Genomic DNA, 288358 nt, shown 5'->3' on the forward strand with positions numbered 1-288358 from the left:
TTTAGCAGGAGAAATGTCATGGACGGACTTGTTACCCCGGTGTCTCCTATTCCAGGACCGCACTGGTATCAGGGAGCTCTGCACCACCGGCCGATCCGACACGAATGGTTGTATAGACAGATTGGGGCACTGAATGTCGGACAGCCCCTGACTGATACTGATTATGGAGGATTTCAGTGGCTGAATATATGGGACTCTTGTGTTGATGGAGAAACGTTCTAACATCTGGTGGCCCCGTTACAGGCAGTGTTAATGGAAGAAGGCTCGGTATTTCATGGTGAGATTATGCCCATTATGGCGGCACTATGCTAATAAGCATATAATGATTGTTATATGGTTACATTTATTAACTGGAACAATCAGAACAAATAAATAAAAAGTAAATTAAGTTTCAATTGGCCCCGTCCATAAGGGTTTACGAGCGAGTCTGTTTTCTCTAAGCTCTTTTATGGGTATTTTTTTCGGATTTGGAAGCCATATCCTGGATATTGTTTAAGAAAACAGGGAAGACACATTCTCATGGACAAGTTTAGGTCTTTCCATAATAATAAAACGTCAGCTGAGGTCAGAAAGGTCCATTGAGGTCCAAGAAGAAGTGAATAACAAGGGTGACTTCATTCCTCGCAATCTATTAATAATCCACAGAAGCCGATTTTCCTTCTTATTTCTGAAACAATATTATGTTTGGCTTCCGTTCATCGATACTTAATATTTGTTTTTTTGGTATCCAGGAAGATGGAGCCGTCGGGTGTGAATCTGTTTCCCTACCTTCAGAGAATGTAATCTGTCCATCGCGATCGCTAACACTGATGAATGAGGTTTTAACAAGGCTGAGAAAAATTACCAGATTATTAACCTGTGCACTCAGATTAATTACTCACAAAATTACATTATAACACATGCGAAAGGTAAGACCCCAAATGCATCGCGCCTAAAGACCCAAAACGCGTCAGTATGTTGGGCATATGGGTGAATAACAGCAATGCTCTCAACCTGAGAAGAGTGAATTAATTTTGTATCAAGGTCAACTCTTCCCTTCTTGACTTGGAGGGTATCAAAATCCATGTGAGACCTAAAATGCGTGGTGTCCAAATTTACAGTATTTCGTTCAACTTTTACCTTTCCCTTCGAGTCTCACTTCAGTTAGAGTCAACGTCAAATCTACATTCAACTACATAAAATATTCTTCAACCACGTAAACAGTGAGAAACTCAAAAACGATAGTGTTGGCCTCCTCAAAAATAGTCTGGGTGAAATGGTGGAAGCAGATGAGAGGAAGGCCGATGTACTAAACACATTCTTCTCTACAGTATTTGCACAGTAAAACCCCATGACAGACGACATGATCGGGGAGATCAGAAATCCGCCATTAAATGTCACCTACTTAACTGGGCAGGAATTACAGCGTTGTCTCCAAAACACTAAAGTAGGCAAATTCCCGGGACCATATGCCCCCGAGTAGTGGGGGAATGAAGCACCATGATAGACAAACCAAAACTTCTACTGCTCACACACTACATAATAACAGGATCTGTATCACAGGGCGGCGCAGAGCAAATGTGACTCCAATATCCAAAAGGGGGACAAAATCTGAGCCTGGAAATGATAAATCGGGAAGTGTAACCTCTACTGTGGGTAAAAATTCTTGAGTGTTTTCTATCCTGGAGGATCTCAATAACCTCATGACCCAACATCAGCATGGGTTTCTGAGGAATCAGTTCTGTCAACCTAAACTGATCAGTTTCTATGAGGAGATAAGTTCCAGGCTGGATGAGGAAAACGTAGTTGTCTATCTAGGTGTTTGATATGGTTCCACGTAAAAGGTTGGTGCATAAAATGAGAATAATGTGACTAGGGAAAAAATATATGTGTAACTGGGTTAACAACTAGATCACGGACAGGAAACAAAAGGTGGTTATTAATGGAACATGCTCGGATTGGGTCACAGTAAATAGTGGGGTACCACAGGGGTCAGTATTGGGCCCTTTTTTAACATTTTATTAATGATCTTGTAGGGAAAATACAGAACAGGAATTCAATATCTTAGATGATACTAAACTCTGTAAGATAATCCACACAGAAGAAGATAATCTAATATTACAGAGGGATTTATGTAAACTGGAGGCTTGGGCTGAGAAATGGCAAATAAAGTTTAATGCTGATAAAATGTATAATTATATGCTAAATGGTAAATCTCTGGGTAAAACGGTCACAGAAAAAGACTTGGGCGTGTGAATGGATGGCAAACTCAACTTTAGTGACCAGTGCCAGGCAACCTAAACTTGTGCAACCTGAAATGAGTGGTTACACTCAGTAACTCAGGTTATAGGGCCACCCAGGACAGGTTTCCTTCTAAGGGTCTAATAGCATTAGCCACTATTATACATTGGCCCTTATTCCCCCATTAGCCAAATCTGAACACGAATGCAAAACACTTGAACGCCTCGATGTCCAGTGCAATAACATTTCATTCCACACCAACTGGCTTTATCATATATAAGCATAGCAACTAATCAGATTTCAGGTCTTAATTTTCTATGGGCTTTTGGCATTGCATAAATTGTAAAGACTTTCCCACACCATTGGCAAACCCTTCCAATTTTCGGTAGCTCATTTGGCAATTTACACTTTGTTGTGTAGACTGTGACAGAATGAGCACAGTCATGTCATTATCAATGAACGGTGCAGGAGTTAAAGTTAGCACTATTATACTTCTGGAGACCTTGATAAGGCAGGATAGCAGGACTAGACTCACAGATAAGACTGTTCCAGCTCTCCTCTCGCTACGGGGTCTCAAGGGGAGAAACTGTGCATCATTTTTTATTATAGTCAATGAACTCCCAATGAATGCAGCGCACACCATCAGTACAACAATAGAGAAATGAAGTTAGTGTTTCCTCCAGGGAGGGTTTAAAAAAATGCAAGATAATTAACTCCAACTTTAAAAAAAAAAAAAAGGGGGGGGAGGGGGGGCAGATTTATTAAACCAGTTTATGGCCGCCCATCGCCTCCCACTTCACAAAGCGAATGGACTGCCAGTTTGGTCATGCCGTGAAGCCCTGGCACAGGCTCGACTCCTTAGGCCTGTTTCACACTTCCGTTTGCAGGCGTCAGTCACTGTCCTCTGTTTGGGTAAAAAAAAGGATCTGACGGATTTGCCTGGCGGATCCGTTTATTCCCCATAGATTTGTATTGGCGGCGGATTGTGTCGGATGGCCTTCCATTGCGTCCGTTGTACGGCGGATCCGTCATAAAATTTGGGTCCGACAGGAAAAAAAAACGGCCATAGGAACGTTTTTTGTCTGCTTCAAATTGGCGGACGGTGACAGATCCGTTGGTGTCCGTTATCTGTTAGAATGGACGCCTATGGGTGACGGATCCGTTCCTGTCCGTCACATGACGGAATCCGTTGACGGAGTCTGCTTCTTTACACTGAGCATGCCCGGAAGAATTTCCTTTCTGGCACAAACTCTCTCTCTCTCCCGCCAGAATCATGTTCCTTTACATTCCAAAATTTGCAGTTTATAAACAGATGAAAAAAACGGATGCAAGTGATTAAAGTGATCCGTTTTTCCGGCGGATCCACTAGACGGATCAATCGAAAAAATGGATCAGTTGCATCCGCTTATCACTAATTTCAACGGATCTGTCATTCCTTCAAAACGGCGGATTTTGACTGACGCTGAAAACTGAAGTGTGAAACAGGCCTTAGGAGATCATCCTGTAACCTATATACTTCAATAATGTGGGGCTGTAATGTATAGAGCAAGTGATCAAAGGATCACACACGGTCCACTCCCCAAAAGAGAGCTATAAAAAAAAAATTATATGTCGGAATTGTTGGGGGGTTTTTTCTATCATTTTACCGCACTTGGATTTTTTTTCCGTACATTATATGTGAAATGAACGTGTTATTAAAAAGTACGGCAAAAAGCTGCGAGCCTCATATATCACAGGAAATATAAATACGTTACCAGTATCACTATCATAAATATCATTAACAATATGGAAAAAATGTATTTTGAGGATACAAAGCTAATAGATATTTATTGTTATTTACAATTAGAATATTAAATGAATTGTAACATTCTATCAATGATAAACAATAATGATCTCACCAATAATTCTTACTTGATTTTGCAAGTTTTTACACTTTCGATTGGAGCAATTCTAAGGCTTCCGGTTTAGTTTATGGTTGGTGTTTTTGGTGACTTTTTACCTTTTTTTTTTTTTTAAATTGTGCATTTCATAATTATTCCCTAAATACTGACTCCGCCGACGGCCACAAGTGAGGAAACACAGAACGATGTCAGACACGACTTTACACTTTTAGGATCTTTTGATCTTTCTCAACTTTTCAAATTTTTGTTTTTTCAGTAACTTGTAACCCCCCCCCCCAAAAAAAATAAAATAAAAAAAATACAAATTGGACTTTCTACTAAATATTCAACAATAACCGCAAGTCGACCGTCTGTGTAAAAACAGGAAGCGGCATTTCCCCAGGCAGCTACTTTTCCTTATGAGAAAACCAGCTGGTACTCTCCATTTACTCGCCGCAGCTCCTGGACATGAGCCGAGAAGGATGCACAGTGTGACCTCAAATATGTTCATTTTGTTTTTTGACATTTCTTAATGGGTGTTCCACAAAAGTCGACATATCCCCCATTGTCTTCTAGAAATGTATCATCTCGGAACGGCAGGCCATAAAATCCGTGCTTGGCATCTACCTGGGACCCCCTCCTAATCATCCCCAGGGTCCTGCATTTACTGGAGGGACTGTAAGAATAGATCTTCATTTTCCAGAAGTGACTGTCGTTGCCCACCTGGCACAGCCCACAACAAGAAACCTTACTTAACCCCTTAAACGGAATGGATCATGATCATATATCCCAAGGGTTTTTCTTACATAATAGATGTAATTAGTCTTTTATTTCCTTTTTTTTATTTACATTTTCAAAGAAAAAAATCGAAAAATCGAAAAATGACCATAATTTATCATTTCCAGTATTGACCACTAGGGGGACCCAAAGTAAAAAAAAAAAAGTAACAAAGAAGCAGGTTGCCTTAACTTTGGGCAGATGGGTCTCCAGGTGGGACATTTTCTAACTCCATACGTTTTGGGTACATTTACATACAAATATTAGGTTTAGCGACTGTCACCTTCATCTGAAATAATCCATGCATCTGCTGCAGAAATAATCAATCATCACGAAACTGATATTTAATTGCAAAAAGTTTTGTAACAAATCAGCCGTGCGTGGATTTATCTGTAGAGCGCGGGCGTCTACGTCATCAGTTCCCAGCAGCATAGATTATAGGTGTGATACAGAAGCAGATTAGAGCGAAACATCACACAGTCAAAAATGGCAACAAGAAGATAAAAAAAAAGAGCTGAAAATGTAAAATAAATATTAACTAAAAAAAAAAACACAAACCTGTTTTCCCCTGTATAAAAAACTTTCAAATTGAAAACAAAACATTAATTAACATTATTACCGGCAAACTATTGGATAAGTTCAACTACAAAGAGGAACTACAACAGCGCCATATATTTAACAGTGGCCGAAAAAGGCATTGCAAGCAGAGGGAGTTCTTTTTTGTTAGTTTTTATTTTAATATATTTTTTTTTTCAATTAGGTTTCATGTTAAATTTTGCACCGTTTGCCTCCTACAGCGTCTGTGTGGCGCTGCCTATTCCTGGCTGCAGAATGAGTTAACTTAGATCCCATCAGTGAGCTCTCTCAGACAGTCAGATAAGAGTTACCAGTTCCGTTGTCAATCTTCTTCTGAGCTCTCTTCAGCTGATTTATGACCACAGACTGCTTCAAAAGTTGAATGTGTTAGGAATCAAAGGTTCCATAAAAGCCAAATGGTGCAAAATATTTAATCTAACCAAATTGCACATTTTTTTTCTTTCTTTTTTTAGCCCCAAGTACATGTATTTCAGTAAAAATATATAAGTATATATCCCCAACGCTGGGGTTAGATTCACCTGGGGTGTATCAGTCAGGTTTGGGGAGGCCCCGGCGCTTTGCAGACATCTGCTTAACATGTGTTGTCAGGTTTCGTATTTTAACTGCTTGTCCTATAAAATTGACATAAAGTCGTCCCAGAGCGGAGATCCCGCGGCGTGTCACCGGGAGAGATCCTCCAGTGCAAACCCTTGCTGCACGGTGATCTGCGTCCTGTACAGCCGCACCTCACTACAGGCTCCAGCGAGGAGGGGTCCGCAGAAAAGCAAAGGACGTGGAAAGGACATTACTATCACCCTGGTTGCATTACTTATAGGGCAAGTATTGTTCAACATCTTTATCAACGATTTAGATGAAGGAATTGAGGGTAAACTGATTAAATTTGCTGATGACACAAAGCTAGGAGGGATAGCTAATACTAGAGAAGAGAGAGAGAGGATTCAAAAAGATATAAATAAACTGGAGAAGTGGGCAGCAACTAACAGAATGGTTTTTAACAGGGAGAAATGCAAAGTACTACATCTGGGCAAAATGAAAAAAGCATATACAGAATGGGAGGAATAGGCCTAAGCAACAGCACATGTGAAAAAGACTTGGGTATACTAATAGATCACAGACTGAATATGAGTCAACAGTGTGATGCAGCAGCAAAAAAGGCAAATGCAATTCTAGGATGTATTAACAGAAGCATACAGTCTAGATCACGTGAAGTCATTATTTCCCTCTACTCCTCTTTGGTCAGACCTCATCTGGAATATTGTGTCCAGTTTTGGGCGCCACATTTTAAAAAAGACATCAACAAACTGGAGCAAGTTCAGAAAAGAACAACCAGAATGGTGACCGGTCTGCAAACCCTGTCTTATGAGGAAAGGTTGCAGGATTTGGGAATGTTTAGTTTGCAAAAGAGAAGACTGAGAGGAGACTTAATAGCTGTCTACAAATATCTCAAGGGCTGTCACATTGTAGAAGGATCAACTTTATTCTCATTTGCACAAGGAAAGACTTGAAGCAATGGGATGAAACTGAATGGGAGGAGACACAGATTAGATATTAGAAAAAACTTTTTGACAGTTAGAGTGATCAATGAGTGGAACAGGCTGCCACGAGAGGTGGTGAGTCTACAAACAGAGGCTGGACAGACATCTGACTGGGATGATTTAGCGAATCCTGCTTTGAGCAGGGGGTTGGACCAGATGGCCCAGGAGGTCCCTTCCAACTCTACAATTCTATGATTCTATGAAGTTTTCCGCTGATGCACTGGAGAGCAGCACAATAACGAGGGTCTGCAGGAGCCGTGACGCTCGGTGGAGGATCCTGCAAGTTTGTGGCTGCATTGAGTTGGTGTTTGGTCAGTATTAATAAGAAATCCCGGCAGATACTTGCCCATCATGTGATATCAAGGAGGCGTCAGATCGGCCCCAAATTTATTCTGCAGCCGGACAACGATCCCCAACATCCAGCCTATGTCATTAAGAACGAGGAGTCCTGGAGGTGATGATCCGCCCCGGAGCCCTGATCTCACATCATCCCGTCTGTCTGAGATCATGTGAAGAGACAGAAGGATCCGCACAAGCCTCATATACAGAAGATCTGGGGTCGGGTCTCCAAGATGTTTGGAACAAAACTGTGCACAAGTGACGGGAATAAGAGATGAAGGCAACGGGCGCTCACCAAATATTGATGGGATTTAGATTTATTATCTTTTACTCGTTCACTTTGCACTTTGATTTAAATATAACTCATGAGCAGCATGGTGGCTCAGTGGTCCGCACTATACAGTGTTTCATGGTTGGCACTACACGTTTGCTCAGTGGTTAGCACTATACGGTGGGTCATGTTTGGCAATGTGCGTTGGCTCAGTGGTTACCACTATATGGTGGTTCATTAAGGTACTGTACATTGGCTAAGTGGTTAGCACTATTCGGTTGTTCATGGTTGGCAATGTATGCACTACACGGTTCATGGTTGGCACTGTACATTGGCTCAGTGGTTAGCACTGTACAGTGGTTCAATGGATACTATTTTATGATGGCTCAGTGGTTAGCACTGTACAGTGGTTCAATGGTTACTACTTTATGATGGCTCAGTGGTTAGCACTGTACAGTGGTTCAATGGTTAGCACTTTATGATGGCTCAGTGGTTAGCACTGATGTTTTACATCGCTGGGGTCCTTGGTTCAAGTCCCTCCATGACAACATCTGAACGTTTGTATGCTCTCCCCGTGTTTGCGTGGGTTTCCTCCAGTTTCCTCCCAAACTCCAAAGACATCCTGATAGGGAATGTAGATTGTGAGCCCCAATGGGGACAGCGATGATGATGTCTGTAAAGTGCTGCTGAATATTATGGCTCTATATAAGCGAGTATAATAAATAAACGTCTGCTGAATGCCTTATTCTTCTGGATGTCTTGCACTTTATTAATGCTCCGATATTATTTTTACTCTTATTTCATTATCCTGTCGGTAACCCCTTATTTGCTGACTCTTGATCTGATCGGACACGTCGCTGCACGGACTGGCATCAGTATTTCTGCCCTCTAATCTTGCAGGGCTGCCCCTTTCTTGGATTGTTAGATATATAGGAGTCGTGAGCGCTCGGCCTGGATGCAGCGCTGCATTATTAATCTGATGGAATTTGTGTTGTTTTTGTCCTCGTGTTTCGTGTTCTACATTTTGCTGTGGATTTTATCGCTTCTCCTTATTTAACATTAAAATTACCAACCTGAAACCTGTATTAATATAACGAACCCATGGCCAATAAATCTCATGGCTGCCATCAGGAAATAACCCAATTACCCACATATAGAAAAAAAAAAAACACTGTCCACCGCGTGATTTCAGGGAAACCATCCCAAGATGGGGCACACAAACAGTTAAATCTTCATGGCTACTCTCCATTACTTGGAACCTATATTTATTTCTTCTACATCCATCATTATGGCTGATGGGTAATGATCCATTGTTTACCCAGAGCATGAGTCTGATGATCACTGTATGGGCTCCATACATTGTCAAGGGCAGAAGGAGCAACAGCGCCACCTAGTGGTGCAGATACAGAATGCACAACCACATTCCACAATTGTAGCAAAATCTGTATCTCAAAACCGCGGGCAATTTGTCCCTTCTATTTTCCATACATCTATGTCCCGGAGAACCAAATAAAAATGGCAAAATTGAACAATCTTATTTGGAATGAGGCCTGGAAATCATGCTAGACAGGCTGGTAATTTCACAAACCACCAACCTTGTGGGTTTTTTTTCTTGAGATTCTTTTATCAAACCAAACACACTGAAAAAAAAAATACTGTGGACAGAAACCATTCACTGAGAGGGGTCAGAGGAGGATGTGAAGAATCGATCTGATGAAAGAATTATAGGAGGAGGTAAAGAATTGTTCTGATGAAAGGATCAGAGGAGGTAAACAGCAGTCTTGATTAAAGTATCAGAGGAGGCGCTAAAGAATTATTATGTTAAAAGGATCAGAGGAGATACAGATTTGTTCTGATGAAAGAATCAGAGGAGGAGGTAAAACATTTTTCTGATGAAAGGAACAGAGGGGGGTGGTAAAGAAGTGTTCTGAAGACAGGATCAGAGGAGGTAAAGAAGTGTTCTGAAGACAGGATCAGAGGACGTAAAGAAGTGTTCTGAAGACAGGATCAGAGGAGGTAAAGAAGTGTTCTGAAGACAGGATCAGAGGAGGTAAAGAAGTGTTCTGAAGACAGGATCAGAGGAGGTAAAGAAGTGTTCTGAAGACAGGATCAGAGGAGGTAAAGAAGTGTTCTGAAGACAGGATCAGAGGAGGTAAAGAATTGTTCTGAAGACAGGATCAGAGGAGGTAAAGAAGTGTTCTGAAGACAGGATCAGAGGAGGTAAAGAAGTGTTCTGAAGACAGGATCAGAGGAGGTAAAGAAGTGTTCTGAAGCCCGGATCAGAGGAGGTAAAGAAGTGTTCTGAAGACCGGATCAGAGGAGGTAAAGAAGTGTTCTGAAGACAGGATCAGAGGAGGTAAAGAATTGAAAGGGTCAAATCAGGAGATACAGAATTGTTTTCATAAATGCACCAGAGGAGAAAAAGAATTGTTCTGATAAAAGGATCAGAGAAAAACGTGAAGAATCGTTGTCACTAAAGTATCGTAGGAGGTTGTGAAGAATTGTTCTGATGAAATGGGTTAGAGGAGGATACAACGCTAATATCATTGTAATGATTGTAATTTTAGAGCATCTCTCAGACGATGTAGAGAGGGCTGTTTTTACATCAACTGTGAGGAATTATCGGATCTGCACAGTAGTATAGTGGAGTCTATGACAGGATGAATAGATTGTGGTTCTGAAGCCCAAAGAGGCTCTAATGGGCCACTAGATGAGGATGTCTCTTAATGTGGCTATTTGATATATTTCCTGCATTATTAGCCCCAAGAACGGCACTCATAACACAAACTGAGCTCCAATGTCGATATATAACACTAAACTTTGTCATACCCACTGAAGAGTGGCAGAGACAAATGCTGTACTAGGCAAACCCTCAGGTACCAATGCGCCTGTGTCTGTTGATGCCCAAAAGAAGTGTCACCTCCCCAATAAAATCCAATCTACACGAAGATTTCATCCATTATAAGTTTATGCTTCGAACATACAACACTGCCCTTCACCTCTCCAAACAAACCTATTTCAACACCCTCATCACCTCACTGTCCAATAACCCTAAACGTCTCTTTGACACTTTTCATTCTCTACTCAACCCAAGAGTACAGGCCCCAACCACGGAGCTCCGAGATGACGATCTGGCCAATTACTTCAAAGAAAAAATTGACCAGATCCGACAGGAAATTATCTCCCACTCCCCTCATACCATGCACTGTCCTCCCTCCCCCACTGCATCTAGCTCACTCTCTGATTTTGAACCAGTCACAGAAGAAGAAGTAAGCAGGCTCCTTGCATCTTCTCGCCCAACCACTTGCAACAGTGACCCATTTTCGTCACATCTCCTCCTGTCCCTATCCCCTGCTGTCACCACTCACCTAACTAAAATACTTAACCTCTCTCTCTCTTCCGGTATCTTTCCCTCCTCATTTAAGCATGCCATCATACATCCACTACTTAAAAACCATCCCTCGACCAAAACTGTGCCGCTAACTATAGACCTGTCTCTAATCTTCCCTTCATCTCTAAACTCCTGGAACGCCTGGTCCACTCCCGTCTTATCCGCTATCTCTCTGATAACTCTCTTCTCGACCCTCTCCAATCCAGCTTCCGCTCCTTAGACTCCACTGAAACTGCCCTCACTAAAGTCTCTAATGATCTACTAACAGCTAAATCAAATGGTCATTACTCCATGCTAATTCTCTTGGATCTCTCTGCAGCATTCGACACTGTGGATCATCAGCTCCTCCTCATTATGCTCCGTTCCATTGGCCTCAAGGACACCGTTCTCTCCTCGTTCTCCTCCTATCTCTCTGACCGCTCCTTTACTGTATCCTTTGCCGGTTCCTCCTCCTCTCACCTTCCCCTTACTGTTGGGGTTCCTCAAGGATCGGTTCTAGGCCCCCTCCTCTTCTCCTTGTACACTGCCCCTATTGGTCAATCAGTAGATTTGGTTTCCAATACCATCTCTATGCTGATGACACCCAATTATACTCTTCTTCTCCTGACATCACGCCAGCCTTTCTAGAAAACACCGGCGATTGTCTAAACGCTGTGTCTAACATCATGTCCTCACTATATCTGAAACTGAACCTGTCAAAGACTGAACTCCTTGTGTTTCCTCCCGCTACTAATGTACCTATACCCGACATTGCCATTTCTGTGTGTGGTTCCACTATTACTCCTGTTGTGAGCTCATTTTCGGGTTTGCCTCTGGCTTCTGTTGAGGGTTATGGAGCTGGCTGTGCTGACAGAGGAGTAGTGAGTTCTCTGTCTGGACTCCCTCTGTTGGTGAAGGGAGGTAATGAAGCTTATCTAAATGGCAGAGACCAGCCACCTGAGGAGGACTGCGATTAGACATCAGGAGTTTCTGATTGGATTTAAAGCAGCCGACTCCCTAGTATCTTGCTGGGCATTTTTCCTGACTGTGGCTCCTGGTTTCCAGTTTGGTTCCTGCCTTCCTAAAGCTAAGTTTTCTCTGCTATTGTTCATATGAGTTTTTGTCTGGTTTACTTAGTTTTTGTGTTCAGCCAGCCCTGGCTGGGACTGGGCTGAATCCCCATTTTGTCTCTGTTCAGTTGATCTCTTTGCTCAGTCTTCAGAATATACCAGAGTGCTGATATAGTGATTTGAAGTCTAGTGACTTCAGGGCCTTTTTCTATCAGACGTGTTGGACATTCTTTTTGGCAGGGTTTTTTGCGTGATTGCAGACAGCAGCTTTTCTTTCCTGTCCTTTCTAGTTAGCGAGGGCCCCATCGTTTGCTCAGCCTATCTTTCTACCTGTGTCTGTGTTTTCATCTTGTTTCACCGACAATACATGTTGGGGGCTGTCTATTGCTTTGGGGTCTGCTCTGGGGCAGTTTAGATTTTCCCTCTCTTTAGGCTTATTTAGTTCTCCGGCCGAGACGAGGTGTCTAGGACCACCGTAGGCACGCTCCACGGCTACTGCTAGTTGTTGTGGATAGGATCAGGGGTCTGCAATCCGCTAGTTACCAACGTCTACGGTTTTCTGGACTTAGCTTGCTTTTTGTTTTTTCCTCCTCGGTGACTCATTCATAACAGAATCACCAGCCATACCGCAGATTCTAGGGTAGTCAAAAGCAGGAGAGAATTGAAGAAAAGAAAAGTGTCAGAATTTTCTTTTTTTTTATATGTATTTTCTCCTCTTTTTCTCTGGGGCCGTAGGAGGATTCTTTTTTCTTTTTCTCCTTGATGGAGATTAAGCAATTGTCTGATCATGTGGAGCAGCTCGCTGCTGAAGTGCGGGGAATTTACGCCTATCTCACTCATTCACATGCTGTTGAACCAAGGATCCCTGCTCCTGATGTGTTTTCTGGGGATCGGTCTAAATTTTTGAATTTTAAGAATAATTGTAAATTATTTCTTGCCTTGAAGCCTAACTCATCGGGGAGCTCTGCGCAGTAGGTTAAAATTGTCATCTCCTTGCTGCGCGGCGATACCCAGGATTGGGCGTTTTCTTTGACACCTGAAGATCCTGTTTTGACTAATGTGGATGCATTTTTTCAAGCCTTGGGGTTGTTATATGATGAACCTAATGCTATTGATCAAGCTGAGAGAGCCCTATTGGCATTGAACCAAGGTCAGGATCCTGCAGAGTTATACTGTCAGAAATTCGAAAAGTGGGCGGTCCTTACTACATGGAATGATAGTGCATTGGCAGCTCTCTTTCGGAAGGGTTTGTCTGAGACTTTAAAAGATACTATGGTGGGATTTCCTGTTCCCTCTGGTCTTGACGATTCTATGTCATTAGCCATTCAAGTTGATCGGCGTTTATGTGAACGCAAGACTACACGGGAGGCGCTGCCACATTTTGAACAAATGTCTGAACCTATGCAGTGTGATGGAGTTTTGTCTAGGGCGCAACGTCAGGCGTTTAGAAGGCGTAATAAGCTGTGTTTTATCTGTGGAGATGCCTCTCATAATATTTCTGTCTGCCCTAAACGAGAGAAACGTTTTGCACACACATTTGCTGTGGGTGGTGTACAACCTAAGTTTCTTTTGGCAATTACTCTGATCTGCTCCTTATCCACATTTTCCGCGAAGGCTTTTGTGGATTCAGGAGCGGCCTTGAATCTAATGGACTTGGATTTTGCTAAACGTTGTGGATTTCCGATGACACCTCTGCAGATGCCTATCCCTTTGAGGGGGATTGACGCTACTCCTTTGGTGAAGAATAAACCTCAGTTTTGGACCCAGGTGATAATGCGGGTCGCCACAGAACACCAAGAAAATTGCAGATTTTTGGTGTTGCATAATTTACATGATACTATTGTTCTGGGTTTTCCCTGGTTGCAAATCCATAATCCGGTTTTGGATTGGAAATCTGTGTCTGTGGTGAATTGGGGTTGTTGGTGCGCTCTTGGTGACACTCCTGTTTTCTCCACCTCTCCCCAGTCGCATGATGTTCCTGACTATTTGGCTGATTTTTATGATGTATTTAGTGAGAGTAAGTCTGCGTCTTTGCCTCCTCATAGGAGTTATGACTGTGCAATTGAGTTGAGACCTGGGTGTAAATTTCCCAAGGGTCGACTTTTCAATTTATCTGTACCCGAACACGAGGCTATGCGATCTTATATTAAGGAGTCGTTGGAGAAGGGTCATATTAGACCATCCTCTTTGCCCTTAGGTGCTGGGGTTTTTTTCGTGGCCAAGAGGGATGGTTCATTGAGGCCTTGTATTGACTATCGTTCCGTCCACAAAATTACGGTTACATTTCAGTATCCGTTACCCCTGATTTTTGATTTATTCTTCAGAGTTAAAGGTGCTTGCTGGTTTACTAAGCTTGACCTCAGGGGGGCGTATAATCTTATTCGCATCAAGCATGGGGATGAATGGAAGACGGCGTTTAATACTCCGGAGGGACATTTTGAGTACCTGGTGATGCCTTTTGGGCTCACTAATGCCCCTTCTGTCTTCCAATCCTTCATGAATGATATTTTCCGGGACTTTGTGGATAAGTTTTTGATCATCCATCTGGATGATATTTTGATCTTTTCCATGGATTGGGATTCTCATGTGGAACATGTTCGGACTGTGTTCCGGATTTTGAGGGAGAATTCCTTGTATGTTAAGGGATCGAAGTGCCTTTTTTGGTGTACAGAGGATTTCATTTTTGGGATTTATTTTGTCTCCATCAACTATAGAAATGGACCCGGCCAAGGTACAGGCCATTTATGATTGGGTTCAACCCACTTCTTTGAAGGCTCTCCAGAAGTTTTTGGGTTTTGCTAATTTTTATTGTAAATTAATAGCTAATTTTTCTGGTATTGCTAAACCACTGACTGATTTAACTAAGAAGGGTGCTGATGGGCTGAATTGGTCTTCAGAGGCTGTTTCGGCCTTTCAGGAGCTGAAGCGGAGGTTCACTTCTGCTCCGGTTTTGCGGCAACCTGATGTCTCACTTCCTTTTCAGGTGGCGGTAGACGCTTCAGAGATTGGTGCAGGAGCTGTTTTGTCCCAAAAAGATCGGGTGACGTCTAAAATGAATCCCTGTGCCTTCTTTTCCCGAAAGTTCTCCCCATCTGAACGCAACTATGATGTGGGGAATCGGGAATTGTTAGCCATGAAATGGGCATTTGAGGAGTGGAGACATTGGTTGGAGGGAGCTAGACATCAAGTTGTGGTCCTCACTGACCACAAGAATTTGATTTACCTGGAGTCGGCCAAATGCTTGAATCCTAGACAGGCTAGGTGGGCCTTGTTTTTTACGCGTTTTGATTTTGTGGTCTCCTTTCTTCCAGGCACTAAGAATGTTAAGGCAGACGCCCTTTCTAGGAGTTTCTTTGCTGATTCTCTTATTGTGACCAACCCTACTACCATCCTAGGTAAGGGGTTACTTCTTTCTGCCATCTCGCCCGATTTGAGACGTGCTCTGGAAGAATTCCAGGAGGACAAACCTGAGGGTTGTCCTATGTGAAAATTGTATGTTCCTGACCAGTGGAGGAAGAGAGTGATGTCTGAAGTTCATTGCTCCGCATTGGTTGGTCATCCAGGTATTTTTGGCACCAGAGATTTGGTGAGTCGGTCTTTTTGGTGGCCCGCCTTATCTCGTGATGTCAGGAATTTTGTGCAGTCCTGTGGGACTTGTTCCCGGTCTAAACCCTGTTCTCGCTCTAGTGGGTTGCTGATGCCCTTGCCGGTGCCTAAGAGGCCATGGACCCATATTTCAATGGATTTTATTTCTGATCTTCCTGTCTCTCAGAGAATGACTTATCTGGGTGATTTGTGATAGATTCTCTAAGATGGTCCATCTTGTACCACTCCCAAAGTTGCCATCTTCCTCAGAGTTGGTACCCTTGTTTGTACAACAGGTGGTTCGATTGCATGGGATTCCTGAGAACATTGTATCGGACAGAAGAGTTCAGTTTGTTTCCAGATTCTGGAAAGCCTTTTGTTCCAAGCTGGGAATTCAGTTGTCCTCCTCTGCGTTTCACCCTCAGACTAATGGGCAGATGGAAAGAACAAACCAGACTTTGGAGTCCTATTTGAGATGTTTTATTTCTGCTGATCAGGATGATTTGGTTTCATTTTTGCCCTTGGCCGAATTCGCTTTAAATAATAGAGCTAGTTCTGCCACCTTGATGTCGCCCTTTTTCTGTAACTTTGGGTTTCATCCTCGATTTTCTTCAGGGCAAGTGGAATCTTCAGCCTGCCCAGGTGTTGACACTGTGGTAGAGAGAATGCAGCAGATTTGGGACCAAGTAATGGATAAGTTGTCTCTCTCTCCCAGGAAAAGGCCCAGCGGTTTTCTAACCGGCATAAGACCATTGGTCCCCGGTTTAAAGTGGGTGATATGGTTTGGTTGTCATCAAAGAATATCTCTATGAAGGTGGCTTCTCCAAAGTTCAAGCCAAGATTTATTGGACCTTACAAGATTTTGGAGATTCTTAATCCGGTTTCTTTTCGATTGGCTCTTGCTGTTACGTTTAAGATCCATAACATGTTTCATAAGTCGTTGTTGAAGAGATATGTTGAGCCAGTAGTTCCTATGGCTGCACCTCCTGACCCTGTATTGGTTGAAGGTAATGTGGAATATGAGGTAGAGAAAATACTGGATTCTCATCTGGATAGACGGAGACTCCAGTATTTGGTCAAGTGGAAGGGTTATGGCCAGGAGGACAATTCTTGGGTCTCTGCCTCTGATATTCATGCCGATAGATTAGTTTGTGCTTTTCATCGGGCCCATCCTGATCGGCCCGGTGGCGTGGATGAGGGTTCGGTGACCCCTCCTCAAGGGGGGGTACTGTTGTGAGCTCATCTTCGGGTTTGCCTCTGGCTTCTGGTTAGGGTTGTGGAGCTGGCTGTGCTGACAGAGGAGTAGTGAGTTCTCTGTCTGGACTCCCTCTGTTGGTGAAGGGAGGTAATGAAGCTGATCTAAATGGCAGAGACCGGCCACCTGAGGAAGAGGACTGCGATTGGACATCAGGAGTTTCTGATTGGATTTAAAGCAGCCGAATCCCTAGTATCTTGCTGGGCATTTTTCCTGACTGTGGCTCCTGGTTTCCAGTTTGGTTCCTGCCTTCCTAAAGCTAAGTTTTCTCTGCTATTGTTCATATGAGTTTTTGTCTGGTTTACTTAGTTTTTGTGTTCAGCCAGCCCTGGCTGGGACTGGGCTGAATCCCCATTTTGTCTCTGTTCAGTTGATCTCTTTGCTCAGTCTTCAGAATATACCAGAGTGCTGATATAGTGATTTGAAGTCTAGTGACTTCAGGGCCTTTTTCTATCAGACGTGTTGGACATTCATTTTGGCAGGGTTTTTTGCGTGATTGCAGACAGCAGCTTTTCTTTACTGCTAGTTGTTGTGGATAGGATCAGAGGCCTGCAATCCGCTAGTTACCAACCTCTCCGGTTTTCTGGGCTTAGCTTGCTTTTTGTTTTTTCCTCCTCGGTGACTCATTCATAACATAGTCCCCAGCAACAGGCCCACTGTCTTGGGGTCATACTTGATTCCGAGCTTTCCTTTGCCCCCCACATTCGATCACTGGCTCGCTCTTGTCATCTGCACCTCAAAAACATTTCTAGAATTCGACCTTTTCTTACTTTTGACTCTGCAAAAACTCTTACTGTTTCTCTCATTCATTCTCGTCCCGACTATTGCAACTCTCTTCTAATCGGTCTCCCTCTTACCAAACTTTCCCCTCTCCAATCTGTCTTGAATGCTGCAGCCAGGATCATATTCCTCACCAATCGTTACACCGATGCCTCTACCTTGTGCCAGTCATTACACTGGCTACCCATCCACTCCAGAATCCAATACAAACTTATTACCCTCACCCACAAAGCCCTCCATGGCTCAGCACCACTCTACATCTCCTGCCTTGTTTCAGTATACCACCCTACCCGCGCCCTCCAATCTGCTGATGACCTGAGGCTAGCATCCTCAATAATCAGATCCTCCCACTCCCGTCTCCAAGACTTTACACGTGCTGCGCCAATTCTTTGGAATGCACTTCCCAGGTCAATACGATTAGCCCCCAATCCCCACAATTTTAAGCGTGCCCTGAAAACGCATTTATTCAGACTGGCCTATCGCCTCAACACATTAACCTAATCTATCCCTGTGTGGCACAGCCAAATGTTTTACCATAACCAGGATCCCCGCATCATGTTCCCACATGCTTTATGCATCCATTAGCCCTCTGTGTCTGTACTGTTACACACTTAACATTATGGCTGGTCCATACAATCAGGGCAACTGTTACCACCCACCTTTCGTGTCTCCCTCTTTCCTCATAGACTGTAAGCTTGCGAGCAGGGCCCTCATTCCTCTTGGTATTTGTTATAATCTATGTGATTATTGTTATGCTGTAATGTCTATTGTCTGTACAAATCCCCTCCGAAATGTAAAGTGCTGCGGAATATGTCAGCGCTATAGAAATAAAATTTATTATTATTTATTATAAAACTAATACATAGCAAAAGGGAGCAGTATTATAGTAGTTATATTCTTGTACATAGGAGCAGTATTATAGTAGTTATATTCTTGTACATAGGAGCAGTATTATAGTAGTTATATTCTTGTACATAGGAGCAGTATTATAGTAGTTATATACTTGTACACAGGGGCAGTATTATAGTAGTTATATTCTTGTACACAGGGGCATTATAGTAGTTATATTCTTGTACATAGGGGCAGTATTATAGTAGTTATATTCTTGTACATAGGGAGCAGTATTATAGTAATTATATTCTTGTACATAGGAGCAGTATTATAGTAGTTATATTCTTGTACATAGGGGGCAGTATTATATTATATTCTTGTATATAGGAGCAGTATTATATTAGTTATATTCTTGTACATAGCAGTATTATAGTAGTTATATTCTTGTACATAGGGGCAGTATTATAGTAGTTATATTCTTGTACATAGGGGGCAGTATATTAGTTATATTCTTGTACACAGGGGCATTATAGTAGTTATATTCTTGTATATAGGAGCAGTATTATATTAGTTATATTCTTGTACATAGGGGCAGTATTATAGTATATTCTTGTACATAGGAGCAGTATTTTAGTAGTTATATTCTTATACATAGGAGCAGTATTGTAGTAGTTATATTCTTGTACATAGGGGGCAGTATTATATTAGTTATATTCTTGTATATAGGAGCAGTATTATAGTAGTTATATTCTTGTACATAGGAGCAGTATTATATTAGTTATATTCTTGTACATAGGGGCAGTATTATAGTATATTCTTGTACATAGGAGCAGTATTATAGTAGTTATATTCTTGTACATAGGAGCAGTATTTTAGTAGTTATATTCTTGTACATAGGAGCAGTATTATATTAGTTATATTCTTGTACATAGGGGCAGTATTATAGTATATTCTTGTACATAGGAGCAGTATTATAGTAGCTATATTCTTGTACATAGGAGCAGTATTATAGTAGTTATATTCTTGTATATATTGGGCAGTATTATAGTAGTTATATTCTTGTATATATTGGGCAGTATTATAGTAGTTATATTCTTGTACATAGGAGCAGTATTATAGTAGTTATATTCTTGTACATAGGAGCAGTATTATAGTAGTTATATTCTTGTACATAGGGAGCAGTATTATAGTAGTTATACTCTTGTATATAGGAGCAGTATTATAGTAGTTATATTCTTGTATATATTGGGCAGTATTATAGTAGTTATATTCTTGTACATAGGGGCAGTATTATAGTAGTTATATTCTTGTACATAGGGGGCAGTATTATAGTAGTTATATTCTTGTACATAGGAGCAGTATTATAGTAGTTATAATCTTGCACATGGGGCAGTTTATAGTAATTACATTGTTGGCCTTCTTTAAATCCTTTCTGGCAGACTTCCAGAGGGTTGACGAGAGCGGCAGTTTGCAAAATCCAACTTGCCCAACGTCTGAAATCATGTAGGAATTATTATTGATGCTACTATGAAAATATTAATTGTAACTACAACTGCTGACTACAGCAAAAATGACATCAATCCTAAGAATGATGCACCCTTTCACCTTCAGAGCAGAGAAGAATTTGCTTATATGTGATTCTCCATCTATGTCTATAGGAAGTATATATTGTAGATTAGTGAATATGTTCAGTAATTTTGAAACGCTCCATAGACTATAATAGAAATATAACGCTCTGAGTTGTGTTCTGGATATATCAATGTAAATGGTTGAAGTTTCAAAACATTCCAGTAGATGGAGCTGTAGCACCATCCTTCCATCACCCCATTCTATGATCCCATCAGTGTTAATCATGTCTTTAAATATATCCCATGATCATAAATATCTCTTTGCAGGTTGCTGACACATTTCTGGAGGATCAAAAAAAATAGAAAGAATTGCTTGGCTTTAGAAACAAAGAACAATTGGAGGAAAGACATTTTTGAGCCAAACTCTGGAACGTAGAATAAAGAGATCATTTACCCACCAATTACAAGGGGATATCTTTGATCTGGTGCTAGGACCGCCACTCCCAAATCAATCACAGCCGGCAGGCGTCCTTGCCTCTGCTCCTCCAGGTAATAGAGATAAATCCCCCTGACCTTATTTCCAGCGTTCATCTCTTGATCACAGGTTTAGGCGCAGACACATTTTAAAGCGCCATAACCTCAAAGACGCCGCAATATCTGCTTAATACATGAAAGCGGGAAAAGGGGGGAGGGCGTCACGGCAATTTTTTATGTTTTTTTTTTGTTTTTTTTTCATACCCCACATTAAAAAATGAAGCTTTTATCTGATTTTATGCTCCAGTCACATCCAAAGCTGCATTCAAAATTCTGTTTGTTGGTCTTTTGGAATCTGTCAGCGACAGTACTGCTGACGGACTCGGCCCTGCACTGCCGAGAACTGCAGATTAGCTGCATTAATTGTAGCAAAGCTGTGTGTTTATAGTTTCCATATTTGCAGATTGATTATCATCACAAAAAAAGATTTAAAGGGATTGTCAAGAATTATAAAAAACATGGCTGCTTTCTTTTACAATCCGCTTCATTGAAATGAATGATGTTAAGCTGCAATACTACACGCCACCCATGGTCAGGGGGTGGCGCTGTTTCCGAAAGAAAACCGTCATGATTTTTTTTTGTTGTTGTTCCTGACCACCCCTTTAATAGTGGTGCATAGGTAATATAGGTAGAGATGAGCTCATCGATTTGCAAGTCACTGGTCTAGAACCCATATTGTGGCGGCCAATCAGGAGCTCTGCAGACATCCTATCTGTCGGAATCCCTGCTGCCTCCTCTGATTTGTAGGCCTGCCATGATGTCATCGTTACGGCGGTGTGACGCGCGCATGATGTCACGCTGGGCTTACTTTTCAGGAATGTCACATAGAGACGGCGAGATAGAGAGTAACCGCAGCTCCCGCTCTGAGGCACCAATTTATTGAATCATTTATTTTTTTCCATCCCCTCCACCGTATTTAAAGCGATGATATTATCATCTTCGTAGATGGATACTGTTGGATAGATCTTGTAAAAACAAACATTTTTGCAATTTACTGCTTGCGAAAATTCGTAGCCGTTCTTGAGATATTAGCACTTTTCTTTTGTTCACAGCTCGTTTCCTAGGAGAACGACCACCGCTGATGTCTTGGTGGAGCGGTCTGCTACCTACCTCCAAGTTTGCTTACAATCTGTCCTAAATTTGGCCCCGGGGTTAAGCGGTAATCGCGCACCCCAGAGATCCTGTCCAGTTTCAAAAAAGTCCATAGACAAAGAGTTTGCAACCAGCGCCCGTGTTCCGCTGTCTAGCAGAAGTGGTCGGTCTCCATGGCAATGAGCTGTAAACATAAGAAAAGTGTTAATATCTCAAGAAGGGATGAAAATTTTAACAAGCAGTAAATTGCAAAATTGTTTGTATTTACAAGCTCTATCCTACAATATCCATCTATGAAGATGGGAAATTACGCTTTAACATTGAATGATGGTGTAAAAATTTTCATTTATTTTGCAAATCTTGAACTTTATTCACACCCAGAGCTGCATTCCAAATTCTGCAACATGCAGTCGATAATGCACAAAGACGTTCTGCTTCATTTGGACTTTTTTTTAAAGGGTTTATCCCTCTTTTATAAGTTAACCCACATCTTTGTTGATCGGTGGAGAACTGACGGCCGGGACCCCCGACCGATCCTCAGAATGGAGGGGCCAACGCATCAAATATGCGGGTTCTTTATTAGTACCGCATGCAGCTAATGTGTCGGTGATATCAGTAGCTCGGCTCATAACGCTGCATTATTATAAGCGGCCAGCTAAGACTCCTGCTCCAACGGGTTTATCTCATGCGACCATTACTTGACCGATGAGCGCCGGGTTTCTGTCCGTGATCAGTGCAGTGATGATCGCTGAGGCCTGACGGGCGACATCTTCAAGCTGCGATTCCTCCTGTGAAGATTTAATAAGGGAAAATCAGAGGTTTTAATTTTCTCAAACCACAATTTAAGAAGAAAAAAAAAGGACCTATCCAACATTCGATATATAGATATTTTCCTTCGAAAACAGCACCCCCCTGTCCGTTGGTTGTGCCTGGTATTACGGCTCAGATCCATTACAGTGAATGGGACTTACCTGTAATACCGCACACAACCTGTGGACAAAACGTGGCGCCATCTGTTTGAAACTAACAGCAGAAACTAGAGAGTTTGTTACAATGTATCAGTGTAGATTAGTCTGGAATCAAATGTAATAGACCCCCAGCTGCAGCGTACCAGGGTATAAAGCGAAACCCCTCCAATACGGAGACGCCTAGAGTATTGTAACCATGAAACCACCTGAGCCTATGAAATAAAACAATCCTGCACGGGCAAATGGATAATCGATGGTCACCCATTACCACCCTGGCCCTTCAGGGATACTAGACCCTCGACCTCCAGAAATATTACATTTTAAACTTTTACCATCCTAGACTTCAAGTGATATTAGCTAAATATTAACCCATAACCACCCTAGATCTCCAGGGATATTAGATACCAACCCACAACCACTCTGATCTCCAGGGATATTAGATACTAACCCATTACCACCCTAGATCTCCAGGGATATTAGATACCAACCCATAACCACCCTGATCTCCAGAGATATTAGATACCAACCCATAACCACCCTGATCTCCAGGGATATTAGATACCAACCCATAACCACCCTGATCTCCAGAGATATTAGATACCAACCCACAACCACTCTGATCTCCAGGGATATTAGATACTAACCCATTACCACCCTAGATCTCCAGAGATATTAGATACCAACCCATAACCACCCTGATCTCCAGGGATATTAGATACCAACCCATAACCACCCTGATCTCCAGAGATATTAGATACCAACCCATAACCACCCTGATCTCCAGGGATATTAGATACCAACCCATAACCACTCTGATCTCCAGGGATATTAGATACTAACCCATTACCACCCTAGATCTCCAGGGATATTAGATACCAACCCACAACCACTCTGATCTCCAGGGATATTAGATACTAACCCATTACCACCCTAGATCTCCAGGGATATTAGATACTAACCCATAACCACCCTGATCTCCAGGGATATTAGATACCAACCCATAACCACCCTGATCTCCAGAGATATTAGATACCAACCCATAACCACCCTGATCTCCAGAGATATTAGATACCAACCCATAACCACCCTAGATCTCCAGGGATATTAGATACCAACCCATAACCACCCTAGATCTCCAGGGATATTAGATACTAACCCATAACCACCCTAGCTCTCCAGGGATATTAGATACTAACCCATAACCACCCTAGATCTCCAGGGATATTAGATACTAACCCATAACCACCCTAGATCTCCAGGGATATTAGATACTAACCCATAACCACCCCAGATCTCCAGGGATATTAGATACTAACCCATAACCACCCAGATCTCCAGGGATATTAGATACTAACCCATAACCACCCCAGATCTCTAGGGATATTAGATACCAACCTATAACCACCCTAGATCTCCAGGGATATTAGATACTAACCCAATACCACCCTGATCTCCAGGGATATTAGATACTAACCCATAACCACCCTAGCTCTCCAGGGATATTAGATACTAACCCATAACCACTCAGATCTCCAGGGATATTAGATACTAACCCATAACCACCCCAGATCTCCAGGGATATTAGATACCAACCTATAACCACCCTAGATTTCCAGGGATATTAGATACCAACCTATAACCATCCTAGATCTCCAGGGATAATAGATACTAACCTATAACCACCCTACGTCTCCAGGGATATTAGATACCAACCTATAACCACCCCAGATCTCCAGGGATATTAGATACTAACCCATAACCACCCTACGTCTCCAGGGATATTAGATACTAACCCATAACCACCCTAGATCTCCAGGGATATTAGATACTAATCCATAACCACCCTAGATCTCCAGGGATATTAGATACTAATCCATAACCACCCTAGATCTCCAGGGATATTAGATACTAACCCATAACCACCCCAGATCTCCAGGGATATTAGATACTAACCCATAACCACCCCAGATCTCCAGGGATATTAGATACTAACCCATAACCACCCTAGATCTCCAGGGATATTAACTAATAACCCCTCTAGATGACCAGGGATATTAGATACTAACCCATAACCACCCCAGATCTCCAGGGATATTAGATACTAACCCATAACCACCCTAGATCTCCAGAGATATTATATACTAATTAATAACCACCCTAGATCTCCAGGGATATTATATACTAACCCATAGACACCCTAGATCTCCAGGGATATTAACTAATAACCCCTCTAGATGACCAGGGATATTAGATACTAACCCATAACCACCCTAGATCTCCAGAGATATTATATACTAATTAATAACCACCCTAGATCTCCAGGGATATTATATACTAACCCATAGACACCCTAGATCTCCAGGGATATTAGATACTAATCAGCCTAGCTCTCCAATGATATGAGATATCCCAGACTTTCAAGATGTCCTATCTTCTCTATGAAGAGAGCGGAATATAAGGAGTCTGCAAAGAGTTTATCTGGTTACAAAGAAAAACGATCAGACCCCTGAATTCATACCCCAGGATTCTCTTCTCCCTTGCTGTACTCTGTTGAGGGAAATTCAGGTTTGGATGACTTTGTGTATGAGGGCCTCCAGTAACAATGATATTTCTATCAGCCCCTTGATATTAAATATTAAACACTCTAGAACAGAGCCGACATCCCAGAATCAGTGACAGAAAAGGAAACTACCGTCCTGAACATAAAAAGCTGAAATAATATTGAAGAATATGAGACATTTTCCAAAAGTTTCAGGTTTGATGCCTCTTTTCCTTTGTGCAGCCCCTCAGAGCGCACTCATATCTGACCTCATAAATTGTTTCCACATTTATCTATAAATCTCACGGCCCCGACTACGATCATCCTGTATGAGCTGAGCACCATGGGAGTAGTAGTGTTATTGTATATGCTGCTCTATTGACCTTCGTAGCTCCAGACGTGCTTCAGAAGGATGGTCGTTATTCAGAGGGGACATGTATCTGAGGGCAATGATCTTCTGGGAGCAAAGAAAGAAAGCATAATATTATTGTGTCCTTACATCAAAGGCTCTAGTGAGGGTTGTGTTCCTTTGGCTGGTTACACTTGAAAACACGAGTCCTGCAGTTATTCTGCCATACACCTTCACTGCAAGATGCAATCTCTGCAGAATAGAGGGTGAACTTCCACTAACTAAAGAGATACATAAGATTGTAACTTCAGCCACCACTAGGGGGAGCACCCTGTATACAGAGATACATAAGATGCTGTCTGCAGCCACCACTAGGGGGAGTTCCCTGTATACAGAGATACATGATAAGATTCTGTCTGCAGCCACCACTAGGGGGAGCTCCCTATATACAGAGACACATGATAAGATCCTGTCTGCGGCCACCACTAGGGGGAGCTCCCTATATACAGAGACACATGATAAGATCCTGTCTGCAGGCACCACTAGGGGGAGCTCCCTGTATACAGAGATACATGATAAGATTCTGTATGCAGCCTCCACTAAGGGGAGCTCCTTGTATACAGAGATACATGATAAGATCCTGTCTGCAGTCACCACTAGGGGGAGCTCCCTGTATACAGAGATACAGGATAAGATTCTGTTTGCAGTCACCACTAGAGGGAGCTCCCTGTATACAGAGATACATAAGATCCTGTCTGCAGTCTCCACTAGGGGGAGCTCCCTGTATACAGAGATACATGATAAGATCCTGTCTGCAGTCACCACTAGGGGGAGCTCCCTGTATACAGAGATACATGATAAGATCCTGTCTGCAGCCACCACTAGTGGGAGCTCCCTGTATACAGAGATACATAAGATCCTGTCTGCAGTCACCACTAGGGGGAGCTCTCTGTATACAGAGATACATGATAAGATCCTGTCTGCAGTCACCACTAGGGGGAGCTCTCTGTATACAGAGATACATGATAAGATCCTGTCTGCAGTCACCTCTAGGGGGAGCTCCCTGTATACAGAGATACAAGATACGATCCTGTCTGCAGCCACCACTAGTGGGAACTTTCTTTATACAGAGATACATGATAAGATCCTGTCTGCAGCCACCACTAGGGGGAACTCCCTTTATACAGAGATACATGATAAGATCCTGTCTGCAGCCACCAATAGGAGGAGCGCCTTTTATACATAAATCTGCTAACATTCAGTGGTATATATGATATACACTGCGCAAAAAAAAAAATAAAGGGAACACTTAAACAGCAGAATATAACTCCAAGTAAATCAAACTTCTGTGAAATCAAACTGTCCACTTAGGAAGCAGCACTGATTGACATTCAATTTCACATGCTGCTGTGCAAATGGAATAGACAACAGATGGAAATTATTGGCAATTATCTAGACACCCTCAATAAAGGAGTGGTTCTGCAGGTGGGGACCACAGACCACATCTCAGTACCAATGCCTGACTGATGTTTTGGTCACTATTGAATGTTGGTTGTGCTTTCACACTCGTGGTAGCATGAGACGGACTCTACAACCCACACAAGTGGCTCAGGTAGTGCAGCTCATCCAGGATGGCACATCAATGCAAGCTGTGGCAAGAAGGTTTGCTGTGTCTGTCAGCGTAGTGTCCAGAGGCTGGAGGCGCTACCAGGAGACAGGCCAGTACACCAGGAGACATGGAGGGGGCCGTAGGAGGGCAACAATCCAGCAGCAAGACCGTTACCTGGGCCTTTGTGCAAGGAAGAACAGGAGAAGCACTGCCAAAGCCCTGCAAAATGACCTCCAGCAGGCCACAAATGTGCATTTGTCTGCACAAACGGTTAGAAACCGACTCCATGAGGATGGTCTGAGTGCCCCACATCCACAGATGGGGGTTGGGCTCACAGCCCAGCACCGTGCAAGACGCATGGCATTTGCCACAGAACACCAGGATTGGCAAATTCGCCACTGGCGCCCTGTGCTCTTCACAGATGAAAGCCGCTTCACACTGAGCACATGTGACAGACGTGACAGAGTCTGGAGACGCCATGGAGAGCGATCTGCTGCCTGCAACATCCTTCAGCATGACCGGTTTGGCAGTGGGTCAGTAATGCTGTGGGATGGCATTTCTTTGGAGGGCCGCACAGCCCTCCATGTGCTCGCCAGAGGTAGCCTGACTGCCATTAGGTACCGAGATGAGATCCTCAGACCCCTTGTGAGGCCATAGGCTGGTGCGGTGGGCCCTGGGTTCCTCCTAATGCAGGACAATGCCAGACCTCATGTGGCTGAAGTGTGTCAACAGTTCCTGCAAGATGAAGGCATTGAAGCTATGGACTGGCCCGCCCGTTCCCCAGACCTGAATCCGATTGAGCACATCTGGGACATCATGTCTCGCTCCATCCACCAACGTCACGTTGCACCACAGACTGTCCAGGAGTTGGCGGATGCTTTAGTCCAGGTCTGGGAGGAGATCCCTCATGACAACATCCGCCGCCTCATCAGGAGCATGCCCAGGTGTCGTAAGGAGGTCAAACAGGCACATGGAGGTCACACACTACTGAGCATCATTTCTTTGTCTTGAGTAGGGGCATAACTACCGGGGTAGCAGCCGATGTGGTTGCTTTGGGGCCCGGCCCATATAGGGGCCTGCCGCCCGGGTTCCCGGCTCCGATTGGCGCTACCCGGTAGCAGGAGGGCCGCACCTATAATGAGGCGATTTGCTCAAGCGGCAGACAGCAGCATTATGCGCTCCTCTACCCGCTGCACCTACAATTTAGCCTCTGCACGCTGGTGCTGCGGTCATGCAAGAGGCTGTAAGGCCTCTTTGACACTTCAGTTTTTTGTGTCAGTTAAAATCCGCCAAAAAGGCGGACAAGCGGATCCGTTCTGAACTGATGTGAACGGATGGCACAGGATCCGTTTAAGACGGATCCGCAAAATGAGGAAATTTAAAGGAACCGCTGGCGAGAGAGAGAGAGAGAATTTTTTTTTTTTTTTTGTCCGGCACCCAGACAGAATTTCGGGTTAAATCAGTGTCTGGAGGATCCGCCGGCCAAAAAAACGTTGCAAGCTCCGTTTGGAAATCTTTGAGGATGTTGACGGACAGCAACATTATGGCGGATCCGCACAAAAACGGATGCAACGGACGGCAATCAGTCAGGATCCGCCAATAATGAAAGTCAATGGGGGGAAAAAACGGATCCGCAAAAAAAAATTGCGGATCCGTTTTTTTTAAAACCTGGCGGATTTTGACTGATTGTAAAAAACGGAAGTGTGAAAGAGGCCTAATTGGTGCGGTCACAGGAGGGAAGGTGTCAGGGCCCCCTGATCATGTGACCCATGACTCCTCCCCTCCTGTGACCTCATCACAGGTCCTGTGCGAATCATTCCTTGGTTTATGCAGAACTGCTGTCTGTCATCGTGAGTGAGCTACATGTGTGTGTAATACGTGTGAGCTGTGTGTGAGCGTGAGCTGGGTGATACGTGTGTGTAAGTTACTTGCGTGAGCTGTGTGAGCTACTTGTGTGTGAGCTGTGTGTGTGTGTGATACGTGTGAGCTGGGTGTGTGTTACGTGTGAGCTGGGTGTGTGATACGTGTGAGCTGTGTGTGTGTGCAATACGTGTGAGCGGTGTGTGTGATACGTGTGAGCTGTGTGTGTGATACGTGTGAGCTGTGTGTGTGATACGTGTGAGCTGTGTGTGTGTGCAATACGTGTGAGCTGTGTGTGTGATACGTGTGAGCTGTGTGTGTGATACGTGTGAGCTGTGTGTGTGATACGTGTGAGCTGTGTGTGTGATACGTGTGAGCTGTGTGTGATACGTGTGAGCTGTGTGTGATACGTGTGAGCTGTGTGTGTGATACGTGTGAGCTGTGTGTGTGATACGTGTGAGCTGTGTGTGTGTTACGTGTGAGCTGGGTGTGTGATACGTGTGAGCTGTGTGTGTGTGCAATACGTGTGAGCGGTGTGTGTGATACGTGTGAGCTGTGTGTGTGATACGTGTGAGCTGTGTGTGTGTTACGTGTGAGCTGGGTGTGTGATACGTGTGAGCTGTGTGTGTGTGCAATACGTGTGAGCGGTGTGTGTGATACGTGTGAGCTGTGTGTGTGATACGTGTGAGCTGTGTGTGTGATACGTGTGAGCTGTGTGTGTGTGCAATACGTGTGAGCTGTGTGTGTGATACGTGTGAGCTGTGTGTGTGATACGTGTGAGCTGTGTGTGTGATACGTGTGAGCTGTGTGTGTGTTACGTGTGAGCTGGGTGTGTGATACGTGTGAGCTGTGTGTGTGCAATACGTGTGAGCGGTGTGTGTGATACGTGTGAGCTGTGTGTGTGATACGTGTGAGCTGTGTGTGTGATACGTGTGAGCTGTGTGTGTGATACGTGTGAGCTGTGTGTGTGTGCAATACGTGTGAGCTGTGTGTGTGATACGTGTGAGCTGTGTGTGTGATACGTGTGAGCTGTGTGTGTGATACGTGTGAGCTGTGTGTGTGATACGTGTGAGCTGTGTGTGTGATACGTGTGAGCTGTGTGTGTGATACGTGTGAGCTGTGTGTGTGATACGTGTGAGCTGTGTGTGTGTTACGTGTGAGCTGGGTGTGTGATACGTGTGAGCTGTGTGTGTGTGCAATACGTGTGAGCGGTGTGTGTGATACGTGTGAGCTGTGTGTGTGATACGTGTGAGCTGTGTGTGTGTTACGTGTGAGCTGGGTGTGTGATACGTGTGAGCTGTGTGTGTGTGCAATACGTGTGAGCGGTGTGTGTGATACGTGTGAACTGTGTGTGTGATACGTGTGAGCTGTGTGTGTGATACGTGTGAGCTGTGTGTGTGTGCAATACGTGTGAGCTGTGTGTGTGTGCAATACGTGTGAGCTGTGTGTGTGATACGTGTGAGCTGTGTGTGTGATACGTGTGAGCTGTGTGTGTGATACGTGTGAGCTGTGTGTGATACGTGTGAGCTGTGTGTGTGATACGTGTGAGCTGTGTGTGTGATACGTGTGAGCTGTGTGTGTGTGCAATACGTGTGAGCTGTGTGTGTGATACGTGTGAGCTGTGTGTGTGTGCAATACGTGTGAGCTGTGTGTGTGATACGTGTGAGCTGTGTGTGTGATACGTGTGAGCTGTGTGTGTGATACGTGTGAGCTGTGTGTGTGATACGTGTGAGCTGTGTGTGTGTGCAATACGTGTGAGCTGGGTGTGTGATACGTGTGAGCTGTGTGTGTGATACGTGTGAGCTGTGTGTGTGATACGTGTGAGCTGTGTGCGTGTGCAATACGTGTGAGCTGGGTGTGTGATACGTGTGAGCTGGGTGTGTGATACGTGTGAGCTGGGTGTGTGATACGTGTGAGCTGGGTGTGTGAGTGTGATACGTGTGAGCTGGGTGAGTGATTCGTGTGAGCTGTGTGTGTGATTCGTGTGAGCTGTGTGTGATTCGTGTGAGCTGTGTGTGCAATACGTGAGCTGTGTGTGTGTGCGATACGTGTGAGGTTTGAGCTGTGTGTGATACGTGTGAGCTGTGTGTGTGTGTGTGATACGTGTGAGCTGTGTGATACGTGTGAGCTGTGTGTGTGTGTGCGATATGTGTGAGCTGTGTGTGTATGTGATACGTGTGAGCTGGGTGTGTGATACGTGTGAGCTGGGTGTGTGATACGTGTGAGCTGTGTGTGATACGTGTGAGCTGTGTGTGTGCGATATGTGTGAGCTGTGTGTGTATGTGATACGTGTGAGCTGGGTGTGTGATACGTGTGAGCTGTGTGTGATACGTGTGAGCTGTGGTGTGATACGTTTGAGCTGTGTGTGTAATACGTGTGAGCTGTGTGTTTGTGATACGCGTGAGCTGTGTGTGTGTTATACGTGTGGGCTGGGTGTGTGATACGTGTGAGCTGTGTGTGCGATATGTGTGAGGTTGGAGCTGTGTGTGATACGTGTGAGCTGTGTGTGTGATACGTGTGAGCTGTGTGATACGTGTGAGCTGTGTGATACGTGTGAGCTGTGTGTGTGTGTGCGATATGTGTGAGCTGTGTGTGTATGTGATACGTGTGAGCTGGGTGTGTGATACGTGTGAGCTGTGTGTGATACGTGTGAGCTGTGTGTGTGTGTGCGATGTGTGAGCTGTGTGTGTATGTGATACGTGTGAGCTGGGTGTGTGATACGTGTGAGCTGTGTGTGATACGTGTGAGCTGTGTGTGTGATACGTGTGAGCTGTGTGTGTGATACGTGTGAGCTGTGTGTGTGATACGTGTGAGCTGGGTGTGTGATACGTGTGAGCTGGGTGTGTGATACGTGTGAGCTGGGTGTGTGATACGTGTGAGCTGGGTGTGTGTGTGATACGTGTGAGCTGTGGTGTGATACGTTTGAGCTGTATGTGTAATACGTGTGAGCTGTGTGTTTGTGATACGCGTGAGCTGTGTGTGTGTGATACGTGTGGGCTGGGTGTGTGATACGTGTGAGCTGTGTGTGTGTGTGCGATACGTGTGAGCTGTGTGTGCGATACGTGTGAGCTGTGTGTGCGTGCGATACGTGTGAGCTGTGTGTGCGATACGTGTGAGCTGTGTGTGTGGGTGATACGTGTGAGCTGTGTGTGTGTGACACGTGTGAGCTGGGTGTGTGCGCGATACGTGTGAGGTGTGAGCTGTGTGTGTGATACATGTGAGTTGTGTGTGATACGTGTGAGCTGGGTGTGTGTGATACGTGTGAGCTGTGTGTGTGTGCGATACGTGTGAGGTGTGAGCTGTGCGTGTGATACGTGTGAGCTGTGTGTGATACGTGTGAGCTGGGTGTGTGTGTGCGCGATACGTGTGAGCTGTGTGTGTGATATGTGTGAGCTGTGTGTGTGTGTGATACGTGTGAGCTGTGTGTGTGCGCGATACGTGTGAGCTGTGTGTGTGCGCGATACGTGTGAGGTGTGAGCTGTGTGTGTGTGATACATGTGAGTTGTGTGATACGTGTGAGCTGGGTGTGTGTGTGATACGTGTGAGCTGTGTGTGCGATACATGTGAGGTGTGAGCTGTGCGTGTGATACGTGTGAGCTGGGTGTGTGCGATACGTGTGAGCTGTGTGTGTGCAATACGTGTGAGCTGTGTGTGTGCGATACGTGTGAGCTGTGTGTGCGATACGTGTGAGCTGTGTGTGTGCATGTGATACGTGTGAGCTGGGTGTGATACGTGTGAGCTGGGTGTGATACGTGTGAGCTGGGTGTGATACGTGTGAGCTGTGTGTGTGTGCGATACGTGTGAGCTGTGTGTGATACGTGAGCTGGGTGTGTGTGTGCAATACGTGTGAGCTGTGGTGTGTGATACGTGTGAGCTGTGTGTGCGATACGTGTGAGCTGTGTGTGTGTGTGAGATACGAGTGAGCGGTGTGAGCTGTGTGTGATACGTGTGAGCTGTGTGATACATGCAAGCTGTGTGTGATACGTGTGTGTGTGTGTGTGAGCTAAAGCAAAAGTTGGCACAACCTGCCAGTGTTCTACGATTTGGGTGAGGACATTCATTGTATGTGGGCTAGTGAATTTTTTTTTGTGTCAGGGCTGCTTTTTGGTCTCAGCCCGGCCCTGTGTAAGGAGCAGAGTCGCACATGTGTGAGGTGTACGGAACCGCGTGTGTGCGAGGTGTACGGAGCGGAACTGCGAGTGTACAAGGTGTATGGAGCAAAGCCGCATGTGTACAAGGTTTACGGAGTGGAGCCTTTTGTGTACCACGTTTACAGAGCGTGGCCACGTGTGTACAAGGTGTACGGAGCAGAGCCGCATGTGTACGAGGTTTACGGAGTGGAGCCATGTTTGTACTGAGTGGAGCCGTGTGTGCGAGGTGTACAGAGCGGAGCTGTGTGTGTGCGAGGCATAAAAAGCGGAACCGTGTGTTTATGATGTGTGCAGAGCCATACGTGTACAAGGTGTATGGTGGGAAGCATTCATACCTCCCAGCGGGACAGTCCCGATTTTGAGATTCTGTCCCACTGCCCCGGCTGGGAGCTTACTTTTCCCGCGGACACAGGAGTACACGGTGGACCCCCGTGGAGTACTTTAAAATTCGCACGTGACATTCTACCGGATGTGACGTTCTAGATGCTGAACGGAAATTTGGTAATTCGGGAGGAGATTGTGACGGAACCATGGAGGCACTTCAGGGAATGTTTCAGATCCATCACCGTGTCCTCCTCCAACAGCGCGGATAGCAGGATCGCCTTGGACTCGGGGTTGCCGGCCATGTAAGCGGATCATGATATGTCCTGCATCGGGAGGCTCAGGTGGGCACTACAGTGAGAGCCGGGATGCTATAGTATCTTTATAGAATCTTTCTCTCTCTGTTTCTTTATCTCTCTAATCTTTTTTTTCTCTCTCTCTCTTGGTTCTTTCTTTCTCTCTCTGTTTCTTTCCTTCTTTCTTTCTTCCTTTCTTTCTCTCTCTCTTTCTTTCCCCTCTTTATTTCTCTCTTTGTTCTTTCTTTCTCTCTCTGTTTTTTTTTCTCTCTGTTCTTTCTTTCTTTTCCTCAGTACCAGTAGAATAAGAAGGAAACTAGGTGGCACTGGTCATATTGAGCCTCTCATACTTTTTACTGGTGTATAATCATATGCCCTGCGCACCCCCATAAAGTGGGCCAGCCCCAGACAACATAGTACAAACAAATCACTATTACTATCAGTCCAAGTGGACAATTTTATGCGTAAAGTTAATGATGTCCCTGCGCCAAGCAGTGCGGAGGATCAGAATACACGGAGACCAGAGCAGCGGGGTTTGGGAAGAAGAATTATATGGGCCCATTATACTGTATGAAGTAATATATGGGGCCCATTATACTGTATGAAGTAATATATGGGGACCATTATACTGTATGAAGTAATATATGGGGACCATTATACTGTATGAAGTAATATATGGGGACCATTATACTGTATGAAGTGATATATGGTGCCCATTATACTGTAGGAAGTGATATATGGGGCCCATTATACTGTAGGAAGTGATATATGGGGCCCATTATGCTGTATGGAGCATTATATGGGGCCCATTATACTGTATGCAGTAATATATAGGGCCCATAATACTGTATGGAGCATTATGTGGGGGATAGGGGATGACTTTCTGTTTGTTGTGGATCTGACCGCTGGGACCCCCATGATCCTGGGAAACATAGCTTTGAAGAGCACCATGTAAATGGAGCTGTGGTCAATCATACGCACTGTGGTGCAATTCACATGTTGCTCTTCAAATAACTCCTTAAAGAGAGTGATGAGGGGATGACAAAGTATAGCAAAAATTCACTGATCGGGGTGAGGAGTGCTATAGTTTGTGGGCTGGTGGGATTTGTGTGGCAGGGCTGCTTTTTTGTCCCAATCTGGCCCTGTGCCAGGCCTACCATTGTCATTAATGACCCTTGTTCTGGATACTTCTGTGATGTTCTTCTATGTGCGTGTGATGACGCTGACATCATTGTGTTTGGACACCTTTTTTTTCTATTTATCTAAATCAAAATGTCCACTGTGTACTCAGTTTTACAGGATACGGATAGATATGAGAATTTACTTTGTGTGGGGGGGGGGGGCGTCATTTTGCTGTTCGCCTCAGGCAGCAGAGAGGCTAGGTTCACCCCTGCCCGGTAGTGAAATTTAATTACCCCAACCACCGGTCCGCGGCCCAGCACCGGGCCGTAGCAGTGCTCTTGCCGGTCCGCAGACACAAGGGGACACGGCGGCTGTGTAGCAGCTGATACTCACCCTGCATAGCGGTCCCTGTCTGCACGGCGGCTTCATCCAGATTCCAGCGCTGAGCTGTCAAGTGTACCGCTCATTTAAGGTCATGAATATGGACGCCACGCCTCTCCCATAGACGTGGCGTCCATATTCATGCACCTTAATGAGCGGTAGCACGTGACCGCTCCACACAGGAAGAAGCTGAAGCGCCGCGAGATGCAGGGAGGGAAGTTCAGCGACGGGAGGGAAGTTCAGCGACATGAGGGTAAGTATGATGGGGGAGGATGGGGGAGCTGAGCGGAGCCATATATACAAGGGAGGGAGAGTGGGAGCGGAGTCATATATACAAGGGAGGGAGAGTGGAAGCAGAGCCATATATACAAGGGAGGGAGAGTGGGAGCCGAGGCATATATACAAGGGAGGCCGGGAGAGTGGAAGCAGAGCCATATATACAAGGGAGGGAGAGTGGGAGCGGAGCCATATATACAAGGGAGGGAGAGTGGGAGCAGAGCCATGTATACAAGGAAGGGGGAGTGGGAGCAGAGCCATATATACAAGGGAGGGAGAGTGGGAGCAGAGCCATATATACAAGGGAGGGAGAGTGGGAGCAGAGCCATATATACAAGGGAGGGAGAGTGGGAGCAGAGCCATATATACAAGGGAGGCCGGGAGAGTGGAAGCAGAGCCATATATACAAGGGAGGGAGAGTGGGAGCGGAGCCATGTATACAAGGGAGGGGGAGTGGGAGCAGAGCCATATATACAAGGGAGGGAGAGTGGGAGCAGAGCCATGTATACAAGGGAGGGAGAGTGGGAGCAGAGCCATATATACAAGGGAGGGGGAGTGGGAGCAGAGCCATGTATACAAGGGAGGGAGAGTGGGAGCAGAGCCATATATACAAGGGAGGGAGAGTGGGAGCAGAGCCATATATACAAGGGAGGCCGGGAGAGTGGAAGCAGAGCCATATATACAAGGGAGGGAGAGTGGGAGCGGAGCCATGTATACAAGGGAGGGAGAGTGGGAGCAGAGCCATGTATACAAGGGAGGGAGAGTGGGAGCAGAGCCATATATACAAGGGAGGGAGAGTGGGAGCAGAGCCATATATACAGGGGAGGGGGAGTGGGAGCAGAGCCATATATACAAGGGAGGGAGAGTGGGAGCAGAGCCATATATACAGGGGAGGGGGAGTGGGAGCGGAGCCATATATACAAGGGAGGGAGAGTGGGAGCAGAGCCATGTATACAAGGGAGGGAGAGTGGGAGCAGAGCCATATATACAAGGGAGGGAGAGTGGGAGCAGAGCCATATATACAGGGGAGGGGGAGTGGGAGCAGAGCCATATATACAAGGGAGGGAGAGTGGGAGCAGAGCCATATATACAGGGGAGGGGGAGTGGGAGCGGAGCCATATATACAAGGGAAGGAGGGTGGGAGCGGAGCCATGCATACAGGATGGGACAGGGGAGCGAAGCATACAGGATGGGACAGGGGAGCCATTTATACAGGATGGGAGAGTGGGAGCGGAGCCATGTGTACAGGATGGGAGGGTGGGAGCAGAGCCATGTATACAGGATGGGAGAGTGGGAGCAGAGCCATATATACAGGATGGAAGAGTGGGAGCAGAGCCATATATACAGGATGGGAGAGTGGGAGCAGAGCCATATATACAGGATGGGAGAGTGGGAGCAGAGCCATATATACAGGATGGAAGAGTGGGAGCAGAGCCATATATACAGGATGGGAGGGTGGGAGCAGAGCCATGTATACAGGATGGGAGAGTGGGAGCAGAGCCATGTATACAGGATGGGAGAGTGGGAGCAGAGCCATGTATACAGGATGGGAGAGTGGGAGCGGAGCCATGTACAGAGGATGGGAGGGTGGGAGCGGAGCCATGTATACAGGATGGAAGAGTGGGAGCAGAGCCATGTATACAGGATGGGAGAGTGGGAGCGGAGCCATGTATACAGGATGGGAGAGTGGGAGCGGAGCCATGTATACAGGATGGGAGGGTGGGAGCAGAGCCATGTATACAGGATGGGAGGGTGGGAGCAGAGCCATGTATACAGGATGGGAGGGTGGGAGCGCAGCCATGTATACAGGATGGAAGAGTGGGAGCGGAGCCATGTATACAGGATGGGAGAGTGGGAGCGGAGCCATGTATACAGGATGGGAGGGTGGGAGCAGAGCCATGTATACAGGATGGGAGGGTGGGAGCAGAGCCATGTATACAGGATGGGAGAGTGGGAGCAGAGCCATGTATACAGGATGGGAGGGTGGGAGCAGAGCCATGTATACAGGATGGGAGAGTGGGAGCAGAGCCATGTATACAGGATGGGAGGGTGGGAGCGGAGCCATGTATACAGGATGGGAGAGTGGGAGCGGAGCCATGTATACAGGATGGGAGGGTGGGAGCGGAGCCATGTATACAGGATGGAAGAGTGGGAGCGGAGCCATGTATACAGGATGGGAGAGTGGGAGCGGAGCCATGTATACAGGATGGGAGGGTGGGAGCAGAGCCATGTATACAGGATGGGAGGGTGGGAGCAGAGCCATGTATACAGGATGGGAGAGTGGGAGCAGAGCCATGTATACAGGATGGGAGGGTGGGAGCAGAGCCATGTATACAGGATGGGAGGGTGGGAGCAGAGCCATGTATACAGGATGGGAGGGTGGGAGCGGAGCCATGTATACAGGATGGGAGAGTGGGAGCAGAACCATGTATACAGGATGGGACAGGGGAGCCATGCATACAACAGGGGGAGCCACACAGAGCTGGACAGGACGGGGGGAATCACACATACATTTTCTGATGATTAGAAAATAATCAGCATGTACAGTACTCCAGTACAATTGTTCTTAAGTGCTCAATGCTCCATTTCCTTGTAGGTTCCAATCATCATTAGCAGTGACGGTCATCAGTAGAAGTAGCCGGTGCTCCCACTGAAACAGAGAAACAAGCCAGGTGCTCCCACTCATTCAAAACCTATGGTGAATTGAGTCACATTATAAATGTTATAATTAAATGATAAGTATGCACTGCTAAACTACAACCGCGTCCATAGCCCCGCCCCCTTATTACCAAAGCCCCGCCCCTGTCACACCTCCATCCCCGCCCTTCCGGGCCATGGAAGAATGGTCTTGCTTGAAGCCGGTCCCTGGTGCAAAAAAGGTTGGGGACAACTGGTGTAGGGGATCCAGGGCCCCGGCGGAAAAAAATGTACACTATGATTTCGCAGCCTACGCTGCATTTCTGTGCCTGCTGTGCGGAGCGAAGCACATATTGGGCCCGCCTCCCTGCCTGAAGCCAGTCACAGAGTGTATTGCTTCATATTAGTTCAGTCCCGCCCCTTCCCTGAGCCCTCGCTGTCTATTAGCTCTCTGCAGAGCTGCCTGCCGCATGGACCTCTGGGAAATGTAGTTCCTGGAGGGGTGTGTCTTTGAGGGGGTGTGTCTTTGAGGGGCCCAATCAGTTCTAGTTACGCCCCTGGTCTTGAGGCATTTCCACTGAAGTTGGATCAGCCTGTAATTTGATTTTCCATTTGAATTTTGAGTATCCTTCCAAATCCAGACCTCCATGGGATACTAATTTTGATTTACATTGATCATTTTCATGTTTTCTTGTTTTCAACGCATGCCACTATGTAATGAATTAGGATTTGCAGCTGTGATATTTCATTTGGTGATATCTACGATGTGGTATCTTAGTGTTCCCTTTATTTTTTTGAGCAGTGTATATGACAATTACAGGCCACAAGTCGTTTTCCGGTCACTCCTCAAGCGGAGCTCTTAATTTTATAGCAATATACTGATGTTGGGGTCGCAGCACTGGCTGCCAGGAGGGGTTGGCGCAGCTTCTTACCATAAATAGTTTACTCATCTGGTGGTGTTTTGACTTTACAGGCGGTTGTGTAAAACGGAGAACAGAAACAGACGCCGACTGTGATTTCACATCGAGCCACAAACAATTATCTTGCCTTGACCGACCACCCGCAATCTGGGGGGCCCCACCCTTTACCCCTTATAATTGTAGCAGGCCTACGTACTACGCAAGGCGTCTTCTCGCAATATGTAAAGATCTCTCCGAAAATAAACTGACCTTGAAAGTCAACGCTTAGGACGGCAGGAGAAAGTGAAGGTTTAGGTTATAACACCCCCCACCTACTCGCTCATCCCCCCATAAAGTACACAGTGTCAGGGTCTGCATCGATTACAGGACGCAGACACAGGGCGGCTTTAATTGAATTTGTTGGGGCTTTTTCTTTTTTGCCTGTGAACATAGAAATAATATTTGTCATATTAACTGGATACAGAGTTATATTTTCAAGATGTTGGAATGAATAAGAAACATGACAGACCGACTGGAAATCAAGATGTCTGTGCTGTCTGGAGGGGGAGTGAGCGAACACCATACTGCGCTGGATTTAATGGAATTAATGGCGCTATATAAGTAAATAATAATAATTTAACCCCTTAATGTCATTTTTTTAACTTAATGACATGATAACTTGATCATACAACACTTCGATTCTATGAACATGCTAATTTTTTTTTTTTTTGGAAGGGTCGGTTTGAAACATTTTAACTTTCTTACATTTTGTTTTATAGTCCGATAATTCTTCTACATAGCAGTTTATTATACTTGTCAATGTAAAATTGAGAGGTGGTCCATTATGCCTCGTCTTTGGCAGATGACAGAGGGAGTCCTTTCTTGCTATTTAATCCGATAATGTCACAGCAGTTGTACAATATGAATGCTGCACAACTGTCCCGAATCCGGGTTCAGCTCACTTCACCCCGTTCCGCTAAACTGTTCCCAGTTGTCTTCCGGGACCTCTGGCTCAAAGTCCGCCTGCGGCTTTCAGGAAGTTTCGTATCCACTTGCAGATTCCAGGACCTCTGCTGCCTGTCTGCAATTTCCAGGACCTCTGCTACATATTCGACAGCACCTTCCAGGACATCTCCTATTTGCTTGCGGCTTCCAGAACCTCTGAAACTTGTTTCCGGTCTTCCAAAACCTCTGGTGCATGTATAATTGCAGTTTCTACGACATCTCCTTGTCATGGTTTGGACAGGGTTCTTGCCCTGCACTCACAGGGTTAAGTGTTTGTGGCCTCTTTCTGGATCTGGGAGGGGTATTTATACTCACTCTTTACCAGGGTTCTCTGTCAGCTATACTGTTGTTCTGGTGTGTCTGACCCCTGGTGTGCGTGTATTCTGCGTTGCTTGTTTGATTCCCGTGTATGACCCGGCCTGTTCCCTCACTCTGTACTCCGTCTCTCGCTTTGGTACTACTGTCTTCTCCGGTTCTGACCTCCTGGCTTGGCTATCGTTACTCCGTTACAGTTTGTCCCTATTGTACCGTCTATTGCCCGTTCTGGTTTTCTGACCTATTGCTACGTCCTGACTATCCTTTCTGTCTAAACCCCGTGGTACTGTATTGCTATCTGGTGCTTTGACCCTGGCTTCGTCTGGTTTCTGTCTCTGTCTATGCCCCTTGGTAACATTGCCCCGTAGTTACCTTTCTAGGAGTTTCCCTGCAGCTCCTAGATCTGTGGAGCTTAGGCCACGCCCCCAGCAGTCACGTGCTTCAGGTCCTGATACTCTGAAGCACTCATCGTCACCGCTGCTGCCCTGCTCCACAGGTATCTGTGAGTACTGTCTTTGTACTCAGGACACCCGCACTGGCACAGTGAGCAAGTGCAGTGCGGCGTTCCTGACATTATAGCTGACCATTTCAGTTTTTGTTTTTTTTTCCCCCCTCTGAGAGAAAAAAAAAAAAAAAAGTGTGTTATCCTCATGGATCCCATACAAGCCTTGGCTGATCAGGTCAAGCACCTGACCCAAATGTTCCACAAACTTAATGTGGAACAGCGCATGATGGCCCAGACCCAGCAACAGTTGGTGGATACAGTACAGGGGGCTGCCTCTGCAGGGGATTCTTGTGCTGGGGATAGAGATGTGTCATTGGCATTCCCAGAATCTCCGGTCAAATTGCCAGACCTTTTCTCAGGGGATAAAAAGGAGTTCAGGTCTTTCAGAGAAGGATGCAAGCTTTTTTTTTCTCTGAGGCCCCGCTCTTCCGGGGATGAGTTCCGGAGGGTGGGGGTCGTCATTTCCCTACTTTGGGGGGCTCCACAGGCATGGGCTTTCTCTCTCTCTTCCTCTGCTCCTGAACGCATGTCTGTGAATTTGTTCTTTGAGGCTCTGGGGCACATTTATGATGAGCCTGATAGAGTGCGTCTGGCAGAGGATATGGTGATGAGTGTGACACAGGGAAGGAACTCTGCTGAATGGTTCTGCTCTGAGTTCAGACGCTGGGCAGCGGAGGTCTCCTGGGATGACGCTGCCCTCCGGGGTTTGTTCTGTAGAGGCCTGTCCGAACGTTTGAAAGATGCCCTAGCCCTTCATCCTCCACCGGATTCTTTGGAGGACGCTATGATCCAGGCTGTCCGCATGGACCGTAGGCTGCGGGCAAGAGCGGTCATGCTGCAGGAGACCCCTTTATTCTCCAATCTGAGAGACTCTGCATCTAGTCCTGAGCCCATGGAGGTTGGTGCCACGTCATTGGAGGAAAAAGAGAGGAGACACCGAAGAAACAACCAATTGTGCTTTTACTGTGGATCCGCTGGACATTGGAGAAGGAACTGTCCTTCTTGCCCTTCTTCAGTGAAGCAGTCAGGAAAACGACTGAGTCTGGGTAACAATCGAGGAGGTTGCCCAGACTCCCAGGTACCCTTTTACTCGCTTACTAAAATTCTGCTTCCGGTGGAACTGGAACTTACAGGCGGCCCGGTTGGGACTACCACCTTTGTTGACTGTGGTTCTTCTATTAATCTGATCGATGCCAAAGTTGTGACTTTTCATAAGATAGGGACAGTCAGGTTAAAAGATCCTGTTAAAATCGTGGCAATTGATTCTTCTCCTATCACCCAGGAGGGAATTTGTTTCATGACTGATACCTTTTCTCTGAAAGTGGGTTCCACTCACGTGGAAAAATTAAGATGTTTTGTCATAAATAATCTGCCGGCTGGACTGATACTGGGTATGCCTTGGCTTCAACGTCACAATCCTACTATTGACTGGGTCACAGGGGAGATCATTCAGTGGGGTTGTATGGCTAATGGTCTATGTTGTAACTTGACAACCCTTGTCACCCCAGTAAAATCTGTGTCAGTGTCGTCTGTCGATCTGGAAGGTATTCCGGAGTGCCTGAAAGATTTTCAAGACGTATTTTCTGAAAGTGAGGCTGAGACGCTACCACCACATAGACCCTTTGATTGTGCCATTAATCTAGTCCCTGGAGCCAAGTTACCCAAGGCTCGCCTGTTCAATTTGTCCGGGCCCGAACGTCTAGCCATGAAGGAGTACATTACTGGGAAGTCTCCTTTTCAGGTCAACTATGGCTTTAACCCACATTTTGGAGAGTTTTCCCGTATGGATTCAGGTTGTCCTGGTGCTGAGGATGTGACACAACGTCTTAGAATTCTTTGGAGGGAGGTTCAGAGGAATATTTCCAAGGCCCAGGAAAACTATAAGCGGTTTGCTGACAGGAGGAGGGGGCCAGGTCCAGCATTTGCAGTAGGGGAGAAGGTGTGGCTATCCACCCGCAATATCAAGCTTAAGATACCTTCTATAAAGCTGGGCCCCAAGTTTATTGGCCCATACAAAGTTGTGGAGGTTGTTAACCCAGTAGCCTACCGACTGCAGCTGCCCACCTCCTTTAAAATTTCTAATGTCTTCCACAGGTCCCTGTTAAAGCCTGTGGGGACGGTGAGAGAGGATCCCTCATCAAATGCTCCGCCAGTGCTGGTAGAGGGGCAGCTGGAGTATGAAGTAGGGCGCATTGTTGACTCCCGATGGGTGCGCCGGAGACTCCAGTATCTGATACACTGGAAGGGGTACTCTCTGGAGGATCGGTCATGGGTTCCGGCCAGTTCGGTGCATGCCGATCGTCTGGTGCGGGCTTTCCACGCCAGATACCCAGACAAGCCTGGGGGTCCAGTGGCCCCGCATTAAGAGGGGGGTACTGTCATGGTTAGAACAGGGTTCTTGCCCTGCACTCAGAGGGTTAAGTGTTTGTGGCCTCTTTCTGGATCTGGGAGGGGTATTTATACTCACTCTTTACCAGGGTTCTCTGTCAGCTATACTGTTGTTCTGGTGTGTCTGACCCCTGGTGTGCGTGTATTCTGCGTTGCTTGTTTGATTCCCGTGTATGACCCGGCCTGTTCCCTCACTCTGTACTCCGTCTCTCGCTTTGGTACTACTGTCTTCTCCGGTTCTGACCTCCTGGCTTGGCTATCGTTACTCCGTTACAGTTTGTCCCTATTGTACCGTCTATTGCCCGTTCTGGTTTTCTGACCTATTGCTACGTCCTGACTATCCTTTCTGTCTAAACCCCGTGGTACTGTATTGCTATCTGGTGCTTTGACCCTGGCTTCGTCTGGTTTCTGTCTCTGTCTATGCCCCTTGGTAACATTGCCCCGTAGTTACCTTTCTAGGAGTTTCCCTGCAGCTCCTAGATCTGTGGAGCTTAGGCCACGCCCCCAGCAGTCACGTGCTTCAGGTCCTGATACTCTGAAGCACGCATCGTCACCGCTGCTGCCCTGCTCCACAGGTATCTGTGAGTACTGTCTTTGTACTCAGGACACCCGCACTGGCACAGTGAGCAAGTGCAGTGCGGCGTTCCTGACACTCCTGACCACTTGTGGATTTCAAGACTTCTGCTCTGTGTCCACTTGTGGCTACAGTACGTCCCATGTCCACTTTCAGCTTACAGGACCTCTGTTGTCTGTTACCGGCCTTCCAGGACCTATGCTACATGTCCATCTGCTGCTTCCAGGACATCTCGACCACTTTCGGCTTCCAGGACTTCTGCTACCAGTTACCAGTCTTTCAGGACCTCTGCTATGTGCCCATCTGCGGCTCCCAGGAAGTCTCAATACCGCTTGAGGATTCCAGGACCTCTGCTATGTGTTCACTTATAGCTTCAGGATGTCGCATGTCCACTTTCAGCTTCCGGGACCTCTGCTGTTTGTTGTTGGCCTTCCAGGACCTCTGCTACATGTCAATCTGTGGCTTCCAGGACGTCTCTTGACCACTTGTTGCTTCAGGACCTTAGCTATCTGTTACCCGTCTTTCAAGACCTCGCCTATGTGCCTATCTGTGGCTCCCAGAACATCTCCTGACCGCTTGAGGATTCTAGGACATCTGCTACCTGTCTGCGGTCTCCAGGACCTCTACCTGTATAAGGTTTCAAGGACTTCGGCTACCTGTCTATGGTTTATATGACCTCTGCTACCTGTTTCCTGCGGGCTTCAGCTGCCTGCTGCACTGACGTCCGTAGCCCATGTGCCCACACGGACATGGGACTTTGAAGATCCACCTCACCTAGTGAGTCCTATAACACCGAATGCCTAAATAGACAGATTCAATGAGCAAGATTGGAGATAATTATGAACCCGATCATTGAAGCAGATCTCTGTTGTTTCAAGAACGCTACATCAATAGCGCATGTGCATATAAGTAACTATGTAATAGATCTTAGAGAAATCTGTTTGATCTCCACTTATAAGCTTCTTCTGCTTCTTCTACCTGCCTCCTGAACTTCTCATTCACTAAATCAAATCAATACAACTCAATTAACTGAGGGATCAAATTACAGCTACATACTGACATCCATACAGAGGGGAGGAGCAGAAACAAGATAGGGACAGATACTTAAATATAACTGCACTGGCCTGTAAGTGCTTTATCCCAGTCTGAAGCTGGATTCACAGCTACACTGCTCAGTACTGCTACATAATGTCCTCCAAGCTAATGTTTTAAAGTGTTTTATCTCACTCTAGGGCAGAATTCGCAGCTCAGTCCTCCTGTTGTTGATCCTAAATATGTGCTACATGAGGAATTTCTCAAGGATGTCTTTGGGCCCCTACTGTAACCAGGTCGCTTACATCCCAATAGTCACTTCCCTCCTTCTTCCAAGATTTATCACCAGAGATAATATATCAATACAAGTCTTCTACCTAAAAATCCCAGAAGTTTATTCACTTTCTCTGGGCAGACTAAACATGATAGAAGTGATCCCTGCAGCCGGGCTCTCCACCTGCATTGTGTTTAAATGAAAGCTACAAATTAAGAATTGACTAAATATTACAAACATGAAAAAAAATGATGGAGCAGAGATTGTAAACCGTGAAGTATCCATAAGAAAAGGCTAAAATCTGGGATTCTAGAAGTCCAGACTTCTCTTATATTAGTCCAACTATGCACAATATATAATTATCCATCTCCTTTTCATTCTTCTTTTAAATAGATTAAAGGAATTTTGATTTACGGTTGAGAAAATGATGTAAAATACAGAGATTTAAATTATCCTTAACGGAACACTCCTGGATAATTTCAGGCTCTCTCATGGGGAGGAGCATAACTATGATAACATGCTGTCTATCTGCAATGACCACCAGGGGGAGCTCACCATACGCTGTTATTAGTTTATGTATGCACAGTATACAGCAAGCTCCCCCTAGTGGTAGATATTGGTGGCCAACATTTTTCCAATAAACATTTCCATTAAACATTAGTTTGCTCTGACACAAAAGAAGTGGAGACAAGTATCTCACCTGCATGTATCAGGTATTGCATGACTACTGCCCGGAATAACGCCACCCAGATGACTAAAAGCAAGTAATTTCCATACATCGCACAGATGACCATAACTATTTTATACAATGTGAAATCATACATGCAAAAAGTGTGATATTTAACTCTTTAAATAGCTCAATAATGCATTAGTTGCTATTTTAGGGGTGTAAAGCAACTGACAAGTTCCCTTTACAGAGGCTAGCTTGGGCTCATATTTTATTCCTACAGTTCTCCTGAGTATTCTGCTTTTTATCTATTTTATATGGGCCTTTGTATTTAGTGCAAATACCGTATATACTTGTGTTTAAGCCGACCCGAGTATAAGCCGACCCCCCTAATTTTGCCACAAAAAACTGGGAAAACTTATTGACTTATAATCCTAGGGTGGGAAATGCAACATGCTCCACATTAATATATCCCCCATATAATGCTGCACAAAAGTTATTGGTGGCCCATAACATGCTTCATATTAATATATGCCCCATAACATGCTTCATATATGCCCCATATAATAATGCTGCTGCGATTTAAAAAAAAAAAAAAAAAAATGACATACTCACCTCTCCTGGCTCACCCTCCCCCCAGTGGTACTCACCCTCCTGGTGTCTGCATCTCCCTTCCTGTCTTCTTCCTGTGCGGTCACATGGTACCGCTCATTAAAGTCATTAATATGCGGCTCCACCCCTATGAGAGTGGAGACACGCCCATATTCATGACTTTAATGAGCGGTACCATGTGACCTCACAGGAGGAAGACAGGAAGGGAGACACAGACGACGGGACTGAGATGTAGTAGAGCCGGATATGCAGATGCCAGGAGGGTTGAGTATCATGTCTCCTGCTCCCCCTCCCTGGCTTTCAGGTGTATGACTCGTGTATAAGCCGAGAGGGGTTTTTTCAGCCCAAAAAAGGGTCTGAAAAACTCGGCTTATACACGAGTATATACTGTATTTATTATCTTTATCAAGGGGGCGGGACTCAGAGTAATAATGCAAAGCAGCCTAAAGACACGCCCCTGAGGATCTTGTGAGCCACGCCTCCCTTACTGAAGGCCATAAAAATGATCACTAAAAAGGTCCATATCTCTGGCACCATATGGCGGATTTTAAAGCAGAAAATGCAAGGGACCATCAGGAATAAAATAAAAGCCCCCCCAAAATTGGCCAATTTCCCTCTTTAGAGGGGTAACTACTAGTACAGGTGATAACAACTAGATCAACTTAATTCAAATAGGTATACAGGACCATTTTTCTAGTGATCAGACCTTTCATTTGCAAACTTTTGCTCTAACCTGATGAACAGGTGATACATTTTTATTGTCGGACAATCCCTTTTTCTCTATGTCTAAGCAGAGGGTTTGGAGCTCTGTATCAGAATAGGGTTCTGACTACTATGAAGTAATATGTTAATCACAATTCACAAAAACCTAAATGATATATAAGGGCGGACATTCGTTTTTGTTGGATCTCCCCAGACTTGCTGACATCAGCAAATACTGGATCATGTCAGATTTCTGGAGCCTCGGACATGTGCTTTCTGTTAACCCGTGACAATCTGCATCCAGTTATCCGATCGTCAGGTCGTTTTTCTTCGTGGCAGGGCCTTCTCTGCTCGTAAAGTGTGGAGACGTCTTCACACGGACAACAGAGTCTTATGCTAATTCATGTGAAAAAGATATGATACATGAAAGAGACCTACAGACGACCATACACAGATCCAGGGGCCACAGCACTAAAGAACAAGGGACCTTTCCTTTAAAGCCAAAAATTCCCTGTAAATCACCAGCTCATATCTGACTGATCCAGACTTCCAATGGCGCTCTTATATAAATTACAATAAATGTGGCAGACCATAGGTGGCCATGCCGTCTGCGAAGCAGGATCTACTATACAAATAAAGTGACAAAAGCAGAGGAAAAAGTGGAAAATTGTTAATGTTTGTACTGCACTCACTATTCTGCTGATCCCGATTCACATCCTGAATTATATTCCACAGCTGCGCTCACTATTCTGCTAGTGCAGTTACTGTGTACATACATTACATTACTGATCCTGAGTTACATCCTGTATTATACTCCAGAGCTGCACTCACTATTCTGCTGGTGCAGTCACTGTGTACATACATTACATTACTGATCCTGAGTTACATCCTGTATTATACCCCAGAGCTGCACTCACTATTCTGCTGGTGCAGTCACTGTGTACATACATTACATTACTGATCCTGAGTTACATCCTGTATTATACCCCAGAGCTGCACTCACTATTCTGCTGGTGGAGTCATAGTGTACATACATTACATTACTGATCCTGAGTTACATCCTGTATTATACTCCAGAGCTGCACTCACTATTCTGCTGGTGCAGTCACTGTGTACATACATTACATTACTGATCCTGAGTTACATCCAGTATTTTACTCCAGAGCTGCACTCACTATTCTGCTGGTGCAGTCACTGTGTACATACATTACATTACTGATCCTGAGTTGCATCCTGTATTATACTCCAGAGCTGCACTCACTATTCTGCTGGTGCAGTCACTGTGTACATACATTACATTACTGATCCTGAGTTACATCCAGTATTATACCCCAGAGCTGCACTCACTATTCTGCTAGTGCAGTTACTGTGTACATACATTACATTACTGATCCTGAGTTACCTCCTGTATTATACCCCAGAGCTGCACTCACTATTCTGCTGGTGCAGTCACTGTGTACATATATTACATTTCTGATCCTGAGTTACATCCTGTATTATACTCCAGAGCTGCACTCACTATTCTGCTGGTGCAGTCACTGTGTACATACATTACATTACTGATCCTGAGTTACATCCTGTATTATACTCCAGAGCTGCACTCACTATTCTGCTGGTGCAGTCACTGTGTACATACATTACTGATCCTGAGTTACATCCTGTATTATACTCCAGAGCTGCACTCACTATTCTGCTGGTGCAGTCACTGTGTACATACATTACATTACTGATCCTGAGTTACATCCTGTATTATACTCCAGAGCTGCACTCACTATTCTGCTGGTGCAGTCACTGTGTACATATATTACATTACTGATCCTGAGTTACATCCTGTATTATACTCCAGAGCTGCACTCACTATTCTGCTGGTGCAGTCACTGTGTACATACATTACTGATCCTGAGTTACATCCTGTATTATAACCCAGAGCTGCACTCACTATTCTGCTGGTGCAGTCACTGTGTACATACATTACATTACTGATCCTGAGTTACATCCTGTATTATAGTCCAGAGCTGCACTCACTATTCTGCTGGTGCAGTCACTGTGTACATACATTACATTACTGATCCTGAGTTGCATCCTGTATTATACTCCAGAGCTGCACTCACTATTCTGCTGGTGCAGTCACTGTGTACATACATTACATTACTGATCCTGAGTTACATCCAGTATTATACCTCAGAGCTGCACTCACTATTCTGCTAGTGCAGTTACTGTGTACATACATTACATTACTGATCCTGAGTTACCTCCTGTATTATACCCCAGAGCTGCACTCACTATTCTGCTGGTGCAGTCACTGTGTACATATATTACATTTCTGATCCTGAGTTACATCCTGTATTATACTCCAGAGCTGCACTCACTATTCTGCTGGTGCAGTCACTGTGTACATACATTACATTACTGATCCTGAGTTACATCCTGTATTATACTCCAGAGCTGCACTCACTATTCTGCTGGTGCAGTCACTGTGTACATACATTACTGATCCTGAGTTACATCCTGTATTATACTCCAGAGCTGCACTCACTATTCTGCTGGTGCAGTCACTGTGTACATACATTACATTACTGATCCTGAGTTACATCCTGTATTATACTCCAGAGCTGCACTCACTATTCTGCTGGTGCAGTCACTGTGTACATATATTACATTACTGATCCTGAGTTACATCCTGTATTATACTCCAGAGCTGCACTCACTATTCTGCTGGTGCAGTCACTGTGTACATACATTACATTACTGATCCTGAGTTACATCCTGTATTATACTCCAGAGCTGCACTCACTATTCTGCTGGTGCAGTCACTGTGTACATACATTACTGATCCTGAGTTACATCCTGTATTATACTCCAGAGCTGCACTCACTATTCTGCTGGTGCAGTCACGGTGTACATACATTACATTATTGATCCTGAGTTACATCCTGTATTATACCCCAGAGCTGCACTCACTATTCTGCTGGTGCAGTCACTGTGTACATACATTACTGATCCTGAGTTACATCCTGTATTATAACCCAGAGCTGCACTCACTATTCTGCTGGTGCAGTCACTGTGTACATACATTACATTACTGATCCTGAGTTACATCCTGTATTATACTCCAGAGCTGCACTCACTATTCTGCTGGTGCAGTCACTGTGTACATACATTACTGATCCTGAGTTACATCCTGTATTATACTCCAGAGCTGCACTCACTATTCTGCTGGTGCAGTCACTGTGTACATACATTACATTACTGATCCTGAGTTACATCCTGTATTATACCCAAGAGCTGCACTCACTATTCTGCTGGTGCAGTCACTGTGTACATGCATTACTGATCCTGAGTTACATCCTGTATTATAACCCAGAGCTGCACTCACTATTCTGCTGGTGCAGTCACTGTGTACATACATTACATTACTGATCCTGAGTTACATCCTGTATTATACCCAAGAGCTGCACTCGCTATTCTGCTGGATCAGTCACTATCTTTTCTTTCCTAGACCAGATTCCTGTGACTTTTCTCCATGTGGATACAATTTTACAAAACACATGAACAGTTTAATATCTTCTAAATCTCAAACTTGAACTTTACCCAACCTTAAAGATCAAACAAAATTTGGAGGTGACGTCAGCCCTGAGACAGGACGCAGCCTTCCAGCCATCAGACTTTCTGGCAGTAATGATCGGCCTGGAGCAGTGTCATCAGTGCCGGGGCTGCTCCTTGTACATCAGTCACTATTTTCCGCTGTATCAGGACCCCCATGTTATGTGCGGTCCCCCACCACTGCCACCAAAGACGCCACCAATGATATAACTTTATGGCATGAAACGCCAACAGTGACGCATGACATCAGCTTTTTGCACACTGAAACCCACCCAGGCCGTATCCGAAAAACCTGCGTCAAGATTTGCGTAAAAGAAGAAAATCTGCCAAACAAAACATATCCTTGGAAGCAAAACTTAATGGAAGCGGCCAAAAAATGCAGAAGAGTTTGTTTTCTTGTCGCTGTTCACACAACCGTGGGTTAATTGATGACCGTCCCTCGTGAATTTTTGCATCCGGGGATGGGTTACCGTCCACGTTGGGTCTTAATATGCTCGTGGTACATCTCATTACTAGCAATTATGGAGAGCATTACTTCCTTAGAACTCCCAATTTCTCAGTTGGAAGCAATTATATCATTGAAGGACCACCAAAAATGTATCCTGCAGAATCGGGGTTGTGCAGCCCTGGCCGGGATGGAGTGAGAGCGGAATATTACTGTAAGCCAAAAGGAATGGGAACCAGCGAGAGTTTATTTTATGGCGGCCGGAGCCGTACGTAAGCCGATCGCGGCCCTATGCGTTTAAGTCAACAAAACAAATGATTGCCGTCTGCCGCTGCGTCCAGAGATGTTTAAATAGGAAAGTAATAGGCTGTGACGGATACCGGGATTGTTGACGTTGGGAATGGCCCCTTTAAAATGAAGAACAGATCTGAAGGTAGCGAAGTAACGGAAAATCTGAACCTGACAGTAAAGGAGTTGTGTTTCAGAGTCTACGATAAAAAACATCATATTTTCAGACATTTTTTGTATTCCTAGGTCACTAGGTGCATGTAGACGGTCATGCGGACCTCGATGCAAGAGCGCTGTAACTCTGTGCAGTAGCGAGAGGCGATGGCAAGTAGGAGCCGAAAGGCAAAAGACAGGAGTCATTTTTCTTGCTGTGCTATGTCCCATAGAGCCGCAAGTTTCAGTGGCAAAATCGTTCCTTTACGCTTCTGCTAATTCAAGGAGGAGCATAAGAGGCACAAATGTTCCAAGAAGATGGGGAAGCAGAAGAAACAACCATACATTCTTACCAGCATTCCCAAATCGGCACATTCAGGATCCCACTCATGAATGCCTGCCGATGGGTAAAATATTTGAAACAGCCAAACTTTTCAGAAATGTGTGTAGGATTGTCCAGCCAAATCAAGACTGTCGCAATGTAAGGGATTAATAAGATCATTGCTAGCAGACAGGTGACTGGGAGACCAAAGACAGTGACTACAGGAAAGGTTCTTGTAAGGTCATAGGTGACTGGGAGACAAAAGGGCAGTGACTACAGGTAAGGTTCCCATAAGAACACGGGTGACCGGGAGACCAAAGACAGTGACTACAGGCAAGTTCCTGTAAGCAGACGGGTGACCGGGAGACCAAAGACAGTGACTACAGGTAAGTTCCTGTAAGCGGGAGGCCAAAGACAGTGACTACAGGTAAGGTTCCCGTAAGCGGGAGGCCAAAGACAGTGACTACAGGTAAGTTCCTGTAAGCGGGAGGCCAAAGACAGTGACTACAGGTAAGGTTCCCGTAAGAGGGAAGCCAAAGACAGTGACTACAGGCAAGTTCCTGTAAGCAGACGGGTGACCGGGAGACCAAAGACAGTGACTACAGGTAAGGTTCCCGTAAGCAGGAGGCCAAAGACAGTGACTACAGGTAAGGTTCCCGTAAGCGGGAGGCCAAAGACAGTGACTACAGGTAAGGTTCCCGTAAGAGGGAGGCCAAAGACAGTGACTACAGGCAAGTTCCTGTAAGCAGACGGGTGACCGGGAGACCAAAGACAGTGACTACAGGTAAGGTTCCCGTAAGCGGGAGACCAAAGACAGTGACTACACATAAGTTTCTTGTAAACAGATGGGTGATGAGGAGACCAAAGACAGTGACTACAGTAAAGTTGTCATACTGTGACATATGTAAATAGTGAAAGGGGTCCTACATTGTCCATAGGCCTAGGACCCCAACTATCCCTGCTCCCAAAGGCACCTCTAAAGGTGAGGAGGTTTGGGCCACCAGTCTTACTGTTCTCCTGTTATACCCTAAGCTGTCCTCTCCCCCTCCCCAGGAGGTCTGGGACAGAAATACTAGTGTATAAACACATAAGACAAACAGGGATAACAGAGAGCAACTAACATACAAAACACTCACCCAAAGGTAGAAAGGTATATCGGGAAGGGTAGGAATGTACAAACCAAACGTGAATAGGACAATGAGGAAAGCCGACACCCAAAAACAGCATGCAACAATATCCAGCAGCAACAACAATCTCCAACTCAGCACAGCGATTCCAAGGAGCTAGGAAGTAAAACTTTCACTGGCAAGAAAGAGAAGGTCTGGCCAGGTTTTATAGCGAGAGGAAATCACCAGGTCAGGAACAGCTGTGAAATGGAGCTGCAAGTTTATAACCAGCATAGAAAGGCAGTGACTACAGGTAAGGTTCCTATAAGCAGACGAGTGACCAGGAGACCAATGACTGTGACTACAGGTAAGGTTCCTGTATGATAGCCCAAATGGCTGAATAGAATACCTTCCAAAAGTACTCAATGAAGATTCCCTTTCTTTGACAATAAGCAGAATTCTTGAAAAACAAAAGTACTTTTCATTAGAAGGTGATTCTGGGAAGTGGGCCATACATTTCAGGGTCACCTGGTTTTTTTGCAATTGATGTTCTTAAAGGGAAACAACCCTATATCCTCCTGTATACACACAATGCTGCAATGTGTGCGTGATTACAATTTGTCGCCTTATTACAATGTCATCCCCAGCTGTGTTTATGTTATTAACATCCAGACAATTTCCACCTGTGGATGCTGATGCTGGAGGGCTCCAATCTGTATATTTTTCCTTTAAATAAAATACAATGGTGGATTTATAGACACAATATTACATTTTCTTTTGGACATATGGATCTATTTATATTTACCCAATAATGACACATGAGGCTTGAAATGACCATATATTCACAGCAGCACATAGTATTTCAGGAGGAGTGTACTGTCACCTGGCCACATAGGGGTCTCAGCAGCACAGAGTATTTTAGGAGAGGAGCGTCCTGGTCTTCAGGGAGATCACACATTAACACCTATATGGCGGGATGGTCAGGGTCTCCCAGCAGCATAGGAAATTTCAGGAAAGGAGTGTGTCGGCCTTGTGGGTGGTCATAAATTAAGAGTTAGTAGGACAGTCACAGGGTTATTTTCATGCCGCTACAGAATAAGAGGTTAAAATAAATTAATTAGTTTAAAGAGGGCCACAGCACAGTATCAACTGTATATGGAGGTGTAATGAGTCATTGTACAGGAGGAGGAGGAGGTGAGCTGTGACATCACCTATTGTAAATGGTGGATCCTGTGTTATCTACTGTATATAGAGGTGTTATCAATCCTTGTACAGGGGGAGGAGGTGAGCTGTAACATCACCTATTGTGAATGGTGGATCCTGTGTTATCTACTGTGTATAGAGGTGTTATCAGTCCTTGTACAGGAGATGGTGAGCTGTAACATCACCTATTGTGAATGGTGGATCCTGTGTTATCTACTGTGTATAGAGGTGTTATCAGTCCTTGTACAGGAGATGGTGAGCTGTAACATCACCTATTGTGAATGGTGGATCCTGTGTTATCTACTGTGTATAGAGGTGTTATCAGTCCTTGTACAGGAGATGGTGAGCTGTGACATCACCTACTGTGAATGGTGGATCCTGTGTTATCTACTGTATATAGAAGTGTTATAAGTCACTGTAAAGGAGGAAGAGGTGAGCTGTGACATCACCTATTATGAATGGTGGATCCTGTGTTATCTACTTTATATAGAGGCGTCATCAGTCATTTTACTTGAAGGGGAGGAGGTGAGCTGTGACATCACCCATTGTAATTGGTGGATCCTGAGTTATCTACTTCCTCATGCCAGGTGGATACTGGTTGTGCCAGACCGCCATCATCTGCTGTATCTGCAGTGACCGGAGTTTGCGTAGATGGTTGGAGAATCACTCAGTGACAATGACCTGCTGATGGCCCCTGCAACGGCCTTTACAGTAGAACCGCGATTTTACTATATACTGCAATGTACTAAAAAATATATAAGGTTCATATATATGTTCCTCGTACGGCTATGGGGACGGAAAAATAAAAAGGTGATGGCTCTTGGAAGTAGGGGAGGAAAACATGAAAGTGCAAAAAGGAAAACTTCCATGGTTAAAGGGATCCTGTCATCTGATCGATGCTGCCGAGTCCGCGGGTAGCATGAATCAGATCTCGGCGGCGTTTCAGAGAAAACATACTTTGAAGGTCCGGCTGTGGGATCATGCATCTTGGCTAGTCAGACGCCAGTCCGCTGCGGCTCGATTGTGTTTGATACAATTGCGCAATGTTACACATGATCCATTTTCTTTTTGTCTCCTCGGACAATTTATGTAGCATATTTGAAAAAAAAAAATGTAAAAAGTTCCGTATGTTTCCAACTTTACAAGTAAGATCTGGAAATAATTGGGGATAATCAGTTTGCAGCTGTTACTCAAATAATCCGACCGTAAATCCAAACAGAGGGCTTAAATCAATAGACACTTCTGCCACCTCTGAGGCCTCGTCTACAGTGGCTCCGACGTGCTGGGCCCCGGCCAAGAATCAATCTGGACTGAAGAAGTCCGAGGCGGCACCTACATAAATCACCCAGGGGGCCGACTCCTCTGATCACGCCGTGGCTGACGGGTTTGGGGTCTTTCAAGTCGAAAGTTAGAACATGAGCTTTTTTTCGGAAGGGTGACGCAGAGCGACTTCTGCAGTTTGTCAACGGAATGAGAAAAATAAACCCAGGTTGAGTAGAATTCCATATTTCCTTTTGTAGGTTCCCATATAGGACGGCAGCTTAGAAATGCGTTAGCTGTCTCTATACATATACTATGTGTCAGAAACCAGCAAAGGCTTGGAAAGGATCTTCATTGTATTAAATATTTCAGCAATTTCTAATAAACGTTGTGTTTTAGTTCTTCACCATTTTCAAGATCTCTGCTTGCTGTGAGTGGCAGTACGTCATCATTACACTTGTTCACTTCTATAAAACGATCTGACAAAGTTCTACAGGCAAATAGCTAAGAAGTTGTAGGGAAGGCAATCTTCTGTAAGCTGAACACAGCAACAACAGCAGCAGAGCAACAGCAGCAACAGAGGCAGCAACAGCAGAGCAACAGCAGCAGAGGCAACAGCAGCAGCAGGGGCAGCAACAACAGCAGACCAACAGCAGCAGCAGGGGCAGCAACAACAGCAGACCAACAGCAGAAACAGGGGCAGCAGCAGAGGCAACAGCAGCAGCAGGGGCAGCAACAACAGCACAGCAACAGCAGAGGCAGCAACAACAGCAGAGGCAACATCAACAGCAGAGGCAACAACAACTGCAGGGGCAGCAACAACAGCAGAGCAAGAGCAGCAACAGAGGCAGCAACAGCAGCAGAGGCAACAGCAGCAGCAGGGGCAGCAACAACAGCAGCAACAGAGGCAGCAACAACAGCAGCAGAGGCAGCAACAACAGCAGAGCAACGGCAGCAACAGAGGCAGCAACGGCAGCAACAGAGGCAGCAACAGCAGCAGAGGCAGCAGCAGGGGCAGCAACAACAGCAGAGCAACAGCAGAAACAGAGGCAGCAGCAGCAGAGGCAACAGCAGCAGGGGCAGCAACAACAGCACAGCAGAAACAGGGGCAGCAACAGCAGAGGCAGCAACAACAGCAGGGGCCGCAACAGCAGAGGCAGCAACAACAGCACAGGCAACATCAACAGCAGAGGCAACAACAACTGCAGGGGCAGCAACAGCAGCAGAGGCAGCAACAACAGCAGAGGCAGCAACAGCAGCAGAGCAGCAACAACAGGGGCAGCAAAAACAGCACAGGCAGCAACAAAAGCAGAGCAACAGCAGCAGCAGGGGCCGCAACAGCAGAGGCAGCAACAACAGCAGAGGCAGCAACAACAGCAGAGGCAACAGCAGCAGCAGAGGCAGCAACAACAGCAGAGGCAGCAACAACAGCAGCAGCAGGGGCAGCAACAACAGCAGAGGTAGCAACAACAGGGGCAGCAACAATGGCAGAGGCACACATAGGGACCAGCTCTGACCTACACTCACATACTGCAGAGAGTTAGTATCAAATGCAACAAGCAGAGATCCTGTGATGATGAGTAATCGACTATGGCACTATCCACCAGACACCTGGGAGTGGGGCACTAAACCACCAGACACCTGAGAGTGGGGCATTAAACCACAAGACACCTGGGAGTGAGGCACTTATCCACCGGACACCTGGGAGTGGGGCACTAAACCACCAGACGCCAGGGAGTAGGGAACTAAACCACCGGACACCAGGGAGTGGGGCCCTAGACAACCGGACACCAGGGAGTGGGGCACTAAACCACCGGACACCAGGGAGTGGGGCATTAAACCACAGGACACCTGGGAGTGAGGCACTAAACCACCGGACACCTGGGAGTGGGGCACTAAACCACCAGACACCAGGGAGTAGGGAACTAAACCACCGGACACCAGGGAGTGGGGCACTAAACCACCGGACACCAGGGAGTGGGGCACTAAACCACCGGACACCAGGGAGTGGGGCACTAAACCACCGGACACCAGGGAGTGGGGCACTAAACCACCGGACACCAGGGAGTGGGGCACTAAACCACCGGACACCAGGGAGTGGGGCACTAAACCACTGGACACCAGGGAGTGGGGCACTAAACCACCGGACACCAGGGAGTGGGGGATACTAAACCACCGGACACCAGGGAGTGGGATACTAAACCACCGGACACCAGGGAGTGGGGCACTAAACCACCGGACATCAGGCTTACCCAGCAGCATAGATAATATTCAGAGCCCATACCCCACACTCAGTATATAGCCTGCCTTACATGTTTTATGAACAGAGAATGCGCCTCCATATGTTGTAGCCATTACAATGATGCGGATACACAATACACTGATTATTCCCACTTATTTCTTGTGTCATTTCGCCCCCCCGCACACTGACTACCCTGGGGGCTACGACGGCAGATATTGGTCGTTGTCACCCAGCAGCTAGGAAACGTCTGAAGAGAATATTAGTAGACGTCACACACCCTGAAGACATGGTCGTGGATCAGTCCCAAGATGAGGAACAAAAGTGCATTATGTGCCGTCGGTGGAGAAGAACCGAATGCTCCGGGGGCAGGAAGCAGCAACCGTCCTCCCCAATATATAAGGGATGTGCGATCCTCCTAGGATCATACAATTCTAGAACGTACATTTACTTTGCTATATATATTGTCTGCCGGTGTCTTGTCTTATGCGCAAGTCAGAGCAGAACTCGTAATTCTGCTGATATCCTGTCTACAGGACAGTCACTCATCTGTCCCATCACGCTCTACGCTGCTGAACTGGGAGGGAGGTCGCTCTCATGGGGTAGTAGGTGCTATTCCCGAGATTCTTCCTTACCCTCTGATAGTTCTTCCTGGCAGTCAATCACAATGAGTAATTAATAACAACTGTGCAGAGACGCGGCTTGAATGTAGACTGTGAGATGAATGGAGGAGGAAGTAGCTAGCTTCTCATCCGAATCTCCACTCTAGTCCTATGTGACCCTCACTAAAAGAGAAGAATTGGCAGCCATACAATCCAGGAGCAGTCACACAGAGCGCCTCCCGCTGTAGAGGACTGGTCAATACCTACACCGATACTAATGGACAATATGGAATGCCCAATGTTCCCCAATACCGCTGCGATCTCTGCGAGGGAATGTGTTATCACCAAGTGACCTAAGGTTTAAATCAGGTTTTTATGTTCTATGTATTATTTTAAAAAATGTTTGTTTAATAGGGTTGGGGTCTGTTCATTGCTGCTAATATACATGTGTTTCCTGAAACACCAGGAAGCTAAAGTAAAAAGAAAGTCTCAGTGACTGATGCGAAAATTGAAAGATTTCTAATTTTAATTTTTAATAGTGATAAAACATTGAAAAATATATCTACATTTAAACACAAAAATCTGATTTAATCAATAAGATATTTTCTGATGACATCTTCCCATGGATGAGACAAAAGGAAAAAATGTACCGGTAATCGGGATGTTTTTGAACACAGGTTTTGAATCTGTTATGATAACCGATGGGCGTCCCATGGTGGGCTTACTATGTGGCTGTGCGATCCATGGTGGGCTTACTATGTGGCTGGGCGTTTCATGGTGGGCTTACTATGTGGCTGGGCGTTTCATGGTGGGCTTACTATGTGGCTTGATGTCCCATGGTGAGCTTACTATGTGGCTGGACGTTCCATGGTGGGCTTACTTTGTGGCTGGGCGATCCATGGTGGGCTTACTATGTGGCTGGGTGTTTCATGGTGGGCTTACTATGTGGCTGGGCGTTCCATGGTGGGCTTACTATGTGGCCGGGTGTCCCATGGTGGGCTTACTAGATGACTGGGCATCCCATGGTGGGCTTACTAGATGGCTAGGCGTTCCATATGGTGGGCTTATTATGTGACTGGGCGTCGCATGAGGGCTATGTGACTGGGCGTCCCATGGTGGGCTTACTATGTGGCTGGGCGTCGCATGGTGGGCTTACTATGTGACTGGGCGTCGCATGGTGGGCTTACTATGTGACTGGGCATCCCATGGTGGGCTTACTATGTGGCTGGGCGACCCATGGTAAGCTTACTATGTGGCTGGGCGACCCATGGTGGGCTTACTATGTGACTAGGCGTTCCATATGGTGGGCTTACTATGTGGCTGGGCGACCCATGGTGGGCTTACTTTGTGGCTGGGCGATCCATGGTGGGCTTACTATGTGGCTGGGTGTTTCATGGTGGGCTTACTATGTGGCTGGGCGTTTCATGGTGGGCTTACTATGTGGCTGGGCGTTCCATGGTGGGCTTACTATGTGGCCGGGTGTCCCATGGTGGGCTTACTAGATGACTGGGCATCCCATGGTGGGCTTACTAGATGGCTAGGCGTTCCATATGGTGGGCTTATTATGTGGCTGGGCGTCGCATGAGGGCTATGTGACTGGGCGTCCCATGGTGGGCTTACTATGTGGCTGGGCGTCGCATGGTGGGCTTACTATGTGACTGGGCATCCCATGGTGGGCTTACTATGTGACTGGGCATCCCATGGTGGGCTTACTATGTGGCTGGGCGACCCATGGTAAGCTTACTATGTGGCTGGGCGACCCATGGTGGGCTTACTATGTGACTAGGCGTTCCATATGGTGGGCTTACTATGTGGCTGGGCGACCCATGGTGGGCTTACTATGTGACTAGGTGTTCCATATGGTGGGCTTACTATGTGGCTGGGCGTCCCATGGTGGGCTTATTATGTGGCTGGGTGTCTCATGGTGGGCTTATTATGTGGCTGGGTGTCCCATGGTGGGCTTACTATGTGGCTGGGCGACCCATGGTGGGCTTACTATGTGGCTGAGGGTTCCATGGTGGACTTACTATGTGGTTGGGTGACCCATGGTGGGCTTACTATGTGGCTGGGTGACCCATGGTGAGCTTACTATGTGGCTGGGTGACCCATGGTGGGCTTACTATGTGGCTGGGTGTCCCATGGTGGGCTTACTATGTGGCTGGGTGTCCCATGGTGGGCTTACTATGTGGCTGGGTGTCCCATGGTGGGCTTACTATGTGGCTGGGTGTCCCATGGTGGGCTTATTATGTGGCTAGGTGTCTCATGGTGGGCTTATTATGTGGCTGGGTGTCCCATGGTGGGCTTACTATGTGGCTGGGCGACCCATGGTGGGCTTACTATGTGGCTGAGGGTTCCATGGTGGACTTACTATGTGGTTGGGTGACCCATGGTGGGCTTACTATATGGCTGGGTGACCCATGGTGAGCTTACTATGTGGCTGGGTGACCCATGGTGGGCTTACTATGTGGCTGGGTGTCCCATGGTGGGCTTACTATGTGGCTGGGTGTCCCATGGTGGGCTTATTATGTGGCTGGGTGTCTCATGGTGGGCTTATTATGTGGCTGGGTGTCCCATGGTGGGCTTGCTATGTGGCTGAGGGTTCCATGGTGGTCTTACTATGTGACTGGGTGACCCATGGTGGGCTTGCTATGTGGCTGGGGGTTCCATGGTGGGCTTACTGTGGCTGGGTGACCCATGGTGGGCTTACTATGTGGCTGAGTGACCCATGGTGGGCTTACTATGTGGCTGGGCAACCCATGGTGGGCTTACTATGTGACTAGGCGTTCCGCATGGAGGGCTTACTATGTGACTAGACGTTCCATATGGTCGGCTTACTATGTGGCTGGGCGTCCCATAATGGGCTTACTATGTGGCTGGGCATTCCGTATGGTGGGCCTACTATGTTGCTGGGTGTCCCATGGTGGGATTACTATGTGGTTGGGCGTCCCATGGTGGTCTTACTAGGTGGCTGGGCGTTCCATGGTGGGCTTACTATGTGGCTGGGCGTTCCATGGTGGGCTTACTAGGTGGCTGGGCGTTCCATGGTGGGCTTACTAGGTGGCTGGGCGTTCCATGGTGGTCTTACTAGGTGGCTGGGCGTCCCATGGTGGTCTTAATAGGTGGCTGGGCATTCCATGGTGGGCTTACTATGTGGCTGGGCGTTCCATGGTGGGCTTACTATGTGGCTGGGCGTTCCATGGTTGGCTTACTAGGTGGCTGGGTGTCCCATGTTGGGCTTACTAGGTGGCTGGGTGTCCCATGGTGGGCTTACTAGGTGACTGGGTGTCCCATGGTGGTCTTACTAGGTGGCTGGGCGTTCCATGGTGGGCTTACGATGTGGCTGGGCGTTCCATGGTTGGCTTACTAGGTGGCTGGGTGTCCCATGGTGGGCTTACTAGGTGGCTGGATGTCCCATAGTGGGCTTACTAGGTACCTGGGTGTCCCATGGTGGTCTTACTATGTGACTGGGTGTCCCATGGTGGGCTTACTAGGTGGCTGGGCGTTCCATGGTGGGCTTACTATGTGGCTGGGCGTCCCATGGTGGTCTTACTAGGTGACTGGGCGTCTCATGGTGGTCTATGTGGCTGCCCACTCCATTCTCCAGAAGATCCCAGGAGCGGGAGCCTCATTAGACCTTAATGCCATCATTATGTGTGAAGACATTATTCCTAGAAATGAGCGCACAAAAGATCCTCACAAGTAAAAACTAAAAAACAAAGTGTCTTGCATAAGCCGGTAATAAAGCATCTTCACGGACTACACAGGAGGCCATTGTGCAAGCACCGAGCTGGGAACGGACTGCACCAACCAACGCCCGGAGCACCAGATCCTCAACATTAATGTTATACACAGTATATTTTTTTCTTTTTTTAACAAGTCCCAAATGACCTACAGAAACGGCAATAATGCAGAAAGCCAACGTGCCGCTGCTGCCTTCCTCTACCCACTGTCGTCACCCACCATTGAGTCTCTGGGGTCCCCAGTCCCTCCCACAAGACAAACTATCCAAAGATAACGGTCTGCAAATTCAGGAGGTGCTGCCAGCTTTTCAAAGTGCCCTGATAATTTTTTTAGAAGACTGCTCCCCCTTTGAAGGTCCCCTCCTGTTTTACGCCTTCCTGACTGTACCCCTTAGGTGCTAAGGCTTGTCTCCTGGCGAGGCATCTCGACGTCATACCCCTACAGGATATTTGGGGAAATAATGTCCTGATGAGACGCCATCTTTCAGAAAATGTTTTTACTTAAAAGGGGATTTCCTGTTTACAAAAACAATCTTCATTCAGCATTCAGCTAATTCTAAATCAATAAAGGGGAAAAAGGGCAAATTTTCTGGATTCTTCTCCTTTGCCCCAAGTAAAAAGCATCTACCGAGCGCTTGCCCTGTTCTACATTACACATACAACACACAAACTAATGCACACTGTGTAATACTTCACTCCCCCTGTGGAGGCGCTGCAGAGAAAAAGAACACTTATTAAAAAGGTTTTCCCATAGATTACAGGAGATCACTGTGGATCCCAGCAGAGGAACGCTGTCATCAGCCTATTGTGAAGGAAGCCTTCTAGAAGCTAGGGGTCATCCAAAGCAGAAAAAAACACTTTAAGGCAAATCTGAAGGGCTAATAATAGAGATGAGCGAAGAGATTCGAGTGACCAGTGGCCACGAGTTGTCTATGGCCACCAGATGGCAGCCCTGTGACCGCCCCGCACCTAATGGACACACCATTAGACTCTGGAGGAGACGTGTTCTGTGCAGTGAAGGATCGCACTTCTCTATCTGCGTCTGATGAAGGAGTCTGGGTTTGGTGATTCCAGGAGGAGGTTACCCCCTGACTGCAATGTGCCCCCTGTACAGATGGTGGAGGGGGATAATGCTATGGACTCCAAATGAGAGAGGGGATTCGGCACTGCTCCTTAACCCCAAAGCAGTTCCATGACTGCCATCCAAGTCACAAATCACACACCTGGACCGCACGCCAAAATACCATCAGAACGGGTGCTCAAACCAATGAAAAAACATGAAGTCAGATTGTATGAAAAAGACCCGTTGAAGTACAAGTGAGTGAAACGGCCATTGTCCACTCTCTGTACATTCCTCCCAAGCCATTGCCTTTTAATTAATAAAGAATTTCCACGACAGAACGGTGAGTGCCATCCTTTCTTTTCTCTTTTTCATACAATAATACTATGGGCTGTTATCAGGGGGGCGGCCTCGGACCCTCAGCTCCAGTGATGGGAAATCTTAATCTTCAGCGCAAGACATTGTGGACAATCGTAGCTTCAGATTTGTGTGAACAGTTTGGGGGAGACCCTTATCTGCCCCCCATAACTGTGCCCAGTGCACAAGCTCCATACAGACATGGGGGAACATGAGCGGCCGCACAGAGCCCGGACCTCAGCTCCATCCAGAGATTGTGAGCCTGGACCCTCAACATCAGGGACTGACCCCACAAATGATCTTCTGGATGAAGGGGCAAGAATTCCCACAGTCTAGTAGAAAACCTTCCAGCGAGAGCCGTTATATCTGCAGAGGAGCGACTCCATATTGTGTCAATGGGTGTAGGATGGAGGTCAGAGAAGCCCCCGGAGGTGGATGCGGGGGGCACATACTTTTCTCCATACAGTGTATATATCAGGCAGAAGGCCTAAAGGATGAAGCAATGGATTCCGTGTAATCCGGTTCTGCATGGATGACAGCTATCCTGTACATGGAGATGGACAGGTAAACAGAAGGCTACGGTGGTCCTCACAAAGGATTACGCACCATTGTGTTTACATTTCTCCGCCATTTACGGTAAATGCCAATCGCCTGATGAACACGTAGAAAGGAAGAAAAAAAAAAGAATCTGTATGGAAAGTAAAGCTGCGAACATTTAGCAGAAACGCAGGTTTGCACATGTCACTCTGGCACGAGATGTCAATGGCTTTTCAAGAGTTGCCCGCATCCTCCACCACGGTAAAAAGCCATCAATGAACGCATTCCAGAAAAAAAAAAAAAGTGCATAAACATTGTATAGATGGTAGAAGGTGGCCATGTCAGTTGTATATACTGCGCAAATAGCTGACAGATGGCAAGATGTCAGGAATATTATGTTAGGGAGTATTTATGTCACACGTCAAGCGGCCGCTGCTCTGTCAAAGAGGGAGAAAAAAAAATTTTACATTCCATATGGAGTCAGTCTCACGGAGCGGAAAATCATCTTCAAAGCCAAGGTCTGCGGCTAATATGCTAGTCAATAGAAATTTCAGCAAAGACAGGCATCATAGATGTCACCTATATGCCGTACTTTGAGTGCTACCTCCCGGCTTCCAGGAGTTTGCCTTGACCAGCCGTGGGTCAATTCTTAAAACCAATATCTTCTTGTCGCATCCAAAATATCTTTATTGCCTTGCATGGATATAGAAATAAAATTCTGACTACCTGTAGTGACCACTGGAGGGAGCTAAGGAGCTTATTGCATACAGTAAGCCCTTTAACTCCCTCTAGTGGTGGCTGCAGGTAGTAAGCTTCAAATATACACATTGATTAATTTAACTACCTGCAGCCACCACTAGAGGGAGCTCTGGAGCTTATTGTATATTATGCTACTATTGATGTTACTAAACTGTATAGAGTGAGCTCCAGAGCTCCCTCTATTGGTGGCTGAAGGTAATCACATTGCCATCATTTAATTATATTCCTAATTAAGCTATGTATCAGGAAGAACAAAACACGACCATGAGAACAATATATCCTGATCAAATTTTGAATCTTATTAGATCTTAAATAAAATCGAACAAGTGGATAATCCCTTTAAAGGGAATGATTCATGCTATAAGTAAATTTTAATAAAGGAAGACTTCAATTTCGAGCTGAGTTTATGACGTAACTATAGCAGCTATGGAGATAGCAGGGCCCAATGATCCCCTTATATCATAATAGCCTCATTAAATATTTTACATTGGGGGCCCAAGAAGCTCAAACCAGCTTTCCCAGAACCAGATCTAAAAATACAGCTTACATCGAAGGACATGGAATTCAGAAAAAGCTCCTGAGAGTGAAATTACGTTTCACCGTAGAATAAAATTAATGTATCTTTTTTTCTTTTATTCCCCCCTCCCCCTTCCTTCCTTCCTCCTAATTGACCTTCAGAATTATAAATATACAGACATCTGGATATGAGAATTATTATAAATACCAGCATGAAAAACATCCGAGACGCCCCGGGGGCCGTGTGTGGTTCTGTGGAGGGTCGGGGGATACGCCGAAGGTCAGCATCAATAAACGCGATAATCCCGGGAAGGTTGGGATTCGCCGATCTCAGGTTTTCACAGCGCAAGATTGGACTCTGCGCATTAATTATAACAGTAGCAAAAAAATCGCTGCAGATAACGATGCAGGAGCTGCGGGATGGTTCTGTCTACCCATCCAGTTATCAATCCTTCCATCTCTTTCCATCTATGTATCATCTGTCACCATCTAGGCTCCAACATATCTTTCCATCTATCTAACCTTCTATTTATCTTTACTTCTATCTTTCCATACATCCTTCTATCAAATGAGAGATAGAGATTAAAAAAAATAAAGTTGCACTTTTCCATGTAGAGATGGGGGCAAAGTCCCCAATGTTATTACCAAAACCTCATAGATACAAAGACTCCAAAAATGGGAGGCAGCACTGCAAAGTCAGAGGGCGAAAAAACAGACTTTAATTAGCATCTGACTTTGCAGTGCTGTGTCCATTATTTGGGATAGATAGATAGATAGATAGATAGATAGATAGATAGATAGATAGATAGATAGATAGATAGATAGATAGATAGATAGATAGATAGATAGATAGATAGATAGATAGATAGACTCATTCATGTTGCTGGTTCAGTAAACTGCAGGGTTTTAGTGCAGACACTTCTGCTGCAGATGCTTCACATGTAGGGGATGCTTCTGTAAGATTGGAGCCCCCGTCACAACCCCTTTAAGGGTCGCTATATGCACATGTGTTAGGTACCTGTCGGGTGGTCCGCCCGGTATATAGAGTGGATATCCTGCCCATAGTGTGTGGCTGAGATTTCCACGCCGTGGGCACGGTTTCGAGTTTGGATTCATTCCTGCAGGATTTCCCTTTATCTCTTCTGTTTATAAAACAACCTATCATCCAAGAATCTCCACCTGACGAAGGAGACGACGTAATTACAACCTGGGCCTGCCGCTGCAGCACATCCTGCCTATACACAGACGTACGTAATGCCGCGCCAAGGTCCTTGTCTGCAGACTGGAGTAGACAGTGGGCTGCAGACATCTCCTACATCAATGTCTGACATGAAGATCTAACATCAGACACAAACCACCAGGGCTGCAGAAGGCAGAACAGGCCACTGCCTAGGGCCACAATGCCGAGCCTTCCAGAAACAAGGAAACGTTGGACTTTGTAAAAGTCAAAAAACAGCAGCCCCCATCAATCAATCAGTTCAAAAACGCCCCTGTCACTGCTCACACATCCTTGGGATGTGGATACAGGTGAAACCTGCGCTTCAGCATAGGCTCCAAGCTCTGCTCTTTATCTCCATACTGTATGTCACAGGCCGCTGGCAAACCAGATGTCAGGAGCACACACAGGGTGCAGGCGTATCGGCACTGGGACTGATGACCTCACAGGCCAGAAGCTCCTCCGGTCCATGCAAGAATAAGAAGATTTATACACAAGGGGATTATTACTGTCTAAAGAGTACAAAGGGGCATTATTATTATTATTACCAGAGGAGATTACAAAGGGATAGTAAAGGTAAGGATAAGCGTTGGTTAAGATTGTCACAGAGATGAATTTCTGCATGATTCCCGCACCTCGGCTCACTTGCATTTTTAATGCAGCTTTTTTTTTATGCCTTTTTGTCTTCATAAAGTTGGTTGAAACCTAGGCAGCCAGCGCAAACAGGAAGTTGCCCAAAGCAAAGAATTCAGTAAGGCAGATAGATAAATAGGATAGAGATCATGCAGATACCTAACGTCACAGCCCCTGACATATTATAAACTTGCACCCTTTAGTGCCTTTCATGCTACAGGTTTTAAATCTGACTTAATTTAAAAAATAAATGGAAAAAAATAAAAAACAAGGTTCCCCTTATTTTTTTGATAACCAGCCAAGGTAAAGCAGACAGCTGTGGGTTTATATTATAAGGCTGGGGAGGTCCATAGTTATTGGGCCCATACCAGTCTAAAATTATCAGCCCGTAGCCACCCCAGAATTGGCACATCACATTAGATGCACAAATACTGGTGCTGTGCCCGGCTCTTTCCGATTGCCCTGATGTAGTGGCAATTGGGGTAATGGAAGTTGGGGTTGATGACAGCTGTGTAGAGGCAAAAATCATTAAGCCCATCAAACCCTGGGGTTAGTAATGTAAAGGATTATATAAAAAAACCCTCATTACTAACACAGCAAACAATAAAAAACAAAAAAAAAAACACACAAACAAAATAAAAATACTGCTTTTCACAGTTGCTGGAGCCGGATTCGGGGAACATGGGACATTGGAGCTTCGTGGGAATATTTCTGCTAATAAGTTGGTAAATGAGGGACTGTCTCTTATTTTTCTTTCGCTTTATGCTTTTAGGTTTCCATTTCTGGACTACATCAGATTCGATGGATTACGGTGGCCCTGCCTAAGTTTATTTTTTCCAATAAATTGGTGAACGAAGGATAGCGCGCGGGAGTCTTTATTCAAATTAAGTGATTTTTCAGTGCGTTTTTATTTTTTTATTTTTTATCACAGTGTTAGTAATGGGCGTGTCTGAGAGACTCCTCTCCATTACTAACACGACGGATTGATGCCAGCTATGATCTTTGACAAATCACAGCTGTCATCAACCCCAACTACCATTACCCTGACTACCACCGCTCTAGGCCAATCGGGAAGAGGCAGGCACAGCACCAGAATTGACGCATCTAATGTGATGTGCCATTTCTGGGACGCTGCTGGCCGGGAAGGGGACAATATCCATGGACTTTCCCAGCCTGATATCATCTCACATCTGTCTGCCTTACCTTGGCTGGTTATCAAAAAAAAGGGAGGATACCCCATTGTTTTTAGCCTTGTTTTACCTAATAAATTCATTTAAAAACACACTCTTTAAGGCCGCATGAAAGACACTAAAGGTTGCAAGTGTTTATGTAGGGGTGTTAGGACATTACTTTACTGAACTTTTTGCTTTGGGCAACTACCTGTTTGCTCTGCTGCCTGTACCTGTTTGTTTAGATGCATTTTTTGTGTGCATTTATGCTGCGTAAAGGCATTTAAAATACATGCACAGAAGACTCAGCCTCTCTGCAAGAGACACTGACATGCTGTAGCTCGGACACAGCACTGCAGCTGCGTTTTCACTGCTGCGTTTTTGTAGTCTCTTGTGTATTCTGATAAATTTTAGTTCCCTTCAAAAAAACAGCCCGATTTACCTTCCTTATCTCATAGACTTTGTAGGTACTGAAAAACGCCGCAAAATAGCAATCTAAAGAGGTAATATTTAAACTGGATCTGTTGCCAAAATTTTCCAGCATCAAGAGCATACATTATTAAATAGATCCCTTACCTCATAAGGCTGGTGTACTTACTGTGAAAATAAGTATCAAAATGTCTGAATAATCCTTTGTAAATGTTCTAGAAATAGAGTGAATACTATATGGGGTTGAGCATTAAAAGGACTCAGAAAAGTTTAATTTGTGGATTCTGACATGGATTTTCATAGTAAGAACAACAGTCCCACCAGGCATACAATATCTCTTTATTAATGTATGCAGTTTGTATTGTGAAAAATGATGACAGATCCGATTTAGTAACCGTATGGTGATATTTAGTGTACAGTGCATAACATACATACAGTACACACAAATACAGACATATGAGTATACATACGTTTTGCGGGTGGAGGACTAATGTTTTGGGGACTCGTTGTATGTACTGTATACTCTTACATACAATGCTCAGTAAACTATCACACATGATTGGATTAGATACAGAATCTCAGTAGACAGATTCTGAAAACCCACCAAACCCCTCCAGTGATCACAGGTAACATGATTTCTCTGCTGCTCCAGACACAACATCCACAACACAGGGAAATATTGTTTCCGTCTCTACAGTCAGAGCCTGGGAATAAATCTCAGGAAGCGGAAAGCAAGAAACACAACCCTGCATTATTATCACCCGACGGAGATGTCACTAAAGAGTGCAAGTAGTGCAAAGATCAAATCGAAGAATCATTAGTACTATAAAGTGCAAGAGGGGCAGTATTATAGTAGTTATATTCTTGCACATACAGTTGTGGCTAAAAGTATTGACACCCCTGCAATTCTGTCAGATAATACTCAGTTTCTTCCTGAAAATGATTGCAAACACAAATTCTTTGGTATTATTATCTTCATTTAATTTGTCTTAAATGAAAAAAAACACAAAAGACAATGAAGCAAAAAGCAAAACATTGATCATTTCACACAAAACTCCAAAAATGGGCCAGACAAAAGTATTGGCACCCTCAGCCTAATACTTAGTTGCACAACCTTTAGCCAAAATGACTGCGACCAACCGCTTCCGGTAACCATCAATGAGTTTCTTACAATGCTCTGCTGGAATTTTAGACCATTCTTCTTTGGCAAACTGCTCCAGGTCCCTGATATTAGAAGGGTGCCTTCTCCAAACTGCCATTTTTAGATCTCTCCACAGGTGTTCTATGGGATTCAGGTCTGGACTCATTGCTGGCCACCTTAGAAGTCTCCAGTGCTTTCTCTCAAACCATTTTCTAGTGCTTTTTGAAGTGTGTTTTGGGTCATTGTCCTGCTGGAAGACCCATGACCTCTGAGGGAGACCCAGCTTTCTCACACTGGGCCCTACATTATGCTGCAAAATTTGTTGGTAGTCTTCAGACTTCATAATGCCATGCACACGGTCAAGCAGTCCAGTGCCAGAGGCAGCAAAGCAACCCCAAAACATCAGGGAACCTCCGCCATGTTTCACTGTAGGGACCGTGTTCTTTTCTTTGAATGCCTCTTTTTTCTCCTGTAAACTCTATGTTGATGCCTTTGCCCAAAAAGCTCTACTTTTGTCTCATCTGACCAGAGAACAATCTTCCAAAACGTTTTAGGCTTTTTCAGGTAAGTTTTGGCAAACTCCAGCCTGGCTTTTTTATGGCTCAGGGTAAGAAATGGGGTCTTCCTGGGTCTCCTACCATACAGTCCCTTTTCATTCAGACGCCGACGGATAGTACGGATAGTGACTCTGTTGTACCCTCGACTGCAGGGCAGCTTGAACTTGTTTGGATGTTAGTGGAGGTTCTTTATCCAACATCCGCACAATCTTGCGTTGAAATCTCTTGTGAATTTTTCTTTGCCGTCCACATCTAGGGAGGTTAGACACAGTGCCATGGGCTTTAAACTTCTTGATGACACTGCGCACGGTAGACACAGGAACATTCAGGTCTTTGGAGATGGACTCGTAGCCTTGAGATTGCTCATGCTTCCTCACAATTTGGTTTCTCAAGTCCTCAGACAGTTCTTTGGTCTTCTTTCTTTTCTCCATGCTCAATGTGGTACACACAAGGACACAGGACAGAGGTTGAATCAACTTTAATCCATGTCAACTGGCTGCAAGTGTGATTTAGTTATTGCCAACACCTGTTAGGTGCCACAGGTAAGTTACAGGTGCTGTTAATTACACAAATTAGAGAAGCATCACATGATTTTTCGAACAGTGCCAATACTTTTGTCCACCCTTTTTTTTATGTTTGGTGTGGAATTATATCCAATTTGGCTTTAGGACAAATCTTTTTGTGTTTTTTCATTTAAGACAAATTAAATGAAGATAATATTACCAAAGAATTTGTGTTTGCAATCATTTTCAGGAAGAAACTGAGTATTATCTGACAAAATTGCAGGGGTGTCAATACTTTTGGCCACAACTGTAGGAGCAGTATTATAGTAGTTATATTCTTGTACATAGGGGCGGTATTATAGTAGTTATATTCTTGTACATGGGGCAATATTATAGTAGTTATATTCTTGTACACAAGAGCAGTATTATAGTAGTTACAGTGGGGCAAAAAAGTATTTAGTCAGTCAGCAATAGTGCAAGTTCCACCACTTAAAAAGATGAGAGGCGTCTGTAATTTACATCATAGGTAGACCTCAACAATGGGAGACAAACTGAGAAAAAAAAATCCAGAAAATCACATTGTCTGTTTTTTTTTCATTTTATTTGCATATTATGGTGGAAAATAAGTATTTGGTCAGAAACAAGCAATCAAGATTTCTGGCTCTCAGACCTGTAACTTCTTCTTTAAGAGTCTCCTCTTTCCTCCACTCATTACCTGTAGTAATGGCACCTGTTTAAACTTGTTATCAGTATAAAAAGACACCTGTGCACACCCTCAAACAGTCTGACTCCAAACTCCACTATGGTGAAGACCAAAGAGCTGTCAAAGGACACCAGAAACAAAATTGTAGCCCTGCACCAGGCTGGGAAGACTGAATCTGCAATAGCCAACCAGCTTGGAGTGAAGAAATCAACTGTGGGAGCAATAATTAGAAAATGGAAGACATACAAGACCACTGATAATCTCCCTCGATCTGGTGCTCCACGCAAAATCCCACCCCGTGGGGTCAGAATGATCACAAGAACGGTGAGCAAAAATCCCAGAACCACGCGGGGGGACCTAGTGAATGAACTGCAGAGAGCTGGGACCAATGTAACAAGGCCTACCATAAGTAACACACTACGCCACCATGGACTCAGATCCTGCAGTGCCAGACGTGTCCCACTGCTTAAGCCTGTACATGTCCGGGCCCGTCTGAAGTTTGCTAGAGAGCATTTGGATGATCCAGAGGAGTTTTGGGAGAATGTCCTATGGTCTGATGAAACCAAACTGGAACTGTTTAGTAGAAACACAACTTGTCGTGTTTGGAGGAAAAAGAATACTGAGTTGCATCCATCAAACACCATACCAACTGTAAGGCATGGTGGTGGAAACATCATGCTTTGGGGCTGTTTCTCTGCAAAGGGGCCAGGACGACTGATCCGGGTACATGAAAGAATGAATGGGGCCATGTATCGTGAGATTTTGAGTGCAAACCTCCTTCCATCAGCAAGGGCATTGAATATGAAACGTGGCTGGGTCTTTCAACATGACAATGATCCAAAGCACACCGCCAGGGCAACGAAGGAGTGGCTTCGTAAGAAGCATTTCAAGGTCCTGGAGTGGCCTAGCCAGTCTCCAGATCTCAACCCTATAGAAAACCTTTGGAGGGAGTTGAAAGTCTGTGTTGCCAAGCGAAAAGCCAAAAACATCACTGCTCTAGAGGAGATCTGCATGGAGGAATGGGCCAACATACCAACAACAGTGTGTGGCAACCTTGTGAAGACTTACAGAAAACGTTTGACCTCTGTCATTGCCAACAAAGGATATATCACAAAGTATTGAGATGAAATTTTGTTTCTGACCAAATGCTTATTTTCCACCATAATATGCAAATAAAATGAAAAAAAAACAGACAATGTGATTTTCTGGATTTTTTTTTCTCAGTTTGTCTCCCATAGTTGAGGTCTACCTATGATGTAAATTACAGACGCCTCTCATCTTTTTAAGTGGTGGAACTTGCACTATTGCTGACTGACTAAATACTTTTTTGCCCCACTGTATATTCTTGTACATAGGAGCAGTATTATAGTAGTTATATTCTTGTACATAGGAGCAGTATTATAGTAGTTATATTCTTGTACATGGGGCAGTATTATAGTAGTTATATTCTTGTACATAGGGGCAGTATTATACTAGTTATATTCTTGTACATAGGAGCAGTATTATAGTAGTTATATTCTTGTACAAAGGGGGCAGTATTATAGTAGTTATATTCTTGTAGATAGGGGGCAGTATTATAGTAGTTATATTCTTGTACATAAGGGGCAGTATTATAGTAGTTATATTCTTGTACATAGGGGGCAGTATTATAGTAGTTATATTCTTGTACATAAGGGGCAGTATTATAGTAGTTATATTCTTGTAGATAGGGGGCAGTATTATAGTAGTTATATTCTTGTACATAAGGGGCAGTATTATAGTAGTTATATTCTTGTACATAGGGGGCAGTATTATAGTAGTTATATTCTTGTACATAAGGGGCAGTATTATAGTAGTTATATTCTTGTACATAGGAGCAGTATTATAGTAGTTATATTCTTGTACATAGGAGCAGTATTATAGTAGTTATATTCTTGTATATAGGGGCAGTATTATAGTAGTTATATTCTTGTACATAGGAGCAGTATTATAGTAGTTATATTCTTGTACATAGGGGCAGTATTATAGTAGTTATATTCTTGTACATAGGGGCAGTATTATAGTAGTTATATTCTTGTACATGCGGCAGTATTCTAGTAGTTATATTCTTGTACATAAGGGGCAGTATTCTAGTAGTTATATTCTTGTACATAGGGGCAGTATTATACTAGTTATATTCTTGTACATAGGGGCAGTATTATACTAGTTATATTCTTGTACATAGGGGCAGTATTATAGTAGTTATATTCTTGTACATGGGGCAGTATTCTAGTAGTTATATTCTTGTACATAAGGGGCAGTATTATAGTAGTTATATTCTTGTACATAGGGGCAGTATTATACTAGTTATATTCTTGTACATAGGGGCAGTATTATACTAGTTATATTCTTGTACATGGGGCAGTATTCTAGTAGTTATATTCTTGTACATAAGGGGCAGTATTCTAGTAGTTATATTCTTGTACGTAAGGGGCAATATTATAGTAGTTATATTCTTGTACATAAGGTGCATTATTATAGTAGTTATATTCTTGTACATAGAGGGCAGTATTATAGTAGTTATATTCTTGTACATAGGGGCAGTATTATAGTAGTTATATTCTTGTACATAGGGGCAGTATTATAGTAGTTATATTCTTGTACATGGGGCAGTATTCTAGTAGTTATATTCTTGTACATAAGGGGCAGTATTCTAGTAGTTATATTCTTGTACATAGGGGCAGTATTATACTAGTTATATTCTTGTACATAGGGGCAGTATTATAGTAGTTATATTCTTGTACATGGGGCAGTATTCTAGTAGTTATATTCTTGTACATAAGGGGCAGTATTATAGTAGTTATAGTCTTGTACATAGGGGCAGTATTATACTAGTTATATTCTTGTACATAGGGGCAGTATTATACTAGTTATATTCTTGTACATGGGGCAGTATTCTAGTAGTTATATTCTTGTACATAAGGGGCAGTATTCTAGTAGTTATATTCTTGTACGTAAGGGGCAATATTATAGTAGTTATATTCTTGTACATAAGGTGCATTATTATAGTAGTTATATTCTTGTACATAGAGGGCAGTATTATAGTAGTTATATTCTTGTACATAGGGGGCAGTATTATAGTAGTTATTGTTCTGAGTTTATTTTCCCCTTCACCATTGAGGTCTGATGAACTCCCTCTTCTGGTGAAGGAAGGTAGTGAGGCTGATTACCAAGCACCTGAGCTGGGAGAGGATGACTGGGCGACGGGGATCTCTGACTGGATATAAGGCAGCCGACGCCCTTCTGCCTCGCTGGTGATTTCTGTGGTATTCTAGGAGACCAGTCTGATTCCTGCTCCTCTAAAGCTACGTTTTCTGCTTTGCCTTTTTGCATTTGTGTTTTGGTTTTAGTTTTCCTTGCTTTTCTGGATTCTGCCATTCCCTGCTGGGGTGAGCTGAATTCCTTTTTGTCGGTTTGCTCTGTCTTCAGAAAATACCTGAGTACTGACATAGTCTTTTTGTAGCCTAGCGTCTTCAGGGCCTTTTTCCCTGTCAGTCTGTTGGCTCTTATTTTGATAGGGTTTTTCGCGGATTGCAGACAGTAGCTTTCCTATCCTGTCCTATCTAGTTAGCTTGGGCCCCATCATTTGCTCAGTCTATCTTTCTATCTGTGTTAGTGTTTTTTCTTCTTGCTTCACCATCATTATATGTTGGGGGCTGCCTATTGCTTTGGGGTCTGCTCTGGGGCAGTTTAGATTTCCCTTTCTGTCTTTAGGCTATGTAGTTCTCCGGCTGTGATCGAGGGGTCTAGGGCATCGTAGGAACCCCCCCACGGCTACTGCTAGTTGTTGTTGATAGGTTCAGGGGTCTGCAATCCGATAGCTGCCAACTTCTCTGGTTTTCTGGACTTAGCTAGCATTTCTGTTTTTGCCTCCTATGGTGACTCATTCATAACAAAATCACCAGCCATACCGCAGATCCTAGGGTACTCAATAGCAGGAAAGAATTTAAAAAAAAAAAAAAAAGAGTGTATATTTTTTTTTCTATATCTCTGAGGCCGTAGGGGGAATTTTTTTTTCTCTCAATGGAGATAAAGCAATTGTCTGATCGTGTGGAGCAGCTCGCTGCGGAAGTGCGGGGAATTTCCGCCTACCTTGCTCATTCACATGCTGCTGAACCAAAGATCCCTACTCCTGATGTGTTTTTTGGGGATCGATCTAAATTTTTGAATTTCAAAAATAATTGTAAATTATTTTTTGCCTTGAAGCATAACTCGTCAAGGAGCTCCACGCAGCAGGTTAAAATTGTCATCTCTTTGCTGCGTGGCGATCCCCAGGATTGGGCGTTTTCTTTGAAACCTGATGATCCTAGTCTGACTAATGTGAACGCATTTTTTCAAGCCTTGGGGTTGTTGTATGACGAACCTAATGCTATTGATCAGGCTGAAAAGACCCTGTTGGCATTGAGCCAGGGTCGAGATTCTGCAGAATTGTACTGTCAAAAATTCCGAAAGTGGGCGGTCCTTACTGCCTGGAATGATAATGCCTTGGCACCTCTCTTTCGGAAGGGTTTGTCAGAAGCCGTAAAAGATAGTATGGTGGGATTTCCTGTTCCCTCTGGTCTGGACGATTCTATGTCATTAGCCATTCAGGTTGATCAGCGTTTACGTGAACGCAGGACTGCACGAGAGGTGTTGCCACCTGTTGAACAAGTGTCTGAACCTATGCAATGTGATAGAGTTTTGTCCAGGGAGCAACGTCAGGAGTTCAGAAAGCGTAATAACCTGTGTTTTTTTTGTGGAGATGCCTCGCATATTATTTCTGTCTGTCTTAAACGAGAGAAACGTTTTGCACACACGTTTTCTGTGGGTGGTGCTCAACCTAAGATTCTTCTGGCAATTACTCTGATCTGCTCCCTGTCCACATTATCCGCCAAGGCTTTTGTGGATTCGGGAGCAGCCCTGAACCTAATGGACTTGGATTTTGCTAAATGTTGTGGATTTCCTATGACACCTCTGCGGACGCCTATCCCTTTGAGGGGGATTGATGCTACTCCTTTGGTGAAAAATAAACCTTAGTTTTGGACCCAGGTGGTAATGCGGGTCGCCCCAAACCATCAAGAAAATTGCAGATTTTTGGTGTTGCATAATACCATTGTTCTGGGGTTTCCCTGGTTGCAAATTCATAATCCAGTTTTGGACTGGAAATCTGTGTCTGTGGTGAGTTGGGGTTGTTGGTGTGCCCTTAGTGAGGCTCCGGTTTTTTCCACCTCTCCTCAGTCGCATGATGTTCCTGACTATTTGGCGGACTTTTATGATGTATTTAGTGAGAATGAGTCTGCGTCTTTGCCTCCTCATAGGAGTTATGACTGTGCAATTGAACTGAGCCCGGGGTGTAAATTTCCCAAGGGTCGGCTCTTCAATTTATCTGTACCCGAGCACGAGGCTATGTGATCCTACATTAAGGAGGCGTTGGAGAAGGGTCATATTAGACCATCCTCTTCATCATTAGGTGCTGGGTTTTTTTTCGTGGCCAAAAAGGATGGTTCATTAAGGCCTTGTATTGATTATCGTGCCCTCAACAAAATTACTATTAAATATCAGTATCCGTTACCCCTGATTTCGGATCTATTCTCCAGAGCTAAAGGTGCTTGCTGGTTTACCAATCTTGACCTCAGGGGGGCGTATAATCTTATCCGCATTAAGCATGGGGATGAATGGAAGATGGCGTTTAATACTCCAGAGGGACATTTTGAGTACCTGGTGATGCCTTTTGGGCTCACTAATGCCCCTTCTGTCTTCCAGTGCTTCATGAACGACATTTTCCGAGACTTTGTGGATACATTTTTGATTATCTGGATGATATTTTGATCTTCTCCAAGGATTGGGATTCTCATGTGGAACATGTTCGGACTGTGTTCCGGATCTTGAGGGAGAATTCCCTGTATGTCAAAGGATCGAAATGCCTTTTTGGGGTACAGAAGATTTCATTTTTTGGATTTATTTTGTCTCCGTCAACTATTGAAATGGATCCAGCCAAGGTACAGGCCATTTATGATTCGGTTCAGCCCACTTCTTTGAAGGCCCTCCAGAAGTTTTTGGGTTTTGCTAATTTTTATCGGAAATTTATAGCAAAATTTTCTAGTATTGTCAAGCCATTGACTGATCTGACTAAGAAGGGTGCTGATGTGTTGAATTGGTCTCCGGAGGCTGTTTCTTCCTTTCAGGAGCTGAAGCGAAGATTCACTTCTGCCCCGGTTTTGCGGCAACCTGATGTCTCACTCCCGTTCCAGGTAGAGGTAGACGCTTCTGAGATTGGTGCAGGAGTTGTTTTGTCCCAAAAGGATCCTGTAACATCTAAAAAGAATCCCTGTGCTTTCTTTTACCGAAAGTTCTCCCCATCTGAACGTAACTATGATGTAGGGAATCGGGAACTGTTGGCCATGAAATGGGCATTTGAGGAGTGGAGACATTGGTTGGAGGGAGCTAGACATCAAGTTGTGGTCCTCACTGACCACAAGAATTTGATTTACCTGGAGTCGGCCAAATGCTTGAACCCTAGACAGGCTAGGTGGGCCTTGTTTTTTACGCGTGTTGATTTTGTGGTCTCTTTTCTTCCTGGCACTAAGAATGTCAAGGCTGACGCTCTTTCTAGGAGCTCCTTTGCTGATTCTCCTGTGGTGACCAAGCCTGCTACCATCCTAGGCGAAGGGGTAGTTCTTTCTGCCATCTCGCCCGATTTGAGACGTGCTCTGGAAGAGATCCAGGAGGACAAACCTGAGCGTTGTCCCAGTGGAAAGTTGTATGTTCCTGACCAGTGGAAGAAGAGAGTGATGTCTGAAGTTCATTGCTCTGCACTGGCTGGTCATCCAGGTATTTTTGGTACTAGAGATCTGGTGAGTCGGTCTTTTTGGTGGCCCGCCTTGTCTCGTGATGTCAGGAATTTTGTGCAGTCCTGTGGGACTTGCTCCCGGTCTAAACCTTGTTCTCGCTCTAGTGGGTTGTTGATGCCTTTGCCGGTCCCCAGGAGGCCATGGACCCATATTTCGATGGATTTCATCTATGATATGCCTGTCTCTCAGAGAATGACTGCTATTTGGGTGATTTGTGATAGGTTCTCTAAGATGGTTCATCTTGTACCACTCCTTAAGTTGCCATCTTCTTCTGAGTTGGTGCCCCTGTTTTTGCAACAGGTGGTTCGCTTGCACGGGATTCCTCAGAACATTGTATGTGACAGAGGAGTTCAGTTTGTGTCTAGATTTTTGAGGACGTTCTGTTCCAAGCTGGGAATTCAGTTGTCCTTCTCCTCTGCGTTTCACCCTCAGACTAATGGGCAGACGGAGAGAACAAACCAGACCTTGGAGTCGTATTTGAGATGTTTTATTTCAGCTGATCAGGATGATTGGGTTTCTTTTTTGCCCTTGGCCGAATTTGCTTTAAATAATAGAGCTAGTTCTGCCACTTTGATGTCACCTTTTTTTTGTAACTTTGGGTTTCATCCTCGATTTTCTTCACGGCAGGGGGAGCCTTCTGCCTGCCCAGGTGTTGACACTGTGGTGGAGAGAATGCACCAGATCTGGGACCAAGTGGTGGATAAGTTATCTCTCTCCCAGGAAAAGGCCCAGCGGTTTTCCAACCGACATAGGACCGTTGGTCCCCAGTTTAAGGTGGGTGATATGGTTTGGTTATCATCAAAAAATATCGCTATGAAGGTAGCTTCTCCTAAGTTTAAGCCTAGATTTATTGGGCCTTACAAGATTTTGGAGATCATTAATCCGGTCTCTTTTCGGTTGGCTCTTCCTGTCACATTTAAAATCCATAATGTGTATCATAAGTCCTTGTTGAAGAGGTTTGTTGAACCAGTAGTTCCTGGGGTGGCACCTCCGGACCCTGTATTGGTTGAAGGTAACATGGAATATGAGATAGAGAAGATACTGTATTCCCGTCTGGCTAGACGGAGACTCCAGTATTTGGTTAAGTGGCAGGGTTATGGTCAGGAGGATAATTCCTGGGTCTCTGCCTCTGATATTCATGCCAAAAGATTGGTGCGTGCCTTTCATCGGGCTCACTCTGATCGCCCTGGTGGCGTGGATGAGGGTTCGGTGACCCCTCCTCAAGGGGGAGGTACTGTTACGAGTTCATTTTCCCCTTCACCATTGAGGTCTGATGAACTCCCTCTTCTGGTGAAGGAAGGTAGTGAGGCTGATTACCAAGCACCTGAGCTGGGAGAGGATGACTGGGCGACGGGGATCTCTGACTGGATATAAGGCAGCCGACGCCCTTCTGCCTCGCTGGTGATTTCTCTGTGGAATTCTAGGAGACTAGTCTGATTCCTGCTCCTCAAAAGCTAAGTTTTCTGCTTTGCCTTTTTGCATTTGTGTTTTGGTTTTAGTTTTCCATGCTTTTCTGGATTCTGCCATTCCCTGCTGGGGTGAGCTGAATTCCTTTTTGTCGGTTTGCTCTGTCTTCAGAAAATACCTGAGTACTGACATAGTCTTTTTGAAGCCTAGCGTCTTTAGGGCCTTTTTCCCTGTCAGTCTGCTGGCTCTTATTTTGATAGGGTTTTTCGCGCATTGCAGACAGCAGCTTTCCTATCCTGTCCTATCTAGTTAGCTTGGGCCCCATCATTTGCTCAGTCTATCTTTCTATCTGTGTTAGTGTTTTTTCTTCTTGCTTCACTGTCATTATATGTTGGGGGCTGCCTATTGCTTTGGGGTCTGCTCTGGGGCAGTTTAGATTTCCCTTTCTGTCTTTAGGCTATGTAGTTCTCCGGCTGTGATCGAGTGGTCTAGGGCATCGTAGGAACCCCCCACGGCTACTGCTAGTTGTTGTTGATAGATTCAGGGGTCTGCAATCCGATAGCTGCCAACTTCTCTGGTTTTCTGGACTTAGCTAGCATTTCTGTTTTTGCCTCCTATGGTGACTCATTCATAACAAGTTATATTCTTGTATATAGGGGCGCTATTATAGTAGTTATATTCTTGTACATAGGAGGGAGTATTATAGTAGTTATATTCTTGTACATAGGGGCAGTATTATAGTAGTTATATTCTTGTACATAGGGGCAGTATTATAGTATTTATATTCTTGTACATAGGGGCAGTATTATACTAGTTATATTCTTATACATAGGGGCAGTAATATAGTAGTTATACTCTTATACATAGGGGCAGTATTATAGTAGTTATATTCTTGTACATAGGGGCAGTATTATACTAGTTATATTCTTATACATAGGGGCAGTAATATAGTAGTTATATTCTTGTACATAGGGGCAGTATTATACTAGTTATATTCTTGTACATAGGGGCAGTATTATACTAGTTATATTCTTGTACATAGGGGCAGTATTATAGTAGTTACATTCTTGTACATAGGGGCAGTATTATAGTAGTTATATTCTTATACATAGGGGCAGTATTATAGTAGTTATATTCTTGTACATGGTGCAGTATTATAGTAGTTATATTCTTGTACATAGGGGCAGTATTATACTAGTTATATTCTTGTACATAGGGGCAGTATTATAGTAGTTATATTCTTATACATAGGGGCAGTAATATAGTAGTTATATTCTTGTACATAGGGGCAGTATTATACTAGTTATATTCTTGTACATAGGGGCAGTATTATACTAGTTATATTCTTGTACATGGGGCAGTATTATACTAGTTATATTCTTGTACATAGGGGCAGTATTATAGTAGTTATATTCTTATACATAGGGGCAGTATTATAGTAGTTATATTCTTGTACATGGGGCAGTATTATAGTAGTTATATTCTTGTACATAGGGGCAGTATTATACTAGTTATATTCTTGTACATAGAGGCAGTATTATAGTAGTTATATTCTTGTACATAGGAGCAGTACTATAGTAGTTATATTCCTGTACATGGGGCAGTATAGTAGTAGTTATATTCTTGTACATAGGAGCAGTATAGTAGTTATATGCTTGTACATACGAGCAGTATTACAGTAGTTATATTCTTGTACATAGGGGCAGTATTATAGTAGTTATATTCTTATACATAGGGGCAGTATTATTTAGTTATATTCTTATACATAGGAGCAGTATTATAGTAGTTATATTCTTGTACATAGAGGCAGTATTATAGTAGGTATATTCTTGTACATAGGAGCAGTATTATAGTAGTTATATTCCTGTTCATGGGGCAGTATTATAGTAGTTATATTCCTGTTCATGGGGCAGTATTATAGTAGTTATATCCTTATACATAGGGGCAGTATTATTTAGTTATATTCTTGTATATAGGAGCAGTATTATAGTAGGTATATTCTTGTACATAGGGAGCAGTATTATAGTAGTTATATTATTGTATATAGGGGGCAGCATTATAGTAGCTATATTCTTATACATAGGGGCAGTATTATAGTAGTTTTATTCTTGTACATAGGAGCAGTATTATAGTAGTTATATTCTTGTACATAGGGGCAGTATTAGAATAGTTATATTCTTGTACATTGGGGCAGTATTATAGTAGTTATATTCTTATACATAGGGGCAGTATTATTTAGTTATATTCTTGTACATAGGAGCAGTATTATAGTAGGTATATTCTTGTACATAGGGGGCAGCATTATAGTAGCTATATTCTTATACATAGGGGCAGTATTATAGTAGTTATATTCTTGTACATAGGGGCAGTATTATACTAGTTATATTCTTGTACATAGGGGCAGTATTATACTAGTTATATTCTTATACATAGGGGCAGTAATATAGTAGTTATATTCTTGTACATAGGGGCAGTATTATACTAGTTATATTCTTGTACATAGGGGCAGTATTATACTAGTTATATTCTTCTACATAGGGGCAGTATTATACTAGTTACATTCTTGTACATAGGGGCAGTATTATAGTAGTTATATTCTTATACATAGGGGCAGTATTATAGTAGTTATATTCTTGTACATGGGGCAGTATTATAGTAGTTATATTCTTGTACATAGGGGCAGTATTATACTAGTTATATTCTTGTACATAGGGGCAGTATTATAGTAGTTATATTCTTATACATAGGGGCAGTAATATAGCAGTTATATTCTTGTACATAGGGGCAATATTATACTAGTTATATTCTTGTACATAGGGGCAGTATTATACTAGTTATATTCTTGTACATAGGGGCAGTATTATACTAGTTATATTCTTGTACATAGGGGCAGTATTATAGTAGTTATATTCTTATACATGGGGCAGTATTATTTAGTTATATTCTTATACATAGGAGCAGTATTATAGTAGTTATATTCTTGTACATAGAGGCAGTATTATAGTAGGTATATTCTTGTACATAGGAGCAGTATTATAGTAGTTATATTCCTGTTCATGGGGCAGTATTATAGTAGTTATATTCCTGTTCATGGGGCAGTATTATAGTAGTTATATTCTTATACATAGGGGCAGTATTATTTAGTTATATTCTTGTATATAGGAGCAGTATTATAGTAGTTATATTCTTGTACATAGGGAGCAGTATTATAGTAGTTATATTATTGTATATAGGGAGCAGTATTATAGTAGTTATATTCTTGTACATAGGGGGCAGCATTATAGTAGCTATATTCTTATACATAGGGGCAGTATTATAGTAGTTATATTCTTGTACATAGGAGCAGTATTATAGTAGTTATATTCTTGTACATAGGGGCAGTATTAGAATAGTTATATTCTTGTACATTGGGGCAGTATTATAGTAGTTATATTCTTATACATAGGGGCAGTATTATTTAGTTATATTCTTGTACATAGGAGCAGTATTATAGTAGTTATATTCTTGTACATAGGGGGCAGCATTATAGTAGCTATATTCTTATACATAGGGGCAGTATTATAGTAGTTATATTCTTGTACATAGGGGCAGTATTATAGTAGTTATATTCTTATTCATAGGAGCTGTATTATAGTAGGTATATTCTTGTACATAGGGGCAGTATTATTTAGTTATATTCTTATACATAGGAGCAGTATTATAGTAGGTATATTCTTGTACATAGGGGCAGTATTATAGTAGTTATATTATTGTATATAGGGGGCAGTATTATAGTATATTCTTGTACATAGGGGGCAGCATTATAGTAGCTATTTTCTTATACATAGGGGCAGTATTATAGTAGTTATATTCTTGTATATAGGGGCAGTATTATAGTAGTTATGTTCTTGTACATAGGAGCAGTATTATAGTAGTTATATTCTTGTACATTGGGACATTATAGTAGTTATATTCTTGTACATAGGGGCAGTATTATAGTAGTTATATTCTTGTATATAGGAGCAGTATTATAGTAGTTATATTCTTGTATATAGGGGCAGTATTATAGTAGTTATATTCTTGTACATAGGGGCAGTATTAGAATAGTTATATTCTTGTACATAGGGGCAGTATTATAGTAGATATATTGTACATAGGAGCAGTATTATAGTAGTTATATTCTTGCACATAGGAGCAGTATTATAGTAGTTATATTGTACATAGGAGCAGTATTATAGTAGTTATATTCTTGTACATAGGGGCAGTATTATAGTAGTTATATTCTTGTACATAGGAGCAGTATTATAGTAGTTATATTCTTGTACATAGGGGCAGTATTATAGTAGTTATATTCTTGTACATAGGAGCAGTATTATAGTAGTTATATTCTTGTACATAGGGGATAGTATTATAGTAGTTATATTCCTGTATATAGGGGCAGTATTATAGTAGTTATATTGTACATAGGAGCAGTATTATAGTAGTTATATTCTTGTACATAGGAGCAGTATTATAGTAGTTATATTCTTGTATATAGGGGGCAGTAATATAGTAGTTATAATCTTGTACATAGGGGCAGTATTATAGTAGTTATATTCTTGTACATAGGGGCAGTATTATAGTAGTTATATTCTTGTACATAGGAGCAGTATTATAGTAGTTATATTCTTGTACATAGGAGCAGTATTATAGTAGTTATATTCTTGTACATAGGGGCAGTATTAGAATAGTTATATTCTTGTACATAGGGGCAGTATTAGAATAGTTATATTCTTGTACATAGGAGCAGTAATATAGTAGTAGTACACTTGTACATCGGTCCTTATTCTGTATGTGAGTCATACAGCAGCTATATTAGATGAATACATTGAGTTTCTGCTCTGGTATCTGTAATTATATAATTGGTATGTTTTGCTTCTCCGGCCGTTCTCCTTCTGTATAACTAAGGCTGATGGAGAACTCTAGACTATGGCGATGTTCTCGGGTCACATTGGAGGGAGCGCAATCATATCTACAAGTGTCTTGTACAAACACCGGTAAGGCAGACGGAAATACCAGGTTTCCTTTGTTTGCCTGGTGATGTTGCCTGCACTAGTCTGGATTAGTTTCATATGATAACAGGAGATGTTGTACTCAGGCCAAAATGCAAACAATTATTTTTGTGGACCCATGTGCACGGTCGCAGCTTTACCTGGGTATTCCTAAAGTTCACTTACATTATAACGTGTGTGATTAAATAATGACTATTTCAGAAGCCAGAGTTGCTCCGACAATCGATCCCATCACTCTGGGTGATGCAGTATTTACATTGGCACATGTCGAAAAACGTCCAGTGAAAGATATTATTTGTCCTTACCATGATGATATCATAAAAAAATAGAATAAATAAAAAAAATATCAGTTTCTACAGCTATATTTTATTTATATGCTAATATAATGCCCACTCCTATACAGATTAATATTAGACATCTGTTTTCATTAGTTTCGCTACTTGCAGTACCATTTCTCACCACAGACATTATCCATAGACACAATGCAACAGCGCCCCCCACCCATTAGCTGTAATGATGCCTAAAAATTCTTCTGTATCATCAAATTATATTGATCTTTTCAATCTAGAAACAATGCTAACGGTTCTGCTCTCATCCAGGAGAAAAAATAGTCTATAGAATATCTTCTATGTGTTTAGCTGTTTCTGTTTAGCCGAAGATATAGATGAACTCTTTATGCATCAGATGGCCAAGTTCTCCAAAAAATATGACATAGTTGTCATGGGAGATTTCAACTATCCAGACATTTGTTGGGAATCTCTCTCAGGCAAAACTAACAGGTCAAGGAAATTCTTATCCTCTCTTGCTGACAACTTTATCTTCCAAAAGGTAAGGGAGAAAACAAGGGGAACTGCTACCTTGGATCTAATCCTTATAAACAGGGAGGAAATGGTTGAGGAGGTAAAAGTGGCTGGGACCCTAGGAGGTAGCAACCATGCTATTTTAGAATTTTGGATTACTAGAGGTGGAAGACCTGTGAAGACTCAGACGTCAAGGTTAGATTTCAGAAAGGCAGATTTTAAGGGATTCAGAAAGAGAATTGGAGGGATCCAATGGCTGGATATCCTTAAAGACAAAAATGTCCAGGAAGGATGGGAAATCTTGAAAAATGAAATTCTCAAAGCACAGTTGTTAACAATTCCGAAAAGGGGGAAGAATAGGAAGCATTTAAGGAAACCAGGATGGATGAACACAGAACTTAAGCACATGCTAAAAAGGAAGAAAAAAATGTTTATAAAATGGAAAGAGGGAGGCATATCTAAAGAAGAATATAATGCTGTCTGCAGAACCTGCAGGGCACAAATCAGATTAGCTAAAGCTGAAAATGAACTGAGGCTTGCAAGAGATGTCAAAAGCAATAATAAAGGATTTTGGGGATATGTCAAAAGTAAAAGAAAAGTCAAAGATGCTATAGGATTTTTACAGGATGAAAATGATGAAATGGTAAGACAGGATGTTGAGAAGGCTGAACTTTTAAATTCCTATTTTGCATCTGTTTTCTCTCAGAAAGGAAATGCAACATCAACTGTTATTCACTGTCCTATTAAGGGAATAGAAGAATCCAGGATATCTATAAACAGAAAGATAGTGAGGAAACACTTAGCTAACCTAAATGAATTCAAGTCTCCAGGTCCAGATGAATTACACCCCAGAGTACTGAAGGAGATAGCAGAAGAAATTTTTGAACCCCTCTCCATAATCTTTGAAAATTCTTGGAGAACAGGAGAAGTGCCAGAAGACTGGAGAAGAGCAAATGTTGTTCCTATCTTCAAAAAGGGGAAGAAGGTGGACCCAGGCAACTATAGGCCGGTGAGTCTGACTTCTATACCAGGAAAGATCTTTGAACAAATTATTAAACAACATGTATGTCAATACCTGGATAAGAATGAAGTGATTAAACAGAGTCAGCATGGGTTTGTAACTAATAAGTCATGTCAGACTAACTTAATTTCCTTCTATGACGGTATCACTGATTGGGTGGATCAAGGAAATGCTGTAGATATAGTATATCTTGACTTCAGCAAAGCATTTGACAAAGTCTCTCATACAATCCTTATTGAAAAAATGACTAAGTATGGAATGGACAAGGCAACTGTTAGGTGGATTCATAACTGGCTTAGTGATCGGACCCAAAGAGTGGTCGTAAATGGCTGCACATCCAGTTGGAAGAATGTCTCAAGTGGGGTACCACAGGGCTCTGTCCTGGGCCCTGTATTGTTCAACATCTTTATCAACGATTTAGATGAAGGAATTGAGGGTAAACTGATTAAATTTGCTGATGACACAAAGCTAGGAGGGATAGCTAATACTAGAGAAGAGAGAGAGAGGATTCAAAAAGATTTAAATAAACTGGAGAAGTGGGCAGCAACTAACAGAATGGTTTTTAACAGGGAGAAATGCAAAGTACTACATCTGGGCAATAAAAATGAAAAAAGCATATATAGAATGGGAGGAATAGGGCTAAGTGACAGCACATGTGAAAAAGACTTGGGTATACTAATAGATCACAGACTGAATATGAGTCAACAGTGTGATGCAGCAGCAAAAAAGGCAAATGCAATTCTAGGATGTATTAACAGAAGCATACAGTCTAGATCACGTGAAGTCATTATTTCCCTCTACTCTTTGGTCAGACCTCATCTGGAATATTGTGTCCAGTTTTGGGCACCACATTTTAAAAAAGACATCAACAAACTGGAGCAAGTTCAGAAAAGAGCGACCAGAATGGTGACCGGTCTGCAAACCCTCTCTTATGAGGAAAGGTTGCAGGATTTGGGAATGTTTAGTTTGCAAAAGAGAAGACTGAGAGGAGACTTAATAGCTGTCTACAAATATCTAAAGGGCTGTCACATTGTAGAAGGATCAACTTTATTCTCATTTGCACAAGGAAAGACTAGAAGCAATGGGATGAAACTGAATGGGAAGAGACACAGATTAGATATTAGAAAAAACTTTTTGACAGTTAGAGTGATCAATGAGTGGAACAGGCTGCCACGAGAAGTGGTGAGTTCTCCTTCAATGGAAGTCTTCAAACAGAGGCTGGACAGACATCTGACTGGGATGATTTAGCGAATCCTGCTTTGAGCAGGGGGTTGGACCAGATGGCCCAGGAGGTCCCTTCCAACTCTTCGATTCTATGATTCTATGATTTATGTTGACTTTTATGGGTGGAATTTGGGGTTTCCAGATATTTTTGGCTAATTCATCAATTGCAACTTTTCAAAAAATTGCTTTTTGGGAAATGCTCTCAGATCCCCCCCATCCCTTTCATAGTGTGTGTGTGTGTGTATATATATATATATATATATATATATATATATATATATATATATATATATATATATATATATATACACACTCACTGGCCACTTTATTAGGTACACCTGTCCAACTGTGTGTTAAGACTTAATTTCTAATCAGCCAATCACATGGCGGCAACTCAGTGCATTTAGGCATGTAGACATGGTCAAGACAATCTCCTGCAGTTCAAACCGAGCATCAGTATGGGGAAGAAAGGTGATTTGAGTGCCTTTGAACGTGGCAAGATTGTTGGTGCCAGAAGGGCTGGTCTGAGTATTTCAGAAACTGCTGATCTACTGTGATTTTCACGCACAACCATCTCTAGGGTTTACAGAGAATGGTCCGAAAAAGAAAAAAAATCCAGTGAGCGGCAGTTCTGTGGCCGGAAATGCCTTGTTGATGCCAGAGGTCAGAGGAGAATGGGCATACTGGTTCGAGCTGATAGAAAGGCAACAGTGACTCAAATTGCCACCCGTTACAACCAAGGTAGGCAGAAGAGCATCTCTGAACGCACAGTGCGTCGAACTTTGAGGCAGATGGGGTACAGCAGCAGAAGACCACACTGGGTACCACTCCTCTCAGCCAAGAACAGGAAACTGAGGCTACAATTTGCACAAGCTCATCGAAATTGGACAGTAGAAGATTGGAAAAACGTTGCCTGGTCTGATGAGTCTCGATTTCTGCTGCGACATTGGGATGGTAGGGTCAGAATTTGGCGTAAACAACATGAAAGCATGGATCCATCCTGCCTTGTATCAACGGTTCAGGCTGGTGGTGGTGGTGTCATGGTGTGGGGAATTTTTTCTTGGCACTCTTTGGGCCCCTTGGTACCAATTGAGCATCGTTGCAACGCCACAGCCTACCTGAGTATTGTTGCTGACCATGTCCATCCCTTTATGACCACAATGTACCCAACATCTGATGGCTACTTTCAGCAGGATAATGCGCCATGTCATAAAGCTCGAATCATCTCAGATTGGTTTCTTGAACATGACAATGAGTTCACTGTACTCAAATGGCCTCCTCAGTCACCAGATCTCAATCCAATAGAGCATCTTTGGGATGTGGTGGAACGGGAGATTCGCATCAGGGATGTGCAGCCGACAAATCTGCGCCAACTGTGTGATGCCATCATGTCAATATGGTCCAAAATCTCTGAGGAATGCTTCCAGCACCTTGTTGAATCTCTGCCACGAAGAATTGAGGCAGTTCTGAAGGCAAAAGGGGGTCCAACCCGTTACTAGCATGGTGTACCTAATAAAGTGGCCAGTGAGTGTATATATATATATACACTCACTGGCCACTTTATTAGGTACACCATGCTAGTAACGGGTTGGACCCCCTTTTGCCTTCAGAACTGCCTCATTTCTTCGTGGCAGAGATTCAACAAGGTGCTGGAAGCATTCCTCAGAGATTTTGGACCATATTGACATGATGGCATCACACAGTTGGCGCAGATTTGTCGGCTGCACATCCCTGATGCGAATCTCCCGTTCCACCACATCCCAAAGATGCTCTATTGGATTGAGATCTGGTGACTGAGGAGGCCATTTGAGTACAGTGAACTCATTGTCATGTTCAAGAAACCAATCTGAGATGATTCGAGCTTTATGACATGGCGCATTATCCTGCTGAAAGTAGCCATCAGATGTTGGGTACATTGTGGTCATAAAGGGATGGACATGGTCAGCAACAATACTCAGGTAGGCTGTGGCGTTGCAACGATGCTCAATTGGTACCAAGGGGCCCAAAGAGTGCCCAGAAAAAATTCCCCACACCATGACACCACCACCACCAGCCTGAACCGTTGATACAAGGCAGGATGGATCCATGCTTTCATGTTGTTTACGCCAAATTCTGACCCTACCATCCCAATGTCGCAGCAGAAATCGAGACTCATCAGACCAGGCAACGTTTTTCCAATCTTCTACTGTCCAATTTCGATGAGCTTGTGCAAATTGTAGCCTCAGTTTCCTGTTCTCAGCTGAGAGGAGTGGTACCCAGTGTGGTCTTCTGCTGCTGTAGCCCATCTGCCTCAAAGTTCGACGCACTGTGCGTTCAGAGATGCTCTTCTGCCTACCTTGGTTGTAACGGGTGGCAATTTGAGTCACTGTTGCCTTTCTATCAGCTCGAACCAGTCTGCCCATTCTCCTCTGACCTCTGGCATCAACAAGGCATTTCCGGCCACAGAACTGCCGCTCACTGGATTTATTTTCTTTTTCGGACCATTCTCTGTAAACCCTAGAGATGGTTGTGCGTGAAAATCCCAGTAGATCAGCAGTTTCTGAAATTCTCAGACCAGCCCTTCTGGCACCAACAATCATGCCACGTTCAAAGGCACGCAAATCACCTTTCTTCCCCATACTGATGCTCGGTTTGAACTGCAGGAGATTGTCTTGACCATGTCTACATGCCTAAATGCACTGAGTTGCCGCCATGTGATTGGCTGATTAGAAATTAAGTCTTAACACACAGTTGGACAGGTGTACCTAATAAAGTGGCCAGTGAGTGTATATCTCTATATCATGTCTCCATTTTTATTTTTTGCAACATTTTAGTGGAACGTGATTTTTTTTTTGGTGCTAAAAAAAAGTTTAAAATAAATTGAACATTTTTTATTTTGTGCAAAATTCATGAACATTTTGAAGAATTTGAAAAAAAAAAAGCATCAATGAAAAACAAAAGACAAAATAAGAAAAAAATTTAAAAAAAAGATTAATTCAGACCATAGCATCTATTTTGCATCTATTTCTGAAAATAGCCTGCAGTGTAAAGAATGGAGGATACTTTCAGACATTTGTACATTAGTTATGTTTTTAATTTGTTTCACCTACTCAAAACTGTATAAAAAGCTGTAATCACAGATCCCAGCTGGACACCGTCAAGGAAACCCAGATTGAATCCTCCATTCTTTACACTGCTGGCTTCACTCAGAAAATTGCTAAATAGCGAAAATGCGATTAAATAACTCTAATATTCTATTATACATTTTTAGATTTGTCAGTCCTGAAGAAGAGTTATCTTTGGTCTGTTATATGGCTAATCAAAAGACCGCCGGCCGCCCATTGCACGGCACAACCGCTATAATGACGCCCTGTTACGCAGGATCGTAGGCTTCTTCTTTCTTTTCATTGACAGCAGACATTTCCCTGCTCCAAAAACTTACAATTCCCATGTAAAAAAAATAAAAAAAACCATGATGCATTCAATATCCGGCGTTGGCGTATAATTGGCGCGATCCCGATGTAGCATCCGTCTGCGCGGAGCCACGGGGTTATCACGGTAGACACATATTTGATCGAAACAAAAGTGAATTAAAAAAAGAAAAAAACACTTTAATAATCATAAAAATAGAAAAAATTTAAAATGACAAAATTGCAATATTTTGACGTCACCCTCCCTCCCCCCACAAAAAAAAAATTCTGTACCATGTGATCAAAACATCAAATGTACCCTAAACTTTACCAATTAAAAAAAAAAAGAATGCTCGGCAAAAAGTAAAAAATAAATTTTAAAAAATCCTCAAACAGCACCGTCAGACTTACAAAGTTACAGGTGTCAAAAACTTGCAACACAAACCAAATACATTTTTATAAAGATAGTAAGCAAAAAAAACCAAAACATATGTAAGGCCACGTTCCCACCGTGAGCTTTTGGTGAGTTTTTGACGTTGCAGATTTTCTGCGCCATTTCTGCACTGCATTTTTCCACAAAGCTCGGGGTCCCACGTAGTACATTAGGCGTTTATAGCTCTACCCATAGACATGCTGTAATGGTCTGATATGGGAATATCAATTCAACCTATCAAAGTCACTCTAAAAAAAACATCTCAATCCTCCGAAATTACAGAGAAAACATTCAAAAGTAAAAAAAAAAAAAAAAAAAAAAATACAATTCAAAATTAATCTCCTCCTGACGAAAAATAAGAAATGGCCCCGGTGAAATGTCATCTGTCACCATTTATAGGAGCAAATACACAAACACATTCCAGAAAATATGAAGTGATCCTGTGATCGTCGGTGGTAAACACCCGAGAGCTGGTTGTATAGACAAGGCTCCCGCCGGGCACGCCAACTTATCATCTGATACTAATTATGTGTTTGCTTTCTGTCTGTTCCAGCTACCTTGCTGGCATCCAGCTTTCCATTTTACATTTCGTTTATATACATGAAATTCCAAAGAACAGATAGAATCTGTAACTATAGAAACGTCTTCCTGACAGTCTGAAAAGATGAAAAGGGGAAAGTAGTGCCGATGCTGAACACTGTATAGTATATACACAGAATAATTCTATCTAGAAGGACAGTTATTTTGTAAATATACAGTCATATGTAAAATTTTGGGCACCTCTATTAATGTTAACCTTTTTTCTTTATAACAATTTTGGTTTTTGCAACAGCTATTTCAGTTTCATATATCTATTAACTGATGGGCTCAGTTATATTTCTGGATTCAAATGAGGTTTATTGTACTAACAGAAAATGTGCACTCTGCATTTAAACAAAATTTGACCGGTGCAAAAGTATGGGCACCCTTATCATTTTCTTGATTTGAACACTCCTAACTACTTTTTACTGACTTCCTGAAGCACTAAATTGGTTTTGCAACCTCATTGAGCTTTGAACTTCATAGCCAGGTGTATCAAATCATGAGAAAAGGTATTTAAGGTGGCCACTTGCAAGTAGTTCTCCTATTTGATTCTCCTATGAAGAGTGGCATCATGGGCTCCTCAAAACAACTCTCATATGATCTGAAAACAAAGATTATTCAACATAGCTTTTCAGGGGAAGGATACAAAAAGTTGTCTCAGAGATTTAACCTGTCAGTTTCCACTGTGAGGAACATAGTAAGGAAATGGAAGAACACAGGTACAGTTCTTGTTAAGCCCAGAAGTGGCAGGCCAAGAAAAATATCAGAAAGGCAGAGAAGAAGAATGGTGAGAACAGTCAAGGACAATCCACAGACCACCTCCAAAGACCTGCAGCATCATCTTGCTGCAGATGGTGTCACTGTGCATCAGTTATTAGATATATGAAACGGAAATAGCTGTTGCAAAAAACAAAATTGTTATAAAGAAAAAAGGTTAACATTAATAGGGGTGCCCAAACGTTTACATATGACTGTATTGTATTGATCACAGACACTTTCTGTATTATATACTCCAGAGCTGCACTCACTATACTGCTGGTGCAGTCACTGTGTACATACATTATATTACTGATCCTGAGTTACCTCCTGTATTATACTCCAGAGCTGCACTCACTATACTGCTGGTGCAGTCACTGTGCACATACATTATATTACTGATCCTGAGTTACCTCCTGTATTATACCCCAGAGCTGCACTCACTATTCTGCTGGTGCAGTCACTATGTACATACATTACTGATCCTGAGTTACATCCTGTATTATACTCCAGAGCAGCACTCACTATTCTGCTGGTGCAGTCACTGTGTACATACATTATATTACTGATCCTGAGTTACCTCCTGTATTATACCCCAGAGCTGCACTCACTATTCTGCTGGTGCAGTCACTGTGTACATACATTACATTACTGATCCTGAGTTACATCCTGTATTATACTCCAGAGCTGCACTCACTATTCTGCTGGTGCAGTCACTGTGTACATACATTATATTACTGATCCTGAGTTACCTCCTGTATTATACCCCAGAGCTGCACTCACTATTCTGCTGGTGCAGTCACTGTGTACATACATTACAATGTATGTACACAGTGACTGCACCAGCAGAATAGTGAGTGCAGCTCTGGAGTATAGTGCAGGATGGTACTCAAGATCAGTAATGTACGTGCACAGGGAAACCACATACAGTTTTGACCAAAAATGTTGAGTGACGAAAATTGTGGTTTTCCCAAAGTTTGCTGCTTTTTTTATTATAGTGGCAATTTCTATTAACTCTGCATTATGATCAGAGAAATTGCAAAAAACTGTCAGTCCTTGCATTGAGAAATTGTTAACGAGGATAAGGCAGCTGATATTACTCTGTAATTTTGATTGAATTATATGGGAATACTAGTCGCTTTGTAAGGGGATTGATGCTTGAAAATATTGTCTTCTCCTATTAACTACAGTGGGGAAAAAAGTACGTAGTCCGCCACCAATTGTGCAAGTTCTCCCACTTATAAAGATGAGAGCGGCCTGTAATTGACATCATAGGTAGACCACAACTATGAGAGTCACAATGAGAAAACAAATCCAGAAAATCGCCTTGTCTGATTTGGGAAGATTTATTTTGCAAATTATGGTGGAAAATAAGTATTTGGTCATTAACAAAAGTTCATCTCAATACTTTGTGATATATAATTTGTTGGCAATGACAGAGGTCAAACGTTTTCTGTAAGTCTTCACCAGGTTGGCACACACTGTTGGTGGTATGTTGGCCCATTTCTCCATGCAGATCTCCTCTAGAGCAGTGAGGTTTTAGAGGTGTCACTGGGCAACACAGACTTTCAAATCACTTCAAAGGTTTTCTATGGGGTGTAGATCTGGAGACTGGCTAGGCTACTCCAAGACCTTCATATGCTTCTTACGAAGCCACTTCTTCGTTGCCCTGGCGGTGTGCTTGAGATCATTATCATGCTGAAAGACCCATCCACGTTTCATTTTCAATACCCTTGCTGATGGAAGAAGGTTTGCACTCAAAATCTCACAATACATGGCCCCATTCATTCTTTCATGTATGCAGATCAGTCGTTCTGGTCCCTTTGCAGAGAAACAGCCCCAAAGCATGATCTTGCCACCCCCATGCTTCACAGTAGGTATGGTGTTCTTTGGATGCAATTCAGCATTCTGTCTCCTCCAAACACGACGAGTTTTGTTTCTACCAAACAGTTCTACTTTGGTTTCATCAGACCATATGACATTCTCCCAATACTCTTCTGGATAATGCAAATGCTCTCTAGCAAACTTCAGATGGGCCCAGACATGTACTGGTTTTAAGCAGGTGGACACATCTGACGCTGCAGGATCTGAGTCCCAGGCGGCGTAGTGTGTTACTGATGGTAGCCTTTGTTACGGTGGTCTCAGCTCTATTCAGGCCATTCACTAGGTCCCCCCGTGTGGTTCTGGGATTTTTGCTCAACGTTCTTGTGATCATTTTGACCCCACGGAGTGAGATCTTGTGTGGAGCCCCAGATCGAGGCAGATTATCAGTGGTCTTGTATGTCTCCCATTGTCTTATTATTGCTCTCACGGTTGATTTCATCACACCAAGCTGCTTGCCTATTGCAGATTCAGTCTTCCCAGCCTGGTGCAGGGCTACAATTTTGGTTCTGGTTTGACAGCTCTTTGGTCTTCCCCATAGTGGAGTTTGGAGTGTGACTGTTTGAGGTTATGGACAGGTGTCTTTTATACTGATAACAAGTTCAAACAGGTGCCATTACTACAGGTAATGAGTGGAGGACAGAGGAGCCCCTTAAAGAAGTTACAGGTCTGTGAGAGCCAGAAATATTGCATGTTTTTAGGTGACCAAATACTTATTTTCCACCATAATTTGCAACAATAAATCTTGCCAAATCAGACAAGGTGATTTTCTGGATTTGTTTTCTCGTTTTCATTCTCATAGTTGTGGTCTACCTATGATGTCATTTACAGGCCTCTCTCATCTTTATAAGTGGGAGAACTTGCACAATTGGTGGCTGACTAAATATTTTTTTTCCCCACTGTATGTTACATCCAAAAAAAACACGTGCAGTCTTCATTGAATTAGAGGCAATTTAACAAGCAGCAATGTCCTTGCCTGTAAAACCCTTTTGATACAAAACAAGCATTTATTGGATAATCAAGAAATTCCAAGAGAAATGTTCAACTATTGTGAACAAGGCTTCGAGGTGCCCAAGAAAGTCCAGTAAGGGCTGGGACCATCTCCCAAAGAAGATTCAGCAACGGGATAGATTTATCTCCAGTGCAGAGTTTGCTCAGATATGGGTAATGTGAGGCAGTGCCCCGTTACAGCTAGGGGCGCTGGGGATTCTCCCCAGGATATGCACGAAGGTGTATGAAGGCCATAGGTGTGCATGGCAGTCACAGGCGTAGCTGTGACTGCAATGCAGACTGATAATAAAAGTGTTAGTCTTGGACATGTTAGTGTCCAAGGCAGAGGTACGGTAAACCTGCTCTGGATGTTGTGTTTGAAACAGATTGCAGTATGATAGTGTTGCAGTCTGTTCAATTCCGGATCCAGGTTTTCCATGTGGCTGAAAGGCACAAGTTTCTGTGATAAAAGCCCTGCAGTAAAGGGTTAGTGAGATCTGAGAGGGTCTGAGTGAGTGCTTAGTGAGTCTCAGGTGTGTCAGGGCCAAAGTGAGGACTGGCAACCCGCAGTGTACACAGAGATGAAAGTCATCCACGGTGACTGGTCTTGGATGTGGACAGTCCTGTTCCCGGAGGTGGATGTCCTGTGCCCGAAAGAAGACTGGCGTATGTAACTATTGCAAAACAGGTGGATATGGTGCCCGGCTGCGATCCAGAGGATATGCTGGACTGTGTATGGCTGTGTGAGTAAAGACACTGTGATGCAGTGACACCCACTGGAACTAAGCAAATAATAAAGAGGAGCAGCATCCAATCCAGGTGAAAAAGTGCTTACAAAAATTTATTCTGCCATTGAAAAAACATACAACGTTTCGACCACAATATGGTCTTTTTCAAGTATACAAGAATATAACTACTGTAATACTGCTCCTATATACAAGAATATAACTACTATAATACTGCTCCCTATGTACAAGAATATAACTACTATAATACTGCCCCCTATGCAAGAGAATATAACTACCATAATACTGCTCCTATGTACAAGAATATAACTACTATAATACTGCTCCTATGTACAAGAATATAATTACTATAATACTGCCCCTATGTACAAGAATATAACTAATATGATACTGCCCCTATGTACAAGAATATAATTACTACAATACTGCTCCTATGTACAAGAATATAACTACCATAATACTGTCCCCTATGTACAAGAATATAACTACTATAATACTGCCTCCTATGTACAAGAATATAACTTCCTTAATACTGCCTCCTATGTACAAGAATATAATTACTATAATACTGCTCCTATGTACAAGAATATAACTAATATAATACTGCCCCTATGTACAAGAATATAACTAATATAATACTGCCCCTATGTACAAGAATATAATTACTATAATACTGCTCCTACGTACAAGAATATAACTACTATAATACTGCTCCTATGTACAAGAATATAACTACTATAATACTGCCCCCTATGTATAAGAATATAACTACTATAATACTGCCCCTATGTACAAGAATATAACTACTATAATACTGCCCCTATGTACAAGAATATAACTACTATAATACTGCCCCCTACGTATAAGAATATAACTACTATAATACTGCCCCCTACGTACAAGAATATAACTACTATAATACTGCCCCTATGTACAAGAATATAACTACTATAATACTGCCCCCTATGTATAAGAATATAACTACTATAATACTGCCCCTATGTACAAGAATATAACTACTATAATACTGCCCCTATGTACAAGAATATAACTACTATAATACTGCCCCCTATGTATAAGAATATAACTACTATAATACTGCCCCTATGTACAAGAATATAACTACTATAATACTGCCCCTATGTACAAGAATATAACTACTATAATACTGCCCCCTATGTACAAGAATATAACTGCTATAATACTGCTCCTGTATACAAGAATATAACTACTATAATACTGCTCCTATGTACAAGAATATAACTACTATAATACTGCCCCTATGTACAAGAATATAACTACTATAATACTGCCCCCTATGTACAAGAATATAACTGCTATAATACTGCTCCTGTATACAAGAATATAACTACTATAATACTGCTCCTATGTACAAGAATATAACTACTATAATACTGCCCCTATGTACAAGAATATAACTACTATAATACTGCCCCCTATGTACAAGAATATAACTACTATAATACTGCTCCTGTATACAAGAATATAACTACTATAATACTGCTCCTATGTACAAGAATATAACTACTATAATACTGCTCCTATGTACAAGAATATAACTATTATAATACTGCCCCCTATGTACAAGAATATAACTACTATAATACTGCTCCTATATACAAGAATATAACTACTATAATACTGCCCCCTATGTACAAGAATATAACTACTATAATACTGCTCCTATGTACAAGAATGAGAAAAATATCACTTTCTTTTGTACATTAGGTTTCACTTCTCCACCATTGTCCATATATTTGTTTGCTGTCAGTCTTGTTTCTAGTCGGAGGTAGTGTCTCTTTTCCTAGCTCGTCCTGCTCTCTGCTGTGACGTGGATATAATGGTATCAGTGTAGACAATCCTCTGAACATCCTGGACTCCAGACTGATACATTGTAATAGACTAAAGTCCCATGTGTGGCTGCTACTTGTGTGTTTTGCTCACACGGCGTCGTGTAGATGGTGTATAGCGGAGCAGGACGGTCGGGCTACATACAGATTTACTGCCTCCCAATGTAAACACAAGTGTCCTTCCTGACTGACAGCAAGCAGAGCTCTTGCAGAAGCTGGAAAACAAAGAATATTATAAAGTTGTAGAAAGTTATTTCTGAATTGATGGAGTTTTATGTATTTACAATGGAGCCATGCTTTGGAGACGGATTGCCCCCATTGTGCATTCTCTCCCTGTGGACGTTGGCGGTCAGCGCCCGGTGAATCGATAAGACTGCAGCGGTTCAGCTCCCTCATTGTGTGCCGCCGCAGTTTCCCGGCTAATCTCCGCCGTGTCACCTTGCATTGTTCTGGAGCTGAATAAAGACTGGAAGGAAAGTAACGACTTGTGAAATCAAAAAATCTGAAGTTCTGCCAAAGGCAACAGTGAAATAAACGGCGTCATCTTGTGCCAGCGCCACACACGATGCAGCGGAAAGTCTTCTCTATTCTCTGCGGATTTATACTTTGTTGCGCCATATAGTAACTGTGCCCATAAATACTCCAATAATGGGGGGGGGTTTCAGTCTCATTTTGGGTCTTTTCCACTTGCTGAGCGGCAGGAGAAAATAATTACAGTAAATAATAATTAGAGGGGATTATCCCGTTGCATGCAAACATTACACGGCCAAGAGCACAACACGGCGAGCTCTGAGCGGAGCGCACATCGTCCCCAGTCATGCGGACGGGAAATGTAACGGCAGCAGGCAGGCACTACAGGACTGGATGGGAGATCAATATCAGATCGGTCCGCCACCATCAGCCGTTGTAAGATGTACGCTCGCTCTGCACACGGTGTAGTGGCCGTTCCCGGTACTGCAACTTTCACCACATTCCCTTATAAACTACTGCAGTCAGAATTAATCGCCCCCTCTCTATTGTACATACAGTTCATTAGCAAAATTTACAACTTTCTGCAGTTCACAATAAACCAATGAAACAAGAATAATGAAGTCATAACTTTCTTCTAGGATTTATTGATACTTTCCTGATTTAAACCGTCTCGTCTTCCTCACACCACAGGTTTCCAGTGTGAGAAGTAAAGCAGAGCATTATCGAGCCCCCGTCATATTTCACTGTAGGCATCACACCAAGCCACTGTCAGGCTTAATTGTAAACATCACCGAGTGTTTCCATGATTCACTAAGATTTATTGAGCCACCATTATGCTTTACTATAGGCATCATTGAGACACTACAATGCTTCACTGTAGGAATCACTAGCCCACCATCATGCTTCACTCTACGGAATACAGAAACCCAGACTTGCTTCAATGTAGGCATTACGGAGCTCCCACCATGCTTTACTATAGGTATCAATAGGGATCACTGAGCCCCGCTTTACTATAGTGATCACTGAGCCCCCCGCCAGGCTTTACTATAGGCATCACCGAGACCCTGCCATGCTTCATTGTAGGAATAACAAAACCCTGCCATGCTTTACTATAGGGATTACTGAGTCCCTGCTATGCTTTTCTTTAGGCATCTTCGAGACCCCACCGTGCAGTAGGCATCAAGGAATCCCAGCCATGCTTCACTGTAGACACCACCCAGCTCCGTCAAACTTCAGTGTAAGCATCACTGAGCCCCCCCAAAGCTTCACTGTAGGGAACACCGAACCCCAGCAATGCTTCACTATAGCCATCACCGGATCCCCTGCCATACTTCACTGTAGCCATCACCAATCCCCGACATGTTTCACTGCAGGCATTATTGAGCCCCGCCATAGAGTAGTAGTAACTGAATAACAATCATGCTTCACTGTAGGGATCACTGAGCCCCAGCCATGATTTACTACAGTCATCACCTAGCTCCCACCATGCTTCTCTGTAGGAATCACCGAGCCACCACTGTTCTTCACTGAGGATCACTGAGCCCCTGCCATGCTTCACGGTACAGATCACCAAGCCCCCCGCCATGTGTTACTATAGGCATCACTGAGCCCCCACCATACTTCACTGTGAGAATTACTGAGCCCCCACCATGCTTCACTGTAGGGATCACTGAGCCCCCTCACCATACCTCACTGTAGGGATCACTGGGCACACATCATTCTTCATGGAGCCTAAAGATGAAGGTTTAAAAAAGTTCTCCATTTTCGAGACTTCCTACTTTCAATAAGAGTCCCTTGACAACAAGCAAATTAGAAAATGATCCAAAGCGATAAGCTTCAATCTACAGCAGTAAGTGTTTGATTTCCCTGCAGTGCCACCACTTGAGAAATGAGGCAATGCACAGTGTCCATTTTGATCACTGGGACGTCTGAGTAATGAAGGACCCGACGGGTCCTCCATGAGGGAAAGACGCTCTTTATATCAGCTCCCCACTCTGGCCAACAGATGAGGGTGCTCAACAGGAGACCTATTAGGGATTTGTGGGTTAAGTATATGCACGCCCTATACACTATGGAGCAGAAGGAGAATCTGATAGCGGATTATCTTCCACCTTAGTGATGAATCGGAGAGAAGCCAAACTGATGTCATCCCGGCCGTCGTTGATGTGGTTGGTAGTTTAGTTTTCTCTCTGAAAGCTGCTGATTGAAAATGATAAACGAGCACTTTATGGCAGTCCGTCATTGCTGTTTATGAGCCGCAGGCTACGGAGCAGCAGCTACAAGAGGAAATGTTATATAACGTACACAGGAGGAGTATTTATAGGTACAGTCACCGCACCCCAACCACAGAAATCATCGAGTACCACAAAGATTACAGAAAAGAAGACGTGGTAATGGAAGCTTACTACTACTCGTATAGGGCCCAAGACAATAAATGTCTGACTTATCACATTTACACCAAATGATCCAGGTGGATTAATTTCTTATTATATATTTATAGTGGTCAGAGAGTGATTTATCTGACACAGAGCTCCATATGCATCAAGATAAAGGATAAAATTCTACCTGCTGTCACCACTAGGGGGAGCTCCCTGTATACAGAGATACATGATAAGATCCTGTGTGCAGCCACCACTAGGGGGAGCTCCTGTATACAGAGATACATGATAAGATCCTGTCTGCAGTCACCACTAGGGGGAGCTCCCTGTATACAGAGATACATGATAAGATTCTGTCTGCAGTCACCACTAGGGGGAGCTCCCTGTATACAGAGATACTTGATAGGATTCTGTCTGCAGCCACCACTAGGGGGAGCTCCCTGTATACAGAGATACATGATAAGATCCTGTCTGCAGCCACCACTAGGGGGAGCTCCCTGTATACAGAGATACATGATAAGATCCTGACTGCAGCCACCACTAGGGGGAGTTCCCTGTATACAGAGATACATGATAAGATCCTGACTGCATCCACCACTTGGGGGAGCTCCCTGTATACAGAGATACATGATAAGATCCTGACTGCAGCCACCACTAGGGGGAGTTCCCTGTATACAAAGATACATGATAAGATCCTGACTGCATCCACCACTAGGGGGAGCTCCCTGTATAAAGAGATACATGATAAGACCCTGTCTGCAGCCACCACTAGGGGGAGCTCCCTGTATACAGAGATACATGATAAGATCCTGACTGCAGCCACCACTAGGGGGAGTTCCCTGTATACAGAGATACATGATAAGATCCTGACTGCATCCACCACTAGGGGGAGCTCCCTGTATACAGAGATACATGACAAGATCCTCTCAGCAGCCACCACTAGGGGGAGCTCCCTGTATACAGAGATACATGATAAAAATGTGATGCACTAACAAGTCTATAAAATAACAGTGTATGAGAGCAGACTGTCAACGCTATGTGCTGTAATGACAGTCAGTATTGATTGTCACCCAATAATCGTTTTCTGTTCATCACACATATCCTCCAACCATCTGTGGCTGTGAGATTGATGCTGGGGGTTGTAGTGTTGCAGCAGAACACAGGTGGAGTACAGGTGGAGCACAGGTGGAGTGGACCTCAGTGTGCTTACCTTGGAGAAGTTTACCAGGAGACCATACAGTAATATATCGGACTTTTCCGCTTCCTTTGCCAGTTGGCGCAATTTACTCAGTTTCTGCATTTCGTTGGCACATTGATCAGGAAGAGCCAAGTGAACCTTACAAAAAAATCAGATAAAATCATACAAAAAACATCACAATGTATCATGAAAAAACACACAAAAATCCATGTAACAACGTTAAATCAAACTTCGCAGCTTATTACTACCTTGTTGCCATAAGTAGTAAATGCTGCTTACTGCACAACAAGCGCCGTTCTCCGAAATGATACATTGTGACACACTCGCGCAGCAGAGTATCTGCCATCACTGAGGGTTCGACCACTGGGTCCCTCCACCGATCAGGAGAATGCAGGGTCCGCCGCATTATTTCATGGACACAGACACACTGCAACAAATGGCCAGGAACTCTTCTTGGAGATGAAAAGCCCCTTTATGATTAGGATCGATGGGGGTCCCAGGGGTCAGACCCCCTCAGCAATCATTAAGTGAATGCATTAACTAGCTACATGCCTTCATATTAATCACTGGGTAATGAAAAGTTCTGAAACTTTTTTATACATTCTTACTTCATCATTGTCTCAACTTTTAAGACCTCTGCTTGCTGTCAGTGTAAGGGAACATTCTGAGGTTGAATACATCACATATCTATCATTTATCAGAATTGGTGGGGGGGGCTCTAGCGGTCAGATCCCCCCGTCCCCCCAGACAGCTGAGTTACAGTATATACCATTACTTACTTTGATTGCTGTGCCTCTTTTGCCTCTTGCAGACCCATGATCAAGAAGCACATCATGGTTGTGTGCCAGCTCCCTATGGGTTGAGTGCCGGGGGCTGTCAGTGCCCCTGCAGCTCCTAGACCAGCCCCGACAGCTTCTAGCCCAGCCCCGGCAGCTCCTAGCCCAGCCCCGGCAGTGTCATGATCCAGGCTGGATTATGACAGATTTTGCACTAGTAATCTTTTTTTTTCCTTAAGCTGTGTGCTTAAAGATAGTTTTGCCCCCGGTGGCCATTAGGGTCATTGCACTGTGGTGGTTTCAGTTCTAGATTTGCCCCTGGTGGCCGTTAGGGTCATTGCACTGTGGTTACTTTAGTTTAGTGCACGTGATTATGAAGCAGGTGTGATTGCTGGCTCTTACCTATAAAAGGGTTTCAGGTGGTTGTAATCACGGTTGGTGATATTGCTCATTTCCAACAAAGTCTGGTGGAGGACGGAACTACAGAGAGGAGTTCCTGGCAGCTCAAGCAGAGCTCTGGTTTAGTAGCTTCAGGTGGAAGCTGAATTCTGGTGGTGGACTCTGTTGCTGGGAGCAAGAGCAACAGAGCAAAGCTAAGTGGTGTTACCCCTGTTTTGTAACTTTCCTTTTGTGTGTTTCAGTGCAGTGGTGGGATTAGTTTCGGCACCGTTCATTTCACTAGAAAGGGCTAGGTGCAGGGCAAGCTAGGGTTTTTAGGTTCCTGATCGGCGCCCGGTGCGGAACCGGCCTAGGGATCGTTAGGAGTGTAGAGACACTGACTCAGGGGAATGCAGGAGGTCTCCACGTCCCCATTCCCTATCGCAGGGCCCTACATTGTATCAGTTTCCCTGGCTTTTCCCTTTATTATTTAAATTCGCCCTGCTGGAGGCGGTGTATCCAGGGTCACGTGTGCCATAGAAATTCGCCCTGCTGGAGGCGGTGTGTCCAGTCACACGTGACCATCACAGGCAGCTCCTAGCCCAGCCCCGGCAGCTCCTAGCCCAGCTCCTGGTGCAACTAGCAGTTAACCGCTTAAATGTTGCTGTCAATAGCAAAAATGGCATGTAAGGGGTTGTCAACTATCTAGGATCTGTGATTTATATATAAAAAACAAGCTTTATTTGCCCTTACTGGGCCCAGCACTCTGTTTCCGCCATTGCTACAGTCTTTGTTGATCGGCTGCAGCGGTCACATCACTTTATAGCACAACAGCCAAACACTGAGCTAAGTAAAGCCCATGGCCTTAAAAATGGTAAAATGGCACAAACCAAAAAAATATCAGCATTACAAAATACAACTCGTTCAGTAAAAGACAAGCCGCCACAAGGCCACAGTGACCGAAGATTAAAAATGGCGCAGCGCGTGGAAGAAGGCAATGAAAAAAGTCAGATCCAGAAGGTGCAAAATGTGCGAGTCCTTAAAGGGTTAAGCTTTACAGGAAACCCCTTTAATCGAAGGTATGTGGTTGTCAGTCACAATGTATGAGGAATGGACATTTGCAGGATTTTGGAAACACGGCGCTGGGGATCCGCTCTCACCATCCGTCAGTCACGTTTCTAGTAATTCCAGGCATCAGGTCCACACTTGTGTGTACGACAGATATTAGTCCTGACACCGGGGAATGACACGCCGTCATCTTCATGGCTGAACTCACAAAAGGGGATTGTTACCTGCTCCACACACAACTCCGTTAGTCCCTGGAGACCCCAGGAGGTGAAAATCTGCCCAGTGCTCGAGGAAAACACTTCAACTGTCCCCATGTCTTATTCTTATCTAATCGGATGAAAACAATTACCGTACATACTCGACCCTTCAAATATCCTCAGTTGTGTCCGAGCTCTGTCTTTCTCCTGCACAGACCTAAAGTTACACGGTACCATTCCATCTGCCTGCAGTCACCACTAGAGGGAGCTCAGGAGCTTACTGAAGACAGGCTTAATGGCAGAAGTGCTCCCTCTGGTGGTGGACCCTACAGAACATTTCTGACAGTTCTAGAAGATTTTTAATAATTAAATTGTGAAAAAGCGTTTGATGCTGCGCAGAAGTCTGAGCAGCATCACATTTCCATCACTTTCCAAGCACCCAACCGAAAAGCCGCATGAGCGACCGAACATAATGTAAGGATTTGTGGGTCCCCATCTGCTCCCCTCTGTATTGTCAGCACAGCGGGGTCTCATTATCCTAATTACTTGCTCTGCTGCAATTCATTAATGACGGCGGTAATGGAAAATATTCTGAGTTCTGGCAGCTGGACAAGATCACATGTGCACGGTGCACGGAGCGAATATCCTCAGTCACTGGAGAGGCCGATTGAGCGCAGGACAAGGGGCATGCAGGCAGGAGAGGGTTAAAGGGGGTCCCTCTCCAAAAAACGTCACAAATCCATAGATCGGTGTCCAACACCAAGGACACCAATCACTGGACTCCTGGTGAATGAGGGGCTAATTTTGCTTGGCTTTTCTGTTGGGTGCTTAAGAGATGGCCCAATCCCAAAAATGGGGGTCCGTGAATGAAGCGATAGCCTGCCTGTGTGACCATTATCCATGCACTTCTATGGATCTAAAGGATCAACTGTGTGACCGTTCACTTCTATGGAAGCGTGACCCTCCTCTTATCATTCCTACAAGCAGTGTGACCACCGCTTCTATAGACGGTGAATGTAGCGGTTGTCCCGCATTCACACTACTGCTCCGTTCCCAAAAAAGGTACCACTCTCAGGATCAGCGATCCGAACCCCACCAATCCAGGGAATGGGGGTCCCGTGTCCCCCGTGTAAAGAGAGCAGTAGTGTACATGCATAACCAACATGGAAACTACTGCTCCATCTAGAAGGGACCCCCTTTTACAGGATCGGTGGAGGATATAGTGGTCGAACCCCCAACAATTATATAAGATGCATTGTGATGAACAAACAAAGCAAAGCAGCTCTGCTACATCTGGAATTAAATCCGAGCTTATTCTAGCAATATACAGAAAGTAAGTGAACCTTGCACATGGGGTTTTGCACTTTTGCAGAATGTCCCGCTGCCTGCCTTTCTGGCAGAGCCCATGGGGGCTGATGAGGATTTTGCATGTTTTGAGCACAGCATTAAGCCCCTTCTTGCTTTTCTTCCCAGACTTACAAGATGCAAAATATTTCTCCGCTTAAGTACAAATTACAGGTCGCCCCATAGAACAATCGCTGAGATCTGCAGCCAAATTACTGATCAGATTCCTTGAAGACTTTACCAGCTGCCAATCAGGGAAACTCCCAGATACGTGGGAATACGAGGATCCCCGAGGGGCCCAATTAAAGTGAACGCCCCAGACACATGTAGAATTAATATCTGTGTCTAGATAGGTCTGCGGGGACAAGCTTCCACAGGCAGCGCTCCGGAGGGATGATTGACAGCTGCAGCCCTCCCTACTTGTCAGCGGTACCCTCAGACATTGCACGAGAGCTTTCCTGGAGGGGATCTTCAATGCGAAGTGTCTTATCCCACCGCTTTCCCTTGTCATTCCACCATCGCGCTAATGAATGCTCCGAGTAATCCGAAAAAAGGTTTACCCATAAAAATTTAATGGGATGAAATTTAAAGGGGAGCTGTCAATACAGAATCCATTGTAACCCGCGGCCCCCGAAAGTCTGACTCCACCACTTTTCTGCCAAAATTGCAGTAATTTCCTACTTAAAGGAATATTCCAATCTCAGGAACCTGTAGGACCGAGGAACAGCAGGAGATAGGACAGTGACTACTAGGGGTCTAACATCTGGGACCCCCAGAGATTGTGTAAATGAAGGGGCTGCAGCGCTGCTTGGCGCGCGACGTTCCTGATCACCTGCTGCACTCAAGTGGAGGTCATGGAGGACTGAGTCAGCACTTCACTACCAGGATTGGTGGGATCTCAGACGTCGGACCCCCCAGTGATCATTACATGATTGCCATAAGATGTGAATAACTCTGTGGTGTAAGCATTCCCTTATCATAATGACCATGGACACTTTTCAACCATCCACACTGGTTATAACCTGCAGAAACATTTATATCATTGCTTTGGATGTTAGCCCTTCTTACTCTGGGCAATTCTGTGTCCTATTCCTCCAGGATTAGTTTTGGCCATGTACAGCTTAAATATGGTAGGCTTGCCTAAGAAATGTTTTCAGAACACACTTAAAACTGTGGATGTTGGGAAGTAATTGTCAAGGGTAGTGCATTCTAGAGAATCGCTGCAGCAGAAGAGAAGTATCAGAGCGGAGCGAGGGATGTCTGGATTTGGTAGAATTCTTGTCTTAAATAATCAGCAAAATGGCAGAAGGACAGGTAGACTTGTAAACATAGATGAGGCGAAGTAGGGCCAAGCAGCACTAAAAGGACGGGTAAGGACGGGTAAGGATGGGTAGAGTGATAGACAGAGGAGGAGATGTAGGGCGGTGCAGCACTGTGGAGAGGACAGGTAGAGTGATAGACAGAGGAGGAGATGTAGGGCGGTGCAGCAATGTGGAGAGGACAGGTAGAGTGATAGAGATGAGGAGGAGATGTAGGGTGGTGCAGCACTGTGGAGAGGACAGGTAGGGTGATAGAGAGGAGGAGGAGATGTAGGGTGGTGCAGCACTGTGGAGAGGACAGGTAGAGTGATAGACAGAGGAGGAGATGTAGGGTGGTGCAGCAATGTGGAGAGGACAGGTAGGGTGATAGAGAGGAGGAGGAGATGTAGGGTGGTGCAGCAATGTGGAGGGGACAGGTAGAGTGATAGAGAGGAGGAGATGTAGGGCGGTGCAGCACTGTGGAGAGGACAGGTAGAGTGATAGGCAGAGGAGGAGATGTAGGGTGGTGCAGCAATGTGGAGAGGACAGGTAGGGTGATAGAGAGGAGGAGGAGATGTAGGGTGGTGCAGCAATGTGGAGGGGACAGGTAGAGTGATAGAGAGGAGGAGATGTAGGGCGGTGCAGCACTGTGGAGAGGACAGGTAGAGTGATAGAGAGGAGGAGATGTAGGGCGGTGCAGCACTGTGGAGAGGACAGGTAGAGTGATAGAGAGGAGGAGGAGATGTAGGGTGGTGCAGCACTGTGGAGAGGACAGGTAGAGTGATAGAGAGGAGGAAGAGATGTAGGGTGGTGCAGCAATGTGGAGAGGACAGGTAGGGTGATAGAGAGGAGGAGATGTAGGGTGGTGCAGCACTGTGGAGAGGACAGGTAGAGTGATAGAGATGAGGAGATGTAGGGTGGTGCAGCACTGTGGAGGGGACAGGTAGGGTGACAGAGAGGAGGAGGAGATGTAGGGAGGTGAAGCACTGTGGAGAGGACAGGTAGAGTGATAGAGAGGAGGAGGAGATGTAGGGCAGTGCAGCACTGTGGAGAGGACAGGTAGAGTGATAGAGAGGAGGAGGAGATGTAGGGTGGTGCAGCACTGTGGAGAGGACAGGTAGAGTGATAAAGAGGAGGAGATGTAGGGTGGTGCAGCAATGTGGAGAGGACAGGTAGGGTGATAGAGAGGAGGAGATGTAGGGTGGTGCAGCACTGTGGAGAGGACAGGTAGAGTGATAGAGATGAGGAAATGTAGGGTGGTGCAGCACTGTGGAGGGGACAGGTAGGGTGATAGAGAGGAGGAGGAGATGTAGGGAGGTGAAGCACTGTGGAGAGGACAGGTAGAGTGATAGAGAGGAGGAGGAGATGTAGGGCAGTGCAGCACTGTGGAGAGGACAGGTAGAGTGATAGAGAGGAGGAGGAGATGTAGGGTGGTGCAGCACTGTGGAGAGGACAGGTAGAGTGATAGAGATGAGGAGATGTAGGGTGGTGCAGCACTGTGGAGGGGACAGGTAGGGTGATAGAGAGGAGGAGGAGATGTAGGGAGGTGAAGCACTGTGGAGAGGACAGGTAGAGTGATAGAGAGGAGGAGGAGATGTAGGGTGGTGCAGCACTGTGGAGAGGACAGGTAGAGTGATAGAGAGGAGGAGATGTAGGGCGGTGCAGCAATGTGGAGAGGACAGGTAGGGTGATAGAGAGGAGGAGATGTAGGGTGGTGCAGCACTGTGGAGAGGACAGGTAGAGTGATAGAGATGAGGAGATGTAGGGTGGTGCAGCACTGTGGAGGGGACAGGTAGGGTGATAGAGAGGAGGAGGAGATGTAGGGAGGTGAAGCACTGTGGAGAGGACAGGTAGAGTGATAGAGAGGAGGAGGAGATGTAGGGCAGTGCAGCACTGTGGAGAGGACAGGTAGAGTGATAGAGAGGAGGAGGAGATGTAGGGTGGTGCAGCACTGTGGAGAGGACAGGTAGAGTGATAGAGAGGAGGAGATGTAGGGTGGTGCAGCAATGTGGAGAGGACAGGTAGGGTGATAGAGAGGAGGAGATGTAGGGCGGTGCAGCACTGTGGAGAGGACAGGTAGAGTGATAGAGAGGAGGAGGAGATGTAGGGCAGTGCAGCACTGTGGAGAGGACAGGTAGAGTGATAGAGAGGAGGAGGAGATGTAGGGTGGTGCAGCACTGTGGAGAGGACAGGTAGAGTGATAGAGATGAGAAGATGTAGGGTGGTGCAGCACTGTGGAGGGGACAGGTAGGGTGATAGAGAGGAGGAGGAGATGTAGGGAGGTGCAGCACTGTGGAGAGGACAGGTAGAGTGATAGAGAGGAGGAGGAGATGTAGGGTGGTGCAGCACTGTGGAGAGGACAGGTAGGGTGATAGAGAGGAGGAGATGTAGGGTGGTGCAGCACTGTGGAGAGGACAGGTAGAGTGATAGAGATGAGGAGATGTAGGGTGGTGCAGCACTGTGGAGGGGACAGGTAGGGTGATAGAGAGGAGGAGGAGATGTAGGGAGGTGAAGCACTGTGGAGAGGACAGGTAGAGTGATAGAGAGGAGGAGGAGATGTAGGGCAGTGCAGCACTGTGGAGAGGACAGGTAGAGTGATAGAGAGGAGGAGGAGATGTAGGGTGGTGCAGCACTGTGGAGAGGACAGGTAGAGTGATAGAGAGGAGGAGATGTAGGGTGGTGCAGCAATGTGGAGAGGACAGGTAGGGTGATAGAGAGGAGGAGATGTAGGGTGGTGCAGCACTGTGGAGAGGACAGGTAGAGTGATAGAGATGAGGAGATGTAGGGTGGTGCAGCACTGTGGAGAGGACAGGTAGAGTGATAGAGAGGAGGAGGAGATGTAGGGTGGTGAAGCACTGTGGAGGGGACAGGTAGAGTGATAGAGATGAGGAGGAGATGTAGGGTGGTGCAGCAATGTGGAGGAGATAGGTAGGGTGATAGAGAGGAGAAGGAGGAGATGTAGGGAGGTGCAGCACTGTGGCAGGTTTGTGAGATTGATGTAGGATTCTATCATTATTGCAAGAAAACACAAAATGGTATGGAATATTTTCCTGGTGGCTTTAAAGGTACTTACTGACACCACTACAGACTGATAGTAGGCGCCGGCACAAGCTGCTTGAAGTAAATCGATGAGTTTACGACATTCTTCCAAACATGAATCCGTCACCTTCAAGTGAAAAATTAAACATTTCATTCACACAAAATACTAATACAAATACACTAATACAGAGCCATAATGCACCAATACAGAGCCAAAATATACTAATACAGAGCCTTAATACACTAATATAGAGCCATAATGCACCAATACAGAGCCATAATACACCACTACATAGCCATAATACACTAATACAGAGCCAAAATATACTAATACAGAGCCATAATATACTAATACAGAGCCATAATACACTAATACAGAGCCATAATACACCACTACATAGCTATAATACACTAATACAGAGCCATAATATACTAATACAGAGCCATAATACACCACTACATAGCTATAATACACTAATACAGAGCCATAATGCACTAATACAGAGCCATAATATACTAATACAGAGCCATATTACACTAATACAGAGCCATAATGCACTAATACAGAGCCATAATATACTAATACAGAGCCATAATACACTAATACAGAGCCATAATGCACCAATACAGTGTCAGCTTCAATGCCTCCTAATACAGTCCCAGCTAGAAGACTCCAAATATGAGACTGACAATATGTACCAAATAGTGCAAGCCCCCTTTGAAATGCCAGCCATAATGCCCCCCTAACAGTTACCGCCACACCACATATCATATTGACATTTGGGGATGATTTGCTTCCTTCTCTCCCATATATTCCCATCACCCCTGCACCCCACATCGCGCTCACATTTATAGAGATGAAGTTGTAGCATTGCCCCCGCAGTATGTTCTGGATGTCCTGGACGGTTTTACACATCGATGAAGAAACAGACTTCACGTGCTACAAAAAGAATAGAAATCGTGTTAATAAAAATACTGGTGGGAAAGCAGAGACACAATGTAACAAGAGGCAATGCAAAAAGTAATTGTTCTCTCTTATCAGCCGTTTCACACTGAGGGGCTAACAGCAGAGTTCTTCCATTCTCTGTATCACACATTTCCAGTTCTGAGACCCCCGTAGATGCCAACGATCACGGCTCGCTTATAACGCTGCTGCTGCTGCTGCTGCAATACCCTCAATTGCTCATTATAGGAATAATGTGTAACTGATTTGTGTTTCTTGATAAGTTGATTCGCTGCTGGAGGATGGGGGTCCGGGTGCTCAGAGCCCCACCGATTGCTCAAATCCTGGGAAAAAGCAGGAGCATATGTGCAGCGGAGTACAGACCACCTGACTTTATAGTAAAGGGTCATTCTCAACATTAAGAGGTATCATACATTCAAAGTGTAGGTTATAATTTGGGGGTGGTCTGAAAAACAGGGCATCGAAAAGCCCCCCCCTGGTATGGAGCGGTGCCGAGCCCTGGAATTGGCTACATCAGACACTTCCATAGAAAACGAAGTTACAGCCACAATACCATTCAGAGTGCAATTCTGGGGAATGATTGGGGGTCCCTCAGTCGGACCCCCACAAATCATCAACTGTATTTTGTTTTGGTAATAACTTTTAACGATAGGGACTGAAAGTCTATGGGTCCATATATCACTGAGCACAAGTTCATGCTTTCTCTGTAGTAGGAAAAATTATCGGGGGTCTCGGTCTCAGTCTGAGACACAAAGAAGCGAATAGAGAATATCAGTAAAAAAAAACTGAATTGTAACAAACCATCAGCTGCGAAAAGTGTTGGTTCAAAACTAATGTTTGCATCCGCTGCCAGCAAGAAGAGATTTTGAGAATAGTGGAAAAATAACCGACGACGTTTATTAGAAAGTTATAGAACTTTTCATCATATGATGAACTTCGGCCGTAGCCATCAATACAGACTGTGAAGACATGACCTTGATGAGCGAATGTCCTGGAGGTGATTCCTGTGTGAGGTACAATATCACCGGCCAGGCAGACATCAGCAGGGGGCGCAGACATCAGCAAGGGGCGCAGACTAATCACTGAATATTTATAGGCGGTCGAGAGGAGAGGACATTCAGTGACCCAGATCCAAAAGCCAGAAATATTCCTGACAGATATGCAGAGTAATTCATCCATCTCCAACATCACTGACAGCTACTGTACATCTCCAGCAAGATGTATAGAGCGGGATCACAGTAGAGATTTACTGCCGTCATCCTCACACTCAGAGAATATCAATATCTCCTAACCGATTCATAGAAATCACGGGAGACATTTGTAAGGAACAGAAAACTTTAAAATGGGATAACATAAGCTGCATTGCTAGTTAATAAAAGTATCACTATAATACTGCCCCTATGTACAAGAATATAACTACTATAATACTGCCCCCATGTACAAGAATATAACTACTATAATAATGCCCCTATGTACAAGAATATAACTACTATAATACTGCCCCTATGTACAAGAATATAACTACTATAATACTGCTCCAATGTACAAGAATATAGCTACTATAATACTGCTCCTATGTACAAGAATATAACTACTATAATACTGCCCCTATGTACAGGAATATAACTACTATAATACTGCTCCTATGTACAAGAATATAACTACTATAATACTGCCTCCTATGTACAAGAATATAACTGCTATAATACTGCCCCTATGTACAAGAATATAACTACTATAATACTGCCTCCTATGTACAAGAATATAGCTACTATAATACTGCTCCTATGTACAAGAATATAACTACTATAATACTGCCCCTATGTACAGGAATATAATTGCTATAATACTGCCTCCTATGTACAAGAATATAGCTACTATAATACTGCTCCTATGTACAAGAATATAACTACTATAATACTGCTCCTATGTACAAGAATATAACTACTATAATACTGCTCCTATGTACAAGAATATATCTACTATACTACTGCTCCTATGTACAGATATATACCTACTATAATACTGCTCCTATGTACAAGAATATAACTACTATAATACTGCCCATATGTACAAGAATATAACTACTATAATACTGCCTCCTATGTACAAGAATATAACTACTATAATACTACCCCTACGTACAAGAATATAACTACTATAATACTGCTCCTATGTACAAGAATATAACTACTATAATACTGCTCCTATGTACAAGAATATAACTACTATAATACTGCTCCTATGTACAAGAATATAACTACTATAATACTACTCCTATGTACAAGAGCATAACTACAATAATACTGCTCCTATGTACAAGAATATAACTACTATAATACTGCCCCTATGTACAAGAATATAACTACTATAATACTGCCCCTATGTACAAGAATATAACTACTATAATACTATCCCCTATGTACAAGAATATAACTACTATAATACACACCCTATATACAAGAATATAACTACTATAATACTGCTCCTATGTACAAGAATATAACTACTATAATACTGCCCCAATGTACAAGAATATAACTACTATAATACTACTCCTATGTACAAGAGCATAACTACTATAATACTGCTCCTATGTACAAGAATATAACTAACTACTATAATACTGCCCCTATGTACAAGAATATAACTACTATAATACTGCCCCTATGTACAAGAATATAACTACTATAATACTATCCCCTATGTACAAGAATATAACTACTATAATACACACCCTATATACAAGAATATAACTACTATAATACAGCTCCTATGTACAAGAATATAACTACTATAATACTGCCCCCTATGTACAAGAATATAACTACTATAATACTGCTCCTATGTACAAGAATATAACTACTATAATACTGCTCCTATGTACAAGAATATAACTACTATAATACTGCCCCTATGTACAAGAATATAACTACTATAATACTGAGAAAAAATAAGTCCAGCGCTGTAAGACCATAAAATCCATTTTTCTTTTATTCCATCACTTCCAGTAGTATAAAAGCAATTACGTCACAGTCCAAAACATTAAAATCAAACGCGTTTTAACGCAAAATTGTGCGTCTTAATCATTGACTTAGTCAATGTGACGAGCAGCACGGCCGATGCCACCAATACACCATGATTCCACCACCGACTCGGGTTTGTCAGCGGACGGAGGGTCGCGACGCACTGCCGGCACACGGCTATCACAGGCACAGTGGGGGCTTATCTTAGTTATCCCACCGCTGGCACCATGTGACCAACACACAGCAAGCTAATCTTGCTCTAACAATTTACCGCAGGGGGGTATTTTGGATGCCCCACCACTGCTAACAACCTTCCAAGAACTGCGGGGATTTATGTATATCCCACTTTCTCAGTTCCACTTTGGAACTCGCAGCTCTCCGGTGCCCCCCTTACCCTCAGGTCAGTCAGGGAACTGCACCTAGGATAATTAGTCGCCGGACGGGCTGCTTGTTGTGCCCGGCCAATTAGACTACTGCAGTAAGGGAATTATCAATGCTGTGGCTGCAGCCCCCCTTATTCAGCATATAAGACCCTTTCCGTACTGCCAACTAGCCTAACCAACCGCACACACCACGCTGCCACCAGCCACGCTTTACTTAATCAAAGAGTTAATTAAGAGGGTCCATGGCAAACCCCCAAATTAGTAGCGATTATCTAAAAAAGGCGCATAGTTCGTTTCTTAGAGCATGAAGGCAGACTGATAATTTTTTCATTTATTCCCCAAATGGGCAGTAATTACATAGATAAAAGTTGCTATAAAGTTGAGACATCAAATATGTACAATGCAGTATAAAACAAAAGGATTAAAAGGCAGAAAGATAACACTTACATGTGCTTAGGTGGTATTAGGCAGACCATGTGGCTAGGGGGATGGGCCGCAACCAAGCATCCCAAGACATGGGGTAGGTCTGTTCAGCATCAGAACTCCAGCTCCAACTCACTGGAATTTGGTAGGGAATACCTTATAGCCTAGGGTCTGTGACCTCACGAAATGGGCGGTCTGGTGAGGTCCAACCCCCCTTTCTCTAAGTTTTGATTTGGCCACAAAACTTAGAATAACTATATCTAAACTACAAAAGCCCGTACCAACACACATAGGGCATCATTGTTTGTGATTTATCGAATAGAATCCAATAACACCAAGCATGCCATAATTAAGACACACTCCATTTGGGAGCAATCCATATCTCAGTTTCTGGAGGTCCGAGAACCTTGCAGGAGCCACCGTAGCGAAGCCGGGTCCACTCAGATCACAGAAATGTCTGTTTCATTTTTCTGCCGTGACCGGGGCCCATGCTAGCTTAGTTTAATATCTCTCATATTTTTCATTCGGCCTGTCTGAGAACAAAAGAAATGCTTTCCCTTTAGTTGTGCAGGGGGGGGGAAGGAGGTGAAGGCTTCAAGAGGAAATGCCCGGTATCAGGTTTCAGGTGCAGGCAGAGAGCTGTACACACACAGCTGCTAAGGGGGGCACAAGGAGGGGGCTGCAAAAGCTGACAGGCTACTTTCTCATAGAATGAAGGATTCTAGAAGGTTACAGAAAACATCATATTTTATAGACATTTTACATTACAGTCAATGATTAAGACGTACGGTTTTGCATTGAAACGCGTTTGATTTTAATGTTTTGGATTATGACGTAATTGCTTTTATACTACTGGAAGTGATGGAATAAAAGAAAAATGGATTTTATGGACTTACAGCGCTAGACTTAATTTTTCTAAGTTCTGAAAACTTGCCGCACAACAGGATCCATGCGCTCCAGGAGGAGGTGAGCAGACACTAAACTTTTTTGTATACTATAATACTGCAACTATATACAAGAATATAAGAATAACTACTATAATACTGCAAATATATACAAGAATATAAGAATATAACTACTATAATACTGCTCCTATGTACAAGAATATAACTACTATAATACTGCCCCTATGTACAAGAATATAACTACTATAATACTGCTCCTATGTACAAGAATATAACTACTATAATACTGCAACTATATACAAGAATATAACTACTATAATACTGCAACTATATACAAGAATATAACTACTATAATACTGCCCCTATGTACAAGAATATAACTACTATAATACTGCCTCCTATATACAAGAATATAAGAATATAACTACTATAATACTGCCCCTATGTACAAGAATATAACTACTATAATACTGCCCCTATGTACAAGAATATAACTACTATAATACTGCCCCTATGTACAAGAATATAACTACTATAATACTGCTCCTATGTACAAGAATATAACTACTATAATACTGCTCCTATGTACAAGAATATAACTACTATAATACTGCCCCTATGTACAAGAATATAACTACTATAATACTGCTCCTATGTACAAGAATATAACTACTATAATACTGCAACTATATACAAGAATATTACTACTATAATACTGCCCACTATATACAAGAATATAAGAATATAACTACTATAATACTGCTCCTATGTACAAGAATATAACTACTATAATACTGCCCCTATGTACAAGAATATAACTACTATAATACTGCTCCTATGTACAAGAATATAACTACTATAATACTGCCCCCTATGTACAAGAATATAACTACTATAATACTGCCCCTATGTACAAGAATATAGCTACTATAATACTGCTCCTATGTACAAGAATATAACTACTATAATACTGCCCCTATGTACAAGAATATAACTACTATAATACTGCTCCTATGTACAAGAATATAACTACTATAATACTGCTCCTATGTACAAGAATATAACTACTATAATACTGCCCCCTATGTACAAGAATATAACTACTATAATACTGCCCCTATGTACAAGAATATAACTACTATAATACTGCTCCTATGTACAAGAATATAACTACTATAATACTGCCCCTATGTACAAGAATATAACTACTATAATACTGCTCCTATGTACAAGAATATAACTACTATAATACTGCCCCCTATGTACAAGAATATAACTACTATAATACTGCCCCTATGTACAAGAATATAGCTACTATAATACTGCTCCTATGTACAAGAATATAACTACTATAATACTGCCCCTATGTACAAGAATATAACTACTATAATACTGCTCCTATGTACAAGAATATAACTACTATAATACTGCTCCTATGTACAAGAATATAACTACTATAATACTGCCCCTATGTACAAGAATATAGCTACTATAATACTGCTCCTATGTACAAGAATATAACTACTATAATACTGCTCCTATGTACAAGAATATAACTACTATAATACTGCCCCCTATGTACAAGAATATAACTACTATAATACTGCTCCTATGTACAAGAATATAACTACTATAATACTGCCCCTATGTACAAGAATATAGCTACTATAATACTGCCCCTATGTACAAGAATATAACTACTATAATACTGCTCCTATGTACAAGAATATAACTACTATAATACTGCCCCCTATGTACAAGAATATAACTACTATAATACTGCCTCTATGTACAAGAATATAGCTACTATAATACTGCTCCTATGTACAAGAATATAACTACTATAATACTGCCCCTATGTACAAGAATATAACTACTATAATACTGCTCCTATGTACAAGAATATAACTACTATAATACTGCCCCTGTGAACATAATTATAGCCAGTATAATATGGCCAGTATTACAAATACCAGCGGTAGGCAAGGCATTACAATGGGTTACTGGTAATTCAGTTTAGTGTTTATCTTTTATCTGCATTTCTGGGTTTTGCGGCAGATTCAGAACACGAGGATTTGATTTTCTGCACACAAACTAACATGTAGCAGATTTATCACCTCCGCTCACGTGGATGGGCTGTGTTACTGACAGTACCGCCAGTGCGTGGTATCAGAGCTCATGGTGGGGGTCTCTAATGACTGTCTGTGCATTGTCACCGCACTCAGGTGTGCACAGGACAGATGTGCCTCGCAGTTGTCAGGCCCATTGTCTGCAGACTATTCTCCCGTTTGCTAATACAAGGTCTGTTCCACTCTCACTGTTGCATGAACCTGCACTTTATAGAGGCGCTGGAGGATGAGGCAATGTAAGCCAATCCATTCAAGGGGTCACTTACTTTACACACACAGTTATAATCAAGCATAACCAAGGATTTGGAAGAAAATTAGCTTGATTGGTTATTGTATTTCACAGTAGGATAGGTTTTCCTCTGGAAATTCCCTTTCCAGCGGGCAAAGTTCAGTTGTGCTGCCCGGCATGATGGTAACAAATGGCCATTATGATCCAAGAGCATTTCCAAAAATTGCTCCTATAGTGATGGATCTAAGTAATATTAATGGAAAAGTTGAGTGAGTGATATCTAGTGAGAATATCTAGCTATAGGGGAGTGTTACTACTTTTCAAAAGTTGACAGGTAATAAAATGAAGAAACAAATACTAAATACTGGATTTTGCTGTTCACCCCCTGCTTCAGCAAGCTTCTCATGCTCTTCTGTGCCACCCACCCCCTGCTTCTCCTGCTCTTCTGTGCCATCCACCCCCTGCTTCGGCTAGCTTCTTCTGTGCCATCCACCCCCTGCTCCGGCTAGCTTCCTCTGAGCCATCCACCCCCTGCTCCGGCTAGCTTCTTCTGTGCCATCCACCCCCTGCTCCGGCTAGCTTCTTCTGTGCCATCCACCCCCTGCTCCGGCTAGCTTCTTCTGTGCCATCCACCCCCTACTCCGGCTAGCTTCTTCTGTGCCATCCACCCCCTACTCCGGCTAGCTTCCTCTGTGCTATCCACCACGTGCTTCTGCTAACTTCTTCGGCGCCATCCACCTCCTGCTCCGGCTAGCTTCTTCTGTGCCATCCACCCCCTGCTCCGGCTAGCTTCTTCTGTGCCATCCACCCCCTACTCCGGCTAGCTTCCTCTGTGCTATCCACCACGTGCTTCTGCTAGCTTCTTCGGCGCCATTCACCCCCTGCTTCGGCTAGCTTCTTCGGCGCCATTCACCCCCTGCTTCGGCTAGCTTCTTCTCTGCCATCCACCCCCTGCTTCGGCTAGCTTCTTCTGTGCCATCCACCCCCTGCTCCGGCTAGCTTCTTCTGAGCCATCCACCCCCTGCTCCGGCTAGCTTCTTCTGTGCCATCCACCCCCTGCTCCGGCTAGCTTCTTCTGCGCCATCCACCCCCTGCTCCGGCTAGATCTTCTGTGCCATCCACCCCCTGCCATCCACCCCCTGCTTCGGCTAGCTTCTTTTGTGCCATCCACCCCCTGCTTCGGCTAGCTTCTTCTGTGCCATCCACCCCCTGCTCCGGCTAGCTTCTTCTGTGCCATCCACCCCCTGCTCCGGCTAGCTTCTTCTGTGCCATCCACCCCCTGCTCCGGCTAGCTTCTTCTGTGCCATCCACCCCCTGCTTCGGCTAGCTTCTTCTCTGCCATCCACCCCCTGCTTCGGCTAGCTTCTTCTCTGCCATCCACCACCTGCTTCGGCTAGCTTCTTCTCTGCCATCCACCCCCTGCTTCGGCTATCTTCTTCTGCTCTTCTGTGCCGTCCACCTATTGCTTCGGCTATCTTCTTCTGCTCTTTCATGCCATCCAACCCCTGCTTCAGTTAGCTGCTTCTACTATTCTGTGCTGTCAAACCACTTGCTTTTGCTTGCTCCCTTAGCTCTTTAACGCATCAGGTTGCAATGGCAAACCAGTGCCCTTGTGACATGCTTCCAGACCATTTAGCATTGTTCTTTATGTAGTTGCTGTTCACATTGCTACTGTGGACAGCTTTATAAATCTGCCAGTATTATGTGACAATTGCAGCTATATCCCCTGCTATCTCTGCTACAAAGCTGCACAGTTCTGCCTGGACTCTGTGACAAACCCAGCTCTCTTGTATGACTACATAACTTTGCCTAACGGCTGAGCCAAGCCTTGCTTGGACTCTGTGACAAATTCAGCTCTGCTGTCTTGCCGAGTTAACTCTGCTAAACAGATGGACCAGTTTTGCCTTAAGAGCTCCATTGTAACTTACGTCTGCTAACGTCATCTGTTCGTGCTGTATTAAACCTACTCATCAGGACTAAGGGCTTCGAGGATCCACCTTATCAGGTGAGACACAACAAACCCTTTTAAGTCTGTAGGAAATACTGGGATACATTTTGTGAAACTCAAAAGTAACAATGGTTGCACAGAAAAGAACGACTTATTCACTGGGAATACTTTTGTTTTTGGGGGGAAAGTTCCTTATTTGAGCCCCCAGATTGTCCCGCACACAAGTACATGTAACCTCACTGTCTTATGACTTCCTGTAGATCGGAGCGAAAATCCCATCTGGAATGTTCAAAAATGAGAAAAGACAAATTAAGATGTCACCTGCGCCGCGGAGCTTACACCGTCACTGCGATCGCTGTCTGCACATAATTGGCGCCGTTGTCGTAATTGTTGAAAAACAAATAGCCGGTGTACGTGAGAGCGGAGGAAATATTAGAAAAAGATTAAGGAGCTGGCATGTTGAGTGGCTTAGGATGTCAATCACTTCTCTGCCAGAGGCACCATGGGTGGTTGAGACAAGGGGTCGGCCATTGTGTCTGCTCGGAACAGGAAACGCTTGTCAAAGTGAATGAGTGACGCGATGAACTGGTCCTTGTTGCTTCATAATTCTATCCTCCCACTTTAAAGAATTGGTAATCCCTCCCCAACAAAAAAATTCTACAATTTTTTTTTTTTTTTTAAAAATCCTCAATTTTTTGCAGAAAGTAGACGCTATGGATCGAGAAAAAAAAAGCCCCTTCCTGGTGCCACCATACCTATACGAGAACACTGTGCTGAATAGAAGGGTGCCATGACCCTAGGGTGATATTCCAGCCCTCGCCCTTGTTGAAATGTTAAAGGGATGTCTCATGAAGATAACCTGTCCATATACCATACTATCCTTATGGGTCCAGAGGTAATGAAAGAGAGGTCCTGCCCTGAGGATTCCTAAATAAGTCAAAATAAAGAAGAACTGCCACTTTGGGTAACTGGAGCGCCAGTGCAGGCCCTCCTACTGATCAGCTGATCGAGGGGCTGTGGCGCACCAGAAGTTTCACAGCGCCAAATATTGTGTAGTGGCCTTAAATGGTACTGCAACACTCAAAATTAAGAGCCTGTCAAAATAGAAATGGGCCACTTCCAGTGTGCCTCAGCCCCTTCAATCCGCTATTGGTAGACGTGTTGGGAGTCAGACTTCCACTAATCTGATATTCATGACTTTTTCCAAGGTTAAATCAGCCATGGCAGAGGGTACCGAGAGGCCCGCACATCTGCATTTTTAAAAAAGGAGTAGTTTCCAATTAGATAATCCCATTATAAAAATGGAAACCAGTTCAGAGACACAGTAACATGCTGGCGTCCATTTAGGTTCTGTTCACACAGCCGCTGGTTTTTATTGACCTTGACGACAAGAATTGCATAATACAAGGGGATCCACCTAAATTCATAAATATACAATATCACATGATATTTCAAAGCTGTTTGGTTCCTTTAAGAATAAAAGCCATGATGACTGCCTTATGCAAAGGTCCTATAGCAGTCACGGGTGCAGCCTCATTGCTCCTGCTCCTCTCTCGACATGCCTAGAAATATTATTCCATTTTTTTGGCGCTTTTACATCCAATGTCGCACACATGAAAACCTCAATTGCAAAAATTCAATGTTTCCTAGCCGAAAATCTGCCTAAAAGCGGGTACAAATAGAAGAGGTGACTTTATGGCATGAGACCCAAAATAGATGCTATCATACCCCTTATTGTAGACAGGAGGACGGTGCAAATGTTTTCTCTTTCCCACAGGGGATTAGACTTGGAACGGTTATTCTCCTTCTCTCCGCCCCTGCTTAGGGGACATCCTATGCCTTTTTACACCGCCCATGAGGAGCGGTGAATGCAGCCAATATCAGCTACGACCCTTCTATACTTTGACTTCCTACCTGTCGCCAGGGCTGACTCTACAGTATACAGTTGTACCCTAAAGTTTACATACCCCGGCAGAATTTTTGCTTTCTTGGCCTTTTTTCAGAGAATATGGATGATAATACCAAATCTTTTTCTCCACTCATGGTCAGTGGTTGAGTGAAGCCATTTATTGTCAAACTACTGTGTTTTCTCTTTTTAAATCATAATGACAACCCAAAACATCCAAATGACCCTGATCAAAAGTTCATATACCCCATTTCTTAATACCGTGTATTGCCCCTTCTAACATCAATGACAGCTTGAAGTCTTTTGTGGTAGTTGTGGATGAGGTTCTTTATTTTCTCATATGGTAAAGCTGCCCACTCTTCTTGGCAAAAAGCCTCCAGTTCCTGTAAATTCCTGAGCTGTCTAGCATGAACTGCGTGCTTGAGATCTCCCCAGAGTGGCTCAATGATATTGAGGTCAGGAGACTGAGACGGCCACTCCAGAACCTTCACTTTGTTCCACTGTAACCAATGACAGGTCGACTTGGCCTTGTGTTTTGGATCGTTGTCATGTTGGAACATCCAAGTATGTCCCATGTACAGCAGTATTTGCTGCCGGATTGTAGGCGAGATACTTTGTCGCACTTGCACAGTAATGGCTTTCTTCTGGCGACTCGACCATGCAGCCCATTTTTCTTCAAGTGCCTCCTTATTGTGCATCTTGAAATAGCCACACCGCCAAATACAGGCCAGCAACTGATGTCAGCATGCATGTCACTGTCATACGCCGGAACGACGCTGCGCGCCTCAGCCAATTCGTAGGTGAGGACATCGCTGGAGCTCGGCCAGGTATGGAAAAACTTTTTTTTGTAAAGCCGCGGTATGGGGCATATTATACCGGTATGGGGGTGCATTATACTACTATGGGGGGAGGGAAAGGGGCTGCATTATACTAGGGGGTGCATTATACTTTGGGTCTGCTACATTATACTATGGGGCTGCTGCATTATACTGCTATGGGGGTGCAATATACTACTATGGGGTGCAATATACTACTATGGAGGTGCAATATACTACTACGGGGTGCATTATTCTGCTATGGGGGTGCAATATACTGATATGGTGGTGCATTATACTGCTACGGGGGTGCATTATACTACTATGTGGGTGTATTGTAATATATATGACTATGGGGTATTTTATACTACTACGAGGGTGCATTATACTGCTATATATGACTATGGGGTATAATATACTATTACAGATGACTATGGGGACAATATGGAGAGACATGAGGCACAATGGGAGGACACGTGGGGTCCAGATTGTGGGATATTATTACTGTAGGGGTTAATTAAAGATTATTTTTGAGGATACTGTTTTCAGTGTGGGGGAGGAGATGTCCTGTTACTGTGCAGGGCGACAAGGTCGCTTTTTTTCTTCATCTGGCGTAGTGTAGAGGTTGGGGAAAAATTGGGGAATGTGGTCTAGATAACTTATTTTCTGCAGACACAGAGTCCTGGCTGTAAGAAGTGATGGCGGTGTGCACTGCATGAAGATGAAAAGCGAAGATGAAGGACTTCAACTAGCGTTGTCACCATTAGCGATGTCAGTTTGTTACCTGAACACTGACACTATACAGTCTATACTATATACAGAGCTCCTGTGTATAATGTCACTGGTGATCACTGTATTACCTGTACACGGACACTATACATGAAGTACAGAGATCCTGTGTATAATTGCACTTATGGTGATATTAGTATTGTGTTTCTTTTATTAATGATCAGTATTGTAGTATTCGGTCACTATGTTGTGGTAATATGTGATCTGGTCATGGTGTGGCGGTATTTGATCCCTGTATGTAAGATTTTTCGGTCACCATGTGGTTTTAATATGTGGTCTGGTCATGGTGTGGTGGTTTTTGTTGCTTGTATGTGCTATTATTTGGTCACTATATTGTGGTAATATGTGATCTGATCATGGCGTGGATGTATTTGTTTCTTGTTTGTGATATTATTGGTCATTTTAAAAATTGAAAAATAAATAAAAATATACCTAAATTGTATTAGATATTTGAACAAATGTTTAGTAAGTTAGAGTAGGGCCCGGCCAAAAGAGTCTACCTTGTCATAGTGGTGGATTAAAAAATCTTTTGGCCAAAACAAAAGCTGCTGGCTATGTATGTGGTGATGTGAACTGTAAATGTGTGATTGGTGAGGATGTGGTACAGAAGTGGAGCTTTTCCAAGAGAGAGCGGTGGGACTGTGGACAGTTCGAGGGGTGGAGGCGGGGCTGGGGTGGAGCCTGGGGAGACTCTCAAGGGGGCCCCAAAAATTTTGCCAGTATGGGGCCCCGAAATTGCTAGTGGCAGCCCTGCTTAGCCTCTTTGCTCCTACCCTCTTGTTTGTTTCACTGCCTACAGGCATAAAAGCAAGGCGGGCTTTCAATTCAGAATATAACAATTTCAGGAGCAAGCCATGCTGGGAAATGAGGAGTATTTCAATACCTATCGTGCTGGCAGAATGCTGTTGAAGAGGAACCACTTACTCAAAAAAGTGGGTCCTGGACATATCAGACTGGTATATACACCAGAAACAGTGGGAAATGAGCACAGAACAACTAAAATTTTCTGATTTATGACCTTCTCCAAAAATGTACAAAAGAAATAAAACTGTTTCACATAAAATGTTCTGTTTAGGGTGACAAGCAGTGTGAACACCGTTACAGCAAATTAACAGATCTACCCGATTATTTTTATTAAAGGGAAATGGGGAAAGTTGCAGGAACAGTGATGAAATAATTCATATTACATTCTGATTATCCGCATTAATGAGGGGTATGAGGCCGGCGGGCACAGCTACTCCTCTTTACAAGCGTATGTGAAGTGCAGCCGTCTCTGCCGAGAAGCGAGACTTCTACATAACTGATCGGTGAAACAAGTCTGATTTGTTATTTCAGGTCATATCGGCTCTCCAAATGTTGCATGACTACAATTCCCAGGTTTCTCTGACATCCTGCAGTTGGAACGTCCGATTGGAACATGGAGACCGTCAGCAAGCAGGGTATCAGATTTTTCTACAGCCAGTGGTTTTCAGCGCTTGTGGTAAGCTGTAGCTGTACAATAATTTGGAGTGTCACCCTATAATGTACAACCCCTCATTTTTCCTACTTTCACATTACTGCAAAGATTTATCTTGTTGCTAATCAGAACTGATCAACAAGTAGGCGACATTGGATGCAGAATCCTCGATCGGTGTTGCAGCTTTATCTCTCCAAATGTTGCAAAACTACAAGGTCTAGGGTGTCATGACAGCCTGCAGACTGTGTACCAAAAAAAAAAAAAACTGTCAGCAAGCAGGGTAGAAAAGATAACAACCTTTACTAAAACAGTGGTTTTCAGGGCTTGCAAGGAATTGTATTTGCAAAAAAGTTGGAGAGTTACCCCTTAGAGTATAAAGAGAGATGATAACCATTTTATTGTGAAAAATTACATAGAAACTATCAACAAGTAGGGAATATTTCATGCTGAATCCCCACCCATTGCTGCAGATAACACCTCTATAGATGTTGCAAAACTACAGCTCCCAGGATGCCCTTACATTCTGCAGACTGTGTAAAATATTCTACTGTTATATGGAAGCAGTCAACAAGCAGAGGTTAGCAATGATGATAGATTTGATTATGTGGTTTTCAGTCATTGCAAAAAGTTGTACTTGTGCAAGAGATTTGAGAATCACCCGTGTAAAGACTGAATGGTTATAAGTATACTATTGCTGCTACAAGGAAACAATCAGTAAGCAGGCATGATTCTTAGGGTTAGGAGCCCTATTTATGGAATACATTATAAAACATCCAGCGCAAGAATATTTTTCTGACATGATAAGAAAACTTTTGCAAAATTTCCCAGAAAATGCAATGAATGGGATGAGACCCGTTCACCTTTATGTTGGATTTCAGGTTTTCGTGAAGGCGAAATCCGATCTGCACCGCCTCCTCCTTCATATTAGTGATGATGCAGAGATGGTTAGAGATGCGATCTGCAAAGAACGAAAAAAAAGTAAAAAGTCATTCCACAAAAAAAAATCCAAAACATATAAAGGAACGGAGACCACTAATATCTGAAGCCCCCCTGGGAACAACATTCAGTAATCAGCAGTGAAAGCCAGAGACTGTAAGAAATCCTCCTGACCAGTACGGCAGCAGATCGCCTGTCTGATCAGAAAACTCTGAATATAGTGGCTTGCAAAAGTATTCACCCCTGTCTAAGTAGTAGTAGTCTAAGTTGGTGAAGTGAGAAAAATGTAGACAAAAATAAAATTTATGGGATCAAATAACTAAAAATTGGCATGTGCATATGTGTTCACCCATTTTGCTATGAAGGTCTTAATTTCTGGTGCAAGCAATTCCCTTCATAAGTCCCATGCTTAGTGACAGGACGTCCCTCTGTGTGCGATCTAAGTGTCACATGTCTGTCAGTATATATACTTTACCTTTTATGAAAGGCCACAGAGGCTGCAACACCATCAACAGGAGGCACCACTAACCAAACACCACCATGAAGACCAAGCATATCTCCAAACACCACCATGAAGACCAAGGAGATCTCCAAACAACTCCATGAAGACCAAAGAGATATCCAAACAACACCATGAAGATCTAGGAGATCCCCATACACCCCCATTAAGACCAAGGAGATCTCCAAACACCACCATGAAGACCAAGGAGATCCCCAAATAACACCATGAAGATCAAGATCTCCAAACAACACCATGAAGATCAAGATCTCCAAACACCATGAAGATCAAGATCTCCAAACACCACCATGAAGACCAAGGAGATCGCCAAACACCAACATGAAGACCAATGAGATCCTCAAACACTACCATGAAGACCGAGGAGATCTCCAAACAAATCAGGGACAGAGTTGTTGAGAAGGACAAATCAGGGTTGAGTTATAAAAAAAAAATCTCCCAATCTGTGATGATCCCCTGGAGCACCATCAAATCCATTATCATGAAATGGAAAGAACATGGTACCACAACAACCTGCCAAGAGAGGATGTCCACCAAAACTCTCAGCCTGGGTAAGGAGGGCATTAATCAGAGAGGCGGAACAGAAACCAAAAGGTAACCCTGAAGAAGCTGCAGAGTTCCCAAGCACAGACTGGAGTATCTCTCCATACGCCACAATAAGCAGTACACTCCATAGAGGTGGCCTTTATAGAAGAGTGAGCAGGAAAAAGACTTTACTTACAAACAAATATTGTAAGGCTCGTTTTGAGTTTTCCAAAAGGCATGTGGGAGACTCCCCAAATGTATCGAGGAAACTAAAATTGAATTTTTTGGCCACCAAGGTAAACGCTATGTCTGGCGCCAAACCAACACAGCTCATCACCCCAAGAACACCATCCACACAGTGAAACATGGTGGTGGCAGCATCATGGTGTGGGAATGTTTTTCGGCAGCAGGAACAGGGACAATGGTCCGAGTCTTGGGGAAAACGTATGGTGCGAAATACAGAGATAATCTTGAGCAAAACCTGTTTCAGTCTGTCAGTGATTTGTGACCGGGACAGAGATTTATCTTCCAACAAGACAATGACCCAAAGCATACTGCTAAAGCAACACTCGAGTGGTTTAAGGGGAAGCGTGTAAATGTTTTGGAGTGGCCGAGTCACAGTCCAAACCTTAATCCTATGAGAGCAGAATTTATATTTTATCTATCCTGAATTTATTTTAGTTTTGTTTCTAAATGTATTTTTTTCCTTCCAAGATGGAGACCCTGATCAGATAAGGGGGCTAAGGAATGTCTTTGTGTAACAGACTTAGAAAAATACATAGGAAAGTGAGAGAAACTAAACTTAAAGGCTAGGAGGACACCTAGACCACAAGCTGAATGTCAACAGTTAACTGAGCCAATTAGAAGTACTTTATGTATGTTAATGCCAGCACATATTTAGAGATAAGATGAGCCAATTCTATTGTTACAATGCATGAATACTAATAACCTATATAAAGACTGACCGGATGATGTAATAAAGAGATCTGCTTTGATTCTTAATTAATTCCTAATTAATATTAGAGTGGCTCTTCCATGCACATATTTAATTTTGGAACAGGCACAATGTCTCAGAACGTCCCACGTTATGTGGCGACGACAATTCAAATGAGAATCTGTGGTCAGATGTGAAGATCGCTGTTCACTAGAGGAAACTATCTAATGTGAAGGAGCTGGAGCAGTTTTGCCTTAATGGGCAAAAATCTCAGTGGCAAGATGTGGAAAGCTCAGAGACTTGTATCCAAAGCGACTTGCAGTTGTAATTGCAGCAAAAGGAGGCTCTACAAAGTACTGACTTTAGGGGGGTGAACAGTTATGCACACTGAAGTATTCAATTGTTGTTTGTTTCACTATAAACAGAAAAAAAAACAAAGGCTCACAGTTTTAGGCATGTTCTTTAGATGAACTGATGCAAACCCTCAAAAAAAAACAAAACTGGAATTCCAGCTTGTGAAGTAGCAAAATACAAAAATGTGGTCTGTACTATTTTAGGGGGTCTTTTCTGTATTAGTTTAGGGGGTGTGGTCTGGGGTCTGTATTAGTTTAGGGAGTCTGGTCTGGGGTCTGCTCTGATGAGAGGAGTCAGAGTCAGTATTACAGTAGGCCTCTGGGTTGGTAGGAATCCACAGAAGAATTGTGCGGAATTCTGTTTTTTTTTCAGTAACTCGTTGGCTTTATTCTTCGATTTGATGGGGAAATGTTCCGTCTTTCCACACTTTTCTTATGACTACTATTCTCACCATTGTTGCTGCGTCCTATCACAAAGTGGGAGAAGAGTGAACCTGTCAGGTACATTCAGCATTGAAGGATCTGTCCAGGAGAAACACAGGCTACAATCCCGAGCGTATTCTGAATTTTCCCCGTTGAGACTAACCCCGCTGATATCAGCAAACAAACATTACTCCTCTATCGCAGGGACTTGTTGAGCCCACCCAATGCCTGACATGCCCGGGCGTACAGCGGGCGACGGTCCCGGCAATGCCTGGAGTAATATATTTATAAAGCATCAGGCACATTCCCCGTAACTTCCTCGCTTAATCCATGCAAACAATTCCGTGCTGAGCCCAGAGTCAACGTGGCCTCCTGTGACTCATGTCATTGCTTCTCGGCAGGAGAAAAGGCAAAACTGCAAACAAAGCCCAGCGTTTCCTCTTCTGTCCACACTTGCGGTGGCGGCAGCGCCGTTCGGGATAAGTCACTGTCTGTGAACACTAAAACAATCTACATCCGGTTGGTGACCCAAAATGTGACTTAAGAATAAAACCTGCAGAAATAAAGTCTGTAAGGACCAGAAGGAAGTTCTCCTATTGTGGAAGTCAATGAAAATGCTCCATACGATCACCGAAATTGGGCCAGGAAATAGTGAAGCCACATCAGCAACGGTCCGCGTACACGTTAGATAGAAGGCAGATAAAACTGAAGATTTCAACCATATTGTTCGCTTCAGCCGATGGCCAACCTACGAACGTTCACTATCCCTAAAAAAAAAAAAAAACACGATTGGGCATGCTGGACTTTTCCGGGAGATGAAAAGTACTAGATGTATCAGCAGCCGAAAAAGTCCAACAGGTCGAATGCTGTTCAAGACGGTTTGCCTTTTTTCAGCTGACAAATGACCATTCATAGGCCCATATTTGTCTTGTGTGTATGGGGATCTAACTCTGCCTCAATCTCTGCTGAGATTGCATGCTGTGAGAGGGGAGGAAGAGAAGCAGTAAGATAAAGTCTCTAAGGTGCCAGTCACACGATAAAAGAGCACAACGCTCACAAATTGGGTGAAATGATTTTTGAGTTTGCTTGAAAATCATTGTCTTTGGCAGCACACTGTCCTATGCAGACAGGACTCGCGCTGAAGGTGGCAGCTGTAAAGAATCAAGCTCTTTGGTAGTCGGTAAAGTTCACACAGGCAGGCAACACAGTCAGGTCCAAAGCAGGTGAAATATTTTCCTAAAGTTTCTGAAAAAGTCCAAATAAAACAGCTTTTTCTGAGCACAAGATATAACAGAACCAAAACAGAAAATAAAACAGTCCACATATAGCACAAAATCACCCGTTTAGATGTCAGTCCTTCACTCACAGCCTCTGGCAGAGACTGAGCCACATAAACAAGGTCCTTGACCTTCCACACGCAGACCCTTATGGAGCAGTTCAACTACCCTTTTATATCAGCTGCACTACATGGATTGGAGGATGGGAACAACCAGTCCCGCACAGGTCTTCTAGTTGTTCCTAAAACCCGGACCCAAAATCTGGGCTTATTAAAATCCCTGGGGAGCCTGCTCTTTGGGTTTCACCTCACTGAGGCTAGCCACCTTGGTGACACATAAACAAGACTTGTTCGGCTGCAACCTTACATAGTCTATGTGCACTGAACGATCATAACAGATCATTCAGTGAGCGTTGGTTACCACACTCCATTTCTGTAAACAGGCATTCAAAAATGACTGCCGATTGGTAAATATATTTTGACCGGAGGTCGTCTAGTGCCTCCAGTGGATCCATGCAAATGGACTCCAAAAAATTTCACCAGGAGGACACCACCATTGAGCAAACATTTAACATCACCTTCATATCTGTTCTCTAGAAATCTTCCTCACCAACTATCAAGCGAACAAGAAGAAATGAATAAGATCTGGTTTTAAAAGCTCAAGACTCACAGGTGTCCAGAGCCCTTCTTCTACTCAGAGAGTAGTCAGACGGCCGTATAACACGGACATCGATTGCAACACAATGCTCGGACTGGCCATCGGCTCTCCTAACCCGAGCGTGGCAACTGCATAGAAATACGTGAAGCTGTCATGCTCGGAACACGAGAGTCGCGGGCCAGTCCGAGCATTGCGATGCGATCAATGGCCATGTTAAACGGCCGTGTGACTATGCCCTAATATTTTCCTTACACATTTTCCCTCTAGTTTTTCTGTTTATTCAACGATTGTGCATATAACACTCAAAATATTTGAAGCAGTAAAAAAAAAAAAGAAAAAAAAAAAAAGACTTTTGCATTTTCCCTTTAATAGGATTGTTTCTCACTACCTATACCTCCAAATCCAATGGGGGGAAATAATGGAATTCATAATTTGTACATTTTACCGAGCATTACACAAGACAATGTATCACTAATTCCAAGAACGATTATTACACATTGTTATTGTGTTCGCATAATACTTTATTTCCAGTAAGAAGACTTGGTTGAATCCCACACTCTTAGGTGAATAGATACAGATAATCCCACCAGGATGTTCTCTCTATATGGACTGGAACTAATTTCACTGATTCACAATAGAAATGGGGTGATGACACGAGTAACAAAGCCGCAGATACTTCTCTAGTCTTAAATTTTGGATTCTTAATTCTTGTCTCTTTTTTTGGGGGATTTAGAAATAAAAGCCATAGCCAAGATCCTTCTATCCATGTCTTCTGATTTAAGTTAACAAGTTTAAATCTTCTTTAGAGTCTTCTGATTTACATTACTTAGATACGAGCCCTCTAGTCATTTTCCTTACCAAGTCTAGATCTTTCTATCAGACTTTTCTCATTTACATGCCTTAGTCTGAGTCCACGGATTTACATTTCCACATCGAGATCCTTCTATCCAAGTCTTCTGATTTCCATTATCCAGACAAGATCTCTCTAAATCTTAGGATTCATGCTAGCGAGTGTAAATTCTTCCATCAATCTTTGAGTCAAGATTCTTCTATCCAAAGTCTAATTAAGGTTCCCAAATTGCAATCCTTTTATACGAGTTTCTGATTTATTTAAACCAAGTTGAGATGTTTCCAGTCTTCTGATTTATGTTTCTGTGTCAAGGTCCTTCTATCTGAGTCGGATTTACATTTCCATGAGACATCCAAATCATACCAAAGTTGAGAACTTAACCAGGCTTTCTGATTTTAATTTATGAGTTGAGATCCTTACAGCCGAGTCTTCCATTTTTGTTAGAGTTCAGATCCTTCTGTCCATGTTCTCTGAATTATGTTCTGTGTTGTAGAGATCACTGTGTCCGCTAGGGGGCGCTGTGTGGGTGTCCCAGGACGGACGGATAGCCATGTCCACAGTGGTAACAGGAGCAGGGTGCTAAAGGATCGTTATGTATCCCAAGGCTTGATTATGTGCTGATCAGCAAAGCTGATCTTTCGTGCCAATGTATTAGTGAGAAGCCTTCAGGTGATTGATGAGACGGGTGGGATTAATCACCTACAAACCCACCTAGGGGCCGGTGTCTAGAGTGCCATAGTAAAGTATATGTGTGTGAATGATTGAAGGACCTGTGATGAGGTCATAGCCATGTAATCCGGTGGGCATGGCTACGGACCATATAAGGTGGCCAGAGTAGGTCACATGAGTGAATGCTTGGACCCAGTTGGTCTGTATGGAAGGTCTCGTCGGGCTGACGTGGCTACCTTCCTGACAGCACGTGGAGAGGCTGTGTATAATGGCTGCATATGCCTGAGAGTTCCCAGGGAGAGGGAATGAACGTCTGCACAGAGAAGCAGCCATGAGGTAACCCTGACAGGGGATATAACTGTGAGGCCAGAGAGCCTGTGTGCTGGACATTGTTTATCCTGTGTTCATACAGGTTGTGCAGAGTGAAGCTCTGTCATGGACGCTATGCTGTTTATATGAACTTTCTGTTGCTGTTGCTTTGGTTTATGCTGCATAATAAACCGAATGGACTGAGTTATGTTGAGAAATCTGTTACAGACGTGATTTATCGGCTGCCTAGCGAGTATCCCCTACCTTAATAACAAGCGCTACCTTACAGTTCCAAAATTGAAATCCTTCTATCTGTGCTGTATTTACATTCCAAGTCTAGATGCTTTTTCAAAATCTTCTGAATTATGTGCCAAAGTTGAGATCCTTCTATCCAATCCTTCAAATTTGATATCGAGCCTCGATTCTTCCATGAAAAACTTCTGAATTATGTGACTGAGTCAAGATCCTCCTGTTAGAGTCTTCTGAATTACATTTTCAAGTCAGGATCCTTCTGTTCTAGTCTTCATATTTATGGTACAGAGTAGAGATCCTTCTATTAGAGTCTTCTCATGTACGTTCTCAAGTCAAGACGTTATCAATGTTTTCAAAATTACATTACTGAGCCTAAATCTGAATCTTACGATTTATGTTACCAAGTGAAGGTCCTTCTATCAGAAATTTCGGAATTGTATTACCAAGTCAAGGTTCTTCTATCCGATACTTCAGAATTATATTAACAAGTCTAGGTCCTTCTATCCATGTCTTCGAAATTGTGTTACCAAGTCAAGGTCCTCCTAGCTGAGATTTCAGAATTGTATAATCAAGTCAAGGTTCTTCTATCAGAGTTTTAGGAATTGTATTAATAAGTCAAGGTCCTCCTCTTTGAGTTTTCGGAACTGTATTACCAAGTCAAGGTCCTTCTGAGTTTTCAGAATTGTATTTCCAAGTCAAGGTCCTTATCTCCGTGTCTTCAGAATTGTATTAACAAGTCAACATCGTTCTATTTGAGTGTTCAGAATTATATTACCAAGTTCCTTGCATCCGAGGCTTCAAAATTATATTACCAAGTCAAGGTCCTTCTGTTGTGAGTTCATTTTCCCCTCCGTCACTGAGGCCTGGTGAACTCCCTATTCTAGTGAAGGAAGGTAGTGAGCCTGATTATCAGACACCTGGGACTGATGAGGACGATTGGCTGAGTGGAGTCACTGACTGGATTTAAGGCAGCCTACGCCCTTTCTGCCCTGCGGGTGATTTCTCTGTGGACTCTTGGACTCCAGTCTGATTCCTGCTCTCCTAAAGCTAAGTTTTCTGTTTTGCCTTTTTGCATCTAAGATTTGTTTTTGTTTTTCTTGCTTTTTGGATTCTGCCACTCCCTGCTGGAGTGTGCAGTGTTCCGTGAGCTCTGTCTTCTGAATGTACCTGAGTGCTGATTTAGTTTTTGAAGCTTAGTTGCTTCAGGGCCATTTTTATATCAGCTTGTTGGCTTTTGTCTCTGATAGGGTTTTGGCAGATTGCAGACAGCAGCCTTCTTATCCGTGCCTATCAAGGTAGTTTTTGGGCCCCTTCTTTGCTCAGCCTGTCTTTCTGTCTAAGTGTTTTCATCTTGCTTCACCGTCATTATATATGGGGGGCTGCCTATTGCTTTGGGGTCTGCTCTGGGGCAGTTAGATTTCCCCTTTCCTTCTTTAGGCCTATGTATCTCTCCGGCTGTGATCGAGGGGTCTAGGTCATCGTAGGAACCCCCCACGGCTACTTCTAGTTGTGTTGATAGGTTCAGGGGTCTGCAATCTGATAGTTGCCAACTTCTCTGGTTTTCAGGACTTAGCTAGCATTTCTGGTTTTTGCCTCCTACGGTGACTCGATCATAACATCCTTCTATCCAAGTTTTCAAAATTGTATTATCAAGTCAAGGTCCTTGTATCAGAGTCTTTGGAATTGTATGACCAAATCAAGGTCCTTTTGTGTCCAGCTCTGGGCACCACATTTTAAAAAAGACATTGAAAAACTGGAGCACGTTCAGAGAAGAGCTACCAGGATGGTGAGCGGACTGCAAAGTACGGTATGTCCTATAAGGAACAGTTAAAGGATCTGCGAATGTTTAACTTGCAAAAAAGGCAGCCAAGAGGAAACTTGATAGTTGTCTACAAAAATTTGAAGGGCTGTCACAGTGTAGAAGGATCAGTTTTATTCTCATTTGCACATGGAAACACGAGAAGCAATGGAATGAAACTAAAAGGGAGAAGATACAGATTAGATATTAGAAAAAAAACTTTTTGACAGTGAGGGTGGTCAATGAGTAGAACAGGCAGCCACGAGAGGTGGTGAGTTCTCTTTCAATGGAAGTCTTCAAACAGAGGCTGGACAGATATCTGGTTTAGTGAATCCTGCGTTGCATTGAACAGGGGGTTGGACATGATGATCATTGAGGTCCCTTCCAACTCTAACATTCTAGGATTCTATGACTCTGAGTTTTCAGAATTGTATTACCAAGTCTAGGATCTTCTATCAGAGTTTCTGGAATTGTATTACCAAATCAAGGTTCTTCTATCCAAGTCTTCTTATCTACTGTACTGAGCATGGAAAAAGAACAAACTATGTGATTTCAGGTTCTTCAAAATGAACATTGGGAGGTGTAGCCCTGCATATTTATCATCATTATGACAAGCGTGCATGTGTTTCCATTAGGGAGAGGATACAAAGTAGTTGTCAGACTCCTCTCCAGATTTTTGACAAAGGTCAAACGTGTTAAATAAATGGAATGTAGACCAAAACATTGGCTGACCTTCATTTACGGATGTGATGAGCATAATGTTTTCATTTCGCAAGGGACAGTTTGAGTGTAGCTATGCAAGGTGGTACATTCATCTGGTTACCTAAATATTTGAGGGAAACTGTATAAAAGCGTATTTGACAGAGCCTAACTTACTAGCCGAAACTCACCATTCACCACTACAGCATCGTTGCCTATTGTCCATATCTCTACGCAACCGACATGGCATGGAAAAATTTGTTGGTGAAACTCGTCTAGTGCAAACCAGTCCTTCTCATCCTAAATAAGACACCCCGAGATGTTTTCGAATGTTCTCCCCAGAGAGCAGATATAACCAAATAAGGGATCCAAATCCATAACAATACCCACGGTGTTGAAACGGGATGTCCACAAGCTCATGTAAAATAGGTGTGATGTTCGGTGGTCCACATACATTATATGACCAAAAGTAACATTTCTCTACATTCCAGTAAAAATTAGAAAAAAAAACTTCCAACCTTGTCAGGATTTCCGCCACTTGAGAGTACATGGGGAGCACCTGGAAAACTTGGCTCTTTTTCAAATGACTATTCGTAGGCAGAGCGAGAGTTGTGTCAGGGGTCCGACGCATCAATGTGTTCAAGGCTTTTGTTTGTAAGTTTTACTTCTAAAAGCTTTCAGTCTGGGAAATGATACCTCTTAACTTGACTGCCAGGAGACTAGGACACCTGTGCTAACCACTCACTTTCTCTTAACCTTTATTTCCCAGCCTCAAGGATTACTGCGGTGACATAAGCCAACAGATGCCCTAAAGGAGTTCTATGGTGCAAAACGAAAGGATCTTCTGTCAATCAACCTTCTCTGCTAAGGGCCTTTCATGCAAATGAGAGAGGGAATTTTGTGTCTTGATATACTTATCTACAATAAAGTAACAATACCAGCAGCAAAACAGAGAAAAGCAATTGTGAGATTCCTTCGATGAAAGATATGAAGAATATGCCTTAGATTTTTAGGCATCTTGGAAAAATGAGCTAAGAACTGAGCTTATTGGGTTATGCAAATTTTCAAATCAGCCAATACTTCAGCCGTAATGACTTTCACTAGGGAAAGTGTTCTGAACACAAATATATTTTGGATTGAAAATGATTGGCTGCATGCTGATTCTGATTCTACTGGGATTTCCTGCTATGATAGAGGTAGTGAGCTTCTCCATTCAGGTGTCTCTCTTCTGTCCATAATTGCCATCTACTGACTCTTGTCAATTGTAATCCATCTCCAGCAGCAGAGATGATGGGAGAGAATACAGGAATTGGGGTGGGTCCTTTTCTTCCTACAGAAGTGGGTCAGGGTCATTGTCTTCCTAAAGGAAGTGGGGTGGGTCTTTCTAGTCCTACAGGAAGTGGAGAGGGTCTTTCTAGTCCTAAAGGAAGTGGAGAGGGTCTTTCTAGTCCTACAGGAAGTGGAGAGGGTCTTTCTAGTCCTACAGGAAGTGGAGAGGGTCTTTCTAGTCCTACAGGAAGTGGAGAGGGTCTTTCTAGTCCTACAGGAAGTGGAGAGGGTCTTTCTAGTCCTACAGGAAGTGGAGAGGGTATTCCTCTTCCTACAGGAAGTGGAGAGGGTCTTTCTAGTCCTACAGGAAGTGGAGAGGGTATTCCTCTTCCTACAGGAAGTGTGGTGGATTTTTGTTTTCCTGCACGAAGTAAGGTAGTGAGGTGGGTCTCTCTCTTCCAACAGGAAGTGAGGTGGGTCTTTCTCTTCCTACAGGAAGTAGAGTGGATCTTTGCTTTCCTACAGGAAGCGAGGTGGGTCTTTCTCTTCCTACAAGAAGTGGAGAGGGTCTTTGTTTTGGGGTGGATATTTGTTTTCCCTACAGGAAATAGTTCAGGTCTTTCCCTTCTTACAGGAAGTGGGTTGGGTCTTTGCCTTCCTACAAGAAGTGGGGTCACATCTTTGCCTTCCTACAGGAAGTTGTGCAGGATCTTTGTCTCTCAAGTAACTCAGAGAAGGTCGATAATATATTAAACTGCTATGTGTACCAAAATAAGTATCATATAGCCAGTGTGTGCCTGTGCAAAGTATGGCGACCAAAAAACCCTAAGAAGCATTTCTAAGCAAAAGGTAAGTGTAAAATAAGACAATATAATCAGTGCATGTTACCTCAGGGTGTGGGCAAGAGGACCCCGACGCACGTTTCACAGCAGCTTTATCAAGGGGCGCCGCGAAACTTTGCACAGGCACACACTGGCTATATGATACCCTAATTGTATATTCTCATCCATGCAAATTTGCATACTTTTGGATTGTTCACCTTGTCACATTTTTAAAGACACTTATTAAAGGTGCACTTTACGCAAGTATATGCTGATTATACAATGCTTCAATCCTTTTTATATTTATGCACATTTGCACTTTTTTGACTTATAAAAAATTCTTTTTGAGATGCACTGGCATTTATTGAAATAAGTCATAAGTCCCATGTGTAAACACTTGTTTATTTTGCAACCATTCTTTGCATAAGCAAATGTTGGATGTTTTTGTGCGGTTTTCCTCAAGATGTGGTGATTTTTTGTAGTGGCCTCACTTTTAATACCTGTATTGTCAGTTTTGCATAAAACATTTTAACTATATTTCAATAAAGATTGTTATATTTTAGACATGGCTTCTTTTTGCTTTTTGGATAATTTATTATTGAAGCTGTCTGTTTCCTAGGCTATTCTTATTTTTTTTGACCTTGGTTGTGGAGTTGGTAGTGTCATTACGACGGCTTCTCCCGGGAGCAGATTGATGACCACTGAAGACACCAAAGTTGACTATTCAGGGAAACATTTTTAATAAATCCAAATTGCAAAAATGATTTTTAGCCAGAAATACATAAATTGAAATAAAAAAATGCAATCTCCAGAAAAATAACTATGAGAATTTGCTTATTTTCTTTTTCCTTTTTTTTTTTTTTGTAGACCGAGTTGTGCACTTAATCGGTGAGCAATGTTGTCTCTGCGGCTGCAGTCTATGAGACCCCCTTGGAGAAGTGCCGGGACCCTGGCGCATGAAACATTGATAGAATACAGTTTTTAGTGCTTTACACCCGAGGGGTTAAATTAAAGCCGGCATGAAAGATCTCCATGCGTCTAATCTGCTAACCAAATACGAAGTGGAATACCTTCCCCGATTATATCCAGTTCCTCGCTGCTGTAGGTAAAAAAAATAGAATTATGTCGATCTTTCAAGCTCATAGCGAGTCAAGTAAGCATGAGAGAAGGGGCTGACGGGCCGATGACAAATGGACTGTCACTGGGCTCAATGCGCGTCTCTGACACCGGCTGTCACTCCGTGAACTCCACGTCTCCTCGCTGACTGTACCGCGTGCAGGGAAAGGTCACCCAACACTTAGACAAACTTCCTCTACACTTCACACTCTTCCTCTACGGACATGTACCGACCTGCGCTAAAAACATCACATCTACCGGGAACATCTCGGCAATAGCTGTAACCCTACAGGGAAATACTGTAAAACGAGGGCCGGTAGGAGAAGAATTGGATCTCCAACCCCAGCAGACCCATCAGGAGGCAAAGTCCCCTACCCACAATCTCCAATGCCCAATCTTTATTTCCGCAGGGGTTATAAGCCTCTTCCCATTGAGAATACATACACGCCCACCGTAAACTAGCATGCATATGTATGTGGAGGCCGGCTAAATGAGGAATATGGTCACAGTTGTGTAGACAGAGTAGAAGGATCAAATTATTGCAGCCTGTCGTCACCACTAGAGGGAGCTTAAGAGCTCTCTGCATACTGCCTAGATGAAATTAAAGGGGTAATGGCACAATTACAACTTACCTCCTCTCCACAGAATAGAGGAGACGTGTCTGATCTCTGGGGGGTTCCACAGAAGGATTCAGAAAATGTATTATCTAAGATTTTAGGTCACGTGACATATAAACCTGCCATCTGATGGCAAGAAGCAGAATGGTGAAGGCAGCTCTGCATTAGACTAGACTACAAAGGCTGGGTCTCCATAAAAAAAATCAATACAATCCAAGAACGATTCAGAGGCATCTCGCTGTGACGAACAGCGCGACCTGTGCCACAATACGTCACAATCCCACCACTGCCACGGGTATGTCAGCGGACAGAGGGATGCGACGCACTGCCGGCACACGGCTATCACAGGCACAGTGGGGGCTTATCTTAGTTATCCCACCACTGGCACCATGTGACCAAAACACAGCAAGCTAATCTTGCTCTAACAATTTTCCGCAGGGGGGTATTTTGGATGCCCCACCACTGCTAACAACCTTCCAAGAACTGCGGGGATTTATGTATATCTCACTTTCTCAGTTTCACTTTAGAACTCGCAGCTCTCCCGCGCCCCCCTTATCCTCAGGTCGGTCAAGGAACTGCACCTACGATAGTCGCTGGATGGGCAGCTTGTTGTGTACGGCAATTAGACTACTGAAGTAAGGGAATTATCACTGCTTTGGGCCGCAGCCCCCCTTATTCAGCAATATAAGACCCTTCCGGACTGCCAACCAGCCTAACCAACCGCACACACCACACTGCCTCCAGCTCCTGATTTCTACACTTAAGTTATAGACTTAATGTAGGGGTTCGAAGCCAACCTGAACAGTAGCGCAATTATCTAAAAAAACGGCGCATAGTTCGTTTCTTAGAGCATGGAGACAAAGCTAATAGATTTTATCATTTATTCCCAAAATGTGGGCGGTGATTATACAGATAAAAGTTGTTATAAAGTTGAGACATTAAATATGTACAATACAAATATATGAAAATAACAAGGATTAAAAGGCAGAGTAACACTTACATGTGCTCAGGTGGTATTAGGCAGACCATGTGGCTGGGGGATGGGCTGCAACCAAACATCCCAAGACATGGGGTAGGTCTGTTCAGCATCAGAACTCCAGCTCCAACTGACTGGAATTTGGTAGGGAATACCTTATAGCCTAGGGTCTGTGACCTCATGAAATGGGCGGTCTGGTGAGGTCCAACCCCCCTTTCTCCAAGTTATGATTTGGCTACAAAACTTAGAATAACTATATCTAAACGAGAATAGCCCGTACCAACACACATAGGGCATCAGTTTGTGATTTACCGAATAGAATCCAAAAACACCAAGCATGCCATAATTAAGACACTCCATTTGGGAGCAATCCATATCTCAGTTTCTGGAGGGATTAGGATCATGAAAATTAGAGATTGGTAAGCTGGTTTCATTGCCTAAGCGGTGATATGGTTAGTATATCTCAGTCCCATATGGTTTTTGTGATATGACTTGTTTTAATACTACTCATATTGATCCAAGCACGTCTAGAGAACAAAGGCATCTTTTCCCTTTAGCTGTGCAGGGGGGGAGGGGGAGGAGAAGGCTTCGAGAGGAAATGCCCGGTATCAGGTTTCAGGTGCAGGTAGAGAGCTGTACACACACAGCTGCTAAGGGGGGCACAAGGAGGGGGCTGCAAAAGCTGACAGGCTACTTTCTCATAGAATGAAGGATTCTAGAAGGTTACAGAAAACATCATACTTTATAGACATTTTACATTGCACTCTCCTGGCCAACAAAAATCGTGCTCAGCAAACATGAGGTGAACTAACTCCAAAACTGCGCTGCCTACAGATGTGGGTCTCTGGTGTGGCTGATATCCACAGTCATGTCTCAAGGTGTCAAGCATTAAGCAGCAGCAATCATGTGACAGCAGAATTGTGAATTCAGCTCTGAAGTAACTAGTCTGTCTAGAAGACATAATATAACTGCAGAAGTATGCATACAGCTCTGAGTCTAACTTAGTAAAAGATAAGCCGTAACAGCAGAATACTGAATTCAATTCTGGAGTGACTGGATTGGAAAACATGATATATTGGCAGAAATATGAAAACAGCTCTGAGGCGGACTTAGTAAAAGATATGATGTAACAGCCTAATAGTACATTCAGCTCTGGAATGATTAGGTAAAAAGACATTATGTAATGGCAGAAATATGAATAAAGCTTTGAGTCTGACGGAGCAGAAATTATGATGTAACATCAGAATAGTGAATTCAGTTCTAGAGTGACTGGTTTAGAAGCCATGATAAAAGGCAGAACTGTGCTTACAGCTCTGAGTGGGACAAGATATAATAAGACAGCCGAATTGAGAATGCAGCTCTACGTGCACCAAAGTAGAAGATATCATGTAACAGCAGAATTATAAATTTAGCTCTGAATGTAACTGTATTATATGATGTGAATTGTGAATGCAGCTCTGAGTCTCACACAGAAGAAGAAATGAAACTGAAGAATTGTGAATGCAGCTCTGAGTCTCACTCAAAAGAAGAGATGCAACTGCAGAATTGTGAATGCAGCTCTGGAAGTGACAGGAGTAGAAGATATAACATGAAATCAGAAAAAGATGAGTGAATTAAAGACATAGCAAACGGACTAAAAATGTTATGTAAAGGTATGAAATTTAACTAAAACTAAGTTTGTGATACCCACAACCACTAAATACTTTCCATGCTGGCTAAGAATAAAAACCTCAAAAGAATCATGGTAAAAAAGCGACATAGAAAAAGTAGGCCTACATCGAGAGTTAGATTAGCAACAAAGTAAAAGCAGGATTCATTCAGCGTTCTTCTACTTGTGAGTTACAGGCAAGGGATAAAATATCAAAGTACAATAATCTCCTCATTCGGGTAGAGGAACCATCAAAGCATGAATAAAAAAAACATAGAAATGTAAAAGCACTAAAAGCATAAACCTTCCAGATGCAAAAATATTGCGGAGGGGTTTAAAAAAAAAAAAAATCTGAAGTCTTCACAAATCCGGCAAATAATTGACAAATGTAAAAACAAAAGTCTGTCAAAGTGTAAAAGCGAACAAGACGCAGCCCAAGGACCTGACATTCCAGGTCACGGATTAGCTGCACAGAATACAGGTCAAGAGCAAACCGCAGGAGACCAACGACTATAGGGGCCTGTAGTGAGGAGAAAACAAGAGCCAAGGAGGAAAGCAAGAAGAGGAAAGTAAGAAGAAAAGAGGAAAGCAAGAAGAGGAAAGCACAAAGCAGAGAGAAAAGTTCTCCCATGTACAAGAATATGACTACTATATTACTGCCCCTATGTACAATAATATAACTACTATAATACTGCCCCTATGTACAAGAATCTAACTACTATAATACTGCCCCCTATGTACAAGAATATAACTACTATAATACTGCCCCCTATGTACAAGAATATAACTACTATAATACTGCCCCTATGTACAAGAATATAACTACTATAATACTGCCCACTATTGTACAAGAATATAACTACTATAATACTGCCCCTATGTACAAGAATATAACTAGTATAATACTGCTCCTATATACAAGAATATAACTACTATAATACTGCCCCTATATACAAGAATATAACTACTATAATACTGCTCCCATGTACAAGAATATAACTGCTATAATACTGCTCCCATGTACAAGAATATAACTGCTATAATACTGCTCCCATGTACAAGAATATAACTACTATAATACTGCTCCTATGTACAAGAATATAACTACTATAATACTGCCCCTATATACAAGAATATAACTACTATAATGCTGCTCCCTATGTACAAGAATATAACTACTATAATACTGCCCTCTATATACAAGAATATAACTACTATAATACTGCTCCTATGTACAAGAATATAACTACTATAATACTGCTCCCATGTACAAGAATATAACTACTATAATACTGCCCTCTATATACAAGAATATAACTACTATAATACTGCCCTCTATATACAAGAATATAACTACTATAATACTGCTCCTATGTACAAGAATATAACTGCTATAATACTGCTCCCATGTACAAGAATATAACTACTATAATACTGCCCCCTATGTACAAGAATATAACTACTATAATACTGCTCCTATGTACAAGAATATAACTACTATAATACTGCTCCTATGTACAAGAATATAACTACTATAATACTGCTCCTATGTACGAGAATATAACTACTATAATACTGCTCCTATGTACAAGAATATAACTACTATAATACTGCTCCTATGTACAAGAATATAACTACTATAATACTGCCCCTATGTACAAGAATATAACTACTATAATACTGCCTCTATGTACAAGAATATAACTACTATAATACTGCTCCTATGTACAAGAATATAACTACTATAATATTGCCTGCTATGTATTTATACAGCATATTCTCATGCGCCAGATGAGAAAACAAACAAATTGGTGAGTTAGAAATCGCATCCCGCTGATGATAAGCAGTAAGAGAAGTTACAGTCACTTACCCTTAATGATCGATTCCGCTGCATACAAATCCCGTTTATAGGTCACCTAGGGCACAAAGAAGCGGCATTACTAATTAAAGGGGACAGGAATAATTAAAGTCAATAATGCCCCACCTCAGCACCTTCTACTGTCAACGCCTTTTGGCAATTGTTGTCTCCGTGTGCTGTAAATCTTTAAACAATGGGGTGGCGAGTTTTAATCATTCATTTCCAAAAACTTTGATTTTATGAGCACTTAAAGCATTGATGAAGAAGAAGCAGCCGCGTTGTGATGATGCGTTTGGTTTATTCTATGTACGAGATTCAGACTGAAAAACGCAAAATGGGTTAAAATTGTTTAATAAAAAAAGAAAGTATAGACACTTCACCGATTCCACATCATTCCTGTTCTGAGGACCACGGGGTCCCTGCGGGGTGGGAATTTTCTGGGTGTCAAGACAGAGAGCAGAAGGGACCCAGTGCACGTCGGAACTAGAAGAGGAGAATTCTGATGTAGATTCTCACTTGTGATCATGATATATCAGTGATGTCTCTTGCATCGGGGGCGGTGAGGGTGACAGAGGCTACTCAGCCCTATATATTCATCTGTTATTAATGCTTCCTGTAGATATTGAACAGCCACTAATGATGAGTGAGCGCGCTTGGATAAAGTGTTATCTGTGCACGCTCGTGTCCTAATAGAGCATTTCCAACCTGCTCAAAAAAAATGCTCGAGCCGCCGCGGCTGCTCGTCTCGTGGCTGTTCAAAAGCTACGGCGACTCAAACATTTTTACTCTATTAAGACCCAAGCGTGGTCGGATAACACCTTATCCAAGGACGCTCACTCATCACCAATAGCCACCTATTATCTCAACCCCTCTGCAGCGAGCTAGAGTTTGCACACTAGTTGTGAGATGCTGCATGCTGTAGTACACACCACAGCCTCCAGCCTCTCCTGTGCCTCTGGGTCTCTTCAGCCTTTTGCTCAAAATTTTTTAAAATTGGAATTATCTATATCAATGTAGCTCAACCCCTACCTGAGCGGCCACAAAGTAAGACATCAAGGTCTCTGGAGATGGGCTTGTAGCCTTGAGATTGATGACATTTTTCAACAATTTTGGTTCTGAAGTCCTCAGGCAGTTCTCCTCTCCTCTTTCGGTTCTCTGTGCTTCGTGTGGTACACACAGACAATGCAAAGATTAAGTCCACTTCTCTTTTTATCTGGTTTAAGGTATGATTTTCAGAACAGTGGCTCAGTGGTTAGCACTGTTGCTTTGCGGTGCTGGGGTCCTGGGTTCAAATACCACCAAGAACAAAATCGGCAAGGAGTTTGTATGTTCTCCCCGTGTTTCCTCCGAGTTCTCCAGTTTTCTCCCACGTTCCAAAGACATATTGATAGGGAATTTACATTGTGAGCCCCAATGGGGACAGCGATTGCCATGTCTAAAGCGCTGTGGAATACGCCCACACCTGTTACTTGCCACAGGTGAGTTTGAAACAAAAGTTGTTTACCCACGATTTTGTTCAAATACCACCAAGAACAAAATCGGAATCGGCAAGGAGTTTGTATGTTCTCCCCGTGTTTCCTCCGAGTTCTCCAGTTTTCTCCCACGTTCCAAAGACATATTGATAGGGAATTTACATTGTGAGCCCCAATGGGGACAGCGATTGCCATGTCTAAAGCGCTGTGGAATACGCCCACACCTGTTACTTGCCACAGGTGAGTTTGAAACAAAAGTTGTTTACCCACGATTTTGGAAATGCCAACAATTTTATTAGGGCCATTTTTTGGGTGTGTGTGAAAAATTATGTCCAATTTGCCTTTTTTTTTTTTCTCTGAAGGAAATAAACATATGAATAACAAAACATGTGTAATTGCAATAATTTTGTGGGAGAAATACTACATTTTCTGGAACAATTTCAAGGGTTACAACACTTTCGGCCATGACTATAACCCTATGATCTATTTGGGTTTGTCCAAAGCAACCAATTTATGAAGATGTGTCTGCATTTCTATTTCCTAGGGTAAATGCAGACTGTCGTGAAAACCTCAGGGGGAATTTTTTGGGAAGACCCTGAATATACACCCCACTGTCTTTGTATATTCTATGACACTAAGAGGTTGAATATCTGTGCAGACCATGTCCCTCTCACAGCTGAGGGTTTGTTACTTTGTGTTTATGGCCTTCGGGAGACTGTTGTGTAATTTACTTTGTGCACTATTGACTTTTACAGGCTTTTTCTCATCTCCGCCTGACTAAGAGGCCCCTATGGAGTTATGTACGTCGTAGGTTCTCTGGACACACGTCTCCGTCCAGTCTTAGTTACACTGTATCTATCACTGTTGAAATGCATCAGATTGCATCAAGGTTGTCTAAATTGGATACAATTGTAACAAACCCTCAGCTGTGAAGTATAAGGAGGATACACACATATAGAGTAATTTTTTTCCGCTGATGTGTGATTATTACCCTTACGTAATCACTGCTGTATCTCACTCTGTTACTAAGTATCTCTATGTATTACCGTCCGTGTGAGTCACGGCTACAATACACATGGGATCTACACGTAGCTACACTATAATTGGTGGGATGGAATGAGAACCTGGCAGGAGAACCGCACTGACTAAGTGGCATGCTGCAGCTTGAGGTGCCATCTGCCATCACCCCAGACAAGAAAACTGGGGCAAATAAAGACACACCCCAATACACAGCGCCAGCGAGTTCAGATTTATACTCCCGGACTTGGCAACACATTGGGTATATTCATAGCAATGAACGAGGCTTGTTTTTTCTAAAACAGACCAACAAATCCCCTGCATAGACAGTCACATTGTAATCTTCTGGCTGTCTGCAGTCACCACTAGGGGGAGCTCACTGTATACTTTGGTCACACACATGAACCCACTGGGCCACAAGCCGGGCTTATCCAGGAACGACGTGGCTAAGAGGCTACTTAGTCTTCGCTAGAGCTCCTGATGGTGGAGTTAGGCTTGTGCTGCAAGTAGCAGCCAGGTACCACTCCTGGGCAGTCATCAGTACTTCAGCAACTGACTACAAGGGTCAGGATAACAGTCACAGAGTCTCTGGCAGGACAGGATTCAGATTTGCGGGTAGACAACATGGATTCTGGATCACCATACAAAACGGACACAGGTGCGGGTTAAGGCAGTTTCAGGTTATGGTCCTGCCGGAGCAGCTGCTGCTGGGGCGGCTTCAGGTAACACAGGTAACAGGAACAGGTTCTGGTTTAGACAAGTTAACCAAAACATGGGCCTGGCAACTGACTAGTTGCACCAACACTAACTTACCAAAGGAAAAGCATTGCTCAGGCACCTCCCTACTAGGAAGGGGGTCTTATACACCCAATGCCTCCCAGCAATTGGCTGTGGGCATCTCTAAAGTGCATGCGCTGACCCTTGAAAAAGAGGGGAGTGCGAGCGTATAAAGCACGCCGTTGGGAAACCTGAGCAACAGGCGCATGTCGAGAGGAACAGGAAACTACAGCAGGGAACATATACACCACCGTGAGACCGGGGCAGTATGTGGGCATCACTGCTGAAAGCAGGGACAGGGATGCAGACATTGCCGTTACAGTACCCCACCCACTCTTCAAGACCACAAAGAATCTCCGCAAAAGAAGTTGGGCATGACTATTCTCCTTGGACTCCCACGATCTCTCTTCGGGACCGCGTTCTCTCTGGTCCACTGGGAAAGAGGTGTCACTCTTACCTTTTTCCAATACATTCACAGAGCAGATAAACAGTATCAGGCTCCTTGAATTGCAAAGCATCTCCCTGCCCAGCGTGACCAGCCACTATCTTGGAAGTATCGAAGACAAGTTGGGGTTCTTTCTCTTGGTTGGTGGATAGGAAAGACATGGAGAGTGCATCCGCCTTGAAGTTCTCGCCAGCCGGCCACTTGAGAATTGAAGATACCCTCTCAGGGTCCATCTTCAAACCATTGCCCACGAAGATACATCTTCGAGGTGGTGAGGATACTGGAAGCAGGTCTATGGAACAATTGCCAGATATGTGTGGAGAAAATGCCTCCTCTTTCCTCCTATTGGAGAATTCAGCGCACTTCCAGTCGGTGGATGGTAGACCTGGCGGAGAAGATGGCAACAGCGGTGGCTGAATTAGGCGTACAGGGACCAGACACCTCTCATGACACAAATGTCCCCAATAAAGTACCTCACCAGATCTCTAGTCCAGAACGGGCTCCTGAGTTCATAGTAACTGATCCCTAAGAGAAGTGGATGAAATAGACCAGGCAGAAAATAGAAGGCGATGTTCTCCATAGCCGACATTCCTAGCTGGAGTTTCACCTGCTCAGTAAAAACTTGAATTACTTTGACTAGATGGAGGACACCATCAAAGGGCTCTGGAGGTGTCGAACAAGAATCTGATACTGATCCACCATGGCTTGCTGCAAGAAATTTCCTGCCAAACTGGAGTCAATGTAGGCTCTCTCAACAAACCTGGAGTCTCCACATGATACGGACACATGCAGAGTCAACAGTGGAGAAGTATTACTCTCGCCTAAGGTAGATTCCCTTACAGGCTAGCCTAAGCTTTGGAGTTTTTCAAACCTCTCAGGACATGAAAAGAAATGTTCCGCGCTACCGCAGCAGTAGCACAATCTCTTGGCACATCATTCCGGCTGCTGCTAAGCTAGCCTAAAAACGATCGAACTGCATTGGTGTAGAGAAGAGAGCCGTCTCAAAATTCTAAGGAACAAGCGGTCTCTAGAAGGTCGGAGCCAGATGTAACTGTCTCCTCTTATGTGTCACCTCTCTAGTCTGTTCCTGGAATGTAAGGTGGATCTGGATTGTCAGGGAAATCAGGTCGCCAAGAGTAGCAGGGATGTGTCGACCAGCCAATTAGTTCTTAATTCTTCTGATCAAAGCCTCCCAGAAGGCAGCTACCAATGCTTCCATTCCAACCAAGTTCGGAAGACACAGTGCGGAACTGGACGACATACCGGCTTACAGACAGACCTCCCTGATGCAGTCTGAGAATATAAGATGCAGCAGAAGACACAAGGCCAGGCTCAAAGAACTTTCAGAAGGCCACAAGGAAGACCTGCAGTTCTGAGATCACAGGGTCCCCTCTTTCGCACAGGGGGTTGAGCAACGCTTGCGCCTCTCCTGCTAAGTGGAACATTAGGAACCCCACGTAAGCCCATTCAGAGGGAAAATGATGGGCTATTAATTCATAGTGCAGTGTGAACCCATTTAGGAATCCACAGCACTGCTTAGGATCCCCAACATAACGTGGTGGAGCAGGCAGACGAGGAATAACTCCAGGTGCATAAGTTACAGGGTGAGTAGTCAATTACTATCCCCTGAATGATTGCCCGCATGTGTACTAAGCAGCCTTATTCTGCAGTGCCATTAAAACATGGAGTGGAGACACAAGGGTCAGTGGGTGCTCTCGTCTGCTGGTGCTTGGCTGTTTTAGAAAGACCACATGGATCAAGGCTAATCCCACTGAGTGCCCGCTCTCCTTCCCTGGTGGCCTAGGATAATGAAAGGCGTAATGTCAGGATCCTTTCTGGTTTAGTATAGTGTAGGATCAATGTCAGGGTCTGTGGTAGTTGAAGCCAATTAAAAAGGCAATTTCATGAACCCTAGAGTGCTAGGGTAGTGAAAGAGGTAAAGCCATTATTCTTGGTTATCATGTAGCTCCCCCTAGTGGTGGCTGCAGACAGGATCTTATAATGTATCTCTGTATACAGGGAGCTCCCCCTAGTGGTGACTGCAGACAGGATCTTATCATGTATCTCTGTATACAGGGAACTCGCCCTAGTGGTGACTGCAGACAGAATCTTATCATATATCTCTGTATACAGGCAGCTCCCCCTAGTGGTGGCTGCAGACAGAATCTTATGTATCTCTGTATACAGGGAGCTCCCCCTAGTGGTGACTGCAGACAGAATATTATGTATCTCTGTATACAGGGAGCTCCCCCTAGTGGTGACTGCAGACAGGATCTTATCATGTATCTCTGCATACAGGGAGCTCCCCCTAGTGGTGACTGCAGACAGGATCTTATCATGTGTCTCTGTATACAGGGAGCTCCCCCTAGTGGTGGCTACAGACAGGATCTTATCATGTATCTCTGTATACAGAGAGCTCCCCCTAGTGGAGGCTGCAGACAGAATCTTATTATGTATCGCTGTATACAGGGATCTCCCCCTAGTGGTGGCTGCAGACAGGATCTTATGTATCTCTGTATACAGGGAGCGCCCCCTAGTGGTGGCTGAAGACAGGAGCTTATCATGTATCTCTGTATACAGGGAGCTCCCCCTAGTGGTGGCTGAAGACAGGATCTTATGTATCTCTGTATACAAGGAGCTCCCCCTAGTGGTGACTGAAGACAGGATCTTATGTATCTCTGTATACAGGGAGCTCCCCCTAGTGATGGCTGAAGACAGAATCTTATCATGTATCTCTGTATACAGGGAGCTCCCCCTAGTGGTGGCTGCAGACAGGATCTTATCATGAATCTCTGTATACAAGGAGCTCCCCCTAGAGGTGGCTGAAGACAGGATCTTATGTATCTCTGTATACAGGGAGCTCCCCCTAGTGGTGGCTGAAGACAAGATCTTATGTATCTCTGTATATAGGGAGCTCCCCCTAGTGGTGGCTGAAGACAAGATCTTATGTATCTCTGTATACAGGGAGCTCCCCCTAGTGGAGGCTGAAGACAGGATCTTATGTATTTCTGTATACAGGGAGCTCCCCCTAGTGGTTGCTGAAGACAGGATCTTATGTATCTCTATACAGGGAGCTCCCCCTAGTGGTGACTGCAGACAGGATCTTATCATGTATCTCTGTATACAGGGAACTCGCCCTAGTGGTGACTTCAGACAGAATCTTATCCTGTATCTCTGTACACAGGGAGCTCCCCACATAGTGGTGACTGCAGACAGGGTCTTATCATGTATCTCTGTATACAGGGAGCTCCCCCTAGTGGTGGCTGCGGACAGAATCTTATGTATCTCTGTATACAGGGAGCTCCCCCTAGTGGTGACTGAAGACAGGATCTTATCATGTATCTCTGCATACAGGGAGCTCCCCCTAGTGGTGGCTGCCGACAGGATCTTATCATGTGTCTCTGTATACAGGGAGCTACCCCTAGTGGTGGCTACAGACAGGATCTTATCATGTATCTCTGTATACAGGGAGCTCCCCCTAGTGGTGGCTGCAGACAGAATCTTATTATGTATCTCTGTATACAGGGAGCTCCCCCTAGTGGTGGCTGCAGACAGGATCTTATCATGTATCTCTGTATACAGGAGCTCCCCCTAGTGGTGGCTGCAGACAGGATCTTATCATGCATCTCTGTATACAGGAGCTCCCCCTAGTGGTAGCTGCACACAGGATCTTATCATGTATCTCTGTATACAGGGATCTCCCCCTAGTGGTGGCTGCAGACAGGATCTTATGTATCTCTGTATACAGGGAGCGCCCCCTAGTGGTGGCTGAAGACAGGAGCTTATCATGTATCTCTGTATACAGGGAGCTCCCCCTAATGGTGGCTGAAGACAGGATCTTATGTATCTCTGCATACAATGAGCTCCCCCTAGTGGTGTCTGAAGACAGGATCTTATGTATCTCTGTATACAGGGAGCACCCTCTAGTGGTGGCTGAAGACAGGATCTCATGTATCTCTGTATACAGGGAGCTCCCCCTAGTGATGGCTGCAGACAGGATCTTATGTATCTCTGTATACAGGGAGCTCCCCCTAGTGATGGCTGCAGACAGGATCTTATCATGTATCTCTATATACAAGGAGCTCCCCCTAGAGGTGGCTGAAGACAGGATTTTATGTATCTCTGTATACAGGGAGCTCCCTCTAGTGGAGGCTGCAGGCAGAATCTTATTATGTATCTCTGTATACAGGGATCTCCCCTAGTGGTGGCTGCAGACAGGATCTTATGTATCTCTGTATACAGGGAGCGCCCCCTAGTGGTGGCTGAAGACAGGAGCTTATCATGTGTCTCTGTATACAAGGAGCTCCCCCTAGTGGTGGCTGAAGACAGGATCTTATGTATCTCTGTATACAAGGAGCTCCCCCTAGTGGTGGCTGAAGACAGGATCTTATGTATTTCTGTATACAGGGAGCTCCCCCTAGTGGTGGCTGAAGACAGGATCTTATGTATCTCTATACAGGGAGCTCCCCCTAGTGGTGGCTGAAGACAGGATCTTATCATGTATCTCTGTATACAGGCAGCTCCCCCTAGTGGTGGCTGCAGACAGAATCTTATGTATCTCTGTATACAGGGAGCTCCCCCTAGTGGTGACTGCAGACAGGATCTTATCAGGGATCTATGTATACAGGGAGCTCCCCCTAGTGGTGGCCGTAGACAGGATCTTATCATGTATCTCTGTATACAGGGAGCTCCCCCTAGTGGTGGCTGCAGACAGAATCTTATGTATCTCTATATACAGTGAGCTCCCCCTAGTGGTGGCTGCAGACAGAATCTTATGTATCTCTGTATACAGGGAGCACCCTCTAGTGGTGGCTGAAGACAGGATCTTATGTATCTCTGTATACAGGGAGCTCCCCCTAGTGGTGGCTGAAGACAGGATCTTATGTATCTCTATACAGGGAGCTCCCCCTAGTGGTGGCTGAAGACAGGATCTTATCATGTATCTCTGTATACAGGCAGCTCCCCCTAGTGGTGGCTGCAGACAGAATCTTATGTATCTCTGTATACAGGGAGCTCCCCCTAGTGGTGACTGCAGACAGGATCTTATCAGGGATCTCTGTATACAGGGAGCTCCCCCTAGTGGTGGCCGTAGACAGGATCTTATCATGTATCTCTGTATACAGGGAGCTCCCCCTAGTGGTGGCTGCAGACAGAATCTTATGTATCTCTATATACAGTGAGCTCCCCCTAGTGGTGGCTGCAGACAGAATCTTATGTATCTCTGTATACAGGGAGCACCCTCTAGTGGTGGCTGAAGACAGGATCTTATGTATCTCTGTATACAGGGAGCTCCCCCTAGTGGTGGCTGAAGACAGGATCTTATGTATCTCTGTATACAGGGATCTCCCCCTAGTGGTGGCTGAAGACAGGATCTTATGTATCTCTGTACACAGGAAGCTCCCCCTACTGGTGGCAGATGATTTAGTGTGAATTAGAGTAGCCATGGCTTCCAACATGCCAATATTTTCTTTTCTGGTTGATAATCAGCTTCCAAAATAATCTGGCAGCTGCTTAATTCTTTTCAACCTCCATTGAACAATCAATGTGCATATGGTCCAAGGGCATTTGTCTATTGGGAACTTGGTTAAGACCGCTAACATGCAGACAATATGCACACAAATTTGGATAATCTTAAAGGGCTATAACCTTTAATTTTGCAGCCTGATAACAGCACGTCACGGCTATAAAAAGGGGCCTGGTAATGGTCAGATATATGGATGTTACAGAATACACCGTAATATAATACTTGACATAATCCGAAATATTTCCTGAAAACGATGCCCCCTTTGATGCCATACCCCATCCCGTCTGCTTCAAAGTTCATTAACCCCACCAACTCCATCAAATAAACCATATGACCTTGGGCTTCATCTAATGGAGGAGTAAGTAGACAAAATGCACAGAAAACTCTCCCAAAGTGCTAGTTTCCAGGTTCTGGCGGCTTCTCGGAGATTTGGCAATTGTTCCAGGAGTCTGGGAGGTCTTCAGTTTTTCCCCAGAGTGGACCCCCCCATTACAATGTGTACAGCTCTCCAGCCCAGGAGGGTGACACAGAGCATCCTTGGCTGAATTTGGGGGACCGGGCTCCATAGTGTCACTAGTGAGTTCAGAGAATCCGAGAGTTACGTAAAATTCCATTGTCTGTAACGTGCGCCCTATTTACCTTCCACAGGTCGGGGGGTCCTTCCAGAAGCTTAGCCCTCGTCTTACTATAAGCCAAGGCCAAATGCAAGCACTCGGTGCCAAAATCCAGGTCATAGTCGGAGCACTGCGAAGGGAGAGCAAACAAGTTAAACAATTAACAGTAATCCACCCGTCTTTCGAGAACCTGCGCCATTTCTGTCTGGAAACAGTGAGCCGAGCAGACACCCACCCCCCGGGCTACGCAGACTCAGATTTACCTAAAGCTTCAACTTTACGAGGAGGTGAATGGCAGCGAGGTTTGCAGACTTTGGCAGCTCTGAGGCTGGGAGTTCACGGTTACTGATGGGTCGAGGTGAAGGGTTTGGCTGCTGCTTATAGAGGTGTAAAACAATGAAAAACACCGGCACAATAGAAAACGTGACCTTGGCCCTTTCTCAGCACTCTAGTGATTAGGGAAGATGCAGCAGAGCCGAGCTGCTCAGAAACACACACAACCTCACAACCATACAGGAAGTATAAAACGTAGGTCACCAGTATTTATAAATCAGCAAATTATCAGTAATTATAAGTAAATGCAAAAAAGTACTTGGAGTAATGGAACCATGACATAGGGGCAGTATTATAATAGTTATATTCTTTCATATAGGTGTCTGTATTCTAGTTATATTCTTGTACATAGGAGCAGTATTATAGTAGTTATATCCTTGTACATAGGGGCAGTATTATAGTAGTTATATTCTTGTACATAGGGGCAGTATTATAGTAGTTATATTCTTGTACATAGGAGCTGTATTATAGTAGTTATATTCTTGTACATAGGGGGCAGTATTATAGTAGTTATATCCTTGTACATAGGGGCAGTATTATAGTAGTTATATTCTTGTACATAGGGGCAGTATTATAGTAGTTATATTCTTGTACATAGGAGCAGTATTATAGTAGTTATATTCTTGTACATAGGGGCAGTATTATAGTAGTTATATTCTTGTACATAGGAGCTGTATTATAGTAGTTATATTCTTGTACATAGGGGGCAGTATTATAGTAGTTATATTCTTGTACATAGGGGGCAGTATTATAGTAGTTATATCCTTGTACATAGGAGCAGTATTATAGTAGTTATATTCTTGTACATAGGGGCAGTATTATAGTAGTTATATTCTTGTACATAGGAGCAGTATTATAGTAGTTATATTCTTGTACATAGGAGCAGTATTATAGTAGTTATATCCTTGTACATAGGGGCAGTATTATAGTAGTTATATTCTTGTACATAGGGGCAGTATTATAGTAGTTATATTCTTGTACATAGGGGCAGTATTATAGTAGCTATATTCTTGCACATAGGGGGCAGTATTATAGTTGTTATATTCTTGTACATAGGGGCAGTATTATAGTAGTTATATTCTTGTATATAGGAGCAGTATTATAGTAGTTATATTCTTGTACATAGGGGCAGTATTATAGTAGCTATATTCTTGCACATAGGGGGCAGTATTATAGTTGTTATATTCTTGTACATAGGGGCAGTATTATAGTAGTTATATTCTTGTACATAGGGGCAGTATTATAGTAGCTATATTCTTGCACATAGGGGGCAGTATTATAGTTGTTATATTCTTGTACATAGGGGCAGTATTATAGTAGTTATATTCTTGTACATAGGAGCAGTATTATAGTAGTTATATTCTTGTACATAGGGGCAGTATTATAGTAGCTATATTCTTGCACATAGGGGGCAGTATTATAGTTGTTATATTCTTGTACATAGGGGCAGTATTATAGTAGTTATATTCTTGTACATAGGGGCAGTATTATAGTAGCTATATTCTTGCACATAGGGGGCAGTATTATAGTTGTTATATTCTTGTACATAGGGGCAGTATTATAGTAGTTATATCCTTGTACATAGGGGCAGTATTATAGTAGTTATATTCTTGTACATAGGGGCAGTATTATAGTAGCTATATTCTTGTACATAGGAGCAGTATTATAGCAGTTATATTCTTGTACATAGGAGCAGTATTTTAGTAGTTATATTCTTGTACATAGGGGCAGTATTATAGAAGTTATATTCTTGTACATAGGAGCAGTATTATAGTAGTTATATTCTTGTACATAGGGGGCAGTATTATAGAAGCTATATTCTTGTACATAGGAGCAGTATTATAGTAGTTATATTCTTGTACATAGGGGGCAGTATTATAGTAGTTATATTCTTGTACATAGGGGGCAGTATTATAGCAGTTATATTCTTGTACATAGGGGGCAGTATTTTAGTAGTTATATTCTTGCATTACACATCTAGTGAAATACACGACTGAATAAAGACATGTGCAATATTCTTAGTCACCACCAGCAGGATGAGATATGAGCTGTGAAAACCATCCCACCCATCCTAGAAATGTTTAGGATGTTAGTATTATCATTCCTTAGATAGCTGTATAGCAGGAAGAGTTCTGCAGACTTCTGTGTCTATAGGACAAGGGATAGTTCGCTTGTAGATAATTACAGCCCTCATATTGTAGGAACTTTTCTTTTCATGGATGAGGGGGAAGTGTGATCGGAAACAGCCGGGCAGAGATTGAGGATCTGGGTGACTTGATTACTTCTAGGGTTAAGATTTATCAGTAGATTACAGGGACATATGATGGCATTTCTTGCAATCCTGTGCCACTGTTTGGCCTTAGCAGCCAAGTAAGGTGACCTCAGTATGGGGGCTGTGCATCCTCCATAGTTGGGGATTGATTAAGGACATATCAGGACACGACACAATCAGAGAAAACCAATTCAGGTAACAGAAGTCCACAGAACTCTCGTTAATCTTGCATTAATAGGATCTGAACAATCAGGGTTGGACACTGTGGTTCCCACACATTACGGACAGCGGGAGTCCACATTTTTTGGGGCTGACCCATCAGCGCTCTGCAGACTGTTTGTAATCTCGCTTCCGTCGATGAAACATTTCTCCACTTTCTTTCCTCCGGAGCCAATTCATGCTTTAATGTTGAATCGTCCCCTCCATGGGGCTCGTTTATGCCTCTCTGTATAGGAAGGAATTTTTTTTTTATCTGACAACAATCGCGTCGCTGATGGTGGAAGATCATCAACAATGTAGAAGAGGAAGAAGAACGCGGAGAGCTGGGCCTATCGGATTCCTCATCTCCCAATCCTGCACACCTTCCCACCCGTTCTAATAACATCCTGCTGGAAGGTGGAAATCAGCGAGATGTCAACAGGCACATATTAGCCTCTATTAAAGGGAAGGGGACGTCAGAAAATGCCGAAAGTGACCTTTTGTTTAAATCAAGAGTTTTATGCTAAATTTTTTTTATATCACTATCTACAGTATATTGGGGGGAAATAGAAAATCATGCAATTTTTTTACACTGGTCACTAGGCTAAATACTGGGACTTTCTCAAACTTCTTGTGCTTTTCACCAGTCACATGGACACAGTCAGCAAAAATATGGCTCTGACTCTCTGACCTCTACAGGACGGTCAGAGGAAAGGCTACTGCGAGGAGGTGAGCTGTGACATCAACTATTGTGATTGGTGGATCCTGTGTGATCTACTGAATATAGAGATGTCATCAATCATTGCACAGGAGGAGGAGGAGGAGGGGAGCTGTGACATCACCTATTATGAATGGTGGATCCTGTGTTATCTACTGTATATAGAGGTGTTATCAGTCATTATACAGGAGGAGGAGGTGAGCTGTGACATCACATTGTGAATGGTGGATCCTGTGTGATCTACTGTATATAGAGGTGTTATCAGTCATTGTACAGGAGGAGGAGGAGGTGAGCTGTGACATCACCTATTGAGAATGGTGGATCCTGTGTAATCTGCTGTATATAGAGGTGTTATCAGTCATTGTACAGGAGGGGGAGGAGGTGAGCTTTATAAAATGAAACCCAATCATCAACAGGTGAGATTACGGGAAACTGCTTCATAAAGAGGCAAATTACACAAGGAAACATTTGTTTTGTCATTCAGGCTTCATAGAAATGCAGAGCCCTTCCTCACTGCTCCCTCCTGCCTTTCTTTATAATCCTTACTCTATGACAATATTGGGGTCAATCAGTAGAAAAATCAGGAATTTTTCTTCTGCACCAAAACCGTAGCGTATTAGTAATCAGCTTGAAGAGACATCTTCATGTTTGGTTCTGTTCTGAAATCTGGAGATGTACGGACAGAACCAGTCAATAGCTGTGAGGAATTTACAAACTCTGGGTTGTCCGAAGATCAAGTGATGACCACCAGGTAGAGTGAGGATTATCAGGACGATAGACCGACTATGCTCCCTGATCTCAGGGCATGGAGCAATCTGGATTTTATAGCCAAGAGATCAGCATTGCACTCTCATATTGGGCCCTAGATTAATTTGGATTCTAACGCCAACGGACTAGCTTTGCTCTCTCTTCTCCAGCCATGGGATAAGCTGCATTCTAAAAGTGATCTACCAGCAATGATCTCTCATCTCGGGCCATGAAGTAAGCTGGATCCTAAAGTCAATGGACCAATCCTGCTCTCTTATCTCCGGTCATGAAGAAAGCTTGATTCTAAAGCCAATTGGCCAGCTTTGCCGTCGCTTCTCAGGCCATGGAATAAACTGGATTCTAAGAGCAGAGGGACCAACATTGCTCACCCATACAAGCCATGGAGTAAGCTGGATTCTAATAGCCAATGAGCATTGCTCTCTAGTCTCAGTCCAAGGGTTAAGCTGGATTCTAAAAACAGGTGAACTAAAATTGCTCTTAGGCCATGGAATAAGCTGGAATAAGCCGGATTCTAAAGTCGACGGACCGTCATTGCTTTCATCCTTCGTCATGGAGTAAGCTTGAGTCTAAAGCCAATGGGCCAACTTTTACCTTTCGTTTTAGTCCAAGAGCAGATGGACCAGCATTGATCTTACATCTCAGGCCATGGAGTAAACTGGATTCTAAAAACGATGGACCAGCATTGCTCTCTAATCTCAGGCCGTGGGTTAAGCTGGATTCTAAGAACAGGTGAACTAGCATTGCTCTTGGTCCATGGAATAAGTTGGATTCTAAAGCCGATAGGCCAGCTTTGCTCTCTCAACTCAAGACATTGAGACAAAAAAGCTGATGGACCAGAATTACTCTCACATCAAGCCATGGAGTAAATTGGATTCTAAGAGCTGGTGAACTAACATTGCTCTCTTAGCTTGGGTCCGGGAATAAACTGGAGTCTAAAGTCAGTGGACCTGCAGTGCTCATTACTCAGGCCCTGGAATAAGCTAGATTCTAAACCTAACAGACCAGCATTGATCTCCCATTTAAGCAATAGAGTAAGCTGGATTCTAAGAGCTGCTGGACCAACATTGCTCTCGCATCTCAGGCCATGGACTAAGCTGGATTCTAAATCTATAGGACCAGCATTGCTCTCTCATCTTGGGCCCTGAAATAAGCTGGATTCTAAAGCCGATGGACCAGTATCGCTTCAGGCCATGGAGTAAGCAAGATTCTAAAACCGATGGATGGGTATTGCTCTATCATCTCACGCCATGGGGTAACTGGATTCTAAAGCCGATGGATGGGCATTGCTCTCTCACCTCGGGGCATGGAGCAAACGGTATTCTAAGAGTTGGTGAACTAGCATTGCGCTCTCATCTTGGCGCCTGCAATAAGCTGGATTCCAAAAGTGGAAGCCATGGAGTAAGCTGGATTCTATTTGCTGTACATTATAGCTTCATTTCCAAATCGAGCTGTTGAAAGCCGACCCACGGAGAGGTCTCGTGAATCTGTGTGCGGTTATTGTAGGGTACATTTTAAACTGCTTATGGAAAACATTCTTGAAGGCTGCCCCCCCCCTCCACCCAACGACAGGACTTATTTAATATCCTGGATCAAGTCCTAGTGCCAACAAGCTAATCAAATACAGAGCTACTTAACAAGTCAAGTTTATACAACAGACCACCAATCGAGATGGAAATTTGGTATCCATTATAACAACATTGCAAGGTTTTCGTTGGGAGTTGGCAGCCGCTCCCGTGGCACATGTGTTTGCAGAACTAAGTTGTTTTTAGATTTAGTTCTCCATTATCAAATTTCCAGGTTCTTAATTCTTCGGCGCACACGTAGCTGGGGAGAATTTTTATTTTTTTTTTTCTTCTTCATCTCGCAAATCTGTCTGTTTATTTGCTGATAAAACCAGATATAACATGTGTGCCACTTGTTACGAGGGATTGAAACATCTAATACTGCACGGAAAAAAAAAGCAAATGAATGTTCTGATGGGAAAAGAAGAGAAACAGTTCATTTCCCTGCCAGTGAATGGAGAACAGGCGGTGACCCCTGTGCAGGTAGAGCAGAATTTGCTGTATCTAATGTTTTCAGAATAAGCGGTCCTGTGTGTACATAAGGAACATCACCATTTCTGGCCATTATATGACTTCTATCCTTTGTGTAGCATATGTTCAAAAGCACAAGCAGAATGGAGAACAGCACTACTTAGGAAGAAAATGTGAATCCAGCCCTGAACGGAGATGAACACTTACTAGAAAGAAGCAATATGGTTTTGTGTGTGTCTCTGCTTCTCCCCATTCCCTCTATATAAACATTTACAGGCAGCTTTAATGCAATCCCTTACTTTTCTTATATTATAAAGCAGTACTGAGTTGTGTAGCTGTGATCCAGCTCTTGGGTGAAATAAAACACTTACTGAATGCATCATGGAAGAGATTATACAGTAGTACTGAGCAGTGTAGCTATGAATCCAGCTTTTAATGTGATCCCTCAGTTGTCTTATTATAAAGCAGTACTAAGCTGTGTAGCTGTGATCTATGCACATGCATGCTCAGGTCAGCTGAACATCCATATAGCCACAATGGGGAGTGCAGCACAAGCTACCAGAGCTCAATTCCCCGGGTTACAGCAGATTGGGGGTCAATTTATAAAGACTGGCATAGTGCACACTCGCACTACGGCAATCTTGATGGAGTAGGAGAGGCACCAAATTCCTTAAACGGCACACACCACTTAACAAATCTGGCACTTCTGATTGGTGTGAGCCTCCGTGCACTGCGACAGAAATACAGTCAGTGACTGGAGTAGCATTTTTGGAGTAAAAGAATTGCCGGCACTTTTCATGAATCGGACAGGAGTGACCATGCCCCGTCCTGGCTCCTCCACAGTGCCGTCCATTTCGGTGGAGTTGATCTAAAATGGCATGAAAACACCAAAAGTCCCAAAATTTTTGTGCAACTCTGTCGCAAAAGACTTCTCAAATCTTTTACGCCATTTTTGTAGCATAAAAGCTTTGATGAATCAGCTCCCGAGTTAAATTAAAAATTCTTAATTTTCCGTTCCCCCAAAATCATCTGCTGAGGAAGAGGGAGACAAAGGCATCCATAACCATCAGTTGTGCACGCTCAGCAAAATAAAGTAAAAACTTAATAAAGTAAGGAAATAAATAAAGAATTTTCAAAAGTACTCAATATTTTATTGCGATTTAATTACTTCCATAAGTGTAAGGGAGCTTCTGCAGTATGTGCAGGATTTCTACAAGTCCTGTTCAGATAATTGGGGCGGCAACAGAATGTGAAATTTCTGCAACAATCTGCCAGGTTTGGACTCTAAAGTTCAGTTGATTTTGGCAAAAACGATCCTTGGCGAGAAAAAAAACAAATAATCTGATGGATGTGCCGCAAAATGGAATCCTTGAGACTAACTAGCATTTTACTTAATTTTGCAGATTTTTTTCCTCTGTGGATTATCCTTAAATCCATGGAAAAATAAATCTAAATTCAATACTCAATATAATTCAGTAAATGTTCACTTTTTCCTTAAGATGCAAGTCTCTTCTTTCACCGTTAGATATTTCCCATTGTGTGCAAACATCTCTCTTGGAATTTTTGGAGCCCATTTCAGTCATGTGAAACGAGCCGCTTCCTATGACCTTCAGCCGACTATTGCCGGTTTCCTTCCACCTGTCACTCAATTTCCATTTTAATCTCAAAATATGTCCCAAAAGGAATCAAGACGATTTTACCCAGCACCAAAAATGTCAGAAATGGAAAAACATTTACATTTTAGTAAGTACTATTTTTTCAAGTAAAGTTGCAATTAAGGCATAACCAAACAAACATAAAAAAGTTAAAAAAAAACTGTTAAAATCTAATGTTTCTTTTCTGCAGGTTTGTCTGTTAAGATGGGATAAGCAACTTTGTAATTTACGAGTTATTAAAAATCGTCCATGTTCTCAAGAAAGGAGTGATTATTTTAGTGAGTACGGTTCGTTTCCTAGATTACCATCCACCTCTGGAGTCTATCAGTGGCGGCCAGTCTCCTAGGCAAGGAGCGCAGTGCCTACAGTGGCGGCCAGTCTCCTCGGCATGGAGCGCAGTGCTTACAGTGGTGGCAAATCTCCTAGGCAAGGAGCGCAGTGCCTACAGTGGCGGCCAGTTTCCTAGGCATGGAGCGCAGTGTTTACAGTGGCGGCCAGTCTCCTCGGCATGTAGCGCAGTGTTTACAGTGACGGCCAGTCTCCTAGGCATGGAGCACAGTGCTTACAGTGGCGGCCAGTCTCCTCGACATGGAGCACAGTGCTTACAGTGGCAGCCAGTCTCCTAGGCATGGAGCACAGTGCTTACAGTGGCGGCCAGTCTCCTAGGCATGGAGCACAGTGCTTATAGTGGCGACCAGTCTCCTCGGCATGTAGCGCAGTGTTTACAGTGACGGCCAGTCTCCTAGGCATGGAGCACAGTGCTTACAGTGGCGGCCAGTCTCCTCGGCATGTAGCGCAGTGTTTACAGTGACGGCCAGTCTCCTAGGCATGGAGCACAGTGCTTACAGTGGCGGCCAGTCTCCTCGACATGGAGCACAGTGCTTACAGTGGCGGCCAGTCTCCTCGACATGTAGCGCAGTGTTTACAGTGGCGGCCAGTCTCCTAGGCATGGAGCACAGTGCTTATAGTGGCGACCAGTCTCCTCGGCATGGAGCGCAGTGCTTACAGTGGTGGCAAATCTCCTAGGCAAGGAGCGCAGTGCCTACAGTGGCGGCCAGTTTCCTAGGCATGGAGCGGAGTGCTTACAGTGGCGGCCAGTTTCCTAGGCATGGAGCGGAGTGCTTACAGTGGCGGCCAGTCTCCTCGGCATGTAGCGCAGTGTTTACAGTGACGGCCAGTCTCCTCGGCATGGAGCGCAGTGCTTACAGTGACGGCCAGTCTCCTCGGCATGTAGCGCAGTGTTTACAGTGACGGCCAGTCTCCTCGGCATGGAGCGCAGTGCTTACAGTGGCGGCCAGTCTCCTCGGCATGGAGCGCAGTGCTTACAGTGGCGGCCAGTCTCGGCATGGAGCGCAGTGTTTACAGTGACGGCCAGTCTCCTCGGCATGGAGCGCAGTGCTTACAGTGGCAGCTAGTCTCCTAGGCAAGGAGCACAGTGCCTACAGTGGCGGCAAGTCTCCTAGGAAAGGACCGCAGTGCTTACGCTTTGCTTTAACACAGAGGTGAACGACCTCTTTTGGTTCAAGTGCCAATTTTTGTGATTGTGTGAAGGGTAGCATAAAATTTTGAAGAGCTATTCTATGTTTATACTGGCTTCCAGTTTAGAGGTCCAACAAAAGGAGACCTTGCTAATCAGCTGTAGGAAAACCGCAGCAAATCAATGAATGGATGGTCATGCAATACATGGACTGGCTGGGAAGTCCAAAGTGAATGTTGCATTATGGTAGCAGCAGCTCTCCAAGCAGTCTGAAAAAGGGGTGCCCTAAGCAGGGACGACTCAAGTGTTTATCCTCTGCAGATTTACTGGTAACTGACGGTTTTATCTTCTGCCCTTCACTAATCCCAATGATCTGCGCAGAGCAGGAGTTGGCAGAATTTGTGTATGGAGCCTTATGAAGAGTAAGGGGCTCCATACACAATAGGTTGCAGTCAACGGAATGATAGCTCGATTGACTGGTCAGCTGGCAGCTATCGGTAACGCTGTGTGGTTCTCCTGTGTTGTCTACGAGAGAGTCGCTGCCAGACTACATGTTACACGGAGTTACTTCTCACGGAAAAGCCGTGAGACAGGGTAGCCAGGAGGACTCGTAGAGCAGAGGGGCAATACAAAGTCGTGGAAAAGGAACAGTCAGCGGTCCAAAGTCAGGAGGGTACATGAAGAAAAGGGGATAAGACAAACGGATAGTCAGAGGCCAAGTCCGAGGTCAGGTATCTGAAGTAAAAAGAGCGTAAAAAACAAAAGGGATAACACATGACAAATCCAAGGTCTGGCAACAAGTTCAGGGAATCAGACACCGAGCAAAGCACACACACCTAAGGCTTCTTTCATACATCCGGCTTTGTGTCTCTGGCGCCATGCGGCGAAAAGCCGTAGGGGCAGATCCGGGATGTGCCGGAGACACCGGATGCCTGCGTGGCCGGATACGGTGGCGCCCACATTTAAAAGAGCAGCGTGAGACTCACAGTCTCCGTGCATGCGCTGTGAGAAAAACCGATCCGGCGCTGTCAAAAAACGTTGCAGCGAACGTTTTTTGCAGACGCCAGACGCCTACTTCTTGCCGTATCCAGCAAAAACTGGAAGCGCCGCATACCCATCCGGCACGGTGCAGCGACAATACAACTCTATGGGACAAAACCGGATCCGGTGCCGGATTCGGTTGTTCCAAATTTCGCTGCATCGTGCCGGATTCAAAAAGCCAGATGTGTGAAAGCAGCCTAACAGAGCAAAACTAACAGCTGACAATGGTCAGCCCACAGCTAGTCAGCTAAATAGCTAGCAAATAATGAAGAATATGAAACAACTCGGGAAACGCTCACAGGTTAGGCCAAGTTGAGCAGCAGGGCTGTCAATCAAAATGCTGACAGCCCAGTACACCACAGGATCAGACTGGAGGACTGGACTGTCACTCACAATACTAACAGTCCAGCACACTCCAGATCCTACAGCGAGGCTCAGCAGTCTCTCTCAGCATCTCTAAAGGGCATGTCACACTAAGAGATATCGGTAGCAATATCGCTATAACTAGTGACGTTATAGCGATATTGCTAGCGATATCTCTGTGTCTGATACTTACCTACGACCGGCTCCCCCGCTGGTTATCGCTGATCACGCGAGAACGTTCAGGACTGTTTCTCGTCGTCAGCTTCCTGCGGCGCCTCCTGCTGTGAGGACGAGCGACGCGTGGAGTCGGGTGGGAGGACGCAGGATCGCCTGGTGTGACAGGTAAGTAGCGCCCCCTGTCCCCAGCGATGTCGCTAGTGAGATCTGCCTATGTGGCAGCTCACTAGCGACCACTTAGCGATGTACCAGCGATCCTGACCGCGTCATATCGCTGGTCGGGATCGCTGGTACATCGCTAAGTGTGACAGTACCTTAAGCCACAGTGAAGGATGAAACCGTGACCCTTCAGACATGTTGGATCCTTATCTTCCACAACTCCATCTGTTGGGTAGAGAGTAGGGAGGCCTAGAGTAGATGGTCAGCTAAGGCCGACGACCGATGTTAGTGTAATGTGTGCCATTATAAATAGTACACAAATTATCCACTCCCTATCCTAGACTACCACGGATGCTGGAATTCGACGAGTCACTACTCTGGTGGATGCCTTTTTGCTGCGCTGCCGATGAAGAAACCTCCTGATAATGGTTGATTCGCGGGAGGTTTCAGACAGGCAAGGCGGACCCTTGAGATTTGCTGACAATCCCAGAAGGTTCCCCTTACTTTGGGAAGTTCATGAAAGTTTTCAAGTATATTGAACAATTTCTATTATTGTTATAATTATTTAACGTCCTTCAGCTCGATCTCGAGCCATGGTGACTTGATGGATGAACGATCTGTAGGAAGATCGATCTTATGTAAGCCTAGATAGATCCACCAGGGTCTTCTCCACCTTTATTTTGATAGTACCAAGCCATCAGGTTGCTGGTCTTCCTCGCTGTTCTTTCTATTCTTCCAACCATGCTGTCCTTCTCCAGTGATTGCCCTCTTTGTAGGATCGGTCCAAAATAGACAAGTCTAAGGCTACTTTCACACTTGCGTTTTTTTGCGCTGCGCACCATGCATCATGCGTTTTTGTGCGTTTTTTGCGGTTTTGTGCGCTGACGTGCGCACGTCATCGCACCCATAGACTTTAATGGGTGGTTGGGTGAAAAAAAAAACCACATTGCGTGCGCATGCGTTTTCTGGGGGCAAGTCGGACACTCAAAAATGCAACAGAGTGCATTTTGTGCGTCCGAGCGCACACTACTAACGCATGCGCATACAAACGCATGTGTATGTGCACCCACGTAAAGAATAGGAAAAAAAACGCAAGTGTGAAACCAGCTTTAGCTTGGTGATCCTGGCTTCCATGTCTGACTTGATTTGAACAGTTAGGGAAGAACATTTCGTCATGAAATTTTATAGCCATTACTACTTATACTCCTACCACAAAGAGGGCTATAAAGCATCTACCATGATACAAAAAATATTCATGTTCCTTTGAAATTTCTACTTCCTGATCCAGGATACCAACCGAAAAAATGAGACTGTAATTTACAGTAATTTTTGGATAAATATTTAATTAAAGGATAAACTATAAATCTCCCTCTTCTTACCGGCAATTTATTATTTTATTTATTTTTTCCTCCCCAAGAAAGGAGAACACACAAAAAAGTCAAATTTATTTTCTTTTTCTATTTCCAGCATAATTTTGTTTTAAATCCCTTCGGGTTTACATAAGTACGAGCCTCACGATTCTCCTTTCCATCATCAGCAAGCCCGGCCTTGTCCCATCCACACAGAGAGCAGCAAACACTCAAGAGAAAAAAAATAACTCATTACAAAAAGAAAACATGAACCATATAACATCCAGGGTTCCGGTTTATGTATCTCTCACAATGGAAATTCGGAAATGTAGGTTTTGTGGAACAAAATATGATGAGTGATCTGGAAATGATCGAGCCTGATTATTATTGTGCCTTTAAAAAGACAAAAACAGACAGGACAAAAAAAAAAGTGCCTGTAGTATTAACAAACCTGAATAAATACTAGTGCAAAAATATCAAGAAAAATAGAGGGGGAAGAAATAGTTGGACAATTAAATCACTAATTAAACATAAATTTTATATATGTTAAAAAAAAGGTATGAATATACTCTAAATATCCCCTATGTAATATTAAAAAAGGTCTAAAATATAGTTTTAATCAAATATGTAAAAAATTGCCTAATTTTTTTTTTGTTAAAAAGAGAAATCTATTTTTTTTCTCTCCATTTATGAGCCACTTCACTTCCCCCTGCCTCCTGAACTCCTGACATTCATTCAAAAAAATAACTAAAATCAGTCCTCCTTACGACAGACGACTGAGGGATCAGGTTACACCCATCTATTGAAGTTTAAGAAAGGGAGGTAAAAAAGAAGGGAGGTAAAAAAGAAGGGAGGTAAAAAAGAAGGGAGGTAAAAAAAAGAAGAGAGAAAGAGGAAGAGAGAGACATGGAAAGTGCCGCTGTGGCTTATAGGAAAAGTTTTTTTTGTTTTTATTTTTTAGTAAACAAGGACCTGGCACCGGAGGGAGACATCAAGTGGGAAAAGTCATTGTTTGACTTATAGATGGATCTCATGCCATCACAACACATCAAGTTGGGCCATATGAAACAAGTTGCTTCAGATCTAAATAAGGAGTAAAAAAAAAAAAAAAGGGAGTTGGATCAGTTTGACCTTTGTGATTTGGAGCTTTTTGGGCAATCACTACGTTTAGACTGTTGAATACCTGTCATGCTTTCCAGCTGTATCAGATGGCAATGGTCACCAACCCAAGGGTGGGATTTGTCTCCCTGCTCCTCAGCTGCGTTTTGCTGACGGTGGTCTAGCTCCCGCTGGTTTCCTTCTCTTTTTGAGGCTGCGGTCTCTTCTAGGGCATACATGCGAGCTCACTCCCTCTGTCTTAAAGAAGCCTGCACATGCTCAAACTCCCAGTGCAGGCCAAAGTTCTGCTGACCCACGAATCTTAAGGGAATCTCCATCATTCCACTAAACCAAGGGATCCTAAAGTTTACTACCCTACACTGACTTGGGTTGTACCCTGACCCCATTTGTTGTCTGCCGCCTACCATATTGAACAAACTGTCAGTCTGGACCGATGCTTGTCTGACCACGCGTCACATCTCCGCCTCGTAACCGAGAACGCATGTACCGTCAGTCAACGACGACTATACAAAAGGATTACACAAGAAGTCTGTTGCAATCTTTAGGTAAATGCACATGGCGCCTTTTAGATGCAGCCGTAATTTTTAAAGCAGAAGATGCTTCAGGAAAACCCCAGCAGTGTTTCTTTGAAGTCTTCTTTGACGTCTTTTGCGTCGTTTTTGTATTTTTCATGTATAAAATCGTTTTGGCTTCCAAGAACTATCAACCGGTCACGGTTTTTAGCCACTTCACGTCTTTTGAAGACTGAATCAGTTAAAAGAAGTCACCAAAGATGGGACCTATGCACAGCAATGTTGTCTTTTGCCATAATTATAGCGTTTTTTCAGGCAGGTTCGAGATGGAATATGGTGGAATCTGCCAGAAAAAGATGTTGCGTGCACACACCCTTTGTGGTTCACTACTCTCAGGTAGGCCTTGTGCCAAGAAGGTGGAAGATGGTGCTGCACTCGAAGGAGCAAGGCAAGAGCTAAACTGGACTTCATTTTAATGCTGTAGTCTTTGTAGACTTTTTCTTGAAAACGTATAATTGTGAAACTAGAAGAATTCTTCTAAGTCTATAGTGTCTAGCTTTAGTATAAGTAATCGCCCATTTTGATTCATACATTTAAAGTGAATTTCAAAACTATCAAATCTATCATGGAAGCAAACTTTGGGAAGATAAAATTGGAATTTTCTACGCCTTTGAGATGTAATCCGGGAAATAAAACAACCAGTTGATTGTCAGGAAATTTAAAAAAAAAAAAAATATATATATATATATATATATATATATATATATATATATATATATATATATATATATATATATATATATATATATATATATATAGTGCCTACAAGTAGTATTCAAGCCCCTGCAGATTTAGCAGGTTTACACATTCGGAATTAACTTGGCATTGTGACATTTGGACTGTAGATCAGCCTGGAAGTGTGAAATGCACTGCAGCAAAAAAAAAATGTTATTTCTTTGTTTAATTTTTTTTTAAATTGTGAAAAGTTTATTCAGAGGGTCATTTATTATTCAACCCCTCAAACCACCAGAATTCTGTTTGGTTCCCCTAAAGTATTAAGAAGTATTTCAGGCACAAAGAACAATGAGCTTCACATGTTTGGATTAATTATCTCTTTTTCCAGCCTTTTCTGACTATTTAAGACCCTCCCCAAACTTGTGAACAGCACTCATACATGGTCAACATGGGAAAGACAAAGGAGCATTCCAAGGCCATCAGAGACAAGATCGTGGAGGGTCACAAGGCTGGCAAGGGGTACAAAACCCTTTCCAAGGAGTTGGGCCTACCTGTCTCCACTGTTGGGAGCATCATCCGGAAGTGGAAGGCTTATGGAACTACTGTTAGCCTTCCACGGCCTGGACCGCCTTTGAAAGTTTCCTCCCGTGCCGAGGCCAGGCTTGTCCGAAGAGTCAAGGCTAACCCAAGGACAACAAGGAAGGAGCTCCGGGAAGATCTCATGGCAGTGGGGAAATTGGTTTCAGTCAATACCATAAGTAACGTACTCCACCAAAATGGTCTCCGTTCCAGACGAGCCCATAAGGTACCTTTACTTTCAAAGCGTCATGTCAAGGCTCGTCTACAGTTTGCTCATGATCACTTGGAGGACTCTGAGACAGACTGGTTCAAGGTTCTCTGGTCTGATGAGACCAAGATCGAGATCTTTGGTGCCAACCACACACATGACGTTTGGAGACTGGATGGCACTGCATACGACCCCAAGAATACCATCCCTACAGTCAAGCATGGTGGTGGCAGCATCATGCTGTGGGGCTGTTTCTCAGCCAAGGGGCCTGGCCATCTGGTCCGCATCCATGGGAAGATGGATAGCACGGCCTACCTGGAGATTTTGGCCAAGAACCTCCGCTCCTCCATCAAGGATCTTAAGATGGGTCGTCATTTCATCTTCCAACAAGACCACGACCCAAAGCACACAGCCAAGAAAACCAAGGCCTGGTTCAAGAGGCAAAAACTCAAGGTGTTGGAGTGGCCTAGTCAGTCTCCTGACCTTAACCCAATTGAAAACTTGTGGAAGGAGCTCAAGATTAAAGTCCACATGAGACACCCAAAGAACCTAGATAACTTGGAGAAGATCTGCATGGAGGAGTGGGCCAAGATAACTCCAGAGACCTGGGCCGGCCTGATCAGGTCTTATAAAAAGACGATTATTAGCTGTAATTGCAAACAAGGGTTATTCCACAAAATATTAAACCTAGGGGTTGAATAATAATTGACCCACACTTGTATGTTTAAAATTTATTAAAATTTAACTGAGCAACATAACTTTTTGGTTTGTAAGATTTATGCATCTGTTAATAAATCTTGCTCTTGTGTGAAGTTTGAAGGCTCTAACTTATTTGCATCTTATCAAACCTGCTAAATCTGCAGGGGGTTGAATACTACTTGTAGGCACTGTATATATATATATATATATATATATATATATATATATATATATATATATATATATATATATATATATATATATATATATATCTCCAGTCAAATAATTCAAAGAAATATGCTGCCATTTTTTTGCTTCTTGATTTTTTTTTTGTTCATTACTTTTACAATAGAATTTGACTATCCTGATTTCTTTAGGATCAAAATGCTTTAATTTGGTCTTATTTCTTAGAATAAGACGGGAATGAAAGCATTTTATTATTAAAAATCTACTTTTTATTTATTTTTTTTTTTTAAAATACCTCTGAAATTAAAATTAAATAAAGCATAAAAAAAAAAGAAAGTAATAACTAAATATCACATGCTCAGGGTCAATTTATCTCCAGGGACAAATAGTCAAAGAGGAAGCTCCCAATTAGCATATCTGAAATGAAATCAGGTTTTTCAGACACTACTGTTTTTCCGGACTTTATAACCTATGGAATGCAGTCTGCATCCGATTAGACAAAACAAACAGTCTCCTAACATCGTTAGGCAGGAAGACAAGAAAGAGCAAGAGTCTGAGGAAGAGAACTTGGAGGTTATTGTGATTGTGGCCGAAAAGTCCAGAAAAAAATTACAACACAATTGTCCATTCATTGAACACACTTAGACGATCCGAGTCCGAGATGAATCGTCTACATGTCACACTTCAAAGGATCAATTCCAGACTCGTTTGACGTAAAAGGCTCAATTTTTCCCAATTCTTCCATCTAAATCAGATATTTTTTTAAAAATTAGTTTTTCATTTGATTTTTTTAATCAATTTTATCAAAATGACTATTTATAATGATTTATTTTTAATTACAGGTACGATGCCGTACAAAACCAAAGACTGGAGTAAGCAACTGGACATTGGGTAACCGGGTTGTCCAATCTGGGACATTTATAGGATGTGATCAGGATATCCCATAAATCTCACATAGATGTGAGACATGCTCTCGTGGAATAGAAAGGTGGCTCTCAATTTTATTTCTACAGGAGCTTCGAAAATAGTCAGTGGTGGTTCCCTAACTGCATCTACTGCACGTTCAGGAAATATTCCATTGACTGGCGATGAATGTCTCAGATGGGACAACCCCTTTAATTTGTATCATATAGGACACATTTCCATGAAGATGTCACACATAAAATAACTTTACTCCTCTCGAGAGATTCACGCGTTATTGGCTCAATCCTTCTGCCATCACAGGTTGAGAATTCCACATACACAAATTTTTGACCATTTTCACCCAAAATTTGCGGGATCGGATAACTTTTATTTAATGTCTATGACCAAATTAAAAGAATTGTTCCATAAACTTCATATATCAGGATAAGAGATTAATATACACTCCTCAACATTGAAAATTTTTAACATCAAGAATGAAAAGTTGCGGAGTAAAGAAAATCACCGGATGGAGACATCACTGATCTGCAAATGATCAAAAAAAATTGAAAAACACTTTCAATATATCTGGATTTTTTCAGTCTGAAGTCTGAGCCCAGTGCAGAAATTCCGGCACTTGCAGTCTCGGCTGCTATCAGTGAGGCCATAACTGGACACCTGAGGAAGGTTCTGCTGCAAATCATCAAGATCCACTGTTGGCAGCTCCTGTGTAATCACTGATGTGCTCAATGGGAGACAAGTCTGGAGATGCTGCAGCCATGGGAGCAGGTTTAGGATACGCAGGAGCTCACAATAGTGCGAGGAACAGGAGGCCTGGCATTATTTTGGAAAACAGTTCCTTGGACACTTTGGGGAACTGACCACACCACTGGTTCCACCACCAAATCAATGTGACACTGAGCTGTTAGTGCACCTGGATGAAGACAAAAGGGGTTCAACTACTGTACACACACCATAATCCCAGGAGTAGGACTGGTGTGATGATCCCTTATGGTCTCCAAACCAATCTTTGACTATCATCATATCCATGACAAAAAGCATGACGACCATCCTCCGGTCCAACCTGCCATCTTGCTTTGCGCCAGAACAGCTTTTGAGAGCAGTGGAATAGAACATCTGCATGAGAGAACAATGTATTGCTCCGTCGCCACAAGAAATACTGAATAAATCCAGATGTTTTGAACATTTTCTTTCCCTTTTTTCACCATTTGCAAATCAGTAACATGTCTATCCATTCTGCAATTTCCATCATTCCCTGACTTTTCTTTATGTATGATCGCTGGGGGTCAGACCATCGGGACCCTTACTATATGGAAATTCCAGGGATTCTTAAGTCACAACTGGTCTAGTAGTGACAAAACTGAGATATGAAGGCTAAAGAATTGCTCCGAACTTCACACAAACTCTACCAGGAAAAATATTCGGTACCGGATTCGAGGTCCACACAGACCAGTAGCCTGCGAAGAGCTCCAGGAGAAAAAAGGAGAGATAAAGTCAAGAAGAAAGCCAAGGTGTGGTCCTAAAGGGCAAGCTGGACCATGAAGATGGGGCAAAACTTAAAAAAAAAAAAAAAAAAAGATTGGGACAAAGTCTGCACCAAAGATAAGGGTAATATCCAGGTAGGGATAAAACAGAAACTAGCGGAGCTACAACATATATACTATGCATACATAAAAGTTGATAGCCACCAATCATGAGAATGGCGGTCCTGAGCATGTGCGACCACTTCTCAACCCACTGTCTATAGGAGTGATGGTCGCACATGCTCACTAACATTTGTGCCCCATTTGTCAGATTGGTGTTGGTCTCAGCATTCGGATCCTCACAGATTATACATTTATCATATGCGAAGTGGATAGGTTAACCCTTTAATAGTTCTCAGTCGAATCTTCTGTTTTAAACCTGTCGTGGCAATGTCATCGGAAACAGGAAGATCAAACGGGGGAGAAAAGAAGTGGTGGTGTTCAGACAGGTGAGAAACACACTCTCACTGGGTTATCACCTGTTACGATGGAGGGCACCGTCTGGGCCAAAAACCACTACAACCTACAATATCAGTATGCAATGGATTTACATTCTGATTCCTCAGAAGGTAGGATTTAAAAAAAAACAACAACAAAAAAAAAACAAAAAAAAAAAAAAAAACACATTCTGAAGTTCTCACCAACGCAACAAAACTATTTATGTCCAGATTTTCGCCTACAAATTAAAGTTTTCAATTATACCGGGAGATGTCAGAAAACGTCAGGATTCGGGAAGATCAAAAAGTAAAGTGACTTTCTTTCTTGTTGACGGTGCGGATGTGAGATTTCCCTTTACTGCTCCTTATCACAATAATGACCCATATTTCTCCCCCTTTGAAGTCGGAAGCAGGGCATTGTTAATAGACAATTGAATTAGATATTTTTGTTCCGTCCCCCCGTTTGTACAGTGGCCTGATGCCACTGACCGTTTCCCTGTACCAGAACCAGATGTATCATTCATGGAGATGATTATACGGGAGATCGCGCCTGTCCTTAAATAACACTGGAGATTTCTGCTACGGAAAAGAAAAACACTAATTCTTGCCCGAACTTGATGATTGCTGGTGGTCCCATCACTGGGATCCCCTCTGATTCTGGCTGAACTCTGTTATCTCTGACTGCCCCATGAACAATGGATGCAGAACAGGTGCACATGTTCGACTGCCCCTCCAGAAAGCACTGTTCTCAGGATGGACCACCAACGATCAGCAGGTTACTCAACCCATAATCAATTAATTGAGGCGGGTCCCTCATTCGAGGTCTTAAACAATAAGCTAGATCAGAGAACAACTAAAAAAAGAGCGTCTGTCACTGGAGGACCCGACACTTCCATGCCTTTACATAAACAACCCATTGGTTTTAGAGAAGCTACTTGTCATACTTAATTTAACCAGCGGTGGTGCTGCAGAATAATTTGTCACTTGCTGCTAGAGTCTCTAGCAGATTACAACCGATCTCAGCGATCGTCTATCTTGACAGCAAGACGATCATGACATTTTTACAAGGTCCCTTACCAAAAATGGATAACCTAAAGTGAGAAACCCCTTTTACGATTTTGAGGGCCCTTATAAAAACCCTTTCAAAGGCTAATATATAACATGCAGGTTCATAGAAGCATTGATGGATCACCGCTTTGATCATTAGGTTTGAACTTGGCTTCGACATTCAACCACTGAATCAAAACAGGGGCCAAAAAAAATAAAAAAAATCTGAACTTTTTGACTGATACCTTCTATGGGGGACATCATCTGTCCATTAATGTTGTGAAAGGGTGCCAAAGGTCAGCAAAAACAAAAATTGGTCTAAAAATTGAACGAATTTTTGGTGGCCCTAAATGAACCATTAAAGTATTGGAGCTTTGAAAACCCTGCACAAAAATTAGCATCTTAATTTATTTTATTTTTATGGGGGGTGGGAGGGGTACGTTTGGGGGGGCCGGAGGGGTGTCTTTTATGTTGCCTTTGGGGTACAACTTAAATTTCCCGTCATGGGTAGATAAAAGGGCTACCTTCATGAGTACCAGATTAGTGAAGGTCTATCACATGTCACACCCACAGATGGCTGCTGGATGTCCACGGTGTATGTATAAAGGGAGCAGCAGTACCTGAGAATGGCCACTACATGGCGTGCTGAGCTGCGGTGTTCTGGCTCTATGCCCCCTGTACATGCGGGCATCGTGGAACCTGGTAATAGCGGATCCGTGGAGGAGCCTAGTGTCAGACCACCACCGATCTGAGACTGATGACCTGTCCTAAAGTATAGGTGATCACTATTTTAGGACTGGATAATCCCTTCAGGCTATGTGCACACGCTGCGGATTGCTCTGCGGATTTGTATCTGCGGAACCGCAGGTAAAATGACAATGGAGAAGATGGTAAACCGCAGCAGAATCCGCAGAAAAGAATGACATGTCAATTCTTTTGGCGGATTCAAAACCGCAGCTTTTCCGCAGTTAAAATTCCGCAGCGTGTGCACAGCAGAATGTAAATCACTAAAAAACAAATCTGAACTGAGAAAAGTAAGTTAATGTGTATGCACAATGTAAGTGCATATTAACACATGACCATTAACCAGAGAAAACAAAAAGCAAAAAACACAAATGTCCTGAAAAAAGTAAAAAATATACTGCAAATAATGCTTGTACATTATTTTGATCAAAATTATGTTTACTAAATACCCTTATTATTATTATTACCTTTATGCATTATTTGCAGTATATTTTTTACTTTTTTCAGGACATTTGTGTTTTTTGCTTTTTGTTTCCTCTTAGAATGTAAATCACATAGACTTACATGGTACTGTCCACTGTCTGCGGAACTGCTGCAGTTCTGCAGCGGCCAAAACTGCAGCGGAACCGCAGCGTGTGCACATAGCCTCAAAATTTTGGTAAGGTATAGTGTACGGCCAGCTTCAGTAAGATCACTGGCATTAGTCATGGACTGGATCAAGATAGCTGTGAGGAAGAATAGTTTATCTCCGGACCACCAGGGATCTGCCTTGGACTAGACACGGAGGGTGCAGTACTGGTTCTATGGGGTCAAATCACAAATTAACATCTACACCTTTCTGTTATCTATGTGAAAATGTCTGTATGTGAACATGGATACAGATTCCTGTAAAAAAGGCCATGCAGTGGGTCAGATCGGGGAAGAGAGCGCTAATGACCTCTGACCCTGTCCCCACTCCAGGGGGTTACTTTGCACCCATTTAATAGCATCATGTAAAAGTTCTGTCTCCAAGACTCAAATTCACAATTGCAAAACGACGGACACATAAAATGTAAAGTTACATTCCTGGAGTTTAAAGGCGACCATAAAACCCAACATCTGTATTAACCCCTTACTGCTGGGGCCAATTTTAGTATTTTAAGGGGAACTTCTCCCCTTCTTCCAAGAGCCATAGCTTTTTATTCTCCAGGCGACATCGCCGCCGTACGAGTGATTGTTTTTTGTTTTATTTTACTGGACAATATATGAAACGTATATTTTTCTTATATATATTTTGCAAAACTCTATTTTTGAACTGGGAAAGAGGAGCATATTTAATATACACACTTTTTTTTTTTTTTTTTTACACATCTTCACATTATTTTTGAACCTGTGATCATTTCTTCGCTTGTTCTATGTACAGCACTGACGCAGTATATAGTGCAAGTCACAGTCTGCTGCGAGACCAGGCTATGGGCTGTGTTTAGCAGGCAACCACTGGCACCTTTTGATAACACCGAACAGATTTAATGGCCGCCAGGGCGCAATCGCACTGCTTAAGTGCCGCGGTCGGTGATTGACTGCAGCATATAAAGGGGTAACAGCAGTGATCACAGCTCACGGCACTCGCCCTGATGGATGATCCATACAGCCCCATATATCACATTGCTCAATTATAAAAAACATATAATACTGAGTTACATCATATGGTTTCCTCCAATCACAACTAAAGCTGCCATCAGGTAGTTTGCAGCCCTTACAGTAAGCGAGTAGTATATTGGTACTCTGCAGACCCGCATGTGACCCACCAACTTATTCTCAGCACCTACAGTGCACTGCACTCTACTAACAGGAAGCCGGTAGAATTATGAATGCAGCTCTGGCTGTGAGCAGAGTATAGGGAAAAGCGCTGGCCGAGGTCAGAACATGAGCTCTCACCCGAAGGTACGCTTTATAGATGACATCGAACAGAAAGGCTTGCGGCATTTCACTGGCTCTGTGCTTCGCCCGGTCCAGGGAGTGGTCCAAGCATCCGTCTGCGGAAGGAGCGATGACCGTGGACACCAATGGTCGCACCACCCCGGCGGCCTGCGGAGGAAGGAAGAACAGTGGTGACATTTATACATATGATCATCCAGTAGAAAGCTGGAAATGCCGTAATATCTCCTAACTGCAGCTCCTCTCCATTACAAAGAATGGGACTGAGCTGCAATACCGCTCACAGCCTACTGACAAGAGTGGCGCCGTTTCTGAAGCAGACTTGGTTTTGATTTCATTTATGACAATCAATGTTTCCGAAGTTGTGATTTGTAGGTTAAAAGAGGGGTAAGGTCCTCAACTCAGAATAGTCAATTATAAAAAGAGTCTCGGTATCTCTCTGACTATCCCTCGCTTTCTCTCTCTCTGGAGGACCCAGCAGATTGATTTCAATGGGAATGGTGTAATGCTTCACTTCCCCTGTGGGGGTGCAGCCGAGAAAGTGAACACTTATTGCCAAGTTCCACAACAGATCGCTGAAGATAACAGAATGTGACCCGCCTAAAAAAAAAAAATATATATATATATATATATATATATATATATATATATATATATATATATATATATTTTTATTTATTTTCCAAAGAGAAGGACTCCTTTAAGTTCTGATTTTGGCCTGGATAATCCAATTGTTTGGCCAAGTTTGGGGGGGAGAAGGGTGTGTTCCGGGGGGTGAGGGGGAATGTTTTATGTCCTTTTATTTGGCATTGAAACCTTGGTAAATGTGTGTGCAGCTCTATGGCGGATGCTCGGGAGCAGAGCTCACTCTCTGCACAGCAGATGCCAACTGTGCTGTGCAGCTGTTACCGGCAAGAGAGAGCTTTAAGGTGCAGCCAATAAATCCCCAAGAAGATAGTTAATAGCAGCTGCAGCATCTAAGCAGTTAAGTGGCGCCTCTGTCACCCATCGACTTCAACTCATCCCCACAGTGCAATCGTGGGGCGCTGATGGTTTGTTCAGGCACCAGCGTCCTTCATTAGTCAATCATAAGACAATACAATAGTCACAAAAGTATCACAGCGTAACAGGGATAAAAATGATAACAGGTTCAAGTCTCCAAACTGTACTAAAAAAAAAATTAAAAACCGAATATAAAAAAATTATGCATATACAAAAAAAAAGAAAAACCTTCAAATATGCTAAATAAAGACCTAATTTAAAAATACACAGAGCGGGCATCGTCACATCAGTGAAAGTCTGAACTATTCTATTTTGGTGAAAATAAATTGTGTGTGTGTGTATATATATATTATACTAGCTGAAGAGCCCGGCGCTGCCCGGGCACAGTAACTATGGTTAGTTATAGCAAATTATAATGAATATATATATATATATACACTCACTGGCCACTTTATTAGGTACACCTGTCCAACTGTGTGTTAAGACTTAATTTCTAATCAGCCAATCACATGGCGGCAACTCAGTGCATTTAGGCATGTAGACATGGTCAAGACAATCTCCTGCAGTTCAAACCGAGCATCAGTATGGGGAAGAAAGGTGATTTGAGTGCCTTTGAACGTGGCATGATTGTTGGTGCCAGAAGGGCTGGTCTGAGAATTTCAGAAACTGCTGATCTACTGGGATTTTCACGCACAACCATCTCTAGGGTTTACAGAGAATGGTCCGAAAAAGAAAAAAAATCCAGTGAGCGGCAGTTCTGTGGCCGGAAATGCCTTGTTGATGCCAGAGGTCAGAGGAGAATCGGCAGACTGGTTCGAGCTGATAGAAAGGCAACAGTGACTCAAATTGCCACCCGTTACAACCAAGGTAGGCAGAAGAGCATCTCTGAACGCACAGTGCGTCGAACTTTGAGGCAGATGGGCTACAGCAGCAGAAGACCACACTGGGTACCACTCCTCTCAGCTAAGAACAGGAAACTGAGGCTACAATTTGCACAAGCTCATCGAAATTGGACAGTAGAAGATTGGAAAAACGTTGCCTGGTCTGATGAGTCTCGATTTCTGCTGCGACATTCGGATGGTAGGGTCAGAATTTGGCGTAAACAACATGAAAGCATGGATCCATCCTGCCTTGTATCAACGGTTCAGGCTGGTGGTGGTGGTGTCATGGTGTGGGGAATTTTTTCTGGGCACTCTTTGGGCCCCTTGGTACCAATTGAGCATCGTTGCAACGCCACAGCCTACCTGAGTATTGTTGCTGACCATGTCCATCCCTTTATGACCACAATGTACCCAACATCTGATGGCTACTTTCAGCAGGATAATGCGCCATGTCATAAAGCTCGAATCATCTCAGATTGGTTTCTTGAACATGACAATGAGTTTACTGTACTCAAATGGCCTCCTCAGTCACCAGATCTCAATCCAATAGAGCATCTTTGGGATGTGGTGGAACGGGAGATTCGCATCAGGGATGTGCAGCCGACAAATCTGCGCCAACTGTGTGATGCCATCATGTCAATATGGTCCAAAATCTCTGAGGAATGCTTCCAGCACCTTGTTGAATCTCTGCCACGAAGAATTGAGGCAGTTCTGAAGGCAAAAGGGGGTCCAACCCGTTACTAGCATGGTGTACCTAATAAAGTGGCCAGTGAGTGTATATATATATATATATATATATATATATATATATATATATATAGTGGGGAAAAAAAGTATTTAGTCAGTCAGCAATAGTGCAAGTTCCACCACTTAAAAAGATGAGAGGCGTCTGTAATTTACATCATAGGTAGACCTCAACTATGGGAGACAAACTGAGAAAAAAAAATCCAGAAAATCACATTGTCTGGTTTTTTTTTCATTTTATTTGCATATTATGGTGGAAAATAAGTATTTGGTCAGAAACAAGCAATCAAGATTTCTGGCTCTCACAGACCTGTAACTTCTTCTTTAAGAGTCTCCTCTTTCCTCCACTCATTACCTGTAGTAATGGCACCTGTTTAAACTTGTTATCAGTATAAAAAGACACCTGTGCACACCCTCAAACAGTCTGATTCCAAACTCCACTATGGTGAAGACCAAAGAGCTGTCAAAGGACACCAGAAACAAAATTGTAGCCCTGCACCAGGCTGGGAAGACTGAATCTGCAATAGCCAACCAGCTTGGAGTGAAGAAATCAACTGTGGGAGCAATAATTAGAAAATGGAAGACATACAAGACCACTGATAATCTCCCTCGATCTGGTGCTCCACGCAAAATCCCACCCCGTGGGGTCAGAATGATCACAAGAACGGTGAGCAAAAATCCCAGAACCACGTGGGGGGACCTAGTGAATGAACTGCAGAGAGCTGGGACCAATGTAACAAGGCCTACCATAAGTAACACACTACGCCACCATGGACTCAGATCCTGCAGTGCCAGACGTGTCCCACTGCTTAAGCCTGTACATGTCCGGGCCCGTCTGAAGTTTGCTAGAGAGCATTTGGATGATCCAGAGGAGTTTTGGGAGAATGTCCTATGGTCTGATGAAACCAAACTGGAACTGTTTGGTAGAAACACAACTTGTCGTGTTTGGAGGAAAAAGAATACTGAGTTGCATCCATCAAACACCATACCTACTGTAAAGCATGGTGGTGGAAACATCATGCTTTGGGGCTGTTTCTCTGCAAAGGGGCCAGGACGACTGATCCGGGTACATGAAAGAATGAATGGGGCCATGTATCGTGAGATTTTGAGTGCAAACCTCCTTCCATCAGCAAGGGCATTGAAGATGAAACGTGGCTGGGTCTTTCAACATGACAATGATCCAAAGCACACCGCCAGGGCAACGAAGGAGTGGCTTCGTAAGAAGCATTTCAAGGTCCTGGAGTGGCCTAGCCAGTCTCCAGATCTCAACCCTATAGAAAACCTTTGGAGGGAGTTGAATGTCCGTGTTGCCAAGCGAAAAGCCAAAAACATCACTGCTCTAGAGGAGATCTGCATGGAGGAATGGGCCAACATACCAACAACAGTGTGTGGCAACCTTGTGAAGACTTACAGAAAACGTTTGACCTCTGTCATTGCCAACAAAGGATATATCACAAAGTATTGAGATGAAATTTTGTTTCTGACCAAATACTTATTTTCCACCATAATATGCAAATAAAATGAAAAAAAAAACAGACAATGTGATTTTCTGGATTTTTTTTTTCTCAGTTTGTCTCCCATAGTTGAGGTCTACCTATGATGTAAATTACAGACGCCTCTCATCTTTTTAAGTGGTGGAACTTGCACTATTGCTGACTGACTAAATACTTTTTTTCCCCACTGTATATATATATATATATATATATATATATATATATAAAGCTGAGTGTAGAGCCCTGCCCACTCCGCATAGCCACATTCACTATAATATCCCACATCATCCCGTCAGCCAGAGCCACCGAACTACTACCCCTAATATCCCACATCGTCCTGTCACAGCCGCCGGACTACTACCCCTAACACCCCACATCATCCCATCAGCCAGAGCTACCGGACTACTCCCCCTAATATCCCACATCATCCCGTCAGCCAGAGCCACCGAACTACTACCCCTAATATCCCACATCATCCCGTCAGCCAGAGCCACCGGACTACTACCCCTAATATCCCACATCATCCCGTCAGCCAGAGCCACCGGACTACTACCCCTAATACCCCACATCATCCCGTCAGCCACAGCCACCAAACTACTACCCCTAATATCCCACATCATCCCGTCAGCCAGAGCCACCGGACTACTACCCCTAATATCCCACATCATCCCGTCAGCCAGAGCCACCGGACTACTACCCCTAATATCCCACATCATCCCGTCAGCCAGAGCCACCGGACTACTACCCCTAATACCCCACATCATCCCGTCAGCCACAGCCACCGGACTACTACCCCTAATACCCCACATCATCCCGTCAGCCAGAGCTACCGGACTACTACACCTAATACCCCACATCATCCCGTCAGCCACAGCCACCGGACTACTACCCCTAATACCCCACATCATCCCGTCAGCCAGAGCCACCGGACTACTACCCCTAATATCCCACATCATCCCGTCAGCCACAGCCACCGGACTACTACCCCTAATATCCCACATCATCCCGTCAGCCACAGCCACCGGACTACTACACCTAATATCCCACATCATCCCGTCAGCCACAGCCACCGGACTACTACCCCTAATATCCCACATCATCCCGTCAGCCACAGCCACCGGACTACTACCCCTAATATCCCACATCATCCCGTCAGCCACAGCCACCGGACTACTACCACTAATATCCCATATAATCCCGTCAGCCACAGCCACCGGACTACTACCCCTAATACCCCATATAATCCCGTCAGCCACAGCCACCGGACTACTACCCCTAATACCCTACATCATCCCGTCAGCCAGAGCCACCGGACTACTACCCCTAATATCCCACATCATCCCGTCAGCCACAGCCACCGGACTACTACCCCTAATATCCCACATCATCCCGTCAGCCACAGCCACCGGACTACTACACCTAATATCCCACATCATCCCGTCAGCCACAGCCACCGGACTACTACCCCTAATATCCCACATCATCCCGTCAGCCACAGCCACCGGACTACTACCCCTAATATCCCACATCATCCCGTCAGCCACAGCCACCGGACTACTACCCCTAATACCCCATATAATCCCGTCAGCCACAGCCACCGGACTACTACCACTAATATCCCACATCATCCCGTCAGCCTGAGCCACCGGACTACTACCCCTAATATCCCACATCATCCCGTCAGCCACAGCCACCGGACTACTACCCCTAATATCCCACATCATCCCGTTAGCCACAGCCACCGGACTACTACACCTAATACCCCACATCATCCCGTCAGCCACAGCCACCGGACTACTACACCTAATACCCCACATCATCCCGTCAGCCACAGCCACCGGACTACTACCCCTAATATCCCACATCATCCCGTCAGCCAGAGCCACCGGACTACTACCACTAATATCCCACATCATCCCGTCAGCCAGAGCCACCGGACTACTACCCCTAATATCCCACATCATCCCGTCAGCCAGAGCCACCGGACTACTACCACTAATATCCCACATCATCCCGTCAGCCAGAGCCACCGGACTACTACCCCTAATATCCCACATCATCCCGTCAGCCAGAGCCACCAGACTACTACCACTAATATCCCACATCATCCCGTCAGCCAGAGCCACCGGACTACTACCCCTAATATTCCACATCGTCCCATCAGCCACAGCCACCGGACTACTACACCTAATATCCCACATCATCCCGTCAGCCAGAGCCACCGGACTACTCCCACTAATATCCAACATCATCCCGTCAGCCACAGCCACCGGACTACTACACCTAATACCCCATATCGTCCCGTCAGACAGAGCCACCGGACTACTACCCCTAATATCCCACATCGTCCCATCAGCCACAGAACTACTACACCTAATATCCCACATCATCCCGTCAGCCAGAGCCACCGGACTACTACACCTAATACCCCACATCATCCCGTCAGCCAGAGCCACCGGACTACTACACCTAATACCCCACATCATCCCGTCAGCCACAGCCACCGGACTACAACCCCTAATATCCCACATCATCCCATCAGCCAGAGCCATCGGACTACTACCCCTAATATCCCACATCATCCCTTCAGCCAGAGCCACCAGACTACTCCCCCTAATATCCCACATCATCCCTTCAGCCAGAGCCACCAGACTACTACCCCTAATAACCCACATCATCCCTTCAGCCAGAGCCACCGGACTACTACCCCTAATAACCCACATCATCCCATCAGCCAGAGCCATCGGACTACTACCCCTAATATCCCACATCATCCCTTCAGCCAGAGCCACCAGACTACTCCCCCTAATATCCCACATCATCCCTTCAGCCAGAGCCACCAGACTACTCCCCCTAATAACCCACATCATCCCTTCAGCCAGAGCCACCGGACTACTACCCCTAATATCCCACATCATCCCATCAGCCAGAGCTACCGGACTACTACCCCTAATAACCCACATCATCCAGTCAGCCAGAGCCACCGGACTACTACCCCTAATATCCCACATCATCCCGTCAGCCTGGAGTCAGAACCAGAGTGCTGAGTGGAACGGTCCTAACTTCCATACCAATGATCCTTTTTAGAGAGGCCTGGCGTCAGGACCAGAGCTCTGAGTGGATTTTCCCTGACTTCCATACCAATGATCCCTTTAATAGAAGCCTGAGGTGAGAATCAGAGCGCTGAGGGATTTACCCTAACTTCCATACCAGAGGTCCCTTTAAGAGAGGCCTGGGGTCTGTACCAAATTGCAGAGTGGATTTTCCCTGACTTCCATACCGGGGATCCCTTTAAGAGAGGCCTGGGGTCAAAACCAAAGCGCTGGATGGATTTGCTCTGACTTCGTTACCAATGATCCCTTTAAGAGGGAAGATGTGCCTACAGGATGGAGGATGTGTGATGTATATATGGGCACTGGAGGGCGGAATCATTTCTGTCATGTGCTCTGTGCTCCTTTTAGGGGTGATAAATCCAAAGGGAGTTCGTAGCTATATTCCGCGCTGCCGCTTTAGACAAATTCCAGGAGAGTGCTGTATGATTGCAGTGGTTTTATTCTACGCGTTTCAGGGGTCACATGCCCCCTTCATCAGGAAATACCACTCCTTTTAGGGGGTCAGACAATGGCTGGGAGCTTATGTTCCCGGGGATGCTAGATTTCTCCCACCATGTCAGTGTCTGCTGAGGTGTTGTCAAGTGGGAAAACTTGCTCATAGCAACCAATCACAGCTCAGCTTCTTTTGAACAGCTCTGGTGAAATGAAAGATGCTTCGTGATTGGTTGGTGATACACACATTCATTTTTATATATAGAGATATATCAAAAATGACAGAATTGCTGCTTATTTTTTGGCAATAGCCATTCCAAAACAAAAAAAAAAATTGAGCAAAATGTGAAAAAAAAGATGTTGTATGAGCCCACGGAATAGGATCAATAAAATAACAGTCAATGTGTAAAAAAAAAAAAACCCGTACATGGCTCCAGTGATGTAAAAAGTAAAGACGGTATGTGCCTCAAAATATGGCGACAAAAATTCAGGGTTTTTTTTTTTTTTTAAATAAGTAGTAAATCGTAATTAACCATTTTGCTAATACGCAGTCAGTGCATCCACCATGAAGTGGTCACGTTATCGCTCACTGTAAATGAATCCAATACCGCGTGTATATAATTGTACTAATAGTTTGCTTCCCCCGTCATAAAGTCACTGAGAACTTCCGATCTGCTTATGTAACATCAGCCAACAGAAATAATCAATGACGTCATCGGTGCGACAATTTCTATGTTCCCTTCCAACAAAAAGAGTGAGGAATCTCTTGTGCAAAAAACAAGAATAATTGCATGGTACGCTCAATTAATGCATCGCTATGTGGATTTTCCGCTAAAACGCCCTTTTATTGAGGGGCAGCGTGTGTCAGGAGGCGCTCACTTATCACATACATCGTCAGTGTTTATTTTCTTACATGGAATTAAGGACTATTAAGACGTCGGAGCGAATTGCGCCCTGATCTGCACGGCGGCTGATACATTCCTTATTATAGGCGTCTAGAAAGCGATGGAACTTTGGCAGATTGTTTTTCATCAACTTTATTTTATTTAATTTTTTAAAAGGATTTGCATTACTTTTGTTGTTATTTTTCCCTTTTTTTGGTGTTTTTTTTTTTTTTTTTTTTTTTTTTAATAGGGGAGTGACTTTAGCATTAGTGGGGCACAGTATATAGCAAAAGGCAAAATTGTACCACCCTAGGGGTGTGGAGCCAGGGTGGCATGGAGAGTTTATGCACCCCGGAAACTGGATTCAGTGGAAAGAAACCTTTGGTTCCGGCCACTGATCAGCCACATGGCGGCGTATGGATGAGGGGAGGTCCCGATGGGTCATTCATCTATAAAAGCTCTGATGGCAGGACCAGACTGCCACATTGCCTCCCTGAGATGTCTTTCTGGCTCTATTGTATGCCTTTGAAGTGAAAAATCGATCTGCAAGCACAAATGACTGTTCAACATCTTTATCAACGATTTAGATGAAGGAATTGAGGGTAAACTGATTAAATTTGCTGATGACACAAAGCTAGGAGGGATAGCTAATACTAGAGGAGAGAGAGGATTCAAAAGTATATAAATAAACTGGAGCAGTGGGCAGCAACTAACAGAATGGTTTTTAACTGGGAAAAATGCAAAGTACTACATCTGGGCAATAAAAATGAAAAAAGCATATATAGAATGGGAGGAATAGGGCTAATCAACAGCACATGTGAAAAAGACTTGGGTATACTAATAGATCACAGACTGAATATGAGTCAACAGTGTGATGCAGCAGCAAAAAAGGCAAATGCAATTCTAAGATGTATTAACAGAAGCATACAGTCTAGATCACATTAAGTCATTATTTCCCTCTACTCTTCTTTGGTCAGACCTCATCTGGAATATTGTGTCCAGTCTTGGGCACCACATTTTAAAAAAGACATCAACAAACTGGAGCAAGTTCAGAAAAGAGCGACCAGAATGGTGACTGGTCTGCAAACCATGTCTTATGAGGAAAGGTTGCAGGATTTGGGAATGTTTAGTTTGCAAAAGAGAAGACTGAGAGGAGACTTAATAGCTGTCTACAAATATCTAAAGGGCTGTCACATTGTAGAAGGATCATCTTTATTCTCATTTGCACAAGGAAAGACTAGAAGCAATGGGATGAAACTGAATGGGAGGAGACACAGATTAGATATTAGAAAAAACTTTTGGACAGTTAGAGTGATCAATGAGTGGAACAGGCGGCCAAGAGAGGTGGCGAGTTCTCCTTCAATAGAAGTCTTCAGAGGCTGGACAGACATCTGACTGGGATGATTTAGCGAATCTTGCTTTGAGCAGGGGGTTGGACCAGATGGCCCAGGAGGTCCCTTCCAACTCTACCATTCTATGATTCAAATCAAGCAGGACAGTCAGTGCACCATTGACATAGCCCAACAAATCTTTGCTCATTGACACTTACTTATTTTGTATCTGTCTTTGCCTTCCTCTTCCTTGATTGACGGCTTTGTGTTTAGAAGAGGAATAGAAGGATGGAAATAAAACTGATATCACAAGGTGGGAAAATGCAATGAATCTATTGGCTTCATCAAGGGTGCACAGAGTGTCTGTGCTTGGTTTGAACAGTCACGTAGGTTTTCTGATAGACTGACTTAAACCCCTTCACCTCGAGTTTGTTCTCACTTTCATGACCAGGACAATTATTACAATTTTGACCAGTGTCACTTTATCAGGTAATAACATTGGAATGCGTCAGTTGATCCCAGTGATTCCGAGACCCTTTTTTTTACAACACATTGTACTTTATGGTAGTGGTAAATTTAGGTCGATATTTTTTTCCGTTCATTTGTGAAAATATTGGAATTTTGGTGAAAATTTTGCAATTTTCAAACGTTTACATTTTTCTGCCCTTAAACTAGAAAGTTATAATCAAATAAAATAGTTAATAAATAACATTTCCCACATGTCAACTTTACATCAGCGTAATTTTTTTTAACGGAATTTTTGTTGTTAGGACATTATAAGAGTTAAAAGTTGACCAGCAATTTCTCATTTTTACAACAAAATTTTTACAAAACCATTTTTTAGGGACCACATCATATGACTTTGAGAGTCCTATATGACAGAAAATACCCAAAATTGACAACATTCTAAAAACTGCACCCCTCAAGGTGTTCAAAACCACATTCAGGACGTTTACTAACCCTTCAGGTGCTTCACGGGAAGAAAAAAAAATTAAAATTTTACTTTTTCCCACAAAAATGTAACTTTAGCTGTAAATTTTCACAAGGGTAGCAGGAGACAATGGATAGTAAAATGTATTGTGCAATTTCTCTTGAGTACACAGATACCCCATATGTGGGGAAAAACTACTGTTTGGGCACACTGTAGGGCTCGGAATGGAAGGAGCGCTACTTGACTTTTTGAACGCAAAATTTGATGGAATCATTAGTGGACACCATGTCGCGTTTGAAGAGCCCCTGATGTGCCCAAAGAGTCGAAACTTACGCCGCTCAATAAATTTATTTAGAGCTGTGGTGAGCACCTTGAACCCACAGGTGCGTCACAGAATTTTATATCGTTGAACCATGAAAAAAAAATATACATTTTTACCAGAAAAATGTTTTTGCCCCAAAGTTCTAATTTTCACAAGAGTAACAGGAGAAAATGGACTGTACAATTTGTTGTGCAATTTCTCCTGAGCACTCCAGTACCCTGTTCTGCTGAAAGATTCCCTTAATCTTTCAGATATCTGAGAAGAGAATTGTATAGACAGAATAATATGGTCACTAGGAGGATAAGGAAGTGGGGAAGGCTGCCTGGGACAGACACTCGAGACCCTTGTGAAGGCTGCCTGGGACAGACACTACAGAGACCCTTGAGAAGGCTGCCTGGGACAGACACTACAGAGACCCTTGTGAAGGCTGCCTGGGACAGACACTACAGAGACCCTTGGAAAGGCTGCCTGGGACAGACATTACACAGACCCCTGGGGAAGGCTGTCTTGGACAGACACTACAGAGACCCTTAGGAAGGCTGCCTGAGACAGACATTACACAGACCCCTGGGGAAGGCTGCCTTGGATAGACACTACAGAGACTCTTGGGAAGGCTGCCTGGGACAGACACTACTACAGTACCCTGTTCTGCTGACAGATTCCCTTAATATTTCAGATATCTGAGAAGAGAATTGTATAGACAGAATAATATGGTCACAGGAGGATAAGGAAGTGGGGAAGGCTGCCTGGGACAGACACTACAGAGACTCTTGGGAAGGCTGCCTGGGACAGACACTACAGAGACCCTTGGGAAGGCTGTCTTGGACAGACGCTACAGAGACCCTTGGGAAGGCTGCCTGGGACAGACGCTACAGAGACCCTTGGGAAGGCTGCCTGGGACAGACACTACAGAGACTCTTGGGAAGGCTGCCTGGGACAGACACTACAGAGACCCTTGGGAAGGCTGTCTTGGACAGACGCTACAGAGACCCTTGGGAAGGCTGCCTGGGACAGACGCTACAGAGACCCTTGGGAAGGCTGCCTGGGACAGACGCTACAGAGACCCTTGGGAAGGCTGCCTGGGACAGACGCTACAGAGACCCTTGGGAAGGCTGCCTGGGACAGATACTACAGAGACCCCTTGGGAAGGCTGCCTGGGACAGACACTACAGAGACCCTTGGGAAGGCTGCCTGGGACAGACGCTACAGAGACTCTTGGGAAGGCTGCCTGGGACAGATACTACAGAGACCCCTTGGGAAGGCTGCCGTGCACAGACACTACAGAGACCCTTGGGAAGGCTGCCTGGGACAGACGCTACAGAGACTCTTGGGAAGGCTGCCTGGGACAGATACTACAGAGACCCTTGGGAAGGCTGCCGTGCACAGACACTACAGAGACCCTTGGGAAGGCTGCCTGGGACAGACGCTACAGAGACTCTTGGGAAGGCTGCCTGGGACAGATACTACAGAGACCCTTGGGAAGGCTGCCGTGCACAGACACTACAGAGACCCTTGGGAAGGCTGCCTGGGACAGATGCTACAGAGACCCTTGGGAAAATTGCCTTGGACAGACACTACAGAGACCCTTGGGAAGGCTGCCGTGCACAGACACTACAGAGACCCTTGGGAAGGCTGCCTTGGACAGATGCTACAGAGACCCTTGGGAAAATTGCCTTGGACAGACACTACAGAGACCCTTGGGAAGGTTGCCTGGGACAGACATTACACAGACCCCTTGGGAAGGCTGCCTTGGACAGACACTACAGAGACCCTTGGGGAAAGCTGCTTTGGAGAGACACTACAGAGACTCTTGGGAAGGCTGCCTGGGACAGACACTACAGAGACCCTTGGGAAGGCTGCCTGGGACAGGCACAAAATAGTTTTGAATTATTGCCTTTGGCAGTCATGACAGACAATGGTGAAGGCCATCTTCCAGAATCGCTACATGGGAATGTCGACATAGTGACCTAGATGGGAAACTCCCCAGGACTCTGGATGGAAAGCAGAGGAACCTCACTAAGTTTGCAAATCATGTACCTGCTCAAAAATTTGTAGCAAATTGAAGCTTTTCCTGCAACAATTAGTATTTGTCTCCACAGCGTCTTAAAGCCGAGAGGGAACAGCAGTCTAATCGGCCATGTTTACCCCATGGGGGCTTTCCACTCTTGAATCCTGATGGATGACTCTCCATGAATCAGGGTTTTGATGTTAATGGTCCTTTTTGGGCCTGATCAAATTTCAATAAAAATTCTGTTAAAATAAAGTAAATGTCTGATTCAGCTACATCTGTTGTATACGGTTAGTTTAATTTATATTCCAAATTATTAATATTGCCATAAACAACTGTTAACAAAAACAAACACTTGCAGCTTGCTTGGCCTTCTCTTCAACTCTCATGGACTTCACAGAGGGCCCCTCACAAGAACGGACATTTCTCCCACTTACATTCCATGAGGGTCAGAGAGGAGACTTGCACTTATCAGTAATTTCTGGCATATTCTATAGAAATTCCATAAATGCCTGAATTGGCCTTGGTGGTTGCAATACGCTCTACATAAATCATCAGTACAAGTGAATATAAGAATTTTTTTAATACATCATATCAGAGAAATCTGCTTCTTTCTCCACTTATGAGCCTCTTCAGCCCACCCATCCCCTTTTTTAATCAGAATTCACTGATTAGCCCAACGTAATCCCAAAAGACATCTACACTTCTTTCTGAGCCGATGCAGCCAAGTCCCTAAATTTCAGAATTTCCTCCGTAATTTAATCCATGTAGCACCGTCGTTATGCAATGTCCCCATCCCCCCCCCCCCCCCCCCGTTTCCTCTTCTAAGCCCCCTTTAAATCCAGGTGTGTGAAGATGGAACATCTGCACCAGCAAACCGGCTCACGCCGAAAAAAAAAAAAAAAAAAAAAAAAAAAGACTGTTTGGATGAGACAATGGGAGTCATTGAGATGTTGCTTTATTGCACTTGTATCCTGCGAGTCAACACGGTCACAGTGCGCCACTATCCTAGCAGCGACCTGCAGCTAAGTAAACCGTCGAGAGCGCGCGACCTAGACGAGATTAACTTATTGTGAGAGCTGCTCCGGCCCCGGCGGGTTATTTGTCACCGCTGGCACAAGTTTTGGGATCGTCAGCGTTCCTTCCTTTGACCTGTGTGGCGCTAATGATGGCTGTATTGTCTCCATTGTTGCACTGGGGATGGCTGTATATACTGGTAGGTATTGACACAACCAGCAGAGGCATTCTCCAGGCTCTGCATCATTAGCAATGATTTTCGGAGGCCATTACCTGTTTCTAAAAAGCCCCAACACTGCTGCGCTCTGTTATTAGAAGGTGTTGTGCAGGCCGGAGTCTCCTGCAAGAAGCGACACGTTCCCCCCCGCGCGCCGTCTCAGTACGATATCTCCGGCACGCAGTAATTAAGACCTCGCTTTTCTTCAAGACTCCAAAGTTTGTAGTTCGATCGTGTCAAAAATGCCTTTTTTTTTTTTTACACTCAATTATAAGATTACAAATGTTTTGTTTTTTTTTTTACGCCTGATAATTGGCCTCAAATCGATATCTTTAGGCTTCAGACTTTTTTTGTGTGGAGGATGCAAACCTGTAGATTTTGTGATGAACCACTGGCAGTTTTTGGAGGAAAAAAATAATATATTTTTTAATTTTGTTACATATATTTATTTTTTGTTTCTTGGCCTACCGACATTTTTTATTTTTTTTATTTTTTTTTAGGAGAGATTGTATTATTTTAAAGGTGTTGCCCACTACCCTTCTTGATCAAAGTGTTTTGCGCCGATAAATAATAAAGCCTATACTCACCTCCCGTGCCGGCTCAGTTTAGGAAGTTCGCATGTTGCGACGCCGGCGTCACTGTCTCCGCCTTCGGGCAAATTGAACATGAAGAGGAAGTCTGGGCTGCAGCTGATCTCTGACTTCCTCTTCCGGCTGAATTCGACAGGAAGTGGGGACGGTGACGCCGGAGCTGATTGGGCGCCGACGTCCCGTGTCACAGCAACAGCACGGGAGCCCCGGAAGATGGAGTGCCGACACCGCGGGAACAGCACCAGCACGGGAGGCGAATATAAGCTTTATGGGGGGCCAAGCGAGGGGTATGAGAAGAAGTTGTCTAAGTAGTAGACAGCGTCTTTTAAGTTTTTTACAGTAAAAGTTTTATTGATCTATTCTACAAAGAATCATAAAAAAAATACCTGGACAGTTCTGAAAACTGAAGGTTCCATAGAGAGCTACAGGCACTGGTGACATTTTTTTTTTCCTAAAATTGATGTAAATGTCTAATTATATATATATATGCAGGGAACATTATTTTCTCCTGTTTTTGGTCTCGTGAACGTCACAGTCATATTATGAGAATCTGTAGTCTTATTATCTTGGATTAATTTAGTTAATCGTAACACTATAATAATACAAATTATAAAAACAAAAATCTGCTATTTCCCTTGGTACTAGGAATCCAATTACAGCAAAAATTGCATATTGAAAGGGGCTGGAGTTTGATTTCAATGGCCTATTAAAAGCTATAGCCCAGTACACAAAAATAATAAAAGTCCTGGATAAGAAGTAAAAGGCAGGTGGGTTTTAAGGTAGCAGCACCTTCCCTTCCGATCTGCTATGTTGGCGGGATATCAGACATCATGCTGATTGATAGCTGGCTCCCCGCAGCTAGGTAGCAGGGAGCCTGCTGTCAATCAGCACGATATTGGCAGAGACGCCCTGTCGACAAAGCAGAGGAGAAGAGAAGCTCACTCTGAGCCAGCAGAAAATGTCACTGTACAGAAAAGGCAAGAAGTTAGTAACTACCTGCCTGTTAGTTAATTAAAGTCCTGTGTAACCCCTTAAAGGTAGGTGAGCTATGCCAAGTGTGACACCCGGCATTCCCGCCGATCAGCTGTTTACAGGTCCTGCTGCAGCTGGATATACACGTTGTACAGAGCCAGAATAGCTCAGCTCCCGTACATTGTTACTGGCCGTTCCCAGGTAGTGCACGTGATCTGAGCAGCAGTACCAAGAACGGCCACTACACAGTGAGGCGCTGTGCTGTTCCGCCTCTACACACAAAGTACATGCAGCCGCCATGGGACCTGCAAACAGCTGGTCAGTGGAGGTGCCAGACCACTACCGACTGATCTGATAAGGATCTGTCCTATGGATAGTTTATCAATATCAAAGTCATGGACAACCCCTTTAACTCTGCTAATAACCTGATAGTACATCTCTGCAGTAAAAAAAAAAAAATTTAAAAATAAAAAAATCCAGAACGGCAAAAAGCGCTGCGGGTTTCATTTTTGAAATGGTGTAGATCCCCCGCACATTTCATGCTTTGCATTGCTCTGCGTATCCACAGCTTAGCGCCCCTCAATTTACTGCGTATCTGAAGCGTAGCGCCCGTCGATGGCACAAATAAGGAATACAAGAAAGTAAATTGTCCTTCATGGGTTTTCTTTATTTTTCTGGGTTTTTTTGCCGTTTAGATCCCTACATTGGGAAGGATAAAAAAGTCATAGTTAGGGCTGCTAAGTCACCATCTTCAAGAAACTTTTTTTCCCTTTGGTTGCCCGACGGCCACGTGAAGATGGAGTCTATATCCGTCTCAGTGCAATTCGTATGGACTCCAGCTGTCAGGCTACAAAAATTCTCAGTCTTAAAAGGGGACATCCTGGAAGTGAATAATTAATTTAAAAAAACAGAAGTGTCTTCCTGCAATCTCACACATCCGGGGACTTCAGAAAATCCTAATATTTCCTTTTCTCTGGTGAATACCAGCCGTGGTTTGTTGGCCGTCTGGTTCTCACACCCGGATACTTTATTCTGTTTCTTTGCCCCATTACTGGGCTAGAAATCCGAAAATTTTTCTCCTCTGCCTTCTTGGAATTCCACATTGTCAATTACCGAGGCAGGAAGTTTGTAGGTAATTGTGTTTTGTTTGACTTGCAGAACAGTCGCTCTCCGCTTGCTTGCTCCCTACACGGCGCGGGAGGGGGGGTATTGTGTTCCATTGACACTGAACGCCATGTGACAGTCCTCATAATAATGGCGGCTGATTCTGCTCAATTACATTTCTCTATGAAAAAAAAAAAAAAGAGAAAACGCTAAACAAATGATCGTACTGCAGCGGAAAATCCATCCTGTTTATGGGCACCGGAGCATGGCCAGAACATCTGCGGGGCCTGGGATGTGCAGTCAGGGTCTCCGCACATTGTTCATCAGCATTCCACAACAGGCTCGGACCGCCAATGCTTAAACGGGAGGTCGACATGTTCAGCCCTTTCATATTTACCCCCACTCCCCACTAACGGTCCTCCAAGGAAAGCAGACAAAATAATAACATTGGGTTGAAAACTTACTGAATACAAAAAAACAGAGCAATCAAATGGGATCATATAAAAAACAAACACAATCTCTATCCCTACTTTGGCAATAAAACCAGAAGGAAGGCATGGTCTTACAACCCTCATAAGTTGTGTGTAATAATGAGAAATGACAAGGAAAAATGATAATTACTTACCGGTAATTTGATTTTCCAGAGCCATGACAGCACCGCACATGAGAAGGTACCCGCCCCCAGGAAACAGGAAACCTGTAGCAGAGACATAAGAAGGGGGGCGGCACCTCTCCCCTCAGTTTGTTTCAGAGTATGCAAGGTAACCGCCTTATTAGTTTACATACATGTTATATGACAGCGCTACTAATATTCCCCTTCTCCTTTAAATCCATGTCTATATACATATATCTACACATCTATATATAATTAAAAACCTCTGGTGCACCACACAACCATCACCAAGATAGGGCGGGAATAATGCAGTGCTGTCATGGCTCTGGAAAATCAAATTACCGGTAAGTAATTATCATTTTTTCCCTTCCCCATGACAGCACCGCACATGAGAGGAAAGATAGAATAGACTCCTAGGGTGGGACAACAGCAGACAACACTTTTCTCCCAAAGGCCAGATTTGAGGGCCCTAGGTCTAGTCTATAGTGTCGGAAGAAAGTGGATGGTGAGGACCACACTGCTGCCTTACAGATCTGCTCAACTGAAGCATTTGCCCTTTCAGCCCAGGACGTGGCTATGGCTCTTGTAGAGTGAGCTGTTACACCCAGTGGGGGAGTCTGGTTTGAAGAAGAGTAAGCTAGTGCAATACCCATACGAAGCCATCGTGCAATCGTTGACTTTGAAGCTTTTTTACCCCTGTTTGTCCCCTGAAAGGAGACAAAAAGGGCTGAAGACTGTCGCCATGGTTTTGAGGCTCCTATATATTGAAGCAGGCAACGTCTGACATCTAAACAATGGAAGGTTTCCTCTCCCTGGGATTTGGATTTCGAACAAAACGAGGGCAAAATTATCTCCTGCTCCCTGTGGAATTTGGAATTTACCTTTGGTAGGAAGGCTGGATCAGTTTTTATGATCACTCTATCATCCAAAAAGGTGGTATATGGTGGATTTACCGATATCGCCTGCAGCTCGCAAACACGACGAGCTGAGGTTAGGGCCACCAGGAGTACTGTTTTTAGTGTCAGCGCCTTTATTGGGATGGAAGCAATCGGTTCGAATGGAGATGCTGTCAGTGCCCTTAATACTAAATTTAGATCCCAGGGAGCTGCCTTAGGTGTTAATTTTGTGGGCCTGGATGTGAAGGAGGCTCGAATGAATCTATAGATCCATGGGTGATCTGCCAGTTTTTGATCAAACAATGCACCCAGGGCAGATACCTGCACTTTTAAGGTGCTTGTGGATAGTCCTTTTTCCAGCCCTTTCTGGAGGAACTCTAGGATCTCCTTTATTGGTATTTTCTGGGCTGTTCTAGTCAATTGTCGGCCCGTGAACTGTAAGAATTTTTCCCAAATTTTTTGGTATTTTTTTGAAGTTACCTCCTTCCTGCTAGCGAGCAGGGTGGTTACTAACGGGACTGAGAACCCTTTTGCTAGAAGGAGTCCCCTCAAGTTCCACGCAGTGAGGTGCAGCCCGTGAACTCTGGGGTGTTCCACTGGGCCCTGGTATAGCGGATTCGGGGTATCTGGGAGGATCCATGGGTCCGAGATAGACATGCGTCTGAGCCATGTGAACCATGCCCTTTTCGGCCAGAAGGGCGCAATCAGGATTATTCGAGCTTTTCCTGCCGGATCTTTTTTAAGACTACTGGAATCAATGCCAACGGGGGGAACGCATATGCCAGGTGAAATTTCCACCGGTGTAGTAGCGAATCCACCCCCTCTGGCCGCTCTCTTGGATTTAGGGAGTAGAACCTGTCCACTTTCCGATTTTCCCTGGTGGCAAACAAGTCTACTTCTGGTGTGCCCCAGGCAGCGCAGATTTCCCCAAATATTTTTTGACTTCGGGACCATTCTCCCTGGTGTAGTACATGACGGCTTAAATAATCGGCCAGATAATTGTCTGCCCCCTTTAAATGTGTACCCGATAAGGATAGAATATTGTTTTCTGCCCAAGCGAATAATTCCCTGGCTTCTGCCATAAGGGTTGCCGACCTTGTACCCCCTTGTCTGTTTACGTATGCTATGACCGTGCTGTTGTCGGATAATATGGTGACATGTTTCCCTTGTACTTTTCGCTTTACCAGGGGAAGGGCTCGCCTTACGGCTGCCAGCTCTTTTAGATTTGAGGATGCCTCCCTCATTCCGGGTTCCCACTGGCCCTGTAGGGTTTGTTTCCCTATGTGTGCCCCCCAACCACTCGGACTTGCATCCGTGGTCAATACCACCGAGTTTTGAGTCGTCCAGGGAACTGCTCAGCCACCATTTTAGGGACTCCTGCACTTGAGGAGAGAGGATAATGTCCCAATCTAGATTGGAAATACTCTTCTCCTGCTCGGACAGGATCTGCCATTGTAGTTCTCTCGTATGGCTTTGTGCCCACCGGACCGCTGGAATTGTCGCTGTTAACGTGCCCAGGAGCGACATTGCCTCTCTTACTGGTATGGCTCGACCAGACTGTATCCGTTGTATTTTTTTGTGGATAGCTCCAATTTTCCTTCCTGGAAGGCTGCACTGTTGTTTTAATGAGTCCAACTGAATTCCCAGGAATTCTTGTGACTGTACTGGAGTTAATTTGGACTTTTTCAGATTGATCATCCAGCCTAACCTAGTTAATATCTCCAGGACCCTTGTAACCGCCTTTTCGCAGTTTTCCCTGCTGTTTGTTATAACCAGGAAGTCGTCCAGATAAGGTACTAACAGGATATTTTCCCTTCTTATAAAGGACGCTACTTCCCCGATGATTTTCGTAAATATACGCGGGGCTACTGATACCCCGAAGGGTAGGCACCGGTACTGTAGATGAGTGGGGATTTGAGCAATCTCTACTACCAGTCTCAGATATTGTTGGTGTTCTTCCCATATTGGGACATGGTAATAGGCATCGGTAAGATCTATTACTGCCATGTAGCAACCTGGGTCGAGTAGTTTTACTGCTGACCCCAAGGTCTCCATTTTGAATTTTTCTGTTCTGATGTATTGGTTCAGGGCTTTGAGATTGAATATTGTTCTTAGTGACCCATCTGGTTTTGGCGTGAGGAACAGAGTACTGTAAAACCCTTTTCCTTTCAGATGAGATGGTACTTTTATAAGTACCTCTTTTTGAATGAGCTGGATCTCCTTTTCTAATGTAGCCTGATTCTTCTTGGCTACCCGGGTCACTTTTAGTCTCTGAGGAGGAAGGGTTAGAAAACTGAGTCGTAGGCCCTCGGCCAACAGGTTGGTTACCCACTTTGAGGTGGGCAATGCTACCCACTGATGGACAAAGAATCGAAGCCTTCCCCCAACCGCCCTGGCGTCATTGCTTGGTATCGGGTCTCGGGGTGCTTCTACTAAAGAGGAAACCTCTCTCCTTCCTTCCCCTCCAGGGCCTACCCCGCGTGGATCTATCGTCTGGCCGCCCTCGGCTCCCTCTATTCCCTGTTCCACGAAAGGACAAGTGAGCCTCAGTCCACCGACGCCTAGGGAAGGGGGTTGGAAACCGTTTTTTCTTATCTGATGCTTTTTCCAAAATTTCGTCCAGTGCTTTTCCAAATAAGTATTGGCCCTCACAGGGGACGGCGCAGAGTTTAACCTTTGACTGGAAATCTGCAGACCAGTTTTTTAACCAAAGTGCTCTGCGGCCTGAATTAGAAAGGGCGCATGCACAGGCAGCACCTCGGACGGAATCTACTGCGGAGTCAGCCAGGAATCCTGCTGCTTTCTGTAGGAAAGGTATTGCCTCCAGCAGTGTCTCTCTTGGGCATTTATTCTTAATTTGGTCACTTAATTCGTCTAACCACCTGACCATAGCACGTGCCGTACAAGTGGCAGCCACCCCTGGTTTAAACGACCAAGCTGATGCTTCCCAAGCAGCTTTAAGAAAAGCATCTGCTTTCTTGTCAAGGGGGTCTTTTAGGGCGCCCATATCCTCAAATGGCAATGCTATCCCTTTGGATGTACTAGCAATAGCGGCATCTAGTCTGGGTGCCTTTTCCCATTTATCACATACCTCCTCATCAAACGGGTATTTTCGTTTGAGCGCCTGCGGTATGGACATTTTTTTGTTGGGTTTTTTCCACTCTCTCTTGATTAAATTTAGCAGGTTATCATGGAAGGGAAAAACTCTTCGCTTTTTCCCCTCAAGATTGCTAAACATAGCATCTTGAATTGATTTAGGCTCTTTTGGTGTCTCAAGTCCCATTGTGGACCTTACAAGTTTTAGCAATTTCCCAATGTCCTCAGATAGAAAATATGGACGCCCCTTTTCCTCGTCCGAGGAGTCTAGGTCTGAATCCGAGGCCCCTATCTCCCCTTGCTCTTCCTCAGACTCAATATCAGTAGTTATCTCTATGGGAGGCAGTGGGGGCGGGGGTGAGGCAGGCGTTATATCGGTGCTATGTGTGGCCTGCTCTTTTATTTCCTCTTTCACCATCGATTTTACTTGATCCCGGATCATAGCTTTAATGCTTTGGAGCAGGGATGGTGACTCTTCGGCCACTGTCTTTTTAATGCACGAGCGACAGAGTCGCTTGTCATACGTTTTAGCTAGGCCCTTTTTACATAACGCACATTCTTTGTTCTTTTGTTTGGATGTGGCCTTTCCCTACAGAAAACATACACAGGGCCTTTGTTAATATTTTGTGCTGCCTTACAAAGGCACTCACCCGGCCCACTGGGTACCCCGGCAGCTGGTAGCTTTTCCTCCTGGACTTGCTCTCCAACTTCAGGATCCATTTCGTTCTGCTGCTGGCTATACGTGGAGCCTGTGTGCAGCCTCTCTGGGACAAGTGGCGTCTGCCGCGACTCCCTTCTTAAGGAGGAGCGGTGCGCGCTTCTGGGACTGCTCCCGCCCGGAAGTGCCCAGTACACCGCTCCCCCGGCGTGCGACGTCACTTCCGGTGCGACTCCGGAAGCCGTCGCCACTCAAATCGGCGCCAGCGTCATGGTGGCCACGCCTACCCCGGCCCTGCCTCCCACTGGAGCGGCCGCCGGGGAGTCACAGGAGGAGGACGCCATTTGCAGCGCCCACAAGCTGGGCTGACAGGCGCGCGCGACCGCGCCCCCTGCCGCTCTCTCCCCCCGGACCTCGGCCTCCCGACCGGATCATCAGAGGGGGATCCCTCCAAGGTACCGCTCTGCCCCAGGCACCTGCCCGCAAGAAACAGGAAACCAAACTGAGGGGAGAGGTGCCGCCCCCTTCTTATGTCTCTGCTACAGGTTTCCTGTGGGCGGGTACCTTCTCATGTGCAGTGCTGTCATGGGGACGGAAAAATGAGTAATGAACACATGAAGCAAAAAAAGAGCAAAAAGCCCTGGAGAGTCCTCACACCAGCTTAAATCTATCAGTTATTAGAAAGCAATCCTTCCACTTAGTGACAAATAATATCAGCTGGTGCAATTGATGGCCGATAAAAAGGTGTCCCATTACCAAGGTACCACACAAGAAACATCTCGTGATGGGTAACACCAGTGAGCTGTCTCAAGACCTTCACAACCTTATTGTTGCAAAACATACTAATGGCATTAGTTACAGAAGAATGTCTAAACTACTGTAGATGCTAGTGAGCACTGCTGGGGCCATAATCCGGAAGTGAAAAGAACATCATTTCATCATAAACCTGCCACGATCAGGTGCTCCCCACAATATTTCAGACAGAGGAGTGAAAAGAATTGTCAGAAGAGTTGACCACCTGTGGAGAACCACAGAAAAACCTGAAATCAGCAGGTACAATTATTTCAAAGTAATGTACTCAACCTCACAACCTCCATGGCCTGTATCCACGCTCACCACACAAGACTCCATGGCTGAACAAAAAGCATGTTCAAGAGAGTTTAAAGTTTGCTCAATAACATTTAGACAAGCCTTGGAAATACTGGTAGAATATAGTTTGGTCAGATGAGCCCAAAACTGAACTTTTTGGACGCCATAATACACACCATGTTTGGAGGCCAAAAGGCCCATAAACACCATGAAGTTTGGAGGTGGGAACATCCTGGTGTGGGGCTGTTTTTCAGCATACGGCACTTGCAAACTTGCCTGGTCCACTCCCGTCTTATCCGCTATCTCTCTGATAACTCTCTTCTCGACCCTCTCCAATCCGGTTTCCGCTCCTTACACTCTACTGAAATTGCCCTCACTAAAGTCTCTAATGATCTACTAACAGCTAAATCAAATGGTCATTACTCCATGCTAATTCTCTTGGATCTCTCTGAAGCATTCGACACTGGGGATCATCAGCTCCTCCTCACTATGCTCCGTTCTATTGGCCTCAAGGACACCGTTCTCTCCTGGTTCTCCTCCTATCTCTCTGACTGCTCCTTTACTGTATCTTTTGCCGGTTCCTCCTCCTCTCACCTTCCCCTTACTGTTGGGGTTCCTCAAGGATCGGTTCTAGGCCCCCTCCCTCCTCTTCTCCTTGTACACTGCCCCTATTGGTCAAACAATCAGTAGATTTGGTTTCCAGTACCATCTCTATGCTGATGACACCCAATTATAAGCTTCTTCTCCTGACATCACACCAGCCTTTCTAGAAAACACCGGCGATTGTCTAAACGCTGTGTCTAACATCATGTCCTCACTATATCTGAAACTGAACCTGTCAAAGACTGAACTCCTTGTGTTTCTTCCCTCTACTAATGTACCTATACCCGACATTGCCATTTCTGTGTGTGGCTCCACTATTACTCCCCAGCAACATGCCCGCTGTCTTGGGGTCATACTTGACTCCGAGCTTTCCTTTACCCCCCACATCCGATCACTGGTTCGCTCTTGTCATCTGCACCTCAAAAACATTTCTAGAATTTGACCTTTTCTTACTTTTGACTCTGCAAAAACTCTTACTGTTTCTCTTATTCATTCTCGTCTGGACTATTGTAACTCTCTTCTAATCGGTCTCCCTCTTACCAAACTCTCCCCTCTCCAATCTGTCTTGAATGCTGCAGCCAGGATCATATTCCTCACCAATCGTTACACCGATGCCTCTACCTTGTGCCAGTCATTACACTGGCTACCCATCCACTCCAGAATTCAGTATAAACTTATTACCCTCACCCACAAAGCCCTCCATGGCTCAGCACCACCCTACATCTCCTCCCTTGTTTCAATACACCACCCTACCCGCGCCCTCTGTTCTGCTGATGACCTGAGGTTAGCATCCTCAATAATCAGAACCTCCCACTCCCGTCTCCAAGACTTTACATGTGCTGCGCCAATTCTTTGGAATGCACTTCCCAGGTCAATACGATTAGTCCCCAATCCCCACAATTTTAAGCGTGCCCTGAAAACGCATTTATTCAGACTGGCCTACCACCTCAACACATTAACCTAATCTATCCCTGTGGGGCACAGCCAAAAGTTTTACCATAACCAGGTTCCCCGCATCATGTTCCCACATGCTTTATGCATCCATTAGCCCTCTGTGTCTGTACTGTTACCCACTTAACATTATGGCTGGTGCATACAATCAGGGCAACTGTTACCACCCACCTTTCGTGTCTCCCTCTTTCCTCATAGACTGTAAGCTTGTGTTAAATATTAATAATTCGTTAAATATTTCTTATTACACCCAGTTCTGTAGATTGCTTTAGCTTATATGACATAGGCTATTTTTAAGCTTGGCTCATGGTAGAAATGTCAGCTCATTACATATTTAAGTTTAGCCTTGAGGTAAATGTCAAACTCCATATATACCGAGATCACGTGCTTCAAGAGACGTATATAATTCATGGCTAACTGTAGAGGTCGCTGTCTTCTTCCCTCACCATCATGAGAGACAGACACGAAGAAGTCGTCTGTGCTGGGCCATGACATGACATAACAGCTGGGATGTTACTTTACTACGAAGAAGCCTAAGAGAGACAGCAGCTATTTGCTATTCAGGATCCCGGAGAGAAGAAGAATACATGTTGCTTTTGCCATGTGGGATCTCAGAGTATGAACAATGGACAATTTCTCTTTCACTTATTTTTATTCACCTGTTTTTCTGTAATAACCTTTCTTTGATGGAAGAATCCAAATAAACCACTATATTTTTATCTGGTAACTAGTCCTGAGTATTTTACAGGATAAGCATTATTTTACAGCTTGCGAGCAGGGCCCTCATTCCTCTTGGTATTTGTTATAACCTATGTGATTATTGTTATGCTGTAATGTCTATTGTCTGTACAAATCCCCTATGAAATGTAAAGTGCTGCGGAATATGTCGGCGCTATAGAAATAAAATTTATTATTATTATTATTATTATAATTGAAGAAAGGGTAAATGGACAAATGTACTGAGACTTTCTTCATAAAAATCTGCTGCCATCTACCAGGATGATAAGGAAATAAAGGTGGACATTTCAGGAAGACAATGATCCCAAACACACGGCCAAGGAAATGCTCAAATGATTTCAGATTAAGAAAATAAAACGGCTAGAATGGCCAAGCCGATCTCCGGACCTGAATCCTATAGAAAATGTATGAAAGGAACTAAAGCTCAGAGTTCATAGAAGGAGCCCACGGGACCTTCAGGATGTGAAGAGAATTTGTGTGAAAGAATAGGCCAAAATCACACCTGAGCAATGCCTGCGACTAGTTTCTCCATACAAGAGGCGTCTAGAGGCTTCATCACCAACAAAGGCTTTTGTACGAAGTATTAATTAAATATCGCTAAGCATGTTTAATGCTTTTCCATTGATTTCCCATTATTACACAAAATTAACTTATGAACATTTATGGATCATTTCTTTGCCTGTGTGGATTGGATGGGTTGTTACGAACATCAGGTGAGAATTTATGTAAATAACACCTTTAGAAATAGCCTTAATCTATGTGAACACGTAGCGGACCTCTTGCAGAAGTTACCGCGAGAATTCCGGATTCCATTCCGCGGGAAAATCGCATTTTAAATTCCCGCAATTTTCACGTGGAAAAACTAGCGTTTTGCAAGCGTAATTAGCTCGCAGAATGCTAGCGTTTTCCAAGCGATCTGTAGCATCGCTTGGAGAACTGATTGACCGGTTGGTCACATTCGTCAAACATAGTGTTTGACGAGTGTGACCAACTTTTTACTACTGACGCTGCCTATGGGGCATCAGTAGTAAAAGATAGGATGTAAAAAATAACAAAAAAAAATAAAAAAATATTGTTATTCTTACCTTCCGGCATCCCGCGCAGCCTTCCCGCCGTTCTCCATGCTCCCGGTCACAGTAATCCTTTGCGAGAATGACCACGATGGTGTCCGCTCTCGCGGGATCGCGACGTCTCGCGGTCATTCGCGATGACGTCGCACTCCGACGCCATCGCGAATGACCGCGAGACGTCACGATCCCACGAGAACAGACCCAATTGCGGTCATTTTCGTAAAGGATTAATGGGACCAGGAGCATGGAGAACGGCGGGAAGGCTGCGCGTGATGCCGGAAGGTAAGAATAATTCTATTTTTTACAGGGATATGGTACCCAGAGCCCAGTGGACAGTCTCCTCTCCTCCGGACAGTGGGTACCATCCGCAAATGTTCTGCTTATTTTTCGCATGGTGTGCACAGCCACATGCGGAAAGTAAGCAGAACAATGCATTCCTATGGGTGCGGGATCGCCGCGATTCCGCTAAATTAATGAGCATGCTGCATTTTTTACCGCGAAGCAATTCCGCCACGGTAAAAACCGCAGCATTAGCACAGCATTGCGGAATCCCATAGGAATGCAAGGGATGCTTACTTTTCGCGGCAAAATCAGGCGTTTAAAACCGCAGCGGAAACGCGAAAAAAACGCTACGTGTGAACTCAGCCTTACTTAGGAAATTGGTGATATGATTCAATATTTATTGCACCTGCTGTATGTGTTGAAACTTTCTTTTACTCACTTTCCAGAATTCATTATGCTTGACACCATCCCAATGGCTGGCCTGCCCTGAACTAAATATGCCTGTATGCAAACAAGTGAGCAGGAGCAGAGACACAAAGACCACCCACACTTTCTGTAGAGAGACAAAGACCACCCACACTTTCTGAAGAGAGGCAAAGACTTGCCCCCACACCCTGTGCAGGGACAAAGGCCACCCCCACTTCCTGTAGAGATAGAAAAAAAAAGTCCTTACTTCCTGTAAAAAGACAAAGAACTACCCACCACTTCCTGTGCAGAGACAAAGACCTGCCCTCACGTTATGTACATACAAAAGGACTAATCCGACTTCTTGTGCAAGGACAAAGACCCACCCCCAGTCACAGATTTACCAGGACAGAAAGGAGCTAGAAGACTGCAGGGCATGATTTCTCCTAATCCTGCATGGATTATAAGTACTTCCCCTTCTTATTCTTTTGACAGTGTAGGGTGTTATGATTGGGTCACCGAAGAGGAGAGCAAGCCCAAGCTAAGCCACAGAAAACCAGAGAGGTTGGTAACTAAGCGGATTGCAGAACCCGGATCCTATCCACACAACTAGCAGTAGCTGTGGAGCGTGCTGACGATGATCCTAGACGCCTCGGCACAGCCGGAGAGCTAACTAAGTCTAAAGCAAGAAAGAGGAAATCTAAACTGCCCCAGAGCAGAGGCCAAAGGAATAGATAGCCCCCAAACATATAATTGTCAGTGAGACAAGATGAAAACACAAACGCAGGTAGGAAAATAGACTGAGCAATTGATGGGGCCCACACTAACTAGACAGGACAGGAAAGGAAAGACCCTGTCGGCAATCACGCAAAAAACCTGCAAAAAGGTCCAACACGTCTGATACAAAAATACTGAAGTCGCACGACTTCACCCCCACTATATCAGCAGTCTGGTATATTCTGAAAGCAGAGCAAAAAGAGGCCAATCTAATAAGGGACAAAAACAAACTGGCACAAGCAGTAACATATGGATGGTGATTCAGCACAGCCCCAGCCAGAGCTGGCTGACCCACACAAAACTGAAATAGACAAAACCAGATCAAATGTGAACAGAATAGCAAAAGAACACTTAGCTGAGCATGCAGGGACTGATCTGGAAACTAAGACCTCAGGAGGCAGGAAAAAATCACCAGCAGGGATAGAGGGAGTCGGCTGTCTTAAATCCAGTCTGAAACCCCAGATCTCCAATCGTCGTCCTCATTATCAGGTGGCAAGCCTCTGTTAATCAGATCAGCTCCATTACCTCCAGTAACCACCAGAGGGAGTCCAGAAAGAGAACTCGCAAACCCCTCCGTCAACCTGACCAGCTGCACCACCTTCAGCAGTAACCAGAGGTAGGCCAGAAAGCGAATTCACAACAGCAGGGGTTAATCTGCTTAGCTGAGAGCTCTTGGAGCCAAGGCTCTCAGCTGTGCACTGGTGGCCACTCCCATCTCCTATATAATCTTGGCCCTGGCTAATACTCATTGTCAGAACTAGCTTATGCTGCATGGCTGGAGTTTGTTGGTGGTTATCATTGGAGAAAGGCGTTTGGTGGATTTATATGAGACTGTTGCTAGGTTTTCAGTGTGTGATAATTCACTTTCTTCTCCTACTTTGGTTTAACCCCATCCTCCACTCCCCGATGTATCTCTCTGTTATATGTGTATATTTGTATGTTTGGTATTTTCCTTTATCCCTTGTTGTGAGTTCATTTTCTGGTCCACCAGTCGTGAGTTCTCCTGCCAGGCTCCCTCTGGTGGTAACAGGAGGTAGTGAGGCTGATTTAATCAGTAGAGATCTGACACCTGATAATGAGGATGACGATTGGACCTCAGGAATCTCAGACTGGATTTAAGACAGCCAACGCCCTATTCTGGTTCTGGTGATTCCTTCTGCTTGTCAGGTCTTGGTTTTCAGCTCTGTTCCAGTCATCTAAAGCTAAGTTTTTCTGCTAATGTTCACACTTGATTTTGTTGGTCTATTCAGTTTTTTGTGTGGTCAGCCAGCCCTGGCTAGGGCTGTGCTGAATTTCCACTCTTATTTACCTGTATTTGCCAATTTGCTTTTTGTCCCTTATTAGATTGGCCTCTTTTTGCTCTGTCTCAGAATATTTAAGAGTGCTGATATAGTGGGAGAAGTCTAGTGACTTCAGGGTTAATTTTGCTATCAGAAGTGTTGGACATTATTTTTGTAGGGTTTTTTGCAGATTGCAGACAGTGTCTTTTCCTTTCTAGTTAGTTTGGGCCCCATCGTTTGCTCAGCCAATTTTCCTGCCTGTGTTTGTGCTTTCATCTTGTTTCAACATCAATACATGTGTGGGGGCTGTCTTTCCTTTGGGGTCTGCTCTGGGGCAGTTAGATTTCCCCTTTTCTTGCTTCAGGCTTATGCAGTTCTCCGGCTGTGACGAAGCGTCTAGGATCATTGTAGGTACGCTCCACGGCTGCTGCTAGTTGTGTGGTTAGGATCAGGGATCTGCAATCTGCATAGTTACCAACCTCTCTGGTTTTCTGTGACTTAGCTTGTTTTTTTTTTTCTGCTCGGTGACCCATTCATAACAATCCCTGTTGTGAACTCATTTTCTGGTTTACCTCTGGCTTCTGGTGAGGGTGGTGGAGCTGGCTGTGTTGACAGAGGAGTCATTAGTTCTCCATCTGGGCTCCCTCTAGTGGTGACAGTGGGTAATGAAGCTGATCTAAATGGCAGAGACCTGCCACCTGAGGAGGACTGTGAGTGGACATCAGGAGTCTCTGACTGGATTTAAGGCAGCCGACTCCCTAATCTTGTGCTGGTGATTTTTTTCCTGCCCTGAGGTTCTGGTTTCCAGTTCTGTTCCTGCCTTCTCAAGCTAAGTGTGCTCTGCTATTTTTTTCACATGAGATTTGATATAGTTTACTCAGTATTTGTGGTCAGCCAGCCCCTGCTGGGGCTGTGCTGAATTTCCATTCTTATGTCTCTGTTTATGCCAGTTTGCTTTTGTCCCTGATCAGATTGGTCTCTTTTTGCTCTGTCTTCAGAATATACCAGAGTGCTGATATAGGGAATTGAAGTCTAGCAGGGTTTTTGTTATCAGAAAGTGTTGGACATTTTTGGCAGGGTTTTGTGCGTGAATGTAGACAGCATCTTTCCTTTCCTTTCTAATTAGGGTGGGCCGCATCATTTGCTCAGCCTATTTTTCTATCTGTGTTTGTGTTTTCATCTTGTCTCACTGACAATACATGTTTGGGGGCTGTTTATTGCTTTGGGGTCTGCTCTGGGGCAGTTTAGATTTCCCCTTTTCTTGCTTTAGGCTTATTTAGTTCTCCGGCTGTGACGAGGCATCTAGGATCATCGTAGGTACGCTCCACGGCTACTGCTAGTTGTGTGGATAGGATCAGGGGTCTGCAATCCGCTTAGTTACCAACCTCTCTGGTTTTCTGTGGCTTAGCTTGTTTTTCCTCCTTGGTGACTCATTCATAACATATCCCTGTTTGTATTGCCTTGTCTGGTTGGTGTATTACGGTACACTATTACTCCCCTCTTCCCTGGGTGAGGAAAGAGTACAGACCGAGGGCAGATTCAGGAGCTAAGGCAAGGTATGTGAAACCGGCATCTTCACCATCAGAAGTAATCTGTGGAGTAGGGCGAGCTAGGGCGCCCCTAGCGGTAGGAACAGGTATGGAGCCACCAATACCGGGACACCAGAGTCGTGACACCCCCACTTCCTGTGCAGACACGAAGACCTGCCACCACTTCCTGTGCACGGACAAAGACTTACCGACATTTAGAATAGATTTACAAAAACCCAAGCCATGTGCAGAGACAAAGCACCGTCCCCATCTCTGCTGTTTGATATGGATTACACCTGACAACAAACAGCGGACACCAAGTTACACAGAAGTGAGAAACAGTGGACCTTTTTTTTTGGGGGGGGGGGGGGGGGAAGGAAGGCGGGTAAGAGCAGGATTTCTAAATAGAATAGATTTTATATCAATTATAAAATATTATATTAACCACATTATCTAATTATCTATCAAATGAGATCAAGGTGTCTGGAAACACGAGGAGCATGCAGGGTTAAATCGGTTATAAGCAAGTCCTAAAATGCACGGTACTGGGAAGGCTGACGCATCTCGGGCCGTCCTAAGTTCCTATTTAAACTTGACCAGAATTTAACTATTCTCCATGTACAGAGTAGGTGAATACCATCAGTTTTTTTTTTTTGGTTTTTTTTTTGTTTTTTTTTTTTTTGTTTTTTTTAAGAGTACCGGCCCTTTAAAGTCTGACCGTCAGGATGCCAATTCCTCACCATGTTGTACCTAGTCATTAGGAATGTAATGGAGAGCTTCCGTGTGTGTGACGCATGTTATTCTGGAGCTGGACGGCCGACATTCACAAAAGGTGTTCATTAAAGCCAGGTACAATGTCTCAGTCTACGCGGGACATGAATGGCGCGGACGTCTGAAAGTGACTTCATGTGACGGCTCAGCCAGACTTAATATCAGAAAATCGCTCGCACGGAGACTGGGGCAGGAAATAATTACTTTTTGTAGTCTGACATTAAAGGAGCGGCAGACATTTGCAGCACTTCTCAGGACTGGTGCCGGCTATAGCAGCCAGATAAAAGGAAGATATGTCTACTGACAGGAAACCAGTAATGCCCTCCCAGGTAATATTATATGCCATCATCATCATCATCAGCCCGTTCAATGCAGAAAACAATCTCACCCACCCCAAAAGTCTACAATACCAAAATAGCTAAAAATACAGAGATGCCCTTTAAAAATGTTTACAAACTTAAAATTTAACGGTATGTATACTTTGTAATTATTTTTTACTTTTCCAGTGCATTTAAAAAATAAAAAATTCTGGAGGTAAAAACTGGATTAAAAATCTCCAACCGCTTTTTCTCTTCAGCTCCAAACTATAGGTCTCCGTGGTTACAGACTACAAACAATCCATGCGTAGTCTGACCTTACGCATGTGTTACTTTTCCATCTGTATCTCTCCTTCTTGTTTGAAGGAGTTATCTTGGACTCCCCCCCCCCCCCCCCCCCCCCCCGAAGTAACGAAGAGTGAAATGGATGCAGCTCTTATTGTAAGGTAAATGATTGTGTGCAACACAGAAGATTAACACCTTCTCTGCTGGACACAATAAACCAACACACAATGGGGATTATACTATTACACCTATGGAAAACCAGGGACGTATTATAGTAGTTATATTCTTGTATATAGGAGGCAGTATTATTGTAGTTATATTCTTGTATATAGGAGGCAGTATTATTGTAGTTATATTCTTGTATATAGGAGGCAGTATTATTGTAGTTATATTCTTGTACATAGGGGCAGTATTATTGTAGTTATATTCTTGTACATAGGGGCAGTATTATAGTAGTTATATTCTTGTATATAGGAGGCAGTATTATTGTAGTTATATTCTTGTACATAGGAGCAGTATTATAGTAGTTATATTCTTGTATATAGGAGCAGTATTATTGTAGTTACATTCTTGTACATGGGAGCAGTATTATAGTAGTTATATTCTTGTATATAGGGGCAGTATTATAGTAGTTATATTCTTGTACATAGGAGCAGTATTATAGTAGTTATATTCTTGTACATAGGGGCAGTATTATAGTAGTTATATTCTTGTACATAGGGGCAGTATTATAGTAGTTATATTCTTGTACATAGGAGCAGTATTATAGTAGTTATATTCTTGTACATAGGGGGCAGTATTATAGTAGTTATAGTCTTGTACATAGGGGCAGTATTATAGTAGTTATATTCTTGTACATAGGGGGCAGTATTATAGTAGTTATATTCTTGTACATAGGGGGCAGTATTATAGTAGTTATATTCTTGTACATTGGAGCAGTATTATAGTAGTTATATTCTTGTACATAGGGGCAGTATTATAGTAGTTATATTCTTGTACATAGGGGCAGTATTATAGTAGTTATATTCTTGTACATAGGGACAGTATTATAGTAGTTATATTCTTGTACATAGGGGGCAGTATTATAGTAGTTATATTCTTGTACATAGGAGCAGTATTATAGTAGTTATATTCTTGTACATAGGAGCAGTATTATAGTAGTTATATTCTTGTACATAGGGGCAGTATTATAGTAGCTATATTCTTGTACATAGGGAGCAGTATTATAGTAGTTATGTTCTTGTACATAGGGGGCATTATTATAGTAGTTATATTCTTTGTAGTGGAGCGCTTACTGAGTGTGTTGGGGGACACTCGCTTGGCAACGAGATGAAGACACACAGGAATGTTTTCTCGCTTAAACAGTCCATGCGGTTTATTTATACTCAGAATAAACCACTGTAGGCCATCTTACACATCACAGACCTAACATCTAGTCTATAGCATACGGCTTTAACTCGCAGTCACTAAAAACGCCGGACTCTTCGTCCAGTTACCGTGGGTGACCGCATGCCGTGCCAATGTCTATCACAACTTTACTCCACGACACACGACATTAGGTTGCAGTCTCTAAACACGCTGGACCTCACTTCGTCCAGTTACCGTGGGTGACTGCACAGTTCCTTAACTGATCCTCGTCAGTGCATACAGTCCCCCATACTCTGAGTTACCCTCCAGGAGCTCCGCTCCATACGCTGACTCCTTGTCAGTCCTAGATTCTCCTAACTGACATCACTGTCCCGGACTATGACTTGTTCCACAGGCCAAACCCAACAGTCTAGACCCTCAGAAGGACGGTAGCTTCCCCACCACAGTTATCCGTCACAGGCTCTGCAGGCACATGGTCTCATCCTGTGCTCTTCAGGAATCCAGTCCACTCGCAGGACCTTCGAACACAGAGACCATTCAGGTCCATGACTTCACCATGTGCACTTCAGGAATCCGGTCCACTCGCAGGACCCTCCAACACACCGAGACCTGTCCTCTTTCAGGACCTTACAACACAGATCATGTGACCAAACCACAGTCACATTATGTAGCTGAAAATCATCCCCATAGGTGGGAGGTGTGTGTGGTTAGCCAGTCCCGCCGAGCTCTCCGGCTAACTCTATAAGCCCCCCCTCCCTTTACAAAAACAAGGCTCGTGGAACTACAGGTCCCAGAGCAACATTTCTGGCTTACAGCACAGAGGACCTCCTCGTCTGCAACACATACCGGCCATTTACAACAATGCCGGTCGCTGTCTCACATCTTGTACATAGGGGGCAGTATTATAGTAGCTATATTCTTGTACACAGGGGCAGTATTATAGTAGTTATATTCTTTGTAGAGCAGTGGCATCCACGCTGTGCAGTGATGAGGCAGTGACCCAACAAAGTTCCAAAATAAAAGTCTCTTTAATGCTCAATTCACATACACAGTACATGATATCCTAAGGATCGCAACCAGGAAATATATCCTCCAGATTGCAGCCAATAAACACACCAGTTCACCTCCGAGACCGGTTGCAGTGGGTGACTGCACCGCCGTGTATGCTGTGAGTGCCAGGCCTTCCAGCATCTTTGGATGTTTGGCTCCGCTTGCCTGTGTTGCCTCACACAGGTGGAGCTCTGCAGAGCCTTCTGCTCTGCAGACTTGCAAAAACCAAACCGACACGGACCCTGACCCACCCAAACCCTTTACTGCAGCATTTTTAACTGGAACCCATGGCCATGGGCTACATGGAAAACCCAGGCCGGGAAGAGGAAATAGACTGCACTACTACCATCCTGTAGTCCGTTTCAAAAATAAAAGCCCAGCAGGTTTTCTTAACTCTGCCTTGGACAAATAGCATGTCCAAGACCTATACTCACTTTTATTCTGCATTGCAATCACAGCTACGCCTGTGACTGCAATGCACTCCCATGGCCTCAATACGCTTCGGTGCGCATACTGGGGGGGGGAACATACAGCGACCCTTACATGTGACACCGGTCAGCACCTCACATCTTGTACATAGGGGCAGTATTATAGTAGCTGTATTCTTGTACATAGGGGGCAGTATTATTCTAGCTGTATTCTTGTACATAGGGGGCAGTATTATACTAGTTATATTCTTGTATATAGGGGCAGTATTATAGTAGTTATATTCTTGTACATAGGGAGCAGTATTATAGTAGTTATATTCTTGTACATAGGGGAAGTATTATAGTAGCTGTATTCTTGTACATAGGGGGCAGTATTATACTAGCTGTATTCTTGTACATAGGGGGCAGTATTATAGTAGTTATATTCTTGTATATAGGAGCAGTATTATAGTAGTTATATTATTGTACATAGGGGCAATAATATAAGAATCATTGGGAGCATTGCGGTTTTATGCATTTGTTCTGGGGTCAAATATCCCCTTCCCCAGTTACTTACTCCATATTGTCTGGCTGCAGTTGTAACTTGTGTCAGAGTGTCCTCATCCACAAATGGCCGCACAGCATCATGGATAATCACCACCTCAGGTTTCTGAAGCGCTGACCCCAGACTGTGATCTTCTATAAATGCTCTCAGCCCATTGAAGATAGACCGATGTCTCGTCACTCCACCTTCCACCAGGGTCACGCGCTTATGTCCATAGCAGTGAACGATGCTTTTCATTAGGTCAATACTCTCGGAGGCCACAACCACTACAACATCCAATATCCACCCAACCCTGAAAAATAAGATGACACAGTTTAGAAACTAAAGTTAACTTCTAAGAAAATTCTCTCACAGGCGCCGTCTACCAGGGGGCGCACTCTCGTAGGCGCCATCCATCAAGGGGTGCGCTCTCACAGGCGCCATCCACGAGAGGGGGGGCACTCTCACAGGCGCCATCTACCAGGAGACGTGCTCTCACAGGCGCCGTCTACGAGGTGGGGGGGAGCGCTCTCACAGGCGCCGTCTACGAGGGGGGGGGGGGAGCGCTCTCACAGGCACCGTCTACGAGGGGGGGGAGCGCTCTCACAGGCACCGTCTACGAGGGGGGGGAGCGCTCTCACAGGCACCGTCTACGAGGGGGGGGAGCGCTCTCACAGGCACCGTCTACGAGGGGGGGGGAGCGCTCTCACAGGCACCGTCTACGAGGGGGGGGAGCGCTCTCACAGGCACCGTCTACGAGGGGGGGGGAGCGCTCTCACAGGCACCGTCTACGAGGGGGGGGAGCGCTCTCACAGGCACCGTCTACGAGGGGGGGGAGCGCTCTCACAGGCACCGTCTACGAGGGGGGGGGAGCGCTCTCACAGGCACCGTCTACGAGGGGGGGGGAGCGCTCTCACAGGCACCGTCTACGAGGGGGGGGAGCGCTCTCACAGGCACCGTCTACGAGAGGGGGAGCGCTCTCACAGGCGACGACTACGAGGGGGAGCACTCACATAGTAACATAGTTATTAAGGTTGAAGGGAGACTATAAGTCCATCTAGTTCAACCCATATCCTATCCTAACTTGCCCTAACATGTTGATCCAGAGGAAGGCAAAAAAAAACCCATGTGGCAAACAGTGAGCTTCACATTGGGGAAAAAAAATTCCTTCCTGACTCCACATACGGCAATCAGACTAGCTCCCTGGATCAACGCAATATTAAGGAGACTAGTGTATATACCCTGTAATATTATACTTTACAAGAAAGGCATCCAGACCCTTCTTAAATTTTAGTAGGGAATCACTCATTACAACATCATATGGCAGAGAGTTCCATAGTCTCACTGCTCTTACAGTAAAGAATCCGCGTCTGTGAGTATGCTTAAACCTTCTTTCCTCCAGACGTAGAGGATGCCCCCTTGTCCCCGTCACAGGTCTAAGAGTAAAAAGATCATTAGAAAGCTCTTGGTATTGTCCCCGCATATATTTATACATTGTAATAAGATCACCCCTAAGCCTTCGATTCTCCAAACTAAATAACCCCAAGTGTAATAACCTGTCTTGGTATTGCAGACCCCCTAGTTCCCTAATAACCTTGGTCACTCTTCTCTGCACCTGCTCCAGTTCAGCTAGGTCTTTCTTATACACCGGAGACCAGAACTGTACACAGTATTCTAAGTGTGGTCGCACTAGTGACTTGTATAGAGGTAAAATTATGTTCTCCTCATGAGCATCTATGTCTCTTTTAATGCATCCCATTATTTTATTTGCCTTTGCAGCAGCTGTCTGACACTGGCCACTAAATGTGAGTTTGTCGTCCACCCATACTCCCAGGTCTTTTTCAGTGACTGTTTTGCCCAGTGTTTTACAATTAAGCACATAATTATACATCTTGTTTGTTCTACCCAAGTGCATGACCTTACATTTATCCCCATTAAAGCTCATTTGCCATTTATCAGCCCAAGCTTCTAGTTTACATAAATCCTCCTGTAATATAAAATTGTCCTCCTCTGTATTGATTACCCTGCAGAGTTTAGTGTCATCTGCAAATATTGAAATTCTACTCTCTATGCCCCCTACAAGGTCATTAATAAATATGTTAAAAAGAAGCGGGCCCAATACAGACCCCTGTGGTACCCCACTGCTAACCGTGACCCAGTCCGTGTGCTCCATTAATAACAACCCTTTGTTTCCTATCCCTGAGCCAGCTCTTAACCCACCTACACATATTTTCCCCTATCCCCATTGTTCTCATTTTATGTATCATATACCTTTTGTGTGGCACCGTATCAAAAGCTTTTGAAAAGTCCATGAACACCACGTCCACTGTGTTCCCTTGGTCCAGTCCTGAACTTACCTCTTCATAAAAGCTTATCAGATTAGTCTGACAGGAACAGTCCCTTGTAAACCCATGTTGATATTGGGTCATGAGGTTATTCTTCTCCAGATACTCCAGTATAGTATCTCTTAGAAAACCCTCCAGGATTTTACCCACAGTTGAGGTTAAACTTACTGGCCTATAACTTCCAAGTTCAGTTTTTGTCCCCTTTTTGAATATTGGCACCACATTTGCTATATGCCAGTCCTGTGGTACAGACCCTGTTATTATGGAATCTTTAAAGATTAAAAATAGTGGTCTATCTATGACTGTGCTTAATTCCTGCAGTACTCGGGGGTGTATCCCATCCAGGCCCGGGGATTTGTCAATTTTAGCGATTTTTAGACGCCGCCGTACTTCCTGCTGGGTTAAGCAGGTGACATTTAATGGAGAATTTTTTATCCCTAATCATGTTATCCGTCATGGGATTTTCTTGTGTAAATACTGTTGAAAAAAAAGTCATTTAGCATATTGGCTTTTTCCTCATCCTCATCCACCATTTCACCCAGACTATTTTTAAGGGGACCATCACTATCATTTTTTAGTTTCTTACTATTTATGTAGTTAAAGAATATTTTGGGATTATTTTTACTTTCTCTGGCAATGAGTCTCTCTGTCTCAATCTTTGCTGTCTTGATTTGCTTTTTACAGAATTTATTTAATCTTCTGTATTTAGTTAATGTCTCATCACTACCTACTTGCTGTAATTCTCTACCTGCTTTCTTTTTGTCACTTATTGCACCCCTTACAGCTCTATTTAGCCATAGTGGTTTCCTCCTATTTCTCGCATGTTTATTTCCATACGGTATATACTGTGCACAGGTCCTATTCAGGAGGCTAATAAACGTTTCCCTTTTTCCTTGTTTATTTTTTTGTTTCAGGATATCGTCCCAGTTAATTGCACCAAGATCATCTATCATCCGTTGGAAATTTGCCTTCCTGAAGTTTAGTGTCCTTGTAACCCCTCTACTACACATCTTATTAAAGGATACATGAAAACTTATTAATTTGTGGTCACTATTACCCAAGTGACCCTCAACCCTTATTTTTGATATGTGGTCTGGCCTGTTGGTTAATATTAGGTCTAGCAGTGCCCCCCCTCTTGTTGGGTCCTCAACCAGTTGTGAAAGGTACCGTATATACTCGAATATAAGCCGAGATTTTCAGCCCAAAAAATTGGGCTGAAAGTCCCCCTCTCGTCTTATATTCGAGTCATATACAAAGGGGGTCAGAGGGGGAGGGGGTGTCAGGTCATACTTACCCGTCCTGACGCTGTTTCTTGAGCCCCTAGCTTCTCCCCGTGCTCTCTCTTCCTGCCTTCAGCGGTCACGTGGTGCCGCTCATTAAAACTCATGAATATGCGCATATTCATGAGTTTTAATGAGCGGTACCACATGACCGCTGAAGGCAGGAAGAGAGAGCGCGGAGAAGCTGGGGGTTCAAGACACAGCGTCAGGATGGGTAAGTATAGCGATACTCACCTGTCCTGCGTCCATGGCTGCTTGCTGCTGTCTGTCATCGGTCAGTGACTTCAGACAGCAGAGGCCGCGGTGACGTGGTTAGTGCGCGCCGAGCCCCCTGCATTCTGAACGTCACTGACTGATGGCGGTGAGCAGCCATCGACGCAGGACAGGTGAGTATCTGACACCCAGCGACGGAGAGGTGAGTATGTCTTTTTTTATTTTTACATGCAGCAGCAGCATGGGGGCAGCATATGGGGGAACAATCTATGGAGCTTCTTCTGGGGTCAGCATATGGGGGAACAATCTATGGAGCTTCTTCTGGGGTCAGCATATGGGGGAACAATCTATGGAGCTTCTTCTGGGGTCAGCATATGGGGGAACAATCTATGGAGCTTCTTCTGGGGTCAGCATATGGGGGAATAATCTGGAGCTTCTTCTGGGGTCAGCATATGGGAGAACAATCTATGGAGCTTCTTCTGGGGTCAGCATATGGGAGAACAATCTATGGAGCTTCTTCTGGGGTCAGCATATGGGGGAATAATCTATGGAGCTTCTTCTGGGGTCAGCATATGGGGGAATAATCTGGAGCTTCTTCTGGGGTCAGCATATGGGGGAACAATCTATGGAGCTTCTTCTGGGGTCAGCATATGGGGGAATAATCTGGAGCTTCTTCTGGGGTCAGCATATGGGAGAACAATCTGGAGCTTCTTCTGGGGTCAGCATATGGGAGAACAATCTATGGAGCTTCTTCTGGGGTCAGCATATGGGGGAATAATCTGGAGCTTCTTCTGGGGTCAGCATATGGGGGAATAATCTGGAGCTTCTTCTGGGGTCAGCATATGGGGGAACAATCTATGGAGCATTTCCCACCCTAGGCTTATACTCGAGTCAATAAGTTCTCCCAGTTTTTTGTGGCAAAATTAGGGGGTCGGCTTATACTTGGGTCAGCTTATACTCGAGTATATACAGTAATTGTCTCTCATAGTTGTCAGACACCTATCACCTTTGGTGGAGCTGCAGGTTTCGGTTCCCCAATGTATTTCAGGGTAGTTGAAGTCCCCCATAATAATGACTTCTCCTTGAGTCGCTGCTTCATCTATTTGCTTTATGAGGATATTCTCTGTTGCTTCCATTATTTTTGGAGACTTATAACAAACCCCTATCAGTAATTTATTATTTTTCCCCCCTCCCCTTATCTCCACCCACAGGGACTCTACATTTTCATTAGATTCATAAATATTATCACCAGGGCTGTGGAGTCTGTGCTCATTTTGGTGGAGTCGGAGTCGGTATAAAATGGACCGACTCCGAAAATAAATAATAAATTGGGTACAGTAGTTCAATGCAGAATGTGCTGAATATTTTTTCATAGGAATTTGGGAAAGTTATGAAATGTCCTATAAATGACTGTTCTATTCCTGATCTAAGGCTACATTCACACACAGCGTTTTTTGCTGCGTTTTTTGAGGATACGTTTTTCAGCTGCAAAAGCCGATCAGCTTTTTAAAAAACCGCATCACCTGAAAGGTTTATGAGCTCATAGATAATGTTTTCAATAGCAAAAGAAGATTAGAAATCTGCTCTATCTATATATCCATTATCCATATCTGTCTATCCATATCAAATCTGTACCAAAAAGAATGAAAGCTGGATAGCACACAGACTAACACTCCTTTTTTTTAACACCAGTCAGTTATACCTCATAGCTGCCCAAAAGGACGCCCAGGACAGGCATTGCTCGTCTTCAGCAACATCAACATCAACTGATAGTTGGAATAAATAGACTGCATTCATCACCACATCTTCTTAAGGTGCAGACTTTATTTTCAAGTGTAGGGGTGTGAAGTATGAGGTTCTGCAGCAGCTGAGGTGTGCAGTATGAAATTCTGCGGAACAGTATGAGATTCTGCCCCCCCTAGGTTTGATCCTGGCTACACCCATAGTGTGACTGTGGCCTGAGGATCTAGGCTTTATCTTAGCCGAGATAAGTCATAGTGTGTGTGTGTGTGTGTGTGTGTGTGTGTGTGTGTGTGTAATATATATATATATATATATATATATATATATATATATATATATATACACACACACAGTACAGACCAAAAGTTTAGACACACCTTCTCAATCAAAGCGTTTTCTTTATTTTCATGACTATGAAAATTGTAGATTCACTCTGAAGGCATCAAAACTATGAATTAGCACATGTGGAATTATATAATTAACAAAAAAGTGTGAAACAACTGAAAATATGTCTTATATTCTAGGTTCTTCAAAGTAGCCACCTTTTGCTTTGATTTCTGCTTTGCATACTCTTGGCATTCTCTTGATGAGCTTCAAGAGGTAGTCACCGGAAATGGTTTTCACTTCACAGGTGTGCCCTGTCAGGTTTAATAAGTGGGATATCTTGCCTTATAAATGGGGTTGGGACCATCAGTTGTGTTGTGCAGAAGTCTGTGGATACACAGCTGATAGTCCTACTGAATAGCATTTGTATTATGGCAAGAAAAAAGCAGCTAAGTAAAGAAAAACGAGCGGCCATCATTACTTTAGGAAATGAAGGTTAGTCAGTCCGAAAAATTGGGAAAACTTTGAAAGTGTCCCCAAGTGCATTGGCAAAAACCATCAAGCGCTACAAAGAAACTGGCTCACATGAGGACCGCCCCAGGAAAGGAAGACCAAGAGTCACCTCTGCTGCGGAGGATAAGTTCATCCGAGTCACCAGCCTCAGAAATCGCAGGTTATCAGCAGCTCAGAATAGAGACCAAGTCAATGCCACACAGAGTTCTAGCAGCAGACACATCTCTACAACTGTTAAGAGGAGACTTTGTGCAGCAGGCCTTCATGGTAAAATAGCTGCTAGGAAACCACTGCTAAGGACAGTCAACAAGCAGGAGAGACTTGTTTGGGCTAAAGAACACAAGGAATGGACATTAGACCAGTGGAAATCTGTGCTTTGGTCTGATGAGTCCAAATTTGAGATCTTTGGTTCCAACCACCATGTCTTTGTGCGACGCAGAAAAGGTGAACGGATGGACTCTACATGCCTGGTTCCCACCGTGAAGCATGGAGGAGGAGGTGTGATGGTGGGGGGGGCTTTGCTGGTGACACTGTTGGGGATTTATTCAAAATTGAAGGCATACTGAACCAGCATGGCTACCACAGCATCTTGCAGCGGCATGCTATTCCATCCGGTTTGTGTTTAGTTGGACCATCATTTTTCAACAGGACAATGGCCTCAAACACACCTCCAGGCTGTGTAAGGGCTATTTGACCAAGAAGGAGAGTGATGGGGTGCTACGCCAGATGACCTGGCCTCCACAGTCTCCCCAGACCTGAACCCAATCGAGATGGTTTGGGGTGAGCTGGACCGCAGTGTGAGGGGAAAAGGACCAACAAGTGCTAAGCATCTCTGGGAACTCCTTCAAGACTGTTGGAAGACCATTTCTGGTGACTTCCTCTTGAAGCTCATCAAGAGAATGCCAAGAGTGTGCAAAGCAGTAATCAAAGCAAAAGGTGGCTACTGTGAAGAACCTAGAATATAAGACATATTTTCAGTTGTTTCACACTTTAATTATATAATTCCACATGTGGTAATTCATAGTTTTGATGCCTTCAAAATGAATCTACAATTTTCATAGTCATGAAAATAAAGAAAACTCTTTGAATGAGAAGGTGTGTCCAAACTTTGGTCTGTACCGTATACATGTACATAGTGTATTACATATTTACAATTTATTACAGTTTTTTGTGTTCTAAAGTTGTATTCCAATAAATAGATATTATGTTCTATCTAAATATCTTGATTATTGGATCATAGAAATGATTAAATGTCTGATGTTCACATTATACAACAATACATTTTTCACTTAAATATAAGCAATATATGTGGGAGTCGGAGTTGGAGTCGGTGTAAGGGAAATTGAGGAGTCGGAGTTGCAGGTTTGGCTTACCGACTCCACAGCCCTGATTATCACGCAGGATGGGTTTTAAGGATGATTTTACATATAAACACACGCCTCCCCCTCGCTTATTTGTACGGTCATTTCTGAACAGACTATAGCCCTGTAAATTATCCCCCAGTCGTGGCTCTCGTCCGGCCATGTCTCAGATATCCCCACCATGTCATAATTATGTTCCAACAACATTAAGGCTATGTGCACACACTGCAGAATCACCTGCGGGTTTTTTCCTGCGGAACCGCAGGTAAAACCGCAGGTAAAGTGACCTGCGGTTTTGCTGCGGTTTAGCCCTGCGGTTTCACACCTCTACTATGTTAAAGGTGTGAAACCACAGCAGAATCCGCAGAAACAATTGACATGCTCATTCGATCACTGGCTCGCTCTTGTCATCTGCACCTCAAAAACATTTCTAGAATTCGACCTTTTCTTACTTTTGACTCTGCAAAAACCTCTTACTGTTTCTCTTATTCATTCTCGTCTCGACTATTATAACTCTCTTCTAATCGGTCTCCCTCTTACAAAACTCTCCCCTCTCCAATCTGTCTTGAATGCTGCAGCCAGGATCATATTCCTCACGAATCGTTACACCGATGCCTCTACCTTGTGCCAGTCATTACACTGGCTACCCATCCACTCCAGAATTCAGTATAAACTTATTACCCTCACCCACAAAGCCCTCCATGGCTCAGCACCACCCTACATCTCCTCCCTTGTTTCAGTATACCACCCTACCCGCGCCCTCCGTTCTGCTGATGACCTGAGGTTAGTATCCTCAATAGTCAGAACCTCCCACTCCCGTCTCCAAGACTTTACACGTGCCGCGCCAATTCTTTGGAATGCACTTCCCAGGTCAATACGATTAGTCCCCAATCCCCACAATTTTAAGCGTGTCCTGAAAACGCATTTATTCAGACTGAGAAACTGGGTCTGAGCAGAAAAAGTAAATTAATGTGCATGCAAAATGTGATTGCATATGAACACATGACCTTTACACAGAGAAAACCAAAAAGCAAAACACAAAACAAATATCCTGGAATAAAAAAGTAAAAAAATATATTGCAAAAATTGCATGAAGGTAGTAATAATAGTAATAATAAGGGTATTTAGTTAACATAATTTTGATCAAAATAATGTAGAAGCCATCCCGCCACGTCACGGCAACCCTTGTGGGACAGTCCTAACTCTTGTATTTAAAACCTTTCCACTTGTCAAGTGACGTGAATGTGAACAAGGACAGAGGGACTGAACCACCAGTAATAGTATAGGCCAGACAGGATGGATTTTCCAACTCAGAAACAGGGCGGTCACACCCTTATATGCACAGAATGCACAATGAAACAAATGAGAAACTGGGTCTGAGCAGAAAAAGTAAATTAATGTGCATGCAAAATGTGATTGCATATGAACACATGACCTTTACACAGAGAAAACCAAAAAGCAAAACACAAAACAAATATCCTGGAATAAAAAAGTAAAAAAATATATTGCAAAAATTGCATGAAGGTAGTAATAATAGTAATAATAAGGGTATTTAGTTAACATAATTTTGATCAAAATAATGTAGAAGCCATCCCGCCACGTCACGGCAACCCTTGTGGGACAGTCCTAACTCTTGTATTTAAAACCTTTCCACTTGTCAAGTGACGTGAATGTGAACAAGGACAGAGGGACTGAACCACCAGTAATAGTATAGGCCAGACAGATTTATTCAGACTGGCCTATCGCCTCAACACATTAACCTAACCTATCCCTGTGTGGCAGAGCCAAAAGTTTTACCATAACCAGGTTCCCAGCATCATGTTCCCACATGCTTTATGCATCCCTTAGCCCTCTGTGTCTGTACTGTTACACACTTAACATTATGGCTGGTCCATACAATCAGGGCAACTGTTACCACCCACCTTTCGTGTCTACCTCTTTCCTCATAGACTGTAAGCTTGCGAGCAGGGCCCTCACTCCTCTTGGTATTTGTTATAATCTACTGTATGTGATTATTGTTATGCTGTAATGTCTATTGTCTGTACAAATCCCCTCTGAAATGTAAAGTGCTGCGGAATATGTCGGCGCTATAAAAATAAAATTTATTATTATTATTATTATTATTATTACATGCTGCGGAAAGAAAACCGCAGCTTTTCCGCAGGTAAAAAACCGCAGTGAGCACTGCGGTTTTGAAAACCCATAGGCTAACATGGTAAAGTACCATGTCTGCGGAACTGCTGCAGTTCTGCAGGGCCAAAACCGCAGCGTGTGCACATGGCCTAACTCCAATTCCTCCATCTTGTTGGCGAGGCTTCTGGCATTCCTATACATGCACTTTATGTATCTCTCTGTACCTCTATTCTTTCTTAAATTATTAACTGTTCCAACCCCACCCCCCATGCCACCCTCACCCCCAAGGCGCCGTCTACGAGAGGGGGAGAGCTCACATAGGCGCCGTCGACCAGGAGACGTTCTCAAAAGCGCCGTCAACGAGAGGGGGAGCGCTCACATAGGCGCCGTCTACGAGAGGGGGAGCGCTCACATAGGCGCCGTCTACGAGAGGGGGAGCGCTCACATAGGCGCCGTCTACGAGAGGGGGAGCGCTCACATAGGTGCCGTCTACGAGAGGGGGAGCGCTCACATAGGTGCCGTCTACGAGAGGGGGAGCGCTCACATAGGCGCCGTCTACCAGGAGACGCTCTCACAGGCACCGTCTACAAGAGGGGGAGCGCTCTCACAGGCACCGTCTACGAGAGGGGGAGCGCTCTCACAGGCACCGTCTACCAGGAGACGCTCACACAAGCGCCGTCTACGAGAGGGGGAGCGCTCTCACAGGCGCCGTCTACCAGGAGACGCTCTCACAGGCACCGTCTACGAGAGGGGGAGCGCTCTCACAGGCGCCGTCTACCAGGAGACGCTCTCACAGGCGCCGTCTACGAGAGGGGGAGCGCTCTCACAGGCACCGTCTACAAGAGGGGGAGCGCTCTCACAGGCACCGTCTACAAGAGGGGGAGCGCTCTCACAGGCACCGTCTACAAGAGGGGGAGCGCTCTCACAGGCACCGTCTACAAGAGGGGGAGCGCTCTCACAGGCACCGTCTACAAGAGGGGGAGCGCTCTCACAGGCACCGTCTACAAGAGGGGGAGCGCTCTCACAGGCACCGTCTACAAGAGGGGGAGCGCTCTCACAGGCACCGTCTACAAGAGGGGGAGCGCTCTCACAGGCACCGTCTACAAGAGGGGGAGCGCTCTCACAGGCGCCGTCTACCAGGAGACGCTCTCACAGGCACCGTCTACGAGAGGGGGAGCTCTCACAGGCACCGTCTACGAGAGGGGGAGCTCTCACAGGCACCGTCTACGAGAGGGGGAGCTCTCACAGGCACCGTCTACGAGAGGGGGAGCGCTCTCACAGGCGCCGTCTACCAGGAGACGCTCTCACAGGCGCCGTCTACGAGAGGGGGAGCGCTCTCACAGGCACCGTCTACAAGAGGGGGAGCGCTCTCACAGGCACCGTCTACAAGAGGGGGAGCGCTCTCACAGGCACCGTCTACAAGAGGGGGAGCGCTCTCACAGGCACCGTCTACAAGAGGGGGAGCGCTCTCACAGGCACCGTCTACAAGAGGGGGAGCGCTCTCACAGGCACCGTCTACAAGAGGGGGAGCGCTCTCACAGGCACCGTCTACAAGAGGGGGAGCGCTCTCACAGGCACCGTCTACAAGAGGGGGAGCGCTCTCACAGGCACCGTCTACAAGAGGGGGAGCGCTCTCACAGGCACCGTCTACAAGAGGGGGAGCGCTCTCACAGGCACCGTCTACAAGAGGGGGAGCGCTCTCACAGGCACCGTCTACAAGAGGGGGAGCGCTCTCACAGGCACCGTCTACAAGAGGGGGAGCGCTCTCACAGGCGCCGTCTACAAGAGGGGGAGCGCTCTCACAGGCACCGTCTACGAGAGGGGGAGCTCTCACAGGCACCGTCTACGAGAGGGGGAGCTCTCACAGGCACCGTCTACAAGAGGGGGGGCGCTCTCACAGGCGCCGTCTACCAGGAGACGCTCACACAAGCGCCGTCTACGAGAGGGGGAGCTCTCACAGGCACCGTCTATGAGAGGGCAAGCTCTTAAATGCGCAGTCTATGAGGAACAATAAAGCCGTGGATTGCTCTGGCCCTTGTCTTGCGGTGACGCCAGGACTTGCTGCTATGGATTACTTACAAAATGATCTTTATACACAGAGTATAAAACTCCATGTAAATCACCAGAAATTGTCCAACCAATCATATCACAGCTTTCATGTTCTATGCTACTCGCCATAAGAAAAGAAAAAGAAAGATGTAGCTTACTGGTTTATCAGCAATCAGAAACTAAAGCAACCAATCAAACTTCAGCTTCCATTTTTCTAAAGTAAAAGTAAGGTACCATCTGATTGGTTGCTATGGGCAATCTGCCAGTGGAGGAGGCGTTGGTTATACAGACCAATCAGACTTCATGTCACGTTTTCCTCGCTAAGAATGGAACACATAAGCGCTGCTCTGATTGGTTGTTATGCGCGGTCAGGTGTCGAGGCCTAGCAGCGAGCGTGCACTCTGCAGCCTGTGTGACTTGGTGTCGCTCACCTCTCCAAGGCTTCCAGAGTGCGGCTGATCAGCGGTCTCCCCAGCACCGGGCAGTACTGCTTCGGCGTGCAGCCCCCCAGCCGCTCCCCGCAGCCCCCCGCCGGCAGCACGGCAGCCACACGCCGCGGCCCCTCCATCCTCCTGTCTGGGCTGTGAGCCGGCCTCCTCCAGCCAATGACAGCTGCGCCGGAGCCGCTCTCCCGCCCGGCAGCCGGAGGATCGTGTCAGGGTGAGGGGAGGCTGCAGCCGGTGTAGGGAGCGCGCATTATCCCTGTAATCAGGCACCGGTTACCGTGTGATCTTTTAACCCCTTCCCTCCTGGGCAATTTATTTATAGATTTATTTTTTTTAATGTGAGGGGTTTTTGTTGTTTTTATTTTACCGTATGAGCAAAAAAATTATAATTGCGGTGAAATGGTGAAAAATAACGCAACCAGTACACGATGCTCCGGGGCGGTGCAATTACAGAGAGAACGTATTATTATTATTGCCTAAAAAAGTCACCTTTCTAGAAAACAAAAATTCTGTCGCCGCTTTCCGAGACCTGTAACGTTTTATCTTCCTGACGATCTAAGCTGCATGAGGAGTTGGGGTTTTATACCCTGAGAAAGGCAGCGGCCCAGACAGAAACGAGCTGGAATTAAAGGGAATCGGTCCTAGGCCCCCTCCTCTCACCTTCCCCTTACTGTTGGGGTTCCTCAAGGATCGGTTCTAGGTCCCCTCTTCTCCTTGTACACTGCCCCTATTGGTGAAACAATCAGTAGATTTGGTTTCCAGTACCATCTCTATGCTGATGACACCCAATTATACGCTTCTTCTCCTGACATCACGCCAGCCTTTCTAGAAAACACCGGCGATTGTCTAAACGCTGTGTCTAACATCATGTCCTCACTATATCTGAAACTGAACCTGTCAAAGACTGAACTCCTGGTGTTTCCTCCCTCTTCTAATGTACCTACACCCGACATTGCCATTTCTGTGTGTGGTTCCATTATTACTCCCCAGCAACAGGCCCGCTGTCTTGGGGTCATACTTGACTCCGAGCTTTCCTTTGCCCCCCACATCCGATCACTGGCTCGCTCTTGTCATCTGCACCTTAAAAACATTTCTAGAATTCGACCTTTTCTTACTTTTGACTCTGCAAAAACTCTTACTGTTTCTCTTATTCATTCTTGTCTGGACTACTGTAACTCTCTTCTAATCGGTCTCCCTCTTACCAAACTCTCCCCTCTCCAATCTGTCTTGAATGCTGCAGCCAGGATCATATTCCTCACGAATCGTTACACCGATGCCTCTACCTTGTGCCAGTCATTACACTGGCTACCCATCCACTCCAGAATTCAGTATAAACTTATTACCCTCACCCACAAAGCCCTCCATGGCTCAGCACCACCCTACATCTCCCTTGTTTCAGTATACCCCCCTACCCGCGCCCTCCGTTCTGCTGATGACCTGAGGTTAGCATCCTCAATAATCAGAACCTCCCACTCCCGTCTCCAAGACTTTACACATGCTGCGCCAATTCTTTGGAATGCACTTCCCAGGTCAATACGATTAGTCCCCAATCCCCACAATTTTAAGGGTGCCCTGAAAATGCATTTATTCAGACTGGCCTATTGCCTCAACACATTAACCTAATCTATCCCTGGGTGGCACAGCCAAAAGTTTTACCATAACCAGATTTCCCGCATCATGTTCCCACATGCCTTATGCATCCATTAGCCCTCTGTGTCTGTACTGTTACACACTTAACATTATGGCTGGTCCATACAATCAGGGCAATTGTTACCACCCACCTTTCGTGTCTCCCTCTTTCCTCATAGATTGTAAACTTGCGAGCAGGGCCCTCATTCCTCTTGGTATCTGTTATGATCTATGTGATTATTGTTATGCTGTAATGTCTATTGTCTGTACAAATCCCCTCTGAAATGTAAAGTGCTGCGGAATATGTCGGCGCTATAGAAATAAAATTTATTATTAAGGGAATCTGTCACCAGGTTTGTCCCATGTGAGATAAGTCTCCCATCTGTCAGCCCTGAAATGCCACATGCTACAATACTGTATATCAAAAGTCGAGTCGAGCGAAATCGGCCGACTATAAGGAAAAGTCGGAGGTCCGACTGAAACACGAAACCCAATGCAAGTCAATGGGGAAGCAAAGTCGGCAGGGAGTGGAGGACAGTAAACACACCTACATGCCGGACCGCTTTTTTAAAGTGTGCGAAATCTCTCTCTCTGGACGCTGCACATGTCATCTCGTTGACCACAGTGTACGTACTTGCTCAGTGGCTGAAAAAAGTCACGTGCAATCATTCTGGGAAATCCGACTTTGGCGCTCGTTTTGCTGACCGCATGGCCGACTTCATGCTGTGGTCGGGTTTCGGTCGGTGAAACCCGACTTTGCCATAAGTCGGCGACTTATGAATCTGGCCGACCTGTTTCGCTCAACTCTAGTGATGGGTTGTTCACGAACAAACAGAGAACTGCAACCAGGTGAGAGCCACTAAATTCCCTGAATGGCCCTCACTGGACATAGAGTCCTGGTACTCTACAGTCATAAATGCCCCCCGGACCAAACTCCACCCACTCGGCAATTTAACTGGGTGACTGAAAGTAGTCTGGGGTTTGGCTATGGGTGGTTGGGGTTTTGGCTATGGCTGGTCGAGGTTTCGGCTATGGCTTGTCGGGGTTCTGGCTATGGGTGGTCGGGGTTTTGGCTATAGCTGATCGGGGTTTCGGCTATGAGTGGTCGAGGTTTCGGCTATGGGTGGTGGGGGTTTCGGCTATGGCTGGTCGGGGTTTCGGCTATGGCTGCATGGGGTTTTGACTATGGCTGGTCGTGGTTTCGGTTATGAGTAGTTGGGGTTTTGGCTATAGCTGGTCCGGGTTTCGGCTATGAGTGGTCGAGGTTTTAGCTATGGGTGGTTGGGGTTTCGGCTGTGGCTGGTCGAAGTTTTGGCTATGGCTGGTCGGAGTTTCGACTATAGCTGGTCGAGGTTTTAGCTATGGCTGGTCGAGGTTCTGGCTATGGGTGGTTGGGTTTTCGTCTATGAGTGGTTGGGTTTTAGCTATAGCTGGTTGGGGTTTCGACTATGAGTGGTCGAGGTTTTGGCTATGGCTTGTCGGAGTTTCGGCTGTGGCTGGTCGGGGTTTCGGCTATGGCTGATCAAGGTTTTGGCTGTGGCTGGTCGGGATTCTGACTATGGGTGGTCGGGGTTTCGGCTATGAGTGGTTGGGGTTTTGGCTATAGCTGATAGTAGTTTCGGCTATGATTGAGATTTCTGGAGTTTCGGCTGTGGCTGGTTGGGGTTTTGGCTATGAATGGTCGGGGTTTCGGCTATGTGTGGTCGGGATTTCGGCTATGAGTGGTCGGGGTTTCGGCTATGGTTGGTCGGGGTTTCGGTTATGAGTGGTCAAGGTTTTGGTTATGGGTGGTCAGGGTTTTGGCCACATTAACGTCATCTTAAATGTGTGTTCACCTGAAAAGATCACGTAATTTTTGCATTTGGGAAGGAGTGCTACATGGCTTTTAGAACGCAGATTCTAAATAGATTCCGGCACTTAGCCTCTTTCTTCCCACACTGCTGTGTAGCATTGGCATGTGGAGTAATAAGGGGTTAATGTCACCTTTGATCGTAAGGTGACATTAAGCCCAGTTAATAATGGAGAGGTGTCAATAAGACACCTATCCATTATTAATCCTATAGTTAAAGGGTTAAAAACAGCCAGAAAAAAAGTATTTTAATGAAATAAAACACTGCACAGTTTTCCATATTTTTATTACATGCCCAAATCCAAGCGAAGCCATCGATCACATGAAAAAAAACCAAGCCAACACAAATACTCCCCTGTCCGACGTAGTCCTTAATCACGAGTGCCCCACGACGAGTCCTGCTCTGCTACATCTGGATGCATGACATCCAGATATAGCAGAGCTTGTAGATGACCGCCGGAGATCTCCGGCGATCATCTACACTGTAGTTCTCACGGTCAGCTGACCGTGAGAACTAGCCAAGTGACCAGAGATAACCCCCTGTCATGTGCACGGCAGTTCTCGCGATAACGCGGCAGTTCTTGCGATAGGCTATCGAAAGAACTACAGTGGACGCGTGTGACGTCTGCCTGCGGGTCTGGGCTGCAGCCAGGCAACACCCCGAGAAACACTGATACCCTTTACCCCTATACAGGGATCTGGATTTATAGCAGAGCCCAGGAGGCGCTGTCTGAATAGGAGCAGTGACCAGAGCAGGACGGTCGCCAGAAAGGTGTTCCAATACGGGACACAAACGTGGAGATATGCAAGTCTAAACCAGTCGGACAGCAATGGTACAAAAACGGTAGACAGAAGCAGAGTCAGATTCAGGCAGAGAGTCATAAACCAGGAGAGTAGCAGAGGTACAGAATCGTTAGGCAGAAGGAGAGTCAGAAGTCCAGGTCAAAGTCAGAGTCAGTCAGAAAGTAATTCACACAGTAACACACGGGGGGAACCAAGAATATATCCGGCGGCTTGCAAGACCAGTCCCAAGGTATTTCAGGGATCAGGTCACCCCTCATAGGTTCCTGAACTGATGATGTCATCAGTACCGCCCCCAGGACCAGGCCAGATGGAGATGCAGTAACCTCTTGATGACTGACAGAGGGGCGGAGCCTGCGTCCACCAGATGCCTGCGCAGGTGCCCTTACTCTGTCAGCACCATAACTCCCGGGCGAGCCATAGCGCCTCCTAGTGACCACGACAGGAGCAGCAGACCCAGAATTTAACGGCGACGTGACAGACCGGCGCCTCCTAGAGGCTAAAGCCGGGACAGTAGGCTCTGAGCCTGACGTGACAGAACCACGGCCCCTTCCAGTGGCCGAGGCAGGAACAGCCGTCCCTGAGTCTGACGATAAAGTGGCGGTACGGCGCCTCCTAGTGGCCGCGACCGGAACAGCAGGCCCTAAGTCTGGCGGAAACGTGACAACGCGGACTTCCGGCGGCAGGACAGGTAAGAACTTTATTTTAAATAGTAGACATGCGTAGTAAGCTGCGTTTACGCCGTTATTACGCATGTGACTAATCATTAGATGCGGTTTTGCCGCATCTAATGATTGCCTATGGGAAATTTACGGTGCGGCGACGGAGCATCGCCGCATTGTAAACACATGCGTTCTAGAAAGACGCGCCGCATGTCTGTTTACGCGGGTCTGCTGCCTGTGTCTTTTAACGCATAGTGGAGACCGGACTTCATGAAATCCCATCCACTATGCTGTAACATCTGTATGCTGCGGGATTGACCATGCGGCGTTTCCTGACCGTGGAAACATACCCTAAGTCTTGTTGTATTACTGGCGCAAACATGCTGCGTGAAACAGGGTTATCTGAGTAGTGGCAACCCCTTTAAGTCCCTTAACCCCTTGGCGACCGCCGATACGCCTTTTAACGGCAGTAATTGAGTGGATATAAAACACAGCGCCGCTAATTTACGGCGCTGTGGAGAAAGTGAATAGCGCCCCCCAGTGTCGGATTTTCTCCAGGGTCTTGGTAGCCGAGACCCAGAGAACATGAATCGGTCGGTTTTTACCAACCCCGCTTTTGCGATCGCCGTTATTAACCCTATAACGACGACCGCAAAAAAACCGCGATTTTGCATTAAATTTCTCTTCTGATGTGATCGCACATCAGAGGAGAGAGAACTAGGGTCCTTGATCCGCCCGGTACCTCTCCGTGGTCCAGGGTCCCCTCCCGGTGGTCCCGCGTCCCGCCGGCATCCTCCGGTGGGCGCCGCCATCTTGGATCCGGAAGAAAATGGCGGGCGCATGCGCAGTGCGCCCGCCGGGAGTCTGCCGGCTCCGGCTGTCAGATTCCATTCATTCATTTTGATCACTATGATAAACTATCACAGTGATCAAAATAAAATAAATAGTATTAGGCCAAAATAACGAAATAAAGAAAATATTTTTTTTTCAGTTTTCCATTAGGGTTAGGGCTAGGGTTAGAATAAGGGTTAGGGCGAACTAGGATTAGGGTTGGGATTTGGGTTACGGTTGGGATTAGGGTTAGGGGTGTGTTGGGATTAGGGTTGGAGCAAGAATTGAGGGGTTTCCACTATTTACCAACTTTGGGGGTCTAAATATTGGGGTCTAAAAAATCACTTTTGTTGAAATAAAAAAGACTTTTTATTTTCACGGCTCTGCGTTTATAAACTTCTGTGAAGCGCTTGGGGGTTCAAAGTGCTCACCACACATCTAGATAGCTCCTTGGGGGGTCTAATTTCCAAAATGGGGTCACTTGTGAGTGTTTTCCACTGTTTAGGCACATCAGGGGCTCTGCAAACGCAACATGATGCCCGCAGACCATTCCATCAAAAAGTCTGCATTCCAAAATGGCACTCCTTCCCTTCCAAACTCTCCCATGCGCCCAAGCAGTGGTTCCCCCCACATATGGGGTATCAGCGTAATCAGGACAAATCGCACAACAACTGTGGGGGTATGATTTCTCCTGTTACCCTTGTAAAAATAAAAATTTGTGGGCGCAAAGATCATTTTTGTGGAAAAAAAATGATTTTTTATTTTCACGGCTCTACGTTATAAAGTTCTGTGATGCACTTGAAGGTTCAAAGTGCTCACCACACATCTAGATAAGTTCCTTAAGGGGTCTAGTTTCCAAAATGGGGTCACTTGTTGGAGGTTTCCACTGTTTAGGCACATCAGGTGCTCTCCGAAGGCAACATGGCATCCGATCTCAATTCCAGCCAATTCTGCGTTGAAAAAGTCAAACAGCTCTCCATCCCTTGCGAGCTCTGCCGTGTGCTGAAAAAGTGGTTTACCCCCACATATGGGGTATCGGCGTATTCAGGAGAAATTGTACAACAAATTTTGTGGTTGATTTTCTCTTTTAACACTTGTGAAAATAAAAAAAATTGGTTCTGAAGTAAATTTTTTGCAAAAAAAAGTTAAATGTTAATTTTTTCCTTCCATATTGCTTTAGCTCCTGTGAAGCACGTAAAGGGTTAATAAACTTCTTGAATGTGGTTTTGAGCACCTTGAGGGGTCTAGTTTTTAGAATGTTGGCACTTTTGGATATTTTCTGTCATGTACACCCCTCAAAATGACTTTAAATATGATGTGGTCCCTAAAAAAAATGGTTTTGTAAATTTTGTTGTAAAAATGAGAAATCGCTGGTCAAATTTTAACCCTTATAACTTCCTAACAAAAACAAATTTTCATTCCAAAATTGTGCTGATGTAAAGTAGACATGTGGGAAATGTTATTTATTAAGAAATTTGTGTGACACATCTCTCTGATTTAAGGACATAAAAATTTAAAGTTTTAAAATTGCAAAATTTTCGCCATATTTCCGTTTTTTTTCATAAATAAACACAAGACTTATCGAAGAAATTTTACCACTAACATGATGTACAATATGTCACGAAAAAACAATCTCAGAATCAGCGGGATCCATTAAAGCGTTCCAGAGTTATAATCTCATAAAGTGACAGTGGTCAGAATTGTAAAAATTGGCCTGGTCATTAAGCTGCAAACTGGCTCTGTCGCTAAGGGGTTAAGCCAAAACACGCTACATTGCTTACCCGCTGCTTTCCAGCTCTGATGCTCCGCACCTTATTGATCTGATGGGTATAGAAACGCCATTGGTACAGCGGTGGTCTTAATTCACCAAGTATGCACGTAGCCATACTGGTCACGCGGGTAGATGCAGCATTTGCACTGGAATTTCAGTAAATTTACCAGGTAATACTATTGATCTAAGCCCTTATTCTATGTCATTACCACCCTCGGCCCCGATCTTTGCATTGGCCGGTAATTCCCCTTTTAGAGCGCTTGTCTCATCGTGGGATCATTCACACAACTGTAGCTGTGGTAATTTTGCAAATCATAGTAAATAGTTAACAGCCCTGTGAGCGGAAATAAGATCCCACTTTTAGGTATTATGAAAAACATATACACTTGGGGAAAAAAAGTCCACGGCGGCTGAGTCCGGTGCACATTAACGAACTTATTGAGTTACTAATGGAGACATTTTAATGCTTGTAAAACAATACAAGTTATGTTTCACATCTCGGCAAATGGGAAAGTCATCAAGGCCGCCATCTCCTGCGCAGTTCATTCTGCCTTTATGACTATTGTAATAATGTGGGACCGTGACATTTCCTATTATTATATCACTGCACTCAATTATTGTATCGCTAATAACTGCAGGATGTGTAAAGTGATACAGCTACGCTGGCGTCACTGCAGCTGCCGATACAACATGTGCATTCTCACTTGTAATTAAAGGGATTGTCCATCACTACATTTTTTATTTCAAAATTTGACCTTGGTCATCCTAAAATTAAATAAAAAAGAAACACATCAGATCCCAGCCAATCCTCCTCCCCAATGCTGCCCGTGTTCCCCATTGGTCTACTTGCTTCTGGCGGGGTTCATCATGTCACTAATGCGAGTACTACTAGTCACAGCTGCGTATATCAGAAATATTTGCAAAAGTTACCGATTTTTCATACACCAGCAGCGACGCTAGTGACCAAAACAACGAGGATATACCCACCAGATTTGCTTTTATTCGAGTATAAACAGCATAGCAGGAATTGCCAAATACAGCAATGCCATGGATTAACCTCTTTTTGGGCATTATTTGACCGCTGCAGGCAATCACCATTGACTGCAGCAGTAATGTTACAACTGAGCCAGAAGACGATGTCTCATAGCTCTCCTGGCTCAGAGTGAGAGCGTCACCGCTGCATCCAGTCGTTGACCGCAGCTTTCACATGATGAAAGAAGAAGGGAGGAGTCCAGCGGTGGGGGAGTCACAGGCAGTGGTGGTGCAAAGGAACAGAGGGCGTACAGTTAGGGGGGTGTTTTTCATATGAGGACTACCATTGGCCCATTTGTAAATTACATTTTTTTTGTAAATTACATTTTTTAGTAAAAAAAAAATTGAGTTTTTAAAGTATATTTTATCAAATATTTACACTGCTTACGTTGCAACTAGGCAGGAGGAAAATAACAAATATAGCATGTCATACTTATATGGGGCGCCTACTTTCATTGACAATTATTGGTGTATTGAAGTGTCACACTGAATGCCAAAAGTGTCCATATCGGTGGTCAGTCGCGTCCTTCCAGATTGTCTAATACTAGGACTAGCTAAGAACCAGTTGTAGATTACTAGTGGTTCATTCTTACCCCCACAAAAAAAATGGGATTTTTTTTTTTCAATAATGTTAAATAAGTCACAGGACACCCACAGAAGAGTGAAACAGGAAGCCACAAATGCACAATTCACTACGATGTTGGGGACACAAAAAGCCAATTGGGTCCCCAGAGAAAGGAGAGACAACTTTTTGAAATAAAGTACCATCACTTTGGCAAAAGTGAGTTTAGTAATAATACTCCAGGAGGTCTTTTTGTATCACTAATCTCTCTACCAAGAGGTCATTTCTCAAGTGAAGTTTCTGAATATGTCCAGTATTTGTCACGGTATTGTCACGGTATGTCTGGCTCTGCGTGATGCGACCCGACGATCGGTCGGTCACAGCACCACAAGACAGACAAGGGGACACCGGGGAAACAATTACAACGGTGGCCCTATAATAGGGAACGGGGAAGTGGACACCTCCTGCACTCCCTAAGGAAGAGCCCTGAACTCTCCTCACATTCCCTATACAGGTTCTTTCGACCTGTCGCCGACCAGGATACCTCAGTCCCTCACTTGCCCTGCACCTATCCCTTACTAGGGAACTGGCAAGTGGGGACACTGGTCCTCACCGCTGTACTAGTAAAACACAAGGAAAGGTAACGGACAGGGAAACACAAACAACTTAGTGTAAGGACTTGGCCTGCATATCCGTTTCTCTGAAATCCTTGCCTTATGTCTGTCGCTCAGTTTCTACTTTGCCCTTAGTTTAGTTCATGTTTGCCCTCATCCAAGATGGAGTCACGAGCCTCAACGGGGGCCATCTTATTTCCTGTGTTGATCTCTCTTGTTCCTGTCTGCTCTGTATATAAGGATGCTCTGTATGATTACTCATTGCTTGAGTATACTTGTTCTTGGACTTGTTATCAAGCTGGAAGGACTGCTACCTAGCTCGTCTCTTCGTTACCTCGGGATACCCCGCCTGCCTGTGAATCTTGGTCTCATTGTAAAGACTTGTTTCTTCAGGATCAGCTCTGCACCCACCTCCACTTCAAGGACTGTTTCCTGCTAGCAGGCCTGGCCTGCTCCCCAGGTCTCTGGATCTGGCAACTTGGACTTCATATGTCTCCACGGTGCATTCTTATCTTCATCTGCTTTTACCCTGCTGTGTCTTATCTGTAAACCTGCTTGATTCTGATAAACACTACAGAACTGAAAACCTATGAGCTCAGGCCTCTTTTCTGATCCACGTCACTGACCTCCATTACAGAGTATATAAAGTTATAACAGAATACTCAAGCCATCAAATATGGAGATCTCTGGGTCAGATTCTATGGAGGTACGAATGAAGAAACTTTGTTCATTTGTGTCTGGACTTCATGGGGAGCTGCAGGCTATTAAAACAAAGCTGGGGACCTTAGAATCGCAAACCAATCATAACGCGAATGTGGCTGATACGTCTATTAAGGCCTTAGCGTCTCGACTTTCAAATGTAGAGACTACAGCTGTGGTTGCTGCCCCGGCTCCAATTCCAGCTCCGGGTCCGGGTTTTCCTAAACTCCCACCATTCAGGTTTGGTGGTGAAAGAGAGAAATTTCGGGGATTTTTGAATCAATGTCAGCTGTATTTCTCTGCACGTGCGGCCCAGTTTTTAACTGATCGAGATAAAGTATTGACTATGATTATGTTGCTAACAAACAAAGCGTTAGCCTGGGCTAATCCATTAATTGAGACTAATGATGTATGCCTGAATTCTTTGAATGACTTTACTGCCGCAATGTCTCAAATGTTTGATGACCCCAACCGAAGTTTAACAGCAGAAACCGCATTACTGACACTTCGTCAAGGGAAGCGTCCGGTGGTGGAATATGCAATGGAGTTCCGGAGGTGGGTGCTGGATACAACATGGTGCGATTCTTCAAAGTATGCAGTGTTCAGGAGAGGTTTGACTGCTTCAATTAAGGACGAACTGGCTCGAGGAGAATCACCTACTAATCTAGCTGACTTTATACATCATTGTATTCGGATTGACATTCGTCTCACTGAACGTCGACAGGAAAAATGGGCTGAGGCTAATCGTAATAACCTCATGTCTTTCCCTTCCTCCACCAGGGAGGCGTCGAGCAAGACTTTATCCCAGACAGAGTCTGAACCTATGCAGGTCGACGCAGTACGGAGAAAAGTCATTGATACACGTAAGGGACATCGTTTCAAGGAGAACTTGTGTTTCTATTGTGGAAAGTCGGGTCATTATATTTCGGAGTGCCCTGGGAAAAATCGCAAGTCCGCAGCTGCAGTGACCGAACTTGACTTTTCAGATATTTCTTCGGTAGGTTCTCATTCACACAGTCAGGAAATAACGGCTGCAAATTTTGATTTCCCTGATGATTCATCGGAGGCCTCATCACCTGTGGATATCGCCTTACTTTCTGCAAGTTCTACCACAGCCAGGAGAGATTCGCTCTGCTGCATTTCTATCAAGATCTGGGTACATTCCCGCTGGATCACGTGCTCTGCCACGATAGACTCTGGAGCTTGCAGCAATCTCATGGACACTTCCTTTGCTGAGAAACATGGCATTCTTTCACGAAAGAGGGACTCTCCGGTGTTTATGGAGACCGTGGACGGGTCTCCATTGATATCTGGGCCTGTGAAACTCGAAACAGTCCCACTAAAGATCCATATGGGGGCAGATCATTCAGAAAAAATGTCTTTTTTACTGATTTCCTCTCCTAATTTTCCTATTATATTAGGTCTGCCTTGGTTACGGCTGCATAATCCTACGATCAATTGGACAACAAAGGAGCTAAAATTTCCAAATGAATCAGCAGCGTCCAGAGAGCTGGCTCCAGTGAAAACAGCAGCCGCAGTCAACTCGACACTACCGGTAGAGTATCGGGATTTTAGTGATGTGTGTGACAAGAAAAATGCAGATAAATTACCGCCACATCGGCCATATGATTGCCCTGTGGAATTATTGCCTGGTGCCGCAATTCCATTCGGGGGTATTTATCCACTGTCTGGTCCGGAATTAAAAGCTCTTAAAGAGTATATTGACGAAAATTTAGCTAAAGGGTTTATACGACCATCTTCCTCCCCAGCGGGTGCCCCAATCTTCTTTGTCAAAAAGAAAGATGGTTCACTTCGTCCATGCATTGACTACCGAGAGCTCAACAAAATCACAATCAGGAACTCTTACCCACTTCCACTTATTCCCGAGTTACTTGAGAGAGTTCGACACGCCAAAATCTTCACTAAATTAGATCTTCGTGGAGCATACAATTTAGTACGGATTCGTCCTGGCGACGAGTGGAAAACGGCATTTCGATCACGTTATGGACATTTTGAGTACTTAGTTATGTCTTTTGGCCTCCGTAATGCACCAGCTACGTTCCAGCACTTGGCAAATGATGTTTTCAGAGACATACTTGATATTTTTGTTGTGATTTACTTGGATGACATTTTAATTTTTTCCAGCAATACCGAGGATCATCAGCGACACGTGAAAATGGTTTTGGATCGTCTACGGCAAAATCATTTATACATTAAACTGGAGAAATGTGAGTTTCACAAAACAGAAATTCAATTTTTGGGATATGTTATTTCTCCCCAGGGTCTCAGCATGGATGTAAGCAAGACGCAAGCAATTCAGGAGTGGCCAACTCCCAAATCAGTGAAGGAGGTACAGCGATTCATCGGATTCGCTAATTTCTACAGACGATTCATTAAAAATTTTTCAGCAATCGTTGCACCCATCACTCATTTAACCCGGAAGAAGACACCATTTGTCTGGTCACCTCAAGCTCAAACAGCCTTTTCCACATTAAAGTCTAAATTTACGACAGCTCCCGTTCTCGTACATCCTGACCCAGAAAAGGCCTTCATAGTGGAAGTGGACGCCTCGGACTGTGCGGTAGGGGCCATACTCTCGCAAAGGACAGGTGAGAAAGATCTCTTGCATCCGTGTGCCTTTCTCTCTCAAAAGCTATCACCTGCCGAAAGGAATTACGACGTTGGCAACAAAGAACTGTTAGCCATTATAACCGCATTTAAAGAATGGAGACATCTGTTACAAGGAGCATCCCAACAGATTGTTATACTCACGGATCACCGGAATCTCGAATTTATGAGGTCGGCAAGATGTCTAAAACCCAGACAGGCTCGGTGGAATCTTTTCCTTAACAGTTTGATTTTGTCATCTCCTATAGGCCGGGCTCTCGCAATGGAAAGGCTGATGCACTGTCCAGGATTCATTCAGATGAAGCAACTCCGGCTTCACCTCCAAGGACCATTCTATCTGAGAAGAACTTTGTAAGTGTCCTACATAATCAAGATCTTTTAACGGAGATTAAGGAGGCTTATGCTGCAGATTTGCTTTTGGGGTTACCCCCCACCCAGGTAAATCTAACTTTCAAGAATGGACTTTGGTTTCAAGGACAGCGTTTGTATGTTCCAGAAACAGTAAAACTGAGTGTCTTAAAACTAATGCATGACTTAAAGTTTGCCGGCCATAGGGGAGTTCAGAAGACTCAGGAATTTCTGTCTCTTTTTTTTGGTGGCCAACCTTTCGGAAAGATGTGCTTCAGTATGTGTCGTCATGTGAGGTATGTGCCAGGTCAAAAGTTCCTCGCTCCTCACCAACAGGACTCTTGCAACCTCTGCCTGTTCCATCTCGTCCTTGGGGGTATATTTCAATGGACTTTATTGTTGAGTTGCCTCTGTCACAAGGGAAAAACACAATTCTAGTAGTAGTTGACCGGCTGACTAAAGCTGCTCATTTCATTCCCTGTGCTGGTGTACCAACGGCTAAACAAACAGCAGATCTTGTTGTACAAAATGTTTTTCGTTTGCACGGAGCTCCGGATGAAGTAATATCGGATCGTGGGGTTCAATTTACCTCACGGTTTTGGCAAAGCTTCTGTGCTGCTCTGGACATCAAAGTGAAATTGTCATCTGCTTTTCATCCACAGTCTAACTGCCAAACTGAACGGACCAATCAGACCTTGGAACAATATCTGCGTTGCTATGTGTGCCACCTACAGGACGATTGGGTGAGTTTGCTTCCGTTGGCTGAATTCACATATAATAATTCTCAGAATGCTTCCACCAAGTTGTCTCCATTCTTTGCCAACAAGGGATACCACCCCAGTATTCTTCCTCGACTTCCAATAGACATGTCTGTGCCTGCGGTAGCTGACCGCATTTCATCCTTGCAACGCAATTTGGAAGTTCTTAAAGACACTTTAGGTTCAGCACAGGAAAGATACAAGAAGGCAGCAGACAAATTCCGTAAGCCAGCTCCAATGTACAAGGTAGGAGACATGGTTTGGCTCTCAACTAAGAACTTGAAGCTCAGGATCCCAACGTCTAAACTGGGGCAAAAATATGTCGGCCCATATAAAATCAGCAGTATAGTGAATTCTGTTGCCTGTCGACTCAAGTTGCCTAACTCATTGAAAATTCATCCTGTCTTTCATGTCTCTTTGTTAAAGCCGGCGGTGCCTAACCCTTTTCCCGGACGCACCTCTGCTCCTCCTGACCCAGTTCTCATTGACGGGCAAGAGGAATTCATTGTGGAAAGGATCTTGGATTCACGGGTTCATAGGAGACGTCTCCAATACTTGGTAAAATGGCAAGGATATTCGGCTGAAGAGAATTCCTGGGAACCAGTGGAGAACGTCCATGCTCCTCACTTAATCAGACTGTTCCACAGCAGACATCCCAATAAGCCGGACTTAAGATCGCCCAGAGGACATCTTTTAAGGGGAGAGTAATGTAAGGACTTGGCCTGCATATCCGTTTCTCTGAAATCCTTGCCTTATGTCTGTCGCTCAGTTTCTACTTTGCCCTTAGTTTAGTTCATGTTTGCCCTCATCCAAGATGGAGTCACGAGCCTCAACGGGGGCCATCTTATTTCCTGTGTTGATCTCTCTTTTTCCTGTCTGCTCTGTATATAAGGATGCTCTGTATGATTACTCATTGCTTGAGTATACTTGTTCTTGGACTTGTTATCAAGCTGGAAGGACTGCTACCTAGCTCGTCTCTTCGTTACCTCGGGATACCCCGCCTGCCTGTGAATCTTGGTCTCATTGTAAAGACTTGTTTCTTCAGGATCAGCTCTGCACCCACCTCCACTTCAAGGACTGTTTCCTGCTAGCAGGCCTGGCCTGCTCCCCAGGTCTCTGGATCTGGCAACTTGGACTTCATACGTCTCCACGGTCTGTACTCCATGGTCTGTACGTTTGCTCACTGAATTATTATCTTCATCTGCTTTTACCCTGCTGTGTCTTATCTGTAAACCTGCTTGATTCTGATAAACACTACAGAACTGAAAACCTATGAGCTCAGGCCTCTTTTCTGATCCACGTCACTGACCTCCATTACAGAGTATATAAAGTTATAACACTTAGCTTTCTCTGCTGCCAATGCTCCTGAGGCAGCAGAGTACAGCACTGGAACTCAGCTTTCAGCAGAAACATCACTGCTCCAGATAGGCTGCAAAAAGCAATGCTCTGCCACAGATCCGAAAATGGATCGTGACGGTATTTCTGAAAAAGCAAGGTTAAAGACCCGAAATGCAGTGGTTGTCCATAACGACATGTTGTATGTCTTCTTGTCTCTTTTGTATGGGAAAACATTTTGTGGTTCTGTGAAGTCAATGAAAAACAAGAAGAAATCTTCATTGAGAAAAGAAAAAGAAAACATTTCTCCAAAAGTGAAGAACGTCAATACTCAGAAGAAAACACGAAGACTGAGTTACTAAGGAAAGGCAGCAAGTGAATAATGACATCTCAGAATGTAAAACACAAGAGGCTGACAAAGAAGTGCTTGAAAGATGGATTCAGCCAAAAGGTTCCCTATAGATTTGTGATTTCACTTTGGAAATGGAATTTGGTGAAAAGTAAAGGAAACTCTGGTGATAAGAAAGAAACATGAGCATCTTCTCATTCCTCGCACAGTATTGTATGAGAGTCCCCTAATCATTCTCAACTTCCCTGAGTAGCAGAAAATCACCTGGACTCTGCAGATCAAGTTATAAAGTCTCTCTTCGGGAACCAGTTGTACCAGGAGTTTAGCAACAGATTGTGTTGACTAGGAAACTTGCTGACGCAGAAGCGATAAATACAGCCAAGTCTGCAGAAGCATTGTGCCAAGTTCTTCAAGTTGTTCCAAACAATCTAATAGTTCAATTGACTTAAATTCTGTCAATGATAATTAATTTTAGAAAATTTGTGCAATATAAAGGAGGTCACACCAAGATTTGCTTCAATTGTAATCTACCATTTTACAATGTTTTTTTACCATTTTACCATGTTTTACTTTACTTTCAACCACTCCGGGAATCAGTTTCAATTTTTAGGCCTTGTTTCTGAATTTCATGCAAACTCACACTAGGGTCAAATTATTTTATCAATATGTGTTTAGAACATGCAAAGGACCCCGTGCAAATGATGGAAGTCAACTAGGAAGCATGACGAGCTGCCTTAGCTTTCAGTGGTCTGCCTATAAGGTTTTTACTAGAAAACAACTCAAAAAAGTTAGATTTCAGCAGCTATCTTCTAAGATCACTGGCCATCGCACTCTTGTTGTGACTATCATAAATGCTTCTCGTTTGGAAGTTTGAACAGACAGAAATACATAACAACAGAGAAATGAAAAGTGAATATTTAATTACCCGTAACCTCATGATTTGCTGCTTCATGGTCTAAGTTGGTGTGATGTTGATTCAAGAGGGCATCCCACACTATGTTGTAGACCCCTGATGAAACACAGACACCAACTTACAACCCCCTTTTTGGATCTCATTCATGCAATAGATACTGCACATATGTTAGGGAATACCAGGCTGTCAGGTGAAGTCCTCCCATTATAGTGTTACGCACCTGTCTCAGATCCGAGCCTTGCTTCCCTCACTCTGGTCCGCTAGACTTTCTTGTGCTCCACGTTGGGCTTTGCAAATAGCCCTGCCTGCTCCCATATGATGAACTACTTTCAAGGTCTACATAAGGACTCCCAAGACCAAGACTCACACCTGTGTCTTGGTATTTTATTAAGACATGCTAGCAACTCTTTTCGTTTGTCTGTGCACAGTTCCTGTCTACAGGCTCCAGGACGTCTCCTGGTTGCCTGTGGTTTTCAGTCACTGAGTTACATGTTTATGGCCTCCAGTAACTGTGCTGCCTGTCACTGGTCTTCAAGTCTTCACCTGTTTGTCTGCGGTTTCCAGAAACCTTGCTTCCTGTCAGTGGAGAACTTCTCTTGTTTGTCTGCGGTCTCCAGTAACACTGCTACATGTCAGTGTCTCCAGAACCCCTTTAACCCCTTCGCACCCGAGCCTGTTTTTGCCTTCGTGACCGGGCCAATTTTTTCAATTCTGACCAGTGTCACTTTATGAGGTCATAACTCTAGAACGCTTCAACGGATCCTACTGATTCTGACATTGTTTTCTCATGACATATTGTACTTCATGATGGTGGTAAAAAATTTTAGATATGATCACTTATTTGTTAAAAAAAATCAAAATTTGGCAAAAATTTAGAAAATTTTGCAATTTTCAAACTTTTAATTTTTATGCCCTTAAATCAGAGAGTGATATCGCACAAAATAGTTAATAAATAACATTTCCCACATGTCTACTTTACATCTGCACAATTTTGGAAACATAATTTTTTTTTTTTAGGAAGTTATAAGGGTTAAAAGTTGACCAGCGATTTCTCATTTTTACAACAAAATTTGCAACACCATTTTTTTTAGGGACCACCTCACATTTGAAGTGAGTTTGGGGGGTCAATATGACAGAAAATACCCAAAAGTGACACCATTCTAAAAACTGCACCTCTCAATGTACTCAAAACCACATTCAAGAAGTTTATTAACCCTTCAGGTGCTTCACATGAATGAATGGAATATGGAAGGAAAAAATAAACATTTAACTTTTTTTCACAAACATTTTACTTCAAAACCATTTTTTTTTATTTTCACAAGTGTAAAAAGAGAAAATGAACCACTAAATTTTTTGTGCAATTTCTCCCGAATACGCCAATAGTATGTGGGGCTAAACCACTGTTTGAGCACACGGCAGAGCTCAGAACGGAAGGAGTGCCGTTTGACTTTTTCAATGCAGAATTGGCTGGAATTGAGATCGGATGCCATGTCGCATTTGGAGAGCCCCTGATGTACCTAAACAGTGGAAACCCCCACAAGTGACCCCATTTTGGAAATTAGACCCCCCCAAGGGACTTATCTAGATGTGTGGTGAGCACTTTGAACCCCCAAGTGTTTCACTAAAGTTTATAATGTAGAGCCGTGAAAAATAAAAAAAAATCATTTTTTTTCCACAAAAATGATCTTTTAGCCCCCAATTTTTATTTTCACAAGGGTAACAGGAGAAATTGGACCCTAAGAGTTGTTGTCCAATTTGTCCTGAGTACGCTGGTACGCCATATGTTGGAGAAAACTACTGTTTGGGCACACGGTGGGGCTCGGAAGGGAAGTAGTGACGTTCTGAAATGCAGACTTTGATGGAATGGTCTGCGGGTGTCATGTCGCGTTTGCAGAGCCCCTGATGTACCTAAACAGTGGCAACCCCCCCAAAGTGACCCCAGTTTGGAAACTAGACCCCCCAAGGAACTTATATAGATGTGTGGTGAGCACTTTGAACCCCCCAAGTGTTTCAGTAAAGTTTATAATGTAGAGGCGTGAAAATAAAAAAATCATTTTTTTTCCACAAAAATGATCTTTTAGCCCCCAATTTTTATTTTCACAAGGGTAACAGGAGAAATTGGACCCTAAGAGTTGTTGTCCAATTTGTCCTGAGTATGCTGGTACGCCATATGTTGGAGAAAACTACTGTTTGGGCACACGGTGGGGCTCGGAAGGGAAGTAGTGACGTTCTGAAATGCAGACTTTGATGGAATGGTCTGTGGGTGTCATGTCGCGTTTGCAGAGCCCCTGATGTACCTAAACAGTGGAAACCCCACACAAGTGACCCTATTTTGGAAACTAGACCCCCCAAGGAACTTATATAGATGTGTGGTGAGCACTTTGAACCCCCAAGTGTTTCAGTAAAGTTTATAATGTAGAGGCGTGAAAATAAAAAAATCATTTTTTTTCCACTAAAATGATCTTTTAGCCCCCAATTTTTATTTTCACAAGGGTAACAGGAGAAATTGGACCCTAAGAGTTGTTGTCCAATTTGTCCTGAGTACGCTGGTACCCCATATGTGGGAGAAAACTACTGTTTGGGCACACGGTGGGGCTCGGAAGGGAAGTAGTGATGTTCTGAAATGCAGACTTTGATGGAATGGTCTGCGGGCGTCATATTGCATTTACAGAGCCCCTGATGTACCTAAACAGTGGAAACCCCCAATTCTAATTCCAACCCTAACCCCAACACACCCCTAACCCTAATCTCAGCCCTAACCATAACCCTAACCACAAACCTAACACCAACACACCCATAACCTTAATCCCAGCCCTAGCCCTAACCCTAGCCCTAACCCTAACCCTAGCCCTAACCCTAGCCCTAACCCTAACCCTAGCCCTAACCCTAACCCTAGCCCTAACCCTAACCCTAGCCCTAACCCTAACCCTAACCCTAGCCCTAGCCCTAACCCTAACCCTAGCCCTAGCCCCTGCATTTTTTTTTTTTTGTCACAAGATCGCTGCCCTGCAATCTGAATCATAGTAACGCCACTTCACCTCTGATCATCTGTCAGTGTGAGATCAGAGGAGAAGCAGCGTTACTATGTGACAAGATCGCTGCCTGGCACATAATAACGCGACTTCTCCTCTGATCTCACAATGACAGATGATCAGAGGTGAAGCAGCGTTACTGTGTGACAAGATCGCTGCCTGGCACAGCTGTGCCAGGCAGCGATCAGCTGTGCCAGGCAGCGATCTAGTCACACAATAACGCTGCTTCACCTCTGATCAGCTGTCAGTGTTAGATCAGAGGGAGAAGCCGCGTTACAATGAGGGAGATCGCCGGGAAACAAGCAGCTTTCCCAGCGATCGCTCCCATTGGCTGCTGTGACGCTGACGTCATCGGGACCTGAACCAATCAGGTCTCGATGACGTCGGGGGTCCCAGCATGCATTGCGCACCGGGATCCCCGCGTTGTAAGGTATGTGGGGGTCCCGGGGGGCACAAAACCGCCGACAGTAGATAAACGTCGGCGCTGCACAAAGCCCAGCAAGCGCCAACGTTTATCTACTGTGGGCGGTTGTGAAGAGGTTAAGGCTGTGTGCACATGCTGCGGATTCTGCTGCGGATCCGCAGCAGATTTGGCCACTGCGGATTCGCAGCAGTTTCTTCTGCGGTGTACAATACCATTATTCCCTATGGGAAATGGAAACCGCAGTGCAGACGCTGCGGAATTTTCCGCGCGGATTATCTGCGGTTTCTAAACCTCAGAAAGAATTGACATGTCAATTTTTTCTGTGGATTCCGCAGCGGTTTCCTATCTCCTCCATTGTGGAGATGGTAAAACCGCAGGGCCAAACCGCAGGGTAATCCGCAGATAAATCGCAGGTCTTTTGACCTGCGGATTTATCTGCGGACTTTGCAAATCTGCAGCACATTCCGCAGCATGTGCACGTACCCTTAGGCTATGTGCCCACGTAGCGTTTTTTTAAACGCTCAGGAAACAGGTTCTCCTTCCCGTTTTTTTCTGCGCGTTTTTGCCGCGATTGTTGCGTGTTTTTTTTGCGCAAAAAATGTGCGTTTTTGATGCGTTTTTTCCGCGCATCTTTTGGACTATAGGAAATAGCCAAAAACGCGGACCTAAGCAGAAATTAATGAACATGCTGCATTTTTTACCGCTAAGTGTTTCCTTAGCGGTAAAAAACGCATCCATTGGCACAAAAAGGCCAAAATGCATTTAAATGAATGGGATGCTTCTTTTAAGCGTTTTTGATGCAGTTTGACCCGAAAAACGCGTCAAAAACGCTTAAAAAAAACGCTACGTGGGCACACAGCCTTAGACTTTCAGTTTGTCTATGTCTCCGCATGCAGCTGGCTTCAAGGACGTCTCACATCTGCTTCTGTCTTCCAGAGCTACTTTAAGACTTTAATTTTGCCTCTACGTGTCCGCTTGTGTCTTCCAGGATGCCTCCCATCTGCTTGTGGCTTCCCCTTTAAGACTTTCAGTTTTCCTCTACATGTCCACCTGTGGCTTCCAGAACATCTCTTGCACCTCTTGCAGCTTTCAGTACCCCTTTAAGACTTTCAGTTTTCCTCTACATGACTGCCTGCGGCTTCCAGGACGTCTCCCATCTGCTTGCGGCTTCCAAGACCACTTTAAGACATTCAGTTTGGGTCTAGATGTCCACCTGCAGCTTCCAGGATGTCTCCTGTCTGCTTGTGGATTCCAGGACCCCTTTACGACTTTCAATTTTCCTCTACATGTATGTCTGTGTTTTACAGGATTTCTCTCATCTGCCTGCGGCTTCCAAGACCACTTTAAGACTTTCAGTTTGCATCTAGATGAGAGCCTGCGGCTTCCAGGATGTCTACTGTTCACTTGTGGATTCCAGGACCCCTTTAAGACTTTCAGTTTGCTTTACATGTCTGCCTTTGACTTCCAGTTACTCTGGTATCTGTTTCCCACATGCTACCCCTGCCTGCTGCATCGACGCCCTTATGCCCACCCAGACCTTGGACTTAGAAGATCCCCCTCGCCCAGCGACCCCGCTGTTTGTAACATAGAATGAGGATATTTTTGTTGCAAACTAGATAAGCTGGGTTTCTGATGGATTAATGTAGTGTCCCCTTTAAAAAGAAATAACAGCCATTAAAACATCCAGAATAGGTTTATAATGAGCTGCATAACCTTAATATGAGGATACATTTACATGGAACTGTTTTGTGAATAATCAGCTCTAATTCTGGAGCCTTGACCTGGAATGTGTACACAAATCATCACGATTTGATCTCCCCTCCTCAGAAAAAGAATAACATTTATTCAGGAATTGCCCTTCCATCCTATGATTAATGGCCACAGGCCTGAAAGCTTCAGGTTACAAAGTAGGTGAAGAGAATGAAAATCCTAACAGAGCCGCAGCGACCTCTGTCTAGTCACGTGCCTCCATTGTAGAATACAGCCCTGGTCTATGTTCTAGACACTTTTGTCAGAGATTTAGCAGGAGGTATTAATGTCATATTCAGATATTCTGCGATCCCAGCTGCGAGCGTACAGGATATCTGTCTTGTCTCCGGTCTTGTCACCTTTTTCTAAATCCTCAGAGTATTTCTCCTTCTTGTTCGGGACCTATCAAGACACTAAATACGTGTGACCGATGGAGTCAGACAAATTTTAGTCATGTAGTTTACAGCAGATCCAGAGGTTATAGTCTTAGGCTCCCGTGCCAGAAGGGGCCCAAGGGCCACATAAGAGGACAGCGGTGTTATATATGACAAGTCACCCCTATGTATAATTAAACTATAGTAACAGGACTGCTTGTGGTGACCACTTTCCTGCAATAATATTATTATTAGGAGGGTGGATTCATGGTTAAAACAAGGTTTATGGAGACCCCCAGGCAACACAGTATATAGAAAAACCACAGTACACATATAATATACGAAATAGATTGGAAACATCAGCTCAATGGCACATGGAAACACGAGAAGCAGTGGAATGAAATTGAAAGGGAGAAGATACAGATTAGATATTTGGTGGTGAGTTCCCCTTCAATGGAAGTCTTCAAACAGAGGCTGAACAGACATCTGTTTGAGATGGTTTACTGAATCCTACTGTCATGATCCAGGCTGGATCTGACAGTTTAAATGGACAAAGTTGAACTTTTTTTCCTTTGGCTAGGTGCCAAAGTGATGTGATTGCCCCCGGTGGCCATTAGAATTATTACACGTGGTGTTTCATTCTAAGTTGCCCGGTGGTGGTGAGCGGTAGTGCACTTTAGTTTCTTTGGTTTAATGTGCACTTAATTACAAATCAGGTGTTAGGCTCTATAAAAGGGAGCCAGGTGTGTTCAATCACTGTTGGTGATTGATTGTGTGTTAGTCATTCACAAGGAAGCCTGGCTGAAAGAAGGAGCTGAACATGAGTCCTGCGCAGCCCAGCCAGAGGGGACGAGTGGCAGCTAGGTGGTTTGCAAGAAGGGCTGATAAGGCGTGGTGGAGTCATAGTTTATGGTGTTGGCAGGAAGTGCTTGCATGGCTTGGTGGAGTGACGGCTATGGAGAGAGTTGCACTCAGCATGCGGGACTTGGTTGCTGAGAGCTGGACTCAAGCATGCTTGACTTTTTGGACAGGAGCTGAACTCATCTTTGGGACTCTGTTACTGGACTTCTGCAAATGGTGGTGGACTCTGCTCCAAGGCTGCACTATGGTGAAGGATCCAGTTATGGTGATGGATCCGGGTGGAGGAGAAGATGCACACAGGTGGTGGGCTCTGTTGCTAGGAGCGTACGCAACAGAGCAAAGGTAAGTGGTGTTTCCCCTGTTTTGTCATCTTTCCTCATGTGTGTTTTAGTGCAGTGGTGGGATTAGTTTCCTCACCGACCAATTCCCTAGTGAGGGTTTAGGTCAGGACGAGCTAGGGTTTTTATGTTCCTGTTGCGCGCCCGGTGCGGGACCGGCATAGGGAACGTTAGGAGTGCAGGGACACTGGCTCAGGGGAGCTCAGGAGGTCTCCACTTCCCTATTCCCTATCGCAGGGCCCACCATTGTTAATGTTTCCCAGGTTTCCCTTATTGTTTAAATTCGCCTTACTGGAGGCGGGGTTTCCAGACTTGTATATACGTGTAATGTCTAAATTCGCCAGTTGGAGGCGGTGTATCCAGCTGCACGTGTTTATTATTTAAATTCGCCCCACTGGAGGCGGTGTATCCAGGGTCACGTGCGTCACATGGGTTCGCCTTGCGGTACTCGCTGCGTCCAGACACACATGACCGTGACACCTACAATGAGCAGGTGGTTAGACACGATAACCCTGGAAGTACCTTCCTACTCTAACATTCTAGGATTCTATGAGTCAAACACCATAGTCTTTTATGGTTAACCATACAGTACCCCAAGCAGTAATTGTACTAACCAAATTCGTGGAGGCCCAGGGAATTTGCCTCTTTTAACCTCCATTTCTAAACCAGCGCTAGTGGATTAGGGGAACAGACTAGCCTAAGCTGTCTTGAGTACCATCCCAAGCTGTCCAGTGCTAGCCCAATCTGTCAGACTACCAGCCTAAGCTGTCTTGAGTACCAGCCCAAGCTGTCATGAGTACCAGCCCAAGCTGTTGGACTACCAGCCCAATCTGTTGGGAGTACCAGCCCAAGCTTGTCAGGGACAGAGTAACTGCCCTGCTATCCAGGTGACAAGGACACCAATAACAAGTATGTGGAGGCTCCTTACCCACAGCGATGAGAGGTAGGAGCACAGTGCGGGTATGAGTAATCCAGCTCCAGGACCTGCGGGGAGGGCGGAGCGATAGTGAAGCGCTCAATGCCCGCCGGACCTGCGGCCACGTGACCGTGCATCAGAGGGCTGGGCGGGGCTACAGCCGAGCTCCTGCAGCGCCGGTGACAACACTGGTAAAGAAGCGGCGCAGAGAAATAACAATAGTCAAGCAGGCAATAAGGTCATACAGGTGGCGGGCAACGAGGTACAGGAGGGATACTCAAAGGAGGGTCAAACGAAGCCAAAGGTCATACACAGAACGGGCAGCGAGGTACAGTAGGGATTCTCAGAAAGGAAGTCAGAAAGTAGTCACTAGTCATACACAGAACGGGCAGCGAGGTACAGAATCAGCAGACAAGAGACGTAAACCGTGACGGGACCGGATCAAACACCAAGCAGACAAACAACGATTGGCATGAAGCACAGACAGAACAGGGTCAGGCACACTCAGCTAAGAGTATAAACGACAGGGGACGGCTCTATCAAGAGGCTATAAGAACCCTCCCTGGATCCACAGAGAAGCTTTTCATGTTAACCCTTACCACACCTACCCTGACCTCCCAGTAAACCTTGACAAAGCTGTTGGGGGTACCAACCCAACCTGTCTTGAGTACCAGCCAAAGCTGTCGGACTACCAGCCCAAGCTGCCTTGAGTACCATCCCAAGCTGTCTTGAGGAGCAGCTCAAACTGTCAGGCTATGTGCACACGCTGCGGATTCACCAGCGGATTTGTATCTGCGGATTCGCAGGTAAAACCGCAGCTAAAATGACCTGCGGTTTTACCTGCGGATTGGCCAGCGGTTTTCTCCTGCGGTTTGACACCTAGACAATGGAATAGGTGTCAAACCGCAGCGGAATCCGCAGAAAGAATTGACATGTCATTTCTTTCTGCGGATTCAAAACCGCAGCTTTTCTGCAGTGGAAAAACCACAGCATGTGCACAGCGGATTGTAAATTACATAGACTTACATGGTACTGTACACTGTCTGCAGAACTGCTGCGGATCCACAGTGGCCAAATCCACAGCGGATCCGCAGCAGAATCTGCAGCGTGTGCACATAGCCTCAGACTAACAGCCTAAACTGCTTTGTGTACCAGCCCAAGCTGTCTTGAGTGCGAGCCCAAGCTGCCTTGAGTACCAACTCAAGCTGTCAGACTACAAGCTTAAGCTGTCTTGAGTACCATCCCACGCTGTCGGGAGTACCAGCCCACGCTGTCTTGAGTACCAGCCCACGCTGTCTTGAGTACCATCCCACGCTGTCGGGAGTACCAGCCCACGCTGTCTTGAGTACCAGCCCATGCTGTCTTGAGTACCAACCCACACTGTTGGGAGTACTAGCCCAAACTGTCAGAATAGTAGAACTGTCTTTTATTAAGTGACCAGAAAAAGTTACTAAATATACTGGATGTGGTGGCTCGTAGAGTAAAATGTGTACATACACAATCTAGTCTTAAAGGAGAGTTCTGCTTGCTCTCTAAGTTAAAGACATTGATGGAGAATTACAAACCTAAATTTGCGGAAAAAAAAGTTTATTACGGTACTTTTAAAAATGTTTCAAGACACTTAAGACTTGAATTAAGTACAACACTGTCTGCAAAAAAAGGAAGGAAGTACTGTTAGTCCAGCTCATCATGGCATGTGAGTGCAATGATCCGGAGCACGGACACCTTTTACAAAAAAAATACTCAAAAATCTTGAAGCGCATTTCTTCAACAAAGTAAACGTTGATGGAAGTTTAGAGCAGACAGTCTAGAGATGCACCGTATTTATCAAACAGCGAGAACCACTACGATGAATCTGACGTATTTTACAACTGTCAAGTCTAACTTTGCACCATCTACAAGATAGGAAGTCTTGAAAAGTTTGTCCGATTATACTTCATACCTCGCCTTAACTTCTTTTTTTAACACTGATTGAATTTACATTCTCCAAGTAGTGGTGGAATGATAAAACACATTGGCCCAAGACCGAGGGCCCTTCATATGTAAGGGGGTGACATAGGATTACCGCCTTGCTCTGCTTTCCTAATGGTTCTTAATGTGTAACTGTTTCTGTAATGTCGTTATTAATAGTCAATGGTACTGCCACACTCTTTTCAGTGTTACCATTTTATGTACAATGTTGTATGTGCGTTATGTTCCTGTAATGTAATACTGTGTAAGATAGGGGAAGTAAAGTGCACGTTTCAAATATTAGAGGGGGGCACCTTAGTGTTATAGTTCTCATAGCTAAGGGTAAGTGTAGTTCCTTTGGGGGCCACTAGATGGGGGCATACTAGTGTGCACTGTTAGAATAAGTTATAGCTAGTTTGTAGGGGGTTAAAATGGGAGGAGTTGCCAGGTGGAAAGTCAGGAGTTTTAGGAAGTTAAGTCAGATGGGGCCAGGGTGGCAGAAGTGTCCACATGGGCTATAGGCCCCGGACGACTCAGCAGCCACGCAATGTTAGGTAACTGCAGCCCACGTTATCCACGGCCACTGGACATCATCGCAGTGGGCCAGTACAGGAGAAGGAAGATGTGGCAACTCTTCGCCTGGGCAGATGCCTTTAGGGCGGGAGTTGGTTGGAGTGAGGAGCTGAAGGAAGTTGGAGCTTCGAAGGGAACAGTACAGACACGCCGAATGCTTTTCCAGAGGCAACCAAACCGGGTGGCAGATGATTTTGAGTTTTGGGGCGAAACAGGCAGAAGGAATTGTCATCTTGGCAAGGTTAGGCCAGGAAGAAACTGGGAAGCAGTCTTAAGACAGTCCGGTCCAGATGTGTGCCGCACAGAAGCGTCAGCAAAGTAGGAAAAGATGAGGAAGCAAGTGAATTCCATGATGTGCCAACTGTGGATGTAACGTGTGAAATACTAAGTAAGGAGAATGTTCAAGTTATCCTGGACTGTGTCTCCATTACTGGGGGTCGCCTGGAAGAGGGGCCGTCGCCGCCTGGGAAATGCCCAGGGGGACCTGAAACTGGAGACGCAGGTACGCTGAGGAGTGGAATACAGTTTTCTGTGAGGGAAGTTCGGGACACAGATGCTTTAGTGTCTCTGGCCATGACTAGTCCTGGCCTCCCCTTACACATACACAGATAGCCCGTCACAGTGGTATAACCTGAAGCTCATGGGTCAACAGGGCCCCCAGCTATGACGCGTCTTTATTAGTAATGGTCTTCTCATATGGGCCAAAGGATCTTTTTGAACCCGGCTATGATTGCAACCCCTTATTACCCACTTATTCCCCCCGGCCCCTCATAAACAATGCGAGGAGCTAACCTTTGCTTGGCCCCTAAAGTTGCCCACATTCACTTGTTTTACATCTGAGGATTTAGGTGGAGCTAGCTGGCCATCTTATTGACTTTTCCCTTCACAGCAGATATCAGAAAGAATACTTACCGTAGGTATGGTGGACCTCAACATGCCCGATCCCTCGTTCTCATGGGAGATAGGCCACCGCTGTAGGTGTCTGTCAGCAGTCTTCGCTGTTGAGAACACATGCACGCTCAGCCAAGAGGCGCCTGCATGTATATAGGGGGGGTGTTCGTTCCACCAACAGCTATGTAAGGTGTATGACTATTCTTATCTTGCGGCATTTTGTGGTTATGGAAGTTTGTCTGGAAAATACCTTGAGGATAACTTGAACTTTAAAAAATGCAAAATATTGGATACATCACTTCTTCTCTGCAGTTGCACATACACTCTGTATGTCCTTAGTTTCAGAATACACACAATTGTGTCTAGCTCCATAATCCTAATGGAAATTCTCAATCCGTTCCTCATCTGTCAGCGACTTTGGGTAGAAAGAATACACAGTTTACCTCCATACCATGCGGTAAGTGTTTAATGCCTGTGACCAATTGATTGTAAATGCTAATGAGAAACACTCAATTCCTTCAAGCTGCGCACATCTACTGGATAGCATTGAAACCGCTATCTGACTTATCACATTTCCCTTGATGCACTGCTGTACCAGACCCAATCTCTTAATTTTCCGCCTCTTAACCTCCACTCTTTTTAGCTACTTCAAAAATAATTGTTCCATCTGGCTCCACCAAGACAATGAATATATAGTTTGATTATAGATAGTTTTTTATTTTTCAGTTTTATTTGCAGATTAAAGGCTATGTGCACCCTCATGCTGATTTTTGTCTTGTTCACGTATCTCCTACATGCAAAGGTGAGCAACTATCTAAATAGTCTTTATTAAAAAGACGCTGCTGTAATGTGTTTTAAAGTATTTTATTTAGCTGCGTGATCTGCAAAAAATGTTACATACCCGTCATTTACTGGTTATGATTTTGATGGCACCCTGCGTTTCGTGTCCCTTTTCTCAGTGTTAGAGGATAGCAGTTTGGACACAGGTCTCAAGAGCTTAGCGAAGGGAATGCATCACACCCAGCCCATATTATTATTATTTATTTATATAGCGCCATTAATTCCATGGTGCTGTACATGAGAAAGGGTTACGTACAAAGTTATAGATATCGTTTACAGTAAACAAATTTACGATGACAGACCGGAACAGAGGGGAGAGGACCCTGTCCTTGCTGACTTACATTCTACGGGATGATGGGGAAGAGACAGAAGGTCGGGGGTGCAGCAGCTCTGGTGGTGGTGAGGCGGCAGCTCAGGTGGTGGTGAGGCGGCAGAATGGTTATTGCAGGCTGTAGCTGTGGCTCCCCTGAGGCTTCAGTCGCCACAAAGGTACTGCACCTCCTCCTGAGGTGTGGTACCCCACCATCCAGGTAAGGTGGAGACTCCTGACCACGCTCCAATACTTGCACCCCACACCACAAAGTAGTGTAGCAAAGCACCTTCAGCGGCTCCCTGCTTGGAGTGTAGCATAGCACCCCTTGGTGGCTTCCTGCTTGGAACACGAAACGTGCTGGGAGGTGGGTGGAGTTTAGTTTACATAAAAGAGCGGGAAGAGTTGAGTCAGTCGTTCAGTTCAGTCAGTGAATGATGATGTAGAAGGACAGAGGGTGAGACAGAGAAGATCCCCGGGAGAGGGATGGAAGAAGGAAGTGCTGCAGCAGGCCACAGTGATCTGGGTCTGCTGGCACAGGAAGGAGACAGAGAAAAGAAGCTTGATTCTCCATTGGGAAGAAGGATTAGCACGGAACGTGAGGAGAATAAGAGAACAAGGACCAGGGTTAGAGGAGAACCCTTTTCAAGTTCTAAGCGCAAGGCCGGGGCCCGGTCCCCGAAGTTGTATGGATACTAATGGTCCTGCAGCAGACACCGGAGGAATAGATGTAGTGACCACTTTATTCCCACACAAGACTTGGGGGCACAACAGCAGCATAATAGAGAGCCGGGACTTGGTAGCAAGGAGTCCCCGAAGCAGGCTACAGCTGTCTGCCATACAAGTAGAGTTCATAGGAACATCTGACAGGAGGAACTCCAGTGTAACTCAGTACTAGGAGTACTTCATTCAAAGGCGCTCTAAGAGGAGACGTTCAGAAAAGGCACATATGTTGGTGGAGTGTTGGAAAGGAGTGCTTCATCGGGCCTGGAGGTTGACTGAGTCCCTGACCCAGAGGACACGGCACGGAAGCGGGCACCTGTACCTGCAACAGACTGTGAGTAAAGCTTTGGAACTACATGCCCTGGTGTCCTCCACTTATTCCTGCACCAACATATCCAGCACGGCTACATCTCGGTGCCCTCCGCTACACTGTCTGTGCCTATTCTCTGCCTCTTCATTTACTACACTGCCCTGGGACTACAGCCCTGCCTGTGGAGGGCTACAACATCTTTGCTGCACCACACCATCTGTCCCAGAGGATCTGCATGCAGCGTCGGCTTAACACCTCCCTTGCCGAACACCACAGGTGGTGTCACGAATCACTTATAAACTTTAAGCACACTGAAACAACCCCTTTTACAATGGGCGCCCAGGGCCACGGGCCGGGTCACAGCTGCCGTCACAACTCCTATTGAAGCTCATCGGGCCCGGTACCAAGTACCCCACAGCCTTGGGAGGGCGACCCATAAGCTTTCCTGAAGAGATGGGTTTTCAGGTTCCGTATGAAAGATCCGAGTGTGGTTGATAGTCGGACACGCTGAGGCATGGAATTCCAGAGGATAGGGAATATTCGGTAGAAATCTTGGAGGCGGTTGTGTGAGGAACGAATAAGTGTGGAGGAGAGAAGGAGGTCTTGGGAGGATCGAAGATTACATGAGGGAAGATATTGGGAGATTAGTTCAGAGATATAGGGAGGGGACAGGTTGTGGATGGCTTTGTAGGTCAGTGTTAGTAGTTTTAACTGGATTTGTTGGGGAATTGGGAGCCAGTGGAGGGATTTGCAGAGGGGAGAAACGGGAGTAGCAAGGAGAGATGTCGATTAGTCGGGCAGCACATTTGAGGACAGACTGGAGTGGTGCAAGAGAGCGGGGAGGCCACAGAGGAGGGTGTTGCAGTAATCAAGGTGGGAGATGATGAGGGCATGCACAAGAGTTTTAGTAGATTGAGGGCTGAGGAAGGGACGGATTCTGGAAGTATTTTTGAGTTGGAGGTGACAGGAGGGGGCAAGAGTTTGGACGTGCGGTTTGAAAGACAGGGCAGAGTCGAGAGTTACTCTGAGGCAGCGGATTTCAGGTGCAGGAGAGAGCGTGATGCCGTTACTGGGAAGGTCAAACAGACCTCACATCCAGCCTATATTACTGGGAAGGTCACAGACCTCACATCCGGCCTATATTACTGGGAGAGACTTGGAGACCTCACATCAGGTGGATGAAGATGGATCCTCTGTCGAAATGCGTAGTAGTTCAACCCCATCTCTAGTCTGAGTCTCTTTCCTGCGCTCCTAAGACCATTTTCCATTTTCTTATTGCTCGCATCCTCCATCGGACGTTCTCGGCTGGAGCTGAGGTGGAGACCCGACATCCTGTCCACCCCTGGGTTGATTCCTAAGCGCTCCTTTATGACCGCTTATCACTGACTCTTATATTTTTGGAGAGACACTCCTACAAGATAAACTGTAAATCTTTAAGCTTTGATAGGGCTATCATAGGGTCTGAAAATTAATAAAAGACTGCAGACTGAAATTAAGACTGGCTTTACACATCCAAGCTTAACGGTCAAGTTACGGTCCGCAATTTCTAGACATCCACATGGAGTCTTTTTGTTCTCGCCATAGATTTTATCTACTGTTCACTGTACACAAAGTTCAGAGGTGAATCTACTGTATAATATACAAGTTTCTACACACTGATTTTAACTGTGGTTTGTCCAATACTTTTATATCGCTGACCTCTATTTAGGATAGGTCATCAGTATCAGATTGGTGGAGATCGTCTGTCATCACCTTGTTTAGGGGCTGCTACCCCTACTGAAAAGAATACGATGGAACCCTGCAGCTGATCAGCGGAGTGCCAGGTGTCGGACCCCTGCCGATCATATGAATGTCCAGTCCTAAGGGTAGACCATCAATATAAATGAAGTGGACAACCCCATTATTGATCTGTGGAGCTGAGGCATAATGCGAATCCAATGAGCTTAATGCAAATTGTGCTACATGGGCTACTCCTACAATCCGGCATTTTTAAAGCACCACTCCAGCCTTGTTGTTTTTTATTTTACCACTGGAGTGGTGCCACTAATGTAAGTTCCCTTCACCTAGTAATATACTTAGCACTCTCTGTCTTCATCTATTATCAGCGCCACTTTGGACATGTTCTGCGGTATTTGACCAGTGTTTGCTGAGTGGACCGAAAAGACACAACTTGTTGTAAGTCTATAAGAGCCAGAACGAATTGCATTGCCAGCTTGTTACCGTTACCTCTGACTTCCGGTCAGTCAGAAATTGTGGTCAGAAGATGGAAAGTCTGGGCCAAGGCGGCACTGGGAAGAGCTGAAGATGGTGGCTGGTGAGTACAAGACTAAGGTCAAGCAACCACTCCAGCGATGAAACAAAAATAGACAGAGTGGTGTTTTCTTTTGTGGCAGGTGGGTATTTGGACCCCTCAGTCACCAGGACTGCGGTGCCGCTACTATATCTGCACCCCATATTACTCTAACCCCACTGAGGAAGTCAAAGGGAATGCAGAAGGAAAGAGAAGTACATGAAAAACTCGAAGTTTAAAGTGGAGATGAAAATGGATATGGCCATGATTTGTACTAATTAAAATCTGGACATGTTCAATTTTATGCACCAATGAGATGTGGCACAATGATGAAACGTTTCCAAAGTTGCACCAACTGTTGAATGCCATATTTTGATAAATTTGTTCCAGGTTGTGATTTTTTTTTACTCTTAATCCTCATCATCATTGATGATTATGCCTATTGCTTGGCATGTAGCGTAGTATCATCTCATGTTGCGTTGTTACAGGTGGATGTACAGTTAGGTCCAAAAATATTTGGACAGTGACCGAATCTTTGTGATTTCATCTCTGTAGGCCGTTATTTTTTTTGTACAACTAGCTGAAGAGCCCGGCGTTGCCCGAGCATAGTAACTAACTGAGGGTCCCGCACTCTCCCTAACAGCCTCGCTCTCCACTTGCTATCATGCGCTCTCCTTCCGCAGCCCCGCTCTCCACCCGCCGTCCGCTCTACCTCTACAGCCTCGCTCTTCGTGCACCGTCCCGTTCTATCCCTCCACAGCCGCGCTCTCTCCTTCCACAGCCCCGCACTCCATGCGCCGTCTCATTCTATCCCTCCGCAGCCCTGCTCTGCATCCATGTTCCGTTCTCCCTCCACAGCCCCCTTCTCTCCCTCCACAGCCCCGCTCTCTATGCGCCGTCCCTCTCTATCCCTCCACAGCCCCACTCTCTACCCTTGTCCTTCACTTTCCCTCTGCAACCCCACTCTTTAGCCGCCAGTGGGCAGGGCTATGTGGAGTGGGCATGGCTTGATACATACACACACACACATACATACACTCAGCTTTATATATATATAGCTGAAACAACTGAGATGCAATTGAAGTGGAGACTTTCAGATTTAATTGAAAGAGTTGTGCAAAACTATCCTGTAAAATATTTGTGCATTGCAACCATTTTTCTAGAAACCCACCTCAAGGGGCTCAAAAGTATTTGGACGAATTCAATTTTCCATTGATAAAATGTTCATTTTTAATACTTTGTAGAGAATCCTTTGCAGACAATGACAGCCTGAAGTCTGGAGGCCATGGACGTCACCATCGCTGTGTTTCCTCTTTTGTGAGGCTTTGCCGTCTTTACTGAAGTGACTTCAGTTCTTGCTTGTTTGTGGATCTTTCTGCCTTCAGTTTTTTCTTTATCCTGTAAAATGCAAATACTGTATGAAAGTTAGAAATGTAAGCTCAAAAATTCAATATGAGTTTGAAAGGAGCATTACTTAACCATTTATAAATGAAATACAACCTTTATTAAAGCTTATCTAAAAACAAGACAACCACACAGAAAACCAACAATTACCTGTGTCACCTATGTTGGCCCTACACTGGGGCCCTGATAGCAGCCACCTACCAGCGGAGGTTGGCACCCTACACACAATCGAGAATGGCGCCCCGGCTCCTCGATGGCTGACCCTGTTGCTCCTAAATAACCCTGGTGCAGCACACAGTCACCCATTTAACCAGGACAGGAGTGTAAAGGTGTCGCCGATATGGTTAGGTTAGGCAACATTAGAAAAAGTGCAAACAAAGTGTTGTAAACACAAGACATAAAGTGACGTGCAGACAAATGAGTACCTGACTATACTGTTCCCTGTGACTGTATACCTTCCTGTCAGCAGAGGTTGGCACCCTACTGGTCAGCGGAATGGTGCCCCCGCTCCACCACGGCTATCCCTAAAGTCCCTGATATGACTGATAAATCAAATAAGGATAGCAACAACTAGATAGCCAGAAGGTACATTTTAACCCATTAGTCCAATATTGGCGCATATGAGAAAAAAAAAATATAATTCATATTGATAACAATAAAAGGGTACTCAAGGTTAGTAGTTGATGAAGTGAAACCTCAACGCGTTTCTCCTATTCGGATCATCAGGAGGTAGATAATCAGATGCTGTGTGAAAGCTGACCAAAATACCCCATATATATAACCTAGCAGTCAAAAAACCAACCAATAGGTGATAACCACTCCTCCATATTACAGAGGTCCAATTAGTAAGATGGAGCCAAGTGGGGCTAGGCATAGGTAGAAACATACAAATGGCCGTGCCCTTATGCTCTATAAACTGCAAGCGGGCTTTGTGACATAGATGGATCAGCCGTGATGGGTGGATGCATCTGTCAGTCACAATTGTGACCAATGGGTTAACAGACTGCTGGGCGGTGGTAGCGTGCGTTCCAAATGGAGCGCAAATGAGCTCACAGCTGTTATCAAATGCTGCCAGGAAGCAATGACACTGAATGCGCTTCCTGTTCCACACATAAGGGCGCAGGTCAGAGATGTACTGCGCATGTCAAGCATAAGGCAGGCTGACGCTATTACCGCGCATGCCCCGGGCATCTCCCGGGCAACAAGAAGCCACACACTCCACCCACTGCTGATAACTGTGGGCGCTATTACCGCGCATGCCCGGAGCGTCTCCCGAGCAACAGGAAGCCACACACTCAACCCACCGCTGATAACTGTGGGCGCTATTACCGCGCATGCCCGGAGCGTCTCCCGGGCAACAGGAAGCCACATACTTCACCCACCACTGATGACCGTGGGAGCATGCTCAGATGATTCCTTTCTATCACATCCGCCCTAGATGTCTCAGCAAACATTAATAAAAAACCCCAAGGTATCTCTAGGGTAACAGGACGCGCCGCCCGCTACACCAATCAATGATGGATAGGGCGTACATTATTATTATTATTATTATTATTATTATTATGCATTTATATAGCGCCATTTATTCCATGGCGCTTTACATGTGAAAAGGGGAAATATAGACAAGTATAATAAACATGTGTAAGACAAGGGACACACAAGTACATAAGGAGAGGGGACCCTGCCCGCGAGGGCTCACAGTCTACAGGGATGGGTGAGGATACAGTAGGAGAGGGTAGAGCAGGTCGTGCGGTGGTTCAGTAGACCGAGGATCATTGCAGGCTGTAGGCTTGTTGGAACAGGTCGGTCTTCAGGTTCTTCCTGAAGGTTTCCGTTGGTGATACTGCAAACCGTGGGATTCTATGAGCTGTCCCAAGCCAAAGGTGTAGATGGAGAAAAGTAGGGGTCCTAGGACAGAGCCTTGAGGAACACCAACAGACAGGGGGCGAGGTGAGGAGGTGGTGTGTGAGAGGGAGACACTAAATGTTCGGTCTGTTAGGTATAATGAGATCCAGGATAAGGCCAAGTCTGTGATGCCAAGAGATGAGAGAATCTGTAGCAGAAGAGAGCTCTTTTGACCGCATTTTGTGGGATCACAGCAACAGCTTCCGAATGCAAATGCCACACCTGGAGTCAGCTCCAAACCTTTTACCTGTTTAATTAATGCTGGGTTAATGACAGAAGAGCCCATACACCCCATTAAAGAGCTTTTGAGATAATTGTCCAACTACTTTTGGGCTTTTTAAAAAGAGGAAGCTACATATTAAATCAAATTAAAGCTGAGAGTCGGCACTTTTATCCCATATTGATTATATAGCTGTATGTTGAATATGTTTGTTAGGCGTCAGGTTTCTAGGTCTGCTCTGCAGGAATCCAGAGCCTCACATCCTGCGGTCTCCTGCTGTCTATCTACAGCAGAGAAGATTACTTTGCAGCAGACCGCTCCAGAGACTAAGTTCCTCTGTGCTCCTACTGGGCATGCTCACGAGGTGATCTCCCATTGGAGATCGGGAGTCATGTGCCCAGGTCCTGCTCCAGATCTCATTGGTCCATCTCAGAGATCTGGAAGGTCCCGCACGGCTATAAAAAGCGCGCATGACCGTTCGGCCATGCGCTAGTATAGACTATACTTGCTATGTGTGAATGGTGACGGATGTATGATTCTGGTGACTGACTTATTATGAAACCCCTTCCCTCTGATATTACGCATGTGGATAGCAATTAGTTCAGTAGTCAGTGCCAGTCAGTGGCAAGCCTTAGGCCACTCTGCACACCGCACCTCTGCGCTAGCGTCCGACATTGTGCCTGCTTTGTAGCTGTGCCGTCCAGTGGCAGTGTCCTATGCCGCGCTGCATTTGCAGCCCTTGGCGCTCGCAGTAGCGACGCCGCACACACGGTAGGTCTAGATGGACGCAGCTCCTCTGTCTTAGGTCCTGCACCTGTGACGTGATACCGTGTGTGCATTTACCTGAGGCCTGTGACACTAACAGGCTCAGCGGTTTTGTATGTTTTTGTTGCGGCGCTTCTGTGTGTGAACAGAGTCCGCTCTGCGCACTTCGGGTGAAGTTGAACCCGTGCGCATTATACCGCCATATTGCTCGTCTGTCATTACCTAGCAGCGGTGTAACACCTACTGCACGGTGGACCCCGAGCGGCGAACGCACTTTATTATTTATTTTTATTTAGTGCGTTCCGCCGTTCCTAACATTATATTAGCGCCAAGGTCTGGCTAGTAATAGCAGATCAGCAGCAACTCCTACAGTGCATTCTCCAGCTAGAGGGCCGGCTGGCTACTCTTGAGAGTGTTATCTCAGCGGCGAAGTCTTCGGAGGCTGCTGTACGGGTGATCGCAGAGGCGGTTTCACGTATGTCCACGTCTTCCCCTGCGCCGACAATTTCCCGCCTCCCGTTGCCCGATAAATTTTCTGGCGATGGCGCCTCCTGCAGGGGTTTTGTGAGCCAGTGCTCTATCCAGCTGGAGTTACTGGCTGCACGATTCCCTATGGAACGGGATAAGGCGGTGTTTATTGTTTCCCTTCTGTCGGGCAGGGCGTTGGAGTGGGCCACGCCACTGTGGGAGCGTGGTGACCCTGAGGTTCGGACCGCTGCTCAGTTCTTAACATCTATAAAGCAGGTTTTCCTGGGACCACAGGTCACGCACGATACCTCTCTTCAGCTCCTTGCATTAACTCAGGGATCCCTCTCGGTCAGGCAGTATGCCGTTCGTTTTCGGACACTGGCTTCCGAGCTGGAGTGGTCTGATAAAGCCCTCATCCCTGTGTTTTGGAGAGGTTTGGCGGAGCATGTTAAGGATGCTCTATCTACTAGAGAGGTTCCTGCAAGTCTGGAGGAGCTGATTGCCATTGCCACCCGCATTAATCTCCGTTTTTCGGAGTGCGGGCTGGAGCGTGCTCAATCCAGACGGAGGGTTACTCCGGCTCCCAATCTCTTTGAACCTCTGGAACCACCCGTGCCAGAGTGTTCACTCCCAGAGCCCATGGAGGTGTCTCGCGCCAGTCTCGAGGCGCGTCCGGCACTAAGCTCCATTTGCGGCTACCACTGTCAGCACTCTTTCCCCAGGATAACGGGGCCCCGCAATGGCCAAAATCTGTGCCACCGGGCAAGACCTTTGTCCCCCCTCGCCTTCGGCCGAAGGTTCTCGCGTGGGCACACGCGTCCAGGGCAGGTGGTCATTGTGGCTACATGCAGACCACAAAACTCCTGGCAGGGTCTTATTGGTGGCCGCACAGGGCTCGGGACATTAAAAAATATATTCAGGCATGTGCCTCATGTGCTCGGGTAAGCTTCCTTAAACAGAGAGTGGAGACGTCCGCCGACACACCGCGGCGTCCCACTTCTACTTATGCTCCGGGAGGTTTTGCTGCTCCCGTTGTCTCCCACGTGTCCCTTCTTAAACCTGGCGATCTTGCCGCCTCTGATACCTTCCACGTGTCCCGGTTTTCCGTGTCACCTACCGGGACATCAGACTTGCCTTCGGACGAGTCTGAGGCCTATGCCTCTGATGGGCACAGGGTGGTAGATTGCAAGGCTCAGAGGGGAGGGGGTACTAGGAGGGGGGGTAATGTTAGGCGTCAGGTTTCTGCATCTGCTCTGCAGGAATCCAGAGCCTCACATCCTGCGGTCTCCTGCTGTCTATCTACTGCAGAGATTACTTTGCAGCAGACCGCTCCAGAGACTAAGTTCCTCTGTGCTCCTACTGGGCATGTTCACGAGGTGATCTCCCATTGGAGATCGGGAGTCATGTGCCCAGGTCCTGCTCCAGATCTCATTGGTCCATCTCGGAGATCTGGAAGGTCCTGCACGGCTATAAAAAGCGCGCATGACCGTTCGGCCATGCGCTAGTATAGACTATACTTACTATGTGTGAATGGTGACGATGTATGATTCTGGTGACTGACTTATTAAGAAACCCCTTCCCTCTGATATTACGCATGTGGATAGGGAATTAGTTCAGTAGTCAGTGCCAGTCAGTGGCAAGCCTTAGGCCACTGTGCACACCGCACCTCTGCACTAGCATCCGACATTGTGCCTGCTTTGTAGCTGTGCCGTCCAGCGGCAGTGTCCTATGCCGCGCTGCAGTTGCAGCCCTTGGCGCTCGCAGTAGCGACGCCGCACACACGGTAGGTCTAGATGGACGCAGCTCCTCTGTCTTAGGTCCTGCACCTGTGACGTGATACCGTGTGTGCATTTACCTGAGGCCTGTGACACTAACAGGCTCAGCGGTTTTGTATGTTTTTGTTGCGGCGCCTCTGTGTGTGAACAGAGTCCGCTCTGCGCACTTCGGGTGAAGTTGAACCCGTGCGCATTATATCGCCATATTGCTCGTCTGTCATTACCTAGCAGCGGTTATATCACCTACTGCACGGTGGACCCCGAGCGGCGAACGCACTTTATTATTTATTTTTATTTAGTGCGTTCCGCCGTTCCTAACATTATACTAGCGCCAGGGTCTGGCTAGTAATGGCAGATCAGCAGCAAATCCTACAGTGCATTCTCCAGCTAGAGGGCCGGCTGGCTACTCTTGAGAGTGTTATCTCAGCGGCGAAGTCTTCGGAGGCTGCTGTACGGGTGATCGCAGAGGCGGTTTCACGTATGTCCACGTCTTCCCCTGCGCCGACAATTTCCCGCCTCCCGTTGCCCGATAAATTTTCTGGCGATGGCGCCTCCTGCAGGGGTTTTGTGAGCCAGTGCTCTATCCAGCTGGAGTTACTGGCTGCACGATTCCCTATGGAACGGGATAAGGCGGTGTTTATTGTTTCCCTTCTGTCGGGCAGGGCGTTGGAGTGGGCCACGCCACTGTGGGAGCATGGTGACCCTGAGGTTCGGACCGCTGCTCAGTTCTTAACATCTATAAAGCAGGTTTTCCTGGGACCACGGGTCACGCACGATACCTCTCTTCAGCTCCTTGCATTAACTCAGGGATCCCTCTCGGTCAGGCAGTATGCCGTTCGTTTTCGGACACTGGCTTCCGAGCTGGAGTGGTCTGATAAAGCCCTCATCCCTGTGTTTTGGAGAGGTTTGGCGGAGCATGTTAAGGATGCTCTATCTACTAGAGAGGTTCCTGCAAGTCTGGAGGAGCTGATTGCCATTGCCACCCGCATTAATCTCCGTTTTTCGGAGTGCGGGCTGGAGCGTGCTCAATCCAGACGGAGGGTTACTCCGGCTCCCAATCTCTTTGAACCTCTGGAACCACCCGTGCCAGAGTGTTCACTCCCAGAGCCCATGGAGGTGTCTCGCGCCAGTCTCGAGGCGCGTCCGGCACTAAGCTCCATTTGCGGCTACCACTGTCAGCACTCTTTCCCCAGGATAACGGGGCCCCGCAATGGCCAAAATCTGTGCCACCGGGCAAGACCTTTGTCCCCCCTCACCTTCGGCCGAAGGTTCTCGCGTGGGCACACGCGTCCAGGGCAGGTGGTCATTGTGGCTACATGCAGACCACAAAACTCCTGGCAGGGTCTTATTGGTGGCCGCACAGGGCTCGGGACATTAAAAAATATATTCAGGCATGTGCCTCATGTGCTCGGGTAAGCTTCCTTAAACAGAGAGTGGAGACGTCCGCCGACACACCGCGGCGTCCCACTTCTACTTATGCTCCGGGAGGTTTTGCTGCTCCCGTTGTCTCCCACGTGTCCCTTCTTAAACCTGGCGATCTTGCCGCCTCTGATACCTTCCACGTGTCCCGGTTTTCCGTGTCACCTACCGGGACATCAGACTTGCCTTCGGACGAGTCTGAGGCCTATGCCTCTGATGGGCACAGGGTGGTAGATTGCAAGGCTCAGAGGGGAGGGGGTACTAGGAGGGGGGGTAATGTTAGGCATCAGGTTTCTGCATCTGCTCTGCAGGAATCCAGAGCCTCACATCCTGCGGTCTCCTGCTGTCTATCTACTGCAGAGATTACTTTGCAGCAGACCGCTCCAGAGACTAAGTTCCTCTGTGCTCCTACTGGGCATGTTCACGAGGTGATCTCCCATTGGAGATCGGGAGTCATGTGCCCAGGTCCTGCTCCAGATCTCATTGGTCCATCTCGGAGATCTGGAAGGTCCTGCACGGCTATAAAAAGCGCGCATGACCGTTCGGCCATGCGCTAGTATAGACTATACTTACTATGTGTGAATGGTGACGATGTATGATTCTGGTGACTGACTTATTAAGAAACCCCTTCCCTCTGATATTACGCATGTGGATAGGGAATTAGTTCAGTAGTCAGTGCCAGTCAGTGGCAAGCCTTAGGCCACTGTGCACACCGCACCTCTGCGCTAGCATCCGACATTGTGCCTGCTTTGTAGCTGTGCCGTCCAGCGGCAGTGTCCTATGCCGCGCTGCAGTTGCAGCCCTTGGCGCTCGCAGTAGCGACGCCGCACACACGGTAGGTCTAGATGGACGCAGCTCCTCTGTCTTAGGTCCTGCACCTGTGACGTGATACCGTGTGTGCATTTACCTGAGGCCTGTGACACTAACAGGCTCAGCGTTTTTGTATGTTTTTGTTGCGGCGCCTCTGTGTGTGAACAGAGTCCGCTCTGCGCACTTCGGGTGAAGTTGAACCCGTGCGCATTATACCGCCATATTGCTCGTCTGTCATTACCTAGCAGCGGTGTAACACCTACTGCACGGTGGACCCCGAGCGGCGAACGCACTTTATTATTTATTTTTATTTAGTGCGTTCCGCCGTTCCTAACATTATACTAGCGCCAGGGTCTGGCTAGTAATGGCAGATCAGCAGCAAATCCTACAGTGCATTCTCCAGCTAGAGGGCTGGCTGGCTACTCTTGAGAGTGTTATCTCAGCGGCGAAGTCTTCGGAGGCTGCTGTACGGACGATCGCAGAGGCGGTTTCACTTATGTCCACGTCTTCCCCTGCGCCGACAATTTCCCGCCTCCCGTTGCCCGATAAATTTTCCGGCGATGGCGCCTCCTGCAGGGGTTTCGTGAGCCAGTGCTCTATCCAGCTGGAGTTACTGGTTGCGCGATTCCCTACGGAACGGGATAAGGCGGTGTTTATTGTTTCCCTTCTGTCGGGCAGGGCGTTGGAGTGGGCCACGCCACTGTGGGAGCGTGGTGACCCTGAGGTTCGGACCGCTGCTCAGTTCTTAACATCTATAAAGCAGGTTTTCCTGGGACCACGGGTCACGCACGATACCTCTCTTCAGCTCCTTGCATTAACTCAGGGATCCCTCTCGGTCAGGCAGTATGCTGTTCGTTTTCGGACACTGGCTTCCGAGCTGGAGTGGTCTGATAAAGCCCTCATCCCTGTGTTTTGGAGAGGTTTAGCTGATCATGTTAAGGATGCTCTATCTACCAGAGAGGTTCCTGCAAGTCTGGAGGAGCTGATTGCCATTGCCACCCCTATTAATCTCCATTTTTCGGAGTGCGGGCTGGAGCGTGCTCAATCCAGACGGAGGGTTACTCCGGCTCCCAATCTCTTTGAACCTCTGGAACCACCCGAGCCAGAGTGTTCACTCCCAGAGCCCATGGAGGTGTCTCGCGCCAGTCTCGAGGCGCGTCCGGCACTAAGCTCCACTTGCGGCTACCACTGTCAGCACTCTTTCCCCAGGATAACGGGGCCCCGCAATGGCCAAAATCTGTGCCGCCGGGCAAGACCTTTGTCCCCCCTCGCCTTCGGCCGAAGGTTCTCGCGTGGGCACACGCGTCCAGGGAGGGTGGTCATTGTGGTTACATGCAGACCACAAAACTCCTGGCAGGGTCTTATTGGTGGCCGCACAGGGCTCGGGACATTAAAAAATATATTCAGGCATGTGCCTCATGTGCTCGGGTAAGCTTCCTTAAACAGAGAGTGGAGACGTCCGCCGACACACCGCCGCATCCCACTTCAACTTATGCTCCGGGAGGTTTTGCCGCTCCCGTTGTCTCCCACGTGTCCCTTCTTAAACCTGGCGATCTTGCCGCCTCTGATACCTTCCACGTGTCCCGGTTTTCCGTGTCACCTACCGGGACATCAGACTTGCCTTTGGACAAGTCTGAGGCCTATGCCTCTGATGGGCACAAGGTGGTGGATTGGAAGGCTCAGAGAGGAGGGGGCACTAGGAGGGGGGGTATTGTTAGGCGTCAGGTTTCTGCGTCTGCTCTGCAGGAATCCAGAGCCTCACATCCTGCGGTCTCCTGCTGTCTATCTACTGCAGAGATTACTTTGCAGCAGACCGCTCCAGAGACTAAGTTCCTCTGTGCTCCTACTGGGCATGTTCACGAGGTGATCTCCCATTGGAGATCGGGAGTCATGTGCCCAGGTCCTGCTCTCATTGGTCCATGTCGGAGATCTGGAAGGTCCCGCACGGCTATAAAAAGCGCGCATGACCGTTCGGCCATGCGCTAGTATAGACTATACTTACTATGTGTGAATGGTGACGGATGTATGATTCTGGTGACTGACTTATTATGAAACCCCTTCCCTCTGATATTACGCATGTGGATAGGGAATTAGTTCAGTAGTCAGCTCCAGTCTGTGGCAAGCTTTAGGCCACTTTGCACACCGCACCTCTGCGCTAGCGTCCGACATTGAGCCTGCTTTGTAGCTGTGTCGTCCAGCGGCAGTGTCCTACGCCGCGCTGCAGTTGCAGCCCTTGGCGCTCGCAGTAGCGACGCTGCACACACGGTAGGTCTAGACGGACGCAGCCCCTCTGTCTTAGTTCCTGCGACCTTATACCGTGTGAGCATTTACCTGAGGCCTGTGACTCTAACAGGCTCAGCGTTTTTGTATGTTTTTGTTGCGGCGCCTCTGTGTGTGAACAGAGTCCGCTCTGCGCACTTCGGGTGAAGTTGAATCCGTGCGCATTATACCGCCATATTGCTCGTCTGTCATTACCTAGCAGCGGTGTAACAGCTACTGCACGGTGGACCCCGAGCGGCGAACGCACTTTATTATTTATTTTTATTTAGTGCGTTCCGCCGTTCCTAACAATGTTTTGGTAAACAGCTAAAATGTCAAAATTTGGTAATTATCCAAATATTTGTGGACGTAACTATACATTACCAAAACAGGATCCACACGTGGCAAAACCGACAGACTCCTCTCATTACAGAATTTTCATTTTGCTTGAAAATTTCCTCTAATATGACACATGAGCTGCAAAAATGTAGAAGCCTATTAGGTTTGGATGTGATTCCGGCTGTTCCAGGAAATATCTGTCAGCTTCATAAATACATTAAGAATGTTATCTCCATGAGTGATATTAGGTCAGACCCTCCTAGACTAAACCCTGCTAAGTTCATTATTTTACACTGCCCTAATACCCTCATTGGGAAGTCCCAATAGATTTACAAATACCAACCATCAAGATAAAACCACCAACAGTTCATTTATCTCAAAGAAAAAAAAATAAAATAAATTCTATTCTATTGTTCTTGGTTTTTATTAGGGGCACAGAATAGTTCAAGTGATGTAGACTCGGCATATTTTTTTTTTCTTTTTTTAAAGCGACGATATACAATATCCTCCCTTTCATCTCCGAGGCTTGTGTTTATGTATGTGGAATGTAGGTTCCAAGACCTCATAAATGTACAGATGAAATACAAAGAGCAGAGGAAGAGGCAAATTAATGTTTAGCCAGGACTGAACCTGCGCAGAGATATCAGTTTTCTGCTAACTAAAAACACTGGGGTCATTAAGAAGAGTAAGATTAGGTTTATACTGCAGAGTTCCTTCCTAATGGGTTTTAGGGGGGGGAAATTATATAAAAAAATGTAAAAACTTAGATATCTGTGAGAAGGTGCAAATGCATGAGAGAAGGTCTTATAGAAAAATCAAAGGGAGCGCCAAATACCAACACTGCCGGCCGGATCCATCGGAGACCAGTCTGCACCAAAGACATCCACCATAGTAGTTAAAGTAGTTAAACATGCAATACGCTACAGCAGATTTTAAGGTTTGGTGTAGAAAATAGCGGACTCAAAATGCCCATCATGCCTACAAACAATTGCGGAATCACCAACCCCAAACTATTTGAACCATTAGTAATGATTCTAAAAAGAGAGGAAAATATCAGCTCAGTGGATACCACGCAAGGAAACCCGCAGTGCCGCAGTTAGGAAGGCATTTGTAGTAATAATTCAGAAGTCTTTATTGAAGAATTAAGAAGTCGCACCAGTGTACATGGGCAGAAAAATGTGCAAATCTAGCATACGCATTTTGGAATTTAATCCTTGTTCATTCCATACTATTTTAACACTGACTAGCTTTTTATGTCATATCATGTGCAGTCATGTGGTAAAGAACAACCAATCATATGACATCAAGTTCTTACTTATACAAGGGAAACTTTGAAGATACATATAATACATGGTACAAATTCATTATAACTAAATTAATCCATTTAAAATGATCCATATATTTTCCAATTTTATGCATAACAGTTCAACCTTTTCTCCATTATCAGTTCAATATCTTGCTTAATTCATGCTGTAGGGCTCAATAGAAATCAGTGACTGCATTATACTATATGGTGGGCTGCATTATACTCTAGGTGGGCTGCATTATACTCTATGGGGCTGCATCATTCTTTATGGGGCTGCATTATATTCTGTGTGGGCTGCATTATATTCTATGCGGGCTACATCATACTCTAAGGGGGCTGCATCATACTCTATGGGGCTGCATTATATTCTATGCGGGCTACATCATACTCTATGGGGCTGCATTATACTATATGGGGGTTACATTATACTATATGGGTGAATGCATTATAATCTAGGGGAGCTGCATTATACTCTGGAGCTGCATCATACTCTATGGGGCTCCATCATACTCTATGGGGCTCCATCATACTCTATGGGGCTCCATCATACTCTATGGGGGCTACATTATACTCTATGGGGAGCTACATTATATTATATGGGTGACTGCATTATACTATATGGGGGGGATGCATTATACTCTATAGGCCTGCTTATTTTTTATTGAGGACTATGGGGAGTGCATTATACTATATGAGGGCTTCATTATACTACATGGGGGCTGCATTATACTCTCATATGGATCCAAATGATCAGAACTAGAATTCGCAGATGTTCATGCTCATGTGCAGATTTTCAAATTCAAGCATCAGAGATAGTGAGGTATAGGTCATTGTTCTACAATTAAAACAATACTTATATTGTCCCAATATGTTGCTTTTTGCAAAGAAATCTACTTTTATCCATATATAAATTACACTGAAAATGCATTGGGTGTTGCAGGTGCACTTGCAGTCCTAGGTTTCTCTTCAATTTTCCTGCTTGATTGACAGCAAAAACAGAGGCTGCGGTTTGTAGATAATGTCACACAACAGCTTCTGTCTCCACTGCCAAGCAAGCAGTGACAGCAATGGATGAGAACTACACAGGAGCTGCAGACTGGAAGTTCACTTGGAATGCTCAGTTACATATGGATACAATTGCAGATTTTTTATGCGCTGAAACAGCTCGGGACAATATACAATGGTATGTAAAAGTTTGTGCACCCCTGGTCAAAATTACTGTTATCGTGAACAGTTATGCAAGTTGAAGATGAAATGATCTGTAAAAGGCCTAAATTTACAAATGAAAATGCCTTTGCATTTTACTCCCCCCCCCCCCAAAATGGGCATGTTAAGAGATTTATGTGCTCAAATAACTTTGACCAAGGTTTCAGACCTTAATTATCTTGTTGGTGTCAAGGCTTGTTCACGATCATCATTAGGAGACACCAGGTGATGCAAATTTTCCAGCTTTATAAAAACCCAGCTCCTCTAACCTTGTGCAAAAAACAGCAGCCATGGTTTCTTCTAAGCAGCTGCTGAGCACTCTGAAAATGAAAATGGTAGAGACCACAAAGCAGGAGATGGCAAAGGGTTTTCAAGTTTCCCTTTCCTCAGTTCAAAATGTAATTAAGAAATGGCAGTTACCATGAACAGTGGAGGTCAAGATAAGGTCTGGAAGACCAAGCAACATTCCAGTCAGAGCTGCTCGAAGGATTGCTAAAGAGGCGAATCAGAACCCCCGCTTGACTGCAAAAGACCTTCAGAAAGATTTATCTGACCCTGGAGTTGTGGTACATTGTTCTACTGTTCAGAGACACCTACACAAATACATTGAAAGAAATAAGTATTTGATCCCTTGCTGATTTTGTAAATTTGCCCACTGGCAAAGACATAAACAGTCTATAATTTTAAGGGTAGGTTAATTTTAACATTGAGAGATAGAATATCAAATATAAAATTCAGAAAATCACATTGTATAAATTATATAAATTTGCATTTTGCAGTGAGAAATAAGTATTTGATCCCCTACCAACCATTAAGAGTTCTGGCTCCTACAGACCAGTTAGACGCTCCTAATCAACTTGTTACCTGCATTAAAGACAGCTGTCTTACATAGTCACCTTTATAAAAGACTCCAGTCCACAGACTCAATTAATCAGTCAGACTCTAACATCTACAACATGGGCAAGACCAAAGAACTTTCTAAGGATATCAGCGACAAGATCATAGACCTGCACAAAGCTGGAATGGGCTACAAAACCATCAGTAAGACGCTGGGTGAGAAGGAGACAACTGTTGGTGCAATAGTAAGAACATGAAAATGGAAAAAATACAAAATGAAGGTCAATCAACATCGATCTGTGCTACCATGGAAAATCTCACCTCATGGGATATCCTTGATCATGAGTAAGGTGAGACATCAGCTTAAACCTACAAGGGGGGAACTTGTTAATGATCTCAAGGCAGCTGGGTCCACAGTCACCAAGAAAAAAATTGGTAACACATTATGCCATAAAGGTTTAAAATCCTGTAGTCCCGGCAAGGTCCCCCTGCTCAAGAAGGCACATGTGCAGGCCCGTCTGAAGTTTGCCAGTGAATATCTGGATGATTCTGTGAGTGATTGGGAGAAGGTGCTGTGGCCAGATGAGACAAACATTGAGCTCTTTGGCATTAACTCAAGTCGCCGTGTTTGGAGGAAGAGAAATGCTGCCTATGACCCAAATAACACCATCCCCACTGTTAAGCATGGAGGTGGAAGCATTATGTTTTGGGTGTGTTTCTCTGCTCAGGGCACAGGACTACTTCACCGCATCAATGGGAGAATGGATGGAGCCATGTACCGTAAAATCCTGAGTGACAACCTCCTTCCCTCCGCCAGTACATTAAAAATGGGTCGTGGCTGCGTCTTCTAGCAAGACAATGACCCAAACCATACAGCCAAGCCAACACAGGAGTGGGTCAAAAAGAAGCACATTAAGGTCATGGCGTGGCCTAGCTAGTCTCCAGACCTTAACCCCATAGGAAACTTATGGAGGGAGTTGAAGCTCTGAGTTGCCAAGCGACAGTCTCAAACTCTTAATGATTTAGAGATGATCTGCAAAGAGGAGTGGAGCAAAACTCCTCCTGACATGTGCGCAAACTTCATCATCAACTATAAAAAAAAGTCTGACTGCTGTGCCTGCCAACAAGGGTTTTGCCACCAAGTATTAAGTCTTGTTTACCAGAGGGATCAAAATGCAAACAAGTTTATATAATTTATACAATGTGATTTTCTGGATTTTATTTTTGATATTCTATCTCTCAATGTTAAAATTAACCTACCCTTAAAATTATAGTCTGTTCATGTCTTTGTCAGCGGGCAAACTTACAAAATCAGGAAGGGATCAAATACTTATTTCCCCCACTATATGGCCTTCATGGATGAGTCATCAGAAGAAAACCTGTCCTGCATCCTCACCATAAAATTCAGGGTCAGAAGTATGCAAAAGAAAATCTAAACAAGCCTGATGAATTTTGGAAACAAGTCCTGTGGTTACAATAGAACTCTTTGGCCACAATGATCAAAGGTACAGTATGTATGGGGAGAATAGGGCACATAATTTCAGGAAAAGAACACCTAGACAACCATTAAACATGGGGGAGGATCAATCATGCATTGGGGTTGTGTTGCAGCCAATGGCACGGGGAACATTTCACGGGTAGAGGGAAGAATGGAGTCAATTAAATTTAAAAAAATTCTTGATGCAAACATAACACCATCTGTAAAAAAGCTGAAGATGAAAAGAGGAAGAGGAAGAGGACGGCTTCTACACATGGATACTGACCCTAAACACACGTCACAATCCACAATAGACGACCTCAACAGGCGCAAGCTGAAGGTCTTACAATGGCCCTCACAGTCCCCTGATCTGAACATCATTGACAATCTGTGGCTAAACCTCATAATAGGAGAGGAAGGAAGACGACCCAGGAACCTCACAGAACGGGAGGAATTCTCCAAGGAAGAATGGAGGAAAATCCCTCAAACAAGAACTGAAAGACTCTCGTCTGGCTACAAAGAACAATTACAAGCTGTGATACTTGAAAAAGGAGGCGCTACTAGGTAGTAACCGTACAGGGTGCACAAACATTTGCATCGGCCCATTTTCCTTTTTCCTTTTTTAAAATGTAAAATATGAAAATAAATATTTTTTTGCCTAAAATACGAAGGAAATGTGTCATCCATAACTTTATCCCTTTTAGAGATAATTTCATCGTCAGCTTGCTTAACTGTTCACAATAACAGTAATTTTGACCAGGGGGTGCACAAACTTTTACATGTCACTGTAGGTATGGTTTGTATTGTTGTGATCTATGCAGCCCTACCTCTGAGTGGTCCCGGCAGGTTCCCTAGGGTGAAGGGGGTCTTCCTATCTAGGCCATCTGAATATTACATGCCATAAATGACTGCTATAAGGGAGTCCACACCTGGGACCAACCTCTCACCAGTTCTGGAGGCTCAGGCATTAGCGCTCCTCTCTCCACTGTAGTGTATGGGAGTTTACATACCAGAATAGCAACCCAAACATAACAAGGAATAAACAGAAACACAGATGTAAAATCTCAATTGCACATAGCTTTTTAATAAACATTCAGACACGTGTCCTGTACTAATAAAATACAACAATAAAAATATACCACAAATACTACAGAAGTATCTTACAATATCTACACAATCGTGGGATGCGTTCTACTTACAAGGCGTAAGAAAATACTTTGATACATAAAAAAAGGCTGTATGACATATAATGTACTGTACAAGTTAAAAAAAATACACATTCAAAAGATACAAGAACCTTTCGGAGGCGAAGGCCACCGGCCACCAGCGACCGACCCGAGCCGGCACAGAACACGCATGTAACAAACAATGACCAATAAATATTTTAATTAAATTTTCCTTTCTATTTGCCAATATTTAACCCTGGCGAAACAAAACAGGGCGCATAAGTATTCAACAATTCTGTAAAAAAAAAAATGGAATAAATTAAAATAAAGGAAACTTTTTGAAGTCTCATTGTTGGCAACATTCTTTTAAGAAATATATATTTATGAAATGCTTAATTATTTTTTGTGAACTCAAGTAAAACCAGATTCTAATTATTGTAGGCGATCTAAAAATTACAATGTTGTTTTGTTTACACTGAATTTCAAATATTTATTGTTGAATGTATAAGTGTAAACATTTTTTTTTTAATTGTTTAATGAATTATTTTACATCAGATTAAATATATATATACACATTCATAAATATGATATATATATATGTATATATATAATTCTGAATTAACTAATTCATGAAATAACTTTTTTTCAAATTATGCATTTAAAAATACTATTTTCTGTATATATTTTTAAATGTACAATTAAAATACATTTAATGAATTATTTTAGTTAATTCAGATTTAAATATATATTTATCTATATATACATTTAATCTGAATTAACTAAAATAATTCATGATATATTAAGATATTAAGAAAAAAATAGAAAAAAATTATACATTTAAAAATATTTATAAATGTATATATATATATATATATATATATACACACACACATACACACACACAGGGTGGGCTATTTATATGGATACACCTTGGTGGGCCACTTATAAAGTTGGATCCAAAATGGCCGACTTCAAAATGGCCGCCATGGTCAACACCCATCTTGAAAAGTTTCCCCCCTCCCATATAATAATGTGCCACAAACAGGAAGTTGATATCCCCAACCATTCCCATTTTATTTAGGTGTATCCATATAATTGGCCCACCCTGTATATATTGAATTTCATATACTAATTTCTAAATGTATAATATAAAAAATGTTTTTTTTTCCACTTATTTCAATATAAGTGAATATAATGATATAATTATATATATATTTTATTATTTTTTAAAGGAGAAAGTGAAATTATTGCCATATGCTTTAAAAAAACAAAACTTAATTTAGAAATAATTTTTAACTTCTGTTTATCATGTAATTACTTTGCTTTTTCTTTGGCATAATTTCATGTTGTCTCAAAAAATTAAAAATTATATTTTTTTTTAACTTATGAATGAACAAGAAGAAATTGATGACTTGACTATTTGGATGTGTCATGACACCTGCTGGTTAGAATATGTAACATATTAGATATTTTCCTTAATATTTTTGTTTTTAAAAAAATAAGGTTATATTATTAAAAAAAAAAACAACACCATACTTTAGCTTGGCTAATTCTTCGGGATATAAAAGAAAAGATTTATAAATTATTTTAAATTTTTTTTAATTGTCTTTTTAAATCTATCCAAAGCACCTTTGACCCTGTCCACAATAGCAATTAAACATAAAACTTCTGCAAAGTTTTTCCCAAATATTTAGATTTTTTCGTTAAAATTTTTTTTTTTAGTCCTTCAAAAAGATTAGGGTATTTAAATTTAAAAAAAAAAAAAGTAAAAAAAAAATAAATTCACGTTGAAGGGTGTTTGAAGCTTTTCGACCAACAACCTCTGGAATTGGGGTTCACAGAATGGAAATGTTTTTTTTGCAAGTCTTAGGGGACAAAGTCATTGAGCCATGTTCCAGCGTCCCGGGTCTAGCTGGAAATGAATTTGCTGATCTTACTTAGTCTTTTCTTATCTCGGTTGCTGTGGGAATGATGATGTTGGTGAGCATGGGCAGGTTTTAGAGGGGACACCCCTTCGTAGTTGTGGCTGGACTCGTTGTGTTGCCTCGTGTATCGCTTGCACTTGCAAGAGGTGACCACGGTGACTTTGTAGGTTCTGGTGGTGCCATCCGCACATTGGAGCTGGATGCGTTGGGTGCGCGTCTTGTCGTTGACGCATCTCCATTCCTGGGTGCTTCGACGACTCCAATATTTCAGGCCGTAACCTCCTCCAATCCAGTTGGGAAGAATAGGTAGAGGAAGACATTCTCCGGCACAGACAAGCTCCTTTATGGGTCTTAGGCTGGTACACTGGCCATCGGAAATGTACTTGGTGGATCTCAGCTCTCGACACCCAACTTGATGCTGACCTACAAGAAGAGCAATGAAAGTAATGGTTAATTACCGGATCAAGGATGGTTTATATGTTGACCTATTGAAAAATTCCATTAATGCCTTGGAAGACGTCCTTAAATTGCCCTTCCATGGACCGATATTCCAGCCCAAAGAACAATCGTGAGCCAATTATGGGAAGGTAAGGAGGACTTCTCATCAGAAAGGATCCCTACTGGACAGACTGACTATTTGAGAAAAAGTTTTGCCCTGAAGACCGCCATACATTGGCCAATGAGTATTGGTGTCAACGAGGCATCTACCCCTCTATGAACTTTTCTACCTTCATATGGATGAACAAGGAACGGGGCAAATAAAGGGCAATCATCTCATGGATGTGGGCAACTATAGACATAGACCTTATTCCCGTAGCCCTTAACATTGTTGAAACAAAGTAATTTCAGACATACAATATAATCAGTGTAACAAAAGTAGAAAATAAATTCTGGAAAATGATTGGATGCAGCTATTGCCTTTAAATTTTCACCCTAATGTTCGGAGAGTCCTATAATTTGAAATTTCCCAAACCGAGAAACAGATGAGGGAGCTGAGATTATACAATTTAGCAGATTGTTCACTTTACAAATGAATTTTCTACATTTTTCTAGGACTTTTTTTTTTGTATTTTTAAATGAATCTCAAGGTGTAAAGTCCAAGTCGGTGGGATGTAACGCAGCTCGCCGTGCCCTGGGCATGTATCTGCAGGTCTTGGTGGATGTGATGACCAATTACCTCCCGCTGACAGACCTCCAAAATCCGGACTTAATTATGTTTTCATGAAACCTGAGACGCAGGTAAAGACAACAACGGAGAAAATGGGCAAGTTGGGAACTGACATGGCCCTATAAGTGATGAAAGTGATGGCGAGTTCTCACTGTGTAGGAAACAATCCGATAAGGACAATAGGTCACCCCCGCACCTCTCTGCCACCCATCAGCGCTGTTGCTCCTCGTTACCATCTATACATTTCGTAACTCAGGTGAGAAGACGCCAAAAACTTTTTCTTGTTGATGATTAATGATCCATGGAAAGAAGCCAAATTTCATTTGTGTTCATTGCGATCCTGGGTCTCCCCTCCCCCTCATCAGACAGATTGAGGCTGGTGGTGGGCCCCAGGGGCCAAGCGCTGGGTGCCAGAGAACTCAATAAAATCTCTATATGTTTACATCTGCCAAAGGCCCTGGGGCCCGGGAATAGTCAGCCAGGAAGTGCAAAGAAACGCTGGACCCAAATCAAAGCCTTTCACCTCTCCAATCATTCCTGACATTGCAGAAGTGTCACAGACAGGTGAGAGTGGAGGCAGCTATTACCGCAGCTCCTGACATACACATGTAGCAGAGCCCAGTCTGACACATGTAGCAGAGCCCAGTCTGACAGAGGTAGCAGAACTCAGTCTGACAGAGGTAGCAGAACTCAGTCTGACACATGTAGCAGCCCAGTCTGACACATGTAGCAGAGCCCAGTCTGACAGAGGTAGCAGAACTCAGTCTGACACATGTAGCAGCCCAGTCTGACACATCTAGCAGAGCCCAATCTGACATATCTAGCAGAGCCCAGTCTGACGTATCTTGCAGAGCCCAGTCTGATAGAGGTAGCAGAGCCCAGTCTGACATATCTAGCAGAGCCCAGTCTGACACAGGTAGCAGAGCCCAGTCTGACATATCTAGCAGAGCCCAGTCTGACATATCTAGCAGAGCCCAGTCTGATAGAGGTAGCAGAGCCCAGTCTGATAGAGGTAGCAGAGCCCAGTCTGACACATCTAGCAGAGCCCAGTCTGACATATCTAGCAGAGCCCAGTCTGACATATCTAGCAGAGCCCAGTCTGATAGAGGTAGCAGAGCCCAGTCTGACACATCTAGCAGAGCCCAGTCTGATAGAGGTAGCAGAGCCCAGTCTGACATATCTAGCAGAGCCCAGTCTGACATATCTAGCAGAGCCCAGTCTGATAGAGGTAGCAGAGCCCAGTCTGATAGAGGTAGCAGAGCCCAGTCTGACACATCTAGCAGAGCCCAGTCTGACATATCTAGCAGAGCCCAGTCTGACACATCTAGCAGAGCCCAGTCTGACACATCTAGCAGAGCCCAGTCTGGTAGAGGTAGCAGAGCCCAGTCTGACATATCTAGCAGAGCCCAGTCTGACATATCTAGCAGAGCCCAATCTGACATATCTAGCAGAGCCCAGTCTGACATATCTAGCAGAGCCCAGTCTGACACATCTAGCAGAGCCTAGTCTGATAGAGGTAGCAGAGCCCAGTCTGACATATCTAGCAGAGCCCAGTCTGACATATCTAGCAGAGCCCAGTCTGACATATCTAGCAGAGCCCAGTCTGACATATCTAGCAGAGCCCAGTCTGACATATCTAGCAGAGCCCAGTCTGATAGAGGTAGCAGAGCCCAGTATGAGACATCTAGCAGAGCCCAGTCTGATACCTGGAGCGAAGCCAGTCTGACACATCTAGCAGAGCCCAGTCTGATACCTGGAGCGAAGCCAGTCTGACACATCTAGCAGAGCCCAGTCTGACAGAGGTAGCAGAGCCCAATCTGGCTGAGATAGCAAAGCCCAGTCTGACACATGTAGCAGAGCCCAGTTGGACACGTAGCAGAGCCCACTCTGACAGAGGTATCAAAACCAAGTCTGACAGAGGTAGCAGAGCCCAGTCTGACACATGTAGCAGAGCCCAGTTGGACAAGTAGCACAGCTCAGTCTGACAGAGGTAGCCGAGCCAAGTCTGACAGAGGTAGCAGAGCCCAGTCTGACAGAGGTAGCAGAGACCACTTGGACACGTAGCAGAGCTCAGTCTGATAGAGGTAGCAGAGCCCAATCTGGCTGAGGTGCTTAATATATAGTAGTGTTGAGCATGACAGATATAGCAGAGCTGAGTGACAGATGTGGCAGAACCAAGTACAACAGCTATAGCAGAGCCTAGATCCACAGAGGAAGCAGATCAAGGCCAGATAGATGTAACAGAGTGAGATCAGATTTTAAAATGCTTAGTATACATTTGCTGTGTCTGACAGATGTAGCAGAGTATAGCAGTGCCGAGTCTGATGTAGCAAGACTGAGTTTGTCAGATGTTGCAGAGTAGAGCCCCATAGATATGGCAGTATTGAGTCTCGGATAAAGTAATTGGAATCTGACAGATGTAGCAGAGCTGGGTCTTACATGTGAAGCAAAGCTGAGTCTGTCAAGTGTTCTGATTCAGACAGATGTAGCGGAGCAATGTCAGATTAAAAGGGGTTGTCCGTTCAAATCAAGATATCCAAAGGAATTATACATGGTCCTTTGAAGAGTATTATATGGCCGGGCTTTATGGGTCAACAATATGGATTTTCTCTCTAAAAGTGGGAGATCAGGGAAGTATCAAGAAACCTAGAGCGTCACCGATAATTAGTAAAACTTTCCTCCCAGTGCAGCCCCAGGCAAATAAAATGAGGAGAGTATATTACAAAGTTGTAGAACTTTTTTATGCAGTAATTTTGTTTTATTTACATTAATATGAAAATCTCTGAAAAACGCCCAAGTCAGCTCTGCTACATGTAGGATGAGTGGTGGTGAGGGCGTCTACGAGACCGCTTCATGTGTGGAGACAGCGTGACTTCCAGGCATGGAGCGCATGAAATGAGAGAGACAGAACATTTCCTCTCTCATCTGTTACATTGTAACTTCTTTTGATAGCATTGTATTTATTGTGCCCATGTAAGGAAAGATTTACATAGGACTGCAATTATAAATAAAAGTGTCCCTTAAAGAGTTTTCCTACTTCAAATTAATCTACAAGTTCACAATCTCTTCTTGCTGTCAGCAAAGCAAACTTCCAAAGAATCTGAACACCGTCTGTCTGCACTGACACATTGTAACAAATGAGACAGAAGGAAGCTGAGCTCCTGATTGGCCAGACTGGATGGTGTTGGATACATTTTATCTGGCCGGAATCGAGACAACAAGCAGAGACCCAAGAAGATCCTGACACACACAGAACATTAGAACGGTGCAGAACTGTTTAGGATACTGTTTATTACAGCCCTTTAAGGCTGTGTACACACAGTGCGGATCCTCCCGCGGATTTTTCAGCGCAGATTTCTTCCTTTTTTTTGGGCAGTTTTACTGCGGTTTTTGTGCGGTTTTCCACCTGCGGATTTGTAGAATGGAGCAGGTAGAAAACTGCAGCAAATCTGCACAAAAGAAGTGACATGCTGCTTTTTTTTTCCGCACAAAAGCCGCGCGGAAAAAACTGCAGCATGTGCACAGTGGTTTTTTTTTTTTACATAGGCTATAATGGTACTGTACATCACCTGCAGTTCTGCTGCAGATCCGCAGCGGCAAATCCGCCCCGTGTGCACAGGACCTAACTGTTGTGGTCTGCATAGTGCATCATGACAGCACAACACGTCCGGAGCCCAACACACTCAGCTCTGCACACTCAGCACATATTAGATAAACAGTATGGCCGCCCCCAATGCCATGCAGATGATGGAGCCCAGGGGATATCACTAGTCCCACTGCACCAGGTAATGACATCACTAGTCCCACTGCACCAGGTAATGACATCACTAGTCCCACTGCACCAGGTGATGACATCACTAGTCCCACTGCACCAGGTAATGACATCACTAGTCCCACTGCACCAGGTAATGACATCACTAGTCCCACTGTACCAGGTAATGACATCACTAGTCCCACTGCACCAGGTAATGGCATCACTAGTCCCACTGCACCAGGTGATGACATCACTAGTCCCACTGCACCAGGTAATGACATCACTAGTCCCACTGCACCAGGTAATGACATCACTAGTCCCACTGTACCAGGTAATGACATCACTAGTCCCACTGCACCAGGTAATGGCATCACTAGTCCCACTGCACAAGGTGATGACATCACTAGTCCCACTGCACCAGGTAATGACATCACTAGTCCCACTGCACCAGGTAATGACATCACTAGTCCCACTGCACCAGGTAATGACATCACTAGTCCCACTACACCAGGTAATGACATCACTAGTCCCACTGCACCAGGTAATGACATCACTAGTCCCACTACTCCAGGTAATGACATCACTAGTCCCACTAAACCAGGTAATGACATCACTAGTCCCACTAAACCAGGTAATGACATCACTAGTCCCACTGCACCAGGTAATGACATCACTAGTCCCACTACTCCAGGTAATGACATCACTAGTCCCACTGCACCAGGTAATGACATCACTAGTCCCACTACACCAGGTAATGACATCACTAGTCCCACTACTCCAGGTAATGACATCACTAGTCCCACTGCACCAGGTAATGACATCACTAGTCCCACTACTCCAGGTAATGACATCACTAGTCCCACTACTCCAGGTAATGACATCACTAGTCCCACTGCACCAGGTAATGACATCACTAGTCCCACTACTCCAGGTAATGACATCACTAGTCCCACTGCACCAGGTAATGACATCACTAGTCCCACTGCACCAGGTAATGACATCACTAGTCCAACTACTCCAGGTAATGACATCACTAGTCCAACTACTCCAGGTAATGACATCACTAGTCCAACTACTCCAGGTAATGACATCACTAGTCCCACTACACCAGGTAATGACATCACTAGTCCAACTACTCCAGGTAATGATGACATCACTAGTCCAACTACTCCAGGTAATGACATCACTAGTCCCACTGCACCAGGTAATGACATCACTAGTCCCACTGCACCAGGTAATGACATCACTAGTCCCACTACTCCAGGTAATGACATCACTAGTCCCACTACTCCAGGTAATGACATCACTAGTCCATGTAATGACATCACTAGTCCCACTACTCCAGGTAATGACATCACTAGTCCCACTACACTTGTAATTACATGATATTAAGCGATCATTGCTAAAATCAGGAGGAGACATCTTGTATGTGACTATTTGGGCCCCTCAGATCCTCACCTCTTAGTATCCCAACAGTAAATGGCTGATAACACAGGACACTAGCATAGTCTGTTTGAGAAAACAACTATAAATACCATCCTGCCATTTATTACCCTCACAGAAGACACAATATTTGCTCCTCGTCCGCCGCTTTCTATATTCGGCCTCAAGTTTGTGCTCTTGGATGAGATATACAGAGATTCCTGCAGAGCTGTGTGTGATCACTGCGAGACATGTAATGACAGACAGCTGGGTCCACAGGCATGTACAGGAACAAACTCAGCTCTGCTACATCAGGCCATTTCAGCACTGTTGGATCTGTAAAGCGCCTCTGTGCATCTGGGAGACTCAGTACTGCTGTATCGTGCCATCCAAGCTCTGCTACATCTAGCATTGTCGGCTCTGCTGCATGGGGTTTGAGCTCTAGTATTCGGCAATTTGAAAAACTCATGTTTTGCAGAGAAACGGAGCTGACCACATGCAGCAGAGCCGACAGTGCCAGATGCAGAAGAGCTGGACTTGCTAGATGTAGCAGAGCTGACAATGCCAGATACAGAAGAGCTGGACTTGCTAGATGTAGAAGAGATGACAGTGCCAGATGCAGAAGAGCTGAACTTACTTGTTGTAGGAGAGCCGACGATGTCAGATGTAGAAGAGCTGGACTTGCTAGATGTAGCAGAGCTGACAATGCCAGATGCAGAAGAGCTGGACTTCCTCGATGTAGCAGAGCTGACGATGCCAGATGCAGAAGAGCTGGACTTGCTAGATGTAGCAGAGCTGACAATGCCAGATGCAGAAGAGCTGGACTTGCTAGATGTAGCAGAGCTGACAATGCCAGATGCAGAAGAGCTGGACTTGCTCGATGTAGCAGAGCTGACAATGCCAGATGCAGAAGAGCTGGACTTGCTAGATGTAGCAGAACCCGACAATGCCAGATGCAGAAGAGCTGGACTTGCTAGATGTAGCAGAACCGACAATGCCAGATGCAGAAGAGCTGGACTTGCTAGATGTAGCAGAGCTGACAATGCCAGATGCAGAAGAGCTGGACTTGCTAGATGTAGCAGAACCGACAATGCCAGATGCAGAAGAGCTGGACTTGCTAGATGTAGCAGAACCGACAATGCCAGATGCAGAAGAGCTGGACTTGCTAGATGTAGCAGAACCGACAATGCCAGATGCAGAAGAGCTGGACTTGCTAGATGTAGCAGAACCGACAATGCCAGATGCAGAAGAGCTGGACTTGCTAGATGTAGCAGAACCAACAATGCCAGATGCAGAAGAGCTGGACTTGCTAGATGTAGCAGAACCGACAATGCCAGATGCAGAAGAGCTGGACTTGCTAGATGTAGCAGAACCGACAATGCCAGATGCAGAAGAGCTGGACTTGCTAGATGTAGCAGAACCAACAATGCCAGATGCAGAAGAGCTGGACTTGCTAGATGTAGCAGAGCTACTCACTTCTGTTCTGCTGCACTAAATACTTCTGCTCAGCAAAACTCAGTTTTTCTACACATTTGTAATTTAACTCTGCTACATCTAAAAAGCTCAAACCTGCTGCACGAACTCCCCTGTGCTGCATCGGGTTCTGCTGTGCTGCTCCTGAGTAGTTTAACTCTCTTCATGTGGCAAACTCAGCTCTGTAAATATAGGAAGGCATCGTCCGCTCTGCTTCATCCAGGAAACGCTCAATACCACAAACTAAGTTTTCACTGTCCTTGGGTAATTTAGCTCTGCTACATGTGGGATACTGACACATTGCTTATGGCAAACTCATCTAAGTGCATCAGGTCATTTTACAAACTCAGTTCTGCTACATATAACAAATTCGGCATCTGCATCCAATTATCTTTACTGGACTCTGTGACAAACTCAGTAGTAATGCACCTGGGTAATTTGTCTCTACTACATCTGGGAAGCTCTGTCCTGCTGCATATAACAAACTCATCTCTGCTGTATTAGGGTATTCTGTTGCACCTGGGAATTTTAACTCTTCGTGTGACAAACTCATCTCTGCTAAGTGTGGGGAGGCCAGCCTCTACTCTGCTGGATCTACCTAGTTCTGCATGGCTCCATGCGACAAACTCAGTTTTTCTGCACTTGCATAATATAACTCTGCTACATCTGAGAAGCTCTGATCTGCTACACTTGGCAAATCGTCTTTTCAACAACATCAGGCTGATTCTGCTCTGCGGCACCTGAGGAACAAAACTCTTTGCATGTGACAAACTCAGCTCTACTGTACATAGAAATCTTAGCCTTGTTCCATCTGACAGACTCAGCCCTGCTACATCGGTGCCAGTTTTGCCTTTAGTATCTGCAACATGATCCACATGAGCAGTTTTCCCAGATCCTGGGTGTCAGAGTTATGTTCCTATTGTGTGATTTTTCTATGGGCCGGAGGAATCGGTGGGAAATCTCTGCTTGGTGTCATATCAATGTGTGTGGAGGGTAATATTATATGAGGGAGGGGATACATTGTGGGGGGATATGACTGGAGGGTACAATGGACTCACATAACAGCCCAATCATAGGATCAGCCCTGCAATCACATCTCCCTATATACAGTTCAGCAGGATAAAAACCGACATTGCGTATAGATGTAGCGGAGCTGAATTTGTCATCTGTGTGCTTTGAATTGTGCAGTCCTATGTAAAAACATATATAACATTATCACCATGTGTCGTGCCCATGGCAAACTCAACGCAGCCTGTGTTATACCGCTAAGCTTTTTGTTACAGATGTAGCAGAGGTGAACTTGTCATTTCCCACAACTCTTAGTCTTTCATAGGACTGCAAGTAAACCTACTGCAAAAAGTTATTACAAATTCAGCTCTGCTACAGATGCTCTGGTTTGCTATGAGATTCCCACATGTTATGACAGGGTCGGTGGTGCTGGGAATTGCTATTTAAGCAGTTGTATCATGCAAAAACAATTAACTGAATTGCTCCTTTAGGTGGGAGAACTCGCATGGACTAGAATGACCCTTCCCAATAGAGCGGACCCCTCTCTCCCTCCCAATTTAATGGTCGATTCTAATAATATATATATATATAATAGGGAATTACAATTTATGTAACTGTCTTATATATTCATCCAAAAATTGGGCAACCCCTTCCCTACGGGAATTGGAATTGCTCCTGTACTAGGTTTATCCATCCCAAAGTGGAAGACCCCCCTCAGAGCGAAGTCTGGTGATAGATATGTACTAGGGAATTGCTATGTAAGCAGTTGCAAAAATAAAAAATGCAGCTGCTCCCTTAGGTGGGGGCTTCCCTGTACTAGAGCCCTGTCCCCCCTTCTTCCCAATTAATGTCCTATCCTAATGATAGATATAATAGGGGATTGCTAGTTATGCAGTTTTCTTCCTATGGACCCTGGGGGGCTCCCTTATGGGGGCTACCTGTACCGGATCTTTCCGTCCCCCAGTACAGGACCCTCCTCAGAGACAATCCTGATTAGAGCCATATGAGGGAATTGCTATTTATGCCATTTCCATTTTTTCCTCTATGGCAGGAGACCGATATGTGGCGGGGCTTTCCCCATATTCCGGCCTGCTGGCAGTTGTAGTGCGCCCCGGGGACTCACCTGTCCGGTCCAGGCTGGGGGTCGCTGGGTGTCTGCCCCCGTTCCTGGCCTGGTTGCTGGCGCTGCTGTTGGCGCTGGGCACCAGGTGCTTCTCCACCTGGGAGTACAGGATCTCCGTGGCGTCGTTCTTGAAGGTCTGGCAGCTCCTGAGGAGGCAGCAGAGGAGGCAGAGGAGGCAGCAGGGGAGGCTGGGGGGCGCCATGGCGGTGTGAACCGCTCCTGTGTGGACGAGGCCTTATATACCTTGTCAGGGCTGGAGGGAGACTGGGAGGGATCAGCAGACGGGGGCTGGAGGCGGCGGCGCGGTCACAGCCCACAGAGGACCGAGAGCCGGCGGGATGGGGCCGGGACTCGGGGGGTTAATGGGCAGCTGAGCTGCAGTCCCATGTCACATCCCAGGAGATGTGCGGTCCCATGTAGTGAGTAAAGCTGGACAGAGGCCGGAGTCTTTATTGCTCTCTGTTATCAGCCACTTCTCATAAGACTCCTGCCATAAAGAGGAGAAGGAGGAGAGGGCTGTGCGGAGCAGTGGAGGCCGGGGCTGCTGCAATGGCCGCTGTCACTGCCTGGGCCGCATACAGGACACGAACTGCCGGACACCGTCATAGAAGGGGCAGATTCAGTACAGGTATCTATAGGGCACAGCTATATATATATACAGTATCTATAGGGCACAGCTATGTATACAGTATATATAGGGCACAGCTATGTATATACAGTATAGGGCACAGCTATGTATATACAGTATATATAGGGCACAGCTCATAACTATATAGGGCACAGCTATATATATATACAGTATCTATAGGGCACAGCTATGTATACAGTATATATAGGGCACAGCTATATATATATATACAGTATCTATAGGGCACAGCTATGTATACAGTATATATAGGGCACAGCTCATAACTATATAGGGCACAGCTATGTATATACAGTATCTATAGGGCACAGCTATATATATATATACAGTATATATAGGGCACAGCTATGTATATACAGTATCTATAGGGCACAGCTATGTATATACAGTATATATAGGGTACAGCTATGTATATACAGTATCTATAGGGCACAGCTCATAACTATATAGGGCACAGCTATGTATATACAGTATCTATAGGGTACAGCTATGTATATATATACAGTATCTATAGGGCACAGCTATGTATATACAGTATCTATAGGGCACAGCTATGTATATACAGTATCTATAGGGCACAGCTATATATACAGTAT

The 288358-nt window shown here is 44.5% G+C and overlaps 2 protein-coding genes and 1 long non-coding RNA gene across 6 annotated transcripts; all 3 read right to left on the minus strand.

Annotated features, from left to right (window-relative positions):
* Positions 1-22029: 22029 nt before the first annotated feature.
* Positions 22030-225790, minus strand: CRPPA (CDP-L-ribitol pyrophosphorylase A). Of its 4 annotated transcripts, none has more exons than XM_073582137.1 (10): positions 225511-225789; positions 213152-213431; positions 177349-177498; positions 154204-154308; positions 144342-144387; positions 126686-126783; positions 111700-111792; positions 110887-110979; positions 102765-102890; positions 22030-22492 (listed from the first exon to the last, which is right to left on the minus strand). In XM_073582137.1, the coding sequence occupies exons 1-10, from the start codon at positions 225645-225647 to the stop codon at positions 22388-22390; spliced, it is 1233 nt and encodes a 410-aa protein (XP_073438238.1). In that variant the 5' UTR covers positions 225648-225789; the 3' UTR covers positions 22030-22387. The 4 variants fall into 4 exon arrangements, with proteins under 4 accessions (XP_073438238.1, XP_073438241.1, XP_073438239.1 ...); XM_073582140.1 differs by lacking the exon at positions 225511-225789 and adding an exon at positions 225238-225369; XM_073582138.1 differs by lacking the exon at positions 225511-225789 and adding an exon at positions 225110-225159.
* On the minus strand, positions 193928-208638 carry LOC141095811 (uncharacterized). The gene is made up of 3 exons (XR_012233476.1): positions 208586-208638; positions 195015-195086; positions 193928-194570 (listed from the first exon to the last, which is right to left on the minus strand). It is a non-coding gene; the product is annotated as an uncharacterized lncRNA (long non-coding RNA).
* Positions 225791-275134: 49344 nt separating the features above from the next.
* Positions 275135-287550, minus strand: SOSTDC1 (sclerostin domain containing 1). Its single transcript, XM_073582153.1, has 2 exons — positions 287117-287550; positions 275135-277591 (listed from the first exon to the last, which is right to left on the minus strand). Exons 1-2 carry the CDS (start codon positions 287316-287318, stop codon positions 277152-277154), a joined length of 642 nt encoding a protein of 213 aa, XP_073438254.1. The 5' UTR covers positions 287319-287550; the 3' UTR covers positions 275135-277151.
* Positions 287551-288358: the final 808 nt, after the last annotated feature.

Source organism: Dendrobates tinctorius, unplaced genomic scaffold (genome assembly GCF_039654945.1).
Source record: "Dendrobates tinctorius isolate UK_male_01 unplaced genomic scaffold, ASM3965494v1 ptg000070l, whole genome shotgun sequence".
Lineage (NCBI taxonomy): Eukaryota > Metazoa > Chordata > Amphibia > Anura > Dendrobatidae > Dendrobates > Dendrobates tinctorius.

Bases quoted from the DNA above. Each gene is read 5' to 3' on its own strand.
- SOSTDC1 (XM_073582153.1), bottom strand. From the start codon at position 287,318: ATGGCGCCCCCCAGCCTCCCCTGCTGCCTCCTCTGCCTCCTCTGCTGC. The intron at 277,592-287,116 runs GTGAGTCCCCGG...CTCTTCTTGTAG, and splicing joins CCCCAGCCTGGACCGGACAG to GTCAGCATCAAGTTGGGTGT.
- CRPPA (XM_073582137.1), bottom strand. From the start codon at position 225,647: ATGGAGGGGCCGCGGCGTGTGGCTGCCGTGCTGCCGGCGGGGGGCTGC. The intron at 111,793-126,685 runs GTGAACGGGTCT...TTCTTTTTGTAG, and splicing joins ACCTGAAATCCAACATAAAG to CACGTGAAGTCTGTTTCTTC. The intron at 102,891-110,886 runs GTAAGTACCTTT...TTTTTTTGTAAG, and splicing joins ATCAGTCTGTAGTGGTGTCA to GTTCACTTGGCTCTTCCTGA.